This window comes from Centroberyx affinis, unplaced genomic scaffold (assembly GCF_046629955.1).
Source record: "Centroberyx affinis isolate AG114_WGS23_722 - 3 ecotype Tasmania unplaced genomic scaffold, CSIRO-AGI_Caff_v1 ptg001173l_1, whole genome shotgun sequence".
Classification (NCBI taxonomy): domain Eukaryota; kingdom Metazoa; phylum Chordata; class Actinopteri; order Beryciformes; family Berycidae; genus Centroberyx; species Centroberyx affinis.
The window spans coordinates 254,682-543,039 of record NW_027279703.1 but is presented as its reverse complement, the minus strand read 5'-3'; the positions used below and the strand labels follow the sequence as shown (position 1 = coordinate 543,039).

Below are 288,358 nucleotides of genomic sequence, written 5' to 3'. Positions count from 1 at the left end.
GACAATATGATATTTTGCTCTTATCTGACTTATTTTTTTTATTTGAATTTAAGGCTTTTTTGCTCTGTAAAGCACTGTCAATCTGTTTTGCTAAATGCACTTAAATTGGCTTGTCTTGAGCGGGCAGGCCTTTTTGCAAACAATTCTGTATTTGTTTTAACCTAATGGACCTATGGAAAGATAAGACAGCACTTTATTGATCCCCTTGGGGAAATTCAGTAAACACAAATATTCTTATTGTTCTTATTCTTAACCTATTTGAAGCAGGGATGGGGTTCGCTATGCAATGAGAGCCAGAAATACTGGACTATTTGAATTTAGTTTACTTGTCTTTCACTGACAGTTTGACTGACAGTATCTGACTTGTCCTGGTGCGGTAAACCCCACCCATCTGGTACCACAAGTAGGATAAAACAAACAGGATTATAATATTTGTACATTTTGTTTTTACCCTGCTTTGCTTCTTTCATGGAGTTGGAATAAACAGCAAGTCGACTCCATCCATCACGCCCTTAAGGACAGAGTGACAACTGAGGTGTGGAGGCGAGGAGGGGAGAGGAGAATGATAGATTGAATTGCTTTGACTAATATGGGCAGAGGGAGACGTTTCACGGTAGCTGTCCGCTCTACCCTCGCTATCCTGCTGCCTCCACATCATAGCTTCAATCCATCTCACACTCAGATGTCTCAACGCCCCCTACTCACTCACACACACACACACAGTGCACACACACACACACACACTAAAGAATCTGGTCAGGCTATGACTCGCTGACATTTGCCAGGCAGGGAGGTGTTGTGAATGATAAGGGAGGGATGCATGAGTGATTGCAGAACTTCTCGCTGTGGCTCCTTGGGAGACATCCATTAGATTGGAGCAGAATTGATGGGGACATTCGTCTCTCTCCACTGAATTTTTTCTTCATTGGAGTTCAAATCATGGGGACTTTTTAGAGGGGAGTTGCAGTAGGGGTTTGACCATTTTGTGTCCTGTCTGGTGCAGTGTCTTAGCCCGTGTAATTTAGTGTCTTATCCTGTGCAATGAGGGTTGTGTACCATTAGGTGGCTGCTGTGTCCCTTCCTGCCCCGTGTCCTTTGTGTCCTGTCACGTCCCTGAAATGTCCCAGTACAATTACGTGGCTATTTCCTTGTCATGCCATATCTTTGCTTTTAGCTTTTAGCACAAGCAAACCTTTATTGGATTGACATCCTTATTTACACGTTTGGGGGTAAAAAAAAAATAAAAAAAATGCAGCTTTGCAATATTTTTTTCAAGGTTACAAATGCCCAGTGTGCAGTCTGGATAGCCTACAGCTAGCTTTTCAAAATTGCATGCAGTCTGACAGAACAGTACAGCAACTGACAGGCTGAATTCTGATGCCTTTTGATCCCCAAGAAATGGTTCATAGAGTAATCAATTAATCCAATATCAAAATATCACGGAGTGGCATTTATACTGAGAACAATTGCATAGTGACTTACATGGTCATGTGGCTGTGATAACATAGTGTTGTGGTAATACCTATTGCTACTATTTAGTCTGTTTTCCAAACTCTGGCCATTGTATTCATCTGTTGCATTTTATAGTTCATGAACTGGGTTTTTAGTTTAGAGTTCTGTATCTTATTCAGTGTTATGTGATTTCCATGAAGTACTCTGTATGTCATATTATAAATGTTCTTCTAATTATGGTAGTTACTGTTGTCTTGTTGTAATTGTTAATTTTTATTTTACATGTTTGACTTTGACTGCCGTGTAGTGATATTTAATGGGGATCCACAATAAACAAACAATGAACAATACCATGTGGAAGATCTGGGTTTGAATCTCACATGTTTTCACATTATGTTGCCTCAAACTAAACACAGAGCATCTTATGTACTTACTTGTTTATTTATCTATGGATAACTCCAGTAGAGGTGTGATCTTTTTGTGTCCTTTCCTGCATAATTCTAGGACTCAACACACAGCACAGGACAGGGGGGAGCATGTGCATGTGTGTGTGTGTGTGTGTATATGTGTTTATGCATGTGCATGTATGCATTTGAGTGCATGTGTGTACACGTGCGCATTCATGCATGTCTAATCTACTAATTGATGCAGACTCCGAATGTCACTCTGGACTGAATCCAACCATCACCTGCTAGAATATGGCTTTCATGGCCAATTTGGAGAAATGGTGACATGCCACACACAGCTCAAATGTCATCACAATCCCCTGTGTGTGTGTGTGTGTGTGTGTGTGTCCGCTCGTGGCTGCTCGACATGGCATGTGCTGACAGAACATCCTTACACTTGCTGACTAGCTGTGAACAGGAGGGAGATGTCTTTGGTGTCACTCAAAAATAGTCTCTCCCACTCATCATATGTGAAGCCGTGACTTTGACGATGATCTAGGAAAAGGAAAACAGGCAAGACCCCCACCTCTTCCTCTCCGCAGTGACACTGCATATGTGTGTGTGTGTGTGTGTGTGTTGGGGGTGGAGGGAGGGGTGAAACAGGATGCTGTTGTGGTCGTGTGAGGTCTGACGTTGCAGGAAGGAGGGAATGAGATAAATTGAGGAAGGAGGCAGGAATACTAAATGAATAGATCAGTGACGCATAAGTCACACCTCACGCTCGCAGGACTTATCTCCTTGGCAACTATCTCCGCCCGCTTCAACTCGCACCGATTGAAATTCTCTCTCTCTCTCTCTGTGTTTCTCTCTCTTTCATTAGCTGTCTCAAAGTTAATGTGCCTTTGAATGAAATTATGTATTCTGTCTGAACGCCCTACGCAGACGCCCCTGTCTAATTCAGAAGCACATATCTCATGTAGCTGCCAGTATAAACACTCTTAACCTTGGATTTCCCACATTCCTCTTGGATGCAACACAGTTTCAAGCTGAGGATGCGGCTCCACTGCCAGGCACGATGTGACACTCTCTCAGTGTGTGATGGAGATGTGCAGTTCGATGGCGAGTGCAAGTATGTTTCTGGTGGCTGGAGCGGAGGAGGGAGAAATTTACACTCGTGTTATTTTTGTCCTTCCACCCTGCAGTGCCACCCTGCATGCCCTCTGCCTGCCATCACGCTGCCCAATGGCGCAGAGCTAATGATGTCATCATTCCAAGCCATCTCTCAGCTGCACCTCTTGACCCTCGTGCTTGTGCCGGGGACACATTAGTGATGATGTGTGCAGCTGTGGACATGACAAAATAGTCTCCTGGCAAGACGTTTGAGGATGCCTAAGTGCTGTAAATACCGTTCGGGAAATCTTGGTGATTGACATTTCAAATGTTTGAAAATACCACCGCTGTCTTTATGCTTCATCTGCGTGACAGAGAAGTGAAACGCTGACGAGGAGGCCCGCTCTGAGCTACAGGGAAACATCTTAATATTCGCTGCCTAAGAAGGGAATCAAAACACAGCTGATGATGTACGGCCTCAGATGGAGCAGATATGACTAGGAGGAGCCGACCTCTGGCTGATGTAATAGCTGTGATTTGTCTTTGGCCTGTCAAAACACGGTTCCTGACTAAAAGGATCGTGGGTTTCCTTTTTGATGTGAGCGGTCAAGACCAAGTCCTCACATCCTCAAAAACTCGCTCCGTGATGAAATATGCGGGGTCATGCAGCATCTCCTGTTCCCATCCAGGAGAGCCATCATTCTGCTTCAGCTGCTGGGGTCTCGGAGGCAGCTGTCAGACAGGAAGGTCTGTCAATCACCTTGTCCTTCTGCCGGTTGATAAGGTCATTAGGCTTCATGTGACTTCTGTGTCCCACGATCAGCAGATCACAATTCATCTGGCACGTTTACATGTCCCCATAAACTCTGCAAGTAAAATTTGATACAGCTAGCAGCGCTGGACAGGTTACAATACAACTATCAGCTATCACACGCATTCACAGGGTGATCCGTTACTTGAATATGTGAATCACGGCATGCAATGAAAATCCCTGGTTGTAGTTCTGCCTGTCAATCAAAGCGGGTCTATTTTTGCATGTGCCTAAACCCCAAGGACTGCTGTCGTCACTGAGCGCACCGAATGTGTGACATCTTCACAATGGGCTCTTTGCGGTGGTTTGTGGCCGATCCGTGGAGGATTTTAGACCCAGTTTCCCCAGCAGATCCTCAGTGAGAGTGAAACAACTTTGCGGTGAACCATTTCTTATGGATCGATGTAAGAGTTACTGCATTATTCACTATAGCGGTATACTGTGCTTTCAGTTCATATCTTACCAGTGGACCGTATTCAAAACGCATGTCAGCCCCGTACAGGATGCCATTCAGCTCTGCCAGCCCATTTCACAGTGCAACAATCACAAGGCAGCATTTTCAGTTAAGTCTTGTTGGGGGTGTTTGTAAATTCAATCTGACATTGAGTGTAAAAAAAAAAAAGAAAAAGAGCACTCTTGGAATAGCATGAGAAACACTAGGGCATTTTTCACATAGTCATTTTCTTGCATGTTTATGCTCATAAACCCTAGAGCTATGATGAAAATCAAAATTTGGGGTAGATTATGTTCTGAAAAGAGTTATTTACACTGTGTATACCTATCTTAGTAGCAAGTTAGCTTGATATGATTTGGCTACTGTTGTAATGGCTGGCTGTGGAAAAAGATGCACTCTGACACTGAGCATCCATCATAATATAAACTGACATTAAACACAAACAACAAAATTACTTGAAAATACCATGTGTACCAGGTCTAACAGGAAAATACATACTGCAGTGAAAATAGTGTTCTGGTGCAATGTTTAAGTATGTGCAAGTGCTGCTGATGTCTTTTGAGAAATCTATGCTTGACGTTTAAATTTGCTTGAAATTGTCTACTATGATTACTCACAACCAAAGCTTTCATTAACGGGCCTATTTTGAGTTAAGTGCATGGATACTGGGAAATATTCTCAGTCTAAGTAGGGGAGCACAGAAAAATATGCTTGAAATAGCAATGTAAGTGTTGAGAATTGCGAGATTGAACACGTAAATACAGTGTTGAATGCTATGAAACTTAAAGATGCAGAACCATTGAAACAGTACATAAAAAGATAACCATTTTTGAGCTCATGTTGTTGGTTTATGGTCTTGGTTTGTAATTTCCCTGTTGTTACGTTCTGTAAAAATGTCTAACCCTTGTCTACCTATGTTTGAGGGCTCCTGCCTCACAGAAACAGGAGTGCAGTCCTGTTGTTGCTGTAGTAACTACACCATAGCCAGAGAGTTACATGAGAAACAGATGTTCTCTTAATCTTAGCCTCATGGGTCCATCTGTGCCTCCTGTACTATTGTGTGCTGTCATGAGCGGCTCTTATATTCCCCCTTTTTTTTGTGTGTGTGTGTGTGTGTGTCACGGACATGCTCACAGTAGCCAGACCCAGGGCAAAGGCAGAGACTTCTCCTGGAAAGCCAGTCGCTTTGCCCTTTCCACTAGCACTGTTCCACAGAGCCTGGGGGCTGCTGGGTGCAAAAGGCTGTCCTTGGTTTCTGTTCCTCTGCAAATCTATTTTGTGTGTGTGTGAGACAGAGAGAGACGGAGAAAGAGAGGGAGAGAGAGAGTGAATGATGACGTGACACTGTAGCTTGGCCCCTCAGTCCGCTGTCCCAAAACTAAAGGGATTGCACCAGAGATAAATGAGATTAGTCGAGTCCGAGGAAATGGCATGTGTGTGGGTGGTGGGTTACCCAACAAGGATTTTGATCCCGTAACGTAATTTCAAATGTGATGAAGATTCATGGCAAGTCCCTCTGTTAATATCTCCAGAACTACAGTGAAATTACAGCCATCAATTTGAAATATGTTAATTTTACTGAGGAAAAAAATGCATGTATGACTGTAATAAGTGTTTAAATAAGTTTCCTCTTAAACTCTATTAAAGGCCCAAACAAAATTGCTGGATGGCGCCCCCTGATGGAACACTGTTGTCCCACTGTGCTTTGTTTACATAGTGATTAATTGGATTGACAGCTTTTTTTCATGCTGAAGTTTAATGTCTTATCTTTTGATTGAAGGGTTAACTGTACAGCTCAATATTAGTTTCATGAGGATTTTGAAGACATACAATGTTTACATTTGTAATGCTTGGAAAAAACGTGTATAAAATATATGCATTTTAGTTGTTATGGGTTAAAGAAGTAACTAAAAGCCTCTTTTTCTTCTGTAACTCCTCAACACTATATGTGAATATATTCACATTTTATAATGCTAAATAAATTGTGCCTGCAACACATTTCCAATTACAATCCAAGGAACGACTTGCCAGGCTGTCACTACTGCAATGACATGGCAGAAAATGTTCAGGCTGTGTTGCTGACACCACACACAGATGGCGACTAAATCTGGTGGCGAGAAAATTACACAAACTCAGGCGTCTAAGGGCAAAGTTAAACCCCGATCGCCACATAAACACTTCCTTCAATAGCGCAGTTGAGAGGGAGCAGTAGAGCTTCTCTGTTGCACGGGGGGTAATACAAACCCTCCGCAAGATCAACCGACCATCTCATTTGCCCTGGCAGTTGGCAAGGCTGGGGAGGTGTGTGTCGGCGGTTGACGAGTCAGGGGAGAGTCTGAGGGTGACAGGCCACACTCCTCGTCAAGTGGCGAACAACGTGAGTGAGGGGAGTTGTCACAAATTTGTGTATCTAAGCTTTTCTCTATTGAATTATTCTGTATTCTCTATGCCTGCAGACATATTTGTTTTTTCTGTTGAGTGGCCATCTCTTTATCTCTCTGTCCATTTCTCTGATTCTCTTTCCCCTACCTTTTTACCTTTTCTCTTCTGCTTTCTTCTCCTCTGTCTCTCTTGATTCCTCTTTTTCTTGCCTGCTTTTCCTCATGCTGGGAGATGACACAGTTAGGGAGCCATGGTTAGTCAGAGCTCGTCCTCGGGGCGTAAGGGCGTAGCTATGTTCGTATGCCGTTTCTCTTCACACTGTCTTGATTTCAGCAGAGCTTAGCCTCGCTCTGCTGTGGCCAGCCAGCCAAGTGTAAGGGGACCGGGACCTTCTGATGGTTTGATGGTGAGTGATAGGCATCACAGTGTGCAGGGTATATGCCACGGCTGGGGTCAATTCACATGCAATTCATTCAAAAACATAAACAGCAGCTGCAATTCATTAGCTAATCATGGAGCCTTCTCAATTATGCCTCAAGAGGTTACATGTGACAAGCTTTTCATGCCAAAGATTTTTAATTCTTGAATTTTATAGAAATGTCACGTTCTAATCCCTTGGTGTCAAGGGCAAAAAAAGGCCAATTCTTACCTATTTTCTCTAGTGTAAAAAACAAAAGCTCTTTATCTCAAAAACTATAAATGGTACAAGTATGGTTCAAGGTTGTTTTTTTTAAGTTGAGACCAAGCAGTCAGAATTCACAGAAATCAAGTATGTGATACAAATTATTTTAACAACTATAATACATACATACTGTACATAAAATGTAAAATACAAACAAAACAAAAAAATGGACAACTAAAATCAAGTTTAGATTGTTTTCCTGATGAGCTACAACAGCTAGGGAGGAAATAACTTTGAATGAACTGAAAGTGAATTGAACCCAACCATAGTATATGATTTTTTTAATGCAAAGAATGAAGGTACTATATGTTCACAGGGAGATTTTGATTCATGTGGACTTTCTTGACTCTTCAAAAAAATGTGCCCAACTCGCCACACTTCACTGATAACAGTGGATTGCAAGTGTGTGTGTGTGTGTGTGTGTGTGTGTATGTGTGCATGTCCTCCCCCAGCACTATTACACAAGAGGGTGTTTACAGCTGTCTGTCAATCCAATGTCCTCTTGTCCAGGGACCTTTGCATCAGTTTGTGATGCTTCAGTCATGGGTCTGCTCCTATTGATGCACAGGAGCAGCCGACACCTGGCAGGGGAACAGTAGCCGTGGCAACAAAGACCAGTCACAGTTTAAATCTCACAATGCCGGTTCATATAAAATCCCTGTGACCAGACCCACAGGCACACACACTAAATCACTGGTTCTCAAAGTAGGGTCTGGGGACCCCTGGGGGTCTCCAGGAAAATTAGGAATATGTTAATTTCACTATTGTTTAATTCACTAGAAACTGACCCAGTGGGAGAATGTGTAAGAACGACTAATCTAATTGTAGGCTGCACTCACCACTATTATCTCCCCATGTACAGTGTAGACAGTTTTACAATTCAATACTAAATCAACAGCAGAAATCCTCTCCTATGGGGGTCCTGGGGACAAAATCTTATCAACTAGGGGTGTGTGGCTCTAATGTGTGTCTATTGGGGGGTATGTGATGAAAATGTTTGACAATCCCTGTACAAAAAATAAAAGCTGTAGTCTATTTGACCATTTAAATTGTCACAAATTTGGCTTGTAGATTGAAAAGAAACTTTTTGGAATCCACCATAGCCTAAAATATAGATGTTTTATTCAAGTGTTCACAAACTCTGCAAGCATAAATCTTTTATAGCCCCAAAATGGTTTAAACTTGTGTTTAGCTGTCACATACTTGTATCATATCTCAAACAATAAAATTGTATAATTATGCATGACCATCCATTATATATTATTGTGTATTTCAGTGGCCCAGATGCATAAAGCTGGCAGTCTCCCTGAATCACATCTTAACATCTTCATAACATCCATCACACAATGGATGTTGATTTCTTGTGCTTTGCACTGTGGGACAAATATGACACAAGAAAGACGTCAAGCGAGCAGAACATTGTTTTTGTACATCTGACCCATAGGCTGCAGCTGGTCTTAACTTTTCTTTCAGGCCCAACGTTTTACTTTACAAGTTTGTAACTTTCTTTGACTAATAACCATGGTCCTTGAACATGGCTTTGACAAACACCAGAGGCAGGACTTTACTGAAAATAGTTTCCACCAATGGAACAGTAGCACTTTGACTCCACCATGCTTCTCCATCTAATCTTTCATATCTGCAGAAGGGAATCACTTGGCATTTGGCTCTGATGGATTTCACTCACATACAGTAGTACACTATGAATTGAAGCTTAATGGCTTTCCTGAAGGGGAAGGGGATCATGTCACACTTAAGTCTAAAATATTCACAGAGACATCAGAGAGTAATGTCAGAGTGTATCAAACTGGCGTTTACAGTAAACACCCGATGGTGCTTCCACTTCACTAAAGCTGAGAGGGACAGGATAAACCAGATGGCGTGCCTTTTTACCCATATTCTCATTAAATGTATATGCAAATAGATTGGAACACACATCTACCATCTAAAGGCCCACTTAGTGTTACATGCATCCTTCTCATCACAACACTGACAAAAATCCACTTTAACAAGTGATTTTTATCTTGCACAGGGAATAAAATCAATTTTTTAGAGTTAAGAAGCAGCAAATCAAGTTAGATAATTAAACTTTTTTTCAATGCAGTTTCACTTAATTATCTAGCCTGGTTCCAGACTCCTAAATCTCAACCTGCCCACTCTTCAGATTTGGTCGAGCAATTCAAAGAGTCTGTTGCTCTATTCAACACAGTTTGAACTGTTTGTGCAAAGGTTTTTCATTGGCGTTTCAGCACAATAATATTTGTTGAAATTATTCCTTAACCAACATATTGTCTTTGCAAAGACAATATTTTTGTCAAAAACTGCTGACATTCTTGGTAAAGTTAGTAAATACGGCCAGCATCAGTGTAACTGAAAATAACATCAGTGCGGCCGGATACATCAGTCACTGGTGATTGGTTCGGGGAAAATCAACACCCCCACACACAAAAAATGACTAAGTAGGAGGCAATGTCAGACTGAATAATGGAGTGGTGACGAAATGGCCATTCAGTCTGAATATCAGGCTATTAATTAATCAAGATTATGTCACTTGATTGTAGGAAATTCTTGAAACCAGTTGATTTGTGTTGGAGACAAGTGAAATTATCTCACACCATTAAGAGATATTTTCACTTGTTTTAGCAGAAAAAACAATACAAGATTAATATTATTGTTAATTGAATATTTTGCAGTGAAAATGCTAACATGCATCAGAGATAGCTGAGACTGACATTTGCACGTTTAATTTTATATTGTCTCAATTTTAATTTTATGTAAAATTAATGATTGAATAACATTGAAATAACACTGAACATTGATGTTGGATCAACATTATTTCAAGGTGCAAAGCTGAATTTGTTGAATCAGTGTTGGTTGCGTTGATGCATTAATACTGATTCTACATTGATACAAAATTTGCTTTTTGGGACATTTACACATGTTTGCAAATCCCGAAGGTGACGGAGAACGGACCCATGCTAAGCTTCATTTGATATTCCAGCCTTCCTCCCCATGTGGCTGCAGGCTCAACTTACTTTGAAAAGCTGATATTAGAGACTGCATGTCTGCAGTGTTTTGCACAGTGATTGTGTAATCTAAGTGGACAGAGTGTTTTTTTTTTTTTTTTTATTGTTGGACTGGGCAGGAAGTGCCTCCTTCCAGTGAGCGTGGACACGACTACACTTTGACTACACTCATCTGAGAGGCCCTAAAACAATCAGCTTAATAACTCTGTGCTCATCTCACTCGCCTCCAGCTGGTAAACCTGTCTGAAGAAGGAGCCCCCCACAGCCGTGAGGAGGCCTGCTAGTCACGCAATACTGTTACCAATATTGTTATTTCTGGCAGCTGTGCAAAGAGCATAAAATGTAGTATGTGACTTTGTATGCTGTATGGTGACACATTCAGTTGCATGTCATTTAAGGATATGATGCAAAGTAAACTGCAATAGTCACCTTGTTAAATTGTTTTTCAGCTGTATTCTGCCCTTTCTTCTACTCTTGGTAAGGTCACATCATGGGAAGCTAGTGTGAACATGAGGCCCGCCCTCAGGTGGGAATGCTTGTGTTAAAAATTAATGAGTTTTCAGCCACTTTGCTCACTAGCACTACTAGTGGCCGAAAACCCTGTACAGCAACACAAACACTTATTGTGGTTTTCAAGCACGCCACGAGCACAGAGGTGACGTAGTACACAATATTGTACCGTTCAAGGTTGTTTTTCCTCTCTGCTCACTCAATAACCATATTGGAAGAAGAGAGGGACACAACTGAGTTCGACAGAGCACAGAAATGAAAACCTGATCGTATTGTTGAGTGGAGAAAAGTCACGGATAAAAGGAGGCACCATATCGATACTGGACATAGAGAAAGTATTTCCTAGCAATGCAGACGCAGCATTCTTCCTACTCAACTGGTATGTTAGCTTGCTAGCTAGTCTAGCATGTTGTGTTACAATCCTATATTGAGCTGGAAATTGTAGTAAATGATGTGCCGATGGTTTAAATAAGTTATGTATGGGTTAAGTTATGGTTACCTGAAACGCCTGCAACTTGGCAGTGAAGGGGCGGGAGCTTCCTCTCCAAACATTGTAGCCTTGTAAACATTAAAAATTAAGACTTTCCAAACGTCTTTGATGGTAATAAATTTATTCAACATAGTCACTGGAATCTAACAACGTACTCTATGTCTATACGAGTGCAATTATGAATGGAAACAAATCCACATCGTTTACATGGAAAACTCTGCTGTTCATCTTAAAGGTAATGCTCTTACTACTATGATGCTGTAGCCACGGCGATGTGCCTGGGCCATCCTGTCCACGGTGCCCTTGGCTGATTGAACACCCCTGTCCTGTGCTCCCACTTCCTGGGCTGGCACAGGGCAAACTGCCCAGAATCCCAAATGTCAGCGGACGGCTTAAGAAATGACAGCTGCCGCTGCATCTTGAATGTCCACCGCCACGTTCCGAGAAGCGTTCAAAGGGACGAGGTGACATTTGCAGCAGCTCCTCTGACATCCTCTCCTCTCCTCCTCCCTCTGTTACCTCCATGCCACCCCCTTGTCTCCTGCCCTGCTGTGACCATGAATCTACATAGGGCACCAGTCTGCTCACCAGGCCAAACATCATGCTGTGTTTGACATTCATCATTTATTGATGGGTTGTTCTTTAATTGCAGCAGGAGAGTGTTTAGCTTTTCTGCTCTCACACTGGCTGATCCACGGGGAACGGCCTCCTACTGAGGCCCCACATTTGCTCGGCTCGCTGGGAGCACAATTGTTGACTTATAATGGTTGTGACACACACAAAAAAATAACCTGCAGGGTTTTGTTTTGTTTTTCTTTCAGTTTTTTTTTATTTTTTTTTTTTTTAGCATTTTACTTTCCGCTTATACTCCCTCCATTCCAGCTCCACTGAGCCCATAGGTGGGTAGAGGGCAGAAATGAAATAATTATCCACTGAATCAAAGTGGAAGCCAAAGAGGGCTTTGATTGGTGCGCGAGACTCATCAAGGGCCTCTCAAGCTGGAACTGTAATTTATGAACACTGAGATGCCTGTATCATTTGTCTAGCATGGAGATGGGTAATGGGTAGGGAACTCCAGGTCGCAGTCATTCAGCGCTGATATAAATGCTAAATCCATTAAGAAATCCAGAGAACGTTTGTCCTTATCTGTTATGCAGTTAAAATGAACTTGAATTTAAATTTTCAGTCACTATAAGTCCTGTTGAGATTATATTCTGAACCCGGCATTATTGTAAACAGAAACTAATCCTTCCATATATTTTCCTCCTGCAGCCTTGGTGCTCTTTCTTTCATTTACAACAAATCTGTATCTGGTGTGGGATTAATTTGTCTCCATAAACTGCAGTTGGACAGTTGGATAAATTTAGCCCTAAGATTGGAAGGATGCAGCTGTGGTGGCCACCATGTTAATAACAAAGTCTTGATGCTGCCGTGATTGTACTTTTATCCAAATGAATACCTGGGGACACATGACAGTAAAATAAACCTGGATCGATGCTCCGTCTCCACTGACAAGGTCACTAACTGATTTTTTTCTCTCATCTTACATTTACACTACTTTTTACACTTCAGTGGCTTGTCATTGCTCTAAAGACTGAAAGATCAATTTGTGCAACAGCTGTTGAGAAAGTAATGTTTTATCCATCCCCCGACGTGGACACTCAAGATAAATTGCTTTCCCCGGGTAGAGTATAGAACGAGACAAACGAAAAACAACAGATTTTCAATCATTCTAACTCTAGGGAACTTAGAGGCACACATTAGTTGTAAACCCTAAACATTTCCCCATAACTTTTAATGGTAAAATTCGTAGGGTGCAACAGCTGTCAACGTAGTTTTTGTCAGTCTTGAAGCTCTGTAGCGGTAAATACAAAGATTGAAGTGATAACCAGAAGATCCTTGTTTACTTTTCCCAATTACACCAACTACATGCATAATACACGTAATAGAGCTGAAACGAGTCCGACCCCGTTTTCAGTGGCTCTTTGGTTCAGAGGTTCCAAAAATTCCCCATTCATTTTCTCATGAGACATTTCCAAAAATCTTGTTATAAATCATTTTAAGCTTTGAACCAAACCAACCAGCTACCAGTTGAATCATATGCTTTAGACAATAGATTCAGGGGGGGAAAAATACATATATATATATATATATGATATATAGAAGGCAAAGGTACAAGACTGTGTACCTTTTTTTTTTTAAGAGAAATGACCTACTCATCACATATAGCATTGCATCACAACTTAGATTTTGTGACAATACCATAAATTGGATTATAAAAATGTGAAAAGGTTAGCTATTTTAGGCAAGTAAAGCAACTTTGGTTAACATACCTGAAAATGAACATTTGGTCATTATCTACTCACCCTCATGTCAGTTGAAACACTGATGAAGTTCTGATGTCAATATAGCACAAGTTTGCTAGCGCTGCTCCGAAGCAGCCTTCTCCAAAACAACTGAATGAAGACTGTTTGTTTAAAATTCCAAAAAGGACAAAAAACGACCATAAAATTACTCCAAACAGCACGATCCAAGTATTCTGAAAACAAACGATTGCACTGTGGGTCCAAAAGTCCAATATTTACCTCATTATCTCCGAGATCATGCATCACTCTTCATCTCCTTTCTTTTAAATCTCGCCAGCGGGGGAAAAGCTAAATCTAACTCTTGTTTTTTGTCTACAGTTCTTTTTGCTTCACCGTAGTTTCTGTTTGTTTTTTTTTTCTGCCAAGATCAGCTACATGGAGTACTCTGTTTTGAAGAAATGCGATGTTAGTGTACACTTACATGAGTTATACTACGTTCAGGACAACTGGTAACTGGGAAACGTCCTACTTCTGAATAGGGAAAACATTTTTTTGAATGTCCCTCCAAATTGTCATTCATAGTTAGAAACTCAGGACTCTTCGCTGAGCTCCCAGTTCCCCGACATGACGTCCGTAAACGGAAGTCAACATGGTGGCATTCATAGTGAATGGTAAGAACAAACAAAATTACTGTGTTTTAAGCTTTTATACAGACTTTCACCTTTCAAGTTTGTGCATATAATCAAACATAGGGCTAGATGAAACACTCATGTTATGCACCTTTTCTCCTCTTCACGTGCTTTTGCGGGAGATGTATTATGGCTATTCCAAAGCTTCTGCTGCTCTGAAAGCCAAACCAACGTAACTTTCTTTTGGGCATCCATATTGTTACCTCAACCATTTGAATGCTCTCAGTAGGGAAGTAGGAACTTCCAACTGTGACATTTCCCAGTTGTCTTGAACGTACCATGGCACAGTGCCTACACAGATTGACAGAAAAAGGTTACTGCCCACAAACAGCAAACACAGGCAGGGGAGACAGAAGGGCAGAGACTCGCCAGTCATGGGTATTTTTATACATTGCCAGTCCAGCGAAGTGGTTGTGGAGTGTGGTGATTTAAAAACAATTTAAAAAGTAAAATCCTGCATAGTATGCCTTTAATCATTTGTGAATGTAGGCTTAATGTGCCTGGCTGACAAACGAGCTAGCAGACAAAAGGTCTATAGCCCTGTACAAATAGATCTATTTTCAGGCTGTTTTACACTGGAAAATTGTAGTCAAGAGACTCACAGGATCACATTAGGGGACTGAACATCTGCATGAATACCCTCAGCAACAGAGTGGCCATTACACATGCAAGTACCAGTGCTCCAGTTGCATTTCAATGTGAAAACCTCCATTTTAACCAAGTATCTCTGCTCTAGTCCAATTCATCCTGAGCTAGCTGGGAATTAATCAGCAGACACAACCAGGACTGAGGAAATGTGTTGTTTTGTTTACCTGAGCCTTTTCAGAGAGAAAATTTTCCTCTAGTTACATGCTTTCCAGCTGTGAGCGTCTTGACAAATGAAAATATAACTATGAAAAATAAAATAAAATGACCAATTATAGCTCACTGCCACAACTAACGTTAGTGCTAACATACACTTAGCAAGGTCTACTGCGGTAACATTACCTCAGCAAAGGATTAAACCCACTTATAATGAAGAAGTCCAACAACATGTAGGGTGTCCATCTACAGATCCCTTATTTCATTTGGGGCAATGATCAGATGATTAATCTGAAAAACAATGATCCAATCCATGTTTCTATCATGTATAGTTCAAAAGTTATAAATGATTACATCTTAGCACATTTAGCGAAATGATCAAATGAATCCCACTGCTGCCTGTAATCAGAAAAATGTCATTTTCATCCCAGTGTAACATCACAGATGCAGATATCTAGGACTGTCTTCTAAATTATTCACTGCAAGTAGACAAACCAAGCTATCATTCAGCTTTTGAACCCATGTTTCAATAATGCATGGACAAGCTAATATTCTTTCTGAAAACCAGTAAAAAAAAACAAAAAAAAACATGAAAAATCACGCCAGACATCAGAGCTGATGCAAAAAAAAAAAGCATCCTCTTTTTTTTTTTTTTTTTAGTTTAGTTTAGTTTTTAGTTACTTTTTTTTAGTTGACAGTAGAAAGAGACAGGGAGGATGTGGAACATGTGATAAAGGTCCCAGGCTGGATTACACAGTATGCGTTTTAGCCATACTACTTAGTCTTCAATTATGTTGTCTCTTAAAAAAAATTATTTAGACCACATCTTCGCCAATCACTAAAGAAAACCGACAGCTGAATCTCTACTACAGCGGCAGTGACATGAGGAGGGGCAGAAATTCACCTCAGCTGACTGTCAGGGACAAAGCGTAAAAGTTATGAATTAAGACAGTTGTGTTGTCCTTTTCCGTCTCATATGAGGCTCTCCTTCACCATGCTGGATCAGACAAAAGTCAGCAGAGACCAACTGCGTCATCACTGCTTTGCCTCTGTAAGAGTAGTTCATTATTTGGCATGAAAAGGAAACACGTCAAACCTTCCATGAGACAGCAAATATTTAGGCGTAGTGCAGGCAAGAACAGTAAAACCGCTACAAGGAATGATCGTATTAAGACGGAAACTTGAAACGTGTTTGCAGGAAACACATTAAGTTGTCTTTGCTTTTAGTGGTTTTAATATTTTTTAACCAAAATATGCTGTCTCCTATCAAATCGTCATCATCGTGTTGTTTTGATGCACAAGCTGCTCTGTCGCCTGTAGCGCTAAGTCAACATCACTGGTGTGAGTAACAGCAGACTCATCTCACTTCAGTGGATGCCTCCAGCAAAGACTGGAAATATTAGATTACCTGTGATGAAGTGTGTTAGATCTTGTTGTCTTCTGCCAGGTTATTATGGTACTGCTTGAATAACAAAATACAATGCCGTGTGTGTGTGTGTCTGTAATTGTGAGCATGTGTGCACACACTGAATGTGTGTGTAAATCTATTAATATATCAATTTCTCAAAGTCAATACTGTCTGTGATGTTGCACAATTACCACGACAGTGAGTGTCTCTGACAGGACTATTTTCTATCAACCAAACAAAGCACTTCAAAATTGTATTCTACCCTTGTCTCCAAAAGCCTCTTTGACCCAGTGCAACAACCTTGGTCTAATTGCATTAACCTGTTGCAACAAATCCCATTTGGGAAATTCAATTCACATTCTGAATTAAACATTTTCCCTCCAATACTGCTTTGAGAATCATGACACTTCTGTGTTTTACTAACGGAAATATAGTGGTCATGAAAAATATATACGGACCGGAGAATGGACCGTTAAAAGGCTCTTTGTTCAATCTGACAGGTGACCTGCTGTGGCACGGCATCACCAGCATAACTGTATAACAGAACGGACTTAATGTGCTGACGCTGGCTTTGTAGAAAAAAAACAAAAAAAACCCAAGGATGAAGGTTCACGCTGCAGTTTTTAAAAAGGTCACAGTTGTGAGTTTTCTATTTGCAGAGATAACTAATGAAGATTCTCCCATGGGCAGGTTGTGTAATCCTGCCTCTGTTTGACAAGATAGTCTCTAAAATTGTGATGTAACCAAACCAGTGAGGCTTACTGTGAAATGTCTTGTTATCGTCAGCTGGGATTACAAGGCAGGTGAAAAGGTGAAACACGATTGTAGGGAAAGCAAAGAGAATGTAAAAATTCCTTAATATAATTCGATTCAGTAGTTGTAAATTGTCTGTTTTAGGACACACATCTAAAAAAAAACATATATGTGTGATAAATATATGACTGTTATATTTATGATTTTTCCAGATGTAAACGATCCTCATTTCTTCACACTATAGGAAGTGACATCACATGTTGACAACATGGTTCAGGCACGCCTCCGTGGAAATGAGGAGAGGGGAGAGGGCATGAGATAAACCGTGGAACATTCAGAGACTGACATTGGATTGGCATGGCTGTGTGCAGCGCAGGACTGCGATCTGCATGCATATGGCTCCTGTCTGGACATTTGGATTCTCTCTCCATAGCAACAGAGCTTTGATACCCAGCTGGACAGTGTATTATTGAGCTCTGCTCTGCCTTTACAGCATGTTGCAGAGCACTGGGAGATAGAGAGGGAATAAGAGAGGGGGGGGGGACCTTACCATACACTTCAGCGATGTTCCGTGGGCTTCTCTCTTCTCTCTTGTTTTAGACCGTCAGGCTTTCCCACACAGAAACCTGGGACTAATGGAGGGATGCAACGATTTTACTCTTCACTTGTCATGCTTGAATCACCCCTCCGTGTATCCTTTTGTGTCAGAGACCCTAGTGTCTTTGTCTGTCACTGCCGCCAGATCGACTGTGGGGTAGCGTGGCGGACAGAACCCCCTCATCAGCCCCCCTCTCCCTTCTCTGTGCCCCCGGCTTCTCATCACTCCCAGCTCGCTCGTGTCTATTTACCTCCGTTAAGCTACCCTCCCCTCTCTGTTAAGCTCCGTCTTTCTTGCTCTCCCTCTGCCTACTGCTCGCTATCTCCCTCCCCTCGCTCCTTCAAAGCAAGCAGTCTGCTATTCTATCCAGGCTGCTTGCTACATGATCTCTTGGAAAACAGTGTTCGCCGCTGCTCTCTCGCCGCTCAGCTCCTGAGCCCTTCCAGATTTCCAGCTCGACAACGGCAGGATGCTCCTCCACGAGGATTGATCCCCCTCCTCCCCCTTTCACTCTCCCCTTCCCCTCCCCTCTCCTAATCTCCTGCCCTCTGACCCTCTCCCCCTCTTTCTCTATCCCCACCCACCCCCTCCTATTCGTCCTTACCCCAAGCCTCTGTTCCCCCTAACTCATTTCACCCCCTTGACCATGTTGCCATGTGTCTGCTGGCTCCAACTTCTCCTCATCTTGCTGTCCTCTGTCTTACGGACCCGGGGGGAAAACTGCCCAGCAACCTGCCTGTGCCCAGACCCTCACACCGTGGACTGCAGCGGCCGCGGACTGACCCGTCTACCCGATGAGATCCCCTTGGATGTGCGCAGGCTCTTGCTGGCGGACAACTGGATACCCCGCATCCCCTCAGACTTCCTGGTTCTGTACAGTGACTTGGTCTACCTGGACCTACGGAACAACTCTCTCTCCCACATAGAGCCGGGGACGCTCAGCACCTCGTCCAGGCTGGTCTTCCTGGACCTGGGCAGCAACAATCTGACTGAGATCCCCAAAGGGACGTTCGGGGAGTCCCGCAGCCTGATCAAACTCCGTCTGGGCAACAACCCGTATTTGAGTTTGGTCAATGAGGATGCGTTCCTGGGCCTCACCTCCCTGAGAGAGCTGGAGCTGGAGCGCAATGCACTGTCTACCCTAAAGGTGGGGGCGCTGAGTCAGTTGCCCTCCCTGCGGGTGGTGAGGCTTGAGGGCAACCCCTGGGTGTGCAACTGCAACTTTGCCAACCTGTTTGCATGGCTGATGGAGAACAGTCACAAGCTTCCTAACGGTAAGTAATGTTGTCTGGTAACCGTTTGCTTCCAGTGTGCCTGACACAAATAAAGCGTATCTCAGCACAACATACATGATATTATGTGTAAATCCTTTGACATGCTGCTACTCCAGTCTATTTGTGTTTTCCCTGTAGAGGAGGGAACCCCCCCCCCTCCCCTCCCCTTGTTCTAATTTTGTCTCTTTCTTCCTCCACCCCCATAGCCTATAGCGTGAGAGACAGAGCGTAATAAGAGACAATGAGATTTGCTTGGAAGGGAAAACTGTGGGGATGCTTTGAAATTAAGCTTGATTCAATTCAAAATTCAAAGTGAAGCACCATCTGAAAACAGCTTCATCCAGTGTGGAATACGGAAAAAAAACAACTCATGTTAAGAATTTTGCTCTAGCCTACAGTTTCTCTGTTTGCGCATTTCATCATCTACAAGAACCAAATATTGGCATCTATCCTGCATGATGGTCTGTTATCCTTACAGCAGATCCATGAATTGATGCCTGTATTTATATAATACAACAGTACTATGAGTGCATGCATTTTATAATAGGTTTCCCCAGGGAATCAAACCTCTAATCCTAGCCCTGTGTTAGTGTCATGCTCTATCCATTTAGATATATAGCACCATAATAATGGAGTATGATATTGCCTTTGTCTACCATTGTGATTCAGCCTGGAGGGGTGAGTTAGGTAACAGGACTGAAGTTTTGTTGTGTGCGTGTGTGTGTGTGTGTGTGTGCGTACATCAACCCTATCCCATTGTCTCAGGCAGACACTCTCTCAATGTGTGCATGCAAATCTGGGGAACAACAAAAGACAAAGGGGATCACCATGTTCCTACAGAAGTATTATACAGTGGGTAGAATCTGCTTACATGGAGATGATTCGTCTCAACATCCAAAGCCAGTGTTTCCCATTGTGGGATGCTAGATTTGTCCTGGGTGAGAGACAAAGCGTCACAATTGTTTAATTTTGTGTTAATTTCTACCGATTCACTGCAGACAACAGAATATCTTAAACATCTCTCTCAGAAATGTTCCCTTTTTTGACAAATCAGTTTTATTCAGTGGGACAAGGTCACCCTTGTGTGTATTATTGATAGCGTCCTTCACAACACAGAGGACACAACAGCAGTTATCTAATAAGTACAAGCCAGCACATGTGGCAGCCAAGGAGGCAAAAATAAATAGAACTGACAGTCCAGCCACTCATCAGTAGTAGCTTGTGCTGTAATCATATTCAGATGAGAGAGTAGATTGAACTCATTACTTGAGTTTGACTTGATCTGAGAATATAACATGAATGTGGCTCATGACACTATGAGCACGTATAGGCTTTATTTTATTTCATAATTCAGCTGATGAATATTTAATATTCTGGTACAGGTCAGTGTGTGAAAAGGTCCATAGATAAGGAGTGGGCACATCTAATGCTGTCACTGATCCAAGGTTGTTCTCGGTGTGAAATGTCAATCTTTATACATACATGCAAAAGATATCAACACTATTTGTTCTTTGTCCATTGACAAACACAGAATTGTAAATGGTCTTCGTCTTGAGGATATGATTCTTTGGGATGCGAGAAAGGATTACATCTCCTCGACATAAAATATAAAATGCAAGCAAAAGGGATAAAAGCTGGCAACCAGCCCACAACCTAACCAGATGAGACCGGCTAAACATTACAACCCCTGGATGTGGACGTCAATCAATGTCTCATACTGTGATTTTGACTGTGGAGATGTAATGGATTTTCTGTTGTGCTGAGGTTTTCATAGCGTATATTGTTTTGCTGATTTACAAATGAAAAAGAACAAACTTAAATCCCGCTAGCTGTACTTTTGCTGGCAGTAGCTTTAATTCAGCTCCTCACACACACTGGCCGGGTGTTGCAAACTGCTGACAACTAACAAAAGCAAACTCCTCACACATTTAGGCCATGGTGTACTGTGCTATTGATACTCGCCTCTCCAGTCTTTCTGCATGTGCCCCGAAAATAGACAAGTTTGGGCCTGTGAGGAAGAGAAGTTAATAAACTGGCAAGAATACCTTATTCCCCCTAGTAAGAGGCTGCAAATGCATTCATCACGGGTTCTCAGTGTTGTCAACTGCAAGGCATAATGAATTGCATTAGCAGTGCTGGCCAAGCAGACATCAACAGCAAACAAGAAGCCAAGGGCCTAGCCAAGCTCCTGGCATGGCTGCCAACTGGGCCCACTATATACACACTCTCAAATTGAGTTAGTAATGTGTATCTCACCTCATATACAGCTCTTACAGCACCATCAGTGAGTGATTGCTTTCTGACCCCAGAGACGAGACCACCAGGCTGGGCAAAACACACTCACACACACGTAAACACACATTTATATAGATTATGTGTGTGTGTGTGAGGGGAAATCAGCATTCTCCATTTGATCGTTTGTGGAGGATATATTATTATGCTCTGGTCTTAAACGACCAGAGGTGAGTAGAATGTACTAGGCAATGCTAATAATGCTGGAACTCTGGACCAAAAAAACATTTTAGCAAAAGGAATAATAACTGTTTGTCATCTTTGGCTGCTCTCTTCTAAGACAATGCAAATTACTTCTGTAAGGGTCAGAGAGGACAAAAAAATCTTGCGCTGAACTGAAAATATCTTCCAAAACAATTCCCTGTCTTCTATTATGTACTGTATAATTTATAAACAATTTGTTTTGTGTCTTTCGGGTCTACTGCAACTTTTTCTCTGACACAGCCAGCAAAGACAGCTGGATGAAATTAAAACCTGCATGCTGACATTTATGTTAGTGTGTGTGAATGTATAGTATGTGTATAGTATAGTATGCCTCAATTGTTTTCTAATATGTCAATCACATATATTGAGTCTTAAATCACTGGACTTAATCTGTAATCTTATTGCAAAACCTCAATATTTGAATACATCATATCTTATGGATATATACTGTATGTATTCTTACTAAAAATGAATCAATGAGAAACAGCTTAACAACATAACTACTCAAATGGCTATATGAATATGAATGCATGTACTATAAGTTTAACCAGAATCAAATCTAATAATAAATAAAAGTTCTGTGTTGTCCCACAGCAAATTTTCCTAATGCGTCTGAAGGATTTTACTTGAATGAAATGAAACAATACTTCAGTACTTCAAATCAACATTTTGCTTTGGCAGAAAATAGATTTCTGTCCCCAGACTCTGGGGTCCCACCACTGCTGGCATTCACGCTTCTTTATTCAGCCGTTTTATCAGTCATTTATAATTTTTATTATCAGTAAATTGAAGCAGACAAAACCATTTCTTTGAAACCACTGACACGTACCAAAGAAAAAAAACAAGAAAATACACCCAATATCACAGTGTAATAGTTTATATATGTGCTCGAAATATAAATTTATGGATTGTTGAAAGCAAGTGAGTGCTATCAGTGGAGGCCCCATGGGCAGCCAGTATTTGCCGTTCACTGTTTATGAAACCATAGTGCATTTGTGTAGTAAAAATGAGAATTAACAACCATCACACATCTATATGGAGTTTTTATCCTCCAATATATGGTGCCCTTGGGATCCACTGTCACCACTGGCACTCAGGACTTTTTCCCCACAGACAAAATATGAATTTTAGACGTTCAGAAGTTATCAGAATCAAAGTGGTGCTTACTGCAGTTCCCCAGAGCAGCCGGTTTTGATAGTTGACCATTCATTATCTCCTGTAGAGGAATGTGGACTTTCACTACAGTACTGCAAGAGTGTGCAGTCTCGCACAGAGTCCGTATGGATCCCAGGATCATTTAAAAATCGACTGTTGAGCAAACAGAAAGTAGCAGGGAGGATTATACTGAGTTGGATCCACGAACGCGGCCGATTCACACGGGCATCATACTGGCAGACCTAATTAACATAATGACTGAGCTCTGGATAGGGGGGAAATGTGATGACCTATTCTCTGGAACACTGTATTGGAAGTGTTACACAATAACAGATGGACGCTCATTAGTGAATGAGGTTGACTTGATAAGCTTCTCAATATGTATCAACCCTAACAACCGTCATCCGTGTGGGTGTTTCATCCTAATGTCTCATTCATCATGGAACAAAATCAATTACAGAGCCAAAAATTGCTGTTTGAATTGTACATCAACTTGGCCTTTCTTGCAACGCACTGTAAAATACGACAGAAGCTGAATAACTGACTAGAAATCTGCAGCCAATTTAAAATTTGTCAATAACTCATGCCAAAAACGTATTCTAATTATATTTTAGAAATCATTTTCAGGTATCTACCGTTCCCCTGCATAATAGCCTGCGTAATGTAACAGCTGCAGTGCACATGCAGTATACCCAATTCCCATCCCATTTTTCACATCTTGATTTCCCCTGTGATTTTGAGTTCACAAAGCAGCACACTTTTCTGTTTGCATAACTTTGATTACTGCGGGTCAGTGTGATGAGTGGGTGGACGATGCTTAAAATTCTGGAAGTTTTTGGATCAGATGAACAGCTCCCTTACCGCATGACTGGTTTTAACATGTGCAGTGAGGTGGTCCGAAATTATTATGCCTTTCAGATTGATGTGTGTTAGAGAAAATGCAGTCAGAGGTGTTGCTGCAAAGTGATCATACTGCATGATTTAAAAAAGGAAAAAAAAAAACAATCAACCAATTAATAAACACAAACTGTCTGGCTTTATAATTGGGCAGTTGTCCTTTGTGTTTAGGTAAGTTCTTCTTGCCACCAATCAGGTCCATAAATGTTTTATCGGAGGGATGAGTGTAAACATGATCCACCGCTGTCTCCAGTGCTCTTGGGTTAAGGATGAACAAAGGCCATGTATAATTCAGAGTGACACAGTTCTACGGCACATTGGCCAGGGTAATAGGAGCCAGAGCTGCCTACAGGGCAGGGCAGGCCAAATCCCATGGGAGACGGAGGCTGAGGCCCGACGTGGCACTGCTATCAACACTAGTCATGACCTGTACAGTTCCACTACAGAATAGCAGTTCATGTGACAGGGTCAAAGTCTGAATTTTCCTTCACAGCCTATCGAGTTGCTCCCCGGAGACCTGTTACCACACACTGCATGAGCGGCCCTGAAAATATGATGCCGCTGCCCGGCGCTACATGGCGCACACATGATGCTATTGCCCTGCATTACTTGCTATCTTTGCTGCCCTATGGGCATGTGATGAGAAAATATCCATCCCATTAACACAAGCTGACAGCTTCTTTTACCTTGGCCTAATTTAATGTTTATTTAAAGTTGGGAAGTGAGAGAGAGTGCTGGCAAGGGAGAGCGGAGTGAGAAAAGGTGGACAGAATTACACTGTATGAAGGCATGAGCTGCTGCATGTGTAAGATGGATTTATCTGGGAGATAGAACCTGCACACTATTAGCTGTTTTATCACCGTTAATTGTGACGACAACAGATAGACAAGCTGCTTTTTACTGTGGTGATAAAACGGTGGAAAGGCAGCTAATAGTGTCAACAATCCTCTCCTGTGTTTGGGAATGAGCCATTTCCTGTGTGTGCATTGGCGCTTTTGAGATGAGACATTTTGAATATGCCTATGGTACAGTGATGTCAGTGAGGCTCCACGCAGTAGGAAAGCCCTCCTGAATGATTCACCCTCACCCCCACTGTCACATGAATGCTTGTCACTTTGTGCATTCACACATTCTCCTCCTCTCTGTTTGCTCTGTCTCCTACTATTGCTTTCTACTTGTGAATCTCTTGCCATGTTTCCTGCAGACTCCTCAGACTTCCCTCAGACGCTTTCTGTGATTGCAGCTGAATAATTCACCCATCTTTCTGTAATTATGTCTGTCTGGCTCAAATTTCTTCCATCTACTGAGTATAGGACTTGAGTGGCACATTCATCCATTGTAATACTATGGGGAGAGGGCTGTCACCACTGGATTCCCTGACAGATATAGAGATAAGACTCGTTCCAAAAGAGTGTTCAGACAACACCTGTGATTTGGGGAATCAGAAGCAGACTTCAGCATAAATGCCAACTTGTGCACGAAGCTAGATTGTGGTGATTTTGCCAATGCTATCAGTGCAGAGATCAATCAGGACAGGTGATGTGGTGTTGAGGGAGGGAGGAGAAACAAGCCTCCGATATCAGTCTGCCACAGCGAGGTGGATCAATCACGGCTCAGACAGGCCGAGCGTTACCAGCAGATAGCCTATCCTTAGGCTGGCTGTAATCCTAAATGTAATCCATCAACTGTCCACACCAGGCATGTAACATACCCTGTGTGGGTCGACATACCTGATAGTGCGAGGGCATGATTTGTGCCACATTGTACTGTATCATATTCCAGCATCACGCTTTGTGGTCGTGGCGGCGCTTGGGAGTCATTTTTGGAACTCCTGGATAGGTTTGGACTCATATATCAGTTTGCCAATATATCAGGCCGATATTGACCCTTGATTATCACATAGATAGATAGATAGATATCAGATAGCCATGCCGTCCACTGCCAATATGGTGGAGGTTCCTCCCTGAACACAACTACATAAAGCCGCCCAAAAAAAAAAAATCCTTTAAAATGTCAATGAAATATTATTTTCTTTTCACATTTTTAGTCTTTCATTTATTTATTCACTTATGTGAAATGTAACCCAGAGTTTCCCCTACCACTGAAATGGTTAAATGTAAAGATATTGACTATTGGCAAAAAAATATTGTCTATTGGCAGCTTTAATACAAAAATATCGGCATTCAAAAACCTGTAACAATTATTCATTCTTGACATTTTACAGTCTGTTGACAGTGGAGAAAGACAGATACTGTACGTAAAAGTCAACATGGCTAATATCGAGGCAGGATTAGAAAAACACAGGACAGATGTTTAGAATTGGTTCACAGATGAGAAATGTCTGATTTGCATATGAACCTACACCCAGGAGATGATTGTATAGCCCGCCAGTGTGTTTTTCCCCACATAGTCTCGCCTCTCTGTGTGTGTCTAGTTGTGACTATGCAGAAATCACTGGATTACATCTAGACAAAAGAAACAAGGGTGATGTCAAAGCCTCAGCAACCTTGTGTATTTTTGTTGTTCATGTCAGAATTACATAAGAAGGGGTTTTTTTCGGGCATGACAGACTAAAGCTTATGTCATGAAGAGAAAAATAATAAACAACAGGAAAAAGAGATGCTTAATTTGAGGCAATATTCACTAAAAGAAAAAGGTCTGAACATGCTCTCTAGATGAGAGATTTCCACAGTTTGTTACAGATGTTTTTTGTTTTTTTTGTAATACTGAGAAACTATCATTATGGTGTTTGAACCAGAAGATTCCACTTTTGGCCAAATACCACAGCTGTTCAGTAATTCCCCCCCCCATTTTCAAACAGTATAATGAGTCTGTGGCCTTTCCTATTGTGTAATTCCAGTGCTTAACTGTAGCAAGAGTGTGGCGGCACTGAAAATCCATCTCTCCTGGCAAATTGTGTGTATTTTGCTGCTGTGAATAGGTTTTGGAAGTTGCAATTCAGATAGTCTCAACTTTTATCAATTCAACTGTTGAACCTGAAATCTAGACACAAGTAGACATGAAGCCTGTACTTGTATTGAAATAAATAAGACAGAAACACATAGAAATTTCATATGCATAAACAAATCTAGATTTTGATATTATTAATATTCAAAATGACTAGGAACTAGTAACTCGAAAAGTAATATAAGATCACCACAGGTTAGAAATGCCTCAAAAATCTTAAACATTGTTTGCTCTGCCTATTGGCCTGTTCACTAATTCTACTCTGATCATGATGAATGTGATAATACTGTAACTCCTGCAGGGGCCATATGTTGCCCAGGCAAATCTGAGTCTCCAATGTTATTAATCAAGCTTCTGGGACAGGCAAGACCAGACAGAACCATCTCAGAGGCAAAGGCTAAGTCTCTAAGGTGATGAGTTACTTTGCCATGCAATGAGTGCACTGTGAATATAAATAGTGTCCATTCATCTCAGGCACAAGCAGACAGGACAGGCTCCCCAATATATTGGATTTACAAGTTTATTCAGCTGTAGCAAAGTTTTCTTTTGTCTTTATTATAGTCTGTGGTAATAACGTTAAAGGTAACCTAGAGGTTTTTTGTCCACTAAATTTATGATTGTCACTGAATTATAATAAAGGCCATACATTCCATATCTTGTTCGAGCCTCTTTCTACATATTAGCATTTTTCTTTATTTCCTCTTTGCTGCTTATGAAGAATAACTTAACAGGCAGCTGTTAACTGGAAGGGATTTTTATTATTATTATATTATTATTTTTATCTTTTTTTTTTTTTTTTTTTTTTACAGGGAATTGAGCCCAAGAACTCCCAAATTTTGGAAGCAGATCATTGGGGCTACCTTTTGATACTAGAATAAAAATGTTAACTGTCATTAGTACTAATTTCACAGCATTATATTAATAAGCGAATGCCCCATACATCATGTTTAAATAGATACAGGTTCAGCAACTCTGTCTCATCCACTAACATTTGCAAAAATGTCGGAAATGTTACTTCCAGTACAAAACATTTGTTTACTTTCATCTTTGTCTTTCTAATGAAAACACTGCCGAAATAACATTTCGACTAACTGTCGAAATGTAATTTGTAAACAGAACTGATTCTTTTAAAGCGCTATTTGTGAGCCGTATGGTCGGTTATGTAACATTATTCTTAGAATATTAGATTTTTGTAAACATCCAAATGATGCCACATTGCATGGATGGCAAGTACGGCACTGTGAGAAAAAAATACTCACTGTTTCAGCTCATAATTGTCACGGATGAGATCAACCATCTCTGAATGTATCGTGCTTTGATGTTCTTGTTTGTAAGCCCAGAGGCCAGCAGCTCAAGATTGCCTCTTCAGTAGATTCACATGTTGATGAAACAATGTGACTGAGCTGTTTTCCCACATCCAGCAGGCCATGAATTTGTTTAGATCTCCATCTTCCCCACACATATGATGGAGATTTCTTAGAGCTGAGCCACCAGAAATTCAAATTCACGTTGCGTGAAGTGTTGTCAATACTGCTGAGAGCTCTGCCTGTCTCCTGCCTGGCTTGCACTCTGTGTATTCAAAGCTTGCATAATGCCAGTAACCAGCATGCTGTTGACTGGCTCCTCCAAGGTCATTGGTGTTGGCTTTTTATTATTGTAGAGCCTTATTCTCGATGCTGGGGACACTTCCAACTCACTTGATCTGATATTGATCCATGGCCACTTGAGTGGAGTGGCTCCACTCCAATGGAGCTTGTCCAGTATGTGCTTGATGCATGCTGGTCCTGGCTCTGGTAAGCCTGGTCATGGCCTCTGTGTGCTTTGACAGGAGTAACACAGTCTCTTGAAGATAAACACACACCAGTGTTAGTGGGGTGCTGACCCACAGTAATAAAGATTAAAAGTCAAAAATTGTAGCCGCACTCCCATAGCTCCGATGCAGAATTCCCTGCACTAAGCAATTTCAGTCCCTATAACCAATCCTGAAGCTACTGTGCGCTATGTGGAGATTTCCTTGATGATATAAACCATTATCCACACACGTGGACCAACTGTGTTGCTGTTTTTACCTCTTTTCTAAAGCTTGTCAAAACCCGGCCCGACTCGAGGCTCCCCCCGGCCCATTCACTAGCTTTGAATTTTTTTTAAACTAGCTCGTCTCCTCCCTAGGTGTTGAAAAGCGGCGCTCTCCCCCTCCCATTCCTGAAAAAATCTCATAATGGTGGAATCGATGAAGCGAGTGAGTAAACTTGATAAACTAGTAAACTCGCTACCTTCCTCTTCACTTGGGGGGCATGTAACCTTCAGTGGGAGAAAAATCTGGCAAAGCAAGACTAGCAACCCGCGACACTTCTCCATAGGTACGTTTGGCTTAGCTATTAGCCTTTATGCACGGTTTGTCCTTAGTGGCCTCTGTAGTCCAGCAGCTTTGCTGTGCTTTATTTACAAATGTGTTGTGGTTTCTGTCACCCTCTAGCTGCTACCAGTAGAATTTGAAACTTGATGACTGTGGCAACCTCAATGCAAATTGAACAACGGAAGTGTAAACTATAAATTTGTGTGAGGAGTTATTTTTTCCCACAGCGCAAGACGTGTAGATCAGGGGCCAAATTCAGGTCAGTCAGTCAAACAGCACTCTCTCACCTCAACTACATTGAGCTTCCAAAGCAGTGTTGTGTAACAGGTGTGGAAATTATTAAGTTTGCCCAAGTCTAAAGAAATGTGATTCTGAAAGACAGCTAACCTACCGGAGTGTATCAATATAGTACAGTGGATATGTTATTTTTGACATTGGATGAATGATGTGGTTATCCTGATTAATCCAGGATTAATTCCTGGACTGTGGTAATTAAATGTAATTTAAGCCAACAATAACATATCCACTTTACTATATTAATAGCTACACTCCGGTAGGTTAGCTGTTGCTGCAGAAACAGTTGATACTGCACACCTAACTAGGTGTGGGGGGACTGTACAGCATCTGTACTTGTTTATGTATTTGAGTGAGACAGTCCTCTTCCTGTTTGGGTTGAGGCCTGTCGTTTCTGCTGGAAGTCAATTCTGCACAGTTCATGGGGAAATGTTCCAAGGGACACAGAATAAACACAAAGAAATTAACACATAGAATAAACTAATTTTTACAGCGATGGTTTTACACTCTGCCATGAAAATGAATTTGCTAATGATAGATTATGTAAATATGCTACACATAGGGACTTTAAGTCTTGGTAAAATTTCTTAGTAAAATTTCTAATGATCTGTCAAATATTTAAAATGTAAAAAAACAACACAACCTAAATTTTTTTATGAGAGAGTATGGCTGAATACTGTACTTTTGCATTTTGGCGTGTTTGTGTGCGTGTGCGTGGGTGGGTGTGTGTACATGTGTGTATGCATGTGCGTGTGTTTTGCATTCTCCACTAATTGAATGTTAGAAGAAATGTGAGAATCTGTATCTTGTATTGAGGGATTAGTCTCACTGAGTTTTATCAAGCTCTTCAGTTACAAACCTAATTAATACTGTAGAGAGAGAGTGGGAGGAGCATGGATACCAATTCCATTCCATCAGTGATTTCCATTATTTCTTTTTCCACAGTCACTTAACACTTTTGAAGTTGTTTCAAGGTAGTTTCTCAGTAATTTCATTACTTGTAAATGAACATTGCAAAACAATTTTATAAGTCGACTCACTTAATATAATCACATTATTTCACCTTGTTAGTTCAGTTTTGTGTTGTAATATTATATTACTTGCTCTAACAGCTAAGAAGCAGATATAATGGTAAAGAGATTATATTTTCAAAGAAATAAATGTACTGATTTGACTTAAGGTGGTTCGATGAATGCACAGTATTGAATTGAAAAGTAAGAGGGTTTATTGCACTCTTGTATAATAACAGAGCATGTTGTAAATTGTGCTGACTATTGAGCAAAGATGGAGAAGTGATATACATGTGCAGTATCTCTGGAAAGTATCCACCCACGTTGATAAGGCCTCCTCTCTGCCCACCTATGAGTTAACATTCACATCAATATGTCTAGCTTTTTCATCCTGCCATATAGGGAGGCACCTTACTGTATAGTTTATCCTGCCGAATGTTGGCAAAGTTACAAGTATGAAAATAATGTGTTATATATCACTCATAGAGCTTCTGCAACTGTACTGGGTAAAACATGTGACTGAAAAGTGATTTAAAAGATTGTAGTCCACAAGGTTGTCAGTAAAACTGGGTGTTCACATGAATGAACGAATTAACGGATGAATGAATGAATGAGCACACTACCTGTTATATAATTTGCCATGATATTCAAAGCAAAGAGCATTCTCATGTGATGGGATTTACAACTCTCACAACGCAACACTGAATGCCTTTTACCCGCAGTAGTGATACAGTATAATTTATTGCTACAGCCTGTATTACTCACCCCGCATTGTCATGATTTATATCCATCAGCACAATGCAGAGCCATGCCTACAGAATGAGAGATATTATAGCTTTAACACTGAACCTGTGTAAGTGCCTGGTCTCCTGAAATTGTGTGAAATGAGCATGATATCTTAAAATGCAACTATGTGAGAGAAATGCATTTTTACCACCAGATTAAGTGAAGGAGGCACAACTAGAAAAAGGTAGTAGTCTGACACTGAACTAGTGCGGGGAATGGGCATCTGCCTTCAACTCCGACAACCCGAGTTCAATTCCCAATTTAAACCAAGAAGATTTGTAGTGTTCATTTTTTTTATTTAACCATGGCCAAAGCTTTCCCTAACCTTAACCAAATTGTTTTAGTTGCTTAACATTAAGCAAAGTTTTAGTTGCCTAAACCTAATCCTAACCTAAATCCTGTCACATAATCTAGTTCATGGTGGAGGAATGTAGTGTTCACATAATTTGTGTCCACAATACGCCTACATAATCTGCGTTTCAGAGTTCATACTCATTTCACAACATTTTATGAGACCGTACTGAACAGTGATCTATGGGCGACGTTATCTGAATAAATAATCATGACTGGGAAAAGGTCCTTTTCCCGGAAGATGTAGTGCAAGACGTGTCTCCACCAACCAACAAGGAACTACCCTTGAAATCCAATAAGCCTTTGTCAAAGTGCTTTTCTGTTTAAATGATGTCTGAGCAATAAACTATCTGAAAGTGACAGGGACACCGGAGAGCATGACTCACTGATTTATCATTCTTTCATCTGCTGATGAGTTCGGTCAAGGTGCCCCTGCCTCAGACAATGCCTTTACTGATGTACCAGTAAAATTTTGAAATGTAACCAGGAGTCAAATTTAATAAAGAAGTGCATGCATTCCAAAACAGTTTTTCCTTGTGCTCTTGGGGGTTTGAATTACAATAATTTAAATGAAAGTTTACTTTTATGCCCTGACCAAAAAAACATCAGAATCTGAAGTAGAATCATTTTTCTCACCATGTACAGAAAGAAATATGTTTTGGTAGCAACGGAATAGAGATATATCCAGAACTTACATTGTTATACTGACACCTGGTACAAGGACAATAGGGCTTCACATACAGTGCAAATTGACAATTCAATACATGTGGTAGACAGTAGACATACAACAGACCACAGACAGTAAATAGTTGACTATACATCACTCTACTGCACAAATAGCCTACTGAACATTAAAAAAGACCTTTCACTTTACAATATATTGACCTTATCCCATGGCGGCCATTTTGAACTTGAGCTTTTGAACTAGTATTACTTCAATGCGTAAGTGAGGACTTCAGATAGGCCTAACAGTAACTCCTTCTGAGTTCTTGAGATCCATTTGTTTCAAATATGTTTTATGGGGAATCTGTGAAATGGAAAATGTTTGTCTGATTCCTGTTTGTGTGATGTGCATCTTACACCAGAGGTTCTCAATTGTTTTTCAGCCAAGGACCCCTTACAAGATAGAGAATATACCGGGGACCCCATCATTCTGATTTTTTGTGATTTTGGGCGATATAAATAAAAATTGACTTGATTTGACATGTATGTCCCTTGGAATAATCTGACGTAGCCTATTGTTTACACTTCTATAGTCTTAGTTATGTGAAAGAACAACACAAGAGAAATGTATTAGAAAGATATTAGATATGTATTAAAAATATTTGCACCATCTCAACACAGAATACCCATAAATCAATCAATCAATTAGCTGCAAGTAACACTGTACCTAAAGAAAATATCAAAGGGAAATCAGGAGAAAAGTGCTAATTCGAAGTGCATTTCAAAAAAACTTTTTTTTATATCATGATAGTTTAAATGAATGAATCTGAAAACTTTTCACGGACCCCCTGGCAGAGTGCCACGGACCCCTGGGGGTCCCCGGACCCCACTTTGAGAACCACTGTCTTACACAACAGCAGGACATGGCCAGGTTGTACTTGCACAGCCGGGTTGTACTTGCTCTTCCGAGTAGAGTTCCCCACCCCGAGTATGACATACCTTCAAAATGTCCCCATGGGAATAAGGTCTATAAATAAGCCATCATTAATTGTATCTTAAGTTCCAGGGTAGTCTGTGTAATCTTATGTCCTCTTTCAATGTAGGAGTGGAAGGCATGGAGTGCTCTCTCCCCATGGACGGCAGACGTGTGTCCCTCACCCAGCTCTCTAAGGACAGCTTCCGCGAGTGCCAGGTCACCCTCACCCTGACGGATCTGCTCATCATCATTTTCTCTGGCATCTCGGTGTCTGTGGTGGCCATCATGACCAGCTTCTTCCTGGCTTCAACTGTTCATTGCTTCCAGCGCTGGAGCAAAGGCGCCAAGGGGGATGAGGAGGAGAGCGAGGAGTGAGAGGGACTTCGTTTTCAGAGGCCTCGCTGGTCCTGCCTCATCCGACAATGAGAGGACAACGCAGACAGTATGCACTGTATGTGACAGGTTTCACACCGCTTCCTCCCTGGTGAACATCCAGGATTGGATACGGTAGGATTTTGCCCTAGTATGGTGGGAGTTGTTTTCTTTGCACATGGATATCTGAAACATGATAACAAAGGACATTCCCAAGACATGAGTCAAAGTCCCAATAAAAATTAGTGAGCGCGTTGCTCCACTTGCAAAATTATATTAGAGAATTCCAATTTTGGCAGTGAGAGGCTGTGGCCATCCTTATATGGCCATTAGCTCTTTAATGTAATACACCAGTCTAGAAATGCTAACACCTAATGAGATAAAAAAAAGAAAAAAAAAGAAATCAAACTGTTGCTACAGTTCTGTCACATTAGACAAGCCAATACCGACATCAAATCACATTAGATATACAGCTTTGGAGTCTGAATTCCCATAAAATGACATCATTCAAAGTTAGCATGACCTTTAAACGGCTGCAGGCTCACAGAGCGTGAATGATTGTCATCAGAGCTTGTCTGTCGGTGTCGGAAAGAATGTTTGATCTCATTAAAAAGGATGTCATATTGACCAATGTCCTCAGTATTTAGACTGCCTAAAACTTGATACGCTGGCATATCCTGCCATTTACAATGTCTTTTTGGACAGCCTCACTTATTAGCATTCAAAACTGGTTCACAAGCACCGGCAATGGCAAATACTGTTGTTCCTGCTGCATGTAAGATTACAGTGTGACAGAGGTCTCAGTCTAGCAAGAGGGATTGGGATAATGAGGAAATGTTACACGTCTGACATAGGAAGGTAGAGTTTCCTGTGGGTCTATGCGTTGTTTCAACAGTATATTCATTATATAATCACAAATTTATATACCAAATAAAACAATGTACAGTCAGAGAGATGTTAGACAACCATATAAATCTTCAAGAGGATATATGTTCCTTAGATTGATAACTGTGAACTGTGTAGAAAGATATCCATAGAATATCTATAATCTTGAAAATTATGGCAAATATAGTATTGGCATAGAGTCTATGTAGATCTATCGTGTCAAATAACGCACTTTAAATGGTGAACTTTGTACCTGATTTTGGCAAGCTCCTAATTACACTAAGTGGACTGGTTTTGTCTTCATCTGATCTGCCAAAGATTAGGTTTAGGTAAATGAAAAGGTGCATATAGGGACTTTCATGTGGATATGTTGTGTAGTACCGTACGGCTCCTTAAAGAAGGCAGCAATATAGCCAAATCACACTCTGTGTACACATATTGTACTTGGTGAAACAGTTATGGTCTCCAAAGATTTTAATTTTCTGTAAAACCTGGGTAGCTGACATGATTAAACCAGCTCTCTTAGTTGGTTTCGTACATGACACTCTGACATCTTCATCGCGGATTTGTTTCCTCCACAACAGATATGTGATAAATGAATAAATACATCATGAACTCATGGTCAGATTATTGTCCGTTTTATTAAATATCTTCCACTAACTTGCATTGAAGCTGCTGACCTAAAATCTTGGAACAGTCTCATATGGAAACTATATGGAAAGTATCATCAGCATTCACAAGAGTGAGACAGTACATTCTGAATCTAAATAAACCAGTGCACTGAATTTTATGGGTTATTATTTGTTATTTGTCTGTGCATTCTGTATGTTTAAGTCCCCTTTCATTAAGATTTGGAATGCACAAGACTGGATGCTTTGAATATTTTTCCCACCCCTGAACAAAGAAAGGTATATTGCATTGCTTCTCAACATTCTTGTAAGGCATGAATAATTCAGCAAAATTGAGATACAGTATTAAGCAGAAAGAATGTCAATCCTCCAAATGCAAACACGCGGAGGGAAGAATGAGAGCCATGAGCAAATAGACTCATTCATTTCTCCGTGGTTAACAAAAGAGAAAATATACAAATTTCCAATGCTTCTGTTCCACGGAGCAAGTCATATCAGAATATTCAGTGCGCAGCGTTTCGCGGCAAGTTTTGGAGAAATGACAAGAAGCAAATGTGGCCTTATTGTTCATTTGTCATTTTCCGTGAGCATCAGCATCAGTAAAAGCACAAGGATTTCACATAAAGCTAATACTGTCCTGCGCTCTTAAAACGGATGTGTCACACCATGTGTTAATACTGTACCAACTTGTATTGACACAGTATATGTTTTTATTAACATATGATGTGTCATATGTTGTGCTGAACGTATCACACCCTTATCAGTAGTGTAAGTTGTTCTTGCATGTTGTTTATTTTAGGATTCAAATTTGTTCATGTGGGACACATGCCCAGTGGAAATTGATATTAATTTCTAACAGCCAATGCTCAGATCATATTAGTTACTATCTTAAAGGGGAATACCACTGAATTTCATATTTGAATGCCAATCCTATTCCCTATGACAATTTGGTCTATAATAGTGAACAATAATTAATCTCCCTCATAACCAGAGGCAAGGTGTCCACAATCTATAATCTGTGTGTATAATTTGTGTTAAGGGCATTTTTTCTGATCTGGAACTGAAGGCCCAGCAAAAATGTAGAACTCATTTGAAAAGAGAGTTTTCCATTTATTGGCACAAGAAGAGCAGGCTCAAGTTATACATCAACCCTACATCACAAATGAGTATTTTTGTGAGTTGTTTGTGTTGACAAATATTGATTAAACTGCTCAATGCCACAAGAGTAGCATAAATGAATTCATTAAATTGAGTGGTTTTCCCCTTTGACAGATATAAAAGTACTTTCTTAACAGATATCAGAATGCTATGACCTTGGTCAAGGAGGCAGAGAAATACTTTTTATACATATCATTTCCAACTACTGTGTAGTTACTGTATATTTACATTACAAATTATATTAGCTTAGTTGTTAGCTTGATGCATATGTTAGCATGACAAATTCCTTTCTTTTACTGATTTTATTAAGTAACAAATATCAGCACATTAGAGCATGCAATGTTGAGGTTACCTATATAATTCAGATTCATGTCTATTTTTCTATTAAAGCCTTTAGAATGAATCGTTTATTTACTCTGCTGGTCCCCGAGCAATTTCTGGCATCATAACCCTAGAAAGCAGAGACATTGGTGGGTGCTTTCCTACATTTTTTCTTGACATAGCTTAAAATACCAAAATCCATGTCATGTTTTGTCAGAGAAATGTCAGAATGGCTCAATTCTATGTGGCAGAGAGAGGAGAGTGTAAAGTTGTTGATGCTGTTGAGCTGAATGCAATTCAAAATGTCATAAAAGCACCGTCAAACAGAAAGTATGTGTATCTGTATATTGATGTTTAGTAAAAAAAAAAGAAACAAAATAAAATCCTTTTTTCTGCCTTCTGGTCTGTATTTCTTAAGGATCTGTGTATCAGTGTGGGATCACAGATCAGGGGGCAGGATAAACAACTCTGCACTGACTTTAGCTATGGGAACATTTACTAATAATGCAATAAATATCAACATGTTGCCTTCATATTTCTGAACACATAGTGCATGCGCCTGTGTCACGTGTATAGATCAAACTGCACAGGGCAAGTAATAACATTTTAAAGGCTGAAAGTGGTGTCTCCCTTTAATCCAATGCTGCCCTACATGCGGAAAATGTGACAAAAGTGGAAATGTGTTAGTGAAGCACTACGTACTGCCAAGTGTTGATAATCACATAATAATAATTTGTCATGTGAGTCTGAATTTCTCTCCCTCATTTTCCAGAGGTGACTCAAGAAGACCGATTTTGTGTTGTGAAGCCAGCAAGTGAGAAAGGTTCATCTGTAAACACCGCGCAGTGTGTTATCTAGCACAGCACTGTTATCACGCTGCAGGTATGCAAATGCCTGCACTATTTTTAGAAAGGGTGTTAGAGAAATTAGAGACTTTTTTAAGAATGCAAACAGCATCCAGTTGCATCGCAAGCATGCAGCCTGTTTATGACCGACCGCTTTCACCCAGAGCTTTGTGCATTTGGACGATCTGTGCACAGTATAATGAAAGGACAACCAAGTCAGAGGGAAATTAATTGACATGCAGTGCAACCCAGTATTCCCAGTAGATGCATATACACTATTTTTTCTGCGTGTGTCCAGTCTCTTCTTTTTTACAGCGTGTAGAGAGTACAATGTCAAGTCCTTTAGCATAAATGAGGCACTGCATGGAAGAATTCACTCCTCTGGTTGACAGAGGGCTGCGTTTCTTTTTTCATCCCTCGTGCTGATGATTCATTTCTCCACATTTGTCTCAGCATGCACACAGGTGCCTCTTTGTCATGGTCATATTGTGCGTATTTATGAGGCGGTCTGAAACGATAATATACTTTTCTGAGAGAAGTCTGAAGTCAAGGAATAGTGGTGAACAACTGAGCTGAATCAAAACAGTCCTCACCCTGAAGGCAGATCATGTTAGATAGAAAGACAGCAGAAGCGTGGCAAACACCAGAGAAGAGAGTCTTAATGAGCAAAAAATCATTTATGGGCAAATTTGCAATTAGGCTACTTTGGATGGGGAATAGTTTGCAAGAAGAACATACACGCACCACCTCAGCGAGCCACTGAAAAGAGGCCTGTGAGGGTGGTGGTGGTGGTGATGAGGATTCTCCTGCAACCATTTACCTCATTTGGTTGTCATGGCTACACAGCCGGAGGCCCGAGCTCTTGGAAGCCGAGGCGGGAACAGGGAGAGGGAGGGATGCTGGGAAGCATGGCCCTCAGTGCGGCTGCCTTGCCTCTCCTTCCATGTATCGACTAACTGGACCTGGCATTTGAAAAAGGATAAAAAAAAAAAATGTCCACACTACAGCGCCGTGCCCTTGTGAACCAATCTGTGACTTTAGCATCTATCCTCCCCCTCTGGTTCGTCTGCAAAAGGCATTGTGATAGGTCAGCTGAGGTTATCTTTCATCTCATCCACATCAGCGCTGCAGTCTATATAATGGCATTAAAAAGGGGTGGGTCATCAGCCTCCTGCCTGAAAAAGAAAAAAAAAAATGCCTCAGTCACGATTTCAGATTACTGATCACGGTACATCCAATCATTTCAGCTCCATTCTTAGCTGTAGCAAAACCATCCCATTGTGCTGCATAGAAAGTCTATTTTGACCCAATATAACAAACCCTGGACAATGATTAACTGAAGAGGTTTATCCCAAAAGTACCAGTATATATCCACCAGTGGAAAAAAGCATACATTACCTTTTCATACAAAATGACTGATCTCACAAAATTTGTTTAAATACCACAAGAAACTGTACTGGTACTTAGGACAGTAATTGAGCTGTCACTGGACTCCACTGATGACAAAATAAAGCCTGTGTTAGAGAGTGGATCCTTACATTTTACATATTGAATGATGAACTTTTATATTTTCCCCCCCAAAATGGTTGTATTTCGTTTCACAATAAAACTCCTGATTTATTCAGTTTCTTTACGAACTGTCTCTAATTACTGTCTGTTTCCTGACCTGCGAGCAGAGACAGGAAGCTCGCCGGACAGAGAGCAGTGTAAGCCAACACTCAGAGAGGAAGCTTTGAATGAATAATGGCCCGGCGGCTCACAGTGGGATGAGGGTTCGGGGAGGAGTGGGCAGGACAGGGGTCCGGTTGCAGAGTGCAAAAGGAGCTACACCTGCTGCTTCCCTTCCTCTCTGTGACTGACAAGCAGAATGCTCACTGTTAGCACTTCAACTCTGGCCAAATTAAATCATTACAACATCATTGCAAGTGTCTAAAATGAATATTCCAGTGACAGAGGAATATTTACTTCATCAGATGTCTGGATGTTACGTCTGTTCTCTGCGGATTCAACCCTTTCACGCTTGTTTATTGGTTTCTTGCAATGATGGCAGTCTAGGAATTTAAACTTGGGTTGTGATCACACCTACACTTCACTTTCTTTGGTCCAAACTATATCGGAAAAGTTTAATTGTGCGCTCGTACACCAGGCAGTACGGTAGAAGTCAAACAAGCATCAGCCAACTGGAGGCTGGTGCGCTGAACATCCACATACCAGGAATAGCTCAGTGATTTTCTAACTGTAGTAGTAAAGTCAACACATTAATTAAATATTTGTGATTCTCTTAGTTACAACAACTTTGGTATTAGCAGGTGGAGTTTATAGCATAGTTTAACTCACTCCAATCATACTTATCCACCACTCCACCCCTCCACCTGAGACCCTAAAATACACAAGCAGACTTGTTTTGTTATGCTGGGCTGTAATGCCATGAGTAACTGCTGGCTATCAGATGTCAACATGCATCTTATTATGCCCATAACACTGTGTGTTTTGGGGTTGTTTCCTGTAGTCGGTTCAGATTACGTTGCTGACAAACTGCACCACAGTTTGCTTGGAAGATGACCGAGACCTGCACTTTCATGCATTTGGTTATTTTGAGTTCAAAGAAAATTAAAAATTAAAGAGTGAACAAGTTTTGACTGAGCTGCTCCAAACATGCTCGGTGTGAACGCCCCCTCAGAATTTGCCAGCATTGTTTCATCTTTGTCCTTAAGATGAGTGGGAATGACACAGCGAGATGCGTCTCCCACTGTCCGATCACAGTTCTTAGCAGCAACATTGAAATTTTGCTCAAAGTGGAGAGGTGAGAGGTGAATGGGGGACACTGCGGCTGTGGGCAGCCATGGGCATCAATGCATGCTTCTGGCAAACTGCTCATCCACTGCACCAAAACACAGGCTGGCAGGCTGGCGGAGTCACTTACCCTCAAATTATATTCTTTGTATACGGGGAAAACTATATACATCTGGAACATGCATAATGAATAATAATGAGAATAACAAAATCCCCCTGAAAGAACATCACAGTTCCTTAATGCATCATTGCTCATGGTCCTGCTTGCGTTAATGTGTGTCATATGTGGACAGGATTTGTATCCTTATGAGATCTAGTTATTTATTTATTTTTTTTACATTGATTTCTATTACATTAGTGTGGGATAATAAGCGTCAGTCTCCAGCCACCGTCCCCTAGTCAGCAGAGACAGATGCATGGACATGGTCTCACATCAAGGTTGATATGGGAATTGTTGACAACAGAGGAATGTAAAACATAATCAAACACTATATGCTGTTTATGCTGCATCTTATCCCTGGTGCATGAATAACATTAAACATAAGATAAAAAAGATATTGCTGCTTATGTTTATTTTATTTGCCCTATATTTAACCAGGTACTGACACTGAGGTGAGGAATTTATTTTTCAAGTTAGACTTGGCCAAGAAAGCAGCATTTAGTCAAACATAAATGATGCAGACAAATAGCATGGAGGAATGTACATGCAAAAAAACAATCAAAATCACATAACAGGTAAATTGCAAAGTAAAGGTCTGCTACAGAAGTGCTCAAAATGCTAATAGCAACGAAAGCATTGGTTTACACTGTGCCTTAACTATAAAGAAAGTGTTTAATGTAATCACGCAGTGGGGAGTCATATCACTCTGTGATTGATGTTTGTTGATCTGGAGAAATTAATCCAGCACAGCAAACACATTAAAGATGAATGAAGGAAGAGCAAGCTGGTAGCAGCGAGTGACAGAAGGAGATGAGTCTAAGCATCATTCATACTGACTCATTGGAGTCTTAATGAGGTCAATATATAACCCATCCATCAAATCCTCAGCACAATAGCACTTTTGCATGAGACACCACTAAGGCAGTGATAGCAGATACAATTACAGCCTGCAGTTAAATTATGGCGTCTGAAGGAAACAGTGAGGTGACATTCAATGGTTGTTTGGCTAATTTCAACAGCTGGATGAATCTTAGCTCACTCATTCTTCAAATTCATGTCACAATAATACTCCTGCATAAAACATCACCAACGCATTGGTAATACATGTATTATACTGGCTAGCAGTTAAAGCTACTACTAGGGAAGATTTTTATGTATAAATACACCCGTCTTATCAGCCTGAATCACAAAGTGGAGCTGCAATAGAGAAGAGCGTCCATTCCCATCCCACTAATTGCAACCCTGTAGATTCAACCCATTTGCCCAAATGAAATTCTGGTGTCAGGTTTGTTCACTTCTCCGCCCACAGGAAGTAACGAATCAAAACTTGAGAGTGAAATACAAACTGTCATCTAAACAGCAGTGAGCGAGCGCAACTTTAGATCTTTTGCCTTTCTTGATCTTTTGGTTTCCTTTGGTATAAAGTCGTTGGTAAACATGAGCGTGCTGTGTGCCGTTTACTGACATCCCGTTACATGATTTCTGGGTATTGAAGATCAAACTGTTACCTCTCACTGCTGTTTGAAGCCGCCGGTGAGAAAAGTTGCCTACAGTTACTTTACATTATGGCATCAACGGTTAACAGTAAGGAGAACGTGAAATTCAACTTTTGCATGAATCTAACCTTATTCCCTCACCAAATTCATGCATTGACTGATTTCCAGCCTTGGGGGTAAGTACTTGAGTAACGAGTTCACGTGTTCAATTTATGTAATAAGTTATTAGTTACTTTCTCAAACTTGCCTTTCACTGCTTTAATTTTTCTTTCAAAAGGTTAAATGTTTAAAAAATGAAAGTATTGCACTACATGACGTTAAGTAACTTGTTACTATTTAGGGCAAGTAACAAAGTAAAGTATCTAGTTAGTTCCAAAAGTAACTTTCCCCAACACTGCTGATTTCATCAAAGCTTCTAGGATTTCACTAGGAGAGCTTGAAAGAAAAAAAGGAGTAACACATATAGTGTGCCATGTGATACTATAGATATATCAAAGAGAGAACACCTTATTTTGGTGACACTATAAATAATTATAGGCTTCCATATGGCCTAGTTAGAGTTTGAAGATGGATTGTGTTGAGGCGGCGATAAAGAGGTGGAAAGTGAATGGAACAAAAGAAAGATCGGAGCCGGGCCGTGTTTGTTCTAGTCTGCTCTTCACTCACTGGAACATCCTCACTGTTTACACTTTCCTCTCACAGCATCGTAAATGTCAAGGTGAAGCCTCAGCTGTGATTGTGCTCCAACACATATAACATTTTCCATACTTGCAATATCAAGGCTGTAACCGCAACTTGAAATCACTATACCACGGGATGAATTGTTGCTGATGGATAAGAAGACAAAGCCCGCCGTCATCCTTCAAAGTTCAAATTCAAAGCCCTCGTCTCGTGGCTGCCGCTGGCCCCGGGGCTCGTGCACAATGCAGTTAAGGGATAGAGGAAAACGGTTAGATGTAGTCACCTGGAAAAGGTCAACCTTGTTTGTTCTATTTCACTGAGTCCTCATGTCTGGAACAATTAATGCATCCTACCTTGGCAAAGGGAAGGTAATTGCGGGTGGCTGACAGAGAGACGCAAGAAGATGAACCCAAGGACGCCCAATAGGACATCCAGAATTTTCTGTGGTGTGAGTCCGAGTCGCGGTGAGAAAATAGAGGTGATGAAACCGGTGAAATAGCTTCGTCAATAACTGACTCAACACCGTCCTGCAATATGTTCTTCACAGCGTCAACAATCTACAATCAATAGACAGTTTATACATCAAAGAAATAAATTAATTTAGTAATAATAGTTTAGTGTAACAGCCATAATGTGTCCCTGTTGGGTTCACCGGCTGCACATGCATCCAGTAATACAGTGGTAAATTAAAGTTTATATTTTTTACTGAACATTATTCATTTCTGTTTTATTTTCTTGAAAATATTGAATTTTCATGTAACCAACATCAGTCTGATACTTCTTTCCATAAAACATACTGGGACTTTACATCATAAAGATTTACTTCAGTGTTCCACACATTAAAAAAAAGTGGAGAAACGCTTTAGTTTAGGTGACTTTACCCTCCACTACATCCCCCGTTTGCGACACTGATATATTAAGACCGTAAAGCTTGATACGCTGTTAAATCTTTCCTGTGCGCTCCGTTGGTGATAGAGACAGTATAGAGGAGATAAAAAGGAGGAGTAGGAGGAGGGGCAGGCAGGGGTCCAGATGTGGAGGTCTGCCCATCTCAAAGAGGGCTGGAGCAGAGCAGATGGTACTCACTGCTATCACAGGCATGGGTGAGATTAGTTGATGTGAGAGGGGGCACAGGACTGATGGGGGGCATTGGGGGAAGTCCACATCTGTTTGGATTATCCAAGCTAGGAGGACCGCAGGGGAGACCATGTATCTCTCCCAGGACAGAGCCGAAGGCATCCAGATAAAACAAAACATCTGATGATTTACACTCTAAACCGAATGTAGCCTACTAAAATCTAACAAAATGGTTAAATGGAGTTGAACCTGCATGTGAGATTGCATTGTTCTTGTATTTATACGCTTTAACCATCTTACTTGCTGAATTGGAAGCCGTCAGAATGCAGATTTGTTAAAAATGTAGAAGTGCTGGCAGTGAGGCTGAACACAAAGCCAAAGATAGCGAACTTTTATGACTCATACTGACTCATTTGGCCAGACAAAAGGAAGGGCGCTGTGTCAGATGTTAACTTCCAGGTTCATACCATTTTTCATTCAACCCTTTAATTTAAGGGACAATTTCAGCTCGGGGGCAATTGTTAAGCTAATTGTAACTTGTTAATATGAGACAGTGCATGCTTGCTCAGCGATCACTGCCAGTTGTCCTTAAGCAGACAGGACATGATGTCCTCCAGAAGTAGACAGGTTGTCACTACGCGCAAAGGGCTTTGTTTGTGACTGGTAATGAGAGTGGAATTGACATCGTGCGCCATTTGTGCCGCTGTAATCATAACAGTTTTCAAGCACTTCACGAGCAGAGAAGTTTGAATGACACTGGATGAGTCATCATTGTATTCTGACGGTAAGTGTACATAAATATAGATTTAAATATTGTCAAATCAGAATGGAACGTGTGGAAATCACAGGATAAAATGTATCCTCATATGAACCAGGAGAGACAATGAAGCTTACACTCCAACATACACGCCCACTCTCTCCATCCCTCTCTCTCTAAGTATAAGCTGTCAGGCTGCCCTTAAGTCTCTAAACCCATCTTCCTCTGCTTGTTCCTCCGGCATATCTTTGCCCTCCCTTCTAGTACATGCTTATTCCATCATTTATTCATGTGCTTTATTGTAGGCTTCACACATAAGCACACAGCGAAGCCCTGGCCCTCAGCCTTGCTTGCCTTTAATCCCGACTCATCTCTGCTAATTAGAGAATAGCGCTGAATGCCATATCCCCTGTGAACACATGGGCTTTATTAGAATACAATGACGGTCAGAGACCAACCGAGTGGCATGCAGACACTGGACATTTTGCGGTGTAGAAATATGCAAGAGAAGCAACAATGTCACCACAGATGACGTGTCAACACATGCGTTTAGGATCCTTTTGTATAACTGCAGGCGGAGCATTATAATTTACTAACTTTAATAATGAAGCAATGTAAACAATAGTCATTTCTTGAATAATTTCATCTTGCAGAAACCTGTGTGGTTATGCAGAGAATGTTCACACAGAGAGATTGATATGTATGCTGTGACAGAGAATCATGTCGGTGTGATGTTATGTAAGTGCTGAGTTACTCAAGTTCAATCAACCCATGAAATGTGTATGCTTGACTTGGACAAACAGACATCAAACAACAGATTTTTCTTATTGAAGTAGTCCCAACTGTTTTGGCTGAGATCGAGGGCTGGAGCCTTTTGGGAACTATGACTTCTGTGGTGCTCGATTAAGAGGGAACACTCTTTGTCAGAAGTTGTTAAATCTAAAGGCTGTGTGCAGCATCGCAGCATTGAGGACAGCCACTGACTCAACTGAAGTGGTTGTCAAATCACATCATAATTATGATCTGACAAACTATAAAACTGCATTCACGGCCGGCCAAGCAAAGACAGTTTGTGAGACAACAAATATATTTCAAAGTCAGCAATGTTTGAGCATTTATTTGGTGTAAGATCTTTGTGCACCACTAAAGCTCACTGTATTGAGTGTAGACTGTTAAAGCAAAGGTGTAAATGTGAGTAGAGGTGCACTCTTAAAAATGATTTGTCCTTTTCAGCATATCTGCACATCTAGTCTGGAAAAAACAACATTTCTTTTGTTCCTTTTCAACACAACAAATGCTAATAATAACACATATTGACATAATGCATGAGTTCAACAAGCTGTGTTGAAAACGTACACAATGGTGTGTCATCCACACAAGGATGTGTTGAAAATGGGACTTCCTTCATATATATAGAGAGAGAGTGTGGAAGGGATGGGGTAATAACTACAGCTCCAGATTGGAAAATCAACAGCAGACAAAGTCAGTGTTGAAAGGTTACAGGTTGGGCTGTTTATTAAATGTCCAATAACAGATAACAGCTGCTGAAGGTCAAGCATCCCTCATCACTGCAAACCTCATACTGTACACGTTTGGTCCATCAGCCATAGAAATACTGTAACTCCTATTTTGCAAGAGATTCCCATTGCACACTCATAACAGCGAAATGACATGATTCACGGCCCATTCATGAATTAAAAATCAGCCTCTATAACAGCATCATTACACATTTATGTACCGAAATTGCATAGCATATTTCACGGGAAAAAGTCTGCAGGACCAATATAAAATTCAATTTTAAAGTTGGAATGAGTTTTCCCTCACCTCTGCTGTGATTGTGTCATGAATGTGTCATTTGTATGTTTAAGGGTAGAAGTCATTTGAATCCCTCAGCAGATTAACAGGTTGTTGGTTAGGTTTAGGTTTAGGGTTAGGGTTAGGGTTAGGCTAACCAATTTTACATAAAAAAGGTTTGGGAACACTTTCTGTGAGTACAATATATACTGTAGTGCACAGTATATAATGATGCATTACATCAGCGTGCAAACATTACAGATATAACTGTAGGGACAAGCGTCTTATGAATGTTGTATTTTTATTACTCAACATTATGATTTATCTGCAGAAAATGATGAAACCTTGTGATTCTTCATGGTTTGTTTTAGATGCACTAGAAAGCATGCCACTTTACTTAATGGTAACTTAATGGTAACTTAATGGTAACTTCTAAATTATTTTCACTTTACATAACTCTTTACAATAACGTTTACAATAACGTCACTCATTTAAATTACAGGTTATTATAATACATTATAACCCTTGTCAGAAAACACAATCACATGCCACAATTAAATACCATAGGAATATTTTTTATTTTTCTTTTAAAGTTCTTTTAAAATGACATTTATACTTAATTCATACATTCTTAAAATGAAGGAGCAGGTAGAGATTCAATGTTTTGCTCAAGGATGCTTTGACAGAACACATGGCACATGCCGGATGTTTTTTTAATACAATAAAAAGTAGTCTTATTTCTCAAAATTAAGGACAAAAGTGCAGAAGGATAGAGAGTAATTTGTAAAATATATCAAGAAACTACATATTCATTGGACAAGTGCATTTGTCTGGGGGACTTTACTGAAATTCACTCTTTAATAATGTTACATAATTTGCCTCATATGTTGATTTGAATGTGTCAACAATAATTTCATGAGTCTGTTATTAATTTGCCATGTAAGTGTTACCATACACTTTCATTAGAGGGTTAGAGGGACAGTTCATAGTATCAGCTAATCACCATTTACTAACCTCTGATTATAGCCTAATGTTTATGGTAATATCTTATTTAATCATCAACAAGGATAAAATGATGTTAATTAACGTTGTTCTACTGTGATTAATGGAGACAGTCAGTCAAGGATTGCCATCTAGTGATGTGCCAGTGTTAGTGCACCAATCTGCATTATCTCTCATATCCAAGCACCTTATTCTTGCTTAATATGCCACTTCGTCTTCAGTCATGTACCAAGCATTGTGTATCAGTGCAGGGCAAATGCATGTTTAATTTTAACCTGTAAAAAAACAGAAAAACAATAAAACCTGAGGAAGAATGTATCCATTCAAACCGTCTCCCCTAAACTGTGCATGTATTTTATAACCATATTTACTGTTCCACGGCCTATGCTTATATTGCTATCGTTGCATCTGTTATCTTGAATAAATAGTTTTCTTTTTGCATTTAGAAGTGGTTCCCCAAACCTTATTTAACCTGTAGTTTGCTTTCCTGGAAAAGTTAAGTAAAGGCAAAATAAGTTAGATTCTTACTTATAGCACAAAATTACCATAACTGCAGGGTGTAGATGTTGTTGTTGATAAAGAAGTTGTTTTGAGATTTCTGGCTTTCAAAACTCACTTTCTGGGCTGTACTCTGTTTTGGAACAACCCCCTCTCCACACACACACACACACACACACACACACACACACACACGTCACAACACATTTCAGCTACGACCGCTAAAAAGCCCTTTCTGTTCAATCTCTGCTCTAATTAGCTAGCTTAATCTTCTCTATTGTGAAAATGTGACTTTATTGTTTGTGTCAATTACAGGCGGCTGTAATTCGAGGGGACAGGAGAGGTCGCTGTGCCAGAGACTTGTGTAGCAGGAGACAAGTTCTGTAGTGTTGTTGCAATTCCTACAAGTCACTGATAGAGGCCAGTAGAGGTCATAAATTACTTAATGCTCCTTTAAGGAAGGTTTAAGAAAGGTGGAAAGAGTGTTAATTCACACACTTAAGGTCCTCATGCTAAATATACGTATGTAGTTGAGTATTTAGAAAAGTGCTATATAAATAAAATGTATTATTATTATTACTTCCAAAGCAGAATATCAAAAAAAGAAATCAATGTGACACCGATGTAAATGGCCAATGAATGTGTTGTTCAAGAATGAAATGTTTTTGTAATTTAATATCCTTATTTCATATGAATGTACATTTGACCAAGTATTTGGGTCAAAAACTTTTCAAATCAAGCTTTTCATCCGGTGGACTTTGGATGGAAGCAGACATCCTGGGTCCAGATTACACTGGGACAGGCTGGGAGGACTGAGTAACATCAAAAACACGAACGTTTCCTTTGAAGAGTCTCTTTGACAGAGAGACTATAAAAGCATCACAAATACTCACAAGCGTGTCTGTGCACAGCGCATGAAATGCAGGTCCTGACCTTGACCAAGAAGACAAAGATTTTAGACATGAAATACTTCAGCAGTGTTTTTCTTGCCTATTCCTCTCATCAGAAGATCAACAAAGTCATAGAGTCGGCTATCAGGGAAGACCGTAATCCTTTCCTTTCTTCAAGGTGCCCTTTAACTTTGCTCAGATCCAGCTAAGATTAAAGTATTATCCCTTCCATCAACTCACTTCAGATCTCTGATACAGCCTCTCTCATGCCAGGACAACCTTCAGGTAAAGATACTTTCAAAAAACAATTTTGGTTACAGATTTCTTCTTGCCCTTAACTTGTCAATCAATAATCCAGCGGGACATTCAACCTCAGTAATGTACTTTGATTAATCTGGATTAATTTGCCTCTATAAATCTATAGTACATGCAATTAGCTGAACAATTATTCCAAAATAATGACTGTAATGTGACTAGTGCTATTATCACCTACTGCCAGTATTACAGAACATTTCAAGATGTACAAAATTCTATTAGAGACTATAATCTCATAAACTACAGTAAATGCCCTTTTTCCTAAACATGTTTTGAGTAATCCAAATTACTATTTTCTTTTCAAGAGTATTTCTTAACTGTTCAGTGTGTCTTTACAGTACCTATGACAGATTGCAGTTACCTTTTTTGTATTAAGATTACTGATTATCCGACTAGCAAACCCGACTGATGCGCTAGAGACAAAGGATAATTACTCCGAACACACTGTTTTTTGTTTTTGCATTAAAGTGAGATACAACTCAATTTAAGAATTCATTCAAGATATTCCCATAGTCTGGGGCGGTTCAGTCAATATTTGTGAGTATAAACAAAAACCTCCCTGGACTGAAACCAAGCTGGAAATGGAAAAGGTATCTGTGAGAACACACCAGTTGAATTTAAGATGTGCAGGTACATTTTCCTGTTCACTGGCACGAACACTTGTAGAATAAAATTCATTTGGATGTAAAAACTCAAATACTCTGTGAGTCCATAAAAACAGCCTCCCGGTCATTGTTAATGGAGCAGCTCCCGATTTTACATCTCAATCGCAGGCCTGAAGCTTTATGTTCTTTGGTTTCTGGTTTTAGGGGAGAGTGGCTCATGTTCACAAATGTTGGTCAGATCGTTTCTGACCCTGGGGAATACGGTATATGAATTCTTAAATTGAGCGGTATTTCCCTTTTAATAATTCTGACACTAGCTGCAGTAAGTCAAGTCAAGTTTATTTGAATAACCCTTAATCACTGTTTAAGTCCCAAAGGGCTTCACATTGCCCACATTATGAAACAATAAATGAAAACGACACCATCCAGCCTTAGACCCTCAATGAGAACAAGGAAAAACTGCCATGAAAACCACATTAAATCCTCAGTAAACCGATGCAGCGTCCAGTAAATGTGTAATAATATAATTACGCCACATGGGGGTGCTAAGGCATCATTATTTCCAGAGGGGCAGCAGACTGTGTGCCATCACCATGGTGTGCTCCAAGTGTGATGTTGTGCTGTTCTCCACGGTCTAAAGATTAAATTTAGATGCCTTTGTTTACTTCCCTTTGAACAATGATCGGGTTCTCACTGTAAACCACCGACTCATTTGCATTAAATTAATCTTACAAAAGACTTTACCGAATTTAAGAGTTTGATACAAATATCCTTTCTCTTGTGCACCCAGACCTGCTCACTTTTGCAAGTAAAGAAAAAAAAAAAAAAGACAAGACCCTGCCAACAAATTAGTCTCCCTTGTTAAAATTCCTTACCATAGCATTTAATAGAAATCCAATTTTCAGGGGGACATTTTAATACCTATAAATCCATCGGGCCTCCTCACTGGTATCATAAATGGTGGGCGACTAAGGTGAGGATATTGAGTGTTATGGACTTTATTATGCAAAATTCATGGGGCAAGGCTTGCCAATGCCTCCAGAGCCCTGTCTGTCTTTCAGCCTTTATAGTAGCAGTGCTGATGCCTGGGCCTCTGCCAGACCCTCAGCTCTGAGCTCACACAGGCTCAGGCTGAGTGGAAAAGTCCACTGCTTTTAGTGCCTAAGCAGCAGTGAATAGCTCAGAGTCAGAAGCGAACGACTTTAATCGTCAAGTACAATAACCGTGTGGGAATTGGTCTTGGTGACATTGATGCGGGGACAAAATGACAATTCACAGTTTCACAGAACACCTACAAACAACAAAAATAGTATAAGGATAATAGGGCCTCACAAACAGCACAAGAAGACAGCGTATACCATATAGATATATATATATAACTGTCATATTTTATAGAATACATTCTATAGCTGTCAACACTATAGCTGTCATCCTCCCACCTACTGCTGGTTTGCTGTAGCTTGGTTCCTGTATGTTTCTCCTGGGTACACCCAGACTGAAAAATAGGATCCCTGGGTGAAGGAAGAGGAAATTGCTGCAGTCCCTACCAGCAGTAGAAACTTAAAAGTCAGTGTTTTAGGTCCATTTGATGTGGCTAAAGTCTTGTCTAGCAGAAGAGATAAAGTGATCACTGGCTTTATCTGCATGTGGTAATCATTACTACAGCACCAATCTGCTGAGGCTGTGATATAAGTAATCTGTAACTTGCTCTCTTGCATCATTCAAGAGTTGTCTTACTCCCTGTCTTTTTAAACACACACACACACACTCTTACTTTCTTTCTTTCTTTCTTTCTTTCTTTCTTTCTTTCTTGGTTTCAAGCACACACCTAAACACACATGCACACTCCTTCTCGACACATTGGGATGTTGGGTGTAAGGAGGAGGAAGCATACTGGAGGGGCTATAAACTTGAAAGAGCTCTCCTCTTCATGAGAGGAGTAAGAAGAGTTAACTAGGTGACTTGGTACGGGGGCAGGGGGTGATGGTGGTGATGGTGGGGGAGGGAGGGAGGGAGGAGTGGTGGTGATTCTGCTCTGGAAAATGTATTGGTCTAGTTGGAAAAACAGGTCCAAAAAAAGAGAAGAGCAGGAAAATTTAGGGGTGAGGGGAACCGGAGCTGTGGCCTGTGGATGAACCCAACGGGGACTTTGCTTGGTGGGGTCATCCCAAGTTCAGGTCTTTCCCTCGCTGACTCTGCGAGAGTGGAGGAGCTGTCCATGGCTGAGGGGGCCTGCTCTTGACGGCCTCCAGCCCCTGCTGCGAGCCCCCCAGGGGCCCTGTAACACAAACCCATTTCCAGCAGGAGTTCTGTGGGCTGTGTGGGGAATGGGGGCTTGCCCTGGGTAAACGGAGGTCATTCCGGGGGTGGGAGGGTGGGGAGAGCCACCTTCACCAATAAATATTTGCCTGACTGACAGATGAGGGTTTGTTTTTAAAGCTCTCATCCTTGTGTGTCTTTGTAAAGGCTCATGTTACTATTCTCACTGGACAGTGAAGCAGTCCTGAAATCTGTAAACAAGATTGTGAGGCCACAGAGAAAATATCTTTATGTCATTTCAGAAGTGAAATCAAGTATGAGAGAAGGTGAAAGTTGTTTGTTATTATGGAAACATAAAATTACCATAAAAAGAGAAACAGTTTATCATTCATTCCAGCCCTTTCTGACAAAAAACTGACTGTTCATGAATGAAATTCAAATGACAGAGGTGCCAGGTGGATATGCTAACCGTACAGATGGAGAAGGAGTCTACAGAGGCTTTTGAAAAAGACAAATGAGAGACAATCTATCATTCAACACTCACAGACCCAACTGCAAGTCAGGGGTGGCCAACTAATCAGGCAGTTTGCACAGACAGCACAGCATGGGTCCTTTGAGTGGATAAGTGGTCCCTCCCATAATGTCAAGAGTAAAGGCTGTACTAGGGGTTAGGGAGAGGTTGGCAGGGAGTTAATGAGATGACTGGTGGGGTGATCAGCAATGAGAGGTTTGAAGGCCTATGACACGGCACAAGACACATATTGATAGAGATGGAAGACTTTCCAGATTTATGAAGTGTTTGTTTATCAACTATCACATTAGGTGGCCAAGAAAACACACAAGACAGACTCCAGCCTGACAGGAATCGTAAGTCTGCTTTCAGTCCATAAACCAGTGGCTATATTTTAAAGCCAATAACATATTTCGGTAACACTTTAGATTAGGGAACACATTAACTATTAATAAATTGCTTATTAACATACATATTTGTAGTGTATTGGTTCATTATTAGCCACTACAGACCACTTATTAGCACCTTATTCTGCACTATTGTATTTAGTACACCCAATAAACTATGGGTTTTCCCTCAATAGCCTCCTAATTAGTGATTATAGCAGTCAGTAAGGAAGTTGTGGGCTTTTAGTATGCTTTGCTCAGTATGGGGCTTATAAGGAGCTAGTATAACATATTATTGAGGGAATTTATTAAACTATTGAGGGAAAACCCATAGTTAATGTGTTCCCTAATCTAAAGTGTTACCCATATTTCCATTGTCACCTCTAAATTTCACTCCTCTCACAATTGTAACAGTCACTTAAAACTACAGCGCTGGTGCACTGACAGTTCACTAAGCCGTAGGTCACTACGTGCACAATAGTGAAACAAATACTGAATCATCGTATTTCCTAGGCTATATGACCAAAACCACTGAGGGCTATGCTGAAATTGCCTATGACTCATTGACCGAGGGAAAAACACTGTAATCTTATCCAGAGCACTCAACATCAGGACTCCTGTTCTTTGCTTTGAGAATCTGAATAACAACCCATTATTGCTCGCCTTAATCACAGCTCAAGCTCTCACCCAGCATTTAAGTTTGTGGTGTTACAGCAAGCAGCCACATGGGACTAATTAATTATTTTTTGTTTACATTCTCACTCATGTTCATTACAGTCAATGAGAATGTTCTTAGTCAAAGTAGTGCATTGATCAGGCTTCACCCTTCACCCAAATGTCTAAAACCACAATGACGAGGGAAGTGTCCATGTTGAAAATGTCTCAGAATGCAGTGTTGATTAATAATGTATCATGCCCGAAAATCTTTCATAGAAGTAGCTCAGGGAAAAAAATCTCTCACCAGTTCTGCAATATCCTGAATTTTGCCACATTAAATCTGGCTGTCTGCCCCATGCACTGAAGAGTGGAAAATTATTTGCAGCAACTGCAGTATGAGTCAATGTGATGAGAGACTGGATTCAATCTATAAGAATATTAGGACAGAATCATTCGCAAAAAATTTAAGGAGTGACAGGAACCTCCTCTTTAAGTGAAAAGAAAAAAGGTTTGTTTCAGTATTATTCCATTTAGTGTAAGACACCCCCCTCCACCCCTCCTCCCAACACACACACACAGACACAAAGCAAACAAACTTATCTTCTTACTTGCAATACTGAAAGTTGTTGATTCTGATGAGGACATTTTTAAGGTCTGTATTTTCTCAGTTCGGAATGAATTTCACACAAATTGCATAGAATAAAATGCAACATTAAACTTTCGCAAAAGCACAAACAAAGGAAATTTCACCAAGCGCTGTAAAGGCATATGCAGCACCCCCGTAAAATATAAAGCTATTTAATGGTGAATTAAAACCTATAATTTAGTCTAATGTGTCTCCATTCGGAAGTCCTGGGCATGAAAACTTTTGAGAGCCACTGCACCACATACACAAACCAATAATAGTCATAAGCAGTAACATGACAAAATACACAAGATTTGTTATTAGCACTGCTTTGTTACTTTTATATATTGTACTTTAGAGTACACATACAGAAGAACAATCCTCAAGAATACATCTGAAATGATGAACCTGATAAGGGAAGTTAAAGCATGCGAAATCTAAAGAAATCTCGTCTGCATTTACATGTCTGTAGGAGCCGTCTTTCCAAGATGCCAGCAGACATTTTCTGTCTTGTTGACAACAGTGTGATAGAAATAGAGAGAGAAGGGAAAAGCAGGAGGGGTTGTGAAAAAACACAGCGTGAAGGGAGAGAGATCGAGAGAAGCTGAGAGGAAAGGGAGGGTAGAGTAGAGAGGTGAAGGAGGGTGCAGGGGGAACAGAGAAGGGGGGATGAGGGGAGAAGGGGAGGGGAAGAGGTGGGAGTGGGGGGGGTGGGAGGAGGAGGGGAGGGGTGGGGGGGGTGCTGTGCGTGAGTAGAGGACCTCCCCGTGAACTGTGCAGTCGCGAGCCGGGTCATTGGGGCGAGGTTGTCAGAGCGTGCCTGAAACAGTACACCCAGGGGTTCAGCCAGAGTTCACACACTCAATGTGCAAGATCCATGTCCCTCAGTCAGCGCTCGCCAACCGTACACCAGCATATACACAGCAACACAGAGAAACTCACACACGTGTAGCATTACACACACACACGCACACACACGCACGCACAGATACACAAACAGCAGATCAAACGCAACAACAGACAAACACAGATGCACTTGCGAAATGTACAGGATGTTTAAAATACAATCAGTCTTGTTAGCGCAGAGTATACGGGAATCCACACAGATGAGCAAACAGCAAGAGTCTCACACACTATGCAAACATGCATGGTAACATATTGTTTTCATATCAGTGCATACAGAGTGTATCTAGGGGAGACAGATGCAAAATAAACATGCATAAGGAAAGTGAAAAGGCTTGCGTCTTGGAGTGAACGGATTCAGTGAACCGCTGAGATGGTAACTGATAGTGTCCATAGCCAGCAATAACAGCAGAAATGTTGTAACACTGTGAGAAAGATTTTCTTTAATTCCAGTCAGTATGGTTTAAATAGGAGAGGCCACTAAGCCAGAATCCCCTCTGTGTGACTGAGCTCTTTGTGGGAAAGCTGTCTGCTTTACTCCCATTGAAGACTGGTTGGCCCATTGTCAAACCCAGAGCTTGACCTGGTGTTGAACCCAATTGTCAAACTTGCAGTGTAGTGTGGGACCTTGGTGGGGGAGGAGAGGCACCAGAGTGTGGTTTAGCTGACTGAGGCAAGTGTTTGTCATCTCAGGTCCCTGAAAGAGTTGTGCATAGTGATTTCATATGTCTAAGCTTAGCCTAATACAGTAAAAAGCTGTGAAAAGAAGCGGAATTTCCCGTCAAACCTTCTTTTATATAATTAATGTGGTGATTAAGTTAATATATGTTCTCACATTTCAGAGAAGCCCTCCAGTCATGTGGTGACCACCCCCATCCCTCTCCCAATTCTCAGGCTGGGGATAACTCAGTCTTGTGTGTCACATGAGGCTTTGACAGACAGGCCCAGCTGTGGCAGTCAGGCGCCAGAGCACCGCGCCCTCAGAGTCCGAGGCAGACAAGGCCCAAACCCAGAACAATTCAGTCTTTGTGGATCTACTGGAAACCATCAACTGCATCCAAATGACCGTAAGCTGCAGATACAAGCCAGATGTTGGAATTCCTCGGCTCAGTTCAATCTCAGTCCAGTCTGGCTCATCCAAGCCCGGCAGCAGAGCAGTGGCAGGAGAGGGGCGGGCAGTTCTGCAGTTATATGAGACCCAGTCTAATTGAACCAGAGAGTTACATTTCAGCCTGTCCATTTGCCATACAGTAGAACTGCCTAATCGAGAAATCGTGCAAAATTGCAGCTCTCTCACTTGTGTCTGGGTGAAAATTGAAACCAGGTCACTGTATAGTTTTTATCATTTTGATTAAATGCTTTACAATGTACCAGACCTGGCCATATCTCACAAGGGCAGCTATATGGTACATTACTGTGTGTATAATTCCCTTCAATTGAAATACCCCCAGACAGCCCCATTTAGATTAGTTTTACTTTATGATGTGAGTTAAGAGAGCACTGAAACTATTTGAACTGCTTTGCCACTTGAAGCCGCCTGAATAAATAGAGTCACTTGTCTATGTGAGTTAGATAACTTCTTATGTAAATCAAGTGCTCTGAAACACCAGATATAATCGTCTAAGCCACGCATAGCTTTTCAATCCCCATTGCATTCCCATCCTCATTAGATGAGCGGTCTATCGTATAATCAGGATCTTCAGTAGGACATGATAATATCTTGTAAGGTCTTCGGGGGCCCAAATCTGACATGCTTATAGCTATCTGGTGGGAGACTCATTTGTCCTTTTGCAGGCTAATTACTGCAGACTCTGCGACCCCCCCCTGCCTTCCCAGCCAACCTTTCACCTCAGAGGTGTTGAGCAGGCAATTACTCTTCTTGGCTTCTGTGTGAAGGGCAGAAACTCAAACACAAACTGTCTATTGCCCTCTCTCCCTCTCCATCTCTCATTTCTCTCTTTCTCTGTCTCTCTGGGGTAAACACAGCGCTCACAACACACTTGCACACACACACATAAACACGCAAACGTGCGCACACACTCGCATGCTTGCGATCAGACAAGCGGCTGACACCATCTTTAGGTGCAGTAGTGTGTTCTGTGTAGGAGGATCTGCATGGCTGCTGTGTTTTTGCCACCCTCACCCTCTCTGTTACCTGAACTTTGTGTGGGTGTTTTTGTCAAAGAAAGAGCTTACAGATTTGAGTATGCCAAAACATTTCTTACAACTTCCATGTCAGGGCTTTCAGGCAGCAGGAAAAAATGCATCCGAAAACAGAATTCACACGTTAGTAAAATAATCAGTGATTGCTTAGGCCATGAAAATGTCTCTCTCACAACAGCCAGACACAAGACGACTAAGACAAGCCTTGACCAAAGCCTTGACACATTTGATTGAATGAATTGATTGAATTGAAAACCACCCTTGAGGACACACTGACTGTCTGGGAAAACCTGACCATTTCCTGGTCAGATCTATAATGAAACAAGGCTTAGTTTGGTATAATAGTTCAACCATTCTGAGTGTGCAAAGTCATTGTATATTGTCAGTGGAGCAGCTCCAAGTTTAGAGTTTTATTGGCATAACAGATTAGAATTGTGTGTCTGGTTTCTAGCTTTGGGAGAGATTTGTTCATGTTCATTGAACTATTCAGGATCATGGGAATTAAATACAAATTCTTTGCTATGTTTGATGTTCACTCATCCACTGGCAGAAGTGGTCCCTTCTTTTCCTCCGACCTCTGTTCCCTCTCAGTCCTGGATGCAGGTTATGAGAGCTATAACAGCTGTACAGTCTTTGCAGCTGAAGTAAGGAAACTAGGTATACAGCTTAATGAGGGAGCTATCTCTGTGGGAGGTTCGGTGTCAAAAGTGCAGGTTCTACTTTATTAAAGCTAACAATGAGGTGACAATTGTACTCCAGTGATGTGAGGTTTTGAGTGTGATTTTTGCTCAGACTTCTAACTAAGCCACATGCTGACTCATTCGTTTAAAAAAGTGCTATTCAGCTCTCCTGCACTGCTTGATAACCCACATCCTCTCCTCAAAACACTCAGTAACAGCTCTCTAGAGGGATGCTTTCATCCTGACGCACTCTGTGTGTGTTTGGTCTGTTTCCATTTAGCTAAGTTCAGGTGTAGTTCACAGAGGCCGCCAACTCTGGTCACGTGACTTGCATGCAGGCTCTGGGCTCGGGAGGCCTTTGTTTATGTAATATTGCCTTTTGATAGATCGAGAGCTTCCCTGTGCCAAGAGAGCTGCAGAAGAGCGTCTCAACTATCAGCCTTTTTACATAAGCCAAGAAAATATGACTTGATATTTCACCTATTTTTATTCCTGTCAGTCTTATCTGCATTTTTGTGGTTTAGTAATACCCAAAAGAGTCTGTGACCTGCACATCTGATGTCTCACTTTGTCATGGTGAGTGCAATGGCATGTTTAAGAGGGTGCATAACCTTTTTAGATCTGCTCCTTCCCTCAGATGAGGGCGCTGGGAGGATGGTGCCCTCCCTCTGACCCACATCTGATTCACCTTGAGCAAGGCAGGCTGCTGGCAACAGACACCAAGCCACAGAGTTCACTGGTGCTGCGACACTGTTGCGTAACCTATGAGGAAGCGGCTCAGTAATAAATAAATCTGGCTGAGACAGTCCATCTGGGAACAACATTTTTCAGCAGAGCCTCCTGACGTGATGCCTGGTGGGCTTTATAAATATCCTGAGCCCATCCGCGCAATGTGAACTGTGTTTCACCCTCCCACACCCTTCCCCTTTGAGTGTTTGCCTTCTGCTCGCACTGAAAAGCAGGCTTTACTTTGCTTTGTTTGTCCCTGAGCGCTTACCTCCCACTTTCTCCCTGTTAACTGTCAGTGTTCAAAAGCAGAACACTGAAAACCACATGTGCAACAGAACTCTCTTGGCTTCACACGTCCCAAAGGGATTTTTTTTATATATATCATATTAGACCTCAGGAAGATCTGCTCTCATCTGAAGTTGTGATATCTCTCCTTTTGAAATTTTGGGTAGAAGGATACAGATCTTACCCTGGATAATACCCTGGAAACAATAACTATATTTATATGCCACTTTTCTAAAACAAAGCGCCATATAGAATTACTAGTTTTGACAGATAATTCCTTTAACACAGTATTGAGAACAAGCCACTTTCCTAACTCTTGCGTCTCCAGTGTCTTGTCAACTGTGCCCTGTCACTCTGATCTGGTGTTGTTCCTGATCAGATCTGTTGGCATGATATGATGTTCCAGAAACAAACCATAATGAAAAACAGCAGATAGGAAGAGACAAAGTTTTCTGTGCAGCTCCAAAACCCTTTTCCCCCCAGGAAGATCACCATATAGATATTCTGTGCTGCTCTGCACACTTTGGAAGAAGCACTGGGTAGATATGGCTGGCAGCTAATAATGAATAGAATTTATGGAGAGTTATGCTCAAGCTCCAAAGTGTTTGACCTTGTGTTGTAGAACTACATCCCCATCCACCTAATGCATATGTATGAAGCATCTATCTGTAAAGTGACTGCACTCTATACAGAGGCCCACAGATGAAGTCAGTGGCTGGAGCAGTTGAATATTTCATGGTCTGATCAAATTAAACCAGTCGAAAATATTTTTTTGCTACGCTATTTGCTGCGAAATCATCTGTGCCATTTTCCTTTGTGCTACTTTGCTGCTCATAAATACCCATATGAACGTCATAACTTTATCAAACAGATGCTGCAGACAGCGGTGTTCATGCAGCATATAGTGGATACTTAGCATGCCCTTGTGAGTCTTATGTGATGGAAAAGCACTTCTAACACAGAAACCTTGATCTGAGCAGCAAGACTGGCATTGAGAAAAATAGAAAACAGTTCTCATCACTGCACAAAATGTTCATCTCAACAAGTCATTTAGTCTCATATTCAGCCTTCAAATCTTATTTTTCGTAAACCAAGAGAATAGTCAAGCTATCTGCTATCCTTCAAAATTATCTTGGCCAAGAGAACTCCTAAACGAAGAGAAAAATTCTGCCAATGAGGTGAGATACCTCCACTTATTTCCAATGCAGTTTCACTTGTTTCAGGAATTTTCTAGAAAAGAGTGTCAAAAAGGCAGATCACTGACTACTACTATCATTTGCACTGGAAACAAGTGAATGCCAATTAACACCATTGGCATGTCATTGTCATGTTCTTTTCACTTATTTTAAGAAAATTAAGATTTTAGGACTTGTAAAATGACTTGTTAAGATGGAGATTTTTTGCAGTGCATTTGGTGTGAACATGAAAACGTCACCAATATAACCAATATACTCAATATAACCAATTGTGTCATTAATTTAATGGTTGAGTAGATAGATTGCATCTGATTTCTTAACGTTGGGCTACTGAGTTCTGTTTGTATATGCGTGTGTGTGTTTGAGGACTGACACCTTCTGAGTTTGCTGGTCCCTTTGACCTTTAACACCACCGTGTACAATAACTCTTGCAGTTTGACAGGTCAACTGATGCGTCGCGGCTGGCCCCTTGCTGTGGGTTAGGGCTGAGCCTTTTTATCACACTACCTGCCCTGTGATGGATGAACGCAGCAACAAACTGGCGAGAGGGCTAACGGCGTTGTTCAGAGAAAGCGGATAAGACACTGTAACAAATAACACCTTGCTGAACTCCACTCCACTGGCTTCTCGTTGCCCCTGGCTTCAGGAACATTCAGCTGTTAGCCATTGCAATCATGATAGCACTTATCATAAGTTTGTTACCTCGAGACAGGGTGATGTGTATGAGAAACTTCACTCCAAATATGGCAAATGCTACAAAATTGACACAAATTATGGTATTTTTTAAAGCATAGTAGAGAACTTAAGTCCTTGGTTGAAAAGATAATAGCATTTTCAAAGATTTCTACTGGACCCTCTATGTTTCCGAGACAAATGATTAATGTCAGGCAATGTATGTTTGTTTTCCAAAATGGATATGTAGTGTTTGGAAATGAACTCATCATATGCAGCAAAGCCATTTCAAGCCGCAGTGAACCATCTGCCAGGAAACTGGGAGTCAGAGGATCCGTGAGCTTATGGGATGTGAATAACGACAGAATCCTGCACTGGCCGTGGTTTTACATGCGTTCAGCATCACTGCACAACAAGCCAAATGGACTCCAGATCTGGGCGCCTATAACATATTTAATGGATCATTGGAGGCTGACTTTCCAAGCCCCTGTGTTGGGATTACAAATGCTTGGACAGCATATAGGAAAAATACACTCAGGCTTGTTGCTTTCATTTAAAGTACAGAAGAATGTAATTTAGGTGCATTCAGTAACAGAGGCGCTGTAAGAGGTATTGATTACTAATAAACAGATAAGATGAATTTGGAAATGGATTAACAGATTTCATTTGTCAATATCAAAGATGAAAAACTTAGATGAGCTGGACACTAAATACACAATCTTCTCTCAAATTAATGAGAAAGAAGAAGAATGGGAGAAAGAAAAATGCCTGTAACTCTTAATTCCTGTTGACATTCCATCTTGTTTTTTTAAGCGCACAGTGCAATCCTAAATAAAACTGAAATGTCCAGTGCGGACACCTGGGAATGTGGTCACAGCTGAGACAAGCTACACTCTCCGATTTCTCCCCATGTGACTAAACTTAAAGTCCTCTGCTTCCACCTGCGCCTGGTCAGTCACCCCAGAGCTGAGTGCCTGGAGCAGGGAAAAGGCTTTCCAAGCCCCCCTTTGATTTATTCAGTATTTGGCTAACCTTGCTCTGAACCTGCCCCATGAGATTTCAAACCGTTTTAGCCCTCCTCTTCCAGCATACGTGCACTACATGCCTCCTCGACCTAGTTCCATCTCAACATGCTTCTTCTCCCTCTGCTTTCGCAACAGCCCACTCAGAGAATGAGAAACAGGCCCTTGAAGGAGGCTCGGGTTCGCTCTCAGCAGAGCCCGGCCCCCTCCCCACCCAGTGCGGGTCACCTACTGATCACAATGTGCGGCCCTATCGTGAGCGCACAGGAGGGCATTTATGGTTCGCTGGGATTCAAATGAATGTTTATGGACCTTGTCTGGCAGCCAAAGGGCAGACACTATCCCAGCTTTTACAGCCGCTCTTATTGGTTGGCCTTTGGTTGTGTGTGCTTGCCTTGACTAGTGCTCAGACATGGAGCGTCTCTCACAGCTCTGTGTGTCTGGATCTGTGAACTACAGATCACTTCATGTGTTTATTGGTAGGGGTTGAAGTGTTACCCTCAAAGCAAAGGGGACTAAAGTGTGTGTGTGTATGTGTGTGTGTGTGTGTGTGATTGTTTCTGACACCCAAAGGCCACATAGAGTTCAGTTGTTTTTCAAGATGACAGTCACATACTTCAATTTCCCCTCAATGGTTTCAGAACCTTCAATATTTCAGACAGAGTTTGTTTTGTGTCATGCAGCTTATATTCTGCTCCATGTTGGAGTATTGGCTTCATGATTAACTTAGCCCAGCAAGTAAACAGCATGACCTATGGGTAAGCACAGATTTGCCCTCTGTTGCATTTTTCCTGAACATTGCTCTTTGCTCTGAGCTAAATGCACTGGTTATAATCTCAAGAGCAGCTATCACAGCATCTCAGTGAGCAAACAAAAGGAATGAAATGATTTGAGCCAGTTTCAAGTGTGTCGAAAAGGCTGGTTGTTATGAAAACACAACACACACACAATGCATGTATCATATTTTCTAGTATATTGGTATGCTCTGTGAAAGCAAAGCAAATCTTTCTTTATATGACATAATTGCTATTCCACATGGTCTGAAAGAGAGGGGAGGACTGAGACTGATAGTGGAGACAGCAGATCATCATACTGAATGCAGCAACATCAGTGACATATTGTGGGCATTGGCAACTCTAATGGGGCCGTTTTGTATCCTATTTTCTACAGTAAATTCAAAGATAGGACTCAAGTCACAAGATGACCCAACTAAAACTGTCAATCTAGATGTCATGAGCGGGTCTAGTTTTTGTCATGAGAGGGTCTAGTCCAACACAGGCTAAACATGAGGTTTGGAAATCTGCAGTGGAGTACAGTAAAAGTATTTTCATTTTTACTGCAGCTTCTTCTGCTATTGCAGTAAACCTCAACAGGTCATCAGATTTCAGCATCACCATTAATGACATAAGGCTCACTGTCTGACAGCACAGACCTTCCATAACCTTACTTCCCCATTTTGTTTTCTTATCAGGGTCGATGTTCTCTATTGTTCTCACCTTGTGCACCGCAACCCCACTTTAACCTGAACTCTCCATTTTGCTCCCTGTTAGGTTTGGTAGTCCCTGTTGCTCTCACTATATTTGTCAGAATGGCCTTCAACTGCTGGCCAGCCGAGACGGTTTAAGCTTTGCAGGTGTTACAGGTGTCACTCATGATTGCAAGGACTACAGCTTCCTGTCAGGATGGTTTGGTTGGTTTGTCTGTTTTGATTATAGTACAAAACTAGGGGGTATTCTTTAAGGGACCTTCTTTAGTTGCTTACAACTTTTCTAATGTATATTTTCTGTGATTAATGGATTGGTTTTGCCAGCTCAGTGAAGTTCCACAGAAGGAAAAAAAAAAGGATATAATACTTGTAGGTGTCTCAAGTCCATCTGAGGGATTTGAGCAAACTACTCATACCTGAGTCCAAGTGGTTCTTGATTACCTAAGACAATGCCCCAGATCTATAAACATAGGTGGAGCGTAAAAACAGCTGTGGGCACAGTTGGTCCCAGGTACGCAAGGTATTCACTGAGCCTGAGCATGCAAATATACACAGGTGCAGATAATTCATTAATGCCGTGAACCCAAAAACATAAGCAGGACCAAAGTGAAGGTTGCCACAAGCAGGATCTCCATGCGCTGCAGGCTGTGGTCCCTCAAAGCATGAACCGCCAACCATACCAATGACTAACAAATAGGTCTAAGGTCTAAGTGAATTAAGTTGATATTTATGTTTCGAGCAGACTGTGTCCATGTTTTGTTTTTTCAAGATTTGTTGCCTTGTTCGTGATGCGTGCAAAATAAACTTGCCATTCCCACTATTGTGCCAATGTCCTCTTTAGCTTTGTCAAGTCACTTTATTGTCTGTATGGAATCTGTATGCATCCAGTACCACGGATAAGCATTACACTACCCAGAGGTGCTACAGGCAATTTACAAGCTACAGGCACTACACGTTTTTTTGTTGTCAGTGGGTTTAGCCAAGAGCACAAATGATGATGATAAAAGTACAACATAAAATTGGTGTACCCTATAATTAAGTATCTAATGGTCTGTGTATTTGATTCAGCATTCTTTCAATAAAGTGCCACAAGCCGGGAACAGATCTAAAGCTTTAGCTACTGGCTGGAGGAGTGGTGCAGTCAGACAGTTGATAATGAATTAACTATTAGGCCTGTCTGTCCCTAGCTCCGCTGATGGACAACATAGATGAGAGTGATGTGTGCATGGTGCCGCTTTCTCCACACAGCTGTTACAAAATAATGCAGTAAAGACTTTTTTGATGATGTTTGTTTTTCCCCCAGGCAAAATATCCTAAACAGAACAGAACATTGGCATTGTTTTGTGAAGTGGTCTCAAATCATGTGCCATCGACAGCCAGGTGTCCACAGGTTTTCATTCCAACAAAACACTAAACGCCATCGGATTTCACAGATCAGTTTCTCCTCTTTGGTTGAAGGTGCTAATCAGTGAATCACCTGCTCAAGTGTTTAGCTGGAGGGAAAACCCGCGCTACACGTGGCTCTCAGTGGCACATGGTTAGAGACAACTGGTTTACTGCAATTCAAAATTCATGTTTATTCCAACTAAGTTCTTATTTGTTGGTATATTACATCTACAATCTACAATCAAAGCCAAGCTTGCCTGTGCACAAAGTTTTAAGACATGCTTTTCCTAGTTCTTAAATAGTGTTTGCAATCAATAGATAATTGCAAAGACTCTGGCGCTGTTGATTACATCCACTGCCAATTTCCACTGTTCCCTCGCTCTGTGTTGCGCTCCAGCCTTGGAACACCCACAAATGCAATAAGGCGAAAGCGCAAAGAACAGAGGCATCCATATTGTCCCATTTTTCAGGCACGTGCTCTTTGGGTTTTGTTAGTAGATCAGATCTATTTGTTTGAGCCAACACAAACCTTTAGCAGATCCTAGTGAAAGTCCAGAATTATGAAAGATGTTATCATATTAATGAAAGATATTAAGATGATTAATTTTAAGTCTTTCTGATTAAGGCCTTCTCCTGGCTAAAAAAAGTGTTTGTGTATATTCTTTTTGTTCCAGGATCCACATCATCTGCCACCCAGGTGATCCTTCTTGGACTCAACATAACACAACAGAGTCTCATTGCCCATCCACATTCAGTGCATGGCAAGTGTGTGAGTGACTCTTTTATCGGGGTAAAGACCACTCTGTTTGTCTGTGAGTCGTTCTGGACCAGCTTGTTTTAAGTTCATGGTGTTTGTGGAGAATCCCCCCCACCACCACCACCACCTCCACCCCCCCTCTCACCATCATCTTCTGACACGAGAGAACAAACAAGCGCACACATGCCCCCTGAGCATGCGTTTTATGTTTTGACAACATCGTCTGTCACAGTCAGTGATCTCATGCTTGGAATAAATCAGAGGTGTTATCACAATGCCATGGGAGTCAAACCCAGACACAAAACAATGGTACCTCCCAAGTGTTCACATTTTCTATTTTCATCATGCACAAAGAAACACGGCGCTTCTCTAAAACTCCATTTTATTAACGTGTTTTGAATCAAAGACACGTGAAAAGTAGAGTAAAAAAGAAGCATAAAAACAGGCTAAAAGGAGTGTAAAAGACTCCCAGAATAACTGCTGGTACAGACCTATGCATGGCTTCTGTTCAAAGTGAGAATGGTACTCAGTCCTCCACACTATACATGTGTACACACAGTCACTCACACACGCAGACACACACACACACACACACACACACACACACAGACACACACACACACACACACACACACACAATCACAAATGGGACCAGGGTATATCCTGCAGTTTGTGAATGAATTCTACCTGCAGGAGCAACAGCCTTGCGAATGTCCCCTAATTATTTTGCTTCACACTATCATGGGGCCTCCTCCACTTCCAAATGTCTTAAGGTCCATGAAATATTCCCTTCATTACACCCCAGAGTGGTTGAGGTTGCTCCGACATTCTGCACAATCCAGATTCATGTCCTCCCTTTGAACGTGTTCATGCAGGTATAACTTCCAGAAAACTTGTGGATTTCTTCAAGTGCAACTTGCGGCATGAAGCTAGAAAGTGCAGAAAGACCATTAAGATAACGTTAGGCATAATGCATAAATTATGGCAATGAAAGGAATAAGACAAATAAATATAAAATGAGAACTCCTACCTTTTAAGAATGACAAGGGCATGCATGGTCCAGGGCAAGTAGAGGAAGGCCTTGTCAGTCCTGACTGCATCAACAGTCTTCTGGGCAACTGTCTCGGGTTTGAGTGGTGGAAAGAGCTGGGGAAATCTATGGTAGAAAGACCAGCAAAGACATATAAGTTAAATTAGTACACATTAGATGAGTGTGAGAGTAATGTATGGTGACAATCACTCTGTCAACTGAAGTGAAAGAGCTAGAGCCTTCTTTCAAAACAAAACTAGTTCTCATAACAAGCATCTGGGGGCATTGGAATTTGACCTCAGTCCAATTTCAGTGCAAACATGGCAGGATTTAGCTAGCTAGGCATGCTTTTTATGGCAGCATAGCAACAGATACTAGGTAGACCATAGTCTGCTAGCGAATGCTGCCAAAATGTGTGTATCATGTTCCAGTAGCCATTATACAAAAATGTCAAAAAATCTGGGCTGTTCATACATCTGAAAAAGGAATATAATCTGCTATTTTTGCTCCATGTTTTGAAACCTTATTTAACCAGAAATGTTTACTAAGAAAACATTGTTATTTACAACAAACAGCCCAGGAGAGTCGCTGCAGGGAGAGGGAGGCTTACACACATTCATACACACAAACTGTGGAGCTGCCCAGTAGTATGGCATTCTTGTACTATTAGCTACTGAGCTGCTCCCCAGGAGCATTTGGTGGATCAGAAACTTCCTCAAGGGCACTTGGATGGTAGTTGTTTGGGAGGGGAGAATATTACTCAGTTGCATTTAGATTTAAGGCATTTAGCTGACACACTTATCCAGATTGCTGCATGTAGCATTTTTAAACATCAATACATCGTTATCTAATTGTGATACCTTGATATGAATACCGAAAACAAAAGAGACCATGGTGTGGTGGCCTCTATCTCAAGCCAGTGGTATTGTTATTTCTAGCCATTCTCTAGAGACTACATTTCCCATAAACCCTGATGCTTCCAGTCACAAAAGGTTGCTACTTGTCCTCCTTCCCCTTCTTTCGGTTTCTCTTTTGCTTTACTCAAGAGGATCAACATGTTGGAAGTGATTTGTCCATCTGCCTTTCACTCATTCCACCATCTGTTGCGAGAAACTTTAGCTCTGTTTGTGCCGGAAGAACAGCGTCCTCTTCCTGTTCTGTGCCGTAAAGCAATCCAGCAGATTTCCCACAATATCGAACCAATGTAAAATGCAGTATAGAGGCCGGTAGAGGCTGCAAATCTTCTTGATGATGACCGTTTGTTTATGGTTATTATCCTGCCTCAAAATTAATGTGGTAATGATCTATCGATATTAAAATGCAACACATAGCACCGTTAAAATCCTGGACTGCTAACATTATAAGCAACCAATACTGCATTAACTTCTCCCTTTCGGGTGCCTTCTCACCTGACTCTCATGCCCTGGAACATCTCTGTGTTGGTGTGGAAGGGGAGCACAGTGGTGCAGCCAACGCCCGGACAGTCCAGCAGGCCGAGCGTCAGGCTCTCCATGAAGGCCAGCGAGGAGGCCTTGGAGGTGCAGTAGTCCACGGCCCCAGGAATGGGAGACTGGGACAGGATGGAGTTTATGCAAACAACATGGCCGTGCTGCAGCTCCAGCATCCGTGGCAGGAAGGCCTTTGTAGTCTGTGGACAGGAGGGAGTGGATGGAGGGGGGGAGAAAGGATGAGGTAGAGGATAGGATAAGGGGTGAATGAAGGGGAGAAGGGAGAGGAGGAAGGAGAAGGGTTGATGGAAAAAGAAAGTGAAATATATGCAGTCAGACAAAGAAAGAACAGACAGGGGAAATAGACCCAGAGTGTAACACAGATTAAATTCCCATTTCCATTTAGTTTATAATTGCATTTCTGCCTGCATATGACATGGTCTTTTGATCTCCATTCAAAATAAAGTCCCAAAAACTCCTCTGATGTTTCAGGGTATGAATTTGGAAATACCCCACTTAACCTGCCATAAAAGCAGCCATGATTGACAAGTCTGGGGACACCTATACACTGTCAAGCCATACAAGGGCACAGGCTGCTAAAAACAACGTTTGCAAATGATAAGGATAATCTGCTGGCAGGAATTCCCCTACTTCTCTATGCACAGTATCTCTGCTTCAACTTCAGCAGCTCTTACCCAGAACTGTCCCATGGTGTTGATGTGTTGGGACTTCAGAAGGGCGTCATCATCGCTGTCCATCAGGCTTTTACCATGGACCACAGCTGCGTTGTTCACTAATATTGTAACATCTCCCACCTGATATTGAACAGAACCACAGTAAAAAAAAAAAAAAAAAAGCAAGAGATCACTCCCAAAGATCTTCTGCACTTTCTGTTTGCTTTCATGAGATAATACAGTTGTCGCACCAGAGCTGACAGCAATATTCCCTGCTCTTATTCAGACTTCAAAATTTCCGTTGAAGTGTAATCTATACACCAGATGCGAGAGCGAGACGGGCTTGAGCAGCTCCGAGCCAACGCACATACAGAGGAAGGGAGAGGCATCACCGGGAAAAGCTTTGTGTAGTGTTTCACTTTGTGCAAAATGACATTTTTCTTTGTGTAAATAAAAACATCCATATTGTGTTCAAGCTGGCGTACCTTTTCTCTAACCACCTTGGCTTGCTTGTAAACTTCCTCCCGATTGGCCACATCACACAGGAAGTAATGGCACTCTGTTCCTGAGAGGGAGATCTCTTCAGCTGTCTCTTTGAGGCACTTTTCTGTTCGGCCCCACAAGATCACCTAGCAAAAATAACATTTTCAAAAGTTAACACAAACAGGGAAATGCACTGCATTTTAAGCTGGGAAAAGATCAGATGCAAATTCAGGTGAATGGTTGCTTGCAAAGGGTTTTATTTTCGGCAACCAGTCATCAACAAAACATTGCGTCGGTTTTGCGTAATTTTTTTGGCATTGGGACCTGGTGGAACTGTGGAGATCTACGGGCAGAAATTCTCTTTTCATTCAGAGAACAGAGAGGCCATTTTCAGTCCGACAAATAGTTTTCGAGCAAGATTAAAGGGTTGGGGGTTGCTGTGTGAATGAACTGTCTCTTCATCCACCCGGAGACTAAATGAAGGCCGGTCATTTGAGCAGGGAACATCGGGTTGGATGGAGCTGGGGGGCTAGTGATTGGGCAATTAGATCTGTCAGTCTTTGGGGTCAGGGAAAGGTAATGAAATCAGGGGGTGAGCCCTCCTCATCTCTCAAACACACATTCTCAAAGAGATTACACGGCCTGTTGGGCAGATGAGCCCCGTCATCTCTGGTCAGGGAGTCTGAAAACAGTGCGTGTGTGAAGTGCTGAGGGGGCCAGTGTGGGGTTTGGCTGGTCGCCCGTGACCAAGGTTAATATTTGAGCAAAAAGTCCTCTGGAAAGTGATCTTGTGTGTCTGAGGGAGAGAGAGAGACAGAGAGAGAGAGAGAGACACACAGAGAGAGAGAGGGAGAGAGAGAGAGAGACAGAGAGAGTGTGTGTATGTGTACAAGACAGAGTGTCTGTCTGTGAGCCTATGAGCCAGCCTGTCATTCACCCCTGTTGTATTGTTTATGTGTGAATATCCATCCAGCCATTGGGTGTTATATTGTCTTATTTGCAATGACATATTAGTCTGAGAGTAACTAATTCTTTTACTGTACATGAAAGACATCTATGAGCATGTAGTAACATACATGTGCTTTTTCTCTGCAGGGACAGAAAACTGAAACAGTAGTATGGTATATTTAAGATTTTACATTTAGCTGACACTCTTATCAACAGTGACTTACTAATTAGGGACCCAGCGTGTTTCTTAGAGACACTTCAGCTGGTTACATGGCTATCTATGGACACACATTGTCTGCTGCAGGAGTCAAAGCTGTCATTTTCTGCCTGTCTCTCTGAAAACTAGGCCACTCTGCCACCCTCCTATTTTTTAAATTCTCTGCCAAACTGTGTCTGGGGACAAATATGCAACATACTGTTTCGCTTACGTTATGTTTGGCATCTACAGTATGACAATTTGAGCAGCCAGGAACCTTTAAAATCCTTTCCTATTCTTAGTGATGCAAGTCTTCGTGTGGCCATAACTGTGTAATGGTAATGGTGGCAGAAGGAAACCAAGGTATGAAATATTAGCTTTTAGGCCCTAGGTTTTTAAGGCTTTGGGGACATAAAAGAAGACCGCGATCTGGCATATGTTCTTTATTTCTTTATCAGATCCAGTGTCAGAACCATTTGACTCCCCGTCTGAACAGCCTTCATCTCAAGTTGCTTTTGATTGGCTTTTTTGTTTGCTTCATTTGCAAGCCCATTTGAGTAATCAGTGAAGGCGGACAGGTCTTGATAAATAACTGAAAGCTTTTAATAGGATTTGAGCCTAACAAACAAACCTGACAGTTCTCATTAAAAATCAGCACTCAAACTGTGCTCTCCTGTTAGAATGTTATTTAATTCATCGGGTTTATCACCCATCACAACACACAGGACCATCAGAACAAACAACGATTGGCCAAATTGCTATCAGGATAGAAAGAGTAAGAAAACAGTTTCTAATTGACCTTGCATAAGCCCCTTCAGTATCACTGATAAAACAGTCATTGTTCTAACTGGGCATAGCTAACAGGATTTAGCATCAACAAATGGTGGAACTAAAAGCTCTGCAATCAACAAATTAATGTTGCAATGGCTTGAAACGAGACCTTGTGAGTCAGGGTGCAGTGCAGATGCTACTCCATAGTGGCTGATGTGTGCTTTTTTGTATCCCCAATAGCCCCAGTAGAATACAGCCATATCCTATCTCCCAGGTCTGAATGTATGGGTGGGTATGAGCCCTCCTTTTCACACCCATTGTATGGGCCAGCAGAGAGGCGGCACACAGAGGGGGCAGCAGGAGTTCAGGAGGCAGTCGCCTGCCGCTGTCTAATTACTGCGGAGACAGCAAGGTCAGTTGCAGGGCAATACCCAGCTGGGAGCAGTGTGCTTCCCGCCTCCAGCAAAACACACACACACACACACACACACACACACACACACACACACACACACACACACACACACACACACACATGCGTGCACCCACACAAACCTGTTGTCAAAGCCTTGGTTTGGTTCATCTTCCTTGTAGTAATCAATTTTGTATGTTAACAACCACAAAAAAAAACCCACACTGTTTTTCACAACCAGTGCCGTCTAGAGTTCTTGTTACGGCAGAAGAATATGCTGGGAGGGGAAGCTGTGAGGAGCCTTTGTGGGAATGTGCTGATTAAAGTTGCAAACCATTCAAGAGAATGGTCCTGAAATCCCTCTACCAGAGCTCTGAACTTGGATGCTGCTTTTGTAAATGCTCGCGCTGGTTTATTGTTTCAGAGCTTCGTTCTGTAACGGTTCCCCTAACAGCACACAAGAAGATCTGGCTCCCCCCTCTAAGTCCCGGCTCTCCATCTCGTAAGATTCTTTCATCAGCGATGTAGTTAGTCCTCCTCATACCGTGAAAACACCAAAGCCCAGGCAGAGGGAAAAAGGAAATTCCGGCTGCCAATCACAAAGGGGCTCAAACTGGGGTGAGCTCCAGTTCATAGAGGTTAGTCCTATTCATAATGACCGTCCTATTTCTTTTTTAGCATGTCTTTAGGCAGGGAGTAATTGTCAAACACACTACCACAGGTGTTGTTTTCAAAGCCTTCACACCTTGATAATACCCAACAATGGGGTGCTGAAAAGCATGGTGACATCCTTTGTTGTGCAGCTGCAAAGTAAAGCTTTTAAAACCCACAGGATTCTTCTTGCTTGTTCCCCAAGGAGATGGCATTGAAAGGAAGAGCGAGGCAGTTAGTGTTTCATGGGGCTTTTAGCACTGTTTTCAAGATGCTGCGATTGTGCTTTAAGAGAGCATCGCAGATGTACAGTGCATGTCACACATATACAGATAATTACATCCTGCCGCTTTCCCCTGGGCTGCTGATTGCTTTCTACCATGGAAATTACCACCTTCTTCTTCCATATGTAATAATGACTCCCATCTGAGAGGATCAAAAATAGAGCTGGCCGGTGTTAACGCATTACTACTAACAGGACACCAGTGGCTCATCATGCACTCCGCTGTGTAACATTCACCCACTGGCAGACAAAACATAGCTGGAAATGATGATGGGAACAGTGGTTACACTGGCCAGCAGTGGATAGGAACCATCAATGTAACAATTGGAGCATTTCAAGCCCAAGTGCCTTCTACTTGTTAGGGGGGAGGAGGAGAGGGGCAGGGGGAGAGGAGAGGGGGGGAGGGGGGGGGACTAGGCACTAGGCTATTTATAAGTGTGAGCGCATGGTTTAGGTGGGGTAGTTCCAGACTGTGCTCCTTGGTTGGCAGGACTGGGGAGGTTACTTTGTACTGTAATCCACTGAGAATATTGATTAGCACAAAGTTGCAAACCCAGTGATGTAATTAGTTTACACTTTATCTTACTTTTGGATTACTTTGACTTCAAAATCTATAGAATATGAGGTTAAACAATACCATTACCATTTGACAGACTGTTATCAAAACATGGTTAATATCATCTACTGTACAATTAACCTTAACCTCCAGTTGGGTAAAATGATGATTAATCGTGACTGCAGTCTCACAGTCAAAACGCCTTTCCAATTTCCAACCTTCAAACATATTTCTGAGTATTCTGACAAGTTCAACCTATTATTTAATAAGGATCTGTCATCTGGTTGCTTTGTTTTTCAATAACTGTAATGGGTTACAGTTACCATTTTTGTATCAGATAATCTAGACACATGTAATCTGTTACCCCCTAACCCTTTTTGTTGGGTTCATTTTGCATACACCCCATAGAAGGCATCTCTCCTGCCATGCTTGAAAACAAAACTTAATCTGGGTTTTATTAAAAGGATTATGGAGCCTTTGTTGTGTTGTGATATGTTGGCAGAGTTTATGATGGTGCAAAGACCCAGAAATGGCTAGAAACTATGATGGGGTTATAACAGGGCTATTGTTATGTGAATGTCTTTGAAGCAGTTTCAGTGTGGCTTTGTGCACACATGTGCATGCACCCTCTCACACACACACACACACTCACTCACTCTCTCACACACACACACACCCAGACACACACAGTCAATGCCTTTATCACAGCCTAAATCTTTGGGGTATACACTTTTTAGACATGTCAGTCAAACTGGATGTGAGAGAGTCACCTTGGCAGAGCGGATGTCAGTCCTTCACTAAATGACATCAGTGGTCAATCAAGCCATACAGGACCTAAGGCTCTCCAGACTTGCCCTCTGGTTGACCCGCGCTGTTGTGCAATATTTGAACCAAAATTGAGGGCAGTGTCTCCGGTCTCACTGGACCAACTACTTAGAGGTCACGCTCCCCTCTTTCATATTACAGAGGGAAAACAATAGAGTTGGAGAACAGGAGGGCGGACTGGACTCGCCAGGCTACCTGCCAAGCCTTTAGCAGGAGGGAGCAAGGTGGGGATCCAGGCTGCCCCCACCAGGAATAGCATGAGTGGCAAAAGAGGGTTTTGTGTCTGGGCCTGAGCCTCCCAAATTACACTTCGCTATATCAGTGCCAGTGCCTGTCACAAGTTCACAACCGCCTGCAGAAGCATGCGCTACATGCCTTGTCAAAACAAAATGAGCAACTCGTATTATTAGATCATGTATTGCTCGTTTACTGGAAAGGGTTTAAGTGCAGTGTGTGCGTGCAACAAGTTGTATGTAGTTAAATGAAATTACCTTTCTGGCCCCCTGCTTCGCGAACTCTTTGGCCAGGTGACGACCGATGCCTCGTCCCCCACCGGTGATCAATACCACCTCCTTGGCCAGGTCCTTCCTTCTGCTTGGCAGTAGCGAAAACAAACTTGCCTTGACTATATAATAGAGCATTTGAACCGGGAAAAGAAACATACAACCCACGCTCTTCAAATCCATCTCGGACAGTCCTCGGGCAGCCTACAAGTAAATAATGTTCACGCAAGTTTACGCGCACCAAGTCTGAGATCCTGCAACACTGAGCGGAGTGCAGGAACAGCGGGTCGCTTCTTGCAAGTTTATCCGCATGCAAACAGTATCATCTGCAGCCTCAGTTGAGTGTTGCATCAATAATCCACAGGCGAACAATAAAAATAGGAAGAGCCTGTCACTTCAAAGTGCTCTGACATGTTAGGCGACGTGCATCAGGCTCTCGAAAAGTGTGAATGAGCTCTCATACCGCCTGTCGACCACGGGTACAGACTCACAAACATGAAACACAAGTCCAGACGACGCGGCTCTCTCTCCGTGGTGTGCGCTACTGAAACCGCTGGGCTTTGGTGTTGTGTTCCTCTCCTCTCCTCTCTTACCCTGTCCTGTCCTGTCCTGTCCTGTCCTATCCTGTCTTATATGTTACCGCCTCTGCTCTGGCTACGATAGTTCCACTAGTGAAAGGACCTGGACGGACCTGAGGGGAGTTTTGCAAGGGCATTAATCCTGATTGACATGTTAAGTGGGGATGAATATGTTGCTCCAGTGCCTGTCTGCTCTGAGTGGTTGCGTACTTGCCTCTCCCCACCCCCTTCATCTGTCTACCGCTGGGGTTCTCAAGGTGGGGTCCGGGGACCTTAAGAGGGCCTCAGCCACATTGGGAAAAGTTTAACTTCACTATTACCTAATTAGATATGAATGACTCTTCTAATCACAGGTTTCACTCCCCACTATTCTGCCCACCTTCAGTGTAGGCAGTTATATAATTCAATACAAAATCAGCACCAACTAAAAAAATCTTCCTATATGGGGGTTCCTGGAGCAAAGTCTTATTAAATGGGGGTCTGTGGTCAGATGTGTCTATCTGGGGCTTCATGACATGAAAAATTTAAGAAACCCTGGTCAGTGGCCTATATATTATCCCAAACCCTAGCCAAAAAAAATAAGTGAGTGAGTTAAGTAAGTAAATAAACGAGTAAGTAAATAAATGAAGTGAACACGTAAAGTAAATAAGTGAGTGAGTAAGTAAATAAATTAGTAAGTAAGTAAATAAGTTAGTAGCCTAAATAAGTAAGTTAGTAAATAAATAAATAAATAAATGCCACGTGTGTGTACAGGTATGTTTCAAAATGTGCACAAACTGGCCAAAAAAATGTGTTCACATGTACTTGGGCAGTTGGCCAAGTGTATAAAGTGGCTGCCATGCAATGGGGAAAACTGGGTTCAAACCCCATGCTGACAGGCACTTGCCCTGCTGAAGTGCCCTTGAGCAAGTCACTGAATCCCTACCACCAAAAATAATTTCCCTTTGTGGATCATTAAAGTGTCTCTCTATTAAAAGATGACATTCATTTGAAATACATACATAACTATATGGGAAGATACGTAAAGATATACAGTATATTTAAATTTGGAGCATATGAAGGCTTTCACTCCAAAACATTTATATATTTTTTTTGTTTTACTTGATATCCATTAGTCAATATTTCAATAACACAGACTATTCTGTCCTCAAAAATATAATGTTTTTCTAAGCAAAGGACTTCAGACTCGTAACTTCAGTAATGTATAATGTGCTTTACTTTCACGCTATCAATCACTTTAGAGTTCGAGTTAGTATAGTCATATTATAGAGTAGTGTTTCAGTGATTTTTTTTTTTTTTTCAGTGGATGGTGGATATCACATTTTGGAATTAAACTCTTCATATATTCACATTATGCTCTTGAATATTTTGAATGTTTTGGAACTTTTTTCCACTAATAATAAATTATAACACAGGAAAGTTTCACTGCAAACAAATCTACAGCCTCAAAATAAAAGTCATGTTTAGGTGTCACATGAAGTTGTTCACTGCATCAAAGCTCAGATAATAAATTAGAGAAAAAAATGTCTTCTATTCAATAAACCACTGTATAAACTAAGCCAGTAGTGGGGTTTGTATCATGTACACTTGCTGAATGACCATGTTTTTTGTTGATTTGAAGATACACAAAATGCTTTCTGACTCTTTTCTGACAGGCTATTCTGTCACTGCTGCCATCAGTTTTGGTCCAGGAGGTGCAGAGTTGTAGATCTAAAAAGTCGGTTATACTTACATGACAAAACAGTCTATAAACAGTGATGGCTTTGAATGTTTGTTTCTTGTAAATGCTGAATCTGTTGTTTGACCTCCATCTGTCTGTAATACGTTTTTTTGAAGTAGGGGATATCTTTCTGTGTGTGACAGTGCAGTTTGGGAAATTGGTCATCCCAGTTGCAGAATCTTGGCAGGGTGACAAACAGAAACCTGCATGAATACCCCTCCCTAAACAAATCCTATGAATTCATGGGCCTCAGACGAGATTCCAGTCTGTGATTTTTGGCCCCGGTGCTGTGATTTTTGCTGGGTATCGCTGAATGCAGGGCTTTCTCAGCAACTGGGATGGGTTTAAAGAGCAGCTTCACAATGGTTGCTTTGTGCTGGGCTCAGCTACTTAGGGAAGGCGGAGAGGCTCTCGGGGGCTGCTAAAAGCTCTAAGACAACACAACTCCAGATGCTGTCATCATTTTGGATAATTCTGAGATTTACAAAATGCAAGCTCACAGTCAAATTGCACTGGAGGCTGACACTAAAGTATTCCCAGCTGAGTTGAAATGAAATGTGATATAGTGGCTTTGCAAAAACAAGACAAAATAATAAAGACATACATTATGGTGAGTGGTGAATGTGTTTAGGCTGCACCTACTGTAGTGTAGAATGCAAAAATCAAAAGACAACTTATCTGAGAGAGCACTGTTTATTTTCACTCATGCTATCACTGCCATCTACAGATCAGCAGTGAAAGTTCAGATAAGGCTGTGCTCAGTCAATGCACAATGTAAATACCGGTCTTTGTTGAGTGCAGACGTTAGTAGCAGATTTTTCCTCAATACCAGGGACAGGCAGTAAACATTACAAGGCTGGAAAAAAATAAATTTCAGGTGTTGAATATAAAATCAATATAAATCCCTAGCTATAATAAAAATATAGCAAGGGATTGGTGGGCAAGTTAATGGGTACCCTGGAAATGTATAAGTAATTAAAAAAACTGCTCTAATAACATAGACAAAATTATGATCAATATCTCTTAGTGAAACGTCTTGGTTTCTTTGGGAAACAAGTAATTACTTTGACTACACGGCCATAAAATATTTTAAAGAACGTAATTATTTTTTCCTGGGTAACAGGCAGCCAAACATGTCATTAAGTGAGACCAAGGTCAGAATGCTTTGCGTGAAAATGTGGGAGGAGTGCAGAGAGGTTGAAAGCAGGTAGATAAAACATTTACTTCTAATGACTTACCTTCAGCAGAGCGGACCAGAAACACCATGGACATAAGCTCTGCAATTTTAATAATTGGCTTTGCTGCTCTTGTTGCAGCCTTCCTCCTTCTGGTAATTGGACTTGTGTACTCTGAGCTGATGAATTCAGACATTCCTCGTGGGGTTGCAAATAGCGGGAAACTGCATATAGTTCATGGCATGTTTGTTGGCATAGCAATTGTGGTAAGTATCTATCTATGGAATTGTTCGTGCTTATTATTTTATGTTTCCTGCAAGTCAAATCGTGTTCTTGTCTCTGTTGAGGTAATTAACTTTCTTTCTTTTTTTTTTTTATTAAATTAACTTATTCCTCAGTGGATAGGAAAAATGCCTTTGCTTGAACAACAGTACAAATCAGATCTGCTCTTTCAGGCCTTTGCCGAAGATGGATGTCCTTTCTCTGTCCTCTAGCAACCAATAAAGCGATAAGAGAAAGTTTAGATAAGAAAACAAGAACAAAGCAAAGAGAGGCAAGGTCATTTGTTTTTCATCATTGTATTATGGACAGAGAGAAACAAAAGTGTTACACAATTGTTAATGTTCACCTTTTATGACAGCAACTGAAAATTAAAAATTCAACTCCACAAGTGATGAATCAGGTGCCTCAGAAAAAAAACAAAACACTTTTTTTTTTAATGATTGAATAAATGAGTGAATGAATGAATGCGTTCATTAATTAACCACCTGAAAAATGTGATAAGTCTATGCATGGTTTCTTTCCTCCCAGGGCCGGATCCTGGAGCGTCTGGGTATTTGTCATCAGGTTAGCTTCACTCGATGGTTCAGGGCCTGTTTTCTGACCCGCTTGAACCCAGTTCCCCCCGGCCTGCGTGTGAAGGACCTGAGGTTTGCTGAGGTGCCGGTGCGAGTGTATGAACCCACAGCTGCCTTTGACGGGTTGAGAAGAGGTCTTGTGTATTTCCATGGAGGAGGATGGGTGATGGGCAGTATAAGTATGAATTAAACGTTTATTTAATCTTCTTTGCTCCTTACTGTAAATAATATAAGACCTCTGATCATAGGAAAGGAGATAGTAAATGTAGGTAAACAGAAGGCCATTGATTGTAGTGTTCAGACTGTGTACTTGCTTGCCACTTACAAAGCACCATATGAGTCTTTTATCTTTTGTTAACTGTAAAGTCCTGCTAATCCTGATTAGATGCTGCTGATGAAGTCTGCAGGCACATCGCCAAGGAGGCTGAGACCACTGTGGTTTCTGTTGGGTACTTTCACTTTTTTGTCTCTCTTTTACAATGTATTCTTACAATGCAAATTAATATCTTAAAGCTGTTTTGGCTACAAAATGGGCAGAATTTGACATCTTGGGCCTCCGTCTGCCCTCTCACCCCTCTTAGGTACCGGTTAGCTCCTGAGCACAGGTACCCCGCCCAGCTGGACGACTGTGAGGCGGCGACTTGTCACTTCCTGTCTGTGGCTGAGGCAGAGTTCAGCGTGGACTCGCGCAGAGTGGCAGTCGGAGGGGACAGCGCCGGGGCAAACCTGGCAGCCGCACTGTGCCAAAGGCTGGCAAAGAGAGAGGATGGACATCTGCCGTCCCCCTGCGCTCAGGTCCTCATCTACCCAGCTCTGCAGATGGCAGATTTCAACCTGCCCTCATACCAGCAAAATCATGCTGTGCCCATATTGTTCCGTGGCCGGGTGGCATTCTACTTTCTGCAGTACCTCAACGGGGACATGTCTGTGTGCCAGGACGTGCTGGAAGGGAACCACGTCCCCACTGAGCTCAGGCCACGCTACCAGGAGTGGCTCTCTCCTTCCAGCCTGCCTCCAGAGTGCCTCGCTCGGGGCTACTGTGAGCAGCCGGCCGCGGAATATGACGGGGAGGTGTATCACATAGTCAAATCCGGTCTGGAACCCGATGTCTCCCCTTTACTGGCGGACGACGCCGCCATCCAGAAAACCCCGCCCACCTTCATCCTCACCTGTGAGTATGATGTCCTGAGGGATGATGGGATTCTTTATAGGAAACGGCTGATGGACTTGGGAATAGATGTCACCTGGCAACATGTGATGGATGGTTTTCATGGCATCATTAACTTTATCAACCAGGGCTGGCTGACCTTTCCCTCTGCAACGCGAGTTGTGGATAGTGTTGTTGACTATGTAAAAACACTATGAAAATCATGAATTGGATATGTAATGTGCTTTACTCAGTTTGCATTCTTGATTTATTTAATCAATAAACAAAAAAAATGCCTCCAGTGGCAGTGTGTTCAGTGTGTCCTTGTGTTCATTGAAAGTAACTTTGTCTTGTTCACAGAAAACAAAATCAATAAACAAATCATTATGCCAAACCAGTTTTATTCCAAAAAATAAAAAGTAGTCCTGAGGAAAATACTTTTCAAATTTTATCACAAATATTGGAAACAATTTCAGGCACCAATTTCAACAGTATGCACTGCTAAAAGGCAAATGTCATGTCCCCCAGCCTTCAGGAATGTTTTTCTTTTTTAATATGGGTGTAAGACATCTCCCATTTGCTCCCAGGATACTCTGCTCGCCTTGCCTCTCAGTGTTTGCTGTATCCATAGCAACAGAGCTCTTCTGTTTCCCCTCCACTGCCTATGTCATAATTGGGGCCAGGTGAATGCACCTACGCTATCTGTTTGACTAGCTAACCATGCTCTAACAGGACATAACATTCTGGTTGGGTGTGTTTGACACCAGGTACAGCATGAATCAAACAGGAAAGAAGGATGATAAATGGACCCAACCTGGCTGGAGAATAGAGCAGAAGTATTCAAAGAAAGTCCTAATAGGTAACTGGGTGGAGGAAAGACTGAAGGTAGGCATTTTTACTGCAGCTTATTGCTTATTGCTTATTGTTTTATTGTTTTGTTTTGTTTTTTACAGTCATCCACTCTATGATAATATAACATTTACCAAAAGGTTATCAGAATGCATTGGCTCAGTAAACACAGCGATGCCTCTTGGCTCAGCCGGAAAACAGGGCAGGCTATCTTACATCACCACTATCCAAATAAGATGTCCTGACTCAAGCATGCCATTTCAATTCAACTGAATGTGACAACATAGACTACCTCCTGTCTTTTTGTGCCACAGATCCAAAACATAATGCTATCCCAGTGGCGGTCTGCCAAGAGTTCTGCAGTACCTCAGTTGGTAGTCAAATCTATAGCAAAGTGATTAGGCAGCTTCAGTTCAGCTACATCAGCACAGCCTCCTGGTAGGAGAGGCGAGAGCTCGAGACTAATTGCATTGACGTGAGGTACGGCCATGGGCTGCTGGTTCAGGATCTGAGAGGAGGAATGACTTAAGAAATAATGTACAACAGTGCGGATCGATAGTGAAGTGTGAGCTTTGCTGATCCCTCAGCTGGGCTCGTTGCTCAAGTGGCTGTAAGTCCCCCTCATCACTCCCCTTTCCGATGTCTGTTTATTCTGTCCGAGACAGTTCACTCGAGAGCCGAAGACAGTCAGCAGCACCAGCCGCGTGGACTACCGGCCCCACTGGGACTTCAAGCCAGACGTCTGTGTGAGAAGATCAGCCCTGCAGAGAGCTGAGGTCAGCCTTAAACTGCACAATCATGGCATTACCACCAATGGAATGCCTGTCACAACCCTGCAAGGCAGGGCTTTCTTCTCTCGATATTGGCCACTCCTGCATAATATTGACAGGCCAAGATAAAGGCCTTTGATAAAACTCTTTATGAAAGCAAATTTCTGGTTGGACTCAGCAGTCATGAAAGATGTTTAAAATCATCACTTCCACTGGGCAGTTAAAAGCCAGTTAGTAGCAATTTGCTGCTGTCACATTTTCTGCCTGGTGAAGATGATTGTGTCAAAGAATAGGTTGTGCCCTCTGCATCTGAAAGCAGTAAAGGCCACTGTGTAGAGGCCAGCTGTGCAGACTACTGTGTATTGTCTTCCAGGGGCTCCCGTCCAGGCTGTTCTTTGCCCACCATGGCACACCACCCTCTCATTATTTGGTCACCCTGTACGATGAGAGCTACGGGCGCAATCACACCACTGCACTGCCCACTCTGCGCTCCTGGCATCCCGACAGCCTGACATGGCAGCCAGAGAAGTCTGACCATCCAATTCCTGGTAAGACCACAGTTGATAATGCCATGCCACTACTGCTTAATTTTGCAAATTATGCATGGAAAATTATACATTGAACCATCCAGTTAACTGTACTATATGAATGTAGTGCCAGCATACTTCAGGTCAGTACATTTCAAATGGACAAAACATGTCAGCATTTGTGCTCATGCACAATTAAATCTGGGTTGCCACAAATGCCTTTTATTGTTCCAAATCAGTCATTGGTGTAATTAATGGCTGCAGCAACATGGCAGCTGAGCCTTTCTCCTCTCTGTGTTGTTTTCCAGCCCCTCCAACCAACTTCGGCCTGCGGGAGTCCAAAAAGCACTGTTTGGAAAAGCAGCAGACACACCTCCCATCACTAAGTGTGTACAGGTCAACGTACCAGGGGCACCCACTTAATGCCTTCTGCCAGAACCGCTTTGCCAGTGCATCACGCATGCTCTCCAGCCGCCTCCACGCTGCCAACCATAACAACAAGGATCTGGATCTGAGACAGCGCTCATTGCTACAGGTCCCAGATCACTGCTCCAGTCTCCTTCCGCCTTCACAACGGGCTTAAGCAGACACTCTTGGATTACCTCACACGCTGCTTGTTAATTTAGAAACCATGTTCAAAGTGGTGCTGTTTGAGGTTCTTAATTTTTATTAGTTGGCAGCATGCAAAATGTAATGGACCGGAACATTTGGGAAATCAAAAGGAATTAAAAATTAAATGCAAGTCTCATTATGTCCTTGTGAAGACTAGGTTTACTGTGTGTTGTGCGGTGAGCAGTTTCAGTGTTTGTATATATACTGTATGTGTGTGTGCGTGATTGTGAAGGGGAGAGAGGAGGGGGCTGAGTCCATAAATCATGTCCGCCCTTCCAGAGGATAATTACATGCAAATTCTCTCTCTCTCTCTCTCCTCACACTTAATATTTGAAACTCAGAATGGGCTGTTAGTATTGCCCTAGATACTCTAGAAAAAAAAAAAAAAAATAGGAAACAGAAAGTGTTGATGCCAGAGCTGACCTGGGTATTGAGGCAAACCAGAAGCCATGAGTCATCCAAGGGAAAGTCTGAGGGGACGTGTCTAACTCCCATTCCATTAGGTGTTTAATTACAGGGAATCAAAGTGTTTAATTAGGAAGAATCAAAGATGCTTATGTTTGATGGTCAGCCATCTGCGTCTGCCTCCCTTTTCCCACCTGCCTGCCGCTTTCCAGTGCAGCTGAAGCCCTCTGTCTCACCTACTGTTAGGTAGTTAGTCGCTCTACTGTGCTGCTGATGTCTGTGTGTCACATTATGCCTCTGCGTTATGGGAAAAGTCTTAAGCTTAGCATATCTACCTCCAACCACTGTTGTGTTTGCTTTCTGAGCCACATGATGGTGCTATAGCAGCATGTCACTCACTGTAACCTGTCAGTGTGTTGTCTTGAAGTCCACAGTTTTACAGCCTGCACAGCAAGAGACTTGATTGTAAATGAGTAAACAATGAGGGATTTGATCTTTTAATGATTCTCATGCACATTTCTGTTGTTAACGTAATTGCTCACCACATCAAATTAAACCGGAACTGTTTATCTTGTTGCTAATGTCATAGCTATCACTGGCTATCAGTCAAACAAACATTGGAGCAGACATTCGACTAATGGCATTATTCAGTAATTTTGGATTATGATACAATGAATGGCAAATTCATGTATTTCTGTGATGGTGTTTATAAAACAATTGATACAATAAAGCGATGCAGTTTATGGTACAATGGACAAAGGCTATTCTCAGTCAGGATTTTTTCTTAAATAGAATTTTTTGGCATTTCTGCTTTTTTATTGGACAGTCACAGTATAGACAGACAGGACAGATTGTAGAGAGAGGGGGATGACATGCGACTACTGAGCCACCAGGACGCCCCATGCTCAATCAGGATTAAAACAAACACTCTGCTTTCTAGCCACCTAAAAGAGTGAATAAAATATTAGAGTAACTGCAAGCCTCAGTCTTGGAAGAGTTTCAAAAGTAGCAATAAATGTTGTTTATAGAAGCTCACATATTTATACTGCATGACACAACCATTTACATCGTGTCATATTTAAAGAGCAAACGTAGATAATTGCATTGTATCCAGTCCACTGTGTAAGTAATATCTGTGCCCTACACAGTGATGCACAGTGATAGATTATCAGTATATTGCCCAATCTCTGTAATGTGTTAGAGCTGAATGAACTCATTTACTATGAGACTTGTTTATGAATTATCTTTGCAGCTAAAGAAGTAAGGCATCTGGTATGATTTAAAACTAACTTAATGGCAGAGAGGAGGAAGCAAATCAGAGAAACAAACTATTTACATGGCAGCAGTCCCTGTGTAAATCTAAACAAACAGTAGTCTGATTACCATTAATAGCCTAATATTTTACATTAATTGCCAGGGATTGAGACACAATAAACATATGTTTCCTCATGGAATACCCTATCCAAGAAAATGTCCTGGTTTAAGGAACAGTGAAGGCTATGTGGAAGGGAAAACGGCTGAATAAGAGTAACAACACAATGGTTACACTTTTGCAGTAACATGATGTTGGGTTAAGCTTCAGTGACTATAAATCATAAAAAACAAATAAATCATACAAATCATAGAAACCAAAACCCTCTCAGTCAACAAGAAACCTGGTGTAAAATGGGATCCTGTAGGGATACTGCGTCACCACCCAATCTCTTGATCAATGGAAAAATGTTTCCTGGTTATACACTGGTCTGGAGAGGCTTCTTATCAGGGAGGGAAAGGACAAAGGGGAACAGTATGCCCTTCGCTGCAGAGAGGACACTCAAATCCTCATTTATGAAAGCAGGAGAGACCTCATCGGCCATGAATCTCATGGTGAACTGGCGACTGACACAGTAGATGGTGTCATCCAACGCAACACACTGGAAGGCGGGGCAGTGGAGAATACGTTTGGTGCTGCACTCGTACCACAGCCGAGCCACTGTGTGGTAGCGGTACACACTGACACCCAGCAGTGGGTTGACGTCGAACCGATACAGAGAGCTCCTCACACCCACCATTTCTGTGGTTCTGTCTTTGCTGCCTATTAGTAGGCTTGGCCTCCATGTGTTGGTTTTGGGGTTGTAGCGCAGCAGCGTATATCTGAGGGTTCCCCCGGAAACAAAAAGCTCCCCGTTACAGACCGTGACGCGATGGGCCACAGCGAACGTATCGTTAGGCAGCGAAGCCACAAATGTCCATCTGTCCGTTCGTGGGTCGTAGCGCTCCACTGTGCACAGGCACTCCCCTCCGATGGCGTAGATGTAGCCCTCCAGAGCTGCCAGTTTGCAGTGGGGCCTGGCCTCATTCATGGGACTGATCTCCTTCCAAATGGATGTCACAGGATTGTAGCAGAACACTCGCTTTGAGGGTGTCATTTCTCTGTCTGTGCCCTGGCAGCCCACCGCCACAAATAAGTAGTTGTCCATTGTGCACATGGCACAGGCTTTAGAGATGACCTCCTGTGGGATCGGGCAGAGCGGGTGCCAGGTGTCTTTGTAGTCGTCATAATAGTAGAGCGCGCTGGATGCCCTCCTCCACTCTATCTTTGTTGTCTGCCTTCCTGTGTTCCTCGCCCAGTCCTGAGGGTCCATATCAGCCACCACTACAAACCTCCTCCCTCTCATTCTCTGTTTCTGGATTTGCTCCCGCTCACCTGCCATTAGCCTCCCGTACAGGCTGGGGTCCCTGAGCACCTGCAGGTAGTTGTCTGACATGACTCTAAGGGCTGCCTGCTGCAGGGAGGTCTGTCTGTGTTTTTTAGCCAGGCCCAGCACTTCCATGCAATTCCCCAAATCAAGCTTACCCTTTAGGCCCTCCAAATCTGTGATGTCAAGGTGTTTTGCTGGCAGGTGTAAAAATGGAGCCCCTGCTACAGTCTTCAGATTGGGCTCCTCCCCCACATTAAGGCCTTTGCCGTCTGAGGGGCTGAGTGCAGGGCTGCCAGAATTGGACTCCTCACAGGATGAGGCCAGAGAGTGATTCTCTGGTGTTGAAACTCTTGAAGTTAGGCAGGGGATGGGGAGCTCAGAATGCTCTGCTGCAGCCAGATAGCTCTCCTTGCGTAGGAGTACAGGCCTTGTGGGCTGCTTCAGCTCGAGGCTTACTAGTGAGAACGGATCCTCAACAGCACTTTGTGGTAAAACCAGATCACGCATAATGATGGGGCTCAGAGACGAAGGAGGCTCTGTGAGGCTGCTGCCACGACTTCCAAACTCCGCTGGCTGTGAGTCAGATTTCCTCTCATACTGACCCATCGTGGTGTTTGAGTCTGTAATAGAGTGAGAGGAAGACTCAACGTAGTAATCATATATCTTTCCACGCACAATCTGGTCCCCTGTTCCATCCAGCACCACGTTAGCATCCTCCACTTTGATCTCTGCCTTGGAGAGGAAGCTGGAGTAGGCCCCCTGGTGCTCCAGGTCCTGCCTTAACTCCCTGCCCACACCCACACTGCCCACCAGCCTCTGCAGAAAACAAGGGGAACGGCGCCCCGTTGTACTGGCCATCCCACTCTCTGTAGGGTGAGGAAGGTTCAAAGCAGATCCAAATGAAATATTACTGGTGGTAACCTCTGTCTGCTTCTGATGAGAGAGTATCTCCCCTTCCATGCTGATGCCTTGGTCAGTGTTGGATATGCTGGAAATATCCTCAGTGTTTTCAGCCTGTTGTAGATGTGCTTCGGCTGGCCGATCATTGGAGCTGTCAGGTGTCAGGTCATCAGTGGCAGAGTTTGTCGGTGAGGGTCTGGGTTGCTCATCCCCATCATCGGTGTCATGTTTGGGTGAGCTCTGCGGTTGCAGCGCCGTCTTGCAGTTCTGGCAGGTTGCATTTTGTGGCTCTTTGGTCTGTCTGTCTTGGCTGTCTTTGGCACAGAGCTGAAGTTTCCGTGTATCCCTGGAACTGTAGAACCTGTAGGCCCAAGAAACCAGAAGCACAGCAGCCACAGAGAGACTCAGCCTCAACAGCAGCTGCATGTCGAACTGGACGCCCAGCAGTTCCGCTATGGGCATAGCGCTAGTGATGATGATGATGATGATGATGATGATGGCGGTTGAGCTTGGCTGACCTATCCTATTGAATGCTACTGTCAGTGCATTGCAGCTGACGGTAGCATGCTGCCTGGTTTTTGCTGTGCAAGAGCTGGTGTGATCTGATGACTGTGCCTCTCTACTCAAAGGACCAAGCGTAAGCTGATACTTGTAGAGGTGCTATTTGCATCCCTGGCTCTGTAGGGGCGGGGCACTAGTCATGCTCCACCTGTGAGATGCAGATTCAATAACCATACACAGAACATGTAAATACCCCATAGATCAATATTTGGTTATGCAACTTGCTGACTCACCCATGCTTTTCCCATAACTATCCAACAGCAACATTGAATATACACTGATCTTAACTCTGTTTGAGCTATGTTGCTGTTCTTTCGCTTGGTTTTTACAATGTGAACAGGAGTGGTTCAGGTCATATTTTATTATGTCAATTTCTGAATGTGTCCATAGGAATATTATGATAGATCACACTCCTTAACTCGCTCAAACACACCATTAGATGCTCTGGGAGGAAAACTTGGTTTGAATAAGGGGTGGGGAGTGATGATAGGTGACATTTATCAAAGACTTAATGACCAGGATACATCTGTTTGCACAGCCAAAGCCACAGATCAAAGGTCTCTCACTGTGCCAATGCAGATGCTTAACTTAGCTTCTCTTAACAGAATTGGAATATTGCTGCAAGACTGTGAAATTCCAGTCGCTTGGTATTAGGAACACATACAATTGTAAATAATACAGATAACTCTCTGAAGAAGATAGAGGGAGTGTCTACAGAGAAATCTGACAATGCCATCCATTTTTATACACTATACTGAGATGCAAACATACATCTCTGTCACAGGGGAGCCATGTCACTCAGTCACTGCTGTCAGGCTGTCATTTGTGTTGCTGATAACATGCTTGAGCGAGGCTGCGGTCAACAACACAACAAAGAGTGTATTTTAGCAGCACTCTGGCGAGCATTTTAGAGGTGTGTCACGCGGAGAGACATACAGAAGGCGTGTCAGGCGTCCTGGCTGACACTGTTTGGTCATCTGATAGCACAGCCTGCAGACGACATAAAGGAAACCAGATTCTGCAGGCATGGTTAAGTCGTGAATAATTCACAGGTAGGCCACAGAGACAGCTCCTTATCCTCACCAGTGCTCCCATCTCAGGTGTACTATTCAGGAGCGCTGTTGAGCAAAATGATTGTCAGCCATGTGCATTGTTGTGTGGAGGCACTTTCACCTCTTCTCCCTTGCGGCATCCATGAGAAGTGTGCAACATGCAATTGAGCAGGAACAGCAGGCACAAACAACATTTTGAACAACCTTGGTTTTCCCTCTAATAACTATGTAGACTAGTGGAGGAGTAGGAAGGCGAGTGAGGCATGGTGTACAGAGAGGGACGTAGTCTGTCCATTCAACCAAAAGAATATAGCTTAAGATTTTGTGACCATCTTGTTTTGTGAGTCATAATTTTGTGAAGGGAATAAGAGAGTAACTGATAATGAGGCAGGAGCTCAAATCTTATCCTGAGGGGTCATCCTGCCTCCTCACAAAGAATAAAACATGGCAGTATCCACTTATTATGAGCAAACACAGCAATTCCTCATTGTATGATTAAAGGTCCACACAAAAGCTTACTTTTTTGTCTTCACAATGATATCGCTTTAGCAAAGAACAATTATTACCACCGAGGGGAATGATTAAATACTACACATCCATGGTTAAAATAAGAAGCCTAACCTTTGTGGGGGATAGAAAATGTAATAAAGCCACGAATATAAAATATAACATATTTATCGCTAGTTGCATCTACTTGGTCCATCATCGTTTGTTCAGGACAGAACTGACCTGAATTTTAAGTTACATGAACTGTTTGTACATACTGTCATCTTGTGGACATCCGTAACACATACTCTTACATACACACACACACGCACACACGCACATACACACTCATGATGCGCGATTTCTACCGGCAGGATAATTAAGTCATTAAAAGACAATTTGCACATTTTCTAATGCATTCAGAGATGCTGATGGACCTGTTTTCGCTCTTGAATGCGAATGGAAAGATAAAAGAACAAAAAAGGACTGAATGCCTCTTGAATCAAAATTAAAATGATAGCAGAGTTATAGTGCTATACAGTGGGTGGACAAGGATTGGTGCTCCCTGCTTCCCTCGCTGCAGAAAATTAATTCAAAGTGCAGATGACTGCCTGCTAATAGTGTTTGTGCTATTCAGCTCTCATCTTCAGAATGCAGGAATATGGATTGTACTTTGGCAAGGTGAGCCAATATCCCAAACGGATGGGTCTATCCTCTCTGTTCTACTAAGCTTTAAAAATCTCTCCTCTTACCTCCCACCTGGTTTAAACCTTAATCCTTTAATACATGTTGTGTCCTTAGAATAGCTTAAATTGCAATTCTTGTGAAGTCCAAAAAATGCAGGATTACTCTGCATTAAGATACCCATCACTGTGCGTGAGAGAGTACATAATGAAAGGGTTAACAGCAAAGACTAAATCTCCTTCAAAAACCATGTAGGCTTGAAGGGGGTCAATACAGTGTTAACAGTCTGAAACAGCGTACATTTAGGAAGCAAATAGGAGCATGTAGGTGAGCTGGTATAAAATAGGCCTTTGTGCCTCTGAATAAGCAGGCTGTCTTTCAAATTCAAATTCAAAATCCCCTGATATGGTAGGACTGTAATCAATTCTTCCTGCCATCTAGATGTGCAAAGAGTGTGCAAGAGTAGATATCTTCCCCTGTGTTAAAGAGGACTGAACATGTCAAGTCAAACACAGTGTTATGGCATAAGTAAAGTCAAGGCTTGTAGTTTGATCATCTCTCCATTTTAATACAGGTGATATGAAACAAATGCAACAACCCTGTTTACACACGCTGCCTCAGGTGAGCACCTCCCTGGAATGGCGGCTAAAATGATCCTACTAGTAAATGTCTGGGTAAGAGTTACGTATTGTACACAATGTAGGTCACTTAAGATAGTATGTAACAAGTAAATAACTGGATTACAGGCCAGTGACAATGAGCTGCAGTGCTGTCAACTGCAACATACGAAAAGGAGAAAGAATCTTCAAACGTCACATGCACCACAACCCCAAAACAGCAGACATATGTTAGATTTTTTTTTTTTTTTTTTACTCTGTCCTGGAGACCTGCCATATAGATGTAAAAAGCCAGAATGAGAAATAAAAAAGGCTGTTAATTGGTCTGTCCTTTCAGCCAAGGAATATCTCTGGAAACAGTGTTTTGGATGAAAATACAAACAAAGGCGGCAAACTGTAAACCCCAACCACCTCAGCAACCATCCCTGACCTTAACCCATATAACCTCTTTAATTATCTTCAATATTTACACTGATGTACACAAAATACACTCAAAAAGGAGATTTTTTTTTTTTTCAGTTTCTCAATGCATTTAAATCCTCTTGTACATTCCGAGCCATCAAAAAAAAAAGAAAAAAAGAAAAAGGAATACTCGTATATTAATAAAAAAAACAATGTTCTCTTGGAGCATCTGTGTTTGTTCCCCCGTGGTTTTATCAGCTTGTTGCTAATCGGGTGCATCCCGGGACATGTGACAGAAGGGTGCGGTCAATAGGGTGGTGCAGCCTAAGCCAGTTCCACGTTTCACATTTCAGTCAACACCAATGACATTTCAACTCATCAAAATAAAATCCAAAATGCTTTTTTCTTTTCCTTTTCAAATCAACTGATTTATTGATCAACAGGCAGACGTGGGACAAGAAACAAAAAAAGGTGTGACTGGGCAGGGCTAATATAGGAGGTGGTTATTCTCATGTTCATCATCTTGTTCTTTTGATATCATTATCTTGGTTATTATTTCGTTACAAAAACAGTGGAGCGCCATCGTGTGGTGGCACTGTTTCCTGATAGACTGACGCATGGAGGGTCTGTTGATGACTGGAGAAGGCTTGCAGGATTGCGGAAAGTGTGTATGCGTGTCTGTGTGTGTGTGTGTGTGTGTGTGTGCACATGTGATTGTTGTGTAAGAAGGGCATGTATGTGTGTGTATGTGTTTGTGTGTGTGAGAGTGTCTTGGATGAGAGGTTTCACGTCAGTTCCACTGTCACTGTGAGGACAAGCGCCATCCACGTTAGTCCGAGCACGTCCATGCGAGAGGCTCCATCTACAAACACCACAGAAAAAGTCACTGTCAGACAAAGACACAATCCACCAGTTTTCTATGCACCGTTTCAGAAGCAATATATCGCTGAAATAATGACACTGATGCAGAAGAGAGTCTGTGCAGCCCTGTGCACACAGAAACTTTCTGGTTCTTCAGTGTTTTTTTTTTAATGGTGCGGTACAACACCAACATTACACGGAGAACCTTTAATGTCCCCACATGGTTCTGTGGAGGTTCACGACCGGTTTCTCAGTTCTTCCTGCAAAAACAAATACTAATTTGCTGCTCAGTCATTGGTGCAATTGAGGAAAAAACTGAGATAACCACGCACATTTACTCGTCTATTGGGTATTCACTAGCAGAGATATTGTTTTACTGTCTTGACGAGAATTTATTCATGGTGATGTTGCAGCTATATAACTTAGTAGCAAACCTAGGGCCATGTTTTGTACCTATAAGGAGGGTTAGGTTAGCAAACAAGCTTCAAGCTACCGTTAGCGTTGATGTTAATTGGCAAATATTTTGGGCATATCTGGTGCAAAATTTTAATCCATGGAGGCCCACAAATAAATAAAAATTCTGTTCAGATGACATATAGCCCATCAATTTTGACATAACATTGGCTGCGCGCTGCAAAACTTTGATTTGTTTAGACAGTTGGATCTTAAGTTTTTTAAGTTAATTTAATTTAGTCTTTCAAAGTTTTATGTAAGCTGGGCAACCTCAAAGTCATTGGAGACTACATTGTGCGCAACCTGTACTGCCTTAGATCATGACTCCTTCGCAGATGAAGTCCATTGTTTCCCCCAAACTACAGACTCTGATACTGACATTATACAGATGTTTTCCTCTATCAACGTAGGTCATTCTGCCACTGTTATTATTCATGCAAGTACAATTGGCATTAGACAACGACAACCTGAACTTCATCCAACTCCATAATGAGCTCATCCAACCACAGCATCATCTCCCCTTCCCATCTGCAGTCATGGATGGGGGTCATCCACTCATCCGTTCGCCTTCAACTGTTGGCTTAGAACTTGGCACCTCTCTGCCAAACTGGATTTTATTGATAACTGCGACTCTTCACATGATGCTTCAACTCTGCATATGACTACTTGACCATTACTTAACATTTCTGTCTGTGGCTATGATTATATCTATTTGCACATCTGCCAGTCTGGCCTCTCTCTGACCCGGCCCATGTCCAAAACGAGGTTTTCCCTTCTCTGTGGTTTTAAACAGCAGACCAAATGGGGCCTCCTCAGATACTTGAATGGGAGTGGGAGGCCAGCTGGCAATAGATAACCTGCGATCCATTCAGTCAAACTGACCTTATAAAACGATTTCTACGAATATGTTGAATGTAAAGTCCCTTTTCAATAAGGCTTATATCTATTGAGATTTTATCAGCTCTAATGAACTCCACTTTTTTATGTTTACAGACTCCTGTCTGGGCCAAGATGACGCTGCTGCCCTCAGTGAAGCGACACCCCCAACCTTTTCGTACTTTCACAATCCTAGGCTGAAAGGTTTTCTGCAGCAAAATCCATGCGCCAGATTTTCTCTTCAATACCATATTTCAGTCATCGCTTTAATTCAGTTCATTGCCATACAACAGCTTGACGCGTTGTCCGGGAGCATTGGAATTTTGACAAAGATGAATGCGACCCCTTATGGGAAGCATAGTTTTCTGGTCTGCTGCGGCCCTGACTGACTGACAGGGGTGGTCCTTCCCACACACACCAGGGGAGGAGTGGGGTGCTCAGCCATTAAGCGATCAGGCACATGTGCGGTGACCTCTTGGGGCCTTGTTGTACACCGATTTGACTTGCATGCATGGCATGTCTGCGCCTCACTCCACGATTGGCGCCTCCATGCTGACCTGATTCTGTCCTTGCTGTGGCACACCTGCTCCTGCGCTTACCAAAGCATTTGCATATTCAAATTTGCATCCCTAAGATACGGCTAGCAGAGATGGAAAAAGAGAGAAAGGGGGGGCAAGATATACAGAGCAAAAGGAAGAGAGATAGAGAAACAGAGTGTGGGAGAGGAAGAGAGACAGGAAAGAGATATATTGGAAATAGGGAACAAAGTAAGTGTGAGAGTAAAAGAGAGAAATAGAGTGAGAGGAAGAGAAAGAGAGAGGGAAATAGAGGGGAGAGGAAGAGAGAGGTAGAGAGAGAATTTGGAAGGGGGAGAGACAGACAGAGAGAGGGAGAGGGGGAAGGAAAGGAAGAAACAGGGGAAGAGAGAGATTGGAAACATGAGAAAGTGAGAGAGTCAGAGAGAGGCAAAGAGAGAGAGAGAGAAAAAGAGAGACAGAGAGAGGCAGAAAAGAGGCAGAGGGAAAGGTGGTTGTCACATCGCTCTGTGGCTTCTCCTGGCAATCCCTCATTTTTACATATGATAATCTGGGAAGCCGCAAATGAGCCTCCACCGCACATATGAAACAACAATAATCTTACACTCAACCAAAAGTGACAGGGGCGGTTAGTCATTGAAAGAGGCTTGTTGCACCTCTGCTGAACATCGGCGAAGATGAATCCTGACTGAACCACTCTGCAGTCTAGCCTACAGTCTATTTGGGGGCAATGCATTCAGGACAGAATGAGAGACATCCACCTGTCAATACTTTGGCTGTTGAAACCGCACTCTGTCAAAGAACTTGCTTGTTTGATCAATGCCAGATTTCTGCACACATTTCCTGACTGAACAGACCGCATTGTCACATTTTGTTCTCATATTACTCTCAGCGCCTGAAACGTCTCTGGAAACATAATGATCAAGTGATAAAGCAGGAATCCTATCATTATGAGATGCATTACAATGGAAACACAGACACACTCAAAGCCAGTCGTTTCCAAGGCAGCAATACTTACTGTTCTGATTCTGTGTGTTTTTCATCATGCTCGGATTTTCTGTTGGAAACAAAGAGAAAAGATAAACAGTCAGACAGCCACAAAGAAATTGAGTTGAATGAGTGAGAGCCTGAGTGAATGAGTGAGACTGGGTAAAAAGTACGAGAGGAAAAAAAGAGAGGGAGAAAAAGAGAGGGAGACAGAGAGAAAGAGACAGATACAGAGAGAGACTGAGAATAAAATGAGAAAATAGTGATCTCTGACATAGGTTGTGGCTTTCTAATGAAGCTGAACTCCTAAGTTCCTAAAGCACATGGTAAATGACATGCCCCTAGTGAGGATGACTGGGACTATTAATGGAACTGGGAACGCAGCGCACTCCACCAGAACTGCCAGGACACTTTCAGCAGCAACAGCAGCAGAGAGACCAGCAGGCACCTACAACTGTAGCGAGAGGAGAGACGTGGGAGAGAGTTTGGAGAAACTAACTCCACCTCTAATAAGTACTGTCGACGTCCAGCCTGCACAATATGCTCTGACAATGTGTTTCCAAGTTCTCGGAGGGATAGAGTAATTGCAATGGAAGGAGCATGAGGGCTTGAGTATTAGCAACACCCCTAGGTTCCATTTTGTGGGCTATTTTTGGGCTGCAGACTCTTCACATGCAACCAGGTGGATACCATATATCCAGTATGAAACCTTGCTGGTCTGACAGCATCCACATTACCATAGCATCTCCCCTCGGAGGCACAGAGAATTGTGTGTGTGTGTGTGTGTGTGTTTGTGTGTGCGTGTATTTGCATATGAATGCATGCCTGTGTGTGCATTTTCTGTGTGCGTGTGTGGAATGTGTGTGTATGCTACTGCCTGCCTCCCCAGTGCTGACTCACTTCACAGTAATCTCAGAGGGTATTATCACGAAAGGTGGCTAAAGATGTACATCATCAAGACATGAGCACTGTTCTCCGCCGGTGGAGAGTCTCTATACCAAGCCGTCATTATACTCTATTATTCCTGATGATGTATATTGAACACTTTGCCAAGTGAGCAGAGCTCCCGAATATATTTCTCTTCGCCCCCGGGAGAGATAGAAGTGTCTCATCTCAAGGCCACAGGGGACGGTGCCAAGGTCACTTAATCACCATTTACTTCCCCTAAGCGAGAGTGGAAGCCATCTACAAGGAGCAGGCAGACAGATGGGCCACACTAGGCACGTAGCCGATGACACCTGAGGGTGCATCAGGGTGTTAAATAGACATTAGCGCTCTTCCTAGCAAAACGCCTCCCAAGGTAACGCCTCCCCAAAGTGGCAGTTTCCCTTTAAAGTGGGTTCTTATTGGGCCCGCCCAGTAATTTGTACATTTGTGATGTAGTTGAAACCTTGTTCACAGGAGTGTTTCAGGAGCGTGGATTTTTTAAATGATGGACACAAAAGTCTTTGTGTCAGAGTAGATGGAAAATGAAAACGGCTGATCTGATTTACCTGAACATTGTACTCCAAGGGTAAATGTGCGTGTGTGCCATTAATTTACTCAAATCTTAACCCTGTAAATTCTAAAATAAAATCTACACTAACCCAAATCTTAACCCCTAATAACATTACATCTGATGGGTTTATACTTTCTCTTTCATGACTTCACCTCTTTATAGTAAAAGTATCAACTAAAGCTGACCAACAAAGTTTTCCAGGTAAACAACATGTATTTGTTTACATTCATAATTTTGCGCAAACAGTCAGAGAATGCTGTTAGACTATGTTGAATATTATCTTCTAAGATGTTTGGAAAGTCTTAATTTTCAATGTTTACAAGGCTACAATGTTTACATCCGGATTGCAGTGCATGGCTTGGCGAGGAAGCTCCCGCCTCTTCATTTGATTGATAGCCTAAGTTGCAGTCGTTTCAGGTAACCATACCAGCTACCCATTCATCCATCTACTACTGGAGTTGAAAAGATAGCCAACACATATAGCTAGACTAGCTAGCAAGCCAACTTACCAGTCGAGTGAGAAGAATGCTGCATCCTCGGTAAAAAAAGCTTTCTCTAACTTAACTTTTCTCCACCGATCAAAAGCTTCTCCAGTATTAATACGGTGTCTCTGTTTATCCAGGACTTTTCCACTCAACATTATGATCAGGTTTTCATTTCTTTGCTCTCCCAAACTCGGTTGTATCTCTTTCTCCTGCTGACATGGTTACTGAGTGAGCAGAGAGGAAAAACAACCTGGAATGTTCTTTTGTTTTTGTCTGGGGACCCATTTAGCGCCAATATTTTAACTAGTGGCCGAAAACCTCCGTTGGTCATCTTTAAGGAAACATCCTTTCAGCTACAATATAAGTGATTTGATTAAAACAGCGCTCTCTTGATTGACAGCGCCCTCTGAAGCTCTGAACAGCTCCGGAGATCCCAGGTCTTCCAACAGTGTCCAGAATAAACAGATCCAGAGCAGCAGGACACACAGATGTAGTAGAGTCAGTAAGCAATCTAACTCCCACATCAACGTAAGTAAACGAATGACTTTCAGGTTCGGATGAACACCATACCAGCGAACAAAGTGCTTTTCTAACACTGTCAACAACAAAGATCCTATTATTCCCTTGTGGGCCTTTAATGTGACTGTTGGCGTTTGGTGTTTAAGTGAGTAGGAGTGGTACAACACATGCCAATGGTGGGATAGTCACTAAATCCCTTGCCACAGACTACAGTTATTCTTTCATACTGCAGCCTTTAGAAGAATATGTTGTTGAGCCAATTAGTGATACAATCTCTTATTAATCACACACTTAGTTTCATTAATAATTCATACCTAAAAGCGGTCACACAAATCTCTTAAGTATTTTTCAAAGATATTGTAGATATATTAAATGAATTTTGTAGAATTATATAATTCTCTGTGACATTTAGCTGTGTAATTGTATAAGCGTTCCAGATAATTCTTGTAGAGTCAAGTTGTACAGTCACAAAAAAATGTTTGATATTCAGCATCTTCTAAATAATTTAACAAATCTAAATGTGATCTAAATTTAGCTGGTTGAGTAGTAGCCACTGGAACGGGGCCGGGGAAGTGTTGCAGAGCAGCGCGTACGTACCAAAGACTATGAGGCGCGTGTGCGTATCCGTGGAGCCCAGAGGATTCTGGGCCGTGCAGCGGTACATGGAGCCGTTGAGCTCAGCTGGCACTCTCTCCAGAATCAGCTCCTTCCCCTCTCGCTCGGCGCTCCCGTCCAGCAGACGGCCCCCTACCCGCGTCCAGGTGAAGAGGGGCTCTGGGAACACCTCATTCTATCAACACCCAGTACCCAGATGGGATGGAGAGAGAGAGAGAGGAGGGAGTGGAGAGGAGAGAGAGAGAGGGAGAGTGGGAGGAAAGGAGGGGTGAGAGGGTGGCGCAGAGAAAGTCTGTGAGGCTCAGCCAAGAGATTAAGAGCAAAGGATACATGAATAATACAAGCTCCAATTTTTCCCCCTAATGCAACGGCAAGTTAACAACATGCATTAATAATCAACACTTCACTTTACAACAGTTTTTTTGGCCTCACATTTTTGAGCCCTCCAGAGAATCCCCCCATTCCCAATTTAAAAATATAGTACTCCTTGAAGCAGTATTTCATTCATATCAGTGGGCTGACGTGTTCATAGATAATAGGAAAACGCAATAAGAGGGCGAATCTTTTGTAGGTTCTCCCACGGAGGAATAAGGCTTTGCTTCTCACCATCCCAACACTTCAACCCTCCCCGAACACACACACACATGCATACACACACACACACACACACACACGCACACATGCTCACACATACAATATGTCTTCTCTGCCATCCACTTGGTACACTTTGAATAAAAGCAATTGGAATACATGTCAGCAGAGAGGGCTTTCAGTGCAGTAAGCGGTTGGTGGCACTCAATCCTTTTTCAGCCTATAGACCTTATAATACCAAGACAGAATGACTTATTTCTTCCTAAAGAAAACAATATAATTCAACAGATGGAAGGTCCACAGTGAAAATTCAGTGATAGCTGCTTCAAAAACATGACCTCAGATGTCTTTGTGTAGAATATGGAGGACCTTCAGTCTACACCTACACCTGTATTTGGTTCGTTTAGGTTCACACTGACAAATTCTAAACAAACCAGGGCATGAACACAACAGTCACACAGACTCACAAGCAGGTTGTTTGGTTTTGGTAACCTGTCATCCAGCGACATTAGAGATTTTGGCGCCTGTGTGGAGTCAAATCAAATCTGATTTCAGTCTTTGTAACTTTAGCTAAAGCATGATGGACTGGCCTGCGCTCTTTACTGGAATTTACCTTCTCTGGTGTTCATACCAGTGAAGACCACATGAAGGAATAGCCTAACATGAGCATCAGTCCAGACTGTGGTTTGCCCTCAGTTAATTTTGTTATGTTAGGCTTTCCAAGCATGAGTCTCCCTACACTCGTAAAACTGCACATTTTGGAGTCGTTTTCTGTATCAGGCGATCTTGGTGCAGTTATCTGAAGAGCACCCGAGTTCAAATCATATCATTCTCACCTTCCCAAACGAACCAAATGCTCCAGAGTTCAAATAGAGCGCTCTAAACATGTTTGATTTGAATGTGCCCTTATAACTCTGTGTGGGTTTAATAGAGTGAAACTGTTTGACACACTGGTTTGTCATTGTTGTGACTAAGCTTGTGTGAATTGTCTAACCTTTCGAAATAAACGTGTTAATAGGAGTTCTCCGAGCTCAAATGACGACAGTAGGGAAATGAGTTGGTAGATCGAGACAGGCTCCTGGCAAAAGGTCACATTAAGATAAAAAACACTGAAAGGTCCAAGTGAGACCTTCCTCTCACATATCCCTGATGGCCTACCAGAGCCCAAATTACAAAAAGCTCTGCTCCAGTGAAAGCATCGGTGCCTTGTTTAACCTCATATGCACTAACAGTGTGAGGATCAAGTAAAGTAGCACAAACTAAAACCCACACTGTAGGATGATCATCCATAATAAATTCCTGAAACAATAAACCGCAGGGGAAACTGGCATCTTTTTTTTTTTATCATACTATAAGAAAGGCGAGAGGCAAAATTATGCGTCTTGACACACAATCTTATCTACTTGTGAAACCCCAGAGCCTAGGCCCAGTGAAGGATAAGGGAAATTTGCTTTATGATCAATCTCCATGCACTGATGCCTACTGCTGCCGAAGGGCCCGATTGGCTGTATGCCACAGTCAAGCCTGTTTATAATAACCATTCTTAACACTATTCAAAGAATAACTCACATAACCCTGAAGTCAGCGGGCAGAAATATACACATATACATCTGTGCAGTCTATAGTCTGGTGCACTAAACCAAAAAAGGCACAGTGCATTAATTTTACATTGAAACGTATCATAGAAATGGGAATAAAATAAAAAAAACAATACACCCGCCTTATCATTGCCAGAGATTCCTGAAGCAGTGACTGAGAAGTAACAAAGGCGATTTGTGCTGTGGTCCATTAGCATGTCCTATCAGGATTAGCCCTATCCTCTTCACCTGACTGGCTTCAGCTGACTGGCTTCAATGTGTCATCCCCGTCACAGAGATCTGGATCATCCACAGGCCATTCACGCCAGGGACACGGTCTTTTTTTGGCAGGGGATGACAGTGACACAAAGACAATCTCTTTGCTTTTACCTTTCACTCCTTCTCTGGGATTATGTAGCAAGAATTCTGCAGGCAGCAAAAGTATACCAGCTAGCGTAGCATGCATGCCTGTTGGCTTAGAATGATAGACAGGGGCAATAGTGTAACAAAGGAACAACAGAGACTTCAGTTATTCATAAACAAATGGATTTGTTTGAGGTTATTCATTTTGAATTTAAGGAGTTTTATACCCCGAGGCTATACAAAGTACAAATAGGAAACAACCTGAAAGGAGAGGACTGTTTTCCTAACCTTTGAATATTTTACAGTATTTTACAACCTACACACCAAAATGTTCAGTATTTAAAACGTAAGAATGCAGTTACATTCAACGAAATTGCATTTGTTCATAAAATAGTGAACAAAATGAACGTTTTGTATGCATACATGAACAGACTGAGGAGATGTCTATAATATATTTCTTGCCCAGTAAGAATGGTCATTATAGCAGAAAACTAGACAGGCTTAACTGCATACGTCTCCTCCGATCCCAGACTGAACTTGGCCCTCCGGTTTCACTTAAACCCATGCACTTACCCCAGGAGATCCTACCTGGAATCCTTGCACAGTGATGCGCACCGTGTCCCCTACCTTTGCCCTAGTGGGGGACATCAAGAGTTTAGGGCCCTTAGGAGCCGCTGAAAAGAGAAAAGAAACAAAGAGAGAAAGGAACTGTCATCCTACTGAGCATGGAGAGCAAATCCTGCTGGACACCTGTTTTGTCACAGGGGGAGAGAGACAAATACAATTTCCTGTCAATTAAGGTCACAGGGCGAGAGGCGAGGGACCTGCAGGTTCTTTCATCCAAAGGACTGTGCTGGATTTATTCCCCCTTGGAGAGAAAAGGAACTAAATTGGGTAGATACTCATTACTAGAGGAGAATGGGAGTGCACCGGGTGGAGTGTGGAGGCGGCGAGATAAGGAACACTCAGGGAGCTAATTCCCTTGTCTTGGTGTGGACAGCAGCACCCAGATGGCTTTCATTTGGACCCTCTAAAACAATGGGGTTCAGGCGGTAGAGGAGGAGGGAGATTCTAATATTCTGAGATTGTAAGGGGCCAGTCCTGTGTATGTAGTGCAGAGATAAATTGAGTGATTTGCATAATGTTATAAAAAGGCACGTCATTTCTTTATGGCTAAACTTCACGATTTACTGTAGAATATCATGGAAGAGTAGTACTGCGAATGTCCCATGAATTCTAGGGAGTGCAGGGGGTTAAACTGGGCCTACATAAGCAGGTTCTGCATCGTTTGAGTTGATTAACAATTCCCCTAAAGATAACTGCATCACACGCTGTGTGATTCCACGTGTTAGACAATGGACTAGGCAGCACACGCAATAAGACTTAAGCTAAGGGCATCCTATAAATAATTCCTGTACAAGTCCACCTCAGGAGTTCTCCAATTAATTCAGTTGAAACTCTCAAAATAAATCATTGGGTGCTTGTTTTCATTGACGAGTTAAACTAAAGGATAAATAAATAAACAGATAAATGACCTCGGTTTTTAGCTATTAATCAAGCCACAAACTGTCCACTGTGGCTAATGAAGCACGGCCTTTTCTGAGGCAGCCACTGACTCCAAGCCTGCATCAGCCTAATGGATAAGGAGTTACATTGTCACATTTGTAAAGGGGATTGAACATGTGCATTGGTCACATATATCACGTCTATGGATCCTTTCAGAAAACAGAGAAAACTCCCATACTTTCCTCAGGGTATTCACACTGTTGTATTCAGATGAGTGTGCCGCATTACATGGAGTTGTTAGAGAGATGCTAGACAAGTGAAAGAATGGGAAGAAAGGCTTCACAGCCGAGTTCTGGAGTAATTTCAGCTGCTCAACACAAAAAAGACTACTTACTACTCTGTAAATTAATAAGGAAAATCAACTTTGTTACAAAATCAGGGCATGATAGTGCATAGTTGTCCAAAGTCGTGCAAAGTTTGAGAATATTGGCCTGAGCTAATTAAAAAGGATTCAGTAATTTTTTGAGATAACAGGAAAATATTGGCATATTTATATTGGCAAACTAACCAAAGTCATAATGTGAGCAGTTTGCATTTCACAGGATACTTTTGGCATGGCGGTGCGAAGCGCTATCATTCCACCTCCCACACACTAACGGAAGGATATTTTTAAATATTGGTGTCATGGCGTCACATAGAGCTTGCAAGGCATATGGCCGGGTAGGATGATGGCTAATTTCTGGGATTGGCTCCAACAGCGACAGTTGGCGTCCTACGTCACCACCTTTGATTAGGACAGCATGCAATGTGACGGACGTAACGCTGCACTCTCTGAGGGTGATGGCCTCACAGGGAAAATGAGCCAAGGTTCCATAAGACCGTGTCACCTAAGACCCAACCCCTCCAATTCACAACAAGGAACTGTTATCACTTCTGGAGGGGTCATAGAACAAACATGCCCTCCAGAAAAACAACTGCGCACCCTGCATCAGGTGTGCTTTAATACCGAGCCAAGACACCAGCAGGTCTGCCCAGCGACATAACAGACTTGCGTGGCTGCGAGTACATCTTAAGCGGGCGAAGAGAACCTGTCGCATTAGCTGGGTGACTGGTTTCACTGAGAAGGAAAAACTGGAGAGGCACGCAACCAAATTTAAAAGGCCTGACTGCTGGATCATTGTATCACGGTGAATCCAGCACTGTGTAATGACTTTCATGGATTCTAGGCTACCCAAAACTGGGAGATGAGAGAGAGGGATGAATGTGGAATTGAGATGCGCACACACAACAAAAATATATATTCGCACAGGCACACAGACAGTCACACACATACAAATACAAATACCCATACGCATACATGCATGTACACACACAAGTCCCGCCCCCCAACACACACACATCTTGCACAGACGCCTTCCTGAAACTGAGCATCTGCTCTTTGATTATCACGGTCTGGTGAAGGAATGATTGGTAGATGTGAGGAAGCCTGGATCTTTTCTCACTGCTGTACAGTGTATGAAATGAGAATTCCACCACTCATCTGATGCTGCTGAATAATAAACACCTTATTCCATATAAATCCAGGGCAAAGAGCTGGTTTTAATTATTAAGATGCACTGTGTTCATGAATACAATCTCGGAGCAAAGAATAGCCGGGGCTTAGATCTCACAGAGGTGTAGCACTTTCTGAGACACTCCCAAGGCCCGGCGCCAGCCCAAATCCATTTGTATGGCAAGCACGAAGCCATTCATGAATATTCATTAAGTGTAATACAACATTGGTCGGTTGTCAGACTGTCGCTCCGTCTCATGTGGCAATATTAAATCTCTGAAAGATTTATTACTTATGGGCACTGCAAAGACCTCCTTTTCATTTCCTGACCAAACACACCTGAGAGAACCAAGAGACTGTGTATATACAGTAAGACAGATCCCAAACGCAATTAGCCAGTTATAGCTGCATAATCTAAATGGCTGAGGTATCTAAGCGACGGAAATCCTTAGGTGAGCTGTTTTATGCAGTCACTTTAGATTAGAGTTAAACAATGTTCGATTGCTCTAAAAATTTGTGAAGCGTTTCTCTGTATGATATGAGCCAATTCAAATGAAGGACTCTGTTGCACGTAACCTCCGACCTGAATCACAACACTATTACTTTTCATACTCTGCCATTCCAAGATGGATCAAGCCCCAAGCAGGTCTGCGAATGCTTTGAATTTCAAGTGTGCTCCAATTAGAATCAACAAATGCACATTTTCTCTTCTCTATTCTCTGGGTGGTGGGAAAAAAAGAATGTCTGGAGATGCTCTTTCCATCTCTTTAAAGAACAAAGCTAGTGATAAATTAATGACTTCAAACGCAGCAGAGAACAAGCCTTGTCAAAATATTAGAGCCTTTGACATTTAGCAAGAGCTTCACGGGGCCCATTCCCCTCTGGGTGTGTCATCTGTTTTATCGTCAACATGTGAAAGAAGCAAAGAGCTGTTAAAATCCTTACTGCAACACTTTGTCTCATGAAGACAGCTCATGCCATTATATCATCAACTGACACTGCTGTCTCAGTCTCGCATGTGATATACTGTATTTCCATCTACTTGGGATGTGAGATTAGTCGGTGACAGTTATTACAGTTTGAAGGGCTTTCTTCCAAAGCGAGATATCCCCCGTTTGAAAAAAGTGACACTACCAAATGACTGGTAGCATAGAATCAAAACATTTTGTAACTTTTTAAATGAGGGTAGGTAGCTATCTTAAGTCCTTGGTTGGCAAAAGCAAAAACACTTTTACAGACTGGATCGTCTATATTTTAGAGACGATTGGATGATTAAAGCTGCACTAGGAAAGGTTTTTATCTAAAAATACACCTGTTTTAACAGACTGAATCATAAACTGGGGCTACAACAGAAAGGAGTGTCCCATCCCCACTAATTGAGACCCTGTAGATTTGCCCTATTTGCCCAAATTTGGCTATGGACACTGGCAGAAAATCTTCTTGGCGCACAGGAAGTGATGAAACGAAACTTGCAAAAACATTGATTATTGAACCTGCTTTTTGAGAGCATCTTGGTTCCTTAAATTGGTGGATTTTGCGTTGAAACAGGATACTGGGGCAGGACATAATGCAGGGAGGGATCATTCAAAAGTGTAAACCAATGGGACATCAGTTAGGAGGAAAAAGCTAGTTTTATTTGATGGGAAGAGGCAGGAATTTTTATTTATGCCTATTGGTACACAATGGCGTAACGACTAAAAATAGTTTTCCAGGAAGTAAATGTAATGGTATTTTGATATGAAAATACAAGAAAATAATATTTTTGTAATTTTTTTTGTCATTTATTGTGAAATAGGTGCATATTATGGCATGGAAAATTGGCAAACAAGGTGACAAAGTCTATTTTTCATTTTGTTATGACTAAGTGCAGACCTGCAGTTTGCCTTGTTTGCGTCTTTCTTGTTGTTTCTTTAACCTTGACACCTAAGGCTTAGTTTCTACAATTAATAATCTTAATGGAGGTGGCTCCTTCCATGTTCATCAGCTCAGCATGGCCATAGACGCTCACCAGCATAAGAAGAGGGACACTTTTAATGAGATGAAATGTAGTGATCTGAGATAAAATCCTGACAGTGAGACACAGAGCAGCAAGCTAACATGTACCAGCTGCAGTCTCATTCAGCGTCTCCGTCTGCCTTCAACTATCACTAGCATCTCATGGAAGGTAATATCTCTGTTTATCATGTCAGCGCTGCATGGCTTGTCTCCAGGAGGACCATGCCGACATGGTGAGGGGTAGTGAGGTAGTGTCTCTCTTGGATCACTCACTATGAAAGCTTAATGAGGACTTTTCCCTAAAAGTAAGACTACTTGATTCTGAATTCAATATCAGCATTGCATCTTCCTCTGCTTTGATACTTAACAGTTCAACAAACAAATAATCCCACTGCCACAGTGTTTCTCTCCTTGAAAGGAAAGTGATGAAAGTTAGAGGCCATCCTTCTGTATAAAACACTAAGGCGTAAGAGTGAGGAGCTTAAGGGAGGTGCTTATTGGAGTTAGAAGCAGGGCAGCATCACTGAGACCGTCTTTCCAATGATATAACATTGGTCAGTGTGTCTAAATTCTCATTTGACTTCTCTAATTCAGGTTGACTTTTTCAATAACGGTAGTGAGTTAACTCAATCTAGCAACAGACAGCTCGATGAATTGCCCTGTCAGTCACTTTGAGTTTTGCATTCACCACTAAACTCGCAATCTGCTCGGCTGTAACACAATTAAGCAGCATCAAATGAAAATCAGTGTTGTTCTGAGTACATTTGCAAGGGAGACATAAGGGGACCCAGTCGGTTTCCAAGCGAGGCAAGGGGATGCAAGGAGACAGCAGGAGATTAGAAGGGGGAAGAAATGAGAAAAGGGTGGTGTGTGTGTGTGTGTGGGGTGGAGAACAGATGAGAAAAGGGGAGTGGAGAGGAGAGGAGAGCATGCAAAAACAAGGAGTTTGTCTGCGTTGTACTCACCCAGAGTGACCTCTGTCTGCATGGGCATGGACAGCGCCGGGTGCTTGACCTCGCAGCTGAACAGGGCGTCGTTGTCCAGCTGGGGGTTGAGGGTCCAGGTGAGCCGGGCCTGCACCAGCACCGAGCCGTCGCTCTGGGGGATGTGAGTGTGGCTGAAGTAGTAGAGCGGGTCTGTGCTCTGGACCCAGCGGGGGAACTCCCGGCTCACCACCGTCTCTGGGATGACCTCCGTGGCGGGGCTGGGCTCAGAGGCCTGCTGGCCCTGAGTGTGCACACGCTGGGGGCTCTCTGTGTACAGACGGGCCGACCGCCCCTCCGGGTCCAGCAGGGAGAGGGACCTCTGCAGCTTGGTGTCATCCAGGTCCCTGCTGATGAGCGGCCTGGCTCCTCTCACCCCCGCTGAGCCGCCTCCCTCCTCGGTGGCGGAGGGGTGAGTGTAGGAGATCACCTCTATCAACTCCCCATCACGCTTGAAGTATACCTTGGAGAGAGTAAGGGGTATTGAAAGAGAGGGGGAGGGAAAGAGATGTTTGAATAAATGAAATAATAATACATTTTATTTATATAGTGCTTTCTCAATAACTCAAAGCACTTTACAGGACAAAAACATGAAAGGATTTAAAAACAGCATTAAAAACAATACAACACAATTCTTCGCTTGCTTCTCTAAAAAGGTAAAGGTAAATGAAAGAACAAGAGATGTAAAGACATATACATCTCTGCACTATTTCTTTTTTACTGAACGTCAGCAGAGCAAAAATGCGATAACCAGCTTCAAGAAGCGGCAGTAGATAGAGCTGAACTGTTGCTCATGTGCAACGTCAGTCCTGTAGTATTGTGTGCTGCCACTGAGCAGGCTTTCCCGGGATATTACAGGAGTTTCCTCACCATTTCATGAGTCTATTACCATCTCTGGCTGCCTAATCTCCTGACAGGGAATTCAAGCTCCCGTTTCAGCACATAACCTCCAGATATTAGCATTGAAATAAGGTTGCATAGTCACTTGCCTGTGGCGTTGCTATTTTGGAAACAGATATGCCTCTTTTTTGTTGTTGAAGAAAAGAAAATTTAATCCACAGCTTTTTTGGAGACCTTTGGTCATTTGAATTCAATTTGCCCAAGATCAAAGTGTCATTACTGTATACACTGCATTTCACTGGCATTGTTTCAGGTTTTTGTGAGGAGTTGGTTGAGGCATGCTTTGATATGGTGCCACCTCAGGGCCTGATGCCTGTAATGGGTAAATAGCAATAATGAGTGTAAACAAGTAAGCATAAGACCATGTTCCTGAGGAATAACTCCAAATCACTTCATATATTCACATCCACCAAAGGGAATTTATAATCCCTTGCATGACCACAATATAGCTTCATAATGTTTGCTATAAGCCCTTTTTCATTAATAATTATTCACCTTTAAAGTCACAACCTACAATTTGTTTTCTACAATCCAACAATACTAACTGACTTAGTACTAAGTTGAAAATATCTTCAACTCTGTAGATACAAGACTGACAGTTTCGGACACTGACACTACTGTATGCTACATTTGGGCCTGTGGCATTAAATTCAGAATTCATCATAACCAAAAATTTTAGATGATTAGATTAAATAGATCTTTAGGTATATTTTCAAAATACTGTAAAGCAGAATGTGGGCATAAATGGACAGACAGACATCATCAGCTAGGCCTATGACCCACACATTTATGTGTAGTATAGTATACGTATATGTGTTTCATTCCATTTAACCTTTATTTTAGCACCTTTATTTTAGCACGTTTAGGGGTGGGGGCCTCTTTTTTGCCCCCATGTTGGACATGCTGCAAGTTGTGCTGTGTCGCTGTGTTGTATCACAGTATTTATAGCTAACCCTAACTGCTTTCCAGTACCTGTCCTTGGAGCAGGCTGGTACACACACACACACATGGGGTTAGCTGCCCTTGCTCAGGGGCACTTGGGCAGTGCTGGGTATTGTCAGTACCATGGATCAAAGAAAAACCCTTCAAATTAGATGTCCTTCCTAACCAACCTGCTGTACTTCCCCATGAGCTCTGGTTTTGCTCTCTGTCCCCATCTACCAGCAACACTTCCAAAACAGGGACAGGCTGCAGGCATGTTCTTCTTTTAACCCTCTTCTTGGATAAGCATGTTTTTTTTGTTTGTTTTTTTCCTTTGTTTGTTCATTTTGGGATTTGTTTGATTGTAGAGGTTGCATCACATGCAGTTATTGTTTCAATATTTATTAATTAGAGGAAAAATAGATTGTGGGACTAGAAAGTAGATGTTTTCCTTTTCCATCTAGCCTATCAAGTCTGATAATAAATGGTTCTGTTCGTTAGTGAAATTCTGAGCTCTCGCTTCATCGCAGTCTGTTGTTAAAAGATGAGACATGAACCGCTGCGCCTACAAGTACCGTCTTGGTTTCTAATTAGTGCACACACACGCAGGATAGCCTATGTTCTTTTAAAAATAGCTCCAGCAAAGATAAGTGTAGCCAAGGTGCAGTGCAGACAGGTGCAAGGATAGCCTATTATATGTTCTTTTAAATTAGCTTTTCAAAAGATTGGCGAAGATAGGGTGCAGGTTGTGTCAGGTGTTATGATATGTTTACATTCTTTTGGGAATCTGCCCGCGAACAAAAATGGTAAGATAATACAGCTGAGCTAACAAGGCCCATGCTTAAAAGAGCCAACAGGCCTACACCACATTTAATACATCTATCTTGTGAACCTACATGGATTGGGTAAATAGACTTCTAAATGTGTTTGTCCATACAAGTATATGGATTAGAGCCTGACCATGCATGTAAGGCTGATTTACATGTCACATTTGCCTCAGTTTTATCATGTGAGAGCATTCAATACCAATCACCATATCTGTGTTGACCTCTTGTACACTGTGCAGCACCTGAGGCTGAAAATCCAATAGCGTCAGGGGAAGTAGAAACATCCCGCTCAAATCTATAATGACCCCATTGCCTCCCGAACCTCCTCAATCTCCTGCTCACTCCTACTGCTACTGAACGACTTGCGAGGAAAAGAAGCTTTTTCACTGTGTATTAAAACAGCTCATTAATTACCACAGCAGGTGGAGGGAAAGCAGCATGGATTAGAACGATCCATGCACCTGTTCTGTAGCTTTTACTGGACAAAATGGTGTGGGTACACAATAACACCTGTGTTGGCTATGCATTGGTATAATAAGGACCTAATTCTGAAGGCCCAGAGAACTTTGATTTGTTTCTGGAAACAGTTACAGACAGGTATGTTTATACAGTCTTCATTTCCAGGGACAGAAAATAAATATATTGATTTAAACATCTACAGTACATGACTTTATAGTGATAAAGTATGGCACCATGTGGACTATCTGGACCAGTCAGGAACAATACCTTTACTGCGGCGCTTTCCTACAGCATAAGATCAAGCATCAGTTTACCTATTCATAGTGATCCCACCATGACAAAATATCTTTCATTACCACCTGTCCGCATGGGGTATAAGAAGAGGAATCAATGAATGTTTCATCAAAGACCTGAATGAATGGGATGACAGATATGTAGCTGCAGGGAGAGAGTGAAGTGTCATTTCTGTGTCGTTATCCTGCAGTTCTATTCCCTTTTTATTTCTCCTTTCATTACTAGGAAGCAGATCAAAATAATAATGGAATGTGACAGAACGATATGAAATGATAGAGAAATGTCTTGCTGCGGGCAAGTCCATGTTAAACCGAACCAGTGCAATGCACCATATGCTGTGTATATATATATATATATATATATCTATATGTATATGCATAGAAAACTGAAGGTGAAACCTGGACAGTTTTATGTCAGTATGTGGGACTCTATGCTAGGGAAGTGTCTTTCTGTGGGCATGTCCATGGTAACTTGTTGGATTATATATATAGAAAATCATAAGCCTGGAATTATGTCTGTCTGTCTTATCTGGGCGGAGTGAAGTTCTGAGATACTGAGCATCAAAGATTTGATTTGATCCCAGCCGGCAAAACTGATATGTACCTTCTATCTTTTTAAATATTTAACCCCAAGAGGTTATTTAAAAAAATAATAATAACAACACCACACAAGCATAAAGTAACATTCAGTGGTCATGAATATGTGGATGATTTTGATGAAAAAGAAACAAGGGTCAGATAGGACTCACAAAATGTCTTTATATCTTTGAAAATGTCTAACCGCATATAGGGAGAAACCAGTCATCACTTTAGACCTGCTCTAAATTCTATTATGCTACCTGTTAAATCGTTAAAATCTCATTTTCCACATCTCCATGTTTATGAAAGGCAAATGCAAGAGAAAAAGCATCACGTCTTTTCATGTTCAAACGGGAGAGTAAGCACGCTGATTAATTTTCAACAAGTGATGGTTATAAACATTGAGGATGTCTTCAACCTTGATGCATGTCTCCAATTAATGGTTACATTTCACAAAGTGACATGGGCACTTTTGTTGTGTATGGCTTTAGATGAGTGCCCTTTTAAGCAGTTATCCTGCATCTATTGTGCATTAGTACTACAGACAAGGCTTTCTGGAATGTCATACAATAGAATCAAATGCACACTGTTTTTAATATAACAGAATTTATAAATTCAAATGACGAGTTACCAGATCATTCTTTGTAACTTCAAATAGCTGAAAATAGCAAATTTAAACTTTGAAGTTTTCAAACAATTCAAGACAATATATTTCCTTTGGTCTACACAGTTTGGTAGGTAATAGATTTCGCTGCTGCATATGATTTGGAAAGTAGTGCTTGCTCTCATGTAATAGGGGGCTTTTGAATGTTTTTAGTGCTGTTGTTGTATTGTCCCCTCACAGTTGGTGTTACTGCACGGAATAAAGTGATTATCAATCACGCCTCTGTTATAAATCCTCAAATACTTCATAGTCCAACGTGTTCAGACAATCCAGCCAGACACAAACCACTTACTTCATTCTGAAATGAATTAGCTCAGAAAAAAAGAGAGATATGTAATTCTAAGCAGTAGCCCAAACACAATGCCATGGCAGTAGTGAAATTAAGCTGGGATGGCATGAGGAGGGCTTTGCATTTTGCCAGTGAATAGACAGTGATGAAAGCACCTGCACTCCACATACTGCCAAGCCGCCCCCACCTCACCAACATCTCAAATCCAAAACCTATTTGAAAATGTAACAATAAACCTTTTCTTTTCACCCATTGGTCCAAATACACCTTGTTGTATGTTGCTGCAATTAATCATGGTGATGTCAAAAGGACAAGGCAATAATTTCCATGGTGACAGAATGATTCAATGAGAGAGCGGGAGCAAGAGAGAAAGGGGGGGAAAGAGGAGAGAGGCAGAGAGAGGGATCCTGGCCATGACTTAATCATCGCTCGTTCTTATTATTAACTGTCATTATCTTTCCTCTTTTCAATCAGTGCTTGCTTGTGCTCTGAGGATGTTCTAATGACTGTCACTGGGAAGCTATTATTGATATGCCAGTGGCTTGCTTCAATGACATCAAATGCCGACAGATCTTGAAACATAATATCAGGCACTTTTTATGCATGCAGTCTATTATATCCTGCTCTCTTAAAGCTGCACTTGGCAATTTTTGCACGTTGTTGGCTGCTCCAAAAGGCAATGAGAAGTAACTGTTTGAAAAATGTGAACTTCAATACCAACACGTTACGTCAGTAAACTGCACACAGCACGCTCATGTTTACCAACCCCGCCGGTCTGTGATTGCCAAAGGATACCAAAGGGATGAGAGTGAAGATCTAACGTTGGTGAGTCCAGCTTTCTTTGGACTGAGCGCTTGCTCACTGCTGTTTAGAGAAAAGTTTGAATTTCACTTTTAACTTTTGATGTATTACTTCCTGTGAGCAGAGAAATGTACATATCCAACACCACAATTACTTTTAGGCAAATGAGGAGAATCTACAGCGTCTCAATTAGAGGAGATGGGACGCAGTTCTTTATTGGAGCCCCAATTTGTGAATTAGGCTGACAACAGTGCAGCTTTAAACTATAGTTTGGGATGCAAAATGGGTTGCCAAACTACTTTTGGTGGGTCCCCATATGACAAAACTAGCAATAAACTTTATTAAGACTGGGTCCCCGTATGACAAAACTAGCAATAAACTTTATTAAGACTGGGTCCCAGGACAGGAAACTAGATTTCTTATTTGGACTATTCTGGACATCAGTGTCTTATTCCAGTGACATCAGATGAGGACCGCTTCTTAAACATAATATGAGGCACTTTTATAGAGTGCAGTCCATTATACCACCGTTTCCATAATAATGTGTGAGTGTCAAAGTGTAGAGTCTGTGGTAAAGCTCAGGTGGAGATGGGTTAGTGAGGGCTATGGAAGCTGAATGTTTTGGAAACTGGCGACGCTTTGATTAAGTTTTGGATTGCGGCGACTATTTTTCATTCCCTCCGTCTCTCTCTTTCTCTCTCTCACTCACTCACTTTCTCTTTTTTTCCTCTCTTACTTTACTCTTACTCTTTCTTTGTCTGCTTATATTGAATTGTTTATTTGTTGTTGTTCTGCCTGTTACTTAATGATGCTGTTGCTGTCCTCATCCATCCGTCTCCCTTGTAGAGCAGATCCTAAACCTCAGTGAGATTCATCTGGATAAAGAGAGGTTGAAGACGTGAAATGATTAAATAAACGGACATGCTTTAAAGTACTACAAATGGCCCAACTAAGTGTAGTAGTTCTTTTAGTCTTAATTACAGACGATGAACACAGGTGATGAACACAAAAATTACATATTTTAATAATCACATAATTCAATGTAGGCTATTCAGGAATTCCATAAATGATTCTCACAAGAACTAAGGTTGTGTATACTTTGGTACAGTTCAAACCAGATAATTCAGTGTTACAAATACAATAGGATGATAATAGTTAGCAGCTGTTAAATGCTGGCTGAATAAATCGTGTGCTTTCTTTGTAAGTTGGGAGCCACTACTGAGACCGGGCTTGCAATGATATGACATTGAAAATAGAGCTGACAACAGCTCATTTTGCAACAAGCCCCCGGGCAGCGGCACCGACAAAGACTAAATGAGTTTCATCAAAAAGCAAAGGGAGCCGTTTGAAGTTGCAGTCACATAACCAGGCCAAAGCGGCAACGTTCAAGCAAATACTTACAAAGCTAATAATGAGATTTTGTTATATAGCATGACTGTGGACAACAGCATAAATACAACAAATGGTCACAGTTTAAATGCAATGTTTGTGCCCATTCTTAAAATTGAACGAGAACCAAGTAAACTATAATGCTGTATGTACTGTAGATGTACAAGACTCATGCCACAATTGTGAGGTTTTTTTTATGTTGTAATGGCCTTTTTGTGACCCTTTATGGACTATAACATTAGCTTTGGTGATTTTTTATGACAACCACTGAATATGGTATACTACGGCAGTAACCTACTATAATATACTAAATTACACTATAACAATAACGTTTTAGACAATAAACCATTCTGTGTCAAATAATATGTTTTTATTTAAGTTATGAATAATTTTAGCTGTGCTGTAAAAACTTTTCCCCCCCATAAAGTTTTAAAGTGTTATAGGAAAAGAACATCAAGTATGCAACATGGCAAAAAATAAATATGCAAGTAATCTCTCTAATATCTCTCAAAGGAGTTAAAACTTTTTTTCCATGTCATTTTAAAATTAATATTTTCCTCTACTGGCTAAGGACCACAGTACAAGATCTCAAAGGAGATTAAAGAGAAATTTGCACTGGGGAGCCTAGAGAGACTCCACTTATAAAATCTATCTATGAAAACTGTCAGAGTTTGTTTACTGGGTTTTGATTTAGTCCTACAGTACAAGGCAACTTTGACAGGCCATGATCAACTCTCCACAGAGGCAATGTAACTTTCCAAGTCAACAAAGTATTTTCTTCACTCGCTTTACTTGGACTGTGCAGACAAGACTTTGTGTCTCGTATCTTTTCAGTGCAAACACAGAGGCTCTCCTCTTTGCTTACACAATATATAATAAGCAAACCTGAATAAGCTTCAGTCCAGGCATTTTGCACTCTTACCCAAATTGCAAATTGTAGAGTTAAATTTCCAAAGATAATTTTCTGACTCATGCAATGGCTTACCAACATAATTTTTGTAAAGATGTGTATGATGGGAGCATTAGATTGGCCACTTTAAAGTTTGCTTCCCATGCCATTGTGAATAAGACATTCACAGGAACAATGAATGTTTCTTCAAAACTTTAGTTAATAGTGCAATGGTGAAGGTTTTTAATCTGCACACAGCTATTAACTACAGTGGCAAGTTAACATTATGCCATCAAGCCTTTCTGTCCCTGACATTGCCTAGGTTTGATAATCATTGACTATATCAATAATGCCTGAGAAAGTGTTTTTTAAACTGTGGTTACGGGCATGAGAGTGACGCATGGTGCAAGGTGCAGAATTCACAGAACAGTTGGAGAATGTCTGACAAATCTGATTACTTGGTTATGTTTAGTCTATTGTTATACAGCATATCTTGTCTACACTTATACCCAGTCCTGTATTGTGTAACCGTGCATTCACACTCCGCAAAAACAAAAAAAGTATGTCAATCTATGCATTTTCTCTATTTTTCTAAGAGTAATAAGAAATGATGTAAGTTTCTTTTTTCATTCTCTGAAAGGATGGCATTACCGCATGAAACACAGTACATAAAACGGATTCCTCAGTTCCACTCTAAGATATCATTGCCACTTGAAACATGCCACTCTCAACAATAGACAATTTTGAGTCATAGAGCTGCTGGATCAAATTACCCCAAAATGTGAAAGGCTTTAACGCACTGCCAGGCAAAATCTCAACAGATCTTATAATGAAGTAAAACTTGTTATAGTCTTTACTTATTCATATCAAATATAAGAGAAATGCAATGGAGTACTTGAGAGCAAAACAGCTACTAAATATCCTTTTAAATGTTTTTTTTTTTTTTTTTTATCTCATTAAGTCAGTCATTCGGTTCACTTGCTCGCTAACTCACTCACTCGCTAAGATAATTATCAGCAATGTGAGTGACTCTTGGCCGGTGACACGGAGAGAGTCCAGGCTCACTGACCATACAGAACCTTTAAGATCTCTTTTCCTCCATTAAGCGCTGAAAAAGGATCCAGCGGTGCTGAGCTTTAATGGCTTAAGACTTCCTGCGATACCGCAACAGGGGAGTGGACAGGACAGAGGAGATACCTCACTCATGGTCATCACACAATCAAGCAGGAAGCACCTGAGAGACGGAAATCATATTCACCTTGTATTCACCTCTCGCTGGGTTCATAATTGCAGGAGATAGGTGTGCACAGGGTCTGGAGTCCATTACCATACACCCACGGACAATGATTAATGACCCGGTGGGGACGAACAGCAAGTGGCTGCGCTCAAACAGCGTTCTCAAGCTCATACGCCACCGCACACAGGAGCATGTGTTTCGGATATTTGCAAGACCTTGTCCTGCACTTCAGAAAGTTGAGGCAAAAGTGTGTGTGCATGTGTGCCTCGCAAGTGTGTGTGTGTGTGTGTGTGCGTGATTGCATGATCGCCTGTACTTATGCACGTGCGCATATATGCGTCAGTGTGTGTGCATGCGAGAGTGTGTATAATCGGGTGTTAGGGTGTGCAATGATAATTCCGTGTGCAATCATTACTATCATGTCACTGCGATTAGATGAATTACTCTCACTGTGACCATCAATAATATTAATGTATCTGTTTCCTAAATCTGATCTACCTTTTTTAATGACTACATTGCATGACTACATTAGCGCTGGTAATCAATCACAGGCCAATCTCTAATGAAGGTGACAGTAGTATGCTGTGACGGCTACTTTAAATGACTGCAGGAATATACTGTATGTGTGTACTTGTGCCTGGTTTGGGCTGTGTGGAGCTTGATCTAAATTCGTACACTAAAGTGCTGTATCCACCAGGCTTTTTTAGCAAGTAACGCTAAATAGATGCTTGCAGGAAGCAGTGGGATCAAGGATCCTGCTGCTGTCATGCCGCTTCTGAAAACATGTTTACAGAGTGATTTTTTTTTTTTTCTGAAAAGTTCAAACATTTGTAGCGCTCTCCGTGCCGATCGCTAAAAAACATACTAAGCCCTAATAGCTGTCAGGAACATGCGACGCAGTGTCCCTGCCATTGTAAACAACAGGAGAGAGAATGTGGTGCTGTATAGACAGGTTCCCACTGGACACACAGCCATAATGCATGTTCAGCAGCAACTCACCGATGGGGCAGGCTTGCCTCCCTTTGCAGTGCAGACGAGAGTGAAGTTCTGGGCTTGGTATCGACTGAATGGGGCTGGAGTGTTCTCTGCCACCACTGAGATGTTGTTTGGAGGCGCTGTGGACGACAGGAGAAAGCCTTATGAGACAATATCCAACACACCTTACAGTTAAAGGAAAATTCCACCCACAGACACTCTCACACAGTTAGATATCATCAATCTGTGATGTCCAATGGGTTCCAGGAGTTATTTTGACATGAAGTGTTGTAATTTACTCTTTTTGGTGTACCCAGTTTTCCCTCAACCTGCCTCGTCTACTTCTACTTAAGTTAGTGTTCTCCTACGTTTCGCAGAATGGTTTTCGAACATCCACCCAGCTGTGGGTCAACATGTAGGTGGAGGGAGCAATAGCAATAGCATAGTAAGAGCAAGCAAGTGAGAGTGGAGAGAGAGCAATACTGTGGTATACTGTGTCAGGCTGTTCATTACAAAAAAAGCCCAAAACACAAAAACACAACATGTCTTGTTGCTGCATTGTGTTCTGGTCTACTGAGGCTAGAAAAACTAGAAAAACTGGTATCTCTTCTACAGTGGATTTCATCATGTTTGATTGCTGAATGTAGGTACAAAAAAAAAAATGGTGAGTCTAGAAAGGAGCCCTCTTTTTGTTTTTCCTTATATATTTTTTTTAATTTTTGTTAAATGTCCACCTTTGGGTAAAAATATAAAGAAGAAATGAATATAAGAAGTGGTATGTTAAATGGAAATAAAACTGCAAATGTATTGGACATATCTGGTAAGCCTTTGCTTGTTGCACAACACTGTTTTGTCTGCTAGAAGTGCTAACCAGCTGGTTAGTGAGCTAGCAGCTGCTCAGCTAACGTCAGGTGACGTTGCCGTGATCCGCTTTTTATTTTTCCTCACAAAAAGCGCTCCAGGCAGCGCTTTTTCCACATCAAAAAACGATATGTGTGAACGCAGCCTTAGGGTGTATTTTTCCTTTAATGCACATGTAGACTTGAATATTGCGTAATGATGTTACAACTCGGTCTATCTGTACCATATACATAGGGCCAGTTGCATGGGTGAAATTCAAGGACCATAAATATATATATCTGTGTGCATATACAGTATATAATGACAAAGGACCCGCTTTGAGAATCTCTTGAAATGGTAACTGATTGGTTGGGACAATGTGTTCAAAGATCCCTAGGGCTCATGTGAGTCGGATGAGGCTGGTAAAGGAGCAAATCTCATGCATATCATATCACTAACCCTCCGTATGAATCTCTCTGGGGATCCCTGCAAGTATGTCATGGCAGTGTAAAGAGAAAACATGTGAGCAAGACTTCACAGCAGTATAGGAGCAGTGGGAGGAGAAGGGGGTAATGAATGGAAATCTCCCACATCCCCCAGAAAATCAGATGTTTGACATGCGGTACTGTCATTGTACTGTGACATGGGTATGAATGTGGATTCTTCACATAGCATCTTGTGGCTGATTCACTCCAGTATCAACAAGCCGATGATGACTAACTATAGCAGATGATGGCCAGCTGCATGGGTGAAAATCAAGGACCAATTGAATTTTGAAGAGGACTGTAACATCACAGGCACTTTTCACAACATCAGCTGAAGAGGTTGAAGTGGCTGAGTGTTTCATGTATACTGTATATATCTGCATGTCTTGCCTTTCTGAATATTTTCATGCATCGTCGTGGGTGGGCATTAAATATTCTGTCTGCCACATTATCGCACAAAACATTTCCTGTGAATTTCCCTCCACATTTACAAAAAAAGAGGAAGCAGAATGTTTTATGATTACCCAAATTGGCGTGAGCTTTAATCAGAATGGGGAACGTGTGTAAAATCTGTCAAGGGGGAATGTGTGTGTGAGGTTAGAGAACATTTCTGAATCCACGAGGCACACTTTAAGGCATACAAGGTTACAAGAAAGGTGATGAGGGGAGCAATGCCTTTTCCACGTGTCACTTTTATGTCTAAATCTATCGGGTGGTTTTAAACAGACATGCCACGGCGATTAATTGATTAAAAGGAAGGTGGGGGCTTGGGGAGATACAGCTGCTGGCCTGGGTGCCTCTCTGTTTCCACACCTCTTAATTGCTTATTGATGGAATTCATATGGTTGTAAATTAACCTTAGAACACCCCATTAGCTCTCTGACAGGCCTGTCTCAACTTGGCATATGATAAGCTGTCAGAGATAGTCTGATCCCGACCAACCGTGCTCCCAGACATACAAGTAGTCTCATGTATTAAAGTGGCTCCAATGTGGGGAAGTTGCACCAATATGCGACGCGAATAATCACACAAAACTGCTCTCCTTTATAGATTTATGATATTGATTGCTCTCTTCCATAAAACAACATTATACGATACATTTTAGAGAGTGGCCACAGTCCAATAACACCCTCCTCAAATTCTTGTCTGAATGCAATATGCCTCAAGTATTATGTAGTTAAGAATTATGATCCATTTTCACAATATTGTCAACACACCACACCAGACGTTTAATTTAGACAAAGCTAGTCTGGTAAACTGCAGTCTTATTATATTAAAAATGACTGATACAGATTGGTTCAAAGTCATGGCAAAGAGATGCTTTGTTTAATTTGAGTGAAATCATGAACAGAATCTTGTAGCCTAAATATTGAGATGAATAATTCCTCACTTCGGTCAGCTTTTTTCAGGAGAACTACAGGTTGATCATTACTCAGAGTGCTCCGTTGCTCTCTGCCCCGCAGTAGGTGGGGAGCCACCTAATGGGAGTCATCAAAGCCAAAGACACAGCAATAAGCCTTGGTGCAATATTTGACATGATTAAAACCAAGACCTACCATGCATAGAACATAATTTGCAAACACAACAATCCTTTAAAGGATTAAGATGGTTGTCGGTGATGATAGAGTTTAAGCCTTTCATAGCTCATTTAATTGCAGCTCTCTCTTCACCCACTTCTTAAAGGTTGTGATTTTTTTCTTCCCTTTGCTTTTGTGCTGCTGTTTTTCTTTGTGGCAAGCTGTCTGTTGGATGTTTGAAATGGGGGCTCTGCCTATCTGCAAACACTTGGTGAGGCATGCATACCAATTTTTGTTTTAAATAAATAATTACAATTCTTTCTAGACAAGGTTAGTGTCTAGCAAACCAAGTAAAGGGAAACTTGCGAGTTGAAATAATAAAAGCTACCACAGACAAGTTTGCTAAACAGTAACTATTGCAACAGGCAAATCTTTGAAAAAAAATCTAAAGCAACGAAACTTTTAGAAAAAATAAGAAATGTCAATATCTTTGACATTCTGTTGGAGGTTTCTATAAAGACTCAAAAGGTTTGAGCACAGATACAAAAATTCCAAAGTTTCTCCCCACCATACCTTCCTCTCCTTTTCATAATGAAAACAGCTACAGAGCTACAGTATGTACAATTCAGGCAAAAGTACTTCTGCGCTATGTGCCTGGCATTCTGATTGCCACAGTTATTTTGTCTCCTCGGATTTTATTTACACCTTCGTGGAAATGTATACTATATATTTCTTTTGGTCTGGGTTGGGTGAGAAAGATCTAAAAATGTTTTTATATCCACGGCACTGATCTTATTATCTATTTTTCGCTGTTGTGTGAGAACCTTGACACTCCAATTTTGGTGATTTTCATGTTTTTCGCTTCGATTGAAGGATTACATGGACCTCTATGGGTTGAGGAAATTCCCCGACCTCTTGGGCTTATGAAACCCTTTCAAAACCCATTGGATAAACTCAGAAATGCATTGTCATTTTCATCCGACACTTTGGTCTCACAAAGACAATCCTGAAATACTCTTGCGTGCCCCTGCATTAATGGCAAACCCTTACTTGTCTACTGACAATACCAGTGCTATACTAGTTTTACTGATAATGGTCCCTCTATCTCTCCTTTCTCACATACCTCTTGTTCTGTATCCTCAAGCACCATTAACCTGTTCACTTAAAAAAAAAAAATACAGTCCATTACATTCTGGTTTCTTATGCTATACACTGGGCCAGGTCCCATGGTTATACTATACCATGGCTGGTTTCAATGATATCAGATGAACACAGATCCTGAAGCCTAATGCATTGTTAAAGTGTAAAAGTGTGAAGTCTGAGGTCCCATGAGTAATTTCTGCTGACTGTCCCCAATGTTCAGACAGAGGTGGTAAGAACACCCTTGCACATCCCTGCATTAAAAGCAACACTTATCCACATAACTTAGTCCACACACAATAGTAGTACTGTGTCAGTTATATCAATAACAGACCCTTCATCTCTCTTTTCCCATCTCCTTCTTGTTCTATATCCTCAAGCACCATTACCCTGCTATCTTAAAAAAAAAAAAAAAAAAACTGCAAATGGGATTGGAGAGTGTGCAGAACAGGAGCACGTTTAATGCTCCCAAGAGACTGCTTTCCCTGGCCTGATAATTAAGGGATTTAGAGCTCTGGAGACAGCTGGACTCACAAAAAAACACTCCCAACATCCCCCTGTACTAAGCACTCTGGCCTCAGGTCCACATCTCTAGGGGTTTATTTTTAGAGGGGGAGGGGGAAGGTGGTGGTGGTGGTGGTGGTGGTGGTGAGGGGAACTCAAAGGAAGGGCGCCAAGGTCATTCCTTGGCTTTCTTTCACTGAGAGTAATTCAGCGATAAGTATTTGATGAAGCTGTACTTTTTGATCGTGAGCCCAGGGGTCCCAAAGTAATCAGTATGAATTTTGAATGGCCTCACCGAGCTAAATGATTGTGCAAGGCGTTTCGCTTCTCACTGTGATCAGATCAAAACCATTGGAGGATTACTTTCTTGACAAATAATCCCTCTGAGTGACAGCTTAAGAACAATGTCCAGAGTAATGAATCGCTCTGGCACTGATGGTCAAAACTGCTTAGCATTGAGATCAACTCTTAATTTAAGGGCTAGAATAGACAAGTAGTCAGTGAAAAAGTTTCTAAAATTAGTTAAAGGTTGGACAATTTTCTGCTACTTAAATTACTCACGGCTAAAGCTTAACTGGGCAGCAGCATAATTTATCCACGAGCCAAGGTAAGGGATGGCATTCAAAAGAGGGACAAGTGGAGCAATGATCAATTACTAGATTAAATTGAGATTTTTTTTTTTGTCAAAGTTGTGTAATTGGAAAGTTAAACTTCTAAAACAGCCTTTAAAAATCTGCATATTCCGTTTGAGTGTTCATCTCACCACCGGATAAACTTTTCTAAGCAAGTCTTTGTGTTTCAGCAACTATATGCCTATGTTCAACAATCAGGCAGTTGGTGGTTGCTTGAGTCAAAATGTATGATCGAACAAAATGCAATCAATGGTATGTTCAGACAAAAATCAAAATATGTGGCAAGTCTGAAAGTATTCCAGCAACCTTGCAAGTGACATTACAGGTTTAGTTTCAAATAAATTGATACCTAGGTGAGAGCTAGCACATCAAAGCAGCAGCTTGTAATCATTGGCCCACAATTAAACTGGAAGACAATTTGAATAGCAATCACAAAGGGAACATTAGCGTAATCATTTAGCCAACGTTTTCCAATTTCAGACAGCTCACAATTGTCTGCTACTGACGCTTTTTTCTTTGTTTACTGCATATTAGCTTTTATGCATGACTTGTGCTTGAGTCACCAACTATCCTATGTGGACGCATGCCATTTAGTCACAAAAGAACATTGATTCTGAATGCTCCACTGCAGAGATTTGTTTTTAATAAAGCTTTCAAAGTAATTTCCAGTGGCTTTTATTAGGACAGTAATTTACTTTAGACTATTTTTTACCATGAAAGATGCTAGATTAGATTTGAATTCTCTGCAGCAGATATGGTGAGTTTGTTGAATGCCACACTTTTCCATATCCCCATGTACTTTGGACAAATGGACATGAGAGAAGGCCTTGAGGAAACATAATGTCACCAATAGACAACAACATTCCACATATAAACTTGGAGAGGTTTCGGCTGAGTCAGAAGTGGAAATAATATATCAGGCAGAGAAAGACACAAGTGGACCCCAAAGAACATTAAAAAAATATCCCCTTGTCTCTGATACTCACAGATCCGTAACAAAAGCCAGAGAGAGAATACAGGCGGAGGGAAAAGAGAGGCTGGCAAATACCATGTATTAAATTAATGTAGTGCATTTTGCAAGGTAGAATCTACTGTCCATGGTAATGTGATATTTTATTGATGTTCTCTTCAGAGGTCAGAGGTCAGGCTCAGCTACAGGACAGGGTCCCCGAAACTTGTTGGGATTCAGTGTCTTGCTCAAGGACACATTGGCAGGGCGGAGGCTTACTGACACGGGCGCTTGAACCCGGGTGCTGCAGCTGAAGGACAGTCTCCCTTCTCACCGTGCCACCCTGCCTCGTATCATCTTTCACCCTGCATGTCACGTCCGCTGTCCCTATGCATTGGATGCGAGGTGCTGTTGTCCTTGTACCTTGTGTGTTTGTGTATACTGTGAAACTCATCAAGTTGTCAATATCTCTCTGCACCAATGTCACCAAGACAAATTCCTGTGCATTTATCTGTACGAACCACCGGACTAAGAACACTGGAGACCTCAGAAGGAAGGCTGCAATACATATTTTACTCATCTGCTCTTAAATGGGATTTGTAGTTGGTGCCAAAGATAGAGGCATGGAGAGGAGGTTAGGCATGAAGAGTGAAGACAGAAATGTCCATGCCACTTTAATGCAAATTAAGCAACTGGAAACTTGAAATGCCAATTCAAGTGACTCTTTCATTCTCTGTGATGGAGTCTTACTGGACTGTAAGTTAATTTGTCCATTTCTGAGCCCATTTAATAATCTCAACTGTAAGCATGAGGCTATGATTCTGGCATCGAAAAAATATAAACAAATTTTACAGTGCCAGCTCTTGCCAATATCCACACTGTATGCCTCACAGATGCTTTATTCCCGCTCTAAGGCTAAGACTGTTCTCAACAGAGAGGTGTATTAAAATCCATACCTCTGTAAAGACGCATAATCACATACACACGGATATGAAATGGTAGTTATTTTCTGAGAGTGGGAGAAACATACAGTACTCCAAGATTGTTATGTTGAGTGAGACATGAAACACTGGCAAAGTGTACAATCCAGGAGTTTGAGAAGTCACACACTTGGATGGGCTACAGTTGTGGCAGTGGGGAGATAGAAGGCAGCCTGAGAAACAATCAAAGTTAAGTCTTCTCTAGGGGAAAAAAAAAGACATGTCGAAATGAGTGCTGGCAAGAGTCCCCAAGACCTAAGTCTGCTCCTTTGAAATCCTTTATTCCCCAACACGAGCAGCACCACGAGATAAAAGACACCGAAATGCTTTTTAATCACTTTCCCATTGTGCTTTTAGCATTTGCATTTACACCCCACCCCGTTCATTTGCATGGGTTATTACTGTGCTGTCAGCTCATATCGCGTCCTCCCGCCCCAGCCAACCAGCCGGCAGTAGCTGGGTGTGGGGAGAAGGGGGCTGCGGTGGCTGTCAGGAAGAGGAAGAGGATGACACACAGAGACAAAAGCTTGTGTCACATTGAACAAGTTCCCCAGTTCCGAAGCCCATTAATCATACCGATGTTGTTGAAAATGCAGTGAGCACGTATACTGCATTCCTGTGTGTGTGTGTGTGTGTGTGTGTGTGTGTGTGTGTTAAAGAGAGAGAGAATGTGTTTGTGTGTGCTTGTCTTTGGAAACATATGGTTTCAATGATGCGTCACTGAGCAATGGCAGCTATCTTGTGGGTGGCCCACTCTCAAGTGGACATAATACTGCAGTCTCCTTCAGAGAGATATGGACCACTTACATGCACCTAATATACAGAACGAATGATTTGAGTGCTTAGGCACAATTGTGCTTTTTTTTTCTCTCGCTCTGTTCCCATATGATAGGAAATACGATATGTCATGGCTGTGTATGGCTTTACCCATTCTCTCTCCAGGCTGCCGCTCTCTGAGGGTAAACCAGGCTTGGACTTACAGCTTTGTGCCTATAATGAGGACAAGGGGGACAGAAGAGAGGATTTTGCCAGCACAGTTTGAGGGCTCAGTTGAGACATGACAAAAGGGAAGGGTTTTTTAATTTTTTTTTTCTCTCCCAAATAGCAGACAGTGGCAGATGGGCCTTACCCTGTACACAGCTCAGCATCAATAATACCATGACTGGCACCCTCATCCCTAAAGTCCATTTTTTTGCTTTAGGGCAGGGGGTTGGGTCGGCAATCTGTTACGATTTGGCCCCTTTACCTCTAGCCCTCTCCAGCCCCCGCACTGGCAGCTGGGTATTCACAGCGCACAGACATGCGCACCTTTAAAGCTCCCGGGTGCCATAGGTGTCACAGACAAATTTCCTGATCACTGTGGTTGTAAGGCCTGGTTCTGATGCTTTTTTTTTTTTTACGACGCCTAATTTACAGACCAAGGGGGGAAAAATGGGGCTGTAAAGTTATATGAGGCCAAAGAGAGTCACTTGAGGTAGTGTAGTATCCATCATTCAATTCTCAGTTTTGGCCCCAGACCATATGAGCAATCCCCAAAGAAGTCTTTGAGAGAATCTACATCAAATGCTTGCGGCCAGACGGCCACAAGCTGCCCAAATGTCGATAAAGTATACACAGCATTCAGGGACAGGGAGAAGAATTCATATTTCAAACTGACATGCTGGGGTTGTTGATCGGACAGTTATGACCAAGACAAATGGGTGACCATGCATCAAGGGTTCTTTTCAAAACGGGCAGAAAATAAAAGATAATGATTTGCATTACCTGGACACTTGTAACACATGCTTATCACCTTGTTAAGCCTACCATTACACATCCTTTCTTCCATTATGATGCTTTCATTACACATCTATTTTTCCCATCATGGTGTGAGGTATGATACACATGTAATATGTTAATATGTGTAATATTCAGAAAACACTATTCTAAAGTCCTGTTTGCTATTATTTCGAAGCCTCCAGTATCACTACCTCACCACATCTGTCTGCCCTTAGATGAAAACGGCACTTGATCCAAGACAGCTGCATTTTCAGTAAGAAAGTCCTTAAATCATTTGTGAAGATCCTCTCAGTATTCAACAGCTCATTCACAAATGCTAAAAATTACCATTACTCTATCACACAGCCCTAAAGCAGTATATAATGTTTCTGAGTCACTCAGTACTACTGGACATTTTTTTTTTTTTTTTGGCTTCTTACGGAGCTCTGCTTAATTATTGTCACATTTGGTAAAGATAGAGAAAATAATCAACTCAAGTAGTGAGCAATATTCTGTGAAATTATGTTATGTTTTCTTTTTCTTTTTTAAATAAAAAAACAACAACAAGATAGCTATTTGATAAAAAAAAGACTCCTGGTAAGATGGTAATGTTAACATAACATCTCATATCCAGAATGCACCAATCATTTGTGTTATTAATGCATTACAGCTGCATTATAGAGCACACACTTACAACTGCAGGCTTATTGAAGTGTTATGGATGTGTCATAAGTGTCTTTCCAATGTCAACTGTTACCAAAAAAAATATAGATAAAATACGCAGCCAAATCTCTAAATGCATACTTAATGACAATTCCTTAAACATATTGTAATCTTTACTTTTGACAAACCTTCATAGTGAGTCTAGATTAATAAATGTAAACATCAGAGTGGGCTAGAGCTTGAATCAGGCCCGAAAATTCAAGCCGGACTCGGTCCAGCCTGAGCCCAACAGAGCTGCACATTAGCAGTGTTTTGAGAAATTAAATCATAAAGCCTTAGCTTACTGGACTGAGCTGGAGTAAAACTACAAGCATACTAGCAGCTGTTTTGAGAAAAAAACATTGCTGTATTAAAATGTAAGCTACATAATTTTACTGCAAACATTTTACTATGTTTACCTGAAAAACCTGTATGGTTTGCATTCCAGTTTAATAATGAGTTGTTGTGTTAAACACTCAGCATTGTTATGTAAGTATAAGGAGGATGAATTCAGGTGAGGTAGATGAATACAAATATTACATTACAGTAGGAAGATAAAACCCTCTGTCTCAGAAGACTGGAGTAACACATGTCAACTATGCTAATTTACCACTAAACTGGAACGCAGTGTGACTAAACAAAAAGCTGCAGACAATGCACCTTAACTGATTTAATTTCAATATATCACGGCCTGTCATGGATTATGAATTAATTACTTACCTACAGCGAGAGCAGTGTGCTCAGTGGAATACAATGGTGAACAGGGGCAATATGCAAGTCTTTTCACTAGCACTCATGTAAACTGTTGGGCAGTTTTACACATCTGCAATGACTAAAAGAAAGTTACTGTTTACATGCTATCACATGGAGCTTCACAAAGGCTATGTTCACACTGCAAGCATTAGTGCTCAATTCAGATTTATTGCTCAGATCAGATTTTTTTGTTTGGCTGTTCACATTATTTTTTAAACCTGAGTCCTGAACTGACCCGCATGCGCAAAAGAACAATAACAAAGACGTCACACGCAACACGCTGTCGTACGGAAGTAAACATGGAGGCCACTGAAGTCAGCGTTTACGGTTTCATTTATAAGTTGATGTTCTTCTGTGGCCCCGTTCGGCCATTTGTTTCGATATGCTTTCAAACACAGACTGGTTACGATACGACCCCTCAAGTTTTGCTTGTACAGAAGTGTCACCCCAAATACTTATGCGGTCTAACACCTCACTGTCCCTCCACTGATTACCTCCATCGCAACTGTCTTCCATGTTTATATTCACAATTCGCCAGCGCAGAATTGTGATGAATGTCGATCTCGAGTGATGTAAAAGTTGCATGAATTCCAATATGACTGTTCAGACTGAGGTCGCATTGCAAAAAATCAGACCTGTATCTGATTTAGGACCACATATGAAAGTGGCCCAAATCAGAATTGAAAAGATCAGATTCCATGTGATTTGTGCTGTTCACACTGTTCTGAAAAAAACAGATCTGAGTCACATATGACCAAAAAAATCAGATTTGAGCCACTTTTGCCTGCAGTCTGAACGTAGCCAAAGTTTCACTTTCGTTTTCACAGCGGGAGACTGTCGGAGCAAAGCTCCTCCTGCACTGACAGCACTAAAGCCAACTCTGACTGATGCAGAACTACATGGCTCCTCGGTAAAAACAAAAATTACCGTTAAAAAGGAGCCTGCTGTTATAAGGTCTGTTGGAAGTGACTGACTGCAGGCAGGTAGGTGCTCTTCCCGCCTCAACAATTTTCAAAATAAACGGGATAGGCTTGGCGTTTTGGATGGGAAATGATTATTAGATCAGTCAGGCGATGCAGGCAGTGTCACTTGCCTATATATTTTTTTTACCATCTCAGATAACAAAGGACACCACACTGTGTCTCGCTCTTCTCTCACTTGGTGTGCGTTTAGTTACACAGTGGGGAGGAGGGGAAGGGAGTGAAGGAGCTGATGGTCTGCTGGTCTGTGCACGGTGAAAAGACAGTTAAACAGCTCTCCAACGGTGCCACCAAATTACGTGTTGGTGGCACATAAAGTGTTAAGGTTCTGTTTTCCCAGCACAAAACGGTTACGTGAAGGAGACACGACTAAAAACAGGAAGTAGTCTCACGCCACAGTAGCACAGTGTTGGGGTTGGAGTGGTGGATGGGCATTTGCATTTGCCTTTATCGCTGCCGACTGGAGGTCAATTCCCAGTTTATATTAATTTCTACTGTGAGTCAAATAAACATTTTTAGAGAATGTTTTTCTCATTTAACCATGACCAAAGCCTTTCCCTATCCTTAACCAAGTTGTTTTACTTTCCTAAACTTAACCATTAGCCAACCTTCAGCAGAAAATACTGTGTCCAATTGTTACTGTTGTCACAGAAACCAATTCTTGGTGGAGGAACATAATTTTCACATGTAAATCGTGTTTCAGAGTTTGTGCTCATGGTAGCCTACCATGTTGCATCTGATGTCAGTTTGTCAAACCTGAGATAAAAATTAAAAAAACACTTTAAAAAAATCTTCCTGGGCGGGAACAAAGCCTATGAAAAACACTGTCAGTATCAGACTTTTATCGAACGCTTTGCTAGTAGCTTGCTACCTTCAGCTAGCATAGAGAAACTTGAGGTAGAGCGGAATAATTTCTGTAACTTCTGGTGTCATTCTGCTATTGTGCAATTTGCCTTATTCACGCAGCGGCCATCTTTGATTTATGTCATACTTGTCTGGGAAACTCTACATGGAAGCGGAGCAGATGTAAACAATGGCAGCTCAACACTTCTTTGGTAAAAAAAAATAAAAATACAAGTGTAAATTATACTCCGATATCTTCAAGAGATGAGCAGAGCTGGAGGCCAAATTCCCAAAAAGGTCCAAATGAAAGAACTAGATTGGTACATGACATAGAAGGTAAGACCTGCTCACACCAATGGTTCACATATTGATCATGTTAGCTATGCTAGCTTCATGTTATTAATTTTCTGCAGACAGACTAGGTCAGGGGTCTTAACCCTTACACCACCTCTGGGCAGAGGGACCCTAGCTGTAACGCCCGGAAATTGCCTAAATTTCCCAAGATGCAACTGGGATTTGTGAGAAAATGAGAGCATGAAATGTGAATTCATAACATGCACGTTGTGAATGTTTCTGTAGTCCGATACCACTCCTGTCATCTTAGATAGATAGATAGATAGATAGATAGATAGATAGATGGATAGATAGATAGATGGTGCATGCATATGTGTGCATGTGTGTGAGACAGTCTGTGTATGTGTGCCTAGGTTAACAATATGCAACTAAATGCTGCTGCACAGTAAATTGATACAGGAACTGCAGTGTCCGGAGCCAGGCCAAATCTCTTATCTACCAACTAAAACTGAATGCATGATCTGCAATTATGAACTACTTAAAAAAAAAATGAATAAGTCACTTGACAGCTGGTGCATTTGTACTTTCTCACCCTATCTAATTGCGCACAGAAGCTGCAAAAGGGTTCATTTGAAGAATAAAAGAGAAACATTAGGGTTATGTTAATTTAACTACACTAGGGCTGTGATTTTGGATATGGGTTAAATCAGACTTCAGATTTGTTGGTTATGCCACACAGCATACTATTATAGCTTTCTCACTTTTCTCCCTTGTTTTGAATTTCCCTTGTTTTAGCAGCCAATACTTCAAAATGCTGGCTTGCTCTCAGACAAACTCCATCTGGGCAATTGTTTCCTACTGTTTTTGGTTATAGATAATGCAAAAATCTAATTCTTTTAGGGATCAATAAAAAAGAGTCCAGGAACCATATGTGGTCCGTGAGCCAAGCAATCACCCACCAACCCCAACAATATTAGAGTGATAGCCCAACAGTCCCAACTGTTGATAACCTGTCTCAATAAAGCATTTTTAATCTTTCACAGGTCAAAATGCAATGTATTGCTTTTGTTTTTTATTACTTCGGAGTCTGAGCTGCTGCCAAATCTTGATCTCACTGTATCCCATTGAACAGAAGAGGGTTTGCAAGGCGATTTGAATGAACGAATGATTCTCAATTTATATGTTATCATAATAAACGGAATTACATACACAGATCAAATCTGCTACAATCTAGACACAAACATAATCTTATATAATCATATTAATATGCAATATGAACATAAGGATATGGAAGTTTCTTAATACGGCTGATGTGTGCCTGTAGAACATCTCTGGGGCCAGTTGCATAAAGATAGACCTAGTCTTAGACTTAAATCTGACCTTAAGTCAAACTTGCTATAGACACTTATATTTACCTGTTCCTACTACTACTTCTTGATTGTTGTAGATCTCTAATGGGTTGTTTAAACACTCTTCTTCAGGCTCATTCCAAAAACCAAAGATTTACCATCTTTTATGAAATAGCCTAGCTTCAGTATTTTAACTTCCCACTCTGAGAGTTAGGCCGACTCGTTGCCATAACAACAAAGTTCTTAACTCAACATTAGCGAGGGGCAAGGTGGCTAACTTTCCTACCTCAAAATAAGTCTGTCATAATATTTAGGTAACAGACAGTCTTAATTAGTCTAGTCCAACCTGAGAATCGAAGACCAGTCTAAGGCTTAGACTAGTCTTAAACTAGCTTTATGCAATAACTGGCCCCAGGTCAGATATGTTATCCAACTTTCCTCAATACTAATGGACTAACTTGTCAGTCTTGTGTGAAGAAAAAACAATTTCTTGATTAGTTTGAGAAAAAAGTATCTACTATGTACTAAAATGTTGTTGATAACACCAGAAATATCTATCAAATGTTTGTGTATTCTTTAGTTTTGGACAGTATAGTAAAGAAGAAGAAAGAAGATAGAGGGAGAACTGTGAGTCATCTGTGGCAATGGGAAGTCAACTGCAGCTTATTGATCCCAAGACAAATAACTTGGTTCCTCAAATTACAGCCCATTCATTTACCGTAATTGGTTACAACCCCCACATTAATCAATCACAGTGGAGATTTATATCAAAACAGGTCACTCAGACATCCTGTCAGATGTGACCGAATCACAGTTGACATTACGATTAAAACTGTAAGATGAGTGTTGATTTTGGTAAAAAATTAGAAAGCCTCTGTGCCTCGGCTGCTCACGTTTAGGCCGTGAAAAATCAGCCTATCCTAAATAACCAAATGCTCTTGACCCTGAAGTTCCCCCAAATTCCAGACCTGTTTATAATATTAATACATTTGTCTGCTCCTAAGGCTCTCAAAGTTTCCAAATGCCTTGTGGTCCCACTGTTGTGCATTAAACAGTGTGCACTCTGACCATGAGCAAAGGCAGACCAGACCAGACTGAAAACAATACTGTGACTGTTGCTAAATTCATGAATGTTGTTTCTGAGTATGTTGTGCACTTCATTTTCAGCGCTGCCCTTTCCATGTGAATTATTAGACTAACCAGACTAATACAGTGACTTAACTGTGAAGGCTAACTTTTGTGGGTGTTACATTATGTGTACTGCTTACTGTGCTGGCTTGTGCAAACTGAATTTCCCTCAGAAAATAAATGGCATCATATTGGGTCATTACTGCAGAATATTATGCTACAGCGCAAAGGTGCAGCCATAAGTTTTACTGCTGCACTTTCAAATAGTATGCTGTAATGTGTTTCTATATAATAATGTTTTTCTTTGATGTTCTTTTCTAAAAAAAAAAAAAAAGAACAATCGGTAAAGCCCTGGTTCACCCTACACTTTTTAACAATGCGAAAGGCATATCCCTTACATCTTTTTTGTTTTCTCCAAACCTATCAACTCTTTCTAACCCATTGAACAGACTATGTAGTCTAAATCCTTTTCATTTTCTTTTTATGTGTTTATCCACAGATTAAAAATGGTGTTAAAACAGACATAAAAGGCTTTGAACCCTGGTCAGAAAATTTGCTTTACAGTGGGTTCCTGTTTGAAAGAAAACTGAAGGAGAAAGAGAAATGCAAAACGGCAAACCAAGTGCAGCATGTCCTTAGTGTAAATCCACTCTTTGGGGACATGGGCAGGGGGTGATGTTTGAAGTGTGTAACTTGGCACATTAAAGAGATAAAGAGGTTCATCAAGTGTGAATAATGTCCCCTGTGCTACATTTGATTGATGGATCCTTGTTGATGAGGAATCCACTTTGAAAAGGAGGGGAACATATAGCTGATGACGTGTTTTTAGTGCTTCAACAATCTTCATCAAGTGTGCAGCATATTAAAACTCTTAATAGGGCTGAATTTTCCTGGCAACTTTGTACCTTATATACTGAACTGGGCGATTATTATAGAGCACAAGGATGAATACTGTGCTGCAGTGTTGATGTGGCAGCTGAGGTGACAGGTATGCTGTGATGAGGATGTGGTAATACTATGACCCAAACATTGCATTTGGGCTGATAGATGGTTATGCACGGAAAGAGGTGGGCATACTCGGTGCACCTGTGTATTCTCTCAACTTCATTACTGCAGTGCAGCTATCAATATTTACCGGGCGCAGCAAATATTATGACTGACATTCACACTCATGCTCGCAAAAAGATAAAATCCACAAACCGAACTCGAATTTAATTTCTCAAAGGACACAGCCTAGCCTGTTGATCCAAGCACTTTCCTCTACTCTATCTTGTCATACAGCTGTTTTGTTTATCTTATCTATTTGTTTATTTGTCTGCTTCAGAACCGATTATATGGAGCAATACCATGATTCAAATCGGAAGCCCTAAATAAATAGAACTTATTTACAGTGGGCTCATGGATAGCCCATTGTGAAACAACTCTGGAAAGGTGCAATGGAAATGATTGTGTCAAACATTCTGAGATATGAATCATCAATGTACATAATTTGTTGAAAGCCTGTCTGTTTGCAGTAAAATCACCTTTCATTTTAGATCTGACATTATTTGTCCGTCTTTATAATGTTTCTAACTTGTAGCTCCAGTCATCTCAACTCTCATGAAACTAACAGAGTTCTTTAAACCTTGCTAAACAAATGAACAAATAATGAATGACTCAATCAACAAATCATATTCCTCATGAGATCTCTGCATTTTCTACATAAAATACAAAATGTAAATCCTGCATAAGACTAATATGCTGTAAAGCTACTCATACAATGCATCTTCTAATTTGTCTGTGCTATTCACTGCTGTTGAATTGATTCTTCTAATTTGTCTGTGCTATTCACTGCTGTTGAAATGATTCCATTCTACTTTGACAATTGCATCTTTGAATATGACAGTTCAGAGTATTTGTCATAACATCCCATGCCAGCTATTTCATTCAAATAACTCCCGCCAAAAATCCCATTTTCTACTTGAGATATTTCACACTCAGCAGATTGCCAAACAGCCTAAATTAATTCTGAAGCTTTTGCTTCTGGACATGGGGCGCTTTGTTTCAAGGATGTTTTTCATTGCTAAACTAGTTAAAAATGTAATCGTCCTTCCAAAGGCACGATGACGGTTAGTCTATCAAATCGACCAAATGGCTGTGAAAGAGCAGAAATGACACGTATGTGAGTGACACAAAAAAGGCAAAATAAAATGATTGTGATGAGTCAAAGCATGCCCTGTTTTTGATATTCATTTTCTGTCTTGTCTACCCATAATAATAGTATAATGGCATGTCATTTTCCATACACTCATATACAATATATAGTAAAGCCAGTGGAAGATGAGCACATAAACAAAGGATGTACTGTAAAGTCATGGTTTACTGTTTGATTTATGTGTTGCAGCCCTTGTTAAAGGCAAGTTAAGCAAATGTGTCATACTGTGCTATATGTACCACTGACAAGACTTGGCATATTCCCAGCAGGGCAAGACCTCTAACATGTTCTCCTGACTGTGGTTGGACATGGACAGAAAAAAGACGATGAATGACCTCATGGTGCTGCACACTACACTCAAGAGTCCTGAATTTGCAATTTCATGCCTTCATATTAACTGCATGTCATGTAGAGCCCCAGTTCATTCCAGCACCCTGCTGCCTGGGGTTTTGATTGGAGGGTTCCTCGAGTCCCTCACCAGTCTTTCATGCAGCATGCCGTAATTAGGATGACCAGATTGCTCTGATTCACCCTCGTCCCGGAGGCTATGGAGTTTGGTCTGTGTGAGTGTGTTTGTATTTGCGCAAGTGTGTGTGTGTGTGTGTGTGTGTGCATGCATTTTGTGTGCGCATGTTGCGTTTGGTTGTGTCAGTTCAAGCATGCATATCTGTGTTAATGCGTGCATGTGTGTGCGTGTGTGAGTGTGTTCAAGAGTCTGCGCAAGTGTGTGTGTGTTCTACATGTATGTTTGTGTGCGTGAAAGTGTTTTTGTGTGTGAGTGTGTGTATGAATGTTTGTGCATGTGTCTGCTAGGGTGCATGTGTTCACTAAATACTGTAATTTGTCACTCATTAGATACACCTCCATCATCTGCTGGCTGTGCAGTCACAAGTGGCGAGGCTCGACTTTCCCATGCTCATTTCAGAGCCGGAGTGAAACATCACGAGAATAATTTTCATTACCATCGTTTTGCACATAAATTACGGGTGGAACATGAAAATTACACCTCTCCAGTTGCCATCAGTGTCCGATACACAGAAATAATTAAATTCCCTTTGATGGGCTGTTGTTGTTCCAGAGAGCAATGTGCAGAACATGATCCTCATTAGTACCATACACTCTGTTTTAAGGCGAAAGTAGGAGTCCCTGCCCATCCAGTATGTTGATTGATTGTATTCAACAAATTCTTCTTCTTCTCGCTATTATTAGTATTTCTTGGACATATTCTAATCATGTCCTTCAGCTCAGTCATTTTCATTAGTCATTACCTGGTTATCCTGATAGCACTGTCTGAAACTATCAAGTTAAACGTCCATAAGCCTTTACAAACTCTGATCTCTCTGCGTACTGTTCTGTAAAAAAGCCCACTTTCAGGACTTTGTTAATGTCATTTCTGCACGAGTAAGTTAAAAATGTGATTTAAAGTTTCTTATTGCATCTCTACCAGGTCAGCATCACATATTGGAGACGCTCAAATAAATCTCGAAGGCCAGCATCTCACACGGAACATGGGAAATGTTCAGAAAGTTAAAGACAGGGGAAATGGCACATTGAGTGCCTGCACACTGCGGTCTGTTTGCACCAGGATTAGGCTCAAGATTCTAGATATTTGCTCTTTAGAAAGAAGCGAGTTACAGCACTTTCGAGGGTGGGTGAATTACGATGGTCCAGGGTCTATGATTCTTTAATCACACTCAGAATGGGGAAACATGCCTGACACTGACACAATAATCCATATTGACAGCTGGGGCTTTTAAATGAGCTGTTTTACATATACGAACCAAATAAATTGTTACGTTTATTAAGTGCCAGGATTTCTGGTCATCTAGTGGGGATTGTGAGGATTTCTGTTCAAAACAAATGGTAGTTAAAGGAGAAAAATATGAGTTTGAGCTACTTCATTTAAAAAGGTTCGTCTCCAGTCACCCTGACTGTAGCAGACATGGGGCAGGCGGGAGGCTTTCCATGGTACCATAATTTGCATTGTAATATCTCACTGGAAAAACTTCTATGTGAAAACTCATTTCACCATTTTCCTGACAGGAATATATGTGCAAACCCACTCATATTTTTTATAAAGTATAAGTTCCTGAAAAATTGAATGTTTTGTTAATACTGGGATGATTAATTTGCAATTCAACTCAATGCTGAGAAAGCACAACATTTCCCAAACTCACTCTCCCCGGAAAGTGATGCACACGCATGCATATCCATTCTTTTCAAGAAAACTGTTACACTATTATGCTAATTGAAACTGCCAAATTATGTGTTTTTCAGAATACTGAGTTATTTACAATGATAAGAGATTGAAAGATTGACAGGCCAAACCATCAAACCATTGCCAGTGGCTGCTCCAGCCTAATGCATGATCAACTGTTATTACTGACTGCTGAGTAATTTGGCATTTTACATTTCCATTCCAATATGCCGCAGACAGAAACTTCTATAAAAAAATACACTGCAAAAAAATGAAAGGTGGATTCCATGGGCTTCTTGCTCCAGGTACAAATCTCATGTGGTCGTTTCTGTAAAGAGAGTGAAGATGATTCGTTTCAGCTCAAAGTGGTTGAAATTAGTTAAAGAAGTGCAGCGCAAGTTCTCTCTCTATAATTTTTTTATTTTTTTTATTAAAGTATTATAATGGAGATGTCACATGCATTACTGTAGTCTGGGCATTAATAATATGATTCTTGAAAGAGTCTGAAAAATTCAAGTGAAATGTAAATCCGTTACATAATTACTTGTCAGAAAAAGATGACAGTGATTCATAGTACATATACTGTGAAAATTAAAACGTGGGAATTAAGTTGACTTTTCACTATTCCTTTACTGAATTTGTAGTAAAAGAGGGACATTTCTTTAATGATTTTCCTCCTCCCTCCATTTTTGGAGGGAAAAAGCATCATTGTGAATGAGTTAACAAATCTAGCTGTGTGTGTTTGTCTTTAGATCAGTAGAGCAGAAACACAGGGCAGAGACAACCTCTTGTGTCCCGACAGAAATAGCCCAGCTATAATTGTAAGTCAGGTTGTGAGCCTGTTTCTATTCCACAGTCATTCAGTCACAATAGGTTAGAACAAGTGAGAATATGCTCTCGGGCAAAGTCACAGCCAGCAGCAAGAGCCAGCTGAAAGAGTCTTCATTATATGGAACAAGGAATCATTTATGGAGCACTGTTACTCTGTTCAGGGGCAATCTGACAAACATATTGACTTTGACACACTTGAGGTTGCAGATATCTCTGCACCTACTTTCCATTACGGCCTAATTTGATTTAGGTGGAGCCTCAGCTCTGTTGCAAGCTTTCATTTTGGCACCCCATAAAATGTTGGGTATCATGCATTTCAAGAGGATATTTGCCTTCCATGTTCATGATGATGACTCTCAGTACAATGCAATGTGCGTCATCCATCTACTGGAAATGCATGGTGTGACAATACATACAAGGTTTTGGTGTATCAGTGCACCATTTGCGTTCACATCATACGAGATTAAAAGAATATCTCAGACCATTCATTATCCAAGAAATCACCTCAGCTGTGATGTTGTGTCTCTGTGCTGGTGAGGTATTATACTTTACAATTGCTAACCCAATATTTGTCCAGTGTCCCTGTAAATAAACAAACAAATAAATACATAAAAATACATAAATAAAAAAAATATATAAACACATATTTTACCAACTACATGAACTATTGGTCATCTGTTTATTTGGCTTGATAGAAAGCTTTCTCACCGTCAACCAGCCCAAATCAAAATTTCATCACGGTTTCAGATTCTAATCGGCTTCTTGGCGCACTGCCACCTGAACAATACAGTTAGTTTAACACCGAGTTCAGAACAGATATTCATGCTATGTGACTTTCTTGCATTTTCACTCATTCCTTAGCTGATTAAATATACGTTCCATCATTCTGTAGGTCCGATTTATTCTGTATCAACACTAGGACGGCCCTCACTTCATCCTGAGAAATTAAACCGTGGGCTAGCAACAAGCTATGCATAGGGCCTGTCAGTTCATGTCTTGCTGATTTACTCAGTGCGACATATTCTATCCTAACAGCATCCTTTACTATCATGGCTTCTCCTTAGTGGGCCATATAGCTTGTACTCTTAACCTTGCAGGTTTCTACTAATACTATAACAATTAGGCTACCAAATCCAGCAATGGCAAACTACAAAACACAATACAATAATGGAAAACTGACCATGACCGGTGTAAATATAAGCGAACTGTAGCTATGATTCAAAAGCTAGGTGAATTCGCTCACTTTTTAACCTTGCTATGTTGCTGCCGCTGCTGTTTTTGTTATGCTGTTGCATTGGTTTTGCTGGTATGCGATGTGATGATGACAGATGATAATCAGTCTTTTCATTTTGAACTCTTTGCTTGTGGGTGAGCTGGTGACTAATTCAGGATGAGCATGAAGGGTCCATTTGTCTATAGGTCGCTCACTAAAATGACCTCATGTGCTTGTTGCCATGACCGCAGTGACAGGCTGCAGGACACTGACTCGTACCCTTATTTCAGCAGCTGCATTGTTGCCTGCTACCTTGGTTTGCTTAGCTTAGCACTGGAAACATAATGATTGCCTGAAGCTTCCAAAAGGTTACTCCAAAAGGTTACTGTTGCTGAGTTCAAGCTATTCAAGTGATATTCCCGACACAGTGAATATGTATCTCTGGCAGGCTAGAGCTCAAATGTTTACCCTTTTTACTGAATGTGCTGCATGCCTTTGTCCAGAGTTACGTGCCTCGTTTATGTGAAGGTGTAAGAGCCGCTGCTGTTGCTGAGGATTTATGTTGACCGTACAGAATGGTTGTTTTAGAGCATGCTGTGGGTATTTGCTGTGATTACTTGTTGCTCCAAATCTGTCTAATACTTAAGGCTGTTGAGCCAAGAAACTCAGGGCAGCATGCAAGTCTCATCAAAGATTCCAGAGACCGGCTGTCTCATTTGCATAGACCCGTTCAGAGCCAATCAAGGATTATTGTGCTTCACCCATGTGTTTTCTATCTACACTGTGCTGTCTAAGCCTTCACTGACCAAGGCCTGATCTACTTCTGGAGAGAAATCATACTAGAACCATCTTAAAAATGTGTTATATACCCTGCCACTAGTTAATGTCTACTTTGAATGCTTGAAAGACAAGTAAAAACATACTTTAATATTACAGCACTCCTACATGCTACATGTAACATGTATCTTTTGTTACATACCATGTTGTATGAGTTAGCGTTGAGTCAAAGTAGGTGAAACGCACACCTGTAGTGATGAGGTGCCAGCCAGCGAAAACGAGCATAAAAATAGTGAAAGTAGCCGCACACTCGTTGCTCCGATGCAATAATTTATTGAGACATTAACAAAACCGACTTTTCAGCAGCTAGGCGTCGAAACATCGGTTTTGTTAATGTCTCAATAAATTATTGCATCGGAGCTACGAGTGTGCGGCTACTTTCACTATTTGTATGTGTTAGTGTTATCATGATACCAGAATTTTTACTTCAATACCAATACTAAGTTTAATATCTACAAATTTGATTCTACTATGATACTATGCCAAACAGGAAAAATCATCAATCAATGTTACCACACTTGCGTCTGAGCGTTGCGTTGAGTCCGTCTTTGTTGGCTCTTTAAGCAAAATGGTTCATATTTGGCTCCTTGTCAACCTGTTTAGGTGAACTGGGATTCAGTTCAAGATATGGTGGACTGTTTGATGCTGTTTCCATGTTTTCAGCTGTTTGGCTCTGTTGGATTTTGCACTCACTGCTGCAGTTCACTGTCTATTCCGATCCCTCTTCTTCTTATTTAACTATACCAATCCATGTGCCATCTCCACACATGCTCCGCCTGGAGGCAATGTTGAAATAGAATTTTAGCTTGTAGACCAGATTTGGTGAAAATACTTAACATAGATCAAATTCAATACTGAATGTAGTATTTTGCAATACTAATCAAAGTAGTATTGACATTTCACAACGCTACATGAAGTTTGATTTCTCAGCAGTCTGTGCTTCTTCTGACAGCCCTGTAACACATTATTATAACACATTTACCATCTGACACATCACAACAGGTTGCATGCTATTTGCTTATAGTTGAAGCAAAATAATGGTGGTAGACTTTGACTTAGGCCAATATGAGCTCTTAATTCCTTTTTTATTTACTTTTTTATTTAAAGACTGTGTTATCACACAAAAGTTTCAGAATAACTTCAAATCAATGAATTCACATAAACATTCTGTCGTTGTTTACTCAGTCTGCTGACCTTGAATCTTTCACAATAGAGGTTGAGATTATTTTAATACCTTTTGCATCCAACCCTTTTTGAACTGAAGGGCTTTTCCAGATGAAAAAGTAGAGCCGTAAAACATCTCAACTGTTTTTTTTCCACACATTTCTGATTTGTAAGCGTATGCTCTACCGCTCTGACGAAGAACTGTTCCTCTCAGAGGAGCAGTAGCAGAGACACCACAAATCATTACAGTGGTCCCACAGAATGAGACAGCATATGGATATCAAGACTTCTATTCCAAAATATTATATATTCATTTAAAAGGAATAAATACCAAAAAAAAAAAGATTGATGGGTATATTCATCTTTAAAGATCCCATGAAATAGATTATGTGAAATCATTCAAAAATATGAGTCAGGGAGAGAAAGGGAATTTTATGTATCATATGTATACGCTATACATGTTTATATATAATGGGAGGGGTGCGGATGAGAGGGATTGTTCAAAAATCTGTTGGTTTTATTGGTTAGAAATTTATATTTACGCCTATAGTGCAGCATGAGATCACCATACTCTGTTTTCCAGCGAGTAAAAGTAAGAGTTCATTTCATGGGGACTTTCATTTTTTTTGTCAACCAATGGCTTAAGTCACCTACTATCCTTTAAAAAGGACCATACTTTTTTTTTTGGTAAGACATTTTCTGTTATCAATCATTTTGGTGTCATGTTTTTTCAACGGTTGGATATCTTATTTTGGAACAAAACGTCACATCCTCATGCTACTCTTGCAAAATCTCCCACAGACAAACACCTGCCCACTACAGTCCATGCCAGAGCCGCGCGTCACGTCACCAAGGCTTGAAATGAACATCCGCCAACCCACCAAATGCAGATAAAAATTGCCAAGCAACTCAATTATACCAGTGACTTTAGAAAGGCGATCTAGTTTCTGTTTGAACACAAAGCTTCTCCAACGCTGACGCTTTGATTGGTCAGTCTCCCATCGCGCGCTTGCCTGCTTTCTTTTGTGAAATATTACAAAAGGTGCAATTTTTAATTGTCTATTGATTTGCCTCACTCTCCATGCCTCCCTGGTGTGCTGTGACAGTGACTGTGAGGTGTAGCGAGGCTCAGGCAGCAGAGTCTGTGTAGTTCAGTTCTCCACGGCATGGGAGCAGCCTCCTTGCAGCTGAAGCACAGAGCAGCGCAGTGAAAATGTCAAAAGAAGAGATGGATTGTGTAGCTACATTTCCATAAAGAGTCTAGTTTGTCCTCTTTGTCGCAAAGCTGCTAAGAGCATATCAGCTATAAGGAAGCTGTTCCCGTGACGCAGAGAACTGAACACGCTCCGCTCCCCCATCTATAACTCAACGCATCACATTCACAAAGTCACAGTCAGTCACACACACATTGTACAGCTGTGTGATGTGTGTATAGTTTTGGAGTCAAGGGTATTGAGAGTAACATAATAAGTGTGGTATGGTATGAACAGTTGAAGTATGACATAAGAATATGTTATAATATATATGCAATTCTCTTGTGAATGGTTTTCATCTAAAGGAAGCTCCTCATGGAACATTCATTCATTTTTCCATACCCGCTTAGTCTTATTCAGTGTAATGGGAAGCTGGAGCCTATCCCAGCATGCATTGGGGGGAAGGCACAGGCAGGGAAACACACTGGACAAGTCACCAGTCCATCACAGGGCTAACACACATAGACAGGAAAATACACTCACACTCTCATTCACACTTATGGACAATTTACTCACACTCTCATTCACACTTATGGACAATTTAGACTCTCCAATCCACCCGACTTACATGTCTTTGAACTCCACACAGAAAGAATATGGGATCCCAGGACCTTCTTGCTGTGAGGCGACAGTGCGAACCAGTGAGTGAACCAATTATTCCTAAAAAGATTGTAGACTGTATACTAGAGAGCTCCAATTAGTGGTTAATTACTGAAATAAAGCAGGATGATCAGACTATGGCTGTACAGAAGCTGTCACATTTCACAAGCTTTCAGTTTCATTTCTATATTTATCAAACTCTCAGTTCTTTTTGAAATATCTTTGAAATATCTTAATAGGTTCAATCCACCTCACTGAAATTATTTTTAGAATATGTTTTTTTTTTATCAGTAATTAAGGCAACGGCACTTCCCTCTTAAGACTGAAACTGAAACTGAAGTTTGGAATAGACTTCTGCCCATGTACCTAAAGTTACTAGGTTCTACAGTATACAGTAACACAGTGATTTTCAACCTTTTTCATATCAAGGACCCATAATTTAGTCCACATTAGGTCCACGGACCCCCATTTGATAAGATTTTGTCTCAAAACCCAAATCCGAGAATATTTTTTATTGTTAAATATGATTTCATTCCATCACTATCTGTGGTAGAGAGATAACAGTGAAAGTATGATCAAAATAGTCACTCTTCTACATTATCTAATTGTGTTAACTTCTTGTAAATGAAGTAATGGTGAAGTTTAATAATTCATCAATTTGCTGGGGACCCCCTGGAACCCCTTCAAGGACCCCTGGTGGTCCCCGGACCTCACGTTGAGAACCACTGCAGATCTGTCCATTCCAGCCTGGCTCTATCAGTCCAGACATACTGGCACGTCTTTTCCATTTAGGCAATTAAAACAGACTAGCCTACCCACCACTAACTTCATGGACTCCAATGTGAAAAAATAAGGGTCACCAAAATAATATGAATTTCTCATTTCATTTTTTCCTTTTAGCTTCCCATCCTCTGATTTGCATTCAAGTTTAGAGAAATGGGCACACTGAGAAGAAATCCATTCGATCCATGCCCATGGGCAGCTTTCAGGGGCTCCTAAACCTGTATTTCTTCTATCCCCATAAATTTATCGCCTGTCTCACAGTCTTTTGTGCGGCAGCAATGATGAGTGTCAAATCTCTGAGAGCTAAGACCACAGTGAAAGGCACTCAGCAGCTCCGCAAATGTCTGTTACTATTCACCCTTCAACTGTGGCACTGGAAAGGTCAGACAAACCAAATGACATTCACAAAACTCTTGATATCAGGGAGATGCTAAGACCAAAAATGAGCTGAGAAAAAGAAAAATATTACAAGAGCAAGATCTTTCCAGAACATGAGAAATAGGCAAGACATTTTAGTGGGGACTAAATTCCACGGCAGTCTAATTGGAATGACAGGGGAAAAGGAAACATGAGCAGCACGACTTAAAAAATAATAGATAACACATATGACAATGTGTAGAAAGCTGTCACAGTCAGAGTCACACTACACCTCCAAACAGAGGTATACTTCTTGAAGGCTTTACACCGCATTGTGCATCAGATTTGGCTTCCAAAATGTATCAATGCAAACTCGATGAACAGAAATTGTCATTATTTTTTCTTGTCAATATATTGTTGTTAAATTGGTTGTGACGACAAAGTCTTCAATAAAATGAAAACCGTAGCACAAGTGATCTGCTTTCTGTTTTTATCCAGTGTAACGTAGGAGTTCCTGGGCTTAATATCATGTGAGATCCCTTTTGGTATACTGGTGAGCTGTGCATCAAAACAGTTACGAGACGAGGGGACATAATGAAATATTTTGATGGAAATCCGTACACCGGGGATAGTGTAAGTGCAAATACTTACAGAAAATTCCACACACATTAACTTTAAATGTTACGAAAGACAAGCAAACAGGCTATAAATGACAGATGATAGCCCATTTAAATGCATTTCCCTGAAGTCAGACCATATACTGCATATACTGAAGGGTTGGAAGGATATAAGAGACTAGGGATCTATTCTGACACAGTTCATCCTGCCTGCTAGTGCATTTCCCGCTATGTGCCCGGCTGTGTTTTTGTTGACCTTTTCCTGATTTCTTCTGTCCCCGAGTTAGTCTGTGAAGATATTAATTGAATAAAGTCCTGCACATAACACCCCTAAGTGAATAAGTCACTTCATTTACAGAAGAGAAGATAACATTTTTTGATAAGTTACACTTTTGTCAAACTTGCTCAAAAGCCTGTGAAGCCAGGAACTATTTTTAGGAGGGATCAGTACGGAGGAAAGGAGACTTATCAAGCAAGGTGATACGGAGGTAAAAGGTAGAGAGACAAAAAGGCTCTCTCATCCTTTGGTACAATCAGCGGCGTGTCTCTGGGGAGGGGGAGCTGTTTCTCCTCTGTCGCTCCTCAGTCATCCATGCTCAAAAGGAGGGACCTTGGTGGGGAGCAGAGCGCAGCAAGTGATGAAGACATCCTTAGCGAGGGGAGTGAAGGGAGTGAGGGAGACTGCACCGCGAGGAATGAAGCCCACACTTCACAGCGTACAGAGAACCACGGGGAGACGTCAAGGGAGGCACCGTGTTCGATATCAGACACGCAACGTCTCAGGATGAAGGCGGGAGCGCTACCCAAGAAAACAATAAAGGGCCGCATCATGAAAGACATCACAAGGTTATTCTAAAGTGATGGCTTTAAAGACTGGTGGAGCTATTTGAAGATGTGTACTTCCGTGTTTTAGAATGACGCTTTGAGAAAAAAAAAAAAAAATTTGCTGATTTGCTGAAAGTTACTTCTCGTCAAAAACAGTGTCTCCGTGTAGCTGGCAACTCTACAACTTTGCGCTTATATATGCGTAACGTCCTTGACTTGACCATTATTCTGTGACTCATTGGCTACATAATTTCCATTCTCCATGATCATGCAACACACATACATCGAAAAATAAAGGTGTGAACTAGAATCGAAAATGTTTCTTCAGAGTGATGCCATAGAAGAACCATTTCTGGTTCCACAAAGAACCTATAAGAACCATTGTTGTACTCCCTTGCTTACATTGACTGCATATACTGCATTGTGTTTTTGTTTATCTGCCCTTGTATAGCCTCATTTGTAATTGCACAAGAATTAAGAACGTTTTAACATCCCAAACAACCATATATGTTGTCCTTTGTGGATCCAGAAATGGTCCTTCTATGGAATCACCATTTTGCGCTCCAGTTCGCACCTTTACTTTTTCTGTGTGCACTGCAGTATAGTATGTTAGTGGAGATGTACTGTACGGCGGAGAATGTTCTTTGCAGTCATCGCTCTGCCATGACTGGGATTATGGGGGAGGGGACATCCTACATGATTAACGCTAGACAGTTTGAAGATGATGTGTCCTACAGGGTTTAATAAACATCCCTCGGTCTCACGCAGAGCAAAGTGATATTTATTCGTTGCAGCAGCCTCGTGTACTTAGCCCAGCCCTAATTTGTGCTCTTTAACAATAGTGCCATATGGCGATGGAAACAGCAGGGTCTACTCTGGACATGCCTACACATAAAATGAGAAGTCAAGTGAACCATTAACGTGCCTGCAGGGTCCCTCATCTTTAAGTGGATGCAGTGAGGAGAGGCACAATGTATAATGTGCTTAGTATAGTGATTTATCCTCTTTGGTTTTATACTAGGTTACCAATACCATAATATGGTAGTTGTCTCCACTGAAATAACTTCATAATGCTGGCTTATATGCCCCATATATAAATATATGCAGATATGTGGCACTGGCTTGTCACAATAGCTCCTTAGCCATGGTCACACCCAAAGATCGAGTACCAGAGTGTCATTCCACTAATACACAGCCAACTCTTCAGCTGGGCTTATGTGAAGCTTTATTTGTGGCCATGACCAGAGTTTTTGGCTACTTCATACCGAATGGACTTGGTGTGGAAGCCAAGCGAGGATTTGGAAGTGATCAATGGGGATTCATGGTCACTTTTACTATGCTAATCTATACTGCTGTATGGTGCTAATTAATCAGTGTCCAGAAATAGCCTTTCAGTGGCTTGCTGGGTGAGATCTCTAGGTATCAAAACAGGCTTTCTCATAAGGCTATAGGAGTTTCAAGCACCAACTGGCTGGTCATTAGCCTTGGCAAACATTGGCTGCTCTGTTGGAGAACTGGTGAGTGTCAACTGGATGATGCACTTCATAGAAGCTGGAGGGTAAAAAGGGCTTGTCTCTAATGTAGACACAATATGAGTTTCCTTTAAGAGTAAATTAAATATATTTGAAAATCTTGTGGTTGCAAGTTTGTGACAGCTAAAACTAATTGGAAACAAGATCACAGCAACACATCTCATTGTTTCTCTACTCAAGGTTCAAAATTCTGCTTAACAAATTAATGAAATATGCAGCACTTCACTGGATACTGAAAAAAAAAATTAATAATGTCAAATCAACAGAAGCCAGACATTTTTCTGACACCTCTAAACTTCAGGGAAAATAGAGGCGAGAAAAAAGCAGACGCAAATTCTTTAGCATAGTCTAAGTGATGTGCAGACTACTAGTTCAATGTTGGAGAGAGAAATCCTTGAGGAAGTCAATGGGTTGTTTATTTTTGCCTCAATTATCACCCCAGGGTTTAGCTCAAAGACAGCCATTTAATAATTCATCTACTCTTTGAATTCATTTCATTCTTCTTATTTTTTTTCTTCAATGGGCTCCGAGCCAACGCGTTCTAATGGTTCCATAAGCTGCTCCCAGTCAACAATAGTGAATGGTGGGGGGTCACACAATGTCTCTTAAAAAGAAGGAACTGCTTGTATCTAAACAAAACGATCTCAGCGGAGAGTCTGTGCAGTTAATTATGCACCAAACCAAAAAAAGAAAGGCTTAGTCTGTTAGACTAAGTACTGAGGCTTATTCCATGTGGACGAGCGTTGATGCAACTGCCTTGTCACAAAATGAAACAGAGCTTGTTGTTGCCTTTTGCATGAAATTTTTTTTGCACAGAATCAATTGAAGAGATTGCGATGCTGATGGCATACTGTAGGGCACAGAGTATGATGAGCAGGAAGGTGACATGGAGGATAAATGAGAGAGTAATGGAGAATCATATCAAGGACTCTTGAACAAGCCCCCACGGTGACCTCAGGCATGCTAAAGCACCACATGACAAACACTTCAGAATACATCTGATGAGCCTGGCAAAATTGGCATCCTTTCTGAGAACTGAGAATTAGGCCATTGTGTTTGAATCACTCTATGTGTCGATTCTGGCCAAGTGGCTCTCTTCACTTCCCGAACAAGTACAGGACACAGAGGGAACAGCCGCTCCATAGCAATCAATCAAACCCCACCACCCAAACAACCCTCTCCACACACATACACACTCACACACATACATTCGCACAAAATCCCTAAACTCTGCCAACTACACCAAACTGCTGTGTCTGCAGGCGTTGCTGTGTTTGGGCTTGGCTCGTACGCCATTAATCCCACTCGTTTATAAACGAGCGGCTAAATATACACAGCGCTTAATTAAAGTTGGGCATCCATTATTGAAGCGAATCCCAGTTTTATGGGATGAGAAGGTAATTAGTCCCTCTACACCTTAGCGCTCATCTCTGTTTCTGGGGTTATAAATACCAGCCCTGCTGGCTCATGAAGGGTATCCTTTAAATTACATCCTCACGCTTTACAAAAGGTTAGAACAAAGGATTTCTGGGATTACGTGACATGACGTTTAAACACATCGGGTGTTGTCTGAGATGCTCTTCATCTAGAAGGTGAGTCGCAACCCAACAGTCATCTGATAGAGACGCGTTAAACTGCAGCAGACAACAGGACAACAACCTTAGTTGTCTTCACGTGGGTTTTCGGAGCTGGATGATCGTACAGTCAGTATGCGCAGTTCAACCAGGAGCTAGCTTCCCAAGGTCAGGCTCAATTCTGAGGAGACAAATAACCTCGTAATCTTTGGAATGTCGCTCAGGAATCACTTCGGGTAATAACAAATAATGACCCTATTTCTACCATTGGGAAAAGAGGTATTGATTTTCTCATTCAGCAAAGCCTGGAAATATGACCTTTGTATTTGCTTTACAGGGATGGATATGCCATTGTTTGCAAAGTGAAATATCTGTTTTATGTGATTGGCAATGGGTCTCAAGTCTGCATCCCAGGTGTGGAAATCACAATATATTGGACCAATTATACTGTAATAACATCACACAAAAAAATGTCTGCTAACTGAACAGTCATTTTGCTTAGTCCACTTAAGGCATTCTATACTTCACACACAATTAGGAATTAAACGCTCCACAAAAGATTTTAATTCAATATGACTTGGCAGAAGTGTCATAACTAAAGATCTAGCGGGTGCCCCAGGATTCTGTGATTACCATTTCAAAACCTAGCTCTTAATTGATTTAATCATTTGCTCAAGTGAACTAGTGCACTCCAGTTATTTCAAGGTCACTTGTATTGATTTTGAAATGGCCCTGATTGCAGGGAAATTGTAGTGACACACTGGGCACCAGAGAGAGGTGTAAGAAACTAATTAGTCAAATCTTTCCAGTTAATAAGTGGCGAGCAGGGTTGGAAATCAGCCAAGGACAACTAATGGTGTTACTATTGTTGAGTAGACTCTATGATCAACCTTTTTCAATACTTTTAAATCTTTTAAAGTTATTGTAAGGTTTTAGAGTAACAGACAATTTGTCACTGCCAAAAAATTCAAGGCAAGTACCCTCAGTCTAAATTGATATCTGTGAAAGTAAATCACATCTTGAGTAAAACATATTCTGTCCTCTTTCTCCCTCTGTTGGCAAAGCAATAGCCGACAACGGTAGGCAAAGTGGGCGCAGTGGTAGCTATGAATATGAATATGCATTAAGTCTGGCTTATTGGAGTATTACCCAGATTAACAATGTGACTATGTTGTCGTCAGCTGTGTCGCTCCTAATGTGTAACCTCATGATTACGAGCCGTACATTCACATGCATACAGCACTATAACAGCTCATCCAGGTTAAGGAATCAAGTGTAGCTTACACAGTACATAGCAAAGTATCCTGGCTATCACTATATCTAAGGTATCTTATTAATGCTTCTCATTATCAGGATGTAAGCTGTTCACATGTCAACAAGCTATGATACTGACACTAAATTAAAATAAATTAATTAATTAATAAAACTAAATACTTAAATATTTCCAATTAAATTGTGATATTGCATGCTTGTAACTGGGAGAGCATCCCACATGTGACACTTTTGACTGAAAAAGTCAGAAATAAGTAATTATTTTATTGCCTGATTTACTTAAAAATTGGTCATCATAGTATTAACAATCCCCTAGGTGAGAGATTCTTCATGCCTTCAGGCCTTATCAAGTCAACATATGCTCATGCAGTGCAAGATGAAAGCAAAGACATTTCAAACTTCCGAGAGTGAAGGACAGTAGCTGCGGTACCAAGAGTTCAGGGTTTAGCCTTCCGAAACTGAATGATTGAATTTCTTGGCAGGGGATTCATTAAAATGATAATTCTTATTTATGAAGCCCTTTAAAAAATTAAAATACTCTCCGTGTACGGCTTCCTATTAATTAACTTTTTTTTCTCCAATTTTTCTTTCTTTCTCCTCTCCTCTTTTTTCTTTACTTCCCAGTGAACTTGGCACACTAATAGGTTATGAATAATTCTGTTTCAGTTTAGACGGCAATTAGCGACAATGCCAGAGGCCATTCTTCTTCCTCTCTGGTGGAGTGGTGATTTAAGACCCAGCTGAGTTAGGGTGCTCCAACTATCTCCTGGCTACATCATTCACCGCATCCCCGCCAATGCTGAAACAAGAAACGGTTAACTGGGTAAATCCCTTCCCATTGATAAAGTCCCTTTCACTGACGTCAGCGCGGGGAAACTACTCGAGCTGTGCCCCGTTTTGAGACGTTTGCACGTGATTTTTGTCATCAAATAGACCGGAACAGCGGCAGGTCAGGGGCATACTTAAAGGGAATCACTACGAAAAAGGAATGTCCAAGTTAAGAGAAAAAAAAAAAAAAAAGAAAGAATGAAAGAAAGAAAGATAAAAACCATAGGCAGTTCCTAGAGGCACAAAATGTGCTAATGGAGTAATAATGTCACACAGTGGCTCTCTCTGGTGTTCCACTGAAAAATTCCACTATTGCTAATTAGCCATAGAACCACATGGAGAACAGTATGCCTTTGCTGCTGGAATTGATACATCAGAGGGAAGCGAAGCAGCTGTCGTTAGGGAGACTTAAATCCAATAATTACAGCACAGATTGAGCAATAGGCTACAGGCACAGACCCTCCCCTAGTCAGTGAGTGAAATGGTAGCTCAATGAATAATGGTAATAGCTGTTGTAACACAGAGACAATATGTTGTGAAATGGATGAAAGGATGCTCAGATAACGTCAGTGGCACATCCAGTCTTTTGGCTGCTTTGACACTAGTGTTGAGTACAAATAAGATAGATAGATAGATAGATAGATATTTGAGAAATTGACCCTCAATTTACCTCAACCAATCATTTTTTCTCCACCAGGCATGAAGCAGACCCAAACGATTATAATAGCGGCAGTAACATAACCAAGTCATTTTACTTGTAAAATGTTACAAATGTTAAAAGGTTACAAATACACAAGAATACAGCAAGAAAACCATATTCTCTAACAAACGAAGGTGTTATGTCTTCGTAAATCCTGAAAAGCTAGAAGGCACCAGGAGAGCGCAACCCTCCGCCAATGCTGAGCAATTCTCCAACTTGCTGTGACACCCACAGATATCACTCCTACCAATTAAATTTTAAAGTTACATTGATTTATTGACCCTGGAAACATTTGGAATCAAGTCTCTATCTCTGTTAGTTTCATAGTTATGGCTAAAAAACAATAATCATCTAATGGCAGAATTCCCAGATCACTGCCAAAATGTAATCAATTGTTCCCTGGCCCAAGGCCGATCTGTCCAGCCAATTTCATGGAAATCTGTTCAGAAATTCTTGAGATATTCTGCTGACGGACAGACAGACAGACAGACAGAGAAACTCACTAAGGGGGTGAAAAAAAAAAGAATGATCATGTGGAAAATCACATGCTTGTAATAGGCCTTTGCTATTCATTGAGTGAGACTGATTAATCCACTAGCTGTCTGTCTCCTGCAGTACCATTGTTTTTCCTCTCACGCTGAATGGCTTTTACAACTGTTTTTACACACTCCCTCCACATGCAACAGAGAGGGTTTGATAGGTGTGTGTAGGTGTGAGACAGAATGAAACATTATTTTTATCCCAGCCAGCACAACACCAGTGTGCTGGAGTCTTTCCCGTTTCGCCGCAGCAGACAAAGATGAGAGATGACAGAGCGGAGCACAGATGGAGAGAGTGCGCAGGTGATGGTGCGCACCGACTTAAATGTGGCAGGTTGGCCTTGAGGTGCGAGAGACTATCCCGTAACCAAAAGGTCACAGGTCAGATCCCCGCAAACAGCAAACATGTCCATCCACATTCCTTGAGCAAGACTCTGAAGCTCCACCTGCTCACTCATTGTGCATCGCTCTAGATATGAGCATCAGCTTTAGCCGCAATGAAAGCTAATTTTCAAGATCATAACACTTATTTAACAATAAATGAAAAAAAATATATATATATATTTTTTATTTCTAGCATCTTTAAATCCAAATCCCTATTGTTACTTCCAGGAAAAGAGTGTATTATTAGTGATTCATAGCGTAGCAGTAGGCATACATGAAACTTTCAACCAGTAATACTCTCACATCTTTTTTAACAATCCCCTCTCCGCCCCTCGCATCATATAAACAGGAAACACTTTGAATTATGGAAGCAAGACACCCTCGAAATGCTGTTTCCTTGTGACTTTAAAATGCAGATGGAAGTGCTGTAAGTTGTACTCACACATAACAGTAAGAAAAACATTCCCTGACGCCAGCACCACCTTCTCCCTCGTTGCCCGATCGTAGATGCCCACGTGGCATTCATACGGCCCGTTGTCTGAGATCCGCACCTCCGGGAGCCTGTAAAAAACACAAGATTTCAGATTTAATTTATTTAGCCTTTTACAGGAATTTGCTTTGCATGTAAGAGCATTGAGTCAGACATTTACAGACATTTCACAAAGATAGCATTTAAGACAGATAACATCAAAAAACATACAAAACATACACAACAGGAATGACAGTGTAACATTTCAACATACAGATGAGCTCAAAAAAAGAGCTCACAAGTTAATACAAACCTTTGCAATCCAGGAATATTGACAATACGATGCACCAAGTAAACATCAAATACAACAAATACATTAGTGAGCAAATAAACAATGATGTTCATAGATATATGGAGTTAAAAATAACTTTTTTTTTCCCACAGCGCAAGACGTGGACATCAGGAGCCAAATTCAGGTCAGTGAGTCATCACTCTTATCACCAAGTGTCACTCCCTCACCTTGTATTGAGTGATGCTCGCTCGCCCGGTGTTACACTCTTGCTAATGTGTGTAAGCTTTGAGACTGCAGTGGCTAATCTACGCCTGACAAAAATTCCTTATTGCCGGTTAATATTACGAGTATACTGTGCTGGAAAAGCAGTTTTGCCTAACAGCTGTGGAATTTATTAAGTTTGGGCATTTTGGCAAAAAGGCTGCTATGTTATGATAGTGAAAGACAGCTAACACCAATATAGTAGAGTAGATCTGTTCTTCTTGATAATACATTGGGTTAATGATGTGCTTATCCTGATTACTTGTTGAGTTGGTAAGCAATGTGTTGCAAGGCACTCCCAGCAGCTAATGCAGGCCAAAAATACTACACATAGCAGAAATGTGCATTTACAAAACCTCTATCTATGTTAAAATACATCCATTTTAAAAAGAAAATCATTATCTAAAATTCATCATTCAGTATCTCTAAAATCTAAAGGATCCAGTCTGTAAAGGAATTATCATTTTATCAACCAAGGACTTAAGTCACTTACTAGCTTTATTTGTTTTGTGCAACCATTTTGTAAGATATGGTAAGATGTTGCTTTAAATGGTGGATACCTAATTTTCAAAACTTGCTAGAAAGGCTTTTGCACACCTATAATATAATAACAGGTGTGTGGGAAAGGCACAGGCAGATCTCTAAATGAATGAAGTCCTGCACGCTGTCCTCACTTACAGAGAAGATTAATAATGATACAATGTTTCGGTCATCCACCCTTCATCAGAGATACCATCAGCAATACTTCATTCATCTATGATACCTCATTTTGAAATGGAACTCTCTATACGGGGCTCCTTCAGGTCACACCACACCACAGATTAGCATGATAGCAATTTCCCTCAATAGCCAATAAGATCTACATGGCCATAATTAGATGTCATCGCTGCTACATCATTTATATTGCCACAATGTCAAATACATCTACAGTCATCTTACAGCAACCCCCATTCTTCCCCAGACCAAATCCGCTGCAGGTCTGCAGAAAAACAGCAGCCGGCAATTATTCAGCCCGCGATAGCAGATGACCACAATATGAGCATTTTTGAAAGAACTAGGGAGCGCAATCTGTATTCCACACTCGGCTAATGTGTCAACAGTGATAATCAAAGTGAGACACCACCAGTCGCATTTAGCCCCTGTGATTTATTCCCACAAAACGGGAACAATTGTCCTTGCCGCCCGGGTGTTTCAGATGGGGACCTCTGTTGGAACAGTGGCAGGGCACTCACAGCAGCCGGGCTCTAATGAGTTCAGTAGTGTGTGTGCGTGTGTGTCTGTGTCCGTGTGTGTGTGCGTGTGTATGGAGAGGAGAGGAGATCACTCTTTTGGAGAGCAGTCAACTCTGTGAGCCAGCAAACACCTTTCCCACTCCATTCCATATATATATTGAAGATCACTACTTTCTTTTTGGAAAGGGTCCAAGCGACCAGGAGTTCTGATGCTGACCGACAGAGCAACACAGGAAACAAAACAAACAGTGGCACAAACTCGGCATACACTTCTATTTTCATTACTCGGATGATACCTTGTCTACACTGCGTTTTAGTCCTACTTTTGGGTGCTGCCTGCCTGTCAACGGGGACTATAACTATATTAGTTCTTTACCTTGAAGTTACACTTGGGATTGTTTCCTTTAGCAAAAACTGAGACCGTAGTTTATCTATTCCCTTTATACCTTATGTCACATCCCACTGAGCACTAGACGTGATTTCAACGTCGCGTCGATGCTTCAGCTCTCATATAGCTCAGGGTCGTTTTAGCAATTAGCTATGTATAGACCTGTTTTAGACCAAGCAGTACATACATTATTACATATTTAAACAATATATAAACTTGCACCAAAGAAGTCCATATGTACAAGATAATGCTTTATTTTTGTCATATACCCCAGAATCTGTTTGTCTCTGTTTGGTTATGTATACCCCACTTTTAGCTCAATGAGGTGAAGAAATTATTGTATATCTAAAAATGTTTAAACATAGCATAAATGACAGGTGCAGAGCAGAAGTAGGATATTGTGCTAAAATAGTTTAAATAGCTATTGCTCTGAACTAATTGAAGTTTGAGGAAGCACACTACACATGTGCAAAACGTTGAGCTCTTTTGCAATTAGGCTGCAGTACCTTCAGTCGGCAGTGTTGCTTTTCCTGCACAAAAATCTGCACTTTTGGTAGGCCATATTCTTCTTTTTATCCATAAGATGTCTAACTTCATTGACTTTTGGCAAATTGCATGAGAAAATCTGAATTGATTTTTGAGTGAAGTGCTTGCAAATGCTTTTTGCAATTTATTTTATCGGTTGAAACTCAGTATCATAAACTAGGAACCCTCAATGTCATATGTCCCCACTATTTTTGCATTTTTTAAGTAAAAAAATAAGTGTTTTTCCTTGGAGGTTTTTACATTTGATTTCTGGACTTTTTCATTTTATTGTTAATGTGATTTTATTTTTTATAATTTTCCCTTAAGCTATTTTGTTAGAATATGAACCCTATGTCCTCACAATTTGTTTCATAAAAGAACTGAACCTAACACTGTGCAAATGTGACCGTTATTCCATGTTTATACATTTAAATTTAAGCGATGAAAATACAAGTTAGTTGTCTGGTGAAATAGGATTGAAAAGTAAAAGGTTAGTAGACATCAACATCATAGGCTATCTTAGCTGTTGATTGGATGTCATCTATAGTCGTTGAAATGACATGGACACAACATCTAAGCTAACTAGACTAAACTTGCTAGATGTTGTTGTACTAAACTTTCACTTTTCAACCCCATGTACCCTAAAATGACTAAAATTAGCCCAGACGGAAATTAATTCAGAAATCAATTAGACAGCTAATCAACATGAAATTGCTCAGTGTGATAGTGTAGAAATGCAGCTCAACTAGCTGGCAAAGTGAGTAACAAATGCTCTCTCCTCGATGAACAACGACCGATTAAACAAGGCACTTTAACCCCAACTGAGCTACTTTAAGGACACCTGTGTAATTTCAGTTTTTTCCTATCACCATTAATTCCCATGAAAAGTCTAAACCCATGCATTTGCCACAGTCTGATTCTACTGCGGGTTTGCCCGACTTCCCACAAGTTCTTTTAAAAAAAACAAAAACATTAAAAACAGCTCACAGAGATACTGCTGCCTTGACTAACATAATCCATCATTTTAAAGAACGCTAAACTCTCTTTGTGAGAAGGAATTATTAAAAGCGACTTCTCTTTGGTTCATTTGCTTGTTCTTCCCCCTTGAGTTAAACTCTCACTGGCTGTGGCCAGGTATACTCTCAGGTTTCAGTCTTGGACGGCTTCACACCACACAAGCCCAACTAGAATGGACCCAACGAAATCAAACACATTTGAAAAAAAATCTTGTCGGGCTTTGGCTGGTCTGGAGTCGTCGGCCTCCAATCTTAAACCAACTCATACTGCAGGATGATCTGCGCAGCCCGACTAGTAGTAGAATTGTATAAAATGTATAAAAGTGTATGAGCATGAAACGGGGCATTGCTGAAAAAGAGCATAGGATAAATAAATGTTTAAAAAGAGCTAAGTATGTATGAAAAAGACACAAGATGTGATCACCTCGAGATATAAAGTGAGGCTGTCTCCACCAGCGCTTCCTCGAGGGATGAGCATGAAACAGGGAAAGTCCTATTTTAACCACAATGCGAAATGATGAGAATAACACTGCGATTCTCTCTGTGGTGGGGGAATGGAGGGAGGGGAGGGGGTAATTGGCTTTGTGTTGGCTGGTTATATTATGGCAAATGCTGATGTAGCCCGTTGCTTTGTTTTTACAAACAAAGCGGTAGTTCTGTTATCCGCGATCCTGAGCGCTGCATTCACGGATTCAAACCAATACAAGTGCAGAAAGGAGAACACAAGAGATAAGATAATTCGAGGCAGGGAGGCTTCGTCGGAGGAAGGGTGAGGGGGGCCACAAAGAAACCTCACACCACAGCATTTCTGAGTGGCTGCCTGGCTCTGAAGTCCCCACCAGTGTGACAGCAAGCCATGTCCGTCAGGATTAGGAGTAGGGAGAGAGGAAAGGTTGTACTACTAACATCGAGACTTTGGTTAAATATTAAGACTGCTGGAATTAATTTTTCAACGCCCCCTCTAATCTCTGATGTCATGCATTTCAGAGGTGCTGCTCCACTGAGAATCAGTTCACAAAACTGAGACTGTGAGACTTGTGACTGTGAGAGGAGCCGGCGTAATTTAGAGAAGTGTCTCACATTCACTGTGAATGAGTCAGCTAATGTTTAAAATCGTAGATATTCCCATTTAAATTGAATAAATGAAAGAAGACACTGAGGTCCATAATATGCCACATATTGTAGGTGTTTTTTCTGATAGTATTGCACTGCTTACCCCTTTAAATCATGAATGGTTGGATTTGTTCCACACATTAATAAGCATGTGATTTCACCTCGCTAGGCTTCAGTTTCAAGGGCGCATTGGCAAACTGTGATTATAAAGGTTTCATGAGTATCTTGGCTTGTGTGGTACCTACAGTATGCTGGCATTATCCGCAGAGTTTCAATGAATGGCCTGCAACGTGCCTCCAATCCAGAGCATGTGTCTCGCTCCTTCCCCCTCTCTCACAATTCAACTTTAAACCCTCACCACACAACACCCGCTGCATCTTCTGCTTACCCTTCTTCCTGAAGCCCTCACCCCCCCCTCTTCTTTAACCTTTTTTTTTTTCCTCTACCCACTAGAAATGATGTATCACTGTTTATTTTCAGACAATTTATAAATCCTTTTGTCCTTTGCTTTGTTTTGAAATTCTGGACCTCATTAATCAGCGAGTTATAAAAAGCTGATTAGCAACGACCCAAACCAAGGTAAGGGCTGTGACAAAAAAACAAAAACATTTTACTACAGCCTTGAAAACACAAATTAATGTCAATACAAACTAGGTATGATAAGTAAGTAAAGAAGTAATTGAATAACTGAATAATTAAACATGCTACAAAAAAACCTGCATCTACATTCAAAACAGCATGTACAAGGTAGAGATCGATAGCAATTGGCCTCCATGGAGGAGCAGCAAAAACAGCACACTGCAAAGAGAGATCGATTGTCCCTGGGGAGTTGCATCTGAAAGCTCTTTCCTGTTATGTAGGCCTTCCTCCAAAACTCTTCCCGCCTACAAATGCAGGCAAATGCAACTGCCTAGTGAATAAGAGCGGTCTTGACAGTGCAGGTCCTGATAGCTAAACCAGTCAATCTCTGAATCAGATCAACTAGCACACTGTCAGATTGGAATAGTGCTGTACTCTTTCTGGCCTAAAGTGTTCAGCATTAGGATTGAATGGGTAAAGACTGGCTACTGTAAGTAAGTATATATGGGAACCAGATTGCCTAGAGGACGGGATGTACAGAGAGGTGTGTAATCGCCTGTGTTTCCTTGAGGAATAAGCATGAAACAAAATGATGAGGATAATGCTGTGATTTTCTGTGTGCCAGGGGAGGTGTGATTGGCTTTTGTGCTGGCTGGTTACATTATACTAAATGCTGATGTAGCTCGTCTCTCTGTTCTTACACACAAAGCTGTAGTTCTGTTGTTTGCAATCCTGAGTATTGCATTCATGGATTCAAATCCACACAAAATGCACGGAGGAGAGCCCGGTGAGAAAATGGTGCACAGAATGGAGGAAGTATTGGAAGAAGGGTGAGGGGCCACGAAGAAATCTCACAACGCAGCCTTTTTGCAGCCTGGCGCTAAAGCCTCATCCAATATGCATGTTGGACAGAAATAAAAGTAATGCATTACTCATTACTCAGAAGTAATAGCATTACTTATAACTCCCTAACAACATTCATTACACTACTTGTTCAGTTACTTGCACCATGAAAGTTGTCGATTTCTTCCTCTCTTATCTTAAAAAAAAAAATCAGGATAAATCAATTACTTTGCTTTAAGCAGGTGCGTCAGGAGATTTGACGTCATGTTATTTGCAGGGGAAAGACTTTATATATCTGTGCATGATTTACAATTGACAACAATGTTCTTGTCATCCTTTCACTCAATAAAATCTGAGTACAGTGGGAATACTTCCACCTGGAGGGAGTAAACTTTTCTGCTATGTTTCATCAAGGATAGCTCAACACACACCTGTTTTAACAGGGCTGGGGCATAGCTTTGTGGATAATTCAGCTTCAGTGTGAAATTTAGAGGGGAGGTAACAAATGTAACAATTTTAATGAGTAACTGAAGTAGTCATTTATTACACTACTCACTACTCACTAAATTACTGGAACGCGTTACTGAGTAATTACTGAGTAGTGTGTCACCCAACACTGCCAGTATAACAGCAAGCCTTGTCCATCAGATTTAGTTGTAGGGAAGGGAAAAAGATTGGACCACTAACATTGCTCCTATTAAATATTAAGACTGCTGGAATGAATTTTTGAACACCTTCAACCACTCATTTTCTCTCAGTAGTATAGAACAGTCACAGGGCAATTTGGAAGAGACAAGGAATTTCAATTTACTCTGCAATCATTTCTGTTTGACACGGCATGCCGCACTCATTTTCCTAGGAAAATGAAATGATCTTTTACAGGATGGGGATGCAGACCACACTACAAGTAGTGGAGATCCTTCAAACTTCAAGAGTCATCAACTACATGCAGGATTTGTCATTTGTCTTACAAGGGATAATCTATGGGCCGGCGCTCGGATAAAGCCCGCATGTGAGAAAAGTTACAGCTGCTTCCCTTCTTTGAAAGATTATGACTAATAGCTGTCAAAGTGAGGCGAGACTAGGCAATCTTAGATGAAGTCTATATCGCTGTCATTCCTAAAACATCTAGATGTCTAATAATATCAAAGCCTGCTTGTATTTGAAAATGGGAGAAAAATCACTTCCATTAGTGTCACTCCGCTCATCACATATTGTTGAGAAAAAAAAAAATTTGGAGTTATACAAAATGCTCTGACTTTCTAAGTGATTCAGAATATCGAAGCTTTCGTTTTTGGTCGTACAAGTGGATTTGTCAGATTGCTGAGGGTTTATAGAGATGATTTATCATTCTCAGGTGGAAATGGGAGATTATCCCAAGTCAAATTTCAGCTTTCGCGTTCCCTAGTAGCGCTGAGCTGCTGTGTTACACCATGGAGGTAGGACCATGACCAGTCAGGGAGAATTCATCCCAATGGACCTGGTGTGACTGGGGCACGAGTCCCCATTCCTCTCTGGTTGACTAACACAGGCTAAGCACTCTGCCAGATACAGGTCAGTGCAGGTAGCATCCAACTGTTTCTCATGCTGCTTCATTTGAAATCCTCCCCCTTCACTGTGCTGTGTTTGAGTCTCTCTCTCTCTCTCTCTCTCTCTCTCTCTCTCTCTCTCTCTCTCTGCGTGCACGTGTGTGTATATGTGTGTGTTTGTGTGTTGGTGGGTGTGGGGGTCATATTCCTGTGTGTACACTCGTGTTCCTCTGTCTGTGTGCATGTAAGTGTGTAGCCCATTCCATTGTGATGATGCCTACTCTCCCAAAGGGATGGTAGGATTGTCTGGATACATCATCCTCAGCTGGGCAACCACACCAACATGAGAAAATAGAGAGAAAGAGGGAAAAAAACAGAGAAAATACTATGAGGTAGGAATGTGGATGAGTTGAATCAAAGAAAAGGAGCAGGACAAAGAAGAGATGAAAGAGAAAGATGAAAGGGGGGGATCATTACAAAAGGACGCAAAGTGCGATACATTCCATTTTTAAGTGAAGTCACGGGTGCAATGTTTGGCCTTTGTGTTGCTGAACATTTAGGCAGGGAAATGTGCAGGAGGAGAGCCAGAGCAGGGGGAGCAAGCAATGAGAAGATGGGCAGAGAGAAACAGCTGCCAGCCGTATTGTGGAGGCCTGGGGTAAAGGAAGACATTCCCCAGGACTCCTCAAACATGTAATCAACCCAAACAGAGCCAGATGATTCCTCCTACTACGACTCCCTCTATCTCTCGCCCTCTCTGGCTCGTTCTCACAGTGAAACCTGCTAATGCATACATACACAGCGGGGCTCTGTATGCTGGGTTCAGAGAGGCAGAGGGCGAGGGAGGAGTGAAGCTAGACGGCATCTTCTCCAAGATAATGTGCCGGAGTTGAGCGGTGCTACCTTGAATATATGCGCTACTGTGGTGGGAATAAGGATTGGCCTGGCCAGATGTTGCCTAAGACTTTAACACTGAACTCTTTATCCTGAGAGGTGGAGTGGCTGATTAGAGTTCGCCATTGCCCCCTGTCCTCATGCGCTCCCGGCCAAGACAATAATGCACTGACCCCTTCGCTCGGTCATTCCGGTCTCGCCCAGTCTGATCAACAGCAGATGGCTGGGAACTAAGTTGCGTAGCATTGAGCAGCATCCATCTCAGTGCTTTTCCTGTCACAACATTAAGAGGTTGTTTGAGTAAGCAGCGAGTTTAATATTTCACAATGCGCCAGTGCCACAAATTGAATGGAGGCTACATTCCTGAGCCAAGGTAGAGTGGGTATACGAGCTGATTTAAACAAGTTGTCTTGTTTTAAATTAATGTTAATTGATTTTGAAGCTTACCGCACTGTTGATTGGTACACGAGGTCTTCACGTCTGCGGTAGTCCTCCATGTGAGAGTAATTGGTATTAAACATAGCATCGTAGGTGAAAATTTTCTGCTTGATGGTGCCTCCGTCTGTGACCTGTCAAGAAAAAAGGGAGAACATTAATAAGATGATTTCACTAATGATGGATAGGAGAGGCATACCTTTTTTTCCCAGAGCTTCCCTTGTTGTCCCCCTATCTAATATAGCAGAACATCTTGGCCCAGGGCGAAGATAGTACTCCTGCCTACAATTATTTGAATGATCCATTTACAGCCATGATAAGCACATTTCTTCTATACGTCTGAAGGCGGGGGGCTGAAAACTGCCGACATGATCAGATCAGTGAGACAGTCACTTAGGGAGCTGCGGGTATGTGTGCGTGTATATGGTTAAGTCTTAATGAAGACTGACACAGCACGGTGTTCTGTATGTGTCTAGCAGTCTGCTTTCTGCAGAGGTAATGGCTTGTGACGAGATACTGCAGAGGTAGGGGGATAGGATATTCAAAACACTGGTGTGATTTTTTTTTTTTTTTGGTGGGAACGGTAAATGATGGAGTAGTTCTTTCCTTTCTAATATTCACAGGAGAGAGGAAGTCACTTAGCATTTGAATGACTGTGATTTCTCCTCTCCTCAGAAGCCACAGACAGACGTAAAGGAAAAAGGGTGACAGGATTTTAATGGAGCAACTAATGCTGCTTTGAAGAAGGAAATTGTTGGTGGGCCAGGGATCCTTCTTCCCTTTGCCAGTGAAGATGGTATCGTTCCGTCGGCCAATCCAATCCCCTCAGTGAGGTAAATAAAGTCAGCGCATTTTACGATTCTTCCCCTGCATAATGTACACACCACCTCATGAAGAGACAATACTAAATTGTCTTTATTTGAGCAAACAATTCCCTGTGCCCTGTGAATGACTGTGGGGTAACTCATATAACCTCTTGCCTCTAGAGAAAGCAGATTGCCTCAGGCTCCGTTTGCTAAGTGGTGCTGCACAGGGAGTTGGCAATGCTGAAACTACTAAAAGCATGAGCGTGGAAATATAAAATGCATCTAGGTAGCATTTCTGGGCTGAATTACCTTTGTCACCTGTAACCAAATAAGAGGGTGACTTTTGGAATTTTTCAAGACTTGCTTTGGTTCATTTTTGCTGAAGTACCTTCTGTCATCAGCATGAAATATTAAAGGTCAAGATGATTGCTTACAAGAGTTTCCAATAGGGCTGTCAAGGGCTGTCATTAATGCTTGCGATTAATCTGGAAACCTTAACGCATTAATTTTTTTTAACGCAAATTAATCATATTACCAAGTTTGCCCCCAACTTCCTCCCGTAATTCCAGCGCGGTTTACCTGGCTGAATTACTGAAAGGCGTGGCAAACGCAGATAACACGATGACTGAGGAGACATCCCCCAGTGTGCTGAATGGCAAATTTCATTTTAAAAAGCCTCCAGATGGAAGTTTAGATAAAACCAAAGTTGTGTGCACATATTGCAGTGATGAACTGTGGTTGTCTGCTAATTAAGTCTGCAATTCATTATGGATGTTGTGGGCAATGCCAAGCACTCCGTGCGACTTTTTTACTCAGCAAATTAAGAGATTCTAATTTTAATTCAGAAATCATCAAAACTAAGATGAAATGTTATAATAAAGTAAAAAAAAACTCTGATTCCTCTAACCAGTTTGTCATGCATTTCTTTATTCAAACACCACACATGTATTTGTTTTATCTCCCCCAAAAAATACAAGTAAATACTAGTATTTTAAACTTGTGATTAATCATGATTAATCACAGCCTATTATCGTGATTAACAATACTGACAGCACTAGTTTCCAAACTATTCACTTGTCTTGAGCACATTCACTATAGACTTTGTGAGTGACACCACTTTTCCCAAGAAAAGTTTTGGCACCCTTCTCGAGGACCTGAGATTATTATGGCCATCTGCTCCTCTTTTAATATCAATTCAGGGGTGTAGACACGGGGCAGCGATGTGGCATCGTTCCGAGCTTTACAGGGAGAGGCAACAGGGAAAGGTCAGCCACTAAAAGCAAAGCCGTGTAGGAAAATTGGACTTTCCGACCACCCTGCCTTGTGCCACTACTGTAGTCACAGTAATGGACCTTTTAGAAATTCGACCAAAGGGAGTCAAGAGGCATTTCTGTCTGACATTGCTGTACAACACTTTATGTGAAAAGTGTTCTACAGAGCTGAACAGAATATCATCCTTGAGTGTACTTTAAATGATATGAAAACTGGGTGTGCTGCACATTTTTACTAGCTAAATGATGAGATGTCACTGAGATATATACATTACAGATTAGTACAGTATAAGGCAGACATTTATAAAGACAAAGTTCCAATGAAATTTGAGGGGTTCATTTCCTGTTACATGCCTCTCTCTCTCTATCTCAATATCACACAGTAATAGTGCCTGGGCAAGCACTTACAACACTTAAGACTACTATCAAATATCCTTTCTCTCTTCAAAAGCATTTTCCCCATCCCTGTTTACAATCTTCAAAAAATATATATCTGCTTCTGTTTCTGTCGGTCTCAAAATAATATGCTACCAATAGGTTTGAACAACTAAAGCCAGACAAAGAAGCATAAAGATCTGTTTTTATTCAGCTCATCTATTTCTTTGTTTGTTTTGAGCAGCCCACAAGCTTGCAGTTGCACAGTCAATCTAAATCAATGTCAGTGTAAATGTTATACATTGTTTTGACATTCACATTCGGTATTGTCCCACCAGGGGACATTTTTGGTTGTGTTCAGGTTTAAAAACAATACAATAAACAGAACCACATCAAACCATGAGATAGTGCTCAGGAACAAAACAAATCACTGATCAGTAAAAGCAGAACGCAAAAGGTGCTAATGAGCAGAAAGCATGTTAGCAACGGCTACTTCATGTGCACAATCAGCAAATCAATAGCAGTTACGTTATGCACCCTCTGGCAGCCATATTGGAGGTCCTCAGCTCTTGGGCAACAGTGGGTGTGAACAGCTGACTGCATTACCAAACAGTCAACTTGTATGTCTCAACAGAATTCAATAGACATAGTTCATTTCTGTGCTGTTTTTGATTGGTATTGAATCATTTCAGCACTGACACTTCTAACTGATTTTATGTTTAGATGTCAGCTTGTTAGCTAAACATAATATATGCTCAGCTAACCATCACTGTTGGTAACACAATTGGTAACACTAGCTAACATTTAGTAAAAGCTTGCATTAGTAGTGGCAAAAGTCACATGTTAACATTAACATTAGTTTGGTTTGATAAATTAGCCTGTTAGCAAGCTAGCAGTGCCAGAAAACAGGTGTTTGTTTAGGTTAACAGAGCTGACTCTTAAGCTACAAGCTGTAGTGCTCTAAAATAGAGAGTAGGGCTACACAGAAAACACAGTTACTAAACATGGAAACAAATCTACCATATTGACTACTCACTATTACATTACTGAGTTGACATACACCCACAAGACAACAGTGTTTTTCAAGATGTTGCTGTTCTTGAAGCCTGGTAGTTAGGCTATATATTTAGACATTAATTGCACACATCCAGTTCTCCAATTGACCTCTATAATGGCACCAGCATTGGTTGCTAGGAGATTTGTGACTCAACTGCAGAGCCTCTATTGCATTTGAATCTCTTTAGACCTCCAAGTTGGACCTCTGAAACGCTGGCGTGAAGGTAGGAGTGTGGGAGATGGTGAGGACAATATGATAGCACATATCTTCTTTAGGACCATACTGTAAATGTCTGTGAGCTGAGCCTGACTCACCTCAATAACCTTGCTCACCACTCTGCCAAGCCTGCTCTTAGTAGCCATGTCAGTTTTTCTGTCATTGAAGAGCATGCATTAAAGGAATTCAGTTTCAGTTTTCAAAATACAACTGTATTTACTTTACTTGTAAAGAAACTTAAGAGTGGAAACGTCAGAAGGCACTAATTCTGAAACCATGTTAAGACATTATTCAGATGTTTACAGGTTATTTGCTACATTTGTGCAGTAAGTTGATAGAAAGTAGCCTATTACATAATTTGGGTAAATTAGTTTTGATTTATTTTTCAGATAAACTTAGGTGTAACTGCAGGTTAACAATCATTAATTTAGGATGACACTGAAAGTTATGGTGTATGGTGTAAGTTATGGTGTACTGTGAAATTAACTTGCTATGAAGGTGTAATTGGTAAGTCGATTCAAGTCAATCACATTGCGATGTCCATCTTTTCTATAGTCATTGGATCCATCATAGGCTATACTCTGATGTTGATTTACAGCTCCTTTTACTTGGGCTACTCTTTGTCAGCAATTACTTCTCTTCCACATGTTTTTTTATTTTTCTTTGTTTTTTTCTGTGTTTTTTATTTTATTATTTTGCGTAATAAATTTAAAAGAGAAATATATCGTAAACTAATGGTCACTCCATTTCTCCATTTCACTCATCCTGCATTCAAAAGTCATGGAATTGGTAAACATTTTCTTTTTTAAAAAAAACGAAACATTTCAGTCATTTCAAACACAATTTCCATTTCTGTGAGGAAAATCAGAATTGCTGTAAATGGAGGGGGAGAGAACTGGCAAGGCTGTTTTGGCATAGGAAAAAAAAAGGCCTGCCTGTGCTTATTTATACAGATGAGCAAGTGCAACTACTTTTAGCAATGGGTTACAAATCCCCTGCAGGAAAACTCCTCTCTCCAAAAACATTACAGTTGACTTTAGAGTTATGTGAGGCTTCATAAACCAATGCAAAAATGCTCTGCTGGCCCTGAAGTACTGAGGTGAGTTAGAGACATTTTCTAACCCTCTCCTTTTTCACAGTCCATCTAATCCAATAGGCATTACAATTGCTCCTGTCCTCCCCCTGAAGAACCTGGTGGATAATGCAGGTGTCAGATTCAGGTTGTCTGGAAGCTGTAAGGATCGGAGAGGAGATTGCTGCTGCAGACAGGTCACCTCTGTGACACCCTCTCTTTATCTATCCCTCCTTAATGATTTCACCTCTTAATTAAGACTGACCCGAATCCCCATGTGTAATAAGTCTGGAAGAATCCACACATCAGTGGATGTCTCCCTTTCCCCACAGAGGGAACTGCTTTGTGGTATAAATGACAGACTAAGGAAGGAAGAGACAAGTGAGAGGGAGAGAGAAACTGTGCCAAAATGGCTGTACAAGAGGGAGGGCAAGAGGGAGATGAACACTCTTTGATTGTGGAAAAGCACCGTTGGGGAAGCAAAGCTTTGCTACGACTGCTTTGTTGAATCCAGGCCATGCGCTGCATATGAGGCACAGAGGCACCAAAGCCTCTCCAACACTCCGCCATCTGGAGATATGAAAAAGACAGTCATGGGTGGTGGAGAGTCAGCTACCCCTCCCTTGTCTGCATCATGGCAGACACTGGGTACAGGCTGAGGGGATTGCTAGTGGGCTAAAGAGGAACCCACGACAGGTAGCTAACAATAAGGTGAGTCGGGAGGTGCTCAAGACAGGGTCCTGTGGCTCTCCTGAGATGTGGTAATGCAGAGATCTCGCCAGACGGAGGGTGGCCTGTGTCCTTCCTGGCCAGCCAGCTGAGATGACTCTCTAATGATGCTTCCCATTATTGGGGTCAGATTAGGACTGGGTCTCAGGGGTTAACCAAAGCCCTCCTCCCTCCGCCTGTCTGGGGTGGGCCTATTTATAGGCTGCAGCTGCATCAGCAGCCACTGGAGGAAATTCAGCTAACACACTGCAGGCCAACTGTGAGAGATTCAACCTGAATACTGCCTCATAATTTCAGGCAGCAGGCAGAGAATCACTCCTGCAAGTCCTTTCCAAGTTGGGTAGAAAGGGAGACGGAATAAGGAATGCATGGGAGTATGAGACTGAACATATTCTAATCCCCAAGTACACAGATACGAAGGACCCCATGGAGTTTAATATTATGCCAAGACAGAGTTGAATAAGAACAGTATGTCCACCACATGAAATCTTATAAGTAGACAATAATGGTTTTAGAAGAAACTTTCATTCATATTCTGCTAGCATGTTTTTTGTGATCTATCGACACATCCTACACTTCTGCTGGATGGACAGCAGCATGGCTCTCAAATAATGTCTTAATGAGATTTATTCCCATTCAATCCCTCATTTATAGATTTAGACAAGCAACAACAAAAGAGATGATCAGAGCATTGTCATGAACCGACTTGGCACTTTCCTTCATATCCGGGCTAATTTGCCTAATATTATTATCTCACAAAGGAATCCATTATTCTAAGACAAGAGTGTCTTTTTGAAGCAGGGCAGAAGCATTGAGAGACATTTTCTTAGATGGAAAAATGGTATAATTACTGTAGGCAAGAAAAAAATGATACAATATTGTCATTTGCATAAAATCCAGATGTTAACGTGTCCCAGCGCAGGACGGCAAATACAGGATTTTGTACCAGCAAAATCCCCAAAATCTTGAGCAATTTGGAGAGTATTAAAAGAAAATGAAAATGGATGAAACATAAAAATGTTTGGACTAGAATGACCTTTTTAATTCACGAAAGCATGAGATCCTGCTCTGAGTCCATCCCATTACGGTACATTATGTCGACATCAGGGGGACAACAAGCCATCTCTCTCATAACAAATCCTATTTCACATCACTGAGACTTTAACCTACTGTAGCAAAGAGGCAGACAACAGAGCAGCACCTGCACACTGGGAGGCATGCGGTATGTGCAGTAAGGGAGTGGTGTGGTACAACAATAACGCACCGTGTCCCAGTGAGGTAAGAGATGAAATTCGTTGTGTCATTGCTTTTATGGAGCACAAAGCTTGATATACTAGGCACACTATAGAGGAAAGTGGCAAAAGTGTTGTACCTGTAAAAGTGTAATAAACCGAACAAAATACGATGCAGTGGGATAAAAGTGCATCATGTATTAACTTTATTAGTCTGCAGCAGTTAGTGCTGCCAAGTGTAAATACGGTGAATGCTGAGGTGTTGATGCATATGCTGACTGAGGTCCATAGGTTATACAGTGAGCTGTGATGGCTGCCACTGTGGATGTTCTGTATAATGTTGATCTTCATTGGGAGAGCAGATACAGCGTGCAGCTGTTGGTGGCCCTGCCTCTTAACCTGTGAGTGTATAGCGCTCTGTGTGCTGCGCCCCCCTACCGGCTGCTGAGTGACAGAGGACTTGGTTAAAGGGATTTCATGCTTCCCGACAGGCTTCTCTCCTCCCTCTGTCTGTCACTACTCTCAGTGGGGAACCGCAGCTAATTCAGGCAGGTAGCTAACTGATGATGCAAACGTGTACCTTTGATGCTGAGGAGGGCTCATCATGCTCTGCCATGCTAATCTAAATGGATGCTGAATTAGCAGGAAAAATGAGTTTAGCATCACCTGTAAAGCAAACTTGTTTTTTTTTCCTTTCTTCAAAACTTATGTAACTGAAAATCAACAGGCTTTAGCACAGGCTTTTAGCATTTCAATTTTATTTTTTAGGAGATTTATCAGAAACATGGACCTACTGTAATGACACAAAGTGTAGTCTGGGGACTCTGTTGGGTCCTTGAGGTCATACTAGGTGGTTCCCCAAAAAAATATCACTGGCATAGGTATTTGTCAGTCAGCATAATGAGAAGATATACCTATTAATTTGACTATTCAGAGATCAGTGTGAAAAAGCTTCTCTATCAGGGGGTTCTTGTCAAAATCTCTATCTATCTGGGGATACCGGGTATGACAGATTTCTTAATTTAATGACAGTCTTCCTAATTTAATATTAACCAATGCCATAGTATATATAAAAACACATGGCAAAGATGAACATCAGCGTGACTGTAGATATTTTTTCTCGCCTGTTATCGGTGTCACATGCTCTCTGCTGTCACTCATTTTCATTCCAATATAACAGAGTACAGACAGGTTGGGATTGGGTGCTGCTGGAGCTGCCAGATTACATGTGAGGATTAGAGCTGGGCTTCATGGAAACTGTGCCACCAACAGGAACAGCCAGGCTGCACTGAGCTGCACCCTGGAGGGAGCAGGGTGAGGGTCAGGCACAGCCAGGGTATAAATTCAGGCAGTTAACCGTTATGCAAGCGTGTTATCTAAAGCCATCTGAGACAAGGCCATCCAGAGATAGTTATTATGGCTGTCATTCTGAGGGAGACAGGCTGACTGTGGGCTGACAGTAAGGGGGTGATGAGATCAAAGCAGGCCAGACTTGATGGAGACTGCTGATCTATATCACTTATTCTACAAGTACCAGGACACCATTGTCCGGACCACATAACCTTAGTAAATAAATAATAAAAAGGATGAAGATTGAGATGGACAAGGCTTGTTCTTTAAGTGGTACATTCAACACAACCAAAATTCCTTTTCCCTTCAGGGAAAATAGGGGGCGGCGCTGGCCTAGAGGTTAGAGAAGTGGGCTTGTGACTGGAATGTCACTCTCTCACATTCCGGGACTGGCTGGAAAAATCTAGGCAAGGAAAGTGAATGAGTATCACCTGCGTCTCCCTCAACAACGTCTCCCTCCCGCTGAGGTGCCCTTAAGCAAGGCACTCGACTTCAATTTGCTTAGTGGAGCTGATCAGTAGCAAAAAATAGAAGACTGTGGTTGTACTGAGCAGCTGCCTGGTATAAATGTTTGGAAATGTGTGAATGCAAACCAGGATTGTACTGAAAAAAAGAGTATGCATGCACAGCAAATCCCTTATCTGGATAACGACGCCACAATAGATTGCCACAATATTATGATAATGACCATGGTTAAGTGTAGACAAAAGTGTATACTACTTCCCTTTAGTTTATTAGTGGAAGATTGCTCAAAAGGACAAACAAATAAGACCCATAGCAACCACCACAGCTCATGAATGTCAGGGCTGAAATCAAAAAACGCATCAAAGCACTGCAAGCATTGAAGGTGGAAACAAAAAGCATTGCGTAACTTCAGCAATTAATGACATGTTATGTAATACAGTGACTCAAACTACAGATCAAAGAGCTTCATCAAGGACAGACAGGTAATGAGATGCAGCACCAAGGTGAGAACATCATTGAGTGCGCTTGTCCTTAATCTGTTTGATCAATGAGCACTAAGTGACTACACATTCACACCTTCCTCTGACAATGTCTTAATCAGACAGCTGGCAAGCCGTGAGGTGCTGAGCAAGTAGGACACAGAAGGAAAACAGGCTCCATAATTTTTAAAGTTTGTATTGTGCCACCCAAAAACTTGAAGTTGCACGGATAACAGAAAAATACATACACAATGCAAACAGTCTTCATAACTCGCTTGGTTAAGCCATTGGGAATGTAGATATTTTGCTGACAAATTACCAAGTTAATTACACAATTCTATTCATGCAAGACATATGCATTGTAAACAGTACCGATGGGTTGGAGGTAGCTTCATCTGCAAACCAGTGCAAGTGGTGGCTCAGTGGTGTAGCATCTTTAAAGTCAACCAACAAAATTACATTTTGAGAGCATCTTGCTTCCTTAATGTGAAACAGGATGTTGGAGTGGGACATAACGCAGGGAGGAATCACTCAAAAGTGTAAACCAATGGGATATCAGTTAGGGAGAGAAACAGTTTTATTTGATGGGAGGGTCGGAAGGGCTGGATTGTTCAAAAATCTGTGATGGTTTTATTGGTTGGAATTTTTATATACGGCTCCTGGCACATGATGAATTCGCCACTAAAGATTTTCCACTTTCCAGGAAGCAAAAGTAATTCGATTTTGATATAATATATGATTTTGGTCATTTTTTTGGCATAAACTGTACTTTGAATGAGCTAAAAAGACAAAAAAGTCAATTTCAGTGTGACTTTAAAAGCAAAATCAGCCACTCAATCACTTCACAGGCCACCATTTCCTACAAAGCAGGCTCCAAATCAGAACCAGAACCACTTTATTTGCCAACTTCAGTAAATGCACAGGAATATTCTTTGCTGACATTGGTGCGGGGACAAATTGACCACAAACACAATTACGTAAGTGCACACTGGCACCCGTGGCACAGGAACAATAGGACCTCACATTCAGTGAAAGACATATAATAGAGAATTGGGGTCTTGAGAAGTCAGTCCAGAGCAGATAGGACGATACTGTCCACTATACTGGTCCATTTCAGGGGCAACATGGTATTTCCCATTTGCTGTATTTCCAACCCATTCCTCCACAGCTGTTGGTCCAGGTGGTTGAAACAGTGACCCACTCATCTAACCTCCGGGCTGCTGCAACCTCACTTCACCCTCCGCCACTTTGTCCCCGTTACTGTACATGCATGTTCTGCTATATGCAAAACCCATGAAATTCAACACCAGTGACATGCACTGGTGACAAATTCCAAACGATTTAGGTATGGAGTACGAAACAAGCTGTGTGGCACCATGTCATTAAGTGGCTTGCACATGTGAATTATGAATGTTAAATCTGGGGACGGTGGTAGCCTGAAGGTTAGACAAGTGGAATGAGTAACTCTCTCCCCTGCCTTAACTCACATTGAAATGAAACTGCGTGAGGCACTATACTCCCAATTGCTCCAGTGACGCTGCTCAGTGGTCATCGGTAAAAGACTCCGGTAGCACTGTGCAGCTAAGACATGTGAGTATGTGTATGTGTGTAACCTTCCCTGCCACAACTCCCCCAGGCAACTGCTGTACATGTGAATGTGTTAATGGTCAACTACCCTGGGTACGAAAGGGTTAAATGCTCAAGGCAAGTAGATTTAATGAGATGAGGAAGTCCTGGAGAGAACGCCACCAATTTAATATGCTACTTGTGATGTGGCTGTCACAAAAACATTCTCGTACGATCTCAACACAATAAAAAATGCCAGAACGAGTGTGATCGGTTATCAACTTGTCAAAGTACAACTGTCTGCAGGAATATTTTTCCTTCATTATGTAACTAATGATGCTATTGTGCCTACCAAACCAGTGTCCGACAACATTTTTCCATTTTCCTCTTTAGATCACAGATGGGGGTGGGCACACAAGGGCACACAAGTTGGAAGACAGATGGTTTTAAAAGACATCAGGGCCACTGTGGACATAACGAGTCTGCATATGTCTGCAGCGACGCAGTCCCTTCCCTCCCCCTTTTTTATTCCTTATCCTCCAGATAACTGGAGTCACCATCTGCATCTGCTGGTTTGATGGATATATGGGGAATGTTATTCAATGCATAAATCGTAGAGCAGGTTGTGAGCAAATAACAGAATGCTGAATTTGGCAGAATACTAAAATAGACAAAAAGTTTTGTTTTTCTTCATTTGATTAATTCTACGGTTGAGTTTATTATGATGAAGCGGTTTCAGTCTTGATACTGTAAGAAAATTTATCACTTGAAGAATCCTCTGACAGAAATTGGTTGAAAGCAGAAATTCACATAGGGATTATTGTGCAGGACAAATTCAAAAGGTTAAAGCAATATCCAACCAAATGATTGATTTCATCTGCAAAAAACAGTGGATTCCACCAAGTTAGTGCTGCCGTTGCTTCCCATATGAGAAAGTGTTTCAGAAATTCTGTTCCACATATTCATTTATTTATTCATCTAGGTGATGAGGTGTCAAGACAGGTTATCATGGATTAATGTACAGATTTGAACCATTTCTTATTCACATTTCCCATGCTAATCCACTGAATATGTATCCTGGGTTGGGTCGAAATATTTATCTGTCTGTAAAGCGTTCAGCACAGGGCTCATTTCATGCTTAAATACGTCAAATTTCTAATCCCTAATGTGGCATGGGCCCTTTTTCCATTTTTAATAAGACATGCTTGAGTTAAATTGAGGAAGCAGACAGTGGCACACATTATTTACTCCTAATGCTTGTTTCCAGGGTGACTTTGTCTCCTCATTCAACTGAGCTAAGTACTGAGGAACAAAAATCCTAATTTAATATTAAATGCTTCCATTTTTCTCATTTTCTCTACCCGCCTAATCTCATGTTCCACTGTTTTATCTTTTTGTCTCGAGGTATCTGCAGAGGTAGCTTTGACGGTAAGGTGATACCTTAATTGTACTCAGACTCTAAATTTATATCTGATCTGAAATAAATCAGTTAGGGACCATGATGATGCAACATTAATTAAACATGAGAATACTGTTAATACTTGGTCCAAGATGTATGCATCTTCTTTCCAAACTTCTGTTGTGATCCCTCAAGTGACTCACGTTGATTTATCATATTTCAAACAACACATCTTATTAAAACGAGAAATGTAGGCTATTTTCTGATAGTGACTCTTTAATACATTTAAAACCTTTAATCTTCCTTGTTCATGTCCACTCAGTAGAAGGGGAATTGTGCCAAAACTCTTATTTCCCAAATGTCTTCCTTAAAGATAGGAACACTGCACCTCACCAAAGAACTCAACCTGTCAATGAGCCCAGACTTTATTCCTCATTCCATTCAGGATGGTAATATGGGCTTTCTTAATTAAAAAGATGGTTCCCATATCAGATGCTAATTAACAATACTGGCACTGGCACTACTGGCAATAATGACCAAGATAGCCATTCAGAGCACAAAAAACCCCCCAAAAAAACATGAATTCCCTGAGACATACAGTAAACCAACTCCAAATTATGAAATTATTACTAACGTGGGAAACTTGTAGGAAATTTGTAGAGTTGGTAATTACCCGTAAAATGTTACCGAACTTGTTTACGGCACGTCACTGTGAGATTGTTAGCATATGAAACAGAGAGCTGGGCTTTAGTTAGTAAAAGGCTATCAGTTATAGCACCGTCATTAAGGAGTGGTAAACATATCCCACGATGCAAAACAACACCATGCTGATTGGAGGGAAAAAACATCCTATCACATTATCACAATATTCCCTACAACATAAACTAAAGGTCAGATGTGAGAGTGGTTCATGAAATTATATAAAGTGTCTATTAGCGGAATGTCAGTGATGCAGGAGAACATCATGCACTCACAGCAGGAGCCAATTATTTGTTGAAGAAAATGCATGCGCACGCACGCACACACACACACACACACACACACACACGCACACAAACAAATTTCCTCCTGAAATTAAGCTACCCCAAGCCATTTGAGTTGGAGTTATTGCTTATATCAAAATATTATGATTAATAATAATAATAATATACAAATATTCCCCTCTGGGTATGATGACACCAGCTCTGTTGACATTAAAAGCTCTCTAAAGTGACAGCGGTGCTTTTTCCGAGGCAACACATTTTGCAAGTTCCTAAACAAACAGGTAAGTGTCAGCAGCCTGACAAGCCAGGCTATCTCTCAGTGTGAGATGTCTGACCCCCTGACCCTCACAACAACCTGAAATTACAGTAAATCATTGCCCATGCTGACTGAAAAAATCTCCCCAAATCGTAACATTGAAAAATTAAACTTGATTTTGTGTCAGTTTTGTTTACCTACTGAAGTTGCTACCTACTGTAGTGATGAGGAGCTTGCAAGTCTCTCCTAGCTTGTAGCTAGTGCAGACATTTTGCTAACATGCCTGTCAAACGTTTGAGCTGATAGGACTGAAAGGGTTCCCTTTGGGCCCACCTTATTTATTTATGTATGTGCTTAATTATTTATTTGAGATATTCGATTGATCCCTGCAGCAAAACTCTCTTTTCTCTTGCCCCCTTTCCACAGGGAGGTCAGACAGCGGGGTCGGCTACAGAACAGCACCCCAGGGGCTGATAGGGATTCAGTGTCTCGCTTAAGGGCAGGGGTAGGTAGGGTGGATCCTTACCTATGGGGTCTTGAACCTGGGCCTTCTAACTGAAGAACAGTCGCCCTAGTTTCTATGCCACCATGCTGCCCCAAATCAGCCCAGCTCCAGACTCCTGAATCGCGTCCCGCCCACTCTTCAGATTTTGCCAAGCGATTCAGAGAGTCTGGTGTTCTAGTCAGCGGCTTGTTCTCGCTCAGAGAAACAATCGAGCCAATCAGCGCCTTTGCAGGCAGGACTAAAGTGCAACGGTTTTTCAATGGCATTTCGGCAGAATAATATTTTTTGAAATCACCCCCTTAACCAACATATTGTCTTTGTAAAGACATTATATATTTTTGTCAAAAACAGACAACATTCTTTGTGAAGTTAGAAAATACGGCCAGCGTGTCACTGAAAATAACGTCAACAGTGATTGGTTTGGGGAAAATCAACCCCCTCCAACAAGGAGGCAATCTCAGGCTGAATTATAGACTGCGAACAAAATGGCCATTCAGTCTGAATATCAGGCTAGCCCCAAATTGTAAGATTAAAACATTTAGATTAAACTAAACCTCAGTTTGAGTACTTTGTTTGCCTTAGTTGCTAGCCAGTAGTGAGAATCATGTAGCTCTTGCTCTTGTAGCGAGTATAGGCATCTGTCAAACATTCAAGCTGATAGGACTGGAGGGGTTTTCCTTGGGCCCAGCTTATTCCTCCTCTCCTGTCGGACCAGGTGGCCAGACACGCCTCTTGCTGTGATCAACTTGTGAGATAGTCTGGCTTGTGATGCAGGGCGCTCGGTGGGGGATAAGAGCGTGGAAAATGATGCCGCTGGGTGCCAGAAGTGTATGTCCTTGCCTTGCATCATTTATGGTGCTGAGATGGACAAGGGGGCTAGACCCCGTGCGCCCCACAGTGAGGGGTGTCTGGACAGAACCACTAATCAGACGAGACTTGGGAGACGAGCCGCCCATTTGATCTCTGCCCTTTCCCTTCTGGGCACATTCTCACTGCAATGAGCCATCAGCTGGCCTAATGATGAGCACCAGTTACAGCTCAGCTCACTACCACTGTACACAGTACTGTCTAAGCTTGTGTGTCCCTCACATGCACGCTCCCTCCAAGCTTTTGTACTCGCTCCCCTCTCCTGCGACTGTTGAAATCTGCAGTCCAGGGAGGTGCATTCAGTCGCACAGTTCATCTGAAAGGGAAGCAGTCTTTGGAGTCACCAAAGACAATGGTTTCCAATTAGAGGAAAGAAGCTTGAGAAAAACAATGTGAGGATGTCAAGGCATAAATGTTTACTTGCTTGTGGCAATGAGAGAAGAAACCACAGCCTTGATTCAGGCTCACTGCAAAAGGGAAGAGAGTGGTAGTGTGCAATAGAGGCCTTGTTATCATCTGGGGACTAAAGAAATATAAACTGTGTTTTAAAGGGGGTTTGGTCATCTGGTGAGGGATGGGGGATTACAAGGCCCTGTGATCAAGCAACACTGGCTAATGAAGCTGGAGACAATAGTAACACGACAAAGAGGGAGCAGGGTGCAATAGAAAAGCAGAATCCAAAAGAAGAATCTGTCTCTTCTTTCTTTCCCTCTCCCTCTTCCACAAATCTCCTCTCATTAGTCTGTTTCCGCGTGTTGTGCACATCACTTCAAGTCAGCTGCAAGCAAGAGCTGTCACATGAATGTGTGAAAAAAGCTATTGTTTCCTTACTGAGCGAGGCCTTGGGAAAATATTTCAGTGTACAGTGAAATCACAGACTGATACTGCAAAAACCCACATGAGGCAACAGGGGGAAAAAAAACTGAAAAGTATTTTATGTTTTTCTTATCACATAAGGTTAGCTGCTGACAATCCTACAAGTGAAATTGATGTAGGCTTCTTTTGTGAAGGTCAATTGTAATTGTGTGATGGAGGTACTTGGAATTCTTTATGCAGAGCAATGGAGGTCACATGATGAAATGATTGGTGCTCAGTCTGAAAAGCTTGCAGGCTAAAAGCACTCTAAAATCCCAATGGTGGTCGAACAGGGCAAGAAAGTCATGAAAAGCTACCAAAGGTATTTGTCCATTTTGAAGCCAATGAACTTCACTGTACAGTTAATGTCTGTCCAGGGATTTGTCAGTACAAAACCATGACCCATTAATTAGCAAAGTATGAGATAATAATATCTTGGATTGAAATGGCAACTCTTCTGCCCTACATTCCACTCTTTCATATGGCCAAGTAGGTGAGAAAACAATGTCTTTTGCTGACAGCCCATATTGCTGAATAGGTTTAAAAAGACAGATAGGGGAATAAAAAATGTTTCTCTGGCCTTTTTCTAGCATCACAGACTTCTGACCTTTGTCAGCGGAAGGAGAAATGTTTTGCTGTGCTGCTGGGCTATGAAAGAAAAGAAAATAAACTGTGGGTTGCTGTAAGAGAAACACCATATATATATATATATATATAGATGTATATGTTTTCATGCACACAAATATTTAGCTTTGATGAGCAAATCTGAAAAACGCAATAGCCGTAGGATAAAAGCATATGAAAGTGCACACACCCACCTAGTTTCACTGAGCAGAGAGACTCTTTTAACCAGTTACTTATCACAGTGTCGGACTGCAGTGGTGAAACTGACATGCCATACGGCAACGCATTTTCAAAGTACGGAAATCTGTCAGTCAAATGCTAGGTTGCTGAGAAGACCCAGGGGAGGGTGTGGTTAGCCTGCATGAGCCACATCAATGGATCCAATCAGATGTCTTTCTCATTCAAAAAGCCCCATTGGAGATGTTTGCAAAAGACTACTGGCGTCAGAGCGCTCTATCAATGCATCGCAGCTGCTTTACAATTCAGTTTATCTCTCTGTCACTGTTCTCAACTCAATTTATCAGGGAATTCGCTCAAGCTGTACATTCAGTGCATGTTTCTGATACAGGGAGAAAATGCCTTGCGTCAGAGATATCTTAACAGCTTTCAAAAGATGCATAAAGAAGCCCTGTGACAGATTTATCTAATGCAATAAATTCTAGCTGATTTTTATGTATTCCTGCCTTTTATGTGACTATTTGAATGGGGTAATTGAACCAGTAAACAACAAGACACTTTAAATACTTGATCCGCACTGGCAAGGTACTCTGCTGCATGTGAATCAAGGTGTCAGCAGTTAATTTTAAATCAAAATGATGTGTTTATTTGGTATAATTGCCAGAGTGACAGTATGATATACACAGTGTGTGTCCAAAATAAGGTTTATGCGCACAAAGAACTTTTATTATTACAAAGCATATTGCGGAAAAAAACCATAATCAAACACTGGCTGTGTTATTGAGTAAAACGAAAAAAATATATGCTAGGCTGCTAAGACAAAAATCATTCAAAGGTGGACACCACATAAAAATACATTGCAGTACATTTGCTACTTTGACTCAGAACTTCACCTCAATAAGGCTATTTGATGGTCTTGATATTGTTGTTGCCTTGTAACACTGTAAGTAATCTGGAGCCAGGTCCTCAGAATCAACCAACTATGGCAGTCTATCTGTGAGTGATTTACCGCCTGAGTGTACATGTCAGGACAGCTACGTCAGAGGTGCGTCAAACAAGATTAGAACATGTAACTTTTAATTGAGAATACTCCTGCGATGGCACTCTCACAGCTGTCTCGCCCACTTCTCCCATAAACCTTACTCATGCTCCATGGTGCCTCCAGTGATGATTTCAGCGAGGTAAAAAATGATCTAAAGTAACATTGGCAGCTGATCAAACAGGCCGGGCTTATCAGCAGATTGTGTTTTCACTCAGATACTTAGAAGTTAGGCTGTCATAAAAGTTACCAGATAACAGGGTAGGATACACGCATATAGTTTAAGTTTCCGGAAACAAACGGCATGAAAAACAGACGCAAAATTCATAGACTGTTCACACGAAGGCTGTGGTCAGCAAATTGAGATGCTGTATGCATTTTAGTCGATGATTTCTGTGCTTTCTGTTGGCAGCGCTCTACTGTGCTGTGACTTGGTCAACAAGGGTGAACTTCAATAAGCTTTTTTGTTAACAAATTAGTGCTACGCTAAAACAAAATGCTAATAATCTAAACATATTTGGCAGGGAGTACTTTTTTCAGAAAAAAAAAGAAAGGGGAAATGAAGGATTTAATTTTGCATGATGCCGCCTGGCTCAGAATGCCTCAGTCATTAGCTTGGTGAGGAAAAGGGCTTACCCAGACCATATATAATCCCAGCTGAGATGCAGGCTTCCGAATACAGCCCAGAATCACAGCTTTCTCAATAATTATGACGAAGACCATAGATGAAAGGCAGCTCTTGGACTTTTAGCATATTTCAAAGGCTATACCTCTGAAATTTAAAAGAAAAATGAGATATGAAAGCCTTCGGTTGGCTGCTATTAAGGATAAACAGTGGCAGTGGCACTATGCCTGAAATAAAGATAATAAAAGAGGAAAACAGTGGCTTTTGTGGTTACATGGAGAGCTCTCATTAACTCTCATAATTTATGTAAGCACTTGCAGTAAAATCTTTCTTATTTCTTAATTACCATTTTTAGGCTGTTGTCACAGAAGTATGCTCAACGTTTAAAACAATCTGAGTGAGACCACTGTTGTGTAAAGTATAGGGTGTGGGGTGGGATAGATAGTAATAGTGGGTTACCTCTTCTGTGTGCACGGTCCAGACTCTGACAGTTTCATTAACATTATAAAATGCATCAGTTGGCAATATTCTAATGCCCCTTCCTCCCTTAAAAAAAGCAAAGCTCAGAGGATGTACTGGCATTTAAAGGCACTTTATTTTACAGTTGATTGGTGCTGTGAATTAGCAAGCTCTAAAAAACAAATGTGTACTATTCTTTAATGCCAGGGAGACTCTAGAGATGTGCTGTACTAAGTGTGTAGTGTTGCATGAAATGCAAGCTCAGCTCTGCTCTAAAAACTGGTTTCTATACCCCAAAGTAAATCAGGCTTTATAATATGTTGACCAAGGTAATAATCTGTAAAATCCTACTATAACATTTAAAAGTAAACATTTATGCTTGATATGGCAAATACAGATTGGATCAATGCTATCTAAAGCAGCAATAGTCTGAAAGGCCATGGCTCTTTCTTGCAGCTTTACCGGTGCTGCATATCTGAGTGGGCCTCTCACAATTGTCATTAGTTCAAACTATGATGTATATCACCGTACCACTGAACAGTTGTGTGCTTAAGCAGAATACAAAGCAAGAGAAAAAAACTTCCCACAGTTTAGTGAATCAAAAATCAAGGCCTTAAAACAAGCTTTTTATCTTAACTAGGCCACAGCAAAGTAGTTTCGCATCTCTACGGGGTGTGAACTTCTTTACTTACAGCTAACAGCAGGAACTGTGGTCCCTATTCACTGTTGTAACACCTTTAACTAATGCAATTTTTCAGGTATGCAGTAGTACACAGACACATGTCTAGAATTGTAGACCACTGTGTCATATAGCTACTCAAATGCACTCTGCTTTAGAATGAACCAAATCACCACCTACAGTACGTCTCCAAACATTTAAAATGCACAAGGATGATGCAATTCCCTCTGCTTCAGACTGCAGTATGCTGATTGATGATGTATCATGCTTTGATCTCTTTCTTCTTGATACATGTCAATGTACTTTGTAAAAAAGTTTGTTTCTGATTCTCTTGTAGCAACACCTTCCGAGACTGTCTAACCAGTTCTGCCTGACCCCACCCTGAACTTTACTGGGAGATTTAATTGGTGTGGAAAGGAGAAAAAAAAGTGTTGCAAATGTTGTTTGTTGTGTTGTAGAAAAGCTTGAAATGAATTAAACTACTGAAGTGTTTGGTGATTTATTGACTGATGATACTGACTTTTGTTGAGCCACTTATCACAACGGTACATGATGGAGAAATGGCAATGGAGAGACTAGACTGAAGATTTGTTTTTGTTTTTTTCCCAAAAATTCAACGTCATTGTTATGAAATAGTATAAGGTCATATGAAGCAGCCATCCTTTTACCAATAATGTTACAATCCATAGCAGCACAGGCATTTATCACCAGCACCAGAGGGAGAAATTGGTGGGTGGTTTTGTCAATAGTTCAGTTTGTCAGTAATGGGACCACTAACATAACACTTTGCCTTTGATCAATCAGGGTCCAATGAACATGCGCTGCATCAGCAGGGGGGGAGAGAAACCATCAACACCTAAATTACACAGATATCTCTGTTGGCTTGTGATTCTAATTTGTTGGATCACATCAGGATAAAAGGGGATTAAACACAGTGTTCAATTTGTAAATCAGAGGCTACTGGAGCACAAAGTGCATGCAAAAGGGGAACGATCCAGCCAGGTTCAAAGGTACTGGCGTGCGCCTCAGCTGATAAAACTGTTGTGACATAAAAATGCTGCGGACGTATGCATAACCTCCACCATGCTGACATGCCATGGGACACATTAGTACTTCAAAGCAGGAGGCCTAATGCACAGTATACAAACAAATGTCTGCTTAATAGTCATGGGCTTTAGGTTTTTTTTTTAATGTTGTTTTTTGAGTGCGCTTAAGTTATAACGTGAGAGAGTAGGAGTGTCAATTTGAATAAAAGTATTAATAGGGATACTGAGAAGCTTCCAGATGACAATATTCAATAGAAGGTAGTACTGTCTAATTCCATTTGGTAAAGCCAACAGAGTTTTAGGAATATTTTTTGAGAAGTAGGCATCAATCATTGTGCATGAGTCAACTTCACTTGATAAGTAAACAGCTAGCAGTCAGCAGAGAGGTGATTGGTCAGTTCAATAAAATTCCCACCTCCTTTCAAGAACATCTATCTGAGCCAGTCTTTGTAGAAAGAGAAACAGAGATCTGATTAAACATCAAAGTCTTCCTGGATGCGTACAGGGTGGACGCTTGGTGATGACCTGAAACAAAAGTAGCTTTTTTAGTGACTATTTTATAGAAACCAATAACAGAGCTACTTTGTTTTTCAATGGCAGAATAAAGAGGAACATATTGAGTTTTGTAATTGATATTTTAACAGGTTTATTATCTGAAGTTGATGATGCGCGACACCTAAAAGTTAAACGAGTGAGAATTTCACATCCGCATCTTGGATATCATATAAAATTCGACTTTCCCATTTGTATTTACAACTTTTTTGGGTCATTCAAGTACATTCTACCCATAATTACAATATTTCTGGCAGCATTTGAAGGCAGCATCTGCTTGCTACTGTGGGATGATTGTTGGCGCAGTGTAGAACATGTGCGGAAAATCTAGGAGATAATGAGGTAAATATTGGACTTTTGGACCCACAGTGGAAGCTTTTGGTTACACTTGGATTATGCTGCACGAGCTGTTTGGAGAAATTTTATGGTAATTTTTGCCTTTTTTGGAACTCTAAAAAACCACAACCCGACCACTTCTGTTTGGAGTATTTCATGATTCATACATAGCTAGCTTGTACAGTAGCAGTCGGGGTCATAGGTGATAAAAGCAGCTGCCTGGGTGCCCTGCAGTTAAGGTTGGCATGGAAATTGCTCAATTTGCACAAAGATAGCATGCTATAACAATGTTCTCACCCATGATTAATTACTTGAGAATACGTTTTAGGATATGACCCTAATGGGGGATTGGGCAGTCGCTGCAACTGCATCACAGCAAGCTAGTTTGCATTACAATTGAGCCTTCACAGCACAAAGAGGTCAAAGCCATCTGTTGCGTTTAGAAAAAAAAGAACACAAGAGAAGAAGTGAGCTAAAGACAGAGGCATGTGTCATCATGAACCTTTTCTATTCTGTTATGTCACATTTTTGACTTCAAGATAAGTGTGTATTGCTACACTAGAAATTGCTAGCTAGGAAATAGTTCAATGTTACAAGCCTCCCTACCACTCAGCTCAAGTCTCTCGTTTACAAAAACCTTCGCCACACACAGAATGAGTGGCTATTTTTTTCCAACTCGAGTTGTGGCTATTTCATGATGGGTTCAGCTCTAGTTTTTACATTTTAAATAAGTCATAATAGCTTCACTGTCCAACTAGGTAACTTCATCCAAATTATAGGCAGCATGTTTGCCTACAACCTACTGTACATAAAAGATTGGGCCTCATTTTTTTGAGCTGAGGTAACAGCTGTGCTCTCTCAGGATTTTGCAGCAAAAACGTTAATTGAATGTAACGGTTCTTATCAATCCATTATTTGGCAATTCATGCGTTTTAATATTTGCATTAAGGTTGAGTGTAAATATAGTGTGCTGTCTGCTCCATTGTTGCATGGGAAATTCAACAGAAGGTTGTAAGCTTTGAGTCAGACTGATAAGGGAAGGCAACAGGTGCGGTTAAGGGTGATAGGCATTTAATTTAACATGAATAGTAAGGCATAATTAGGTTTCTGCTGTTACAGAGGTTTTGTGCTATGGCGGGCGGGGGGCACCAGCAATGCCAGGACCACCACTGAGTTTGTGACATCCACCAAATGTGCTACAGCATGCTACTAAAGATTAGCATGCTCCGTATCACACTTAAACACCGGACACACATCAAACTGCTATGAGTCTTCTCCCAGCACAATAAGTTGACCTTATTAGCCAAAAATTCAGTGTATTACTTTCCGTAAAATGAACATCTATTCATCATTACTTAGAGTTTAATTAGCAATCACAGTAATTACTTAGTAGATCATGATTTATTTACTAACACGCCACATTACATACTACAAAGGAATACATGTATAGCATACTTGGAACATAATATTAGTAAGAATAATTAAGAATTATTAAGAATTTGTGTTATATCTGACTGCATGGATAGTGTTGTCACTAGATAGGACCAAGATAGGGAAAGAGAGCAAGGACGCGAGAAAGATCATGAGCTAGATTCAAACACATAACAACAGGACTCCACAGCCCATGCCACCAGGACTCTGTGATCAAAATTTAATGGATTTAATAACTATGTTTTATGTATATTTGAAATGTGAAATATTTCAAGAATTACAAAATGAGTGGTTTCAGTCCACAGCTGCAGCATATACAAAACCTTCGCAAAATGTTGGTCCAGGCACAACATGCCCACACTTGAATCTGCAAATTGCAATAAAAATTAGTCAGTAAAGTGTGAAGAAAACAAAAGATGTCTTGACAAGCTCACAAGTAACGGTAGGCTCTGATACTTACAAACACACACACACACACACACACACACACACACACAAATAATACGAGAAAGGAGATACTAAGCATATGGCTTTTGTGAACAAGACCCACAATCTTTCCAAATTGCCTTTGCCTTAATCCTTCAAGATGACATGATTAACAACACAAACTTAACTCAACGGTGACGCAGAGCCTGAAAAAGCCAATGTCAATTGCTCGGGTCTTATGGCATTTAAAAAAGAACTTGATTGCACAGATGCAATCTCGACTTTGAACATCCTCAGAGGCTCTCTGGCAATAACTACCATGAGAAGTAGCTGTCATGGCTGGTACTATGACTCACACCAAGCTAGAGAATGATGTCCTGAATGAATATCCTTTAACCCCACTGGGAGTGTGCTGTCCCGCTCTTCTGATGTCTTTGAGTGTCTTGGACCTAGAGGTCAGCATCTCATTTTACACGGACCAAAATCTATTACAAAACCTATCTCTCCCCACATGCATTAAACCCACTGGGGGAAGAGAGGTTTTTCTCTAATTGTTTTTCCTTGGCTGCTGAGCTGGCCTGGTTATGAGCGAGGCCAGTCCATATTATGGGTCTGAATGCTGAGCGGGACCCATTATTTATCCACTGCAATGAGTGGGATTATTCAAGGTATTCATTTGGTTATTTTTTCATAACATTTCTGGGTACATGTTTTGAGATTATAGGAAGGAAGTTGCCTGCAAGCATCTTCACAAAAAGCTCTAAATTAATCAAAATTTTACACGTACTCCATGTACATCAACTTCTGCAAACCTGCAGAAAAAAAAACATACAGTCCATATTTTTGGCACACAATGTTTTCGCAAGCGAAGTGTGGAGAAATGTGGAGAAACCGTTTCCCCCTTATTTTAACAATCTTTTTTAAAGTAATAATCTGCAGCATTTTCATATAAGTAAAGTCTGTTTTGTTACTCTATTGCTGATTGATAACACAGTAGTGATTCAACCTATACCCAGTTCAGTTAACATTTGCCGTTCTAAACACTGGTGCATTCCCAGCAGCAGCATCAGCGGTTTGTTTGGAATAAACAGAACAATGTGTTAGTTAGCATGAGCAGCGATAGCCAGCGTGGCTAAACAGACACAGAAAAGAGCGCCACCTACAGAAACTCAAACTCCATCAACAGAAAATCAAAGGAAAAACATGTCACAGTACTAGCGACAATATTTGCAAAGTGATCTCTGAGAAGTGCAGTGCAAAAACACCCGCAACTGCTTGGGCACTGAAGTTGTGTGCATTATATGGCGTTTCATCTGATATACAAAGTGAAGGTAAAGCCATATTACTGGGAGAAAGAAAACCGAATTCTGGAAAAAAAACCCAACTGATATGCATGTGAGCTAACTTTAAAAAGTGATGGAGACAGTTGTACTTTCTTTACTATATGGGCCATTCGGAAAGTTCTTCCTCTCCTGGCTCTTTTCTCCCCAGAACAAAGAGTCAAGCCCCAGCGTGATGCCCATGTTCAAGTCCCTTTGAAATCGACAAAAGCTGAAGCAGCTGTCATGGACAATCGCTTGTCCCTCTGAAATGGCAGGGTGCAAATGCCCATGTCGAAAAGCCTCTTCTGGCAAATTGTTACACTAAAGCAATAGTATCCTTTATAGCGTCTCTCTGCAGCAGTCCTCTGAACATGGGAATAGGAACAATCGTGAATGGTGTTTGTGGTGGTGATGGTAGTGGTGGTGCGAGTGATTTCTCAGATGGCCTGGGTATACTGTATAAGTGCAAGGATTGGCAGAAACTGAAAATGTAACAAAATGCTGAGATGATCTACTATTTGATAAGTGCTTTCATGAAATGCAGTTGCAAAATTGCACAGGTTTTGTGTCCTTATATGCACCCCAATTGTTAACCATGTCTCCTCCATCATGTATAAATTCCAGTCAAATGGAATCTGCATGATGGGCACTGAACAGGAAAGAGAAGAACGTTTTCTTCTTTTTTTTTTCAAACCACATTATCTATCAAACGTACATGGTATTTTTCAAAACAACTATTTCTCAGTGCAAAGGGCTTCTCTCTCAGTTTGCCATGAAATATTTCCTGGAAGGATGTAGGGCATAGGAATGACCCCTACAGATTGGAAAATATAGTTGGGATTTTCTATTAACACTAAACCTAAACTAAAGGGTCACTCAAGCAACAAACTCCCTCCAAAAAAATAAAAATATCAAAGTGACCAAAGGGCAATTTAATACTGTCCAAAAAGGACCAAGAAAAGCCCAAACAAATCTCAAAATATACCTTTAAAATGAAGACTCTTCGAAGAAAAAAAAAAAAAGACTTATGTTGTCGTTGAAATTGTTAAAATTTCAGTAAAATCAACCATAAACAAACAACAGATATTGGTCGCTTACGAGTACAGCTGATTGTATTAGTGTGAATATAACTGATGATTGTGAAAATATCTCTTTGAGTCAAAAAAGGCTAATGTACAGCATGTTGCTGCTCTGCCAATCACAAGTTAAAACTGAACGCAGCAACACTGATAGCCACTGGCTGTGAGAGGAGTGACACTAAAAGAGATTTCTTCAGTTCTACATTTATTTAACTGAAACTAAAGTGTTGGAAGTTGGCACCGGAGGTCGTAACACTTTGTACTCCCCTATGCTGAGTTAAGCCTGTATTGAATTTTCCAATTTCAATGGTGATTTGAAGGGGGTCAGTCGGGTGCACTGACCAAATTCCAGAGGGACATTCCATATTTAAGAGGCTATTTTAACAATACACGTAATTTTTTCTTTGCTTCAAATGTGGATTTTAATGTTACATTCAGTGATAATTTTTCTGAGATGCAATTTGACACTTACATAATACCATTATAATGGTGAAATCTGAGGGCGTGTCACAGGACATATGACTGGGTAAAGCTCAACATCCAGACACTTCAGATGCACCTCTATTAATCTATTTAGTTTGGGTATGACTCTTAATTCCATGAGGACCCTCTGTAATACTTGCCATGTGCAGATAGCCCTTATTATTAGAAAGCATGTTTGTTTTTTGGGTACACACTAAATAAAATAAACCTATTGCATTTCACACATTCTGTTAACATATTTGAGATGTAAAATTTTGATAATCAAAGAGGAAAAGAAAGAAAAAAAGTCTTACTTTACGCTTGACCACATCTGTCTCAGCCAAAGACGTTTTGGTGAGTTATCTTGCCGCCTCACTCGTTGCTTATACTCTGATAAACTGGTACCAAACAAAGATATATGTATGTGCACCTAAGGCCCCAATCAGTTCACTTTCAATTCTAGTCAATATTGAGCACTGATAACTGGTGTGCTTAGCGATCAAGTGGGATTTGTAGACAACAATCAATGTTTTCCAACACTTTCCTCTTGTTGGCAGAGCATGGACTAATTTAGAAAGCCTCAGTTAGCTGACATTTTGGTGAGGTTAGGGTCTCCCCTCATCTCAGATTTATTTCTGTGTTATGTTGTTGCAGTTTCTCTGAAGCTTACATAGATAATAAACTGCTCAAATGACAAATACAGCAGTAATGACCTATTTTATTTTGTCTCAAATGTCATTTCAGTGGTTTCTGCTCCCACACAGATGTTGCATCATGCACTTTGAATGTTCTAATCAAATATAATTACACTGGAGGGACTAGCCAGCAGATATTACATATTTGTAATTGTACATGTGCAAATTTTAAAATGCTTGTCATAAAATGTTAGTTTCAGCCATTATCAAAGATGATGGCACTAGAGTGCTATGTGAACCAACTGCAGTAGCAGAGACACAGACCAGGATGACATAGAATAAAAGTAGCTCTGTCAAATAACATTCAACTGATCTCCTCAGGTCTAAGCTTACATTATTAGAAGTGTCTAGATGTGATAGCATAGCCTATTGAAAGGAAGGACAGTCTCAAATTCCTGTCTTTACTCATAATAGAGTGTATTATGAACATAAAATGCTACAAAATCAATATCAACTGCAGCTGGGTTTAGCAACAAACTTGCCTTTTATAATGCTATTGAATGAGAAGGTACTAAATTAAATAGCACCTATTTGATCATCAAATACAGTCTACCAAACCATGGAGTCTTTGTTTGTGAAAACGAAGACTTTTTGATGTCTCTTTACAGCAAACAGAATCTCTTACAACCTGACAATAGAGTTGAAACCAGTAAAATATCAATCCCTACGTTCTTTTGTAAGCAATCAGTCACCAGTTTCCAGGAACATTGAAAATGATTGCTAACTTCTTATGTTTTAAAGATGAAAAAGTACTCAGACGTACTCCCAGACGCTTTTATGGTGGGTCTTTTTTTGTATTGTACAAAGATACCAAAAAATGGGAGAACATGTTAAATTTAAATTATACCCCGTATGGGATTTATAAATTTACCTCTGAACATACACAAAACATACAGAGGTACAGACCCCCCAACACACACACACACACACACACACACACACACACACACACACACACACACAGGATTTGCATATATCATCTGTGTTTTTCCTTTAGAAGGACATCTCATCTTAGTCCATCCAAATAAACTAACAAGCAAGGAAATAAACAAGCAAATTAATATATAAACAACTAAATAAATAATTGTTTTTCCTCTTTCCTCTGCCCCCGCAGGACCTCGCAGTGTGTTGTGTTGACGCAGGGTACAGGCCACTGCTAAGACTCCTCTGGCATGGAAATCACTTCCCCTTCTAATGCAAATGTCACAAAGAGGCCCTGATCCACTCCTAATCGCTAAGTAATCACTTTCTTGTTTGATCCTTCTGTGATAGCAAGAATGGATTTGGAAAATCTGCTATGGTTCTACTTTGGAGGTTTTGAATTTTCAAGACATGTTGAAAATGAGAAGAGCTACAGTGGGCCAATATACAGAGTGTAGCAGAGGCCAGGACTGTGCTGAGTAAATTCAAACCTTCTCACAGATAGTAACTGCTGACGGAATATAATGCAGCAGAGATGTTGAGGTCTACATTAGGGATGGAGAGTCGACAGAAGAATCCCCAACTGATTCTACTCATAAACGGAATTCGACTCAACTCCTGTTGCAATCTCGACTCCAAATTCTGGAATCGAAGAAACTGTTTAATTTAAACAAATTTGTAGTTGATTCATTGTGATTTAGGCCTATCTATATGAACCTGTGTTAAATTGCCTTGGTCTGATCCATTTCACAAGAAATGGGGAGAGGGTAAAACAAAAATTTTCGTGTTGATTTTCATTTGCAATCAGAATCGATTCCATCAATTTCATTACAAGGAGTCAGAGTCGGAGTCGGAATCAACATTTTACAGAATGTGCACTAATATAAGCTACACACTACAACACACTACAATACCAAACAGATTTCTGTTTAGAAAAAATAAATAGATTGATAAATAAATGTGTGATGCTGTACTTCTGTTTGTTTGGCGGTGCATGCATGACATCCTTCTACATTTGATACTCATATTTACCATAACTGTGACAAACGGTGTGATATAACTGTTAGAATTAGAAAATTAGTCAGTGGGGTACGGCAAATGAGAACCAAACGATCTCATGGAGAGTTTTTTCCATGTAATCATTTGTTGAATTACTTAATTAATTAGATACAGAGTATGCTTTTGATAGATACCTGGGGATCTTGGGGCGACGTGAACAATGGGGATGCATTGTTCACTCTTAGCAGCAAGGAAACAAAAAAAAAACATTGTCATCACAGCCACTGCCATTAGTAACAGAAGCTCACAGACGGGCACAGCAATGATCAGTCCCTCTGTTGCTATTAGCATTTGTGGAAAAAAAAAAAGACTCATCTAGTAGTTTGCCGACATGGTGAAGTGTGTAATTATCATTCCATGTATAACAGGCTGCTTATTTGCCCTAGTGACATCCTCAAAAGGGAAGATTGTGGTGCAGTGATCCATATCACCTTATCTCCCCTTTCCCCTTGGGGTGCCACATTCAGCATGGAGCAGCAGGCTAATAAAGATGACAGAGGTTTGGGCCACATTTAAAGGGCCAGGACACAGGACCTCGCTTTACAGTAGAATACCTATGCACTAACATCTTTGAAGTGAAATGAAGCAAAGGTTTTTTGTAAGATTCCTGGTACACGGGTCAGCTGCGGGCCAACGGTGGCGACAGGAGACAGACACAGGCAGGGCGTCATGTGTAGCACGCAGTGGTGGAAAGTAACTAAGTACATTTACTCAAGTACTGTACTTAAGTACAATTTTGAGGTACTTGTACTTTACTTGAGTATTTCCATTTTATGCTACTTTGTACTTATACTCCACTACATTTTAGAGGGAAATATTGTACTTTTTACTCCATTACATTTATTTCACAGCTATAGTTACTAGTTACTTTTCAGATCAATATTTTATATTTAAAACATTTGATCATCTTCATAAAATAACTATAAAATAGCATTGTTATAGATTAGACTACCCAAAAGTATAGCTAAATTGTTAAGATTAGCTTCACATTGACAACTTTAAAATGCTGCTTACATGTACATGTATGTCAATAAATCAGTATTAATATTCCAATAATTTATGAAAAATATAACTCTCTAAATGGGGACAGTTTGCATAATGAGTATGTTTACTTTGATACCCTAAGTACATTTTGCTGCCAATACTTATGTACTTTTACTTAAGTAAGATTTTGAATGCAGGACTTTTACTTGTAATGGAGTATCTTTACATTGTTGTATTGCTACTTTTACTTAAGTAAAAGATCTCAGTACTTCTTCCACCACTGGTAGCACATGCTTTGCGTATAGAAAGAAGTAGCACTCTTTTGTCTCGATTAGAAAAGCCTAGTATTAATGTAGCACTTGAAATTGTTCACTTGAGGGATCTTCTCTCAATAAAATTAGATTTGGTTGAGGACGCGAAACTGGAGTAGACAATGACCACATCAGGAACCTAATAGCCCCACAGTGCATCCTGGAAAATGGAATTCTATGCTAAATTGTGTGTAAATAGGGTGTCAAGCAATTACTTGGGCTGTTGATTGCAAGATTTATGGTCATTACTCTGCATATGGCTCTAGTGGGCCTACTTGAAACACAAATTGATTTCTCACCAAAAAGAACAAAACATTACATCTTGTAAAATGCATCAGTCTTCTGCATAAAAAAACATGAACTCATAACAGTTTAGTATTTGCAATCTTCATTATTCATTTATTATTTGTAGATAATACAGAGTGACACCAAAAAACTGCAGCCCAGATTGTATATTTTGCTGAATTTATCTGCTTAAAGGTCCAGTGCAAAGAGATTCACATTTCCCAATTTTATGGTATTGTTTAACAAAGGGCATGTCAATGTAAAGTCACTCCCTGTGATGGACTGGCAACCTGTCCAGGGTGCATGCCATCTGCCCAGTGCATGCTGGGATAAGCTCTAGCCATCCTGTGATCCTAAATCAGAATAAGCATGTAAAGCCAATGAATGAAGGAATGTAAAGTTACATGAAATATGTTGTGTTGTAGAAAATTGACGCCCTAAGACAAAATATAGCGCTCTGACATTTTAATTGCATCAGACCTTTTTAGATATCCAATCTGCTTCTCAGTGTAAATGACATCAAATAAACCCATATTTTAATGGTTTCTCTGAGAGTGTGGATAGTTAGTTAGGATAGTTAATTAGGTGCAATTCCAAAGAAAAAAAGTCAATTCCCGCACACACTTGTCACCTCTGCATTGATTTATTTTTAAAAAAGTCGACGTTTCGGTCACAAGGACCTTTCTCAAGACATATCAATCATAAAGTGACTTTAGTGCTTAAATACAGCCCATGATTGCATAACAGTCCACAGCTGTGTTGGAGGTGTGTCCATGATCCCACACAACAGCTCACTCATTCAACATTCCCTCAATTGTCAAAACACACAATATCTACAATCATACACATTCAAAATCCCTTTGACACTACCAACAAGCATAACATTTTTTTCTCTGGTAAGTGGTATATACATATAAGATACAGCCCAAGTCTATAGTATACAAATATAACTTCAAAATCACATGTGCACTTAGTTGTATGTTGCACAATGCCAACATACAACTAAGTGCACTTCCTTCTTCCATCCTATAACAGGAAAAGAGTACAGGGTTCGGGGCACAATTTCCTGTACAACCACTGGAGTCATATACCTCATCAAGTGTCCTTGTGGTAAAGTATACATCGGCATGACAACCAGATCTTTGAAGACTAGAATGACGGAACATCGTTCTGCTATCAGAAATGCAAACAAAGACAGTCCAGTTGCCCTTCATTTTGCACATATGAAACATCCCCCGACCTCATACTGGTACACTGGTATTGAGAGAATTCAAATTTCCAGATGAGGAGGCAACTTAAAGGAAGCCCTCCTGCAACGTGAAGCATATTGGATTAATGAATTAGAGACTCTCACACCATTGGGAATGAACAAGGACCTGGATCTCAGGGTCTTCCTGTAAAATCCAACCTACTGTCAAATCCCTAATTAGTGTTTTTATAATTGACCTGCGTGTTTTATATATAAAAAGTTTTTTCTACCATGGTATAAACTATTTTACATAGATATGGACTTCTTTTGCCTTTTGTTGTTTTGTTTTGGTGTTTTTGTTTTTTTGTTTCTCTCTTTTTTTGGGTGGGCATGTCTTCCTGAAAATGTGTTTTGGTATTTGTACATGGATGATTTTGAAGTTATATTTGTATACTATAGACTTGGGCTGTGTCTTATATGTATATACCACTTACCAGAGAAAAAAATGTTATGCTTGTTGGTAGTGTCAAAGGGATTTTGAATGTGTATGATTGTAGATATTGTGTGTTTTGACAGTTGAGGGAATGTTGAATGAGTGAGCTGTTGTGTGGGATCATGGACACACCTCCAACACAGCTGTGGACTGTTATGCAATCATGGGCTGTATTTAAGCACTAAAGTCACTTTATGATTGATATGTCTTGAGAAAGGTCCTTGTGACCGAAACGTCGACTTTTTTTAAAAATAAATCAATGCAGAAGTGACAAGTGTGTGCAGGAATTGACTTTTTTTCTTTGGAATTGGATCTTCGGGGTAATTGATTCCCTGCACCACAAAAGAGACAAAGCAAGTGGTGTGCGTGTTGCCTTCAACTCATCTAGTTAATTAGGTGCCCCATAATCTGTCAGACTACATCCAGCTAACTGCTTGGCCAACTCGCCAAAATCACCATGCCTGAATTATGTAGACTATTGTTGATGGGTGCCTAAGTTCCAGCACTTGATATTTGTTCCCCAAAGACAAACATATTGATATCCAGTGGATGACAGAATTAAAGGAATGGATAAGGCTCTCACTGTCTATCTACCTATTTTCACGAGGAAGACTTGAGTAACTGACTGATTTGTTAGTAATTGAATGTGGCATCCACAGTTTTTATGGTCCAAGAAATCGCAAACTGAGAGGTGACCCTAACACTCGGTATCTTGAATAGCTAACCTGTCTAGACAGATCAACATGAGGCCAGACATCCTCCACTGGACTTGTTTTGAATGGCCCAGCTAACGGCTAATGGCTAATGGCTAACAGCCACTTGTTACCTAGGCAGCATGTGAGCTGTGAGTGTGAACACAGAAGCACTGCTTTCCTTGGCATTTGTTAATATTAATGTTGGTTAACATTAGCTTCATAAATTACGATATGAGATATGTCTGCCATTTTGATAATGAGGCTTATTTGATGTTCAAGGAGTAGAGCAGTGTGAGCGTGTGTCGCACACCAGGGAGGAGGAAGCCATGATCTGAGGGATTGTCAGGGCGGCTGGCGAGAGCAACATAGGCTGGTTGAAATGAAAATAATGTGGTTATATGCAATTTCTCATTTCTCTCCACATCTTGAACATGCATGATATTTTTCATCAGAATGCTAAAGTTAAATGGAAAAGATGGGCAAAAGGCAAGGTACCTGCCTGCCTCTGAGACAGCGGCAGGCACACCTCTGTGTTTATTACCCTTGGTTTGTACTTTCTCTTTGACATGGAATTCGGCATGTGGCCTTAGAAATATTTGAAATGGAAATGTGATTTTCACGGTAGGCATTTTTTCTTTCTTTCCTTCTTTCTTTATCAAAAAATCTAAAATACTTTTGCATTGACTGTACCGTGAATATTAGCTGCTTTTATGGACATAATGGCCAACAAAAAAAAACAAACTAAAGAAACTAACCTAAAGAAAACTGGCTGAACATAGAGAAAGACACTAAAGCCGTTATAACAACTTAGACTGACTTAGACTGAATTAAAAATGTGGTGAATGCTGTAAATAATAAAAAAAAAAATTATGTTTTAACCAGTGCACATTATTCCTATCCATCCAATACCTATACAGATACAATGGAGAACCATCATTGAGCTGAGAAATTCTGACACAATTACACTTGGGTATTAAACAGCAGGAAGTTAGACACCCAAAAACCCCACAGGAGTGTGCTGTGTGTACACACTCAGCGAGCTCTCTTCCCTACTCACAGATTCCAGTTGCCCAGGAAACCCGCTCTTGGAGTTTTTTCTCGGATTTAGAATATGACGCCTCCTGTGTCTCTCCACAGTCAAGAAACAGGATTACCGGCTAGAGAAACACGCCACTTCTGGGTCGAGTAGCCATGGCGTTTGGAAGTAAAATTTGACCAGAAAAAGCCAATAGTCAATCCAGTGACACATTACCCTCAGGAAATGCACTCCGATATTTCTTAGCAGACTGTGACGAGAAAAAAGTCATTTGCATAGCTGGGATACTGTGCTTTGACACTGTCAACAGCTTTAATGGGATTTGTCAAAACGTGGGCCACAAGTAAAGCTGAGAAACACTACCAGAGGCATTGTAAGAGCCGGGGGTATTAGAATAGGATGAGGTGCAAAGAGTTTGTGTGGGCACCAAGTGTCTCGGGCTCACCATCCTCCCAGGATCACTTTCTAGCTGTAACTTAGACTGTACAGTTGTAATCAGGTCAGTGTTTTATGAGCAGAGGCATTTTCATATTTCCAAATATAAACATCATGTTCTCCTCAGAGCAACTCAGGCAGCTGGCCTGTGTCCAAAAACACAGCTGGCAAACACTTAAGAACACGTGTACGGCACTTCTGTGCTGCTCAGATAATGGCAATATGTCGAGAGGGAAGTGTTGTGCAGCATTTGGATATGAGAACTTCTACAAACTCTCTAAGGGTTGTTTTCTGCTCATGAGGTGTAGGCTAAGCTAAATGGATAGCTTTTAAAAAATCAAGTCATTACTTTATCACACAACTTGGCAGGCTTTTATTGTGTGATATTTCCAAGTGATGCCCTCTTACAAGTTTACTTGAAATGCCTTAACTTAACCATAACTGTCATCTGAACAAAAACAAAATCAGGAAAAATGAAAATGGAATTGCATTCAAAAGACAGCAAACAGTCCAATTTTGAACCAGATAAGAGCCTGGAGGAGGGTTACACACACAGGCACACCCTTGGGAGCCACTCCGTACAACCACAGTCTTGTACCGACAGTTCAAACAGCTTCACTGGGCCAGATGGGGGTTAAATGCTTTGCTCAATTTACATGTACCAATGCACAGGATGCTCAAGAGCAGGGCAGTGCAGAGCCTGCTTTAGGGGCAGGGGCTCAATTTTGACAAAAGAGGCATCTGTAGCACTCACATGGGGGTGGAAAGCCTGCATAAACTACAGTACATCTGTTGGATTTGACATAGAATTGCTCAGTTTTATTTACTATGCTATTGGTAACATCATTAAGGATTACCAGTTGTCTTTAACCCTGTAATGGTAGGCTAATAGGACACGTAAAGACAAATTATTCATTTCCTGTTTGCCATGAGTTAGTTATATTTGGCTGCGCTGTTACCATCCTTGTGAAAAACAAATCTGGCAAATGGGACATGCATCATAGTATGTCACAGGGTTAAACACAACTGGTGATCAGCAAAAACACCAGCAGTATGCAAATAAAGAAAGAAAAATAGGCCAGCCTACATTTTTTTTTCTGCATCTTTTTCTTCAGTCCTGAAGTGAGGTGATCTTATTATGAAATGGTTATGGTTATCTTATTATGAAATGATTTTTATATTATTTTTCTGTCATTTTGTAGCTTCTATACTATTTTTATTCTTCTCATTATTATCATTAGTGTTTGCATTTTTCATATTTTGCAATAAAAAACAATCTGAACTGAGTCTGAACCATATGGGATTTTATTATACACAACTCTGAGTCTCTTTGATTGGTTTCATAACCCTGTGGACAACTTCTAAAGAGCATTTCTCCATTTATCCGTCTGTATTTTAGCCTGCCCCAGCTAACATGGCCCTCTGACTGTCACCCTTTCTCACCTGTTTTCTAGCTGGATAAACACATACTCCCTCTGGCTGCCTCTCTCATCTCTCTTTCATTTTTCTTCCTTTCTTTTGAAGGCATTTTTCAGCACTGTATGTGCAACATGCAATATTAATATAGATTTGATTAGCTTATAGTGTTGAACACTGCGCCTCTCCTCCCACTTAGGCGCAGTCAAGTTCACGGTGAGTCACCACAATACCAAACGGAGGTGAGAAAAAAAAACCTGAAATGAAAATGCCACTTCTCCGGCATAAAGTCCCTCAGGAAAATACAGAACACATCTGACAAAATGCCTACTTCAAAATCTGAGGCATGGATTTCAACAGGATCTAAGTAAGTGATAAATATTTTCTAGCTAGCTCCTGGTGGCTTAAAATAGCTCAATGACATACAGATGCAAGTTTCATGTTTTCTTTTAAGTATCAGAGCTTTCATAACATTAATAATACAACTATTACAGAAAGGAAAAAAAACCCAACTTCCATTAATGATGTCTCCAGGACATCATTAAGTCATTACTTAATCACTCAAATTGGCAGGCTTTTATTGTGTGATAGTTCAATGTGATGCCCTCCTAAAAGTTTGCAATGCCCTGTCTTGCACTGTACTATTGACTGAACAAAAACAAAATCAGGAAAAATTGAAATAGATAGCCAAGTCTACTGGATAAATACCCTACCCCAATCAAAGTGCACTCAATGATGTCTCCAGGACATCATTAATGTTTTTTTTTTCTCCTAAACTGTTGACATTGTCACCTTTATCTTATAAAGCTGGGCTACATTTATAATGGAGATGGAGTGTGAGAACGGTGTTCAATTCAACAGAGAGCAGGATTAGGACAGGTGAGTCTGAGCCATTATAATGAAATGGACAGAGGTTGACACAGCTGAGAATGACGAGAATAATATGTGAGAACCTATTTCTTCATATCCCACCAGCCCAGGTCAGTCGTGAATGACCCACACTTAGGGAAGAGGCTTGCATTGGCGAGAGAGAGGATCCCAGAAGTATTATGTCAGAGAGGATGGAGGAATGCTGTAATGAGCAGAGTGAGGCAGGAAGGGAGGGAGGGAGGGAGAACGGGGGAAGCGGAGATGGCTGACCCAGGGATTAAGCATTAAGCATAATGCAGAATGGCACTCAACAGGCGAGCCAGCAGAAAACCCTTTGCCACCACTGTCAGCATTGGGTGCCTGGGTGCCCATTGGGGGAGGTCTCATGGGTGCCCCTTCATTAGAATGACAAAATCAGAACGAGCACAGCGTGAGGTGAGCTGCCATGCGCCTCACTGACGAAAAGTCTCTGAGGACCCCCCCCCCCCCCCTCGCCTCCCGTCTTCCTCAACATCCAACCATTCTGACACTCTTCTCCCGAACAAGCGGCACAATGCCATCCTCCCTATCAACGATCCATCAGTACTATTTGGTATGCTATTATGGCATAAAAGACAGCTTGATGGTATTACATATCCATAGTGCTTAATCCCTGGCCCGCCAGTATTCCACACAATAAAAGCATTCATGTGGCCCTTAGTGCAAAATCACAAACACTTGAGAGGCTTTCGTTTATTTGCTCGTGAAGCATTAGCTGCAGGGCTAATACAGCATTATAACATCCAATAGATCTCTCTCTCGCTCTCACACACTCACTCACTCTCTTGCATTCACTCACTCTCTCTCTCCCTCAAACTTGTGTATTCTTAAGTAAATTGAAATGAGGGATATTCTTAAAAAAAAATACCCTGTTCATGATTTAGAGGGGGGGGGGGGGGGGGTGATATATATATATATATATATCTATATACATATATATATAGATATATATATGTATATATATATTTCATCAAATATAAACCATTGGGGAACTCCTATCAAGTCCATTACGTCCATCTCTCTCGCTCCAGTTCTAGATCTCATGTTGAAGAGAACTTGAGTTAGTCTGGCTTTAAAGGTTCTCAAAAGCAATCTTGATTATCTTAAGGGGAGCCTAAGCTGCGCTGCGTTTGTGCCGGTTTGAGAACGCAGACCGGCTCTGGTACGCATTACAAAATCCTCAAACGGAATCTGTCAAGATAACGACAGACAGGTAATGAACGAGCACTTGCTGAGATCTCTGGTTTGTTCAGCCCTCCGTCTGATTGGCCGAGCTTCGATTAGATATGAGGATTCCCCAGGTGAGTATCAACCAGGGTAGGTAAAATGAGAAGTCAACAGTGTTTAGTCAAATAAAAGGCAGAGATTAAAGAAACTTTGGCAGCCAAGTGTGGGTAATTGATTTATAATTTATCAACACTTGTGCTGAGCAGTGGCCACCAGGGAGATGGTGCTGATTCCTGTTACAACCTCTCTGCTTTCCTCATGAGCACGCTTAATATGGGCAGCCTTATTCTCAGAGGGGTTGTTTCAACTACAGCTATCAATAGATTCTGCAAAAGTCTGATGCAAAGATTCCATATAAGCAAAAACAAAACTCTCCAATTCCTACCTGATTAAATGAAATTGTCACAGCAATCAAAGTGATCTATGATACTAAGGCGAATGTGTAAAGTGCTATAAATCTCTTTTTGTCCTGCATTGAAAGGTCAGCATTTGCTAAGATGAGTCTAGAGACACTGTTTTATTTCACAACGATAAAAGTGAGAAAGCAGAAGCTACTCTAAAGACAGAGTTCCTGCCTAAGCAATAAACTGCCGCTCGCTCATTAATGAACAGTGTCCCGGCACAGAGTAGCGGGTGAAACCAAGGTGAATGTCACCATACCTTCCTCCTGTACAATACATATTAAAAATGATCATAAAATGTAAAAAATAAAAATAAAAACCTGTAACTTGATCCATTAGAGTGCTTGCCTAATTCATGCCTCTATATTTTGTATTCTTCTATATTTGTGGAACAAATGTTGATGTTTTCTTCATATTCCCATATGCTTTTCATTGTTATATATTTCAGACTTTAGAAAGGATTCAGCCTCCTTGACTTTTTCTCCATTTTGTGGTGTTGTAGCCTGAATTAAAAATGGATGAAATTGAGATTATTTCTGTCAACAATCTACACAAAATACCCCATAACGGTAGAGTAAAAACATATTTTTAGAAGGTTTTTACAGTTTTATTGAAAATGACATACTGAAAAATCTCATTTAAATAAGTATTTAACCGCCTGGGTCAACACTTTGTAGAGGCGATTACAGCTTCAATTTTTCTTGGATACATCTGCATCCCTCTGAAGCAGGTTCTCCTCCAGAATTTGCTTATATTTGGCTCCATTCATTGTTCCCTCTATCCTTGCAAGTTCCTCCCTTACAGCATGATGCTGCCACCACCATGCTTCACGGTGGGGATGATGTCAGATGGGTGATGAGCTGTGCCCCGTTTCTGCCAGACACAGTGTTTTGCATTACAGTAGAGGGGTTCAATTTTCGTTTCATCAGACCACGGTCTTTTGCCTCATGCTCTCTGGTTCTTTCACGTGCCTTTTTGCATGTGCCTTTTTTCAGGAGTGGCTTCCTTTCCTTTCAACTCTGCCATACAGCTCAGATTTGTCAATTGCTGCACTGATTGTTGTCCTGCTGGCAAGACGTCCCATCGCAGCCGAGGAGTTTCCGGCCCTTCTCGCCTGGCTGCTCAGTTTGTTCAGATGACCAACTCTCAGAAGAGTCTGGGCAGTTCTACAGTTTTATCATTTCCTAATGATAGAGCCTACTGTGCTCCTGTAAACTCTCAACACAAATAGTTTTATAGCCTTCCCCAGATACTTGCCTCCTGTCGCTGAATTCTACCAACAATTCCAAATTGAATTTGCTACAGGTTGACTCCAGTCAAGTTGTAAATACATCTCAAGGGCATTCAAAGGAGTTTGGATGCTCCTTAACTCAATTTGGAGAGTCAGTGCAAAGGGGTTGAATACTTATTGGCACAAAGCACTTCAGCCTTTCACTTTTAAGTAATTTGCAAGAAACTATAAATAAAAAATCCACTTTAATATTATGGTATGTGGATCCATGACAAAAAAAAAAAAATTTACTCCATTGTAATCCATACTTCCATCCATACTTTTCCTTATACATTTCATTCATATATTCTACATAACATGTTACAATGTTTGAAATTGTCGGTCACACTCCTATAACACCCATTTTGCTATATTTTTGTTTATTTTCTATTTTTCTGTTTTTATTCTGTTTTTCTTTGCTGTATCCAATTATTATTTGCTCCCTCAATGACACATTTTCCCAACGGGGATCATTAAAGTTTCATTTCATCTTTATTTCTCCCTTGCCATCCTCTATTGTCAGAGTAATTGACGGGGTTCAAACATCCCATCAGATATTGTACTACAGTATTAATGTAATGTCTGCAAAAAAAAAAAAAAAAAAAAAAAGATGAGGGCAAGACAGGGTGAAGATTGTTGCCTCTGTCATCTGGCTTCATAGGACCGAAATATCTTATTGGTGTCCTTTGAAGCTTTGAAATTCCCCATCATATACAGTACTGTGTTTTCTTTTCATTGCTGGTCCTATATAGCATGACAGTGTGTGTGCAGTATTTGTGTCTAGAGTACCTCCCCCTTGTGATTGAAACTGTTTATGAGCGTTGCCAATGGGCCATCAGTAAGTCAGTTAGCCCTCCAGTATTGAAGTATGAAAGAATCTGCAGGGAAATCTATTGTGTTGGGAACAATCAACAAGATCAGCACCATATATTCAAGTTGATGATACCACACAAATATTACCTGAGACTGTTATTATAAAAGATCAAGGATTTGATTGGTGTTGATGGCGCGCAAGTAAGAGTGAAAGCACTAAGGTTTGTTTTGTCTGCCTTTGTATGATAAATTGAATGACACTGAATGCTGAAATGAACAATGAATGATGAATTTACATAGAGGAATAATGTCCACGATTAATACAAACAAATACAGCCATTTCACTGATGAGAAAAGAATCAGTCAGCTACAATGTCACATAAAAAAAATAACACATTCACATATAGTGAGCGCTCACCTGATTTAATCAAGGACTTCTTGTTATATTTTAGAGTTACTTTGTGCTGCAGCAACAGAATGAAGAGGAGAAAATGCACTTCAGGCATGTAACTGAAGTTTTAATTAATTTATTGGTAGTAAGCCATCTTTTTGTAAAGTTGGGTAACACTTTACTTTACAAAGGTCTTATTCCAGTGCATTAACCTGTGTGTTAACCTATGGAAATGTATTTAAACTACACAGGATTACTCTGTAGGTATTTGATGAAAAAACAGAAAACCAAATTATTCTGTACATTCAAGCTGTGCTAAAATTTATTATGGCCACGGTTTTGTGGCCATGATATATGTGTGTGTGTGTGTGTGTGTGTGTGTGTGTGTGTGTGTATGTATATATATATGTAACATTGCTACCATTCTCTGACAGTAGTGATGGTGATAGAAAGATTACAATTATTTCAATTTTATTTTTACCTTGGACTAAAATACCACATAATAATGGAGTCACTTGCCATCAGGCATAGAATCAAACTGAGCAAGAGACACTTGATTGGCCTCATAGGCTCAATCGCCATGGAGCGTATCACTGAATCACCAAATTCATAAGTAATCAGCTCCAAGGTCCTGGGTGATAATGTGTACTGTCACCTGTTGTGTTGAGAATATCTGCTCTACTTTACTTTACACTAAAGCGTGGGCACCATGCTTTAGTAACTCGCACATGCTTTTCACAATCGTGGCCATGCATTAAAAAATTATTTTCCCCATGTCACCTGGCAGGCTCCATAGAAAATAATTGTGCAACAATTGTGTGAATTGCAATGCAAAGATCAAATCAGCCTCTTTTTTTACCATCCACACACAGGAAAAAAGTTTGGAGTAAGAGGTACTATAACATGCAATTCAAAATATGTGATTTACATGTTAAAATGTCCTTGTGGCCTGTGTTACATCAGAGTAAGTGAACATAAAAGTGCTATTAGAAACAAAGATATCAAACCTTCAGAAGCAAGTTATTTTGCTGCATGTAAACATGATGTCAGTTCTCTAAGATTTATGGGTCTAGAATTAGTTAAGGTTCCACCTAGAGGTGGAGATAGGGACACCTTAATTCTGAAAAAAGAAAGTAGATGGATCTTTGAACTTAATACCATGACACCAAATTGTTTAAATGAAGAAATGGGAATTTCTTGCTTCCTATGAGTGTGTTTCAGTTGGTTTATTATGTAGCAATGAGTGGTAAGAAGGAGGTATTTGTTGACTATAATTGGTGACATTTATTTATATATATATATATATTTTATTTGTGTATATTTCTCTATGTTTTTCTATATGATAATTTCTGTAATATTTTCCTACACATTGGATTTTTGTCATGAGCATGGTATAAGCTTGAGAGGTGTGACTGGTAATTGAAGCTAATTGGCTACAGGTGGTGTATGCCGATGGCATTTATTCTCTGGTCCTGGATTTGTTTGAGAGACAGCCACTGAAGAAAGCAGCAGAGCCGAAATGTCTGGCTGTTCTTTTCTGTTACTCATCTTGAGATGTAAATAAATAGTGACTATATTCAACTGAATTGTCCTGAGTGCGGCCTGTGCATATAGTTTTCCGTAGAAAATTTATATATATATTTATATAGAATGCCAAACTAAACTAAAATAAAAATGAAATGTTTCGCTTTCAGCATCACTTGTTGCCACAGCAGGGCAATTCCAGTTGAAATACAGCAATTTTATACAGGCAGATACTCTCAAAAGTGCACTAGTTAAAAAGCTCTAAAATGAAAACTGACCACATAATTTGCAGAGAATTACAGACGATGTTTTCCAGTGTGCTGCTGTAGCTCCATGCCTCATCAACATTGCAGCCAACATTTCACCACAAGATGAACTTAAAGCAAAATGATTCCAATAAAATTCTATATAGCTGAGATCTGCAGACGTTGATGGAGGCTAAAAACCCTCACAGAACTTGAATGGATAGAACGGTCATTCCCATTCAAATCAACGTTCCAGGATGGTTGGAGCGGCAGCCATTTTTATGTGTACCGTTTGGATTATTTTATTCCTTTTAATCCCATTGTTTGTGCTATTGATGGTTCTATACACGTTTGTGTATTAATGTGGGTTAAGTGTGTTGTGTTGTGACAGTGTTAAATACATTTTCAAACTAATTTAATTGCTAATTTAGCAATTAAACTGGCAGCTTTTATACTGTGTCTGAGATTTTAGAGGAGAGGAAGAACATGACCACTGTGCAGGATATTCCAAAGTTTGTCAAAGTGGATTCCAAGAACGGCAAGTCGATGCTTGTGTCCTTGTGGAGAAGCTTCTTCCCAAGTTGTCTTTGGACCGTGTCTTTGATGTCGGGCCATCAATTCAGCCATGCAGCTGTTAATTTTTCCAGCTGATTCAACCGACTCTCTGTACTATAGCCTATACTGACTGTACTATAGACTATAGATAGCGCTGTTTGGACGTGATGCGTCATTCTCACAATCGCTCAAAATCTTGGGGCTTCCAGTTTGTTCTTGTGAGCCAAATCATCATCCAATGCCCCTTTTTTCTGCCCTTCCTTTTGAGTTCTTTTGTTTTGTTATCATATTTTGGTTGTTAGATATTACATCAAATATGTCATGGAGGACACAAACACACAGGAACGCATCTTGAGAAGGACCCAAAGCCTAGGCTGATAGGGGCGGTTCCACACTTTACCCGCACCGCATCAGTACAATCCTCACCAACTTCACCAAAAACTCTGTGAAAAGCCACATTTACACGGCACATCTTGTATAGCCCTCAAGAATACATATTGTTCAGTTTTTGGCAAAAGAGTATGGTCGGACCAGGATGGGGTACTGGCAGCTGCTGCCTCTTTCCAATTCAAGTGCTTATCAGTGACTCTCTTGAAGTGAAACAAATCCCCACTCCGCAAACTGTAATATTGTGCAGTTTTTTTTTTGTTTTTTTTTTCTTTTTTACATATCTTCATTATCATACAAAATATAAGGGCATATCGGTTTTTATGGTCCAGATCAGCAACCATAAATCCCATCTTGAATATGTAAAGAGGTTTTTCTGTACGGCAACTTAATTATCACAGTGTAATACACCAACTGGGATTGTAATAACTGTAGAGTCGCCAGCTGTGAACTATAAAGAAATGATGGCAATGACCAGCGGATTGAGAAATCAGGTTCCCAAGCAACAGCCAGTGATGCCTCCCATACAGCTGGCCAAAATTATAGCTCGTTTTCTAACAATTGGAGTTTGACAGAGCATGCTTGCTCTCCCGACCCAACAATAAACACGCAATATGACTATTGGCATTGACCTTCTGGTATACAGTATAGTTAAAAATGAATGAAATGGATGCTACAGACATCATTGGCTGCTTAATGGCATTGGAAGTGTAGAGAGGCTTACTCACCCTGTACCAAACAATCTCTCGAAGCCTTCCGTCAGTTTTGAAGTTACACTTGAGAGTAACAGTCTCTCCCACGACAACAGGAGGCAGGGGCTCTATGGTAACTGTCAAGTATCCTGAAAGAAAGTGCGGAGAAGAGTTTTATTATCGTGATAAACAAAAAAACACTTTGCCTGAACACGACACATTTTTTGGTGGGTTGTTTTCCTCCTGCTGAAACAAAACAGAAAAGGGGCAATTGGGCAACAGCGATAAAGCATTCATGAATTTCAACTATGCATCTTTTTTAAAAGCCAGGGAAGATTGGCCCACTGAGTCCACTTTCTCTTTTTTGCAATTATGCCATGATTCAGGCTTATGAAATTATCCACTTTCACATCTGGGAGCTGCCCAGTACAACAAAACCTTCTGCTGGTGGCCGCTGAACAGCTCTACTTGAGTGGCTGGGGGTTAAGTACCTCAGTCAGGAGCACTCTGATGGTACACTGTAAAAACATAGAGTGTAATTTAGGGAAATCAACTCATCTTTATCCATTAACACAATGTATATAGATGTGTTTGTCAATTTCAACTTAAAAGTGCTAGTTATGAGCTTCATGACTTAAAATCATGAGTTCCCATCTTGTGACTTAAAATTATGAGTTGAAAGAACACCTTATAAAGCATTCACTAAACTCAACACTGTTAGTTTATTAGCAGACTTCCCAGTATGCATTGCATTCAGTTTATCTCTCCAGAAACTCTTCCTTCTTTTGGTCTGAATGAAGTTACAGGATAGAGACTTGTTATGTATGTATGTTTGGTGAATCATACGTCCATTTCTGTTTAAAAAAAAACAAAAAAAACCCATGATAAAATCTACTATCTATCTTATCTATGTATCTGGGAATTCACAATCAAGTAAGTTTCTCTCTGCACAAGTAAGTACAAGTGCAAGTACAATCCACTACAAGTAAGTGTATTGCAGCTGCATACTATATGCTGAGCTGTGTATTAATCATGTGATACAAGAGGAAATCGAACTTAAACCTAGCAAACCTTGTGAAAAAATAAATAACACAGGATTTCAGTTCATCAATTAATGCATTCAACTTGGAAATAGGAATCAGCATGACTAGACATTTGTTGATTGAACTTATTGCCTCAAGTTCACTCAGTTAGCTTTTCTACATTAGAACAACTAACTAAAGATCTTTGACCTAACTATTCAGTACTACTTCAGTCAACTCACAATTTTAAGGCAGCAAGGAAACTTATGTTTTTAAGTTGAACTGCCTTAATATTTTTTGCAGTGTAGTAACTCAGGGAGGGGCTGTAATTTATTCATTGCCCACTGCACAGATTTTTTAAAATCTGGTTTGGGGATTCGATCCAGCAAAAATCCGGTTACAACCACTTCTCTAACCTTTACTTTAGACCACTGTCATCTGTGCTTGCCATTGTAAACATGATTTCCACACACAATTGTAATTATATAGCAGTCATTTCGCGTCAGTGTATTTATTCAGTTTTCTCAAATTTATGACATATTCCAAAAAGCAGAAACATAATGTGGGAAATCAGAGTGAAAAGGTATAACATATACTGTGAGATAGAAGTGCCTCTCGGATCAAGCCACACATATCGCATGTTTTACTGAGTAGAGTTTGTTTAAGCCCCCTCTCCCCATCTTATTTTGCCTGAAGTTGTTTGGCCTTGGATAAACCTGTTAAACCAATCAATAAAGAGAATAAAAGCACAGCCAATTGAAAGGCATCAAGACTACAACTATTCCAGACAGGAATTTGAGGAGAAATTCCTATCAAATTCAGTGAATACAAAGAATGTAGTGATGCATATTGAAATCAAAAAGATTGTTAAACTCATTGTTAAAACATGTATTTAAATGTGCTGTTTTAAAGGGAAGTACTGGTATTCCTATAGCCAAGGGCAGCCCGATCAGAAAATGTGAAATGTGAAGTATTAGAAACCAGAGAAACTAAACTCTAATCTGTAATGCCAATACACAGCCTGGAGCTGCCCCGTTACCAATGAATTGGAAACTGACTTTGTAGAAACTTTCAATGTTTGTCTGAATCTTTATGCCTACATGAGCTCACAGTACAGTCATGGTCATCTTTTCCTTTATTTTGTCTGATTCATTGTTGCTGGAGATGTGTCAGTGTTAGTATGACCTAACAAAACAGCCGATGCTTTCTTCTCTCTTGTTTCTGGCAATGGGAGACAGTGGTGAGTGTGATTCCCATGCTCTCGGGCATAGGAATAATACATTATATTTTATATGTAATGATGAAATTCAGTCATATTCAATATTAACGGCCCATTATAGAGCGTAAGTTCCAAGCAGAGATTCTTAAATGCTTTTTCGTACACATCCTCCTCTCCACACATTATTTTTTTTAAAGGAGAGTGGGAAGTTCACTCTCCTTTGTGTGTGCTCATTACTGAGACAGCAGGGAAGTTAAAAGCTACACAAAGAAGGGCTGATATAGGAGAGGAAGCTCTGGCAGGATTCAGTCTTAGGCTAATAGTGGGTCTGGAGACGGGGGTCTTAATCTCTGGTCACTCTCGGCACATCCCTCCGACATTGAAGTTGAGTGTGAGGCTGAGCGGTTTCGACTAGACTGGATGTAATGTGGTGATAGATCCTCCCTAGTGGGACTCTAAAAAAACCTGGCAAGTTGTAGGCAGCTAATGGGGCCTATACATTACATACAGAAGCATGAGAATGAAAACATGTTACAGTAATCATGCGTGACTTTTTCATTTAAATAAATGTCCACATTAGAAATAGAACTGGGTAGTCAGCATGAGCGGTGATACAGGCACTATGGCTGAACAAAGAAAAGAGCGCCACCTACAGAAACTCAAACTTCATCAACAGAAATTTGTCACAGTCCTGGACACACACACACACACACACACACACACACACATGCTTGATTGACAGGTGATTACCACAGCAACGCTTAGCACCGCAGATGTCGCCAACTAAAATATACATATATCAATAGGACCTTGCAAGCGTTGGGACACAGTCTGTAACAGATTTGTAGCAGCACATCATCTAAATCAAGTCCTTCACAGTTACACAATCTGTTTTGTTTTCTGTCTTTTTCCATTTGTTGAATTCGTCAGATATTGGTCATAGTACTGTACTTATTCACTTATTGATTATAGTGACACCTGGAACGCCTCTTTCACCCCACTGCTGTGTTACACATACAAGCAGTGTCCATATAACAACTAAATATGAGTTTGAAATCAATTTCGAAACTATGAATGTTTTTTCTTATTCATTATAAACCATGAACGAAAGCAGACCTGTCTTTTTTAGTTATTGTGGGATGGCAGCAGCGTAAAGAGATTATTTTCCCTTTGCAAGACCTGCTGTCCAAGAATATATACAACTACACATATCTACACATGGTTGATGCACTCCCCAAAAACGGATTAAGGCTACATCAGGCAAACAGTATGAATTTCCACAAGCACCAGGCTTTTAGATAATATTTAGGACAACATACAAATGAATGAGACTGTACTGAAGAATTCAAATGTTATTCCTACAGTCTGGAACAAACCAAATAAATGATTATGAATGATAATTATGAACATAAGACAGGAGTAATGTTGTATAATGTAATGTCAAAATGTAATGATATGTCAGAAAGCTGTGCAGCCCATAGCCACTCCCCTGACAATGAATAGAAAAATATGTGTCACTAACTTCATACGTTTGTTTGTCACCTGTATTACACACATACACAAATACTAACAATTCAAAAGTATAAATGTAAAACAAACAAACTAAAAGAAAAACCTGAGTCCTGTCATACTCAGCTTATCATTATTATTATTTTTTTTTTTTCAAATGAGGCTCTATATAGCTGTGCATTGGTGTGGTATAACAAATTACAGGGAAGGGCAGAAAAGAAGTGGCTGTTCACTAGCATAAACTGCGCCGCCATGTAATATAGGGAAAAGACATATTTCAATACTGAAATTCAGTAGTACTTGCCTTTAAAATGTGATAGTCTTGGGTCTCTGCTTTGGGAGACACAGATCAACGTGAGTGTCTCTCGTGTCAGTGCACCTAGATATGCTTATTACAGAATCTTAATTTAATCAGCAGACAGAAGAGATCTTCTCTCTAGAGTCAAATTGAATGGATAAACCTTTCCGGAGACTGCATGTCATTAACACAGAGCTGATGCTCTTAGCGAAAATCCCAACCACTTACTACGAACCCACAAGAGGGGCAGCCTGAGCTCATAAATGTCTCTCTGTGAGTTCTCCTGAAAGGTGGTTGCAATATATGCACATTACAGGAAAAAGAAATGTCAACTGACTACAGTGTCACTCACCAAGGGAAAGGGTGTACCATGCCTCTGCTAAGCGACATAATGTATGTAGTACAAGGGGTAAAATAAAACCTAATTGCAAATAACAAAACCCCACAAAGATATAAATTGTCCAGTGGCGGTTAACGTAAATACCTGAAAATACTAAGATGTCTACTGAAATTGTTTGGAGGAATGCAAGTTATAAGTCTAGATTCTCTATCCACTGCCATGCGCAGATCTTGAAACGTGTAATGTAAAAACAGATGCATCAGAATGACATATAACATAGCTAATATTTAAGGTGCACTACCCAGACAATAAAGCCAAAGTATAGTCTATAAGAAGCTAGTGGCCTTCTTGGGTGGTTGCAGGGATTAATTGTGAACAATTCATTGACTATGTGGCACAGAGGAAAATGTAGCATAGCCAATGACAGAAAAATGCTTCTGAGCGTGTGGGGAGGGATGAGGAATTTTTAAAAGAGCAAATTACATGGGTTATGCACTCATGCCAGGGAAGTTCACATTTCAAATAATCCCTACGAGAAACTGGAGCAGTTGCAGGCTGCATATTCTAAGACATGAGGGCATAATTCCCACGCAATTCAATATCCATCGAATGCCGTCCAAATGACTTCATAAATTAGACACATTTTATTTGCCAATTCTCCACTGAAAGTGTTCCAACTAAGCAATATCTCTTGTTATGCTTGATGCCCTTAAAACACAGGCTAATATAGACCATATACACACAGCAAAACCGTCGGCATTAATTTCACTCAGACAGTGTAAAAAATCAACACTATGCAAGGGTTTATATTGGTCCACACCAATCAGAGATAATTTCACATTTTTGATAGTTTTGAACACCCACCCCAAAGCCAGATCAGCTCTATCAGTGGACAAACAACTCTCCAATCAATACTTATCAGCTCAAAATAATTGGCACCGAAAAATCAACACTTATTAACACTGGAAAATGTGCTGTGCAGTCTGTCAAAAACAATAAGGCCCACTCCAGTGAGGCAGGTTATTATTATGTCTAACCGATCGAGATGTTTCCTTCTGTCAATTAAAAGAAAAACGAATAGCATAATTCTTATTGTGATTCCAACATATATATCAGTAACCATAAAACGCTACAGCGCTGTTTTGGTTAATGTTTGCCGCTGTTAGCGACATCGTGGCCTATAATGAAATGAAAACAAACAGACCCGCCAACAGCTTGAGGATAGCCAGTGACTCTGAATATACAGGTAACGATGCTGTATGGACGATGAAAGTCGTTAAATACACTTCACTACAACCTGTGCTTGAGGGTGGTATGCAGGACGTTTATACTCGGCAGGTAATTGCTTCCCCTTTGAGTCAATGAAAAGAGCAATCTACAAATTATAAAGCAGTCTTTTTATGTATGTATGGTATGGAAGACTTTCTTATAGCAATTTTTCACATTCACAGTAATATGTGTTACTGCATATTTAATTGATAGATAACATTTTGAGTTACATTTAGAGAAATATGTCTTAAGTGTCGGGCTGGATATATCCAGTAAGCTCCCACAAGGTATGTCTGGTACTGTGAGCACTTTAGATTTAGCTGGGCTTAAATTCAACAGCGAGGCTTACATTCTGTTTTAATGCTAGCACAGCACAATATCGATCCTTCCTGTGTTATAAGCCCTGCATTCGAAGGAAGCTGACCTGATACATTTATATTGTACTCACAGCCACCTGCCCACAAGCTCCCTCTGCATGAATCAGAAGTTCTGCAAGGCTGATATTACCTTCAAAAGCCACGCTCCCGAACACAGCAGATAAACCAGTGTGACACTCATATCAGGGGCGGAAACAAGTAGAGCCTGTGCTGAGACTGGCTCCAATACCAGGCCGTAGTGGATAGAGATTTTTTTAAACATGGTGATGAAGATTTAAAAGTTGCTTCCAAAGACAAAGGTTCACCTCCATCCTAGAAACCAACGACATAATGTATTATCGTTGGAAAAGTGACCAGTAAAAATTAGCATAAGATTCTGTGTCTGCGTCTTGAAACTAAAATCCTTTGTGCAATGAAGCAGAATACTCAGTTATCATTGTAAGAGCACATAAGCCAGTGTGGAGTGGCTAGAGAGTGCATGGCATTTAATTGGCTCATATTAGCTGGTTGTAGAGGCAGACTAGGCCTCCGGCTTGTCTTAATCCATCAGAGGCGCTGTTGGAACAACATCTAATGAGGGCTGCAAACTATGCTTTCTCCCATTAATAACAGCAATTTGCCAAGATGCAATGAGAAAACAAAACACAGCCAATGATGGACCGGCCCAAAATGTCCCTGTTATTGTGCTGTGTGATTTATGGCTATGGCCTACCTTTGCTTAGATGTCAGTGCAACTGACTGTATGAGAAAAATGGATGGCTGAGTTTCTCGGCTCTCTTCCTCTTCTCTGCCTCTAAGCAGTGTAAACAAACAGAGCTGATTTGTAGTGTCTGAGACACATTTAAGCATTATCATTCCCAGTAAGGGAAAATGTATGAAAAAATAGCTCCATTTTGTTTCAAAAAGGGATTGCATGGACAGATAATAAATGTAGTGTTTTATGTAGAATCATTTTTAGTATAAAAAGACAGGATACCTCTGTTCTAATGTTGCATACTGACATATGTGTGTTATATGTTTTTATTGTGTATACCCTGAAAAGTGCTCTACAAATAAAATGTATTATTATTATTATTATTATTATTATTATTATTATATATATATATATATATTTGTTCTTGTTTCATACCTTTCAACTTTCAAATGTTTTCATTTTTTTATGGCACACATGCATACAATTACTATAATTATGCATGTACATATAACATGTATGTAACTTTGTGCATTATCAAAGTTCTGCAGTGTGGACCTTTAGAGTATCTGGAGATATCCAGGGTTACAGGAGTAATCAATAAAATGCAGCTAATCAAAGCACTGTTAATGCTAGGTGTGGCTGATTTGGAGGCAGGAGCTTAAGGAAAGTAAGCGAGTGATGTGCAGTTGATGGGAGGAGAGACTCTAAGGAAAAGGTGTGGTGGACATACTAATACTTTGCAGGTTTTGCTGCAATAACCTCTACTTACAGTCTCAGCATTTAGTCAATGTAGGTCCCCTCTGAAAAATTTAAATTCCAGAGCCTACGGCAGACAGGGTATAGATTATGTAAATGGAGTATGTAATATATCTTTTCAGACTATTCCCACTAAAATGATTCACTAAGTGAGTAACTTAGTGGCAATTAAAACTCTTGAAAAGCCAGACAGGGGATCATAGAAACACCTTGACTGCCTCATCCTTTTTTATCCTGCAGAATAATGTAGATAAATTAAAGTGAATAAAGAAAATAGGATTTTTCATGAGGTAAAAATAAAATCCTTCATCATATTTTTGGCTAATGGCCCTAGAACCGCGTTTTGTTAAGTACTCGGTATAAAGAACGTCACGAACATCAGTAACTACCTGATCTTTAATGGTCACTTCCTTTTGACAGAATAAGCTATGATCTCTTATAATTTTCAGTCATTTGAGGAATACTGAGCTTAGAGCTTTCTGGGCTCTCAAAGGTGAAGACCTTGATATCAAGATTATGAGCCATTAAAGCACCTTGTCAAAGCATTGGGAAATTGCTATACTAATCTAATTTAATTTTTCTTCAAAGGACCTTCAGATGTATCTGTAGTGCTGTGGAGGGCACACATGATGCACAGTCACGTACATGCCATGTACGATTGATCAGCAGGTGACTCAAGGAATGTGAGAGAGCCTTGCATCAATGTAATTTGCGTTTTCTACCTCCATAACCGGTAAATGTACAGATGTAAATTAGTTTTAGTTACACAAAGGCAGCACTGATTTGTTGGCTCTGAGTTTGAAAAAGGATTATTATACAAGTCCCTGGAAACAGCACTTCTGGTTTGTTTTTTATTACCTGGGTTTCCATCATTATAGCTACAATGCTAGCTATTTCACCAAGTAAATTCAAGTTAATGTACAAACTCTTTGGGTAAATTAAACAAGCGAGGTAAAAACGGATGATGTTTGCACCTTGCCAAAAGTTTTGTTTTGCTAGCTGGCTAGCGTCCTTGTTGTTCCTTCCCCTAGTGAAATTTGACTGGGTTGAATGATGACAACAGCCCACGGCGTCGCTGCCATTTTGTTTTGCCCTGTTTAAATTTCTCCAGACCTCCATCAGTTGAGCCACAGGTGTGGCTATGCAAGATCACTTAGCCAGAAAACCTGTGGTTCTCTGGCTCCACCCACTGAGGTTTAACTCAACAATGAGATTATTTCTGCCTCCATAAAATGTTAGTAAAGTCAAATTCCAATCTGTTTGTAAATGTATGTTTGTATGTGTACCTTTACAAAAAGATGTACACATTAACATTAACACATTAACATGTTGTGTACAAACTTTGTTAAATTGTTTGTAAATATAGGAATAAAATTTTAATTTAAGGTTGGATCAGAAATAAAGACATTATTTTCTACCATCAAACCCTAATATGCAACATTTAATATTTATATATTCAACAATAATACATAAAAATCAACAAATGTATTGTTTTTGTGCTTGAAATGATCATTCTCTCTGTCTTTGTCTCCCTCTTGTTCAGACAGACCAACGGCTGGTAATAAATATGTATTTTGGTATCCTACCTCTCCAAGTGAGTCTTGGTTTTGATTGATGCACTTTCATATTTCTGAGTGTAAAGAACTCGGCTACATTTGCTGCACGAAACGTGCTACACAAATAAAGGCATTATTATTAGTAGTAGTGTTGAATCACTCTCAGCCTTAAACAACTTATAAAAGTCCAATGATGTTGACAATCCCTGAGGATGAATGCATTTTGTGGTGAAGAATGTTCTCTCCAAAGACATCTCAGGTAATGATTTGTAACTGTAGGCCTATACAGGACAGCTGAGCTCAGAAGTGCTTCGTGGAAGGAGAATCGGTATGACTGGCGTTGATTTATGCTGCTGAAGAACACAATCTGTGCCTGTGGAGCAGGTCTTCTTTTGTAAACGGGATGCTGGGAGCTGATGCGTTTTTCAATCAGAGTGATTTACTGTTTAATGACATGCTTCAGCTTCGAGAGTGTCAGCGCCCCTCCGTTGTAATCCACCGTCCTCCCACAAGCCCATGCTGCAATAGTGGATAGCAATCATAGTGGATAGCAATCATGAGAAACCCCTATCAGCAGGTCCTCATTCCGAAGGGCCTTAGGCATGTGGAATTATCGCGTCATCGGTGGGAAGAGTTGAGGCCAACAAGGAAATGCAGCCAGACTTCCCACATGGAGTTGGTTAGATGCAGTGGTGTGTATGCCATTTCCACAGCTAGCTCGCCAAGTATAGAGCAATGAAGCCTCTTATCCCTCCATATCCCTCTCTCCCTTTTCTGTGCCTGTATTAGCGCAGCACTTCAGGTTGCCAGACACCTGGTTTTTCAACCGGGCTGTCCGGTTTTCAGTTGTATTGTGCGGGTCCGGTCAGAAGTGTCGACTGGATGTTTAAATGTCCGGTCAAAATCATTCTGTAAATAATATTCCACAAATTCTAGCCCTGCCGATATTTTCCCTATCATGGTTGGGTATTTCGTTGCGGTGACAAGCTAAAGATTTTGATAAGACTCGTGACTAGAGCATGGGGTAATCTCTACCAATCACAAGTGACCATTTCACCCATTTTTATTGTGTGGGCTTTGAATAGGCTATGTTAACATCAGCCCTGCATGGAGATACATGAAGCTCGCTCTCTCTCTCTCTCTCTCTCTCTCTCTCTCTCTCTCTCTCTCTCTCTCTCTCTCTCTCTCTCTCTCTCTCTCTCTCTCTCTCTCTCTCTCTCTCTCTCTCTCTCTCTCTCTCTCTCTCTCTCTCTCTCTCTCTCTCTCTCTCTCTCTCTCTCTCTCTCTCTGTGTGTGTACGTGAGTGTGAGTGCGTGTTGAGTGTGAGTTGTTTGCAACAACATTTCTCCCCACGTTGTTGGAAGTGTGGGTCCGTCTGTGTTTTTTGCTTCGGCAAGTACTAACTAACCTAGCCAGGAGGCAAAATGATGTTTACTACACTTGTAAAGTACGTATAAGCTCACTCCCCTCAATAAAAACTAGCCGGCTAATTAAGCTATTTGTCTTCTGATCAGCTGCCCTTCCAGTGGCGGTCGTGGCATACTTGGTGCCCTAGGCAAGATCTTGAAGAGGCTTCAACAGGCTTAGATTGAGAGGCCGCATTTGGGTACTTGCTTGCATGTTGTGTTCTGATGACTTTTGATATAACTTTTAAATAATGCGACTTTTGTGACTTTTAATCAGAGGTTTACTCGACTTTACTGAGTAAGCAAACAGTTGAAAACACAAAAGACACACTAGAATGTGTGGTTGCAGATTGTGCAGCCTGTGGTTGGGCATCTAAGCCTCCGTTTCTTCTTGAAGAAAATCAACACTGGGTTACCTTGCTCTCAGACCTGTCACTCTCCGAAGCGCTTGGCCGCTGACTGAATGAGGACTTGAGTGAGGCCATCCTGAGGAGCGATAAGGGCTCTGTCTCAATAAATCCCCTACTCCCTCACCCTATCCACTCTGCCTCCGTTTGCGCGTTCATGTGAAGCGTTCGCCATATTGAAGGGCATCCCAAACCAGTTAGCATGGAGGGGAAGTGGACCATAGAAGCCTCCACCAGCGAGTGTGCATCGATGCTGACTTGCAGTACATCACTACCCCTACCATGGCGGAAGTGCAACGGCAAAAACACATGGAGGAAGCATCTTACAAATGTTCCTAGTCGACTGATTTTGTCATGTATAGGCCTATTTCTTGTAATGCACATAAGTAACCAGGCTTTGTAGCCTTTTCCTCGCCCTTAACAAAATGACTTTAAACAAAATCACGGATGTGTGGTTAATAATAATGATAGCCTAATAATAATTTGAATCCTAACTTTCAAGTTAGGACTGTCTAAAGGAAGCAATTACTGTGGCTCTTAAGTAACTTCTGCCCATATATGCATGCATCAGTTGAAAGGACACACATTTTCTTTTTTTTGTTTTTGTTTGTTGGGTTAGGGTTATATGATATCATGCCTTTGAAGGGACAGTTGGCAAGACTAAGCAATTGATATCCACAGCTGGGCGAGCAAGGTGTCCATCGGTAGCCATGGTAACGGCTGCTTCCCGCTTCTGGTGGATGGTGTGGAGGTCCCACAGTTACCGGTTCATTTATACCCTACCCCTTAGTAAGGAGGGCCCTTCACAGCTGCGAGTGTGACTTCATCTGGAGTGACACTCGGTGGTGAAGTGGCAGTGGGTCGGGAACCATTTGGGAAAGGGACAAGGATTGGTGGAAGCGTGCCTGTGTGGCACATCGCACGCTAGTGTTGAGCACTCCTGTGGGTACAGCAGGCAGCGCCGAGTGGAAGGAGGAGGCTGGCACAGTTGATGGGACGCACGGCATGAGCGAGGGGAAGGGAAGTACTTTGAAATTAATAATATGATAATAAATAAAAGAGTGCTCTGCTGCCCCTGGCCAGCTGCTGCCCTAGACAAAGGCCTATGCCATTGACCACCACTGTGCCTTTTATTGTGTTGCACAATGCCGAGAATGAACAAGGTAATGATGTAAGTTTAAGGATTGCTCTCACTGTACAGTTAATGAAGAATGAATAACGACAGTTATTGGCACCTGCCATCAAAAATGCAGTCTGCACTATTTTGGGCCTGTAGATGATGCCAAAATGGCCCCATCATAATGAATGAGTAACATTGTAACATCTGCAAACTGTGTGGCCAAATCAAATATGGCCAACATTTGGGCACATGCACATCGAATGACATCAGTACAAGGAGTGTTTAGAGGGGAATATACATATTTTACTCTTCCCCAAACCAATAAGTAATTTATAAAAATGTGAGCTTTGGATTAAGCTGTGTGGACACACTTGCAGCTCAATAAGGCCGGCATAAATGGAATCACATTTGGTCATAGATTTTCTATTCTCACTATTTTTAGTTGGCTAAGGAACGTTTGTCCATCTTAGTTTATTGACAGTGCTTACTGTGCTCATTTTAATTTTGCTACACAGAATGGATATGACTATAAGTGCGCTGCCTGAGGATGAGTGTATAGGCCAACTGTTTCAGTGAAATCACACAGGAATGCAAATTCTCTAGAGGTTATCAATAAATTCAATATCAAGTGTAATAATGAACAGGCATAGAAAGTATAGTATTGTCACTGAATGATACTGATAACACTGAGTTACATTTTGGTTAGAGCTCTATGTGTACGTGCACAATGGCCAGTTTTACCAAGATATAAATCTGGCAACCCTTGCACCACTGCTGGCAAGTAAAAACCTTGAAACTCTAGTGTTTTTAATTTTTCTTACTTGAATTGAAATTGGTCATTTATTTGTTGAGTGAGTTTCAGGGACCCTTGGGACCATGGATCCTGTTAAAAACCCATCCAATAATTTCAGAAAATGTACGAGCATCAATAGGGAAACAAGCATTTTTCTTTTCTTAATCACTGAAAACCTCGCTTTTTGGAAATACAAGGTTTTGGTCTAGCAACAGCAACATTAGGCTTGCATGATGTATTCCCAGAGAGAGAGAGGACGACCACTGGTGTGGCATGCAAGCACTCCCCAGGGAAAAGGAGCGCCAGACCTTCCATGTCCAAACCATCAGGGAAAATGACACAAGCAGCAGTGTCTAGTTTGGATTACCCAAAAAGGATTTTTTGCATGTGCAGGGACAAATGTGCCATTAGCTTGTGTGTTTCCTCTGGAGACCAGGCAGACACCAGCGGCACGCCAAACTGTAAGGCCTAATATAATCAATGTGGGGGTTTAGCCATGCACATGTGCTTATTTATATTTCTGGACTCTGTGTAGACAAAGAGAAAAAAATAGCTTGCTTTAAACGTGGGAGTTAGGAGAAATCAAACACTGACAATATGGAACACAGTTTAGACCCAACAAATTGATAGGTGGTACATTTTTCAAAGCAATTTTGGTGCAGTGGATGAAAAAGAAAACTTCTGAAACAGAGAGAACAAAGTTTTTGACATGGCAGCCTATAGAAAGTAACTTGTTGATCAAACCAAAATGAGATAATCCACGATGTGAGAAAAGGGACAGAAAAATATGTTGGGAAAATAAAACAAACACATAAACTAGTAACATTACTACATTAAACCAGTACCTTTTAGAAACTAAACAAAAAAATATGCCTTTCATTGCATTGCTATAATAAGTAACCTTATTTGCATCATCTTTGTTGAAAGGTTTATGATTGTAGAAGCTCTTACAGCTGTGTCTTGCTCATCTCAGCATTCTTTTGGATCAATACACACATAGGTACTGGCACTGCAAATAACATACAAAGATGTAGAGAGTATTGCATGCTGTAATTCACATAATAATAGTTATCAGTATTATCTGTGTCCCTTTTAGATAAGCCGGTAAAGTTAAAGATGTCTCCCTCCATCAATGAGTCAGATTTTGTTCCTCTGCCTTACTGGCTACAGTGATGTCCATTATCATAGCAACACAAAAAATGTAGCTGGTATGTTTTATGAGAACACAGTCAATTTCGTGACCAGGTTAATCACATAACATATCTGTCATTTTTTTAAAAAGATATTCAATAGGATATGCAAACCTGCATTACTCCTGCTAGGTAAACATAGCACCATCTGCCATGCTAGCTTTGTTACTGCAGTTGGAAATGACTGTTATCAATGTTGTTTGGCTCCCGATCTCAATATTTTGGGGAGAGATCAACCAATTTCTGCTCATAGCGATTCAGATACAATTCGGGGGGTTCAAGACGGCTGCATCTCAAAAACTCATGCATCTACAAGTATGTGAAAGATATTATTCAGTGAAGAAGTAGAAATGTGTTCAGACATGATAAGAAGTTTTAAAACAGGTTTCTCCCCCAACTCTCGGACCCCTTTATGGCCTTACAGTAACACTTTTGCAAATGCAAATCATCTACTCACAGAGCAGATTTGTGGTGTCATTCATCATCTGCCTACCCCCATGTCAGTCAAACCTCCATTGAAGCTCCTACAACCCCCAAACACACAGCGAGTTAGCCACCGGAGTTACATCTCAGCCCTCACGGTTGAAGAGAACGAGGCCTGTGTGTTTAGAGATCTGTGGCGTGTCTTGCACCTCCAATGGAGGCGGGTGGGGACAACGCACACAGCACAGCGAGTGAGCAAAGGCTTCTGGCAGAGCGCTGTAGGGTGACATGACAAAGCACACAACCGTTCACACTTTCAAAAACAAGGGACTGTCAGTGAGGTAATGAGGTAAATATAGGTCTTTTGGACTGACAGTTAAAACAAATTTGATGGTCATTTTATGCCCTTTTTGGAAGGCCAAGTAATGGCTAAACTACACCGCATGCGTAACATTTGTGTATCTTAACTTGTTGCAGCACGGCATTATAAGCGGCTACACCAGGTCCATTCTTGTTCCATCTTCCAGTCTGCCGGTTGTGTGGCGCCTATCTACTCTAGTTTTGCTTATTTTTCCATAAACAACTCAAGTTGTACCATGTCCTTATGGTACAACTTGAGTTGTTTATGGAAAATGTACCCTATAGGAGTACTTATGTCCTTTTTTTATGAGAGTATAGGCGTACTGTAGCCAAACAGAAGACTTCATAGATAACCTCGTCTTCAACATTTATTTAAGTGACCTTGGTTTATGTATAGTCTATTTTAACAAAAATAGAAGGCAGGTGGATCTTCAGAGTTGCGGCTCCGATTTCAGTCAGTGGCTAGTGGAGCAGCTGCATTGAAGTAAATGGACTGCATTTATATAGCGCTTTTCTAGTCTACCGACCACTCAAAGAGCTTTACAACATGCCTACATTCACCCATTCACACACACATTCATACACACATTCCTAAAAGGTTGAACCACCGATCTTTCACCCTGTTCACTTCAATTGTTGGAGGACGATGAGATGGAATCCCAGCGGCTAACTGAGAGTTTGGTGGTTCTATCTAGCTAGCTATCTGCTGCTAGCAAAACAGCTGCATCTATTAACCTTGAAGTTGTTTGCTTGCAAAATGAATTGGAGACCTGCCATAGAAAAATAAAATCTTTCCGATGCCTCAAACCTGAAAAAAAAAATCTTTCAAACAGCATTTTCCAATTTTCTGTTTTGTACTATTCCTTGTTATAATTCTTGGAAATAACAGTCTCTGCTACAATGCGCATGGGTTCTCATTAGGAGAACACTGTCCAAGGGAACTTGTAGGTCTAAGGCTGCGGCCACACTGACCCGATGTGTCTGTCCGAGTCCGTTCATTTCAGTTCATTTTCAATGACAGCTGTCTGTTGTCCGGACAGGACTGATGACACATCCATCTGTCAGATTTCCATCTGTTTTGAAGAACAGAAAGTTCAGCACAGTTTCTGGATGAACGGATTCGTCACCATCCGTTTAGCCAATCAGAGGCATTCCTACACTTGTTTTGGAAAAAATAGTGATCACAGACACAACGGTCCAACCAAAACAAAGATAAAATGGAGAAAGCCTGGTATAACGTTGGGATGACTGTAGGTTTTCCAGGTCAGTTCCTTATTTAATTTATAATGCACAGTCTGTTCTATGAAGTAGCACCATTATGAGCAAAGCTAGGCTACTGTACACTTCTTCCTCTCCCACCATGTTGATGTTCCAAAACAGCCACACGGACAGAAATCTATCCGTCAATAATTCTGGCGGATCAGTGTGACAGCGACCTTAACATTCTGAAAATAACATTCTGGAAATATTCAAAAGAACGTTTTCGAATGAGGCTGACATCTTTGGCCTGTTGGCCTAAAACTTGGCATACAAGTTGTGATAGCAAGCAAAAACTTTCCCAAGGCCAGAACACAATGCAATTTACATTTGCACACTCTCTTTGTTCAATTGGTCAAGCTTACAAATCTTGCATAAAAGACCTGAATAATCTAAATGAAACAGTCACAATGTGGACTCTGTAACACCCACACTTCCTTGGGAGTTTGTTTTATTTGGATTTTTGATTGTGTCCCAGTGTTTAAGAATTAATCATACACTATTACAGGTGTAAACTTAAAATAGCTCAAAAATGGGGGTGACCCTTGAGGTAAAAGGATTCAAAGAAAATTCTTAGGTTAAGGTTTATTTAAAGCTTGTTTACAAAGTAATGATCTGAGGCTTTTCCAAAATGCTGCCTGGCAGTACGGTATGTTTGTATTTTCTATTACTTAGTCTAAATATAACCCCCGGAAAATAAATCCACATCAAACAAATAAAGCCAGAGTTCAGAGGAATAAAATGTCACAGAGCCTAGGAAATAGATATTCCAATCTGTTTTTAATAAGGTAAACAGGACCTGGGCACCATATAAATAAAGGCCTCAAAGAAGTCATGATGCTGTTACCAAGGGAGCAAGTTGTCCCGGTAACCCAGAGACAGAGACTCACTAGGATATCAATCACTGTTTGTGCATTCAATCTGTAGATCCCCGCATCACCACAGGTCATGAGCAATGGCAGGAAATGAGGGAGGAGACGGGGGCAGTGTGGAGAAATGGCCATTCTGAATGTCAAACGGGTAGATTTGAGGAACGCATGCAGCATACAGGGAACATAAACTGCAGAGTCAATTTATCATAGCGGAATTGCTGCCGTTACAAGAAGGCCATTTCATGGAGGGGAGGCAGCCCTCTTTCAGTGACTATTCCCAACATCTTTGCACTGGTGTGTTCTTGTTTCCTCCTCTCTTATGCCTCACTGAAGCACGTCACCCATCACAAACACACAGGTAGCTTCTTTACACAAACCCTTTTACTGCTGAGGCTAAAAAGAGTAGATCCATTTTGCCTTGGTGTGTCAAAAAAAAAAATGGAAGAAAAGTATTGGCAAAGTGACCTCAATTAAGAGATCGACTTTAAAGTGTATTGAGTTTGGCTGGAAAACACAACCTACAGTGGAGGTAGCCCGGCTCATCTCTGTTATTGTATAATGCATTTCTATTAACTCTAGTGGCCTTCAAAAGGAGTCTCCCTGGAGTTGTATCCTCATCTTTTTGCTTACGGCGCTGTATATTTCTCCCTCTCCAACTGAGACAATGGTACACAAAAATGAGAATCTGTCTCTATCACCAGGACCTCTTGGTAACTTCATTTAAGGACAGAGGAGTCATGTTGTGCATGACGCAACGAAGAAATGGAGCGCATAATCTCCAATCTATGCCTACAAAATCATGATACAGTTTAGGGCCGCAGGGATCAATTTATAAAATTAGTGGAAGAAAGGGAGAAAGAATCAGTGAGAGAGAGAGAGAGAGAGAAAAAGAGACAAAACCCACAGAACAAATTACACAGCACTTTTAGCTAAGTGCCTCTCACAAGATGAGTCAGTCTGCTTTTTGTGATATTCCATTCTAACAGCACATAACACAATGCTTAGGATCTTCCAATGCTCAGGTAGAGTTTTGATCATAAAAGAAAAATCTAGGAACAGCAGATGCATGAAAAAAATATATCATATGCATAGCAGAGAGCACAAAGAGCGGCTTAAAAAATGCATAATAGTTTTGAATATTTCACAGTGCGGTGTGGTGTTCATGGGACACCAAGAGCGATCAAAGTGCTTATTGTCACAAACCTGAACTATAATGACACCTTGTCTAACGTCTCCTCCTTTTCTGTCTACTGTACCCAGGTCAGACAGGGTTCAAGTAGTTCTATAGATTTTCTTTTTTTTTTTTTCTTTGTGTGTGCGTCTGCTTTTTTTTTTGCGGTGGTGACGGTACTGTGAGTGTGTCTATGTGTGTGTGTGTGTTTGTGAGGTGAGGGGGTGAGGGGTGGCGATCCCAGCAAGCACCTGGCTATAGTCCAATTACCAGGGCCGGAGCGTGGGGAATCGTCTAGTTGTGTAGTAGCACTGAAACATTCTGACTGGACTTTGAGCTGCTGTCCTCTCCTCAGTGATCCGACTCCTCTGCGTGTCTACCTGACAGCTAACCAGACCCCGCGCCCGTCCACCTGTTAGCCCAGCGCCTCAGCACCAATCTGGCCCGGTGCAGAGGGCGTAATCCGTGGTTGGATATTACATCAAAAGGCCTCAAAGCCAAGTGGGGGTTTGTTCATCACTCAAGAGCCAAGCAAACTGGTAAGGGGGGATAAAAATGAAACTCGCATGCCGATTTATCAGCACTGCGGTGAGGATTAAAAGACTGCCAGCCCCCTGCCTGCATTGCCAACCTACTGCCTGCATGCTTTGTTTCAGCAGCTTTTAAACCCCCTCTGTCTCTCAAGATGTGCTTCATCACTTCAATAGAATTATGCCTTCTTCTTACCCACATCGCGGGGAAAAAAATTGAATGGCAGAGAAAAGATAGCACAGTCCTCGACTCATTGATACAAATCACCTCTATCAAGGTACACAGGCATGTTGGTGAGGAAAGCAAAGTATCTTTTTTTTTTATTTCTAATTCAACCTTTGCCGTCAAACAAAGGAGAAAGGGGACACACCCAAACCCAATTACAAGCTGTGTTTTGTGAGGAGAGCTGAGGAGGAGGCCACATGACTGATGATATAGAAAAAAACAAAACAACGCACATGCCCCAAACCCCCACCCTCACTCTCATTTTCTATTTTTTTTCCGACACAGCCACACTGGCACTACCATGCTTTTGTACTATGTGGAATTGCATCCCATTTTGTTCTAAAATCCACATAAAGTAACTACTCAGCTCAGCACCAGAATTATTCATTGCAGGGTGGGGCGGAGGGGGTGGGGTGTGTGTGTGTGCGTGGGGCGCGGGGGGGGGGGGGAGTGGACCTGTATTAAAAACCACCAGAAGAGGAGACAGCTGTCCCAGCCCACGTTCTTATGTGATCTCTGCTTAGGGAGCAGGCTGGTATTCCAAAGCCCCATCTGAAAACAAATTAAAGAGGATTAGAGGCTGCCACTGCAGCTCCTCTCCTCTCTGTTCTAGGGAATAGAATGTCCTGCTGGCCAAAATGGTGACCTTCACACCGACGTCCTGTCCCGGGTACAGGTGCACTGCAGCGAACGCTAAGGTCATGATATGGACTCAGAAAAAAAACGTGACGGTGTAATGGCATTACACTGAAGGTCCAGGAGTCAAAAAAGATTAAATGACGATTGAATGAATGAGTGAATATAATCCAAAAATACAGGACTACCAGCTAATACTGTTTGGTTGAGAAATGCAAAACATATACTATTCAAATTTGTGACAACTTTGTTTAACATGGTTGAAATTTGGACTGAATGTTGCTTGTGCATAACTTTCTTACTCTTTTAGATTATATCCAAAGGACATGTAGATCCTGGATTACTAATTACTAATAACACTTCTTAATATTACTAATAATACAAAAAAAGAGACACAGAAATCAATATGAAGAATTTGAAACTGCTCACCAGAAATTTTGGTAAACGAACTACAAGTAGGCTATGTGACAAATAAACATGAGTTATAATGCAAAGCCTGTTTTTGTGTTAAAGAGACTTGTATTTCAGTTAGAATGAGTCAGAAAAAGCTTATTCTTTCATGATGTGCCTGAGTCTCTTCCCAGTGCGCATACCTACAGATGACATTGTTAAACAATTGGATTGGGCTGTCAATGAAAAGTGCATCCTATTTTTGTCTCTCTCTCTCTCTGCTCTGGAAACATTATCACAAAGTGCACACACACAAAACACACATGCGGACCTCTGACGTCAAACAGCCATAGAGCGAACAGCGCTTTATAAGGATGATAAAATGAGTTCAAAATTGCTCCACTGTGCTTATCCAGTACGGTATGACTTTCCCCTCTGTTTGAGGCAGTGTGATCTGACGGATGTCAGTGCCAGCCCCTCCCCAGTGCTGCCCGCTGTCGGCTTTGACTGAACCAAGGACATTTTCACTGATTAGACAGACACTGGTTTGATCATCTTTCAACACAGTCCCCCCTGTGGCTACAGTTATACCTAGCATTAATCAGCTTTCATTAACTCTAGTGTCACTTGTATAATTCTGCTGTCATTTTACCTGCCTATCTGTCCCCTCCTACTGCTATCTATCGGCAGGTAGGACAGTCAGAGGAGCCACTTTGTCTATCCTGCGGCTATTTTCCTTTTGTTTTTGTTTTTTTCATTTCTCTTCAGAAATAGGGAGCCATAAAGACAACTGGGGGGCATTGGCAGTGATGTTTTGGCACCAGTGGATGGTTGTCAGAGTCTGCAGACCAGAGTAGGCATATTTGGGATTTTTTTGGCACTGGACAACATGATAAAAGCTAGTGAAGATCAAGTATGACTCCATCCATCCATTATTATTGCTGCAGGAGTGTTTTAGGTGGGGCTGTAGGCACAGCACCATACACTGATGTTTAACATATTGCCATTACCCTGATGTTAAGCATTTTGACGTGCACATGCCTGGAGGCGTGGCTCATCCAGAGGAAACGTTACCATTCACTAGAACGGCCCAGCCATCACTAGGGACACAAAGTCTTGATTAAGACACTAGAGAGAGAGAGCTGAAGACAAGGGGAAAGTAATAGAGAATTGTGGTTATAGTTTCTCTGAAAGTGCTCATGAATCAATGGGAAATTTCTGTGCTTTTCCAAAATTACCCAAATTCATCCAATCTCACAAGCCCCATTATCTCTCTCAATCATTCCTCTAATTGTCCACTCCTCCATGCCTTAATGGGTTATTTCTTCCCTTCTCCTTCTTAGGGCTGATTTATTTCACCACTGGTATGAAAGAAAACATGGCAGCATGGGGAATGAGAGAGAGAGAGAAACAGAGAAAGAGGGAGAGAGAAAGCAGAACCTATCACTCGTTGTCTCGAGTGAGGGGAAGTAGGAAGCATTGGTATTCACAGCAGTCCCTCCATTTTGGATCTCCTTCGGTACTTGGCTGCAGCCAACTGCAGCTCTGACACATGCACATCTCCCCCTCACACTGTTAGTAAAAGAGCTACTGTGTTAATTGGGCTAAACTGTGTTAGGGAGGGGAGGGGAAATTAATGCACGGCTGTAAGCAGGCATGGATGAATCACATCTGTCAGGTTTATGAGATCAAAGAAGACGTACGGTGCGTGTGTCTCTAGCGTTTTATTTCCTGTGTACATCTGGTGAACTGGGCAGCGTGCTCTACTTAGTGAAAAGCAGCTAAATGAAAATCACTGCACACCGTCTATATTGCAAATCCTGCTTTTACTAGTATCCACTATCTGTGGTGGTCTCCACTGCGTTGTTGTCTCACTGTTTGAATTTCACATGGTTGCATCCCATGGCTCTATCTTTTTATAAGAAGTTACAATTTACAAAACTTGACAAAATGAATGCGGAGTTGAAAGATTTGCGGTAAACTTTATAAAACAACATGTTTAGATTATACCAGATAAATGAAAATCCATACCAGTCCTGGATGAAATAGTATTTGCAACTTATTCTTAGCACTTGTTAAACTGCTTGGAATAGTGCCAGAAAGTTTAGATGATCACAGGAAAATATTTGAACAATCATTCAACAATCAACAATCACAGTTGTCTGTAATTGACAACTTACCTGACACTGTCTGAAACCCCATCCATCAGGTGGGTAAAACAAACACTAGTATTTGAAAAAAAGACCCAGGTCTGCACCATTTACCTCTATTACCAATGCATTACTTTAAAAAATTGATTGCAGAGCAGATGACTTTAAACAGCATCCTCTGAAATGGCCAAGGTAAAATCCTGTGTCAACCGCTACAACAGAATAATCAATAAGTCATATGAAAGCCACCCTGACATCTTTATTTTCCCTGTAGCCATGTAACCAGATCAGACTCAGCCCTAACCATGGCATTATTCTGTGTGTGTGTGTTTGTCGGAGTCAACGTGTTTGGATGTGAGCACTGTGTGTGTGTGTGTGTGTATGTGTGTACATGCATATATGTGTTTGGGAAAATGTGAGAAACTGCTGAGACTTCTATATTAGTACAAATCAGATAACTGTTTTGTTAAGTATCTCTCATAGCACAGGTGCCATCACTAAGCCAATCAATCCAAATTAAAACCAAATTACCATTATAACCTAACTAATAATGATTCACTGATACTTTAATCATTGTTTTCAAATTAACCTGGAACATGTTAATTCTAATTAATTAATGGGGCTATTGTGGTGATTGCTAAAGAGCTGCATAATGGCAGCTTTACCTCTCCAGGGACCTCCCTCTCCAAACTGGCAAATGCACTGCCAAAGCCGAAAAGGTTGAGCCTTGTAATGTGATACATATCTGGTACAGTGATGTTCTACAAGAAACAATATCTCCCTCAAGCACTGCATCGAAAAAAAAAAAAAAATGAGGAAACAGATGCCTACTAACTATCAAACAGTGATGTGTGCAATGTTTTCTGTACTGGCCTTTGCAAGCTGAATTTCCTTCTGGTATTGTATCGTATCATACTTTATCGTATTGTGAAACAAAATTGACAGAACCTTGCATTATATGACTTGATAATCATGCTGGAATGGAAATAATATCCGTGGCATGAATAAGTGATTTGAAGGTTCAAGACAGTTGCAAGATGTTGAATGTAAAATATTGTGCTAACTGACTGTGGGAGAGAATGTTTCTATTCATAGTGTTCTGTTAAATTGCCACACGGCCATTTTGGTAGGAAAATAACAGGCAATTGTAATAAATTAACAGGTGAATATAATCAAATGACAGCCACAGCCGATGAGCTGTGTAGACTGTAAGGCACCATATTGATAGGAAATGAATGTGACTTCATGGGAATACTATGAATTGCACTGCTGATTATCTAAGATTAATTTGTTGTCTATTCTAGAGTGATATTATGTTGTTTCAGGATTAAATATTTTCAGGTTACTGTTAAACTATAGGCCTAGAATGCTAACCAATAACTTGAGTCATGCATTCCCATTAGCAGTGGAAATTGACAACCTTTCAGTTATAATTAAAAAGTAAAGAGTAAATATCTTTTTTTTTTCTGAATGACAGTGACATCAGCACTCCTACTCCAAGCCTGTTTTCAAAATAAAACAAAGTAGGTTAATCGTGTTGTGATTTGAAGGCAAAACGTATATAAAAAGTGTGGGGACTGCCGAGCTGAGCAATGCAATTTGGATCCAATAATAATCCAATGATGGTGTGATAAAAACAAACAAAAAAAAACAAAAACATCATCACAGTCTGGACAGCTCAAACTGCTATTGTCCCTTACTTCGGTGAGTAGGGCTGTAAACTGGTCAATAAAAATAGCTTAAAAGTTTTCTTTACAACAACTTCAAAAGACAATATTATTTCTGACAGCTCCTTTCACGCCTCTGAGAAGGCAATAATTGTGTGTAGCGAGTGCGATGAGGGGATTTCAGCAGCAAAAGACAGGTACATGTGTCACACAGATAGAGGCTGCTAAACGCTTGGATACTTTTTCTGGGTACTCTCCCACTATTTTATTTGACTTGTGTTTGTGCACGCAATTATTTATCTATTTTTTTTTTTTCTTGAGTGTCAAAAATAATTGAATTTGTTTCAAACAATATATATCTGCCAGGAAAAAAACACAATACACGTCCCTCTAAATAACCGGAGACTGCACACAAGCAATTTAAGGTTCCGAGACCATTCTAATTGCTAGGAAGGTCAGCATGGCAGCTTTCAGCTTGGCGACGCTGCGTTCCAGCGCCATGTTGGCCCGTCACTCACCACTGAGTGATGGGCACACCAGAGGCTGCAACAATACTCACAAAACCCTCTATTCATTATCCATCTCACCTTCAATTAGAAGTACTGAATCTCTGATGAAAATGACTACACACTGCTGTAGACGACTGGACAGCAGCAAAGCAAGCAGAGCACAGGAACTAGGGATTTATCAATATATTCATGTAAAGCCTTGAATATATTGCCTTAGTTCAGAGACCTGGTATACCTGTGAACGGTTTGCATGAGTGAGAATGTATAATTGTGTGTGTGAGTGTGGACACATGTGCATGAGTGCACTTATTAGGGCTGGGCGATACAGACCAAAACTCATATCTCGGTATTTTTAGGCTGAATGACGATACACAATATGTATCTCGGTATTTTCTACGAAGTGGGCAAATGTTCAGTTGTAAATAGGGCTGGGCGATATGGACAAAATCAAATATCACAATATTTTTGACCAAATACCTCGATATCAATATTGCGACAATATTGTAGGGATGACTATTGGTGCTTTCACAAAATATTTACACAATGAGATTTTTGATAAATAATCATCAGTAATGTGGATATAATGACTAAGTGGGTAAAGGCAAATAATAGAACAGCTAGAACAGTCTGGTAAGTTCAGAAAATGACATCACTTTACTGTAATGCAGCCTTTAAAACCAGGAAAAGACAACACTTATGCCATATCACGATATTACGATATCCAAAATCTAAGACGATATCTAGTCTCATATCACGATATCGATATAATATCGATATATTGCCCAGCCCTAGCACTTAAGTTACTGTGTGCCCAGATGTGTGTGTGTATACACTGTAGAGGCATGTTTTCTTAGTGTACATCTCAGTGCTGACAATAAGTGTGATTGTTTGATCACAAGCCAGTGGGTGGGAGGGGGGGCTTGGAGGAGGAGTAAAGACATAAAGCTAAATGATGAAAATCCCTGCTGTCACCCAGTGTCCCTGCAGCATGCTCACTGGGGATGCTCATCTGTCTCAGCTTTCCACTCACAAAAGCAGCCTAAATAAGGAACGCAGGAGGCATCCTTGGCAAAAACTCTGAACCTCTCCACAAGGTCAGCTATCCCGCTGGGGCCCTGGGCTACTGTCATGGGCTCTGGAGCAATCAGGTGTGAACATCTGCTCTAAGAGATCCTCCACTTCTGCGAGGCTCCAGCACCAGGGGCAGTGTGGACAGTACTGGGGCTTGAAAAGCTACGTGAGCATGGCCAGTAAAGACCTTGACGACGGGAGAGATGGGTGTTTCGGCAGATTCAAAACACAATTCTATGAATATAACATTGACCGTCTCTGTGGAAAGAACCCATATATACCATTTGAATGAAAAAACAGTATAAATTCAGCCAGAGACACTTGCATCGAAGGAGTTTGGACCATTTACAGCACAAATGGTTATACAGTTGTATTTGGACGAAAAGGCTCTGCTCTTGGGGATGCTCCCCAATGAATCCAAGTAGCATGCGAGAGATAAACGTCCAATAAACCCCCAATATATTGTATACATATATCATTCAATAGTATGAAAACCAACATAAAAACACACATAATTCAGAGAGAAAGCTTGCACAAGTGTCCTGTGTACAGATAACAGCAGCAGGACGTTGGGGTGGTGGAGGGAGTTTTTGCATTGAAACTTGGTGAACAGCAGCAGTGGCATGAATGATCTGCAGTGTGTGCTGTCAGATCATAAAGACCGCCTCATTGACTTGTTTGAATGTGATTGGTGATTGAGTCAGCTGATACTGATCAGCTACATGACTTCACTGTTTTGCCTGAACTAACGCGACGCTCCATTCATTAACGCATGTTCAATCCACACTAAAGCTACACTAGGCAAGATTTTTATGCAAAACTACATCTGTCTTATCGAATCACAATAGAAAAGAGCGTCCTATCTCCACTAATTGAGACGCCATAAATTTGCCCTAGCAAATCCAGACTGTCTCCTAAACAGCAGTGAGCAGTGCTCCGTCCAGCCCTGACTATACAGGGTTAAAATGATATATTGGTTTGCTGATAAATCCGACTGATACTGGCCTGCCAGTAAAAATTGGATATCGGCCCGTCAGTGTCTATCACGTCTGATATGATGCAGGAAACCCTTAACCCAGAATAGACAAGATTATTATCATTATCATCATTAATATTACTATTATCCAGGGTTTCAGTGGAGCGTTTACATTTTCAAAAGCCCATATGGGTCGAACCCTCATGCAGGTCCAGAGCGCTGTTATCTAGCTCTGTGGAAAGCCTCGCGCTGTCTGGATGGTTGTTGGGGTGCTGGAGGAGACACAGATCCTGTCATACACTGCCTTTGTTCTCAACCTGTTTCTTCCCCTAGTCGTTCCACTTGTCTGCAAAGTCACAGTTCACACACAGCTGACTGAATAGAATATGGAGTAGCGTTTTCAAGTCTCCTCTCATTTCACTTATGCACTTGAATTTTTCATCTAATTATTATTCAATGATGGCCCCAATCTCCCAATGACAGGCCATCTCCCCTGTCCCAAATATCAATTTTAATGTTGTTCGCTAGCTACAAACACAACACAGTGACTCATGGGTTTTAATAGATTATTTTGCGAGCTGTCAAGTGCTGGGCCTGTAATAATGCGACAACGCCTCATTGACTTTTAATAGGATGCAATTTAAGCTGAATCTCGGTGTTTAGAGCGGCGTGGTGGTGGAAGAGAGCAGAGTGATGCCCCTGATTCTCCTCACTTCTGGTGCCTCCTAGGTTTTTAAACATCTGGCAGTAGGAGGGCGGAAAGGAAAACAGTCAATGAAGCTCTAAACCACTAAGGGAGGAGACCGACACAACAAAAGGGGGAGTAAATCCTGACTTTGTAGCGCAGGAGAGAGGCATCAAAGTCATTCAATGACAAAGAAGACAGATGCAATAAACATTAGCTCTGAACGGCGTGAGATGTTGGACGCTGACACAGAGCTGTCCGATATGGCCGTCAGTAAGTCGCTCATTGAGTTTGTAAATGCTGTGTATGGATGTGTGACCTATGGATGAACTGAGGGTTTTTTCCTGCTTGGATGAAGATGAAAATGACAAAGGGATTGTTGGAGATGGATGGAGAGGTGGAGGGCGAGCTGGAGAGGGGTGGGATGAAAAACAGAACCGTTTTGACATTGCCTCTTTTGACATTCATAATGGCTAAAGGACACAGTGAGCATCCAGCGCCCTCCTCCCCTGTCGCTTTATGACAAGCTCAGACGCTCCACAATCTGGTGGCGCCCAGGTACCATCACTCCAGTCATTATCTCGAGAAACCCATTCCATTTGACCTCTGCTGTTGATGCGCATTATTCACGATAGGAAGAGCTCTAACATGCGCCTCAGCTCTGGTGAAGGAGAGACGCGGGAGCAAAAGAGTGAGTGAGTGAATGACAGACAGAAAGACAGAGAGAGAGAGAGAGAGAGAAGCTGAGACAGAGCCAAAGACAAGGAGACAATAAGTTTAAAGAGACAAAGCGATGAAGAGTTTAACAACTCAGGGGAGACGGATCACATGCGGCGAGTGGTGCACCTCCATTAAATACCGTGGTCACCTTCAAACAAAAATAAAATGACCGCTGTGTGTCTCCACCCCATGGCCAACACCCCTCCTGCTTCCTCATTAGTGCGTAAGTATAGCTCTAATGAGCAGGAAAAAGCCTCTGTGTTGTGGGCAAGATGAATGGGTGCGAGGAGCCACTCCATACCCCTCTGCCTGATGCTGGGGCGGTGTCTCTATCTCTGTGCTCTGTAGGAGGGATCCTTCCAGTGAGTCCTTCAGGACCAAAGGACCCTAAGAGGCACCAATTACATCATTCAGCTAATTATCCACAAAGCTGTTGTCATGGAAAGCTATTCAGTGTGATAGAAAGCCTCAATGGGGAGAGGAGCAACCTCAGGGAAAGGTATCCAGACTAGGATAAAAGCCTTTGTCTAACATGTTAACAAATTTACTCAAAGGGGGTAACATCTAATATGAGGTGGAGCCATAATCTTATCTATAGACCTGGAGACTTTTGTTTACATGGCATTTTGGCAAAGCTTTCTAGTGCAGTGCAGTGAGCAATATTGTTCATCCAGTCCACTGTGAGTGGCATATCATATTTATTAGTCTAAAAGACCTCTGGCAGCTAGTGATATTTAGACCTGTCACTCTACACTACCACAGCTGATATGTGAAATACTTGTTTTCTCTCTTGGGTTGGCATAATTAAAGGGCTCATAGGCTCATGGCCATAGCAGGAGGGCCACTGCCAGTTTTACATAAATCAGCTGTATGTCAAACTTTGAGGAAGGATGAACAAAGCACTTGAACAAAGTCTTATTTCCAAGTTTGACTATATTTTAGGAGGTGCAGCATTTCCTCAGGTATGATGGTGCAATCTCTTCTCCAGAGCTAGAGGTCAGCCAACCATCCAACAAAATACTGGATTTATTCTCACCCTTTTGTCACACTGCATTTCAAATGTGCTCACTGGTGGCTCGCTTCAAAGAAAAATATCATTTATATAGCCTAATTATCTCCACTTCAAAACAATCGCACTGCGCATGAATTTTTACAAGATAATGCTGCAAGTGTACTGAGCTGCCATTAACCAGCAACAGAGATTACAGTGGTAGACGGCAGAACCAACACAACTGGTGTCTGCAAAGGAAGTGTGACCCGTCTCATGCGGTGGCCATGAAGATGCATTCCAGCCCATGCATGCTGGTGTCGCAGGGAAATGTGTGTGAGGACGCTGCCAATGCTCCCACATATTTATCTCAACACGTTTCGAATCTACGCCTTCGTCATTTTTTTATGTCATGTGACAACTGCAGATTGTTTGCTTGTGTGATTGTCAAAAAATAGATTGCTTCTAAGTAAGACTGATTACCCAGCAATTAAATATATGTCCAGCCTCCTTGCACCTCAACATTTCTTTTCTCAAATTTGAACAATTGAATTGTGGATTCTAATGAGATGCAGGGTGATAAGCAAGGATATATAATTTATCAAAAAGCAATCTGTCTGTCTATCTATCTATCTATCTATCTATCTATCTATCTATCTATCTATCTATCTATCTATCATGTTTCTGCTGTGTTTCTGCTTTATGGACTACCAAATCATCAATAATCTTTGACATCAACATTATATGACATTGTTTATTATACAACGAGAAGTTAAGAGATTGCATGACAGTTGGAAAGGATAGAATACTGGCACAAAATGTGATGGACTGGTGAAAGTAATTGTCTTCGATGAGCAGTGAATCTGTATTGTGAGGGAGTGCTTGAGCTCCCACATTATTGAAAACAATGACTTACTGCTGTTGAATGTTCTGTCATTAGAGTACATTCTTTACAGCGGAGACTGTGAAAATAGAAGGAACAAGGTCTGCAGAGCAAGAATTGAACATTAAAGGCAGTAAGTCATAAGGCTCCCAGAGAAGGTGGTATAGATTCATCAAGTCCGGCGGAAACTAGAGGAAGAGAGTGGTTGCCTGAACTCAATGATGGATTAAGCTGTCTGATGCTGCTCATGACTCATATAGAATAATCATCGTTTAGAGCAAGAGTCCATAGTGTATTACAATTGCATGCTGAAAAATTGGTAATACAGTAAGCTACTTCGGGAGAAGATTATTGAATTTATCTAGAACCATCTTAACTTGTGGGCATGCACTATATCCTCCTACAGGAGAAAATGGGATGAAGAAACCACCTAAGTAAATTGTCAACAGGGCAGGATGGTATTGCATATATCTCAAACTGCTGTTATGCTGATGTTGAATAGCTTGTCTGTCTATGCATACTAGATAGGATTGCTACTCACACTTAGTATAGCCTTCTATTCAAAATGTCAAAACATGTTTATGTATGCTTTGTTTAGAACCGTCTTCACAGTTCTCCTATAAACTGTGCACTCTGGCACCGGCTGAAATTCCTATAATTTCGCTTTTCAGTACATTTCAAATACCAGCAGGCCTGGCCTGAGCGCAATGTTTACATTGAAATGGACAAATGAATGTAATGAAGGGATGATGGATCATTGAAACTCAACTCACTAAGAGCTACCACACAAAATAGCATCTGCAGATCCAATGTTTGCAGAGCAGTCAGTTGGAAACATTGGTGCAATACATTACTGGCCACTCAGAATTCATTGAAAAACCAATGGCTTTTTCAAAATGTATACAGAGGTCCTTTTGAATACCCTGTTTAAGATAGGAGAAAACATGTTCAGTGGATTCAGATAACTGTGGACCAGTAGTGGCGGAGGCTAATGGACTCTTGGTGCATGCAAAGAATTATTCCTTCCTATAATTGGGATTCAAGTTGCATTTCAAGGTGCGAAAGTAAATGTAATGAGAAACAGCAGGAGAGCTATGATAAAACAACATACTCTAAATGCTGTCAATTTGGCACTGGAATTGATTAATTGAGTCATTTGACATGCCTGCTCACTTGCCAAAAAAACTGCTTTTTCGCCATGTCTCCAAGGAAATCACTTCTAACTAAAGCTAATAGGCTGGCACTCTTTGGGAGTTAGTGGTGTGAGACCACACATAAACTGCCAATCAATCAGCTTGTATCCTCTTGCAGACTCTACATCCTACACAGAGTGGAGCATGGATTACAGCAGATATACAGACGCTGACATATCCTGACATGACTGACAAGCCTCAGTGAAGATGTGATAATTTTTAAGGGTCAGCATGGCACTCACATGCCCCCCAACCCCATCCCGCCCCATGACAATCCAAAATGGGTGACAGTCATGGGGAAGACAGGGTGCCAACACAAGCACAAATTCTGCCCTCGTGTGCACTTCATACCTGTGTCAGCCATGACAGCCACTCTACTTATATGGTGTAATGAGGTGGCTGAACACCAGCATGTGACACATGCTGGAAAGAAAGTGAGCACAGTGCAATGCGTGGCCTTTTCTGGCATTTCTTTGAGAGCTCCATATTATTTGTCATTGACAGTGAGAAGGGTTTGCGTTACGAAATCGCAGGGATCTGCCAGAGGAAATGTACAAACTTTGTTGAAAAATAAAAGTTTGTGTTCATGGGTAACCACTCTGACTAACTTTTCTATCCACCTTTTAATTTGCCTTTAAGATTAATCATCCTCTACATGGGGGATTTGGAAGCAAGTGATCTGTGTCGGCCAAAGTGGAGAGACTCTGTTTCCTGGCAGCTTTTTTCTTCTGCAGCACCTATTTCTGTTTCTTCTCAGGAAGGTCGTTTCTTTCTTGACAAATCTTGCAACTGATGGCAAGTTCTCACTGAATTGTGCAAAATGCATTGATGGAGCATAGGCCATTTTGATACTTCCACAAAATTAACCACAAAAGTAACATACTGGACTCAATACAAGAGAAAATACAATTCCACGTTTTCAGGGTGAATGGAGGAAGAGATGTGGAAACTTTTGCACCTTGAAAAATGCACGCCTCTCGGCCATAAAAGCGCTTACCCAATTTCCGTGTCTTCCTATTCATAACCCACATGGAAAAACTATACTTAAAGCAACAGAAAAAAAATATTATGACTATATCAAATGCTTTCTTGGGGAGTACTGTCCAAAGAGCTTGCAGCTTTGAGAATATCTTCAAATCTCTTCCGCTATTGCAATTTTCAGGGAGTTTTTCAGAAAATCCCTCACTCAAACGGAAAACAGATGTAGTTCTTTTTATTTTATTCTTCCATTTACACGGCCATAAATATGAGCAGTTATGGAGCTATAGAGGCTCGCAATTTTGCATTCAACTTGGCTCGGCATATATTTCATAGGTCATCCAGAATCAACCAATTCAGTCTTTCCAGCTAGATAGTGGTTACCAAGGTCGTCCCCCAACCGGAGGGCCTGAGCTTGATCTCCTGTGCACCTGTCCATGCGGAAGTATCCTTGAGTAAGATACTTGACCCTTACCTGCTGCACTAGCTGGCCCTGACCCCGCGCTCCAACCAGAGGGCGAAAAGACAATTCCCCCCCCCTTGGGTGATGAATAAAGTATATCAAATTAAAAAAAAAATCAAATGTGACCTATCACAGAAAAGAAGTATTCTTTCAAGATATGCCTTTTCTGTTTTTTTTCCCTGTTTCTTTAATACAGTATCAGAGCAACAAAATCATCCATCACATGCTGAGAGTGTCAAAACATTTTAGACATGGTGAAAAATGTGATGCATACATTTGAATGAAATTGTACACAGATACAATTCACGTTCGAAGATCTGTTTCAATGGGATATGTTAGCCTTTTTCATTTTATTTATTCTCTCACAAGCTTACAATGCCCCACAGTTCTTACTGTAACTTCAGAAAATTACTAGCTCCATCCCTAATATTTGGATTGTAATTAAAATACCCCAAAAGTCAAATTATCTCTGCTAGCCTTCACCCAGAAAGGCATTGCAGAGTGCAGCATGCTTGTGAACAGCTTCCAGTGCATTCACACTGAACCTTCCTAACATTTACCTGGATATAGGTGCTGGAGAGAGGGATTTAAAAAGGGCTTAATTCTCTTTCTCTCTTTGTCTAATGCCTCCCTCTCACCTGCAACTCTTGTATTAGTTGGCCACTACCCTGACCCCAAAACAGACATCTGTTTGATCTGTATAGAGATAAAATTAGGCCTGCTTTGTTCAATGTAAAGGTAACCTAGGCTACCCAGTACCTGGAAAACCAAGTGTCAAGGCTTGCCTTATCAATTTCCACTATTCTATCCATCAGGCTTTACTTTGCAGCCAGACAATAGAAAACTGTTTGAGTGCATAGCTTTTATGTTTCCAACAGAGGCTGATGGGAAGTTTAATAGAGGCATATTATAAAGTTATTGATCATATTATTGTTATTAACCTTTTAAAATTAGGCTTTATAGACCCGTGGACATATCATTGGCAATCATGGAGCTATCATTGGCTCATTCAGTGTTGTGATTCATACAAAATGTTCCAGTCACTTCTGCACTGATTCTTTTTTGAGGTTACTGAAGGTTACATAGTCTAAAACCTTTATTGATCAGATCATGATTTCTCTAACCCCTGTCAGTATTTAGTGATTTGGGTTACATGGTCTTAGATTTTATTTGCCAAGAAAACAACAGTGGAAATGGTATTCAATAGCACTTATGTGAAAACTTATCCTTGTTGAGTCCTGTGTTGTACTGGGAGGTTGTAATTTTTAGCCGATGCAGCTGATCAAAGAGAAGCCAAACTGCCTCATTGATTATGGTGATTGACGCTTAGTCCGCTCAATCCCACTGAAAGACTTCACAGACCACCTCAGAAATTAGATGCATTGAAGCCAGGCTAAATAGCCTTGAGATGGTTTCAGATTGTTCTTCAAGTGGTCTGTGAATTTGGTAAATGTGGGAAAAGTGGAATTACGAACAGGGGGACTCTTAAACAAAAGACGTAGCCACAACATGGCCAGTTATCTTTTAGGAGTAGTTTTTTTTTTAAACATATCACATGTAGACTCATAATAGAAAACTAGAATATCAGCTATTGAATATAATCAAAAACCACAGCCAATTAGAAACTTGTTTACAAAATATATTCTTCTATCCAGTCAGCCATATGACAACTGTCACAAATTGATTGTGGTTGTCTGTGAATTACTTAGTCCAGTGAATTTAATGACTGTTAAGTGCAGCCATGGCACATTATTTCACAGGATATAGCTTATCAATTAGGGCAGGGATAATTAATTAAGCCATGTTCCTTGAAATGATAATTACATTAAAAAAAGCCAGCAGTTTGTAGTCCTCTCTAGCAAAACTTAAATAGCATCTTGGAATACCTTATGCTATACAGCGGCAGATGTTCCTATACATTGTGAAATTAGATCTTGCTCAATTCAACTGCAATGCAAAAGTTCAGATAAGCACTTAAACTTTCTGTAAATGTTGCAGCTGTGTTGTAATGTTCCTTTAGGCTATTGGAACTACCGTGGAGGCCTTTTTAATTACAGTATATTAGAATCTATTTTGAGTGAGAAAGCGCTGCATTTTACAAATCATTATACATAGAGCTAGGCGATGGCTTTACTTCTTGACATTTCAGCAAAATAGACTTAAAAAATCAATGTGAGAATGGCTTGAAATTTGATACCCCCCCACCCCACCATCACACACACCGTAGGTAGTGATAAAAAGCTGCTCATTGCATTGCTTCTTTCAGTATGCCAACATTTAGAGCATGAGTGACTCAATTCAGGGCATTAGTGGCAGGAATCATTCATAAAGAGCGGATTGATGGCTCTCACATCAAGCACCAACATATCAATACCACCATATAACATCACACAAAGCATTAGCCTTAATAACCTTCCCACATTTCTTCTCCAAATTGTCTTACAGCCCTCATTAAGTTGATAAGGGGGAAGAAGCTCTAAATTCTGCAATAATAATAAAACAACGGCAATCACACACATAACCTAATGACAATCGAATAACCACAGCAATACTTACATTCTCTAACACATGGAAAAGCTCAACAATTATTAGTGAAGCCAACCACAAACAATTCAAATTTAACGAAAAACAATGTGCTTGCACACTGAATTCACTACCTGAATAGGCCCCCAACTGGTGAATAAAGAGTTGCACTATAGTGTCATAAAGTGTCTTTCCTAATCTCAAATGTCTTGGAATCACTTTACAGCTCCTTCCTACAACTTGAGATTCATTTGCTGCCTCATCAGAAACACTGAGTTGAATTTTTCGTTACCTCAGAACTCCAAAAAACCCGCAAAGTTCATATGTTAAGGTTCCCTATCATTGTGGCAATTAGGGTGTCACTTGTGTTGAATACTTGCTTTGGAACTTTTTTCAAACTAGATGGCACTCAGTAGAGCTCCTACCTCCGCCAACGCTATGTAATTGTCAAGATGCCAGTTCCACATGTTGGATTTTCACCAATAGATAATAATTTCTTCCATGCCCTATTACCAACTTGTTCCACATTAGCAGATGCACACAGTTGCATGCCTGTACCTGCAATGGCTCCTGGCCCTCCTGTTTTTGTGTGTGGGTAGTATTATACTGACTGTCTTCAAGGTTTTTCTTACCACCACACCAAATATGAATTTTGGCTTTTGCTGGTGCAGTACAGTGGAGTGTGCAGTTTATTGATGTCAAGTTGGAGTGTGCAGTTTATTGATGTCAAGTTACATGATTTCTGGGTAATGAAGTCCTTCAAACTTTCAAAAATTCAAACAGTTATCTCCCGCTGCTATGGGGCCGTCAAAGTACAAAGCTGCCTAGTGCAGCTTTAACTAGGATGCTGTTTCATCACAGTGAAATATCATTCCTATGACGACAGTCGGCAAACAGTGGCACTGCTGCATGGCACCTAATAGTCTCTCAGTGCTAATGTTGATCACATTACAGCACCATTAGAGCACTCAGCTTTCTTGTAAAAGTCAACTTATGGGTAGACATGGACATTGAATGCCACTACACACAGTAGTGTTTTGCACTGTGGTAATACATGGTAATACAAGCAATACTATGGCAATAAAAATAAAAGTGCTGACTACAGGTGCACCGATACCAGTGTTTCAGAACCGATGCGAGTGCCGAGTACTTTATTATGTAGATCCAGTGGCCGTCAATGGCATAGGCAATAGTCCAAATCAGAATGTTTGTATACAAACAGATTGGCTATACCTCCGGGTGGATAACTCGCACCTGTCAGCAGCGGAAATCATTCGTTTTAAGCAGCGGTAAATACGAGTCAACAAAACAAAACATTAGCGATTATGCTGAAATCGGGTTGTGTTTGGGGCTGTAATGCCAAATATAGCTTGGTACATAATGGATTACGTTTAGGCTTTTTCCGTTTTAAAGCAACCTAACGGAATCGGCGGATACAGATAATAGTTTACAGGCCGTCTGCATCTACAGAACTGGGGACAGGCTGGCAGCAGCCACTCATGACCGGGTTTTGCGGCAGACATTTTCTTACAGGTCAGTAATAAAATTTATAAACGTTGCTGTTGGGTAGCATAATGTGCAAGCTTGCTAGAGTGACAGTAATACAGTCTCTCGGTTTTGGTAGTCTCATTTGGGTCTAGCACAGCAGTAGCTCCGTTGTGCACTGCACTGCCAGTCCCAAGGTGTTCCATTAAAACCGTTCGGGTAAAATCTTTCACTTCATGTAGGTAAGGTTTCCTGACCGAAATGTTGCCGACATGATAAGCTTTCTGAAATCCTTGAGCCCTTTTCTGTTACACGAGTAAAACATATTGTCAAAGTGCCACAAACGTTTTATCCGCATGATTTTTAATGGACCGCGGTTCTAGCACAGCACAAGTAGCACAACACAAACAGTGGTTTGTGATCTGGCTTTGCTATCATACCCTGCTTTACAGTCAAGATGCTTTACAATCGAGTCTGAAAGTAAATAACTAACAGTCCACAGTTTCTACTATAAAGCAAAACACTAAAGAATGACTGGTTTGAGGTTGCTTTGTTAGATCAGCACTTAAATTTGAACTTCTTCTTGCTGAATCACACTAACATAGCCTACTTTGTGTCACTGGCTGTCACTGATTGGCTATATAACATAATATAAAATAAAAACAGAAAGTTATGTTTAATTTGTATAAGACAGTGGCCAAAACGGAACTTTTAAGCATTTCTAAACATTTTGGTAAAATATAGTAGTTTGTGGACACATGCTTAAATAGGCTATATATTTATGTTATGTTGTTAGGTTAGGTTATACACTAACAAATATCAACAGCAACGACATCAGAAACGTCTCGTTTTCGGTGGACAGCCAGAACTACATAATGTCTGTGTATTTCTAATCACAAGAGCTTAAAAAGCGGTCTTACTTTGGTTAAATAACACGAAAAATACTGTAGCACCGATGCAGCACCACCGACGTTATCCACCTGGAAGTAAGTTATTTGTTGTTGTGACGTTACACTGATATGGCCTATATAGGCAGTCGCCTAGAGCGGCAGCTGGCAGTGGCAACATATTATTAATTTCAAAGTAGTTCCCTTCCTGCGCTCATGCCATGCGCCTCATCAACTGTGCCGCCCTCCTCCTCCCACGCAGTGCTGCCTCCTGTACCTACAGGAGTGCTTAACACTAGTGCATGCTGTGCCACAAAGGTGCGCCATCTCTCCTCAGGATGGCCTCACTCAAGTCCTCAGTCAGACAAGCAGCCAAGCGCATCGGAGAGTGACAGGTCTGAGAGCAAGGTAACCCAGTGTTGATGTTTTTTCTTCAAGAACAGGAGGCTTAGATGCCCAAAACCAGGCTGCACAATCTGTAACCACTAGTGTGCCTTTTGCTTTCCCAATTGTGTTTGTTTATTCAGTAAAGTTGACCTAATCTTAAACGTATTTTGAGTCAAACCTCTCTTTAAATGCTGCAAACACTGATTATTAAACAGTTGATTATTTAACAGTTGAAACTCAAATGAAGCATTGAAGTCTGCTAAAGAATATGTGGATGTAACAGACCAAAGTTATACATTTATAACTGAGACAGGAAACTTTTTTTTTTACTTTAATATGTGGGTGCTATTTAGAAATTATTTTGCAGTTGTCAGTGTGTGCTTTGGGTTGTCAGATAATAATAAGAATAAAAATATGGAAAAGAAGCATAATGTTCTTTTTGAAAAGGGGAACATTTCAACATTTTCATGTTGGTTCGTCTACCAGCGTTAAGCCAGACAGAAAAAAAATAAATAAATAACGCCTTCTGTTCAAAATTTCAGAATAAAAAATATATTGATGAACATGTATTGCAGTTTTTTTGAGTAATACAAGTACTGACCTGAATATGTTTAAGGTGGACTCTATAGTAAATTAAAATATAATTATAATTTTTTCCAAAAGTGACAGTGACAAATTTTCTGCTTTTATTTTGAAGGCAGAATTGCATCACCTCCGGTATCATTCTAACTATCTCTGGCTGGCGTGATGGAGCCGCTTTGACTCTCCTCCACTCTCAACGCTGCCAGGCATTTAAAAGTATTTTATTACGCCAAAGCGAAGCTCGTTAAAGTATCAGTAACAGCTTGCTTTGCCAATCTGACTACCTGGGAGCTGGATTGGTACCAATTCCAATACTTCAGATACAATCGATGCACCTCTAATGCTGACCTCGGTCATGAAATGATGTGATGGCTCAATTTCAACACGTGTACTGAATGTCTTAGTATTGTCCTCATGTTTAATTAATCCCCATGTGGTCGTCCAGTCAATAAGAATGATAGGTTTATCTTTTACACACACCACACACACACACACACACACATTAAGTAATTTAACAGAGGTCAAGAACAGCATTTTCTTGAGGATTATAGTTCTCAGAGTGGCAGCAAATCCACAGCATAGGTAATAAATAGCCATGTTGGTCTTATGAGATGCTAAAATAAAAGAATTGTTAGCTCTCTTATTATAATTCTGAACCGCACACATGCATCCTGAACTATACACACACATGCACAAATGTCACGGTGTCTACGGCTGCATCATCTCTCTCTCCATCCCAGTCCCCTTCCCCTTCTTCTTCTCTCTCTGTCTCTCCTTCTGTCTCCTCCTCTCCTCCCTCCTAGTCTCCTGTGAGTGTGTGTTGTGGGTGTGTCTCTTTTCAGGTCTCGCAGTTTCCTGCCTGTTGCTGGTTCCTGCTCATCACACAGCTGGGTCATATCATCTCGTCAAGGCCCTGCCTACTCAAGCCAGCTGTTTCTCAGTCTTCCTTGTCAGTTCGTCAGATTGCCATTGCGTTCAGACCTCTAGTTGCCTGTTTACCTAGTGATTTGCCTGTAGCTGAGTTTGTCTTTTCTTGTTTTGACCTCAAGTTGGTTTGCCTCCTTGCCTTGCCTGCCTGCTGCACTGCTTCATCTACCATCCAGTCAACCTGTTAATCCTACATCTGCCTCTGAGTGTGTCTGCTCCTGGGTCTCAGTTTGTCTGTCATACACAAATATATGTGTGTGTGTGTGTGTGTGTGTGTGTGTGTGTATGTGTGTATATATATATATGTATATATATATATATATATATATATATATACACACACACACACACACACACACACACACACACACACACACACGAAAATACAGGCATATACATGTGCCTGCCCACACAGAAACATATCAATATCATCTCTGTCGGGTGAAAACCTTGACACTCTTTTCCTGATTTTCATGTTTTAACTTCAGTTGAAGGGTTCCGTTGTCATTTATGGGTTGAGAAAATTCTACAGTTCTCAATTAGATAAACTCAAAAATGCATGGTGGAGATACAAGATTTCATTTACATTTTGGAGACACAAGGTTTTTAACTGACAACAGTGATATGTACACACACACACACACACACACACCTTACTCGTGTTGCCTGCATACCAAATGATGTTTGTGCCTTCAGCACCAGGTTGATAACACTTTAGCATTAATAAAGATTGTTCATGGGTAGTACTTTATAGAGTTTGTCTCTACTGAGGCGTAAACACAAGGCCAGGAACCTGAGAAAATGTCTGCTCTCATGTACCAGAATTAGGCAGAAAAAATACATCTATATTTATTTGCAAATGGAAAAGTTTATCTGGGGATGAACTCGCAGTGATGAGTTCCACCGAGTTATTGGCTTCTCCTGTCAAGGTTGCCCGCCTGTCTCAGACAATTTCATTCAGCTGGCAACAGCCACCAGGAGAGTTCATATCAAATATCTGCTCTCCTTATTATTCTAATGATCACTGTCAATCTTGATGGATTAGTGTATGCATTATCGACCTGAAAATATGAGAGAGAGAGACAGACTCAGCATGCATCACTGAAGGAACAGTTTGGTTTTATGGGCAAACCCATTAGGAGCGTTAATCAGGATAAAATGTCTATCTCATCTATTTTCAGTGGCTGACCGCAATAATGAGTCATTAAACATTGTGTTTCAGAGAAATCCATCTCCATCTTGGCCCAGAGATATTCTGAGATTATTCACATTATCTCTTGTTCTCAACCAAAGTATAGCATCAGATCGAATTTTAAAGACATTTTGCAGTGGAAGATGGACCAAGATTAAATAAATCAAATGAATGTATTATGAGGTTAATCAGGAGGTATATTCGTACTCAGCCTCTAAGCTTATATTCAATCTTCTTCTAGAAGGGACTTTTTTTTTGTATTGTGGAAAATCATGCAGCCTAATGAAACATAAAAGGTTGTCTCCAACTTACATCTGAAGTTCACTATGTTACGTTCATTCTTTTTTTTTGTAACCATCTGTTATGACTGAAATGGGTTCTATATTTAGTATGTACAGAAACATGTAGGTGTTTTTTTGGTTATTTGAAAACATTTTCCAATTCCACTATGAGTAGTGCAGTAATAATTGAGTTATTTTCAATAAAAGAAAAAAAAGAATAATTGAGTTATTTTCAATAAAAGAAAAAGGAAAAAAAGAATACAGTTAGATAGTTGACAGATAGTAGAAGTTTCCCTACGTGATTCATACATGTCATGATTTTGTTGAACATATACTGCATATACTGTAATACTGCATATTAGAAGAATGTGGATAATTTGCAATGGCATCCATCCTCGTTTCTCTCATCTCTGCGTTTTGTACTAATAAAAATATGGAATGTCAGCAACACATCACACCATGTGCTACTCAGAATAAATCAAAATTAGAAAATAAATTGCGGGTGACATCGTCTTAAAAAAAAAAAAAAAATCCAATCTGAATGACAAAGCTGCCTCCATCAAACAATGAAAATCAAATAAGAAAAAAATAACAATATCCACAAAATACAAAATGTGAATCATCTGCCCACTCTCAGTATGCAAAATTAAGTCAGGGTAACAAGATCTGTGACCACAAAACTGAAACTGGGGAGCTTATTGATTTAGTTAATGAAAGGATTTCCTATTGGTTTAGCTGTTCCAGGGAGAGCTGAGCTCATCAGATTTCCATGTCCTTAAATACAATTGCTTAAGACGGCAGAACAAGAGGTAATGATTCTGATTCTCCAAAGATGCTCGACAAAACAATGCTGTACAGCTCTCAATCGTGGGTTGAGAGCAAAAGAAAGTTAAGGAAATCTAAACACCAAGCACTCACAAGGAGCCATCTGAACAAACACTTACTGTACTTTACCGTGAAAATACAAAGCATGGCAATCATACATAAAAGTAATTCATGCCAATAAACTGTATATCAATGTGATATTACAAAATGGATTTGGGCTTGGGTAATGAGAAAGACTTGGCAAATGTGATATACAGTATGTGGAACAGCATAGAAAATCAGCACTTACCAATCTTATGAAAGCTTTTCTGCTCCACGTGTTATTGCAGAGCAAGATCAAATCTAACTGATGCATCTTGCAGCGAAATTGAGAAACAAATGAGGAAGCTACTTCAGTGTGCAGTGTTGCTATGCTGTGAAACAATATTGAGAAATAGCCCTTCAAAGGTTTGAGGAGGTTATTGTCACTCTCTCAGTGGATGTCTAGTGTATCCATTTAGAAAAAGCAGCGAGACTAAGAAACAAGTCTGAAATTGGTAGTGCAACACTGCTAGTTATTCAATCTTAAGACAGACACAGTTCCAAAATATTATTAAAAATTAAATTCAAAAGTATTGGGTTTTTGGGCTGTACTTAAATTTAAAATGACAGTCTGATAAGAATGACTGGATCAATAACTTTGTTATTTGGCAACTTTGACACGTGTACATCAATTATTCTGTAATTAAGAAATATAAAACTAGGCTTATGATTATCTATTAAATTAGGGTTAGATGGATAAATCGGTTTGCCGATATGTCAGGACGATGTTGACCTTTCAATAAAAACTGGATATTGGTCAGCCAGTGTTGCTCACTGCTGATATAATGGAGGGGAGGATACAATTTTACTCAACTCAGTCTGGCAGTGTGTAAAACCTGAAATGAAGCCTGCCTCACCTGCCTTATGGAGCTGCCAACCAAGAATCTTGTTAGTATGGGTTTTAGTTTGGGATGCACCGATATATCAGCAAACTATCGTATTGGCTAATATCAGCAATATTGTATCAGCCCAATATTATTTTTACTGCCGATATTTCACTGATTGTGGAATTGGCATTTTTGTGACATTTCATTCTCGGAGTGTGTCGCTTAATGCAACTGTCAAATTAGCAACAAAATAAAACTAACATGGTCTGAAAAGCTCGGCACCAAAATCGGTATTGGTATCGATACGGTATTGGTGTCGATATGAGTGGGAAAAAATCGGATATCGGTATCAGCCAAAAATATATATCGGTGCATCTCTAGTTTTAATACAGAGGTTTTCCCACCCTGCAAAGAATATAATTCTGGGGGAAACAAGTTGCCTTTTCTCTCAAAGCATCCCGGATGACCAGTGAAGTCTATATGTTTAAATTGTCTTCAATCTTGCATTGTGGACTAATATTGTAGCATAGAAAGCCATGCTTCTGATGCAAAGGGAAAAACCACCTACAATGGCCAAAATGACTATGACATGCCCTAGCCAAAAGTGAGATGGTGCAACTTGACACGCTGTATACGCAAACACACACAACATACTGTATTTTGCTGTTATTCCTGTAAACAATGGCCTCAGTTAAAGAGTTTAGTGATTAAAAATGTATAAAATCAATCACAGAAAATGCTATGGGTTGACTTGGCCTTTGCTAACTAAGTTAAAGTTATAGAAATATAGCGGAATCTGCTGCGCTGACATCTTGGTGCCGTGATACAGGTTTTCTCTGACACCATTTAGTTGTGTTCCTTAGCAACCCGGAGATGTTACGCTGCGTGAGGAGTATGGAGAACGCACACACAGACTTTGGTATGCAGGCAATAAGGGCAAGACGTATCTATGTGTGTGTTTGTGTGTATTGTGCCTATGCGTGTGAAAGCAAGCATGAAGCAATATGTGCGCGGTGGTGTGTGTTTAAGCGTTATGTGTGAAAGAAAGCTAACAATTCTTCATATACCTATAAGCTTCTTTGTAAAACATACAGCATCTCATAAAATGTAGATGGCTATTCATTCCCTAGGCTGTGTACTTTCTGAAAATCTGAGAATTGTAATCCTCAACAAAATACATTGTGGCCTCTTCTAAATTAATTTCTCTGTGTGTGTGTGTGTGTGTGTGCGTATGTTTCTATGTGTTTGTGTGTTCATGTGTGTGTATGTAGGCTATTTGGTTTGTTTAAATACTGTGTACTAGCTGCATGTTTTCCCATGTGTGTCTGTGCTCATCTACAAGGCATATTCTTATTTTTGTGTTTGTGTGTGTGTGTGTGTGTGTGTGTGGGGGGGGGGGGGCTTGTTTATAAAGTATACGTTTTATGTATACTTAGTTTGCTCACTGTGTGTGTGTGTTTGTGTGTGTGAATATGCATTAGCATGTGCCTGCGTGTGTGTGTGAAAGGGATGCATACTTGTAAGAGGCAATAATCTACAAAACAAGATTATTTGCATATGCTTTTGAATTAGGCCGCCAGACTGCTCTGCCTAGTGTTTAATCGAGCATTTAATCAATTCATCACATACAGCTGTGTAGAAACCCTATTTCACTCTATCTCTCCAGGCCTCTGAGTTCTCTCACACACCCTTGCCAAGCAAACAGACCTGCAACATGCCTCAACATACCACCCCACACCAAGTGTTCAAAGCACCAACCCATGACATTTTCACATAAATAAGTTTTCGTTTTGCTACTCGCCAACTGATATAACGCAATACTGATTCAGCCTATACCCGGTTCATGAAAGCTTTCATAGCTTGGTTTAGCTGTTTTAAACACCTGGAGATAAGCAGGTGTAGGTCTTCCCCGGGAAACATCCTAATCCTTTCCTCCTATCCGAAAGCAGCAACAGCGATTTGTTTAGGATAAATAGAAGAACTGGGTAGTTAGCATGGGCAGCGATAGCCACCATGGATGAACAGACAAAGAAAAGAGCGCCACCTACAGTCACTCAAACTTGATCAACAGAAAATCCAAGGAAAAAGTACTGTGTATAGTGCTGCACACACTGTTTGATTGACAGGTGAGAAGTGTAGTGAAAAAACACCACAGCAATGATGCCAAAATCCAAGCAACAAAAATGTCAGGATTTCCATATGTTGTGGATATGAATTTCTTCTAGTTTCTGAAATATTTTATTGTATATTTCAAGGTATATCAAAAACAATCCAATGTGCAGTAACTTGTTATATCACCACAGTAGGTAGCCACACTCTGAAACCATTTCATAATTAGATCCCATTACCACTGCTTTTTAAGTAGATCAGTAGATATCTTTGAAGAGACATGAAAACCTTTTTGTCTTGCATACCTCAGCACTGTTGGGTCAGGCTCAGCAGACTGTACTCCATTAATGGCTATTGGCCAGTATTGCGGTACAAAATCTGGAGGGGTAACAAGTGTGTTATGTCGAGTGATTGAATTTAATTGATAAATTAAAATACAATAAATTAACAAGCATATAGCACCATAATAACAAGGATAACAGAATAAAGCCGCATGACTTATTTCCACTGTGGCCCTGAGGTGGAGCACATTAAAAATCTCCCCAACTGTGCTACAATGAGAGCAATTCATGTTATTTTTACTGTACAGCCTTGTTAACATATTAAATCCCACCTGATCTGGACAGTTAGAGGTGGAGTGCAGCCTCACTCTCTGGACCAGTTAAAGCATCTGAACTCAAGAGACCCCACAGAAATTACAGTAGCCCTTCAGCTGAACTTTGCTGTTTGTACAGTGAAGTGACAGGGAAGATGTCACGCGCTGATGGCTGGGAAAAGTTCTCCTGTAAATCTGTATTGATTACCTATTGCTGACTCTTTGCTGCAGAGCACTTGGCAAGAGGTTGATTTTGTCTGGGTGCTGTTCAAAGCAGAAATACATCTGGTGATGGAGGAGCTTTTTCGGGGTGCAAAACTAAGCTGACATTTTGCAGTGAAGAGGACTACAAAGCCTAGCAGGGGAGCTCATCTGTGGACCAGAGTGTTCCCTTTTAGTCAGTGCACATCATTCCAACCAACACTTGTGCTAGTCCCTTATGCAATTTCCTAAACAATACCCAAAAGTAACAACGTGCACAGATTTCGAAGGAGTACAGGAGCTGCCTGCTTTTCAGACAACCAAACTTTTCCTCCTGTCCCTTCTCTATCATCCAGCAGCAGTGATTTCAGAGGTATATTAAATAAGACAGCATTACCTCTGCTGAGGCCAAGAGGTCTTGGCAAGGTCAGCGACAAACCAATTAATACAGCCTCGTGCTACACTACTTCACTTGAGCCGTGTCTGGATTCCATGGAGTTAATATCACTTTCAGGTGCTGCAGAGAAGCTCAAAAAATTGTGTTGTGAACGGAGACATTTCATGCTCAAAAAAATTGGTAGTCATAAACAGCAATCAAAATGGATTCATGAAAAAAGCAATCAGATAAAACGGATATTACTAAAAAAATGTCTGAGATTGGGAATTCTATTTCCAGGGATATTGTCCCCTTACCGACTACTGCAAGGGCGTTTACTACACACTCAGGTCAGTCTGAGGAAGCCTACCCTTCTGAATATCAAATAGTCTGCAGCTTCGTCACCTGCCCTTTTCTATGCCACTGACTTCATATATCACAGCCTTGTCTGGGCAGAGCCCTTGGAACATGGAATTTATATGAGATTACAGTTTTATAGTCTCTGACTGTATTGTCAGTGCAGAGTCTGAGGAGACTAATTCCTATGTTAAGATGGAATCTATAGCCTGGTATAACAGACTCAATACAGTAACTGCAGATATTATGGAACAGACATTTACAACTGTTAGCATTTAATGAGAAATTAAGTTAGTTATGGTCCTGCCAGCACTACATATTACATGAACCAATTTGATAAAAGCAAAGAAATGAATTCCCAAATATTATTAGTGTGCTTGCTTAACAGTAATAATAATGATGATAATAATAATAAATAAAACAACAATAACCAAAAAACGGTTTACCATGTGTCTCTTTAACAAGGACATTTGCAAGGACCGCCATCCCACTCAGTGCTTCTGGTTCAATATGTATGACTTAAATTAACTACATACTTTGTAGCTTGCATCACGCTGAGTAAACTGTGGGGGGAACTGCTTGAGAAGGGGCTAAGATGAGAGAGAGCGGTGGGTTTTGGACTAATTATTTCTTCTTATTTACTGAAGATAACTAGCGGTAACCACAGGGTCGGCCCTGAGCGTGGCTGCCTGGCTGCCAGGGGCGACAGGCAGCTACAGGGCTGCCAAGCAGGGAGGAGGAAAAACTGACTGCAATATCTGATGTTGTCCGGTCTATCACTGCCCTGATAGAGCATTTAGAAATAATACAAGCATAAACAAATCATTATCATATCATCATAACATTTATCATATTTTAGGTGTCACATACTCTCGTCTCTTGTACCAATAATTCAGTCAATCCATTTTAGAGTGACAAAAATGCACTCAATCCAATAAATCAAAATGTAAATAAAGCCAGTAGTGGACCAACAGCATTTCAACAGATGGCGCCATATTCCAATCATAATATATCAATAACATATACTAGTACATACCCGGTGATGCGCGCACCACAACTACGTGCAGACTTGCCAAAAAAAAAAAATTGGGAAAATGGAAAAATCTGCTTCATCAGTCCCTGCCTATGCCAATGCTCAATGCCCATGTGCAGTTTCAGATTGATTGGCCAACCCATTGAGGAGCAAAATGGATGCAGACAGACGGACAGACGGACAGTTTTCCTCATTTTATAGTAGGATAAGATTTGCACACTATTTTCACCTTTCACACAAGGCTACAATGTCATTATGTAGCTGTTTTGACGGCATACAAACGGCTGAACTTCTACCACTGGATACATTTACGGTTTTCATCACATTGCTGTGTACTTTTCTTCTTGCAGTGAACAGGTTTGAAGAAAAAAACTGAAATCTTGATAATTCTTGTATTCTTGTTTTTTGTTTTTTTGTTTTTTTGTATTATCCAGCTTCAAGGTCCATATTCATCCTGTTACATGCATGCATATGCAGAATGGTGAACAGTTCAAACAAAGAATGATTTTCTCTTTTCAGGTTGTTTCATTTGATTAATTACCAGAGGAGGCCAAAAGCCTGAAAACTATTAAGTATTTCACAAGAAAAAAAAAATCTGAAGAAATTAGACATGATAATACATTTGTATACTAGAAATATGTTTTTCCCCTAGGCCATAAATGATCTTGTGACCCCTCCCAAATTATCCCGCGACCCCTTGGGGGGTCTCCGAGTCCCATGTTGAGAACCACTGCACTAGGCTAAGATCACCCCTTGTATCAATTTTAAAGGTGAAGACAACACATGCTTGACTATTACTGTTGCCTTTAGCTGTAAACCATCAAAAAAAACCATTATGATACTCCTGTGTAGCATTCTGTCTTAATTTTTATTGCAATTTTAGTCTCATTCTTCAAACCCCGTTATTTATTCAGTATGACTACATAAATTTGAACACCCCTTTGAATGAATGCAAGTGCCTGTTTTTCTTTTTCTTCTTTCTTTTTCAGTGACTTTCCCAGTATCTGCTGCAATTTTGTGAAAAATGGACGCCTGAAAAAATAAATAAATAAAAAAAATGGTGAGGTTTTGAGATGCATTGTGATGCGGTGGGTTGACACATCATGCACTCATGGCTTAGTGATTTTTGTGGAAGACTCGTGCTCTCACTCTGTCTTTCATCTTTCCTGTCACTCTCTCCTAATACCATAGAAAATGCTCTAAAAAAGTAGCACCTACCCTGGATATAGATGTTCAAAAATGTGAGTGCCAGGATGTTCTGGTGCTTATACCACTTTTTAATGCACAGCCAGAGTCTCTTGAGTGCTCAAACCTCAGACTTAGTCACTTTATACCCCCGTGCCCAGGGAAAATGTGCATATGGACTGACCTATGCATAGACCATATGGATGCACACAGTAATCTTCTCTGAAACAGTTTATCTCAACATCGCATGCCAGCTTTTCCATTTACTCCCATAAACTGGAGAAATTGTTTGAGTAAGTAGCACAACTGATTGTTTGTGACCTAACGAGAAATTCAACATTTGCACTGAAATCCCAGAGACTGGTGCCAATTTCTCAGAATCAAAAACACTGGCATGAAAACTTTATAAATGTCTCGGGGCGTTTATTAGTAATAGACATTTTTGGAACAGGCTTCTAAAATACCAACATTTTTCTTTAACCAAAGTCATAATAAGATTAAGGCGCTGAAATGACCCGCACTTCAGTGATGGAGCCCACAAGTTAGATGAGAGTATTGGTCCATGTGTAAATGCAATCTGTGTGGGATGTATTAAAATTTGACATAAGGATTATGAATACATGGAAATACAAAATACAGATATATTGTACAATGCACAAAACAATTGCAAGTTATAGCTCTCTTTGTCGCATCAAATATTATTGTAATGTCTCTCTTACATATCCATCAAAGGTTTGACAAAATTAAAGACTGTGATTTTTATAAATTTGTCCTGAAAAAGAACCTCATTGCAAATTGGATGATGTTTGGCGTCTGATTTGTTCAAATTCAAACTACAAAATCAATAAGTAAGGGATCAGAATGAGCAGCACTGCTGTTTGGGAAGATTTCAACTTGGAGGAATATAGTTGTTCTGATGCTACTGAATGCACTTCAGTTCCTCTGCAATTTGGCCATCTCATTCCCCAAACCCTTTGTTAAGAAGCGTAGTAAAATGTGAAAAACAATTATGACTAAGCTTCTTTTCCATAATGAATCAAGCCCCAACATTTGTGGTAATTGCTGTCATTATTATGTGCTATGTTTGCGTGTAATGAATGTGCAATGGCTCCTTCAGCACAGTCAAAAGGCAATGACACACAGCAGAATGTGTAGAGAAATTGTATTTAGAGATCATTATCATTTCTGGCCATTAACAATGTGCACTTCACAACTTCCCTTCATAACAGCTGCAATCACTTTCCATTTGACACATCTTAAATTATGGGTAGAAGATACTGCAATACACTACCAATGCATCCAACTAATAACCTATTTTCCGGCCTCAGACTTAAGCTCAACTTTCCATTTGTTGACTGTACACTTCCTTGCTTCTACTGCCATTTGCTTTCAATATTTTCTTATAACGAATGAATGAATTGAATGAGAATTTGAATGTTAAAAAGGCTATGAAGTCACTAAGTATGTATTGGTAAATTGTGGAAATTGACTGGCACTAGAGATTATACAGCTGCACATGTATATAGTTTTGCCATATTTGTTATGTAAAATTAGAAGAATGTAAAAAAGTTAAAAAAAAAAAAAAGAAATGGACACATTTTATCATAAAAGATCAGCATATAGACATATGCACATTTATGCATCCACACACAGCTTTTAAGTCCTGAAAACAAGGACTTCCTCAAACTAAGTGGGTCTTTGGAAACCATGACAACATTATTAACACAATTACTGCACCTATCAGTAAAACAGCTACCAAAAACTTTAGCAAGTCTGCTGGTTAGTGAATATTTTGCTTTCTAGGTGGAACAGGGGTAGGATGTGGCATCTAATCATCACCAGCTTGTCTTGTATGTGGACTTTGCTCAACTAAAGGGATTCAAATAGATTTTCTCACAGGGCTTTTGGCAATGGGTTCCAGGAACAAGACAACCACTTATTAACCTTGGTGCAAAATCGCCCTGCTGTCGCAAAAGTGGCAATTGAGAGGAATCTCATCACACATGAAGAAAATCATAAAGCTCTCAGTCTTTCATTAGAGGATGGAGCAGCAGAGATTGAGTCACAGCCTCTAAGGGTTGCCTCCACTAGTCTCTTCATAATTATACCCACTTATTGTTTCATCTCATCCCTCTACGCCCTTGACAACCTCTCAGTTTCTGATCTACAGTAGGATTCAACTTCCTTTACTCAGCTGTGAACGTGTGAATGTGCCCGATTCACACATTATCTGTGATCCCGTCTCTGTCCCCCTCTTACGATTCCCTCCACTCCACACTCACCCTGTTACACTTTCAAAACTATTACGTTACCGATCATGTTAGATAATCGTTTACACCACCAGTGAACGTTACGCAATACATGGTAAACACATTAGCAGGTACAAGGAATGAGTCTAGACGGTGCAAAAGTTCAGCAATTGAATCACTCTGGTATCGAACAGCGGCTGTTCAAAAACAGTGCTCAACAAAGCACTAGGTGCAAGGCCATCACTGTAAACACTTTGACAGTCCCTGAATACACTGTATTGACTATAGCCCACACTGTCCATAACAGTGTATTTTTATCTCTTTATCATCCTCTCTGTCACAACCTCGAGGGAGTCTGGTGTTGCTTCAGCGGTGGATTCAGCTTTCCTAATGGCATAAAACAAAACAGCAGCCAAAATACTTACAATATATAGGAGATTCTTGCTGACATAGGAGGATCTCTTTTGCTGTCAGGCAATATCCTTGATGATGCCTTTTTATAGACAGCACTAATGCCAGTATGATTAGCATATTGTCATTTCTTGTCTTCTGCATGAGGCTTAAGTAGAATCATGGTCTAGATTATTACCAGCCACTTTTTTCAGACTGGGCGAGTGCAAAACCAGAGTAGAATTTATAGATGGAGAAAATGTATTTCCATCCACCCTTCTTTCTTCCATCCACCCTTCTTCTGTCTGTACATTGTCATTACATCCAATGATTAATAAATGGTTAAGAAGCATAATGTACCACTTGAAATTATGGACCATAGAATATTTTCACCCAGCAACAGAAGATTACTGTATTTGGCTTCAAGTAATTGTACTTATATCATGTAAATGTAATAATGTAGGACAGGATTTAAGAGAGAATATGAGAATATTTAGCCAGTGTTCATTGGACAGACTTCATGTGAACATGCATGGCACATGCATGCTTAGCAAAGAATGGAACTACCTCCTTAATAGGAGTACGAAAATTATTAATGTCAACAGAGAGATGGTGTTTTTTTTTCTCTATCATATATTTTCCTGGCTACGTATAGCATAATCTCTTCGAAGGCCGATGTGTCATTCCACATGGGTGGAGCTTGAACAATGGGATTAACATCAACTACAGTGTACCCTCAGATGGAATGGTTAAAAAGTAGGGATTATGGATAGTCCAAGCCTACGACTGACACATTTAGTCTTATGATTTATTCTGAGATTATCATGCCCCGAACACTGATAGCAGCCAGTGTGTTTCCATCAGGAGAGTGGCTGGATGGGACGGGAAGGGGGGGATAGAAGGAATGAGAAACACATCGCCAGACTCTGGCTCTCGGGGGTGACAGATGTCTACTTGTGCCCCTTCACAATACGCTTTAATTCTAGAAAGGCAAAAATAGATGCAGTCATTACCCAATCTCAAAGAACCCAACGTGGCAGAAGGAACTGATCTATAAATTCTAAAGTGGTGTGTGTGTGTGTGTGTGTGAGAGTGTGTGTGTGAGTGTGTCTATATGTGTGTGTGTAGGTGGGTGGGTGGATACATGTGAGCGCACATGCGTTCATGCATTTACATACCACAAACTTGACATGCTAACAAAACATCAACAAAGATTTTCTGACCTTTCATTTAGCCTTTGAACTCTGGCTAAAAATAAACAAGCTAATGGCGATGATTTTTATGTATTAGCTTGGCTGTGTCGACCATGCCATGCTAGGAATCTGAAGCACTGACCTTTGTTCCTTCCCTCAGTCCAAATAACAGACCGAGTGTCAGCCTAACAGGATAATCTCCTAGTGATTCATGCTCGGCTGACCAACATATAGAGCATCGCCCGCCCTATTTTTAAAATAATGAAATCGAAATGCAAAACTAGGTTATTTCTAATTACATAACATCTGTTTTGTTGTTGTGGCATCAGATGTCCAACATCTGACATCAAGGACATCTCCCTGAATTTGACTGAAGCCACAGTACAGATTATTTTTATCTTTTTTTTTTTTTTAAATGCTGCTACTGTGCAACCTGAGGTTGAGCGTACATATTCATAGGGTTTGCAAGGAAGAAAGGGGTGGGATAAAATGGCAAAACAACGCTGATGATACACTCTATTCAATCTATAATCTGACTGCATCCTTAAACCGGCATTTTCTATCCCTCTGTGTTGCTGTGACATGATGGAGGTCTCAGTATCCTGCAGAATGTAGCCTAAAGTTCAGTCAGCTGTGACGAGGACTAATGTGAGCTTTCTCTTACATTCAGCTCTCCTTGGAAGAGGCAGCCACATGAGCAAACTGCACAACTGAAAGGGAGCGTAAATCAAACTGCTGAAGTGACAGTAAAGCAATTCAATTCAACTTCACCGCTCTTTTGCCAAACAGGTGCATGAGAAACATCCGATGGGTACAGTGAAAACACTGCACAGGCGTGATAAGGCGACAACGTAAATACATAGCGGGATAAAGAAAGTTCACTTTAATGTAGAGTCAACGTGGAAATTATGGTTGTACAGTGTTGAGTGCTGCGTCAATGTTGTCAGCACCAACACCATCCTAGCAGGAAAACACAGTAGGAAAATACAGCATCATCGCACCATCAAAATCAGTTTCAACAACACCGCCATTATCGCTGTCCGCAACCTTTTCTCAATCAGAAGTGTTTAGCTGGAGTTCAATGACGAAAGCTCGCAAAGAGAGATTCCCAGTCTACCAATCTACTTATCCCACACTTAAAGCTCAAAGCTCTCCAAGCCCATTCCCTCCTGCTCCCTCTCCGATCACCATCACTTCCCCATTCCGCTCCCTAAGTTTGATTAAACACAGTCCAGTGGGGGTGTTTCAGCACAGCCTTGATCCACGGCCGAGGGCTGACTCCGCTCTGCCGCGTCAGAGCCAAAGATTTTTTTTTTTTTTTTTTGCACAAGCATTCCTTTTCACTATTCCCACCACATATTCATCATTTTCATTACAGTCTGAATATGTACAATCTCAAACTAGTGAGCGGGTTAATAACGCAGGGAATAAATGAGTTTCTGAGCCTGTTGGGCTTGGCCGTTGGTTATCTGAGGACAACCAGGAGCAGGAGGAACACAAGATTAGATGATTCACAACACTTTTCCCCACAGTAAAAAGCAGCTGTGCCATTTAAGGACTCATCCACAGGCATTTCACAACCTTTCAAGGAAGGTTTTCCCAGAGCGCTCATTTCTAAAATCCGATTCTGCGGACTAAAATCTTAAAATCAGTTATTTTTCTTATCTGTAACGTGCAGATTTAGCCTCAACTTCATATTGTTGTGCTGAAGATTTTCATAAGTAGATGCACTAAATTATAGATAGGTCTAAAGACGATTGAGTCTTAAATTATTCCACTGTAAAGCTCATTTGCTGTCTGGGTATGTAATGCTGTCAATAAGCTTGAATTTCAAGGATAGTAAGCCTGGCTCAATGAGCAACAAACCTAATGATGCTCAGAACAAAGAGCATGCAGATCACATATGAGGACAGAATATGATAAAATGATAACTGAATGAAAACTATTTAATAAACAGTAAAACCACTCTAATGTGCGTCATACTGAATACTAAATATTTTATTACTTTGCTGTTTAATGTTTGGCTCAACAATGACCTCTCTAGAATAATTCCTGTTTTTAAGACTGCACTCAGGTCGGGTCGATGAGCGATGCTTAATGCCATGTGGAAAAAAAGCTGCTTGCCAAACAAGTAAACAGTTTCCGTGCATTGAATGTGGAAGTGAGGCAATTTTGTCTTAAAGGAATACACAGTTTTGGCAGATTAGACTAAGTGATGAGAAGACAGACACTAAAATCATCCATGTGTCCCTGGTAGACTGGGTGCATCCCAAGTCTCTTATTTGATATTTCCTCGCTCCTTGATCCTCGCTTGAACCGGAAGTCGTTCTGGTCCGTCATTTTGAAGGTCGTCCCAAAGCTCTTATTTCTGCTCCGAGGAGCGAGGATCGATGAGCGAGGAGGGATCCCTGAGGAGCTATGAGCGAGGAGACACGAGAGCAGCCTTCCCGGAAGACTTTCAGCTGAACGCCATGACGTCAATTCTCCGCCCCTACATCTAGCAAATTTGAACGAGATGGCAGAGAAACAGTACAAGTGTAAATGCCCGTTATTTTATGCTTTTTGATATATAACGTTAATGCAAGAACATGGGGAACCTAAATTACGTTTATTTCATCCACAACCCGTTTTGTCATGCAGAAACGGACGTCGCTTCACATGATGCTTCAGAGGAAAGGACGTCTCATTTCTCTAAAAACATATTTCCTTGTTTCCTCTCTCCTCGCATGGTTTCGTCTCTCCATGCATCCTCGGTGGGAGGGACTAAGACGCAAGGAAAAGACGCAAGTGAGGGAAACGTGGATGCAATTTAAGAGACTTGGGATGCACCCATTGTCCACCCTGATACTCCATGCTAACACTTTAGCATACACTATGTTGAGTGATCATAGGCAACTAAAGTAGCATTATCTCAAAAGTGGAGAAGCACTAAAGCTACTGTAAATGTTAAGTAATTTTAAACCATATGCGGCTAAGTCTGGCAGTTTTGTGTAGGAGACTGGTAAAATTTACATGAAATATGCAAACAAATAAATAATAACATCACCTATATTGATTTAATGTTATTTAATTTATAAAATCTCTGAATGTAGAGGCAGTGTAATAAACAAAACTAACAACCTTTTATTACTTAAAGGTCAGCCTTCGTACTTTGGATAATGCTAGTCCCTTACGATCATTCAGTATAGTGTATGCTAAAGTGTAGCATGAAGCATTGGGGTGAACATCTACCAGGGACAGATGGATGATTTTTGGTATATCTTCACATCAGTTAACAGGTTAACGAGGACTTACATTGATGTGATTAAAAGGTATATTTCCCTTGTTACATTCTCTACAATACTAAATCAAACCAATATCAATCAAAAGGGAGCTAAAGGAAAAATTGCTCAGAGAACAAACCAAACCAACCAAAACAAGGACAGAGAAGAAAAACAGGAGTCCAAAAATGCACCCATGTTGCACACAACTAACAAGGTTTTCTGAAAGACACGGGCGCCCACCAATGCTGTCCACATCTAGACCAACGGTAAACCCAAACAAACAAAACAAAAAGCTAGACTAGAAACAAGAGCTAAACGGACGACTGTGCCTTTACCAGCAGTCACACTCCAGCCAAGCGCTGACCAGAAGGTCTTGGTACGCCCCCCTTGCCAACACAGGTGCTCCATATTTCAATTAGTAAGCCAGCCTCGGCAGGGAGCAACAAACCTGTTAGCAAAACAACCTCAATATGGAGAACTAGGGCTATCGTTGAGGTTGCTGGCTGACGCCCACAACAAAGGAAAATAGAGGCACTTCACCTTATAAAATCAGCGTTGTGCTCTGCAAGGATGAATTTGTAAGGTTAAGCGTAAACAGTTAAACTGTAACTGTCAACCGGTAAGAACTTAAGCTCGCCTGCATCGAGAGATCACAATCAGCATGATCCTATACCATGACAGCACATCATACACTCCCACGCCTCCATCCTACTGCTGCATTAGCCTTAAATAACTGTGCTCAGAAAATATAAAAAAAAATATCCCAGTGTCCCTAGGAAATGTACGTATATCAGAGGTAAAAGACATATCAGCAGGCATAAAAAATATACTTCTTTTGCCTTTTTTTCAAAATTCAGAATGGAGCAGTGAAAACTCATCCCTCTTTAAGTGTTAAAGAAACCTTGCAATACTAAGCTTCGTCTTCCAAATGGTGAAGAAGTAAAACATGGTAGGCTAACATCCAGAATATGTTCCATATGCGACTGCAGTTTCCATTAATGTATAACACCTGTCACGTGCGCAGGAGATTAACTCACTGAACTTGCACGACAAGTCCTGTGGTGGATCAAAGGTTTGCTGATAAATGTTATCAGAAATGACAGATGTTACGAGGTGAACACAGAGACTCGTCCTCCCGTAGAACGACTCTTTCTCTGAAACTTCACTAAGACTCGCTCCAGTGGCTGAGGATTGATGTCTTCATGATTTTTTGGTGATACAAAAATGCAGGAATGCTATCCCTGGGGGAGAAAGTCTCTCTGCGGCTCATAGGGAGGAAGTCGGCACGCATAAAAGGAAATAATCTGTTGTCATAAGATGCATAGCCCACACAATCCTCCCTTACTCCCATCTGCACAGCTTCAGCCCATCCAGAGTGACGTCAATGTGCAGATTAGAGCTTTTTTCCCTCCTTTCCCATCTCTTCCCTTTTTTCACGCCTAATCTGGACTTTTCATGAAACCTCTGCGATGCTGCATTCACTGCCTAGAAGATGGCTCTGAACAGCTCCAGACATAAGAAACAGGAGACCCTAACTTCACAGCTAAAGCGGTGATTTGGGATATTTGCAGTTATTGGACACCGACGAAAGGAAAACATGAAAAGGAACTATAAATAAAACGCTTAAATTGAAGTAAAAGAATAGGATTCCTAACCGCTGAGAGGGAAGCATTGCTGTTTATATGCAAGAATGTACGGATGGCATCCTTCCATAAGAGCAGAGATAGAAAAGATAGAGGGCTTGAATATATTAATGTCACATGTAATTATAGGGTTCCTGGGTTTAATACAATTGAAAGCTCCGGTTTGTGTTAAAAGTAACAGTAAATCCCTATATACAGTATAAATCTATATAAATGAAGAGGTCGGCTACTGTGCAGACGATGAGTTTCCCCTTTCCTTTCACTGTATGTAATTCCCCTTTACGGAAAGCAGAAAAAGACAAGATATCTCCCATCTTATTATCTCAGATTTGGTATGCCTTAATGCTAATGCAAGTCATGCTGACTCTTCGCCGTGTTCCTTCATAACCTTCACATACACCAGCAGAGAAAAACACAAGGACAGCCAGGCTTGTATCTTGTAAAACTGAGGTCACAGTGACGTTGAATAATTCCACCTGCTCAAGCACTCCAAAAATGCCCATCGCTGGCGGAAAGAAAACAAACTGAAAAGCATCAGAATAAGTCAGTATGAAAAATCATCTGTGCATAGCAGTGCCGCTACTCCTAGACGCTTAAACCCCTGTGATGAACCATGAATGCAGAGATAAGTGGCATACTGTATTGTATACAAGGCACTTGCCGAAGTCTCTAATAAGGAGCCTAATGTGGGGACACAGTGGCAGAGCAATTGTTATTACTCAGCAGCCATGTTTGAACACGATAAGCAAAATCGCATAATCCACATTAGCATGTAGGAACCAGTGAGGGGAAAATACAGTAAAACTGCTGATAAAGCCTGTCAAGAAATCCCTAGTTGTGCTTGCTGCTAATTTCAGAAAAAAGAAGGTTGTGATATTAAAAGGATACATCCTTGAAAGAACAAAACTTCCAGAGAGTAACATTTCTGGTCAGGGAACATTTGACACTCTTTAACAATACTGTATGCTCACTGAAGATCACAGAGAGGAGCGTTACACTTTCTCAAACTGGCCCATCTTGGGAGACCCTTTGGAGCAAAGCTTCTCTACTCTTTTTCCTATCTCTGCACCACCAGCTGCTGAGGGAATCAGAGTTGCTTCAAACTCCCACGCAAGCCAAAGACAGCAGCAAGCCAACCCACATCTGCGCAGTGCAGGACTTCAGGGGTAGAGGGGGAAGTTACAGCGCTGTTTGAACTCCCTTGCCCCGAGCATTTACTTGTCTCCGTTAATCACAGCCTTTATCATTTTATCATTTCCAACGCATTTGCCTGAGATGGCAGACTGTATTTCAGTCATGCAGGCCAAGGAAAGTTCATCTGCCAGGACTTTTTCTTTGATTCCCTCCTTTCCACTTCCCATGCAAGAGGCGGGTGTGATGGCAGCGGGGGAGGACAGATTTGTCATAATGGTTACAGATTCTGTTTCTGCATTATTTGCGCTGCGGGAGACATAAGCCCCCTGGTCGTCCCCAAGGGCCCGAGGCTCCTAGGCAACAAGTCATCTTGGATGCAAAGCCCCTTCCTGTTAATAAATTATGTTAATGGCTTTCCAATGACTGGTTTTCAACAAATAGCGCACTTTAGCTAGTCCCAAAATGTCAAAGGAATGGTTTGGTTTCACACATTTACCTGAAAGGCAGATAGATGGCATGTATGCTAATGCTCAGAATCTGTGTTATTCTCTCGCATGTGGCGTATCACCGTGTCAGACATTTCAGTGTGTCAGGCTATTAGAATGGATGCCTTTGAAGAGACTGAAAGGCAGAATTTCTCTCAAGATCAACAGCAGTACCTCAATCAAGAGTAAACACATGCATAAATAGAGAAATGTCGCCACAGCTCAATGGGTAAATCTTCTACAGACCTGCTGTTGGAACATTTGCTGCAAAAGTGTCTTTTAGTTTTGATTAATATCAGCATAGCAGGTTTATTCAGCCCCTCTGTGAAATACCATATTTTGATTTTCACAGAAACTTAACCTAAACCGATAACAGTCCTCCTCATTAATAATCACATAATTAACTTCAAAAATTCACTGAAGTCCTGCAGGTGGCCGCATGACACCACAAAGACCTTTTGAGGTCATTTTGATTTTTCAATAAAAGCTATTTCATTTCTAGCACAGTGGTCTACATGGACAAAACCGACTGAAGCCCTTCAACAAAGGCTGTCATTTCTGGGTCACCGTCCTGTTTCAAGTTTTAATATGGCTTTTCCATCACATTAAATGGGGCTTTAAGTTCCAAAAGACTCCGGACTAAAAGGTGAGCATAACAATAATAAGTGTACGTTCGCAGTCATCTGTTCATTGAAGGTAGCACAATGGGCAATCACATGCATGTGCGATGACCAAATATTAGCGCCGCCACCAATGACGCAGAAACTCTTTGTACTGTTAATAAAGGAAAATTCTGGTGTTTTTTTTTTTTATTTTTTTTGCTTTTTTATTTGCTTTATTGCAGCTGTACATTAGTCCCTTCAATTTAAAAGACATTGGTGTGAGAAGTCGGCAATCAATGCCTACGTTTGCATGTAGTCAAACAAGCACATTAATCTCTCCATTTCAGACATATTCCCAATGGCAGGACCCCATACAAACACCTAATCATTTTACAATAAACCGACCAACGCCAATCCGGTTGAAAACACAATCCTCTTGGAAGTGTTGGATTATCCCATTGGCAGTCCTCTTGTCAGATCCGACTGCAGTCATGTAAACCTTCAATCGGCCGTCATATCAGAATTAGTCGTGGCATGCATGTTCTTGCATATTATTTATTCACACACTACAGGTACGAAGATGTCTGTAACAGATTGTCGGATTACGGAGAAGCTGCAATTCCAGTTGACGACGCCTTCTTGTTTTGAGTTGGATTAGCGTTTGTAAATCCTGATGAGATCGTCTCATCCATAAATAAATCAATGCAGTTAATAACTCAATTAATGCATAATTAAATTAAAATGCAGAGGCTACAGAGCCGCATATTAGGCTTAAGAAGATTCGGTCAGTTTCTCATCCGTATGGGTCATTGGACATAATTAGGCCGATTAGCCTTGGGCCTTTATAGTTTTGGCAATACAAACAAAACGACCACTGTGCGCAATAATTATTAGTCCCCCAGTCTGCAGGTGGCAGTCATGTACCGAGTTGGATAATGATCGTTAAAGAAAAAGACGGAGGCCCCGCTGCACCAATCATTCTGATCACCAGCTATAAACATGCAAACAGCTGATCGCACGCTCTCTCATGCATGTAAACAGTTGGCACCCGATCACTTTTTGTCGGTTTAGACAGATAATCTTTTCAAGCCTGCATGTAAAGATAGTGGAACAGACTAGAGCTGCAACGATTAATCGATTAATCGATTAGTTGTCAACTATTAAATCAATCGCCAAGTATTTTGATAATCGATTAATCGGTTTGAGTCATTTTTTAAGAAAAATAAGTCAAAATTCTCTGATTCCAGCTTCTTAAATGTGAATATTTTCTGGTTTCTTTCCTCCTCTATGACAGTAAACTGAATATCTTTGGGTTGTGGACAAAAAAAGACATTTGAGGACGTCATCTTGGGCTTTGGGAAACACTGATCCACATTTTTCACCATTTTCTGACATTTTATAGACCAAACAACTAATCGATTAATCGAGAAAATAATCGACAGATTAATCGACAATGAAAATAATCGTTAGTTGCAGCCCTAGAACAGACAACTCGGTTGAATTAGCAAGTGTGTGATGTGTTATGTCAGTACAAATTTAAATGTGAACTACACTCTTTTATGCTTTGATTCAGTTTTAGCTGTTGCCTGGAAGGGAAAGAAATGCTATTTTTCTACACATTGTGGACGCTGCAGTGTTTGGAATGGTGGACAGCAGACTGACAGAGATGTCAGTGGAATATATGATCAAGTCTCAAGCCAAATGGGATCCTATCAGCTGCAGAGGGTAATGTGATTTTAAATTATACAGTACATCTCACCACATGCTATATATATATTTATTGAACCTAGGTTGGACTAAGAGGGTCAGAAATAGTCTAGGAATTAGAGATGAGCAACAAATCCATAACACCAGTATTTCTCTTTCATTGATCTCCAGTTTAATTCTAAGCCTGCCTACAGGAGCACATTAGCTGGTCCTGTAAGGAGAAGAAAAAGGCACATATCAGATTAGTTTGACAGTTGCAGTGGCTGACCAAACAACAGCAGAACAGAATTTAAATTGAATGAAACAAAGAGGGAATGCTTCAGATTTGTGTATAATCATTTTATATAACGGCTGAAAGCGGCCCTGAAATAAAGCCTGGTGATTGTTAGATAGTGGCGTAACCACAGCCCATTTCCCTGCCAGTATCTATTCTTACTTGCTGTGAGTCAAGCCCAGCCATCACCAGCAGACAGGCACAGTGTACAGGAAACCATTCAATCTGACAATCACTGCCTGTTAAATGTGTCACCACTGCTACGATCCACAACCTACAAGCCAACCTATCATGACATGAAGCAAGCCATTTAGTTAAAGGATGCTTTATTCAGAAGGCGGAACTGAATCAACTGATATAACAAAAAATAAATAAATAATCACCATAAGCAAATGTTAATAAAAGCCAATAAACACAAGAGATTTCACTGTCTTATAATTTTATGCTGAAATTGTAGCGTCAAATCGTATTTTCAGTCTATTTTCATATCAAGGACCCCAAATTTAGTCCACATTAGAGCCACGAACCCAAATCTGAGAATATTTTATCCAGAATTCCTAATTTCTTGTAAATGAAATAACGGTGAAGTTTAACAATTCATCAATTTGCCGGACCTCACATTGAGAACCACTTACCATTAAGCACATTAAGTCTAGTCTAGGGCATTGTTTTTCTCTGTAACGTCATATCCATTCCATACTTCTATGGCCAACCACCTGTGGCTGCAATATAATTTGCTATAATACTTTTTCTATTTGCACTTGTCTACGGGGGTGTAATAGCTGCAGCGGTGTGCTGGACAGCGTGTGTTCGTCTGTACAGTAGCACACAAAGTTCAGTATCCTTGTGGACACAATGAACATGAGTCCATGAATGGTGATTATTTTACTCCTTATCCCTGTAATGGAGAGATGTTCCTGCAAGATCCTACTGGCAGCAAATCACTGGAGTCTGCCTGTCCTATTTCCTGATCCAAATCAAAACAGAGGGCTTTGTTCTTTCCTACTTTGCCCTTTGAACCCACTTGCAGCTGTTCAGACTTGAACTCACTTTCCAACTCCCATTTGCATTTATGCAAGGACATGCAAGGAATGCACACAAGAAAATATTTCTCTTGATCCACTGTGAGAATAATTGGGAAAACATCAAAACAAAATATATAAATATGAGCATCTGAAGAGAGATGCGTAATTGATTGCATATTGCAAAATACATCTATCTTGAGGTAAGAGTAAACAAGGAAGAATGTAATTTATAAAGCTCCCAAGAAAAGCATTATCTTCATGAAAAATTATGCCGAAGGATATATTCAATATTATTGTGTAAGACGCTTCATTCATTTTTTGTTTGCCACCACAGCTCGCACAGAGAAGTGGAAGGGAAATTAGATACAGGATCGGAGTTGCTTCATTTTAGATTAGGTAAAACTCTGATCCCAGACAACGGTCTAGGCCAGATGATACATATGAGTTATGAATGTAAATGTCAATTACTATTACCAGGAATAGTTTCAAAAAGATTTTTACATTCAACTTCTCAACATTCTTTTATGTATAATACTTAATCTCTTAAGGAAAAACAATGGTATTTTCTTTTCTTTTTTTTTTTTTTTACTGCCTTTTAGCGGTAATATTGGTATTGCAGCCTGTATTACACCTTGCAAGAACGCTGCTGTGTGCAGGACATCTACACATTATGCAATTTAGTCAAGAATAGACTTAAAAAAGCCAAGGGAAGAGCTTCACTGATTTCTTCAAAGCTATACTTTTTGACATTTTTTTGTAAAAATGCACTCTTCTTTTCAACCAAAATCACAAAGTGGGGCTGCAACAGAAGAGCGGACCACCTCCCCTAACTGAGACACCGTAAATTTGCCTTGTTTGCCCACATTAAATTCTAGTGCCAGGTGCGGACACATCTCTGCCCACAGGATGTCATGAATCGAAAGTTAAGAATGAAATACACTCTGTCTCCTAAACAGCAGCAGGCGACCACACCGTCCAGAGAAGGCTGGACTCAGCAAAGTTGGATCTTTTACCTCTCTTGTCCCTTTGGTCTCCTTTAATATAAAGCATCACAGACCGGCTAGGTTGGTAAACATGAGCGTGCTGTGTGCAGTTTACTGACGTCACGCTGCATGACTTCTGGGTATTGAAGTTCAATTTTTTTAAAACAGTTACCTCTCGCTGCCATTTGGAGCCACTAGCGTGTGAAGTTGTCTAGTGCAACTTTAAATAGATTAGCGAACATCTAACTAGCTACATTGACAGTTAGTAGATACTAGTTAGCTAAATTGCAACGATGCACTATTGTGCAGCAGGCTGACTTGCTATCCCAATTGTAGCTCAATGTTTTTAAGCACTCTCACTGCAAAAGAACCACTCCAGGAATCATTTTTAAACAGCTCGAAGCCCACCTTTCTCAGAAGGACTCGTTAGCAGTTGCTTGGCGTGCAACAGAGTTTGATTGGGGTGTTACCTCCCCAAACCATCCAAGATAATGAGGAAAAAACTACAGGGTTGAACTTAACCACTGCAAACAAAAGTTGAAAACACCCTTTATCTCATGGGGCATAGTATCATTCTTAGACAAACTACAGTAAACTCGGGGTGCTTTCATGTTCCCTTGACTATGTGTGTGCTCAGCCTAGTTTAATACCACAAGGAATGGTTACAGCAGAAAAAAAATCTTAAAACGATTGTTCCCAAAATATAGATTCTGGCTGGATCCTGTCATATTTAGGAGCCAATACTATAGAATTTTCTTGGATTGGATTCCTTGAGCAGGGTGATGAATCCTCATAAAAGTGTACCTGCACTGATGCTGCAGAAGCCCCACAGATGTAACAGGTGCACCAGAGACTAAGAATGTGCCTCTATGTTGTAAACAAGGAATTCAAAGTGTGCAAACGGTTTTACAGAGTAGCTGTTAAGTTCAATTCCTGGCAGCACCATTATGCCATGCAGAGCAGCAACATATGTGCACCATATATAACAGCTTTAAATGTTTTTTTTTTTTTTTCTTTCTTTACAACACGCAAAAAAACAACCTTTTATACACACACACACACACACAGACATATGCCTACAGTGTACACACATGTAGATATACACATACATGCACAAGCACAGAAACAACACTGTCACTTCTGAGGAAACATTAAGCACACAGCCATTAAGTACACACAGCCTGCTGCTGAAACAGAAGCACCTGAATCACGTGCAAACAAAACTGTTCAACTGTTCAACTTCACCAGCTGAAGATGGCTTGAAGGCAAGGCGGCATCAAAAAGCAGGTTGTTCAGAAGTTTATAAAAGAAGCACATATCTGGCAGACAGTGATGGGGCACGGACTGCAAGGTCACAGAGGATTAAAAGATTTGTTTTGAAATTTGTTCTAAAATGATATACTGAATCTGCCATTTTATAAATTTTTTTGCTGACACAAAAGTAAAAGTTGTTGAGGAAAAAACATTTACTTGCTATTTTATGACACTTCACTACCAAAGTCAGAGATGAGAATGAAATCAACTATATATTTGAATTATGAGTGATAAATTTCAAGTTGTTGTTTTTTTTTTTCTCTTGATGGATAATTGTAGTATGGTGTTTTGGAATGAAATCCTTTGGGTAAAAACCCTGCTTCTTTCCCTTGACCATGGTTTTGTGGCCACAGGCCTTCTCTTTGGGGAACAGAAAACGATCTGAAAACACTAGGGTACACATGGAAATCGTGAAACCATGAAACCATGAAAAAAACCATAAGATAAAAACATGGTATGGATTTAATGTAATATCAGCAACACAGTGGACACCTGTTAATAGAAGTAATACTGCTTGAAAAAGCTTCAAAATAAAGGTGAAACCCTAAGGTGTATCAACAACAAAAACATTGGTCAGTACTGACCACAAAAACCAACAACAACCCTGTGGTCTGAAGCTGTTCGAACAAACACAAACACAACTCCAATCCAACCTATTGATTGGTTGAATTCTGCAGTTCCTGTTTGTTTACAGTCTGATCGATGTAATCTATAGCGTGGCAAAGCTCACATCCTAAACTATAACATGTTATAGCAAAGACATTATCTCAATCATCACGGTGTAAATCGTCATGAAACCAAACATGTGAATAACCATTTCAGCTGAACGTGAGACTGCAAGACTGGGTAGGCCTAAATACTGCACACACTGTAGGGCCTGTGTGTCGCTCAGCATCATCTGAGCAAGGCAGACCCAGAGGGAAATGATCACTTAAAGACCAAGTGACCTACTGATTTTCTATATGGGTCAGCAAGGGTCCACAAAACAGCGCAGAAAAGTTGTGCGAGGCAATTGGATTCGGGGGCGATCTGCTCAGCTTGCAGAGCAGGTTAGCAGGCTGGCTTGTAAGGCAGTGGCTCTGCTGTTGTAATCAAGTGTGAACTTTCCTGTGAGGTCTCCCAGACTTCCACCAATCCACTGAGCCCGAGCCTGCCTGACTCCAGCAGATGAACAGCAGCCTCATTACTCTTGACTATATTTCTCAGCAAGGGGATCAAGTGCCTGTATTGCAGTCCTATAATGCCATGCTCTGAATGATCTATGACACCACATAAAAAAACCAACAGGGGCCTCTGCAAGCCACAGGAGCACTGCTCTCTGGGACCGAGGTGAAGTTATTCCACTGACTAAAACCAGAGCGGCTGATAGGATACAGTTTGTGCCGAGATGACCATATCACAATACTGCAACTGTGACACAGAGACGCCCTTACACCACAGGCATTGGCTCCTCATCTGTTGCAAAAGTTTGAATAATTAGTGCCCTCCCCAAAAATACGACGTGGAAATGCAGCAGGGAACCCGGCTGGCCACCAGCATCTCACAGCATCAACACCACCTGATAAGCAACACTGTAGTACTTTGCAGCCTAATTGTTATTAAGAGCCTCTACTGTCATTGCAAATGCGTGAATTCGTGAAAAAAACATATATATAGGCTATTGGATGAATGTTGTGTTTGCACCTGCATGAGCATCTGAGCGTTTCAACTCGAGGACACAGAGAGAGAAAACATACAGTACGACAGTGATGCCACCAGTGCGATGCGCTGAGCGTGCAAGGCTGGAAGCAGCAGCACGAGAAGACACGGTTTGCTGTGTTTCAAGGCGACAACTTTGAGATCTGTTGCAGCCAGAAACCCATGCAGGCTGGCGCTATCAGATGTGCCGAAGGCACAGCCATGACCGTGACGCCGAGGAGCGCGCTGCATCCTGCTAGGTCCGTGCTGCTCAGAAGTGTGTGTGTGTGTGTGTGTGTGTATAGTCATGCACGCCGGTCGTGATAGTAAATGCATTTGAATTAACACTTGATTCGCATAACTAGGCCTCCTCTTCCCCCCTCTAGCCTTTTGCCTTACACCCACCGACACCACGCATTGTGTAGTCTGAATTTAATCCGAGCATCATTCATTGATTTCTCTCCTCCGCCACTTGGTTGGCACGGAGGGGGAAAGTTGGCACGAGAGAGGCATGGCACCGTCGCCTCCAGCGGGCTATCCTGTTAATGACCGGTTGGTATTTTACATGTCAAATATGAACCACTCAACTCATTGACTAATAATCAGACCCCACGCACTGATCGGAGGGGCTGCAAATAAAGGGGTTCAGACTCCTGTGGAAATGATCTAACACAGAGGCTGTGACAGGCGGGCAGACTTACCGACGGCTAAATCCAGTAGATCTGCGCACAAGAGCAAGCACAAAGAGAAGACGGTCATCTTTCCCTTATTTTGCAATAAATCCCAAACTCCATCTGCGTTTACATGCTCTCCGGTTTTCGGCTGCGTAATCCCCACCATTCCAGAGGTATGCGATTGAGAGGTGCCCCCAAACTATTCATGATGCAGCTCAAGTATAAGTGGAGAAATAGGAGAAGTTGACTATGAATACGGCATTCAGAGCAGCGAAAATCGAGCATCAACACTGACTGCAATTTAAAAAAGAAAAAAAAAGAAAAAACCCGGAGTATTTTTCCAGTTTAGACAATAGGGAGCTGCGCTGAGCCGCGTAGTCGAGAGATGGAAAAAACGGAGAGGTTTGGATGAAAATCTGTTCCTCAGTCAAAGCTCTCTCTCTCTCTCTCTCTCTCTCTCCCTCCCTCTCTCTCTCTCTCTCTTTCTCTCTCTCTCTCTCTCTCTCCTACTCCCGCCCTCCAGACAGACGCACAGTCATTCCTGATCACTCGCTCTTTTATTTCACACAATTTTCCTTAATCCTACCCTGGATTCAGACCCCTCTTAATTCTGTCCATTAATCCGATTTATTTCTGCGGGATTTTGTTTTTCCCCTTGTGAAAAGGTTTTTAAAGATCCGTATAGCCCCTTAATATAGCCTACACCACAGGGCATATAGGCCTACTGTCCAGTAAATAAAGAGATGGGTAAACCGTGACCTCCAGGTGACCATCAGAAGGCAAACGGCAAGGAAAAAAAAATCAATATCTTCTGAAAAACATTGAGTTTTTCCTTCATAGATCCTCATACATCTTATATCTGTTTGATATTCCTTGCTATCATGTATTAATTGTGTCATAAAGATTTATTCCAGCCATGGGTGAACTGAGTTTACCCATATTGCATTAAACCATGGCTTCATTCAGCAGGATTGGTCACAATAATGCTTGTCCACTATGAGATAAGCTCACCTGTTTACTTTCAGTCTACAGAATGCCGACATTGATCTCTAACCAAAGAAAATAAACATATTAAATTAATTTGCTGGAACGACATTAAGGCCCATTGAGACTTAATTTGAACTTTATGAGTACCTGTGTAATGGGCTTGATCGGGCGAGCTAAAGTCACTCTTCTGGTTTAAATTGGCTGCTATCATTTGTCTCATTAAAGAGCATCTATCATGCTGGCAGGCGCAGAACTTGTGGATTCACTGGGGGGGGGGGGCAAGACTCACCGTGACAGGATGTTAAAATCCTTGCACAGATGAATGACACCTGTATGGGCTTACAGTACACTCAGGAAATGTGAACATGACAACACACTTCATGCTGTTGACAACAGCACTGCCATTGTTTTGATACAGTAATGTCACTCAGATCAAATCAGAAGGCCTATCTGTAAATGTCGGATGCATTAAAATTACACCTTGCATGAATTATTAAATATAACGGTGACATTTGTTAACAATAAATTGTAATGAGCTTTTCCCTGCTGTCATGGAGATTAAACAATTTTACATCAGTCACATTTGTTGTTAATAGATCAAGGCAGACTGAACTCAATCATAGGGAAGTTTTGCATTTTTTTCCTGTGATATCGTGGTCAGCTCGTAACGTTCCAGAGAGATGGGACCATGGGCATTGTCAAGACTCCCCCAAATTTTGACAGCTGCCTCAGGGTATTTCATTTTAATCAGCATCACTTTAGTGAGGTTAGCCAAGGTTTGCTATTCTCTTTTACTCTGAAATGATGTTTGCAGCACTATAAGCCTTTTGTGAATCGGTCCCTTGGGATGTCTTTCATAGTCCAGGCGATAAGTTATTCAACAAGACGGCCACCAGTATACCAAATCCATTCTCTCAAAAAAATATATGATTTCAGTTGAATAAAGCCATTGGTTTCCCTTTCATACAAAAGCCGACTCAATATTTCAGGGCTGTAAACCATCGATCGATCTGTGTAGCAGTGACCCAGTAAGACCTCTACCTACTGTACAGAAACTCCAGGAAATCTGTTTTCCAGACTGGGCAGAACAGGATTTAGGGGTCATATTTCCATACTGTACATTCCACAGTGAAACCACAATGATGAATTGAACAAGCCGTTCCTTACAAGGAGATACAGCGAAAGGGAAAAGGGTGTCATAAATATATAAAGTCAATCTCTTAAGAGCATGTAATTGCGGTGCCTGAGATGACAATCCCCCACCCCCACCCCCCACCACCCCACTCCCAGTGCAGACAGAGAGGAGGATGCTTCCTCGGTTAAGGTCTGCAGTACTAATGCACTATCACACATCTCTAGAGGGCAGTGTCAACAACAATTTATTGAGGCAACAGAGCTGAACGTGTTCCTGTCCATATGGCACCTAACCCATGAACAAAGAGGGTCTTCTGTCTTCTGGGAGTCCACATACTGTTTTCATGTGGAATGCTTCCTTTTGCCGGGTCTTAGTAACATGGGCACAAATCGATAAATCCTAAATTGTTTTCAGCCTGTTATTTAGGTCCTGAGGAATTGCCAGTAAGAGGCAGACTGGCACGTAGATAGAAACTGACTCCATCTCGGTGTGGATTGCTCTGTCACCTCTCTCCCTTCTTGTCTTTCAGGTTATTAATTAAATGCTTGTTGCTTGTTGATGCCGGCGATGCCTGTATCACTCCCAATTAAGCCTTAACCGTTCTGTGGACATATTTTTTCCATATTGGCCATCATTTTACATGCTTGAGAAAAGCAGAAATGGTGTATCTGGATCTGGAAATATTTCCAAAACATCATTATTATTATTATTATTATTAAATTGTTATTAATAGGGTCAGGATCTTATGTGGAGTCTCCTGATACTAATGTGGCATCCCTAGACAATAATCAAACTGAAATTAAAAACTGAATTTCTGATCTTTATTTTAAAAACAAAGAACTTCCACTGGTAGCCACTGTGGAAATAGTTTTTCTGCTCTCCATCTTATAGTAAACATAGGATGTGAAAGACGCAACTGTCTTGCATTTCCAGTGTTGGGGTCGCAGGAATTTCCGATCTGCAACTGCTGGCCTATAAAAACCCTGCAAGAAACATAGCTCTTGTACTGCTCATTATTCCTTCAATTTCCTTTCAATTTTTTCCTTCAATATGGTGGCACGGTGGCGCAGTGGTAGCGCTGTCGCCTCACAGCAAGAAGGTCCTGTGTTCAATTCCCGCCTGGGTCGCTGTTGGCACTGGGGGCATGTTCAACCCCATGCCTTCGGTAGTGCCCAGGTGGGTTATCTTGTAAAAAAGGGCCTCTCTGTGTGGAGTTTGCATGTTCTCCCTGTGCTCATCTGGGGTTTCCTCCATATAACACAGAGAAGAACCCCCACTAAAAACATGCAAGAAGGTCATCGCCTGACCAGCGATGGTCAAAAGAAGTTGGTCCCTGGGCTGCCCACCTGGCCTGCCTGTGGAGGAGGACAAGCCGGGATGGGATAAAAGGACAATAGGATAGGACATATTTCCAATTCTTTCCAAAGGCGCCATTGGAAAGAAGCATGCATGCATTGTGAAAAATGGTTGCTTGTGACAATAATAAAGACGGGTTTGTCCTGTATCCAATTTAAAAGTAAACTATTTTAATTTGTTTGTGATTATTGTTTTTGCTCAATGCATAGACACATGTTAAGAATAATCAGATATTATAAATTAATAAAATTTATAAAGTTGTGAATCACAGTACATTGTGTAATTCAGAATGTTCTGTTCCGTACTTGGTCACTGTAGTATATGGCATCAAAGGCAAGTGTAAACATTTCATTGGCACAATTATTATAAAAGTATTAGCTTTGCAATTAATGCAATTAATTAAAGTTAGTAAGATTGTTTCACATTCACAGGAGGCTCATTCATGAAATTCATGAAGGACAATTATACATTCAGAGCTTCATCAGGCAGTGATCAGATTGGAGGTTGTGCAAGAGACACAATGCTCTAGAGTTAACCTGCAGTTAAAACAGCAACCATGAAAAAGCCTAGTCAAAGCGTTGTGCCTTAAGGGTGAACTTCAGTGATCCCCATCCCTATAAGGTGCGGTGCTAAGAATATCTTCAAAAACCACAGGGAACAGTGGAGGTCTACCAGTTTGATTTGTTTGTGTGTTTCCTAACATTCTTATGCCATCTGCATGGAAAAATGTATAGCAGATTTCAGAGTAAAAGTCCCCTTGTGCAATTGATAGTTTGGTGAATTGGTGAATATTTTTTTGTAGTTTTCTTTATTTTACAATGCACATCTGCATGCCTCAACACTTTCTGTACATGTATTGCCTTCTGTAAATCCATTAATGCAAATTATTCTTTACTGTATCTAGTACTCTTTGTTGCTGCAACAACCCAATTTCCCCAGAGGGATCAAGGTTTCATCTTCTATATTTATTGCCATTTTGTTAAATTCCAGTCTAGGATCACACACTTAATCCATAATGCGTTTGTGTCGCTGCAAACGAGTTCTACACAAGCATCCCACCGCGCAGATGTTTTGAGATGAAACTGATTATACGTGGTTGTAATATTGCAACAGAAACTTTGGTAGCACCACTGATTCACTGACAAAAAGTGAATCACAAAAACTTCAGATAGGTAGCAATAAAACAGCAGCAAAATACTGGTTTTAGTTTATGCATGCATAACTGTCGTCTGACACAAGGGAAAGAAAGCCTGTACACTCATAGAGATAAACTGCCTTACACACCAGACAATGCCACCTTTTTATACACAAAATTACGACCTAAAAGAGCAACAGGTTTGACAATTCTGGACAAAACTATTTGAGCCTTCCAATTTTTCCAGTATTCAATAAACGCGGGTGTCCTGGTGACTCAGTTGGCTTGAACACATACGATCTTGTCGCATATCATGCCCCCCTCACCCCATCCTTCCTGTCTCTATCTATTGTCTTATAACAAGCACATTTAAAAAATGAACTTTATTCAAAGTAAAGTTGTCGTATGGTAATAAATACATTGAGATGAAACGGAGTAAGGTCAACACAGAATATAGAATTTATTGAATCAAATTTCAGTTAATAAAGACAGAATGAATGGCAAATTGAGGTGGAACTTGCCAAAGAAAAAGGTGAGGAGAGGGCCACCTGGCTACAGGGGGGATACTATCTAGGGGGACTCCTTACAGCAAGTGGCTGTGAAACACTGGCATACAAGCGTGTAATGTGGAAAGCATACAATATAATATAGGCAACAGTACCAGGGAAGCCAAGTCAGTGAAAGTACAAACGAATCACAAAGGATTGTTTTCCAAGTAGCCAGCTGCTAGGAAAGAACTAGCGACCCAATGTCGGGCCACCAAGTCGTATATTTTGCAGCAATCCTACCATTGGAAGCAATCCCAGCATGCATTGGGAGGGAAACACTCTGGAGAAGTCGTCAGTCCATCACAGGGCTAGCACATGGACAGACAAACACATACAGATAGACAAACACACTGACTCTTATGGGCTTTTGACTGTGGTAGAAAACCCACGCAAACATGGGAAGAACATGCAAACTCCACACAGAAAGGCCCAGGGCCAAGATTTGAACCCAGGACCTTCTTGCTGTGAGGAGCTAATGCTACAAACCATAAAAAATGCATCCCAAGGAATGACACTGTGCATACCTCTAAGGTAGTTGTGTGGAATACACAAGGCTCATGGGATTTGTCCCTGGAGCCACCTAAGAGGATAAGAGTCAAAACTAAGCAATTAGCTAAAACCAGTTGTGTACACAAACCAGTGCTACAACATCCATGTTTGCTTCTCAGCCACATACCTCCAAACTGCTTCAGTGCAACCACCTGGGAGATCATGAGGTACTTGTTGCTGAAGCTTCCTACCTGCCTCTCAAGAACAGAGCAAAGCTGCCAAGAGGGTATTTGTGTGAACCCAACCTTGGGCATTTCATAGGAGGAATGAAACTGCAAATAGGAAGAACTGCCTCAACCTGGGCTGAATGCACACTCAGGTCCAGACTGATTGACATTGCATTGCGAGAGCATTCTGTGTTTTTATTTTTTTTTTTGTGGCTCATCTTATTCACTAGAAATTGATGCAAATCAAGTTGTGGCATAAACGAGCCGTTGAAAAGAGCACTGTGCAAGCAAATAGGCCCCTCATCACCAATTGCTAGCGCAAATTTGGTGCTTCAGTTGAAAGACTAATCCACCAAGGCTGGCACCCCTGTGTGTTAAAGCACACTTTATAATTAGAGTGCTCTCTGGTCTGAGGTGAGATTCTAGGATGGAAAAGCTTCTCCCTTGCTTGCCTGACTTGCTGGTGACTATGTCGACATCTTGCAGCAGCGATAGCAGTCATTCTGAATAGCCAACATGTTGCACAAGTCTCTCTGTCACCCGCGAAAGAATCTTAGGGGCTTTGTCCACCAGCAACCTCTTGAGCCGGAGCTAGCTCTGGCGATGAACGCTTGGGTAGTGTCAGGTGCTGAGACAGATGGTGAGTGCTGGGAGGAGATGCACTTCTACTAACAAGATAGGAAATGGGCAGTTGATTGTCATTAACGTTGACGATGACGATAGTAACCTACTCACCAGAGACTCCTGTAACAAAAGAGATGTTTCCCGGGCTGCTTTTGGCTTAACAATGTTGTGATCCTCAGCGTTCTTCATGTCATACAGACATGGATGTTCTGTTACGAAAATAACAAGTTGCTTCATCTTTGTTGTTGTTTTTTGTTGTCATTTTCCGTTGGCGTCCTTTCCGCTTGTGATATGATCCCGCCCACCCTTCAACCTGATTGGTTGGTGGAACTCAAAGTGACATTGATGAGCTGTGCGCTTCAGCCAAAGTTTTTTTTTTCTTCAACTCAGAAAAGAGGTCAGTTCCATGTATTGGGTTGTGAGTGCTGAAAGTGCTGCTTTTGTCATAGAAAACAACATCGAACAACAATATGTGCTACAGTAATTTGTTGTGTGATTTGAGTGGTATCTCAATTTGCTTGGCCTCACCTACACATCACTATTATGTGGGCAAAATACTGACACATATAATTTACATAAATTATGTATAACCATGATAGGTGCAAAGATGCTTTATTTTTAGAACAGGGCTATTAGGCACGCTTACCACTCATTGCACATGGCTAATGAATTGCATGGTGATGTAGCGCATGTTCTTCCCTGCACCTTTAGTGAATTAGCCTCAGCCTCCAACAGAAGCTATAGCTACTGCCTTTCACAGACACATAAGTAGAAAAATCCACCATCACAGTGCAATGCGGCTGCAATGGATTAATGCATTGGTAATGAATTCTTTCATCTGAAATGAACAAACATTCACCGGAGAGTAACACATTCAACTCATTAAGTACAATCCCACCTTTAAAGACCATGTGCCTGTAGATTCACATCAAAGGTCACACCTTAACAATGTCTGTCTCTTCCACTGTACTTTACTTATGATTCCAATTATTACTCAGGCTGAATTACCATCCAAATGCGCGGCAGTGGAATTGCCTCTTGCCATGTGTCACACACTAGCTGCGGTTACATGAGACATTTTTTTTTATTCTGAATGTAATCATTGCCACGCAAGTGTTTACATGAGCGCTAAATATAATGATCGCATTAAGATGTGCGTTTACATGCTCCACAGTATGTAATCAGAATAAAAGTTTCTGACATGCGCAAAGCACAGAATCCAGCACTCTAACATGGGCTTACGTTTTTAAAAGATGGACCTGCGTCGGTTATTTCTTTACTGCTGTTCTTTCTGATGAAGCAACAGTTTTATCAAAACATACGACTCCATAAGTGTCACAAAAAGACGTTTTGTTTTGCCCCCGCAATGATTGGGTCCATTTGTAATTTTCACCACTGTAAACCGAAACTGGCCCAGAGAGGCGGAGTCAGGACTTGATTTGAAAACGGGCTGCACCGCCTACATCAAGCCCGATAATTGTGATTGTTTCAGTTGCTCAGGTAGGATTCATTTTAATCATCTCCATTACTCAAATTGAATGGCTCTCATGTTTTGAGTCACATATAAGGAATATTTAATTAATCAGACAATCACATCACACTTTGTATGAAAAATCTTGAACACTTGCAAACACTTAACACTTAACAAAATGTGACAAGTTGAACAATGTCTGTAAAAAAAATATTCAGAGAGAAAGATTAATTGGTACAAGTGCATCAGTGCTTTTTTCACTGTATTACCAACTATTTGATAATTTTGTTTGTAAGCTTACAATACATGCTCACCGGCTATCAAAAATCCAGGCAGAGAAGTTATCGAGAATGCAAGTTTAGTTGACTTGCATTCTCATGCAGATTAGATTGGCCTCAAACTGCTCTTTCTCTAAATGGAAGGGTTAGTCCTATAGGTTTAGAAGCACATTCATGCCTCAGATTGAGAGCCACAAATATAAAATAATGGATGGGATAGATATGGGTATGGTATTATATGGTATTTAGCTTATAAGTGCTGGTATAAAGATTCCCACTTGGTAGGAAGACAGCAACTCCTACTAATTAATAGCAACAACAATATTATTTAATTCATGATGCTCACTTTATTAAAAAAAACTGACATGTTTCAACATGTCCGGGGAGTTGCTGTCTTCCTACCAAGTGGGAATATTTATGTAGATTTCAACAAACATCCCTGCCCTACTAAAAGCCATTTTTGTTGCATCAGCACATCACTTATTCAGTCTACTACACATTGAAAGGTTGTTTTAATTTGGGAGTCTTTTATTTTGAAATGCATTTTATCATGTGATCATATGACATAAATATATAATGAATCTGTTATAAATGACTATTGCCCATTCATGAATGTATCATGAGTCATGTGACGACATAATGTTTCTCTTAGGAATGCGCTATGGAAACTGCTTACAAAGGATATTTTTTTAACCAAAGTTTGTATGAAAACATGGATGAAAGAGCAGAGGCCAGGCTCAAAAGCGGGGTATTTTTTTGCAGTGCACTATTCCTGTGTCATTTTCTCCCTCTCACTCCTCAGACCCGCAGCTTTGAGGCTCTTACATGTTGCAAATGCTCATTTTCAAAGAGATTACAACACATATCTGTCAGAAGCAGAATTGCATGGATATTATGCATGGGGGACGACTCAGAAGTCTGCCAGTGGGAAACACATTGCAGTGTGCCTGAACCATCACCAAAGATTAGGGGTGACTTCTTAAAATGGGACGAGACCAAGCTTGCGGGGTTGACCAGGTTGGAACCAGCTGTAGACGTGCTTTAGCTGCACAATTCTGCGTCATTTGCAGGGCACGTAGAGACAAATAAAACATCCATGTCAGCTACAAGTATTTCCTTAAGCTTTCCTTAAACTTTCCTCATATGACCCGCTGAAAAGACTGATACCTTGCAGTGGCTTTGCAATGTACTTGTGGCCACTCCATTAGTCTAGTATCACTACACTTAAAGCAAGTGAAGGGCCATTTGAGATGAAGTGCCACTGTACGTTGAATTCTATATTGTACCATTTTTCAAATCTTGTCTTAAGATATGATAGACTGGATTGAATTTACCCTTAAGTCTTAAATGTGGCACAATATGCCTTGTAGCTTGGTGCTGTAAATTCAAGAAAATATAGTACTGAAAACATTATTTCATTAGATGTTTGTAACAGTAAACCAAATATCAGTTGACCAGAACATCTGAAAAACATCTGACCCATTGTGCGAATAAAGTACAATATATCTATAGTACAAATATCTTAGATTCATGCGTGCATCAAACCCATTCTTTATGAATGTGAATTTCGAAATGATACATATACATTTTGAAAAATGAAACAAAAAAATGGCATTTGAAATTCATGATTCAATATTTTTTTTTAACAATTAAAGCTTTTTAATCATCAGATAGTAAGTGAATTTATAATACATGTTCATTTCAAAGGCAAATGTTATGAGAGAGAAAAAAAAACATTCCTGAAAGCAGTTATATTAATAAAGTAGGAGTCACAGTGGTGGAAACCCCACATGTTTGCCATAATCATGTATGCATTGTCGATGATTCCCTATGAGAGCCTCTTAGCGCTGGGAGGTAAATTATATAATAACATTGTTTTTACAAACCAGTCATCAACAATATTTTATTTTATTTGATCTTATCCAACACAAAAAGTACGCAAAGCAACAGTATTATAAGAATTTGCAATGGAAATTGAAGGAGTTCAAAGAAGACAAGAGAGTGCTTCTATTGGGTTTTATGTCTGGAGGCATTTTTTGAAGGTGCTCCTTGGTTTTGGGGTTGTTAAAGAAAAAAAAGGAGTTCCAAGGCACTCTACAAGGAAATGTATTCAAACGCCTTTATATTATGTCCAGTTAAAAAGAACACATTGCTGGAGTTGTTCACAACAGCCATACTTTCTATTACTTGTCCTTGATGACTAATAACTTTGGAAAGGACAAGTCTGGATTTGAACCCACAACCTTCCACATGAAAGGCTGATGCTTTACCTACTGAGCCAAACAACTGTTACAGGCTTAGTGAGGAGAAACTAACCAAAGGGATAAGTAGTGTGATACTGCAGCCTATGATTGACAGACTGACAGTGCTAATCACTTATAGAACATTGTAGTGCTCTCCATTAACAAATAAAACAATAGTAATTCACATGGGCTAGAAAAACACTGCTGCACTGATCTCTGTGGGTTGAAAGGTCTGGCCACACCCCCAATCAGTGATGCCATTCAAGTATTTTGCCATTGGCAGATGATGTCAAACACCCGCTTTGAGTTTTCTGCACTGTGTGATTTAGTGTTGATGTACTTTTTATGAAACTTCAAAATGGTCACAGTTCATTAGGGGTTTGAACTCACAACCTTGTGGTTCAAAGCTCTCAGCTTTACCACTCTGCCATCTTCTACTTTAGTGTGTGTCAGTGGGAAACAAAACAAAGGGACAAGTGATAGATCACAGGTGCTAGTCTAAACCATATTGAAAGCCTCAGAAAGAATATCTGTACTAGCGTGCCACATTAATCAATTTAAACATGGCATTACAGACATCATGTTGACAGTCCAGACATAATTTGTATTTAGTTTGATGAAGATTGATCAAACTATCTTGAACATATCACATTGTCAATTTATCAAACTATTTGCAGCTGCACATTTCCATCTACTGTGCGCTCAGTTTTCAAGATATCATTATAATTTTTGTGCTGTTTACTAATAAAGGTATGGTGATCAAATCATGTTGTTTTTTTCCTGTAACGTATGGTTTAGGAGGACAACACTGTGGGATGACAGACAGTTTTTGCTATAAACAGAGGAGGGCAACGTAGGAGTAGATACCAGTGTACGAAAAATTTCTCTCACTTCAGCCGACATGTTCTGAAAATGTCAGGTGTCTAGGACATACGGCTGATTTTTAATGAATTTTTGAAGTTGCGACTTTAAGACCAATGAAGATTTGGTTATTATGCAATAAGCCACGCCCACTTTCATCAATAATGACCAAATTTCATGGATCGACTTGGACATCATCCTAGAACATGTATAATATAATAACATGTACATATATAAATTTTAATAAAAATCTATACAGTCAATTATAAGATATGAACGTTTTGCATTTGTAGCGCCCACTAGTGGTAGAACTGAAAATGCTTTTGTGGGTGTGTTCACGCAACACTTCTCAACGTGTGTTTACAATTTTGGCTTGATTAGATGAATGGTTAATGAGTTATGGCCAATTTAGTGTTATGGCGTGTTTCGTTAAAAGTTTATTGGTCGATAAAAGCCAAACCATTTGACCTATCAATAACCTTTATACAACTTTGAAAGAGGACAGTCCCAAGATTCTCCACACCAAGTCTCATGTGAATTAGATGAATGGCCTAAGTTGCGAAAAAAGTGTTTCTTAAATAATTCAAAATGGCGGACAATGCAATATGGTGCACATTGAAAGTGATATATGGGTTGGACTCGGCACATTCCAAAGAATCTAGGAACACAAGAATTTTTGGTCTACGACACACGGTTCAGAAGTTATTCGCCAAAATGTAAAGTTGCTTGTTATAGCGCCACCATCTGGCCAATGTGCATGGGCTGCCTTGCCTGAGTAGTGGTGGGCCATAGTTCCAGCACTACGTGCTTGGACCCCTAACAAGATGTAACTCGATGGAGTGCAAACCTCTGTCAGCACTGAACAATCTTCAACTTAAAGCTGCAGCCTTTACAACAGTTTACGTTTTTTTACCGTTTGTCTTCCAGGTTTGGTTTCCCAACAAAATAGCACATGAATGCTATGCTGTTTAGCTGCGGACTCGGAAGTCCTGGATGATGGACGTTCCCACCAGCACATGAACGCAGCACAATAGTAATTGCTAAGAAAGGATAATCGTCAAATGGCGGAAATCCCAGATCCAGATCATCGCCAAAATCTAATCAACTGATCCTTGGGCCACCAAATTTCATCCACATCTGTTCATAGCTTTTTCAGACAGACAAACAGACAAGTGAAAACATAACCGTCTTCCAACATTGTTCACGGAGGTACAGTAAATATCTCGATGTAGTATTTTGGCCACATTGCGCAGCCCGGCAGCCACATTGCATTATTACATTACATTATGCCATTTAGCAGACGCTTTTGTCCAAAGCTACTTACAATTAGCACAAGCCTCCTATCACAGTGTCATGTGAGTCATTTTGCCTACAAGAAGATTGGCAAGAAGACTGTGAGAGCATCTGGGTCACCGCAGATCTTAAAAGGAAATATTATTTTGTGTGTGTCAAGTTGGTGATGGATCCATATAGACAGAATGTTTAATTCAGTTCCACTAAAGCAATCTACTTTGCTTGCTTATGCCTGAAAGGAGGTAATTATGCTCCCACCCCCATCTTTCTCTCTCTCTCTCTCTCTCTCTCTCTCTCTCTCTCTCTCTCTCTCTCTCTCTCTCTCTCTCTCTCTCTCTCTCTCTCTCTCTCTCTCTCTCTCTCTCTCTCTCTCTCTCTCTCTCTCTCTCTCTCACTCCACACACACACACACACACACACACACACACACACACACACACACACACACAGCAAGACAACAATAGTGGTGAAAGGAACAATGAAGTTACTTTCAAACCTTGCTGTCATACATTGACTCATCACTTTCTTGAGTCTTAAAACTCCTAAAATACAGTATGATCAAGACAGCAAGCGCAGGTCACTTGTTTCAAATGAGCAAAATCTGATGCTCTTCATGTATTCCTTTGCAAGAATAACATCTCTACTGTAAGATGACTCCTTCCAAGAGCCTTCTACTCAAACTGGCATCAGGGTGAGTAGGCCTACAGCAAGACTGACAAGAACAAGGCGACAGGAAGATATCTGGGTCACCGAGCATCTTAAAAAGGAATTTTATCACACTTATGTCAGATTGATGGAGTATGATGGAGGGATAAAGATGGTTTGGGTTGTGACATTCACCTTTTAAATTCAATTTAATCCCTCAGAAACAACATCATCATATGTCACAGATAAGAAAGTCCTAAATGTTTTACCAGTAATAGTCACTTTGAGGTGAACCACCAAAGCACACTCCTTTATTTGCATAATGGATCAGTTGACTATTTTACGCATTGGTGCAAAGGCAATTTGGATAAGGCAACTGCTGTCCTCGCTCTGCATTTAGAAGCCATTAAAGTTCATGCTTGACATACACGCTCGTACGTTTTCAGCAGCAAACTTATTTTTTTCTCAATAAACTCTCACTTCAAGGATTAGAAGTTATACAAACACAATTCATCCAGTAACTCCCATGGGAGCAGATCCCCCACCTACTGCCTCATTACTTGGTAATGCCTTTAGTCAGCTTTGATTGCTTGCCTCCATCCCAGATCTTTATTGCAGATGTCAGCTTTCATCTCAGCCTGCACTCAGGGATGACAAGCTTGACCACAGCTCTGCCACTCTCTTCTGTATCTTATAGTGCTAAAATGCAACCAAACTACGACCAAACCAACTCGTCTAAATGCCTCGGCTTCTTACTGGTAGTAAGCTGCAAATGAGTGAGTGTGTGTTCACTGGACTGAGGTGCCATTAATCCAAACAAAACACTGCAAATTCTACATGCTTCTTTAATTTTCCAGTACTGACAAAATGAGATAATATTAAGCCATATATAATTGGCCTAAAGCGTATTTTCATATTAAATGAGTACTGCAAAAACATACATGAGATTCTGAACAGAAAGGAAACAAAAAGTCACATTACACACTTTTTATGTTATGATATTAATGTTGTCATTATAGTTTCATAGCATATTATACTGAATAATAGAGGATGAATGGTGTCTTGAACCACTGCATTTAATGGAAACAAACAGGCAAATTCTTTGCATATTTATAGATGAATATATATATTTATTTATTATTTATTTATACATCATATTTAATTGAATTCCTTAGTTGTTTGTAAAATGAACCGTGAAAAAAATAATAATAATAAAGAAAAAATGTGGATCCAGCTTTGGCTAAAACCAGACTCTGTGGAGTCCAAATGAGTGAAGTTCTGTTGGGATTCAGATCTAGATTGAATCCGTTCACTGTGTGTTTTATCAGTGTGAACCTCTGTTGAATTTTAACTCTGACAGTTTCTCTGGGCAGCTTGAGCACAATGACAGCACAACAGACACCAGTCATCACCGCCACACCGTGTGGTGTTTTCTATTCTCTGATTCACTTACTTTTAGACTGCATGTGACAATGCTTTGCCACAGGACGGCTCATCATTTTTCACTCAGATTTGGTTGTTTACCGAATGACTGAATTAATCGATTCATGAGACTGGCATAGCTGTCTTTGTGGCTGCATTCCTGGATTCACTGTTGTTTGAACCAATGAAATTCCATCGTAAAAAGATGACGGTCCTCGTGTGCCGAAACATGCTTGCTTCTCACAATTAGGCCCATGAGAATATAGATAAAGGATCTACCTTTATAATAAAGCTCTACCTTTATCCCATATTGCCCATAACTTGTTAATTAAGTTCTACTATACCAACAAACTCTAGACAGTCATATCCTAACCTCGGGAAATCTGCCCCCTGGCAGTTCTAAAGTTAATACATACATTTGCCATGCAGTTGTGGGACATTTATTGTTCAATTTTCCTAAATAGACTGTAAAAGTCTGAGGCTGCATGAGAGCAAACCCCCAGCAGGTGAAGCTTTTATGAATCGGCTGAACTTTGTGGCTTCAGGAGTGATCCTATTGCTCCTTCCCCACTGTAATCTCTGTATTTTCAGTCAGAGGATCAACAGCGCTTTCAGAAAACCTTCTGAGAATGTAAACATGGAGATGACAGATGACATTCTCAACATTATTATCTTCATATTTCCAGTAGAAATATTTAGACTCTCAGACTGTCATTTTTTCTTCGACCACTAAGATTTTGAAGTGTTTCCGTCAGCCAATTATGGCGGCACACCATTGGGAAAGCACTCCTCAGCTCAGCCATGATGTGTTTGTTGAGTTTTAATGGAAGCTAGCATGTTTCATTTCATGAAGATCCTGTTGAGAAAGAGTAGGGCTGCGTTCACACGTAGCATTTTTTTGTATGAAAAAAGTGCTGACTGGAGTGCTTCTTGTGAGGAGAAATAAAAAGCAGAATGCATGATGCACACCTTGTTTTCTTAACAACAGACCATTCATTTCAGCTCACCTGTTGCTCTGTTGTATCTGATCCCACTGCTTAGCTTGCTACGGATGCTAGATTATTTAACAATTACTATCCATGGTGAAGAGGAGGCTGCTTGCCTTAGCTTTGGCTTTACAACAACAACAATCAATTTCTCCATTGTTGTTCTCAGTGTGAAACGACCAGCCTCCTAAGTAGCATGAAACCCAGCCTCTCCTTCGTCGTCATTGGTTGGCTGAGTAAAACGCAGGTCATGTCACTCGGTGCTTTTGAACCTTTCTCAACTTTCACGCTCCTCCAAAAAAGCCACTGGGTGCAGCGCTTTTTTGAGCACGACTGCCGTTTGTGCACCTTCGGCCACTCCCCATGTAATTTACTGTTAAAAACGCAGCTTCGAAAAACACGCTACGTGTGAACGTGGTCTAAGACAATACAACATTTTAGTAATATCAGGTATCTTTGTGCTGTGATCTGTGGGGAAAAAAATATTTGAATTCCTCTGCAGTTTATTTGTTGTTTTCCCCTCCTCACTCTGTGCCCCTTGAGTTTAAGACATTCTAATTTAAAGTGGGCTGACCACAGCTGCAGAAGTGGACACATCACTTCCTAAGGAAGATGGATTGCTCCTTCCTCAGGAACTAATTAGCCAGTGTCTTCCAGGGGCCATGTTCAAATGCCAAGTCCTAGAGCACCATGACTCTAGGAGACATGGCCAAAGGATTCACAAAATGGGCAGTTACACAGACTATGCTAATTGTTCATTATGAAGGCTCTTGGTGGCAATTTGCGTTGTCTATTTTGAGGTCAGTTGATCAAATCAGCTCTTTATGTCTGGCATTCTGTAACAGTCAATAATAACCAAGGCCACATAATCTCATATTTGTAGCTGTGAAAGCTGTGAAACTATTACAAACAATCCTTTGTCCCTCTGTCTGTAAAACTTATACAAGGTAACTGGAGGTTCCTAATCTGCCCACTTGGCAAGCACTCTCAGATAGGCTGAGATGAGGTCAGAGATAGATGGACAGACAGACAGACAGCTCAAAGTGCGACATGAGTATGCTTATGTTTGATATATTTTTGAGGTATTCTCTTTTAGTTTTTTATGTGATTTATTTTATGTTTTGTGTGTCTTGTATTTTTATGTGGCTCTGTGTAAGGTATGAACTGTGAGATGTCTTTTTTTTACTGTGCAGCAGTGTCTCCCATCAAGACAAATTTCTCCCATGGGAGACAATAAAAGTAAACATTAACCTTGGTTAGCTTGTCAACACACGTGACATCTGATGTTTTTTTGATTCTAATTCACTTTTCTAGGGAATGTGTTGCTAATCAGTGTTGGGGGCAACACGTTACAAAGTAATGTGTTACTGTAATCACATTAGAACAGAGTAAAGTAAGGCATTACTGTTCCAATTTCAGTAATCACATCACAGTTACTAATCTAACAGATAGGTTGTTACTTGCATTACATTCTTAAGCTTCTTTAACCTCATTATTGGCATAATATCTATGAAAGATTGCCCTTGCCTTATCCTGACTTTGTGTTGGAAATATTGGAATTATGGGTAGAGAGCACATGAAGGAGCCAACAAAGTGGTAAATACGACTCAAAAGTCAGAATTTAATGCTGTAGGCTCTATCGTTATTAAAAACCTTAAAAGACAGATTTAGTGTCTGTCATTATTTAGACTACTTCTGCTGGTAATGTGGGCTTAACTCTACAATATTTATTGGCTCAATGGAAGATAGTAAGCCTAGCGCAACCATTTTATGGTGTAACACACAGGAGTAATAAAGGAGTAATCCACTGCATCTATTACTTTTTCCAGTAACGACCCCGACACTGTTGCTAATGGATATTACTATATAGTACAATTTTATGATTATCACTCACCAATACCAAACATCCACAACTGGGAGCTTGTGGAGGCAACTGAATTGTAACACAGATCTATAGTAATGGAGTTCTATTTCAATACCAAAATGCTGTACATCCATTTTGGGAAAATCATTATTCAATATCTCTAAAACACAGAGGATCCACCATCTACAAGTGTTACCTTGCCAACCAAGAACCTGTTATCTATTGTACTTTAAAACGTGTCATATTTTGTTGGATGATTGTTTGTGTATTGTCAAACTCCAACGCTAACATTGCTGAAGTACATGCAACATTTTCAGAAACGGTAGAGTTTTCAAATGAAACTCTTTAACTGTTTGCCTCAAACTAGATTAACTAAAACGGTGTGTTAAAATATTGTCATATCTGCTGTTACCAAAACGTTGTGGTTGTTCATTCACTTTTTCTTTAAGAGCTAACACACAGTACATTATTACCTAGTGCAGTCGGTGTCTGTGCATACATTACCAGTTGTGTAAGCCTCTATCTGCGGACCTGCTGTCAGTGTATCCTCTGACAAGCTTTGTGATTATATGCTCAGCTGCTTCCGATAATTGTTTGATTTATAAGATCAACAACGTATCCAGCATGCTACCATAAATGAACAATCTAATGGATATCGCCAACATACTCCATACGTGATTCTTGGCTTGATATAATTATCCATATAGCCTCCGCTGTGCCTTCCTTCATTACAGAGTAGAGGATGTGTGACGATCCATGCACTCTAAGTGGATTTACTGCATTATGGAATAGTGAGGTAGGCTGCAGCAATTAAATGATAGTGTTTTCTGACACACTCCATTTTGACTTCACTCTAGTGAATTTGAATAGCATGCTGTGAGATACAATTGCTAATTGGCTGATCCATCTGAACATTAAGG

General features: G+C 40.8%; 6 protein-coding genes across 7 annotated transcripts; 3 read left to right on the top strand and 3 right to left on the bottom strand.

Moving 5' to 3' along the window:
* Positions 1 to 18,504: 18,504 nt before the first annotated feature.
* Positions 18,505 to 33,458, top strand: LOC139648241 (leucine-rich repeat-containing protein 38). The gene is made up of 2 exons (XM_071524297.1): positions 18,505 to 19,132; positions 33,211 to 33,458. The coding sequence occupies exons 1-2, from the start codon at positions 18,505 to 18,507 to the stop codon at positions 33,456 to 33,458; spliced, it is 876 nt and encodes a 291-aa protein (XP_071380398.1).
* A 32,033-nt stretch (positions 33,459 to 65,491) lies between these two features.
* dhrs3b (dehydrogenase/reductase (SDR family) member 3b) lies at positions 65,492 to 74,441 on the bottom strand. The gene is made up of 6 exons (XM_071524293.1): positions 73,847 to 74,441; positions 68,716 to 68,859; positions 68,252 to 68,371; positions 67,518 to 67,756; positions 66,109 to 66,234; positions 65,492 to 66,007 (listed from the first exon to the last, which is right to left on the bottom strand). Exons 1-6 carry the CDS (start codon positions 74,039 to 74,041, stop codon positions 65,923 to 65,925), a joined length of 909 nt encoding a protein of 302 aa, XP_071380394.1. The 5' UTR covers positions 74,042 to 74,441; the 3' UTR covers positions 65,492 to 65,922.
* Positions 74,442 to 77,420: 2,979 nt separating this feature from the next.
* aadacl4 (arylacetamide deacetylase-like 4) lies at positions 77,421 to 79,553 on the top strand. The gene is made up of 4 exons (XM_071524299.1): positions 77,421 to 77,597; positions 78,142 to 78,367; positions 78,574 to 78,637; positions 78,770 to 79,553. The coding sequence occupies exons 1-4, from the start codon at positions 77,421 to 77,423 to the stop codon at positions 79,551 to 79,553; spliced, it is 1,251 nt and encodes a 416-aa protein (XP_071380400.1).
* Positions 79,554 to 80,109: 556 nt separating this feature from the next.
* Positions 80,110 to 82,064, top strand: cfap107 (cilia and flagella associated protein 107). Its single transcript, XM_071524291.1, has 4 exons — positions 80,110 to 80,220; positions 80,850 to 80,960; positions 81,328 to 81,502; positions 81,790 to 82,064. Exons 1-4 carry the CDS (start codon positions 80,110 to 80,112, stop codon positions 82,062 to 82,064), a joined length of 672 nt encoding a protein of 223 aa, XP_071380392.1.
* A 979-nt stretch (positions 82,065 to 83,043) lies between these two features.
* Positions 83,044 to 86,646, bottom strand: klhdc7a (kelch domain containing 7A). Its single transcript, XM_071524294.1, has one exon. It carries the CDS (start codon positions 86,539 to 86,541, stop codon positions 84,229 to 84,231), a length of 2,313 nt encoding a protein of 770 aa, XP_071380395.1. The 5' UTR covers positions 86,542 to 86,646; the 3' UTR covers positions 83,044 to 84,228.
* A 4,020-nt stretch (positions 86,647 to 90,666) lies between these two features.
* On the bottom strand, positions 90,667 to 270,040 carry igsf21a (immunoglobin superfamily, member 21a). 2 transcript variants are annotated; one of them, XM_071524295.1, is made up of 10 exons: positions 269,902 to 270,040; positions 203,341 to 203,453; positions 159,644 to 159,765; positions 150,498 to 150,616; positions 115,526 to 115,641; positions 105,261 to 105,741; positions 99,816 to 99,916; positions 96,694 to 96,886; positions 93,626 to 93,664; positions 90,667 to 90,743 (listed from the first exon to the last, which is right to left on the bottom strand). In XM_071524295.1, the coding sequence occupies exons 1-10, from the start codon at positions 270,038 to 270,040 to the stop codon at positions 90,667 to 90,669; spliced, it is 1,500 nt and encodes a 499-aa protein (XP_071380396.1). The 2 variants fall into 2 exon arrangements, with proteins under 2 accessions (XP_071380396.1, XP_071380397.1); XM_071524296.1 differs by having other exon boundaries at positions 99,831 to 99,916.
* Between the last annotated feature and the right edge of the window lie 18,318 nt (positions 270,041 to 288,358).

Excerpts from the sequence above, each read along its gene's own strand:
- LOC139648241 (XM_071524297.1), top strand. The coding sequence starts at position 18,505 with ATGTTGCCATGTGTCTGCTGGCTCCAACTTCTCCTCATCTTGCTGTCC. Across the intron at positions 19,133-33,210 it reads CAGTCACAAGCTTCCTAACG|GAGTGGAAGGCATGGAGTGC; the intron begins GTAAGTAATGTT and ends CTTTCAATGTAG.
- dhrs3b (XM_071524293.1), bottom strand. The coding sequence starts at position 74,041 with ATGGATTTGAAGAGCGTGGGTTGTATGTTTCTTTTCCCGGTTCAAATG. Across the intron at positions 68,372-68,715 it reads CCAAGGTGGTTAGAGAAAAG|GTGGGAGATGTTACAATATT; the intron begins GTACGCCAGCTT and ends GTTCAATATCAG. Across the intron at positions 66,008-66,108 it reads GCCCTTGTCATTCTTAAAAG|CTTCATGCCGCAAGTTGCAC; the intron begins GTAGGAGTTCTC and ends TGCACTTTCTAG.
- aadacl4 (XM_071524299.1), top strand. The coding sequence starts at position 77,421 with ATGGACATAAGCTCTGCAATTTTAATAATTGGCTTTGCTGCTCTTGTT. Across the intron at positions 78,368-78,573 it reads ATGGGTGATGGGCAGTATAA|ATGCTGCTGATGAAGTCTGC; the intron begins GTATGAATTAAA and ends AATCCTGATTAG. Across the intron at positions 78,638-78,769 it reads ACCACTGTGGTTTCTGTTGG|GTACCGGTTAGCTCCTGAGC; the intron begins GTACTTTCACTT and ends CACCCCTCTTAG.
- cfap107 (XM_071524291.1), top strand. The coding sequence starts at position 80,110 with ATGAATCAAACAGGAAAGAAGGATGATAAATGGACCCAACCTGGCTGG. Across the intron at positions 80,961-81,327 it reads CAGCCCTGCAGAGAGCTGAG|GGGCTCCCGTCCAGGCTGTT; the intron begins GTCAGCCTTAAA and ends ATTGTCTTCCAG. Across the intron at positions 81,503-81,789 it reads GTCTGACCATCCAATTCCTG|CCCCTCCAACCAACTTCGGC; the intron begins GTAAGACCACAG and ends GTTGTTTTCCAG.
- klhdc7a (XM_071524294.1), bottom strand. The coding sequence starts at position 86,541 with ATGCCCATAGCGGAACTGCTGGGCGTCCAGTTCGACATGCAGCTGCTG.
- igsf21a (XM_071524295.1), bottom strand. The coding sequence starts at position 270,040 with ATGGTGGGGATTACGCAGCCGAAAACCGGAGAGCATGTAAACGCAGAT. Across the intron at positions 105,742-115,525 it reads GAGGCAAGCCTGCCCCATCG|GTATACTTCAAGCGTGATGG; the intron begins GTGAGTTGCTGC and ends ACTCTCTCCAAG. Across the intron at positions 99,917-105,260 it reads GCAGACAGAGGTCACTCTGG|CGGCTCCTAAGGGCCCTAAA; the intron begins GTGAGTACAACG and ends TTCTCTTTTCAG.